General features: G+C 36.5%; 12 protein-coding genes across 23 annotated transcripts; 5 read left to right on the plus strand and 7 right to left on the minus strand.

Annotated features, from left to right (window-relative positions):
- Positions 1 to 1,299: 1,299 nt before the first annotated feature.
- LOC129247115 (myosin-9) lies at positions 1,300 to 46,995 on the minus strand. 4 transcript variants are annotated; one of them, XM_054886051.1, is made up of 17 exons: positions 46,352 to 46,995; positions 27,716 to 27,941; positions 27,584 to 27,657; positions 22,527 to 22,702; positions 18,230 to 18,426; positions 17,019 to 18,102; positions 16,776 to 16,955; positions 13,554 to 13,644; positions 12,220 to 13,131; positions 10,465 to 10,604; positions 9,637 to 10,403; positions 9,473 to 9,575; positions 8,210 to 8,380; positions 7,173 to 8,153; positions 6,893 to 7,108; positions 6,587 to 6,829; positions 1,300 to 1,698 (listed from the first exon to the last, which is right to left on the minus strand). In XM_054886051.1, exons 2-17 carry the CDS (start codon positions 27,895 to 27,897, stop codon positions 1,645 to 1,647), a joined length of 5,571 nt encoding a protein of 1,856 aa, XP_054742026.1. In that variant the 5' UTR covers positions 27,898 to 27,941; positions 46,352 to 46,995; the 3' UTR covers positions 1,300 to 1,644. The 4 variants fall into 4 exon arrangements, with proteins under 4 accessions (XP_054742026.1, XP_054742027.1, XP_054742028.1 ...); XM_054886052.1 differs by having other exon boundaries at positions 17,019 to 18,081; positions 22,527 to 22,720; XM_054886053.1 differs by lacking the exon at positions 13,554 to 13,644 and adding an exon at positions 16,164 to 16,708 and having other exon boundaries at positions 16,777 to 16,955; positions 22,527 to 22,720.
- An 11,553-nt stretch (positions 46,996 to 58,548) lies between these two features.
- On the minus strand, positions 58,549 to 60,117 carry LOC129248527 (FGFR1 oncogene partner 2 homolog). The gene has a single exon (XM_054888105.1). The coding sequence runs from the start codon at positions 59,762 to 59,764 to the stop codon at positions 58,706 to 58,708; it is 1,059 nt and encodes a 352-aa protein (XP_054744080.1). The 5' UTR covers positions 59,765 to 60,117; the 3' UTR covers positions 58,549 to 58,705.
- Positions 60,118 to 62,813: 2,696 nt separating this feature from the next.
- Positions 62,814 to 105,225, plus strand: LOC129249404 (sodium/hydrogen exchanger 6). 2 transcript variants are annotated; one of them, XM_054889203.1, is made up of 15 exons: positions 62,814 to 63,563; positions 80,522 to 80,646; positions 80,714 to 80,908; positions 80,978 to 81,267; positions 82,598 to 82,739; positions 83,632 to 83,940; positions 84,011 to 84,122; positions 84,196 to 84,349; positions 84,412 to 84,463; positions 87,545 to 87,577; positions 91,100 to 91,159; positions 91,615 to 91,754; positions 94,849 to 94,957; positions 95,304 to 95,462; positions 104,756 to 105,225. In XM_054889203.1, exons 1-15 carry the CDS (start codon positions 63,113 to 63,115, stop codon positions 104,831 to 104,833), a joined length of 2,409 nt encoding a protein of 802 aa, XP_054745178.1. In that variant the 5' UTR covers positions 62,814 to 63,112; the 3' UTR covers positions 104,834 to 105,225. The 2 variants fall into 2 exon arrangements, with proteins under 2 accessions (XP_054745178.1, XP_054745180.1); XM_054889205.1 differs by lacking the exons at positions 87,545 to 87,577; positions 91,100 to 91,159; positions 104,756 to 105,225 and having other exon boundaries at positions 95,304 to 96,092.
- A 4,239-nt stretch (positions 105,226 to 109,464) lies between these two features.
- Positions 109,465 to 139,517, minus strand: LOC129249394 (protein cup). The gene is made up of 7 exons (XM_054889194.1): positions 139,317 to 139,517; positions 138,740 to 139,257; positions 131,655 to 132,692; positions 123,266 to 123,838; positions 121,543 to 122,455; positions 118,275 to 119,357; positions 109,465 to 109,587 (listed from the first exon to the last, which is right to left on the minus strand). Exons 2-7 carry the CDS (start codon positions 139,226 to 139,228, stop codon positions 109,574 to 109,576), a joined length of 4,110 nt encoding a protein of 1,369 aa, XP_054745169.1. The 5' UTR covers positions 139,229 to 139,257; positions 139,317 to 139,517; the 3' UTR covers positions 109,465 to 109,573.
- LOC129249396 (uncharacterized) lies at positions 111,188 to 111,606 on the minus strand. The gene has a single exon (XM_054889196.1). The coding sequence runs from the start codon at positions 111,413 to 111,415 to the stop codon at positions 111,203 to 111,205; it is 213 nt and encodes a 70-aa protein (XP_054745171.1). The 5' UTR covers positions 111,416 to 111,606; the 3' UTR covers positions 111,188 to 111,202.
- LOC129249395 (serine protease inhibitor 27A) lies at positions 114,708 to 116,021 on the plus strand. The gene has a single exon (XM_054889195.1). The coding sequence runs from the start codon at positions 114,828 to 114,830 to the stop codon at positions 115,905 to 115,907; it is 1,080 nt and encodes a 359-aa protein (XP_054745170.1). The 5' UTR covers positions 114,708 to 114,827; the 3' UTR covers positions 115,908 to 116,021.
- A 1,250-nt stretch (positions 139,518 to 140,767) lies between the features above and the next one.
- Positions 140,768 to 144,874, plus strand: LOC129247657 (U1 small nuclear ribonucleoprotein 70 kDa). The gene is made up of 2 exons (XM_054886882.1): positions 140,768 to 140,920; positions 140,985 to 144,874. The coding sequence occupies exon 2, from the start codon at positions 141,036 to 141,038 to the stop codon at positions 142,335 to 142,337; it is 1,302 nt and encodes a 433-aa protein (XP_054742857.1). The 5' UTR covers positions 140,768 to 140,920; positions 140,985 to 141,035; the 3' UTR covers positions 142,338 to 144,874.
- Positions 144,875 to 146,648: 1,774 nt separating this feature from the next.
- LOC129248421 (oxygen-dependent coproporphyrinogen-III oxidase) lies at positions 146,649 to 148,529 on the minus strand. Of its 2 annotated transcripts, XM_054887964.1 has the most exons (3): positions 148,384 to 148,529; positions 148,173 to 148,320; positions 146,649 to 148,113 (listed from the first exon to the last, which is right to left on the minus strand). In XM_054887964.1, the coding sequence occupies exon 3, from the start codon at positions 148,100 to 148,102 to the stop codon at positions 146,942 to 146,944; it is 1,161 nt and encodes a 386-aa protein (XP_054743939.1). In that variant the 5' UTR covers positions 148,103 to 148,113; positions 148,173 to 148,320; positions 148,384 to 148,529; the 3' UTR covers positions 146,649 to 146,941. The 2 variants fall into 2 exon arrangements, with proteins under 2 accessions (XP_054743939.1, XP_054743938.1); XM_054887963.1 differs by having other exon boundaries at positions 148,173 to 148,529.
- A 2,433-nt stretch (positions 148,530 to 150,962) lies between these two features.
- LOC129247865 (uncharacterized) lies at positions 150,963 to 154,128 on the plus strand. 3 transcript variants are annotated; one of them, XM_054887225.1, is made up of 5 exons: positions 150,963 to 151,078; positions 151,500 to 151,972; positions 152,048 to 153,172; positions 153,234 to 153,625; positions 153,692 to 154,128. In XM_054887225.1, the coding sequence occupies exons 2-5, from the start codon at positions 151,528 to 151,530 to the stop codon at positions 153,947 to 153,949; spliced, it is 2,220 nt and encodes a 739-aa protein (XP_054743200.1). In that variant the 5' UTR covers positions 150,963 to 151,078; positions 151,500 to 151,527; the 3' UTR covers positions 153,950 to 154,128. The 3 variants fall into 3 exon arrangements, with proteins under 3 accessions (XP_054743200.1, XP_054743199.1, XP_054743201.1); XM_054887224.1 differs by having other exon boundaries at positions 150,969 to 151,185; XM_054887226.1 differs by having other exon boundaries at positions 150,981 to 151,064.
- A 34-nt stretch (positions 154,129 to 154,162) lies between these two features.
- On the minus strand, positions 154,163 to 155,609 carry LOC129247866 (hydroxymethylglutaryl-CoA lyase, mitochondrial). Its single transcript, XM_054887227.1, has 3 exons — positions 155,494 to 155,609; positions 154,755 to 155,433; positions 154,163 to 154,491 (listed from the first exon to the last, which is right to left on the minus strand). The coding sequence occupies exons 1-3, from the start codon at positions 155,554 to 155,556 to the stop codon at positions 154,250 to 154,252; spliced, it is 984 nt and encodes a 327-aa protein (XP_054743202.1). The 5' UTR covers positions 155,557 to 155,609; the 3' UTR covers positions 154,163 to 154,249.
- Positions 155,610 to 156,059: 450 nt separating this feature from the next.
- On the plus strand, positions 156,060 to 218,290 carry LOC129248382 (serine-rich adhesin for platelets). Of its 5 annotated transcripts, none has more exons than XM_054887909.1 (8): positions 156,060 to 156,097; positions 185,517 to 186,637; positions 207,775 to 207,977; positions 208,052 to 208,367; positions 208,438 to 209,304; positions 210,151 to 211,832; positions 213,238 to 214,981; positions 216,567 to 218,290. In XM_054887909.1, the coding sequence occupies exons 1-8, from the start codon at positions 156,087 to 156,089 to the stop codon at positions 217,181 to 217,183; spliced, it is 6,561 nt and encodes a 2,186-aa protein (XP_054743884.1). In that variant the 5' UTR covers positions 156,060 to 156,086; the 3' UTR covers positions 217,184 to 218,290. The 5 variants fall into 5 exon arrangements, with proteins under 5 accessions (XP_054743884.1, XP_054743886.1, XP_054743885.1 ...); XM_054887911.1 differs by lacking the exon at positions 156,060 to 156,097 and adding an exon at positions 175,243 to 175,525 and having other exon boundaries at positions 185,512 to 186,637; XM_054887910.1 differs by lacking the exon at positions 156,060 to 156,097 and adding an exon at positions 175,243 to 175,525.
- LOC129248384 (ubiquitin conjugation factor E4 A) lies at positions 159,524 to 171,216 on the minus strand. Its single transcript, XM_054887913.1, has 4 exons — positions 170,366 to 171,216; positions 169,919 to 170,307; positions 165,263 to 166,331; positions 159,524 to 160,610 (listed from the first exon to the last, which is right to left on the minus strand). The coding sequence occupies exons 1-4, from the start codon at positions 171,129 to 171,131 to the stop codon at positions 159,808 to 159,810; spliced, it is 3,027 nt and encodes a 1,008-aa protein (XP_054743888.1). The 5' UTR covers positions 171,132 to 171,216; the 3' UTR covers positions 159,524 to 159,807.
- Positions 218,291 to 266,577: the final 48,287 nt, after the last annotated feature.

A 266,577-nucleotide genomic window follows, 5' to 3' on the forward strand; every position in this document is an offset into this window, starting at 1 on the left:
TAGAATTATATTAGTTGAAGACAGTTCAATCATTCACCGAGGCTACAAAATCCGAAATCATTGTATTGAAGGGCTTTTCAATAAATGCCACCTTGATCAAAAAGTTCCCGAAATATAAACAGAAAATTCAAAACACAAGTTTACTCCTCAAAAGCGATATTATCGCCTTCAAAGTACTCCCCACCAACTGCATGGCACTTATGCCAGCGTTTGATCCAGCTCTCGAAACATCTCTAGTATAACCACCGGAGCTATTTCCGATTTTTCCATTACTTTCTTTCGACTATTAAAACGCGTTCCCCTTAATGGTTTTTTGACACCATCAAAGAAAAAAAATCGCAGAAAGCCTAATCAAGTAAATTCGATGGCTGTCAATAGGTATTCGTTTCGGTTTAGTCAGATTCACGGATAATGATGGCACTGTGTGACTCACGAAATGTTTTCCCACAAATCTTTTCGTTTTTGGGAAAATGCTTTATGAAAACATCTCATAAAGGCCAAATAATAGTCCTTATTAACTGTCATTTCTTTGGCGATATCAACTCGGTCCCTTTTTTGTATGAAATTCTGGTCCTTTGGGAGGAGCTTTACAGCAACGAGGCGCAAACTCAAACCATTAACTACAATGCCCTGAACGGTTCTTGCAGCAATGTTCGAATCCTCTGCCAGCTTTCTAATAGTTTATTTGCGTTTATTGATCAACTTTTTTCAGTTTCTTGATGTTTTCATCAATTTTCGATGCGACGCCTGCCTCTACGTTCGTCAACTCGATAGTCTCACGATCTCTTTTGAAGCGTTCATGCCACTCGAATACGGCTGTTTTCTGTAGTATCATAACCGAAACAGTTCCCAACATTTCTAAGATTTTCACACCATTCAATTCATTGTTGCTTTAATACAAACTCGTTGTTGCAAATTCAGGTTAAATCTGTAAAAAATCTAGAACACATGCAGAGGTTGAGTTACTCGGGGCAGTGTTAGTCACAGATGTGGCAACCTAACCAAAATAAAAAACAGAACTCAAATCAATTAACTTAGAGTGTCACCTGGCGCTTGTTCCGTAACTCTTTGATAAAGGTGGTATTACTTATTATTCCGTCCAATTGTCTTTTTTTAGGCAAAAAAAAAGACTCCTACTAATCCTGATTCGAAATCCAATGGAACTCCCCCCTTTTGGTACTAACAGATTTCCTCCAAAAACTTATTAATACTCCCATTGCACTGCTCTAACTTACTTTTATGCAACCAACGCTCCATTAAACGCAAATAACGAACAACATAGTTTCATATTGGCTAATAAATATAATGATTTGTAGTATGACATACTAACATTACGGTACATTAAGAAAGTAAATATTTGAAATAAATAAAAGTAATAGAAAAAAGTTGATTAAAAGTATGTATATATATGAATCTGGATGCAATGCGATAAAATTGAACTCCTCCATTCAAGAATGGGAAACAATTTGAATAACGCCATTGCCAGTTCTGATATGTAGCAAAAATATATACGCTTTTCGCTACCATATCAAATAATTTAAATGTTTTAAATAAGACAACAAAAGTACGCGTGGATGTATGTAGGATTTCGAAATACCGTGGCATGGAACAAGTTTCTAATACAGAAAATAGAAAAGTGGGCAACTATTTAGCTGTTCGACGTTTTGTCAGCGGTGTGGTAGGCGTCGGTGGTTTTATCTGAAAACAAAAATAAATTGGAAATTCAATTGCACAAAATTTACTTTTAATAAAAACAATGTGATAACTTTTGTGTGCGCTTTCATATGCATGTAGACACACATACATATATACAATATCGGACAAAGCATTTACATTCCAAAGAAAATACAAATATTATTCTAACATTAACATATTTAAGTATGTAAATTATTCGTGAAATCGAATACTAAGCGAATAAACACACTAAACTAACATTCGTAGACGTATACGCAAAAGGTGGCGCAAAATTAATAACCCCTCCGGAAGATTTATAGTTTTTGCAAATGGTGACGTGAGTCAATCATATTTGGTACTTGTGAACGAGGCAGCTGCAGCATACAAACAGAGAAGCACTGAAGCAAGTAAAAGTAAAAATAAGGATTTCAATCACCCAAAATACTTCTTTTTTTTTGTTTTTAGTAAAAAAAAATATTCAAAACCAAACTCTTTAAACTCTGAAAAGCTAAGCATCGGTGCATCCTTTCGCTAGTATGGCGTAGAGCACACAAATTTTTAACACTGAGTACAGATACTACAATTTTCCATGCGGAGCTTTTCGCCATAATAGAAGCCGTCGAAGTCGTATCCAAAAAAAGGTTCGAAAGAGTGCGAGGGGTGCCTTTTATATTTCGGGATTAGAGAACAAAAACAAATTTTAATCATCGAAAATCACTTTATTGTTTTTCAAAATATTCTCCATGAAGATCTATACACTTTTGTATGCATTTGAACCAATTGTCGAAGCACTTTTGCCACTCTGAATGAGGTACTCCAAAACATGCATTCTGAATGCCGCAACCGCTTCTTCAGATGTCGAAAAACGTTGAGCTCTCAGTTTGTTTTTTACGTACGGGAATAAAAAGAAGTCATTCGGTGCCAAGTCAGGACTATACGGCGGATGACCCATTAATTCGATGTTTTGGGTGCTCAAAAATGCAGTTGTTTGAGCCGATGTGTGAGAGCTCGCATTGTCCTGGTGAAGAGTGATCCGTCTTTGGCGATTGGTTTTCCTAATTTCTTGGAAGACAACTGGCAAACAAATGGTTGTGTACCACTCAGAATTTACTGTTCTGCTGTTGTTCTAGTGGTACGGTTGCGACATGTCCAGTTTTTCCGAAAAAACAGGCGACCATTTGCTTCGAAGAACTTCGTGCGCGCACAACTTTTGTTGGATTTGGCTCATCTTGAAACACCCATACAGTCGACTGCTGTTTACTTTCGGGCTCATAAGCGTAAATCCATGATTCATCACCTATCACGATGTCATAGACGTGTTTCGAAGCCCCGCGATCGTATTTTTTGAGCATTTCCTTCGACCAATCGACACGAGCCTTTTTTTGAGCGATTGACAAATTTTGTGGGATCCAACGCGAACAAATTTTTTTTACAGTCAAATGTTTATGCAATATTAAATGTATGCTGGTCCCACTAATGCCTAAGATTGTCTCAATCTCAAAATAGGTCACATGACGATCTTTCAATATCAGTTCTCGCACAGCATCAATGGTTTTAGGAACAACAACTGATTTTGGACGACCTTCACGAAATTCGTCTTGGAGTGAACTACGACCACGATTGAATTCACCATACCATCGATAAACACTGGTCCTTGATGGAGCTTCATCGCCAAAAAATGAATTAAGTTCATCCATGCAATGTTGCTGAGTTAATCCACGTCGAAAGTTGTAAAAAATAATCGCACGAAAATGTTCACGATTTAATTCCATTTTTGGACCAAGATAAATCTTTTAAGTTACTGTAAACAACACAAATAGCGCTGGTATTTCAAAACGTTCTGAGTACGTAAAAGCCAAAAAATGTCAAACTTTGCGATACAGCTGTCAGTTGCCAGATTGCAACACCAGGGTTGCCAAATCCCGAAATATAAAAGGCACCCCTCGTAAAAATTAAAATACTTTCGGACAGTCAATCAGTTCTCTAAGTCTAAATAACTTTACATTCAATTCAAAAGTTCTTATAGAGTGTAACAATGCACTCAACAAACTGGCGACTCTTAATCAGGTTTTCCTGATTTGGGTATCAAAAACTTCCAAAAACAGGAAACCAAAAAATGGAGCCAAATAAAAACCAATGGGTAATAGAACGGCACAAACGACCTCAATCACTTCAAAAAGCTCCTGAACTTTAACACAAACAGAGCAAAATCTTCTCTAACCCTAGACAAAAAGGGCCTCAGATTACTCTATATAGCACTTACATGCCACTTTGCCTGCAATAAACATTTCAATAGAACTATCTAGCACTAGTTTGTGCAGGTACTGCCTTGACGAAGTGGCGTCCATGGAACACTTCACCACCAATTGCGAAGCATTAGGTCACACATAATCCTGGGTTCATACCTACTAATGGATGAAGACTTACAAATGCTCCCTCTTATGGAGCTGGTTCGATTCCACGCAATCCTAAATAATTAAAATTAAGCACTTAAGGGCGCACAATGGATCAATCTGGTCGCGGTGCATAAAGACCTTAGCCTAACCTGTACAACCATTACCATTACCACCCTTTCGATTTCCTAATCAATGTAGTGCCTTTCAGGCAGAGGTTATCGCCATAAGAGAGGGCTCTTAAGAAGATATCCCTAACTACGAGAGAAGCTGTCTGACTATCCATCTTAGGAGACAGGATATGAAAAACACCATAGCGGTACTAAGAGGGCATTGTATAATATATTTGGAAAGCATGGAAATAAACTGGGAGTACACATAATAACTTTTGTCGATGCTATAAAGATATGGAAGAGGAGGAAACCGTAGAACACCTCCGCTGAGGTGTAAATGATGAGTTCCAATGGTATCACAATGTGACTATTCAAACTTAAGTGTGTCGGATGACAGCCACTCAACCTATCCTAACGAAAATCAAAAATGAACGATTAATTTTACGCCACCTTGTATACATATTTTTTAGTGGATTTCAATAGTTTTCCTTTCTTGATATTCCGCTTTACACTTTCCCAACGGTTCTCAATCAACTTGAGACTATTAAACTGTACCAGCCAAAACACCAGCATTGATCTACAAGACACGTCCAAAATAGACAAACTACGGCTCTCATAGAGAATTATTTCGACAGGGTTTATTACAACACTCCTATATAACCTGACTCCTTCCCTTAAAGACAAACCCAACTCGAAGTCGGTTTGGTAAAAATTGTACACCCAACAAAAATGTCGATGTGATCTCCCGTCAAGTACGATATTTGCACCGTTACTCGCTGCGTTTTGAAGGAAAAAAACTCCAGTTGAGATTTTTGAAGGAGTTATGAATTGTACAAGTGCATACAAAAGGAGCGGAAGGCCTCCAATGGTGCATAAAATGAAGTATGCGATTCGAAACGTTTGCAAAATCTCCACTTCTTTGCTGCAAAAAACTATCAAAGAAACCCTCGAATATCGAGAGATGGGTCCAGGGATTGGTTCCAGAACGAGAGAAAGCACTTCTAGGACTCTTTTGAATGGGACATTTCACACCACCACCGGCTGGTGGTTCAGAATACTATCTGTTCACTTCTCTGATATGGGTGGAAAAAGGTTTTCAATGGACGAAGATTTGAAGGAAAAGTAGGTGAAGGAGCTGCACTTTTTGAGGCAGGTATGAAAAAGTTAGTACCCTGTCTCCTCGTCTCTATCGAAAGATGTAATTTTTTTTACTCCATTTTTTTCAAACCTACGCAAGTTGAGTCCACTTACTCTTTTGGAAGTGATAGTCGACTATCTGATTATAATTAATAAGTATAACTACCTATAATTATAACTACCATTCGGTAGTTCACGGCTTCGAAACCCCGCGACATGAAAGACCAGATAATAAAAAATATGTTTCTAATATTGTCCACCACGCGGGAAGCAATGGCAAAGCTCCGAGTATATTTCTGTCATGAAAAAGTTTGGTAGGTTCCTCCATTTGTGGAATGACATAAAAACGTACACCACAAATAAAAGGATGAGCTCGCCAAATACTGGCAAGAGGTTCGTTCCCCGAAATTATTGACAGTATTTGGTGGCGAAGTGTCGCTGCCATCATAAATCCCATGCCGATTTGGCGCACCTTTACATAACAATTGAAATAGACATCGCCAGATCCCATAGCCTTACTATCATTGCATCTCTTGGGGACGACAGTATCAGGCTCTACTCTTATGAGGACGTTAACCAGCCAGCCAGGGGTGCCGTTTCCATTAAAGGAATGGAAGTTTCAGATACATACCCTTAAATCGTAGTCCTTAAAATATTTATTTGCCGTTCCTGCCGGCAATGTTAGATAAATTATCGTCTAGATTTATTCCCCAGAACTTGGGAAAAACCCAAAGGAAAATTATAGGCACACACCATTTCTTTCGTGATTTTAAATCCGCTTTTAGCAGCCCCTGTTTATCTGCTTCCTTTACTCTATGCCTAAATTTGGTATCCCGCAAAGCTAAAATGTCTGTGTAAAAAGGTATTTCATTCCAAAAGTTTCATTCGAATTATGAAGTAACCCTCGGCATCCTGTTCTACTAAATGAGGATTCAGAGAAGGAGGCTCCTAACATGCCACTTTTTTTATCAGGCACCAAAGTCTAAAAGAATGAGCCTGGGGCGGAAGGAAGGTAGTGTGGCCTATATTTGCGACCACAAAAACATGGGCACATCTGCACCCCGATGCAGATTACCTATCCAAATTTTCTTTTAAATTTATTCTTCACTTTTTCTTCTTCATTTATTCTTCTAAATTCTAAATTTCTTCTTCATCAGAAAATTCTTGAGTTTTCAATAGAGGCTTCGGTTATATATCCAGTCCGATACAATAAATATGTATGTAAATAAACTGGCCTACGATTGTATTCATTTACGCAATTTTACTCACCGCAGCACGTATTGGTTTAGCTGTCGCAGCATTAGCAGGAGGAGGTTCACGCGGCTGGGGGCCATCCACGTCTCCAACCACTGTCACTGCCACCGGACGATTTTCGACTGCCATGCGTTCGATGCTCTCACTTCGAGACGTTGATCCCGCACGCTTAAACATACCTGACAAACGGCCACGTAAGTCTTTTTTGCTGGCACGCATATCACTGGCTACACTAATGTCAGAGTCAGATCCTTGAACCTTCAATTACAAGCATAAAATAATTAAGATTGCCACATATAACCCGACACACTTTCAACTTACCGACACTTCACTCTCGGAATTACGGCTACTCTTCGTTAGACTGCGCAATTTTCCCATTAAGCTCTTCTTCTTTTTGCGCGGACCGCGTGGTATGTCACTCTGCGTGGAGCCACCAGATAGACGTGAGTCAAAGCTGCTGTCACGCATCATGCCACCCAATTCGGAATCAATGGATTGCATTGACGAGACGCTGCCATCATCCTGACGCCAAATGTTCTGTAACAATTAGTTATTTTTTATTATTTTCTTCATAAGGCTAAATTATCACATAATAGTTAACCTGATCTTTCTGTATTGAATGATCCAATGAGAGGCTCTTCCTTATTAAACTACCATTGTGTGTCGAAGTGCGCGATAATTTGGAGCCGTTGCGCGTTGAACCTGCTGCACTGGCCACTGAGCTCTGACTACCATGTGGATCATTTTCCTGCGATGCCGCACGCCGCAAATTACTGCGACGCACACGCATCCGTTCATTCTCATCTTCGCTGAGACGCTGGAATTTTCGCAACTCTTCTGACGCTTCAGCGAGGCGTGCAAGCACATTCGTTATTTGTGAATTATTTAAGACTGTGTTTGGCGAGGGGCTGCGACTACGTTGCCGTGCCGTACCCGCCTGTTCAGGCCGCAATGTGTTGCCACTGCTCGAAGATGAGCGCCTGCTTGTTGTTGCCATCTTCAGGTCTGGCGCTATCTTCACCAGCTCATCGACAGTTTGTAGCAAAGCGCCCACTTTACGCTCACCTCCATCTTGTTCCACGCGGCGTTTCACTAACTCCTTCTCGTAGCGTTCACGTTCGCGACGCAACTTTTCATTGGATGTTCGCAGTTTGGCGTGCACGTCGCGCAATTCCAGCAAATCACATTGCAGTTCGGCAATCTTTCGTCGACCTTCCTCCATCTCCTCCTCCGTAGAGCGTTTCAGTTGCTCTAAACGTCGTTTTGACTCCAGACGCTCTTTGTCACGTTCTCGCTCAACTTCGAAGAGCGTTTGTCGCAAGTCACGCGCCAATGTTGATGTTTCTTGCAGCAGACGCTGTTGATCTTCGCGTTCTTTTTGCCACGAGAGTTCCAGTTTTGTTTTCATGCCCGGTATTTTTGTGCGCCCAGAGCCGATAACGCGTTCTTCTTCGAACTCATTTAATTTGGATTGCATTTCGGATATTTTTATCTCATTTGCGCTACGCTCAGATACAAGCTCTGTTTTTACTTTACTCACTTCGAGGCGTGACTCGACCAACTGGTCCTCCAGACAACCGACCTGGAAGGATAATAGATTGTAAGATTTTACAAACGTAAAACTGCAAAAGAGCAAACCTGTTGTTCCAGATAGGCGATTTTGCTCTTATCATCGTCATCACTGCTATGCATTGAACCACGACTCTGGCGGCCTGTGCTGCTTGCTTTGAGATCACCGATTTTTTTCTGTGCTGATTCTAACATCTGCTTGAAGGTATCCCGATCTTTCTTGAACTTCTCGCATTGGCGCTGTAAACACAAGATTTAATAAAGAACTGAGGAAAAGTTGCAATAAGGAATGAAGGCAAAAAAGCGATTTTAGTAATCTGAATGTATAAGTTTTTAGATGAGAAACTGAACCAGTATTCGACACCTTCAAAGAAGTTCTCAGTTGAAACTCCAGCGCGGAAATCGATGAAACCACAACAGTTAATACAACTGTGCGAAGACCGAAACGTAACTCGGTACACGTCGTACCTCCAGTCATCGTTAAAAAGAAGTCAGTCGTAATTATGGAATTCCTTCTTTAATCTTTTGACACTCGGAACGCGAACTTCGAACTATAACAATCAAATAAACCCCAGACTACTGTGGTATTTTCCAAACGGGGATATATGCTGTTGCTTCAACCAGCTGAGCTGGTATTCAACCAGTCTACCAACCGGGTTAATATCTACTGCGGAAGGAAAGCCGATGAAATAGCTAAGAATGAGGGAACAAACACAGCCTGTACCAGTGCCAGGATACTGCATTCACATCCCTCAAAATCGAAAATTTCCTTTTTATCCCTAAAAAGCATTCAGAATTAGCTAAACTTCAATTCCGAACAAATTATTCGAAAACCCATGCGTTTAGTCCAAGGTATATACCGAAACTGGGTTGTGATCGAGAATCTCAAAATCATCAGATTTATGTTTATAATATTAGGTTTTCATTGATGAGAGACGTACGTGAAGGGGCAGAAAGGCATGTTGCCATTGAGATTACTTCACACTCTGCCTATATTGCTTTACACCTCATTTTTGATGTAGCAAAGAAGTCTACGGCACGCGATTGTCATAGTCAAATGGGTTTGCGTGTGGTTTTCGTTCGGTAGTATTCGGGTTCGGAACCTTTTATGAAACACAAAAATTATAGAAAGTGTTTTTTTAAAAGGAAAGAATATCTTAGAAAATCATCTCCCATCCGGAGGCAGCATAAAACTGAAGGCCTCTCCATTTGTGAAACAACATCAAGACACACCCCGAAATATGGAAGAGTGGCTTTGCCAAACACCCAAAAAAAAAGATGTGTGCTCCAATTATAATATATAGTCAACGTAGTGTTTCTACTTTCTCCTACCTGCATAGAGGTCAATTCGCCACTCAAATTTTTGACCTGTTGCTCATACCGTAGACGTGTTGATGCTACCTCGGACTTAAGCTGTAATTCAGAGTTCTGCAACCTTAAAAATAGAAAAAAAAACATAGAAATATTTTAATCAACTCTCAATGCCAACTACTTACCTTGTTTTCAGCGTTTTGATTTCTGCTTGCAAACTGCTACTATGCTCATTAATCGAATACTGCGCTTGTTCGATACGATTAAAGTCATTTAGCTTACTACCTAAATCCTCATTTTCCTTACGTAACTGAAATACTAAATCTATATTCATCTCATTTTCGCGCCGTAAACGATCATATTCTTGCTCCTTCTCTGCCAATTTATTCTTCAGCATTGTCTTTTCATGCTCCGAGGCACCATTTTTGATTTGTTTCGCCTCAGCCTCTTGCAGCTTCTTCTTCACATCGCCGAGCTTCTTTGCCAACTCTGTACGTTCCACACGTATTTCGTCCATTTCATTCAGTTTTTGTCTCATAGAATTCAGCTCCACTTGCATGTTGTCCTTCTCGGTGGTTAGTTGAGCTCGCATAAGTATCGTTTCCTCAGACAACTTTTCCCAATGTGTATTCAAATCTTTGTAGCGCTTATTTTCATCAACTAACTGGATTTGCAACTCCTCAATTTGTTTCTTAAGCTCCTGCACTTGTTTGGAATCAGATTTTGAAGATTTAGTTTTCAGTTCCTTCATTTCCTTCTCATGCGCGGCTTTTGTTTTTTCTGCAGCTTTTTTAGCGCTACCAAGATCGGCTTCTAATTGCGTTAGTTTCGACTCGAGCTTCTCACGCTCCTTGCGCTCCTTTTCGTAATCCTTTTCTAGTGTAGATTGTTTTTCTTTGTCACGCTTGGATTGCGATTCGAGAGAGGCTTTCGCGGCTTCAACTTGTTTGAGCTACGTGAAGAATCGACATTATAAATAAGATTGTATTTTCTTAAAAGGAAGTTGGTATTACCAGATTATCCTGCTTCTTGATTTTGTCTTCAAGCTCTTTGACTTTCGAACTGAATTTTCTGGCTTCATCGTCCGACTTCTTCAGTTTATGTTCCAGCTCACTAAGTTTGGGTGTCGAGCTCGTCAGTGTCTTCAATCGTTCTGGAAAAGCATTAAAAAACAAGGAATCAGACGAAAATGTATGAGTCATTATTTAGTTTCAGAAAGCAGATTTTCAGTTAAAAAGAATAAAAATAATTAATGGTTCGAAGGGAATTGTGAAACTCACAAGGCAGAATCTCTAAGTCTTTCATAATTGAAGAATAACAACAAAGATTCCATACTAAAATATGGAAGAGTAAAAAAAGCAACACAAGACAATTGGCAATTTTTTCATAGGAATTACCTTTCTGTATGTGTTCTGTTGTGGTGTTATGGCAGGTATTAGAAACTTTGGAATTTTCGCACCTTGCAAGGGTTTTGTACGACTTAGAGGCTCCTCTCCTCATAGACATTAAAACTCTTACAGAATCCTTTAGAACATGGCATTTAGACAGAAGTCGGAGGGATTTAAATTAAAAATATTTCAAACATACACAACGAGCTCCCACTTAGGGAAAACGAGTTTTATTTATAACAGAAGATGCACAAATACTCCGATCCAAATACAAGTTTACCTTAAAGTAATAGGTTTTTTATACCTTCCCGGAGCGAAATGAATCACTCATTTCATTTTACTCAAGTTTATGAAGGAAGATGTCTATCGCTGGCAATGATATAGAGAAAGCTATAGAGCTGAAAATGTGTGTCCAAGAACAGCAACATGCCATTGACTCGATAACTCACATCCCATTCTGAAGACAATTTTCAGAAAGATCTCGTATTATTCATTTATAAGGTGCAATCATTCAACAAGGAAAGTCCAATAATAACCAGCCATCCACTGGATATCACTTGCCTGTTTGGGCCTGAAGCAGCTTAAATCGGGCATCGTCCGAACAGTCGTAATTTTGAAATAGTCGCCTCTTCATTCCGGCAGTTATATTAACAAAATCGCTATGCTGGAATGTAGAAAAACCTACAAATGTTTGTGAAGACTCCAGTAAATGCACAGAAACTAGCAGAACCACTATTATCGACTTTTTGTGCCACATTGTGCATTAAAGAAATAACTCCGACAATCGTGTCAGCAGCCATCTTGACGATGTCAATTAGCTGCCTCGGAGCGGGCCTCCTTAGACCTTTTGGCGGAATGCTACCGTTGTTATTCACGAGATCTAGAAGCCATTCAGGCTTTTAAGGCGAGCAATTTATGACGGGATAGGTTTGGAGACGCTGTCGTAAAGCCGTCTGAGCCAGAACGATAAATAGATAAAAAATTTCAAATCAATCAGTTAAGATTTGTGCGAACTATGAGTCCAGCCGTGACGTGAAAAATGTGGTTTCAAGAAAAACGATTTGAAAGTCTTCGGTTTAAATGGAATTGTTATTAAAAATAAGAGTATTTAATTAAGCCCTTCCATCCTTTAAGCATATAAATCGGTTATTTGAATTTTTATGGTGGCCTAATCCCTCAATACGCACTTTCTGACAAAACATTAGAACTTTAACCCCCGTGAATCTGGTCTAATCCGACACTCTGCTCTAATCCGACACTCTGGTCTAATAGTGTCTTCGGCAAAATTATTCTGAGCGACATCTTCTTTAATAATTATTAGCGTTTACTCATGTTGAGCAACATTTTTTTTGTCTGTGGATATTGAAATTTTCAACTCACCAATATCGCCCTCTGCTACGGACAGGCGTTGCTTCGCCTTCTGCAATTGCTCCTCCAGTGCCGTCTTCTCAGTCTCAAGCGTCTTTAATTTTTCACCGCCACTATTCAGTACTATCACTCTCATTTCCCGTATCTCATCCTCAAGCTCTTCCACCCACTTTTTCAAATGATTCTTCGGCGTGAGATCTGTCACACGTTTCGGCGTACGCACTGGCAATTTTTCTTCGGCTTCGAGTAGTATTCGTTTCAGTTTACCATCTAACTCGTTACGCTCGCGTTCCATCGACTCAAATGACTCTTTCAACTTTGTTAGCTCTTCACTGTTCGTACCATTCTTTTCCAATGATGTGGTCTTACGTAGAGCTTGCAATTGCATACGTTTATTGTCTTTCAGCAGTTTCTCATTTTCGCTTTCTAATGTTGTAATTTTCGTGCGCAACACCGATGCTTCTTGTTCAACCAACTTTAATTGACGCTTCGTATCTATATTAGTGTCCTGCGGAAGTGTTGAACCAGTTTTAGCAGAGAACTCCGCCTGTAGACGTTCAATGGTGCGATCTTTGTCGGACAATGATTTCCGTAACTGCATCAGTTCTTCATTGAGTGCTTTCAGTTTCTTATCAGATGCGTTTGTTGATGTTGAGTTAAAAGTTAGCAACGAAGAGGAAGACCTTTTCTCACCAACCTCGGCTTGATGCACCTTCTCCTGCAGCTCTCTCACATGTTTCTTGGTTTCACGATTCTCTCTTTCTAAGTCATCAACTCGTTGTCGCAATATCGACGCCTCCTGTTCATTCAATTCCAGTAGAATACGCAACTCGGCGGGGTCGTCCTCATCAGAAATGCCTTCATCACGATCGGCAGCAGATTCGGGCATCAAACGATGTGGAATAGGACTCAATTTGCGTGTTGCTATAGAGTTGGGATAAGAGTGTACAAATGTATGTATGTATAAGTAGATCGTAAAAAAAGACGTCAAAAGCTTTTAGTCAATTAATGAATTTCATCATGCAAAGCATCAATGATGGGATTTGATGTAATAGAATTTTTTAGAATGAACACTGGTTAATTTAACAATGTGTGTATGTATTAGTTTTGGTGATGAGCAGCTGTAAAAAATGGCAAGTACTGGCGGTAAGAAGCAAGTCATATTTTTTCAAATTCGGGTTAGTTTGGATCAAATTGGTAAAATTGTAAGATTTGAAATTTTAATGCGCATATTTTATTATTCGAATAGGAATTGTGTCCAAATTTATAAATTTAAGGTGAAAATATAGGAATAATTTAATAAATGCTATAAATATAAAATTTTGTGTTTGAACTCATATTCGTACTTCTGGAGCGTGTTGCCATTTTTTTCAACTGCATCATTAGCGAATCATTCTCATCCTCGTAACGGGCAACCTTTTTCCTCAAATTTTCCGCCTGAAATTGTACAATTAGAACAGAAGATTAGTACTCTACTAAGATTTTGTTCGGTCATGCATTAGTTTAATTGCTGAAAATCAACTTGCCATTTTAATAAGAATTGAGATAACCGGACGAAAATATTTAAAGGCCGCCGTAGCCGAATGGGTTGGTGCGTAATTACCATTCGAAATTCACTGAGAGGTCGTTGGTTCGAATCTCGGTGAAAGCAAAATTAATAAAAACATTTTTCTAATAGCGGTCGCCCCTCGGCAGGCAACGGCAAACCTCCGAGTGTATTTCTGCCATGAAAAAGCTCCTCATAAAAATATCTGCCGTTCGGAGTCGGCTTGAAACTGTAGGTGCCTCCATTTGTGGAACAACATCAAGACGCACACCACAAATAGGAGGAGGAGCTCGGCCAAACACCTAACAGAAGTGTAGGCGCCAATTATTTATTTTTTTTATTTTTTTAAATATTTAAAGGTAATTGTAATAGGTTTTAGTTATCAGTTGCTGATGAGCTTGTCAGGAAAAGGACTGAATTGGTCTCAGAGATCTACTACACGGTCATCGGCATCCCCAGGACTCTTGTTAAGGGGGAATTCCGCAACTTACTTGTCAGAAAAGCGCAGAAAAAATGGAACGCCATTTCATCATGCGCTATTTCGAAAACCCGTTGGCCCCAGTACAATACATGAAAGACGCAGAAAGTTCTAAGCACCCCACGCCTTTCAATTTCCAAACTCGTAGCTGTTTACCAGTCATTGAACGATCAGGACACATGCGAAAAAGCTAGGTTTACCATTTAACCCCCGACGATTAAAGTCACTGGGTGCGCCTTTCGTTGACAGCCTGGGGTAGTCCCTCATTCTAAATCCCAGCAATCTTCTCCATTACGTCAACAGTTCGGGCTGGCTGTAGATATCTACCTGTTCGAGGTCTCATAATGGTATCGAAACGGCGTTTTAGTGCTACTCAGGGAGTACGAGATTGGCAATTGAACCATTTCACCTACCTACCTACTCTTAATTACCATTACTTTACTGTAGTTAAGCACGACTAGGTGTTCTACGCAATCGTGTACAATGAGAAAGTGAGAAACTCCAGAAAGAAACTTGATAACCCACGCATATAAAGCCGAAAAGTACAGCCGGGCTTGAAACGACATTCACCGAGAGCCTGTAACCACATTCACCAATTCTCGCCCCCTGAATGCCGTTATCGCCCCGCTTCACATACCTACTCACACTCATCTCATCTCATACTGTCGAGACAGTGGCTAAAGAAAAGGGTCTCTAATGCGATTAATCTGACGCATCCTGTTCAAGAGTCTTGAGCGTGTCTTAATCTTACCGGTCACTACTTTTGCATCTTGGCAGCTGTCTTAAAACCCCAAAATATGATAGATGAACCGCGAGGGGTAGGCACAGACTAACCGATCTGCCAACAGAAACGTACTTCTATCTCAGCCTATAGACGAGCGAGCAAGGACAAGCTTTTCGTAGGCATAAATTTCGGCTGGTTCCCAAAAAAATTCTATAAAGTGAAAAAGCATCAAATGTTTTCAGTGCACTATGGTCTTTGTTAGTGCCCGGTTTCAAAACCCACTGTCGGCATAAGACACTAAATGATACAAAACTTATGCGGTAGCTCTTCGATAGGCAATGGCAGACCTCGTAAATAATCATCTGCCGTTCTGAGGCGGCATAAAACTATATTTCTCTCTATATGTGGAAAAGCATTAAGAGGCACACCACAAATAGGAAGAGGATATAGAACAGAGGATATAGGCACCAATCATTGAAAATGAACCTGTCTGAGCTGTTTCCGAAATAGCTCAGTCATTTCTGGATCTATCCTACGAAACGCGTGGATAATATATTAGGTTGAGACATTTAATTATAATTTATTATAATTCATTCAATTATAATTAAAGGCGTAGCATCGACCTCTCGGAGCCTCCTACAAAAAAGTGATTAGCCGCAAATTCACATCACCAGATAGGTTCTATTGATTGAGATTGATTGTTAGGTAGGATGCATGGCTGCTGAGCCCAAGCTCCTTGAAGGCCTAGCCGTTCAATTTCAGCACACAAACGGACAGTAAGCATTGCTCTGCAGCTCACTCGAAGTGGTGATTCTTGTAAAAAATGATCCAAAACTGTCACTACTCCAAAGTCCATACAAAACTGTTACCGCATTGACGAGACTTATTTCATTTCGGTGTGGTATGCATTATCTCCAGTGGATAAGGATGTCAGTGCCACAATAACGTAGGCTTCCAACAAAAAGCTTATATTTGGTCTTCCATGTTTTAAGTTTTTACTTCCCGCTTTCCATTAAACGTACCCGAATTCTTCAGGCTTAAAATTCTAGCTTTTGGGATCCCTTCAAAATTAACTACAAGTATACATAAAGTGAGCGTGAGAAAAAATTTAGTAGTTTCGAGCATATACAAAAAAAAAAACATACTACAAAGGACACTTTGTCATTCAAAGCTAAGCTAAGTGCATTGTGGAGCGTTTGTGAAAATACCTGCACCAGCGCTCGCCATGAGCGCATGCGACATTGCAGACGGGAAAAGTAGTGCAGGAGTTGCTCTTGGTGCAACAGCCGCAAACACCGTAGCAAATGGTGAACATTCACGATCACAGAAAGACTTTAAGTTCTGTACAGCAATTTGAGTATCGACAGAAGTTTCTCCGCTCTCAGTCGCGGTGGTGGCGTCAATTAGCTCTAGACGCTCGGTTTCAGTTGAAGCATCACACACAACATGGTCAGTCATCTCGGTGCCAACATCTCTGCTTTCACGAATTTGCGTTTCATTATTTTCTGTTCCTGTGGCAACTTCGATGGTTTCAGTTTCATCAGTGTTAGTGGAATTTTCGCAGGTAGCCACTACCACATTTGTGCTCGTACCACCAATAAGTACTGGTTCCGTTTCGACTGCGACATCTGCACATAACAGGCGCTTCGTTTGTGTCGCACGCGGAAAGCATAGGACTTCAGAGAGTTCCATCGTTTGTGTACCAATATTTGTGCCCATTTTAGCACGCAATTGCATAGTAAACTTTTGTTTCATAATAGTATTTACTTTTTAATAAGACCTGAGGCACTATGTGGAATACTTTAATAAAATATGCTTACCTCTTCTTCTGCAAATTTCAGCTGATCCTTCAAGTCAGACTCGCGCTCCACAGAGTCTTGCAAGTCCCGCAGCAATTGTAGTGGTGGCTGTGGGCTGGCATCCGCCGATGTAGACTTGCCGATAATACCCAACATGGGTGTTTTCTTTTTGCCGGGATTACGCAACTCCTCAGCTTCAGCCTATTAAGAATTAATATTTCGGTTATATGGCCACAGAAATGTGCGGCAGAAACTGTAACTTACTTGCAATTTACGTGTTAACTCGTTTGAGAAACGCAGCTCTTCTTCAAGTTTGTTGACCTTCGCCAGTAAATCTGAATTGTAGCCATTCTGTTTTTCCTGTTCCATTATCTCCACCTTGCGTTCGTATTTCTTTAACTTGAAATTGAGTATGCGACAGTTCTTCGTCATCTTTTCTAGGTCCTTTTGAAGGTTTGTTTTCGCCTTCACTTCATCATCGCGGTATGTATCTTGCAGTTCATCCATTTCGGCTTGCAAATTAAGAATTTCCTTTTTCGCTTCCTGGTTATCCTCCATCAATTCCTCACACAACTGCTCAGCCGCATGCAGTTTACGTTTTAACTCATACTCGTTGCTTTTTGGATTATTTTCAATATCTTTCATGCGTATATTCAGTCTACGCTTCTCTTCATTTACTTTTTCCAATTGCTCTTTCATTTCATTGACTTTTTGCTGCAGTGCCAGAGCCTCTGAGGCTGCGGTCCGATTCGAGGCGGTGTCCATAGAAGCTAGCCGACGCAACAAAATGTCACTTTTCTCGCGTTCGGCACGCTCAGCACGCGTTTTCATCGCTTCGTAGTCGGCGCGCAACCGCTTCAGCTCGTCCTGCAGCTCTCGATCGTTCGGACCGACCAAAGTGGTTTCAGTCGTTTCCGTCGTAAGGGAACTTGTGTCGTGTGTTTGTCTTTTTTGTGCAAACTTGCTATCCTTGATTTTTAGCATAAATTCCACATCTTCGGCAGATTTCAAACGCCGCGCTTCCTCCTTCTGTTGCTTCAAGGCTGCCGTCGTTGTCGAAGTACTTGAGGACGATTTGTTTGTTGACGAGGATGTATTCGTTGTTTTTGGACCATTTGTTACTGCAGCTGGTACACTCACTGATTTTGTTGCGCCACTAGCAGTTGCTGTGGAAGTACTTGTGGAAGTGGAATTTGTTGTGGATGCAGTACTCGACGTTGGTATCTTCTTTGGTGGCAGGGAATTGCGTTTGGCAATAGCTTCTGTGACTGAGGTGGTGGATTTGCTACGTTCTGGTCGATCAGGTGGCGCTTTGCTCTCAGTATCGCTGGATGAATTGTTATCACTACTTTAGTAACGGACGGAATATTTGGGGGAACAAACAAAAAGCGAGGACAAAACCAAACATGAAGCACTAGCACATTCAATATCTACACAGCGGCGAGAAATGCACACATTGATTATTTTTAACTTACTCATCGCTCTTCTTGGAAACTGAACGCTCACGACTGGATTCTCGGGAGTTTTGACGCTGTTTCTTCAGCAAATTCATTTTACGTACCCGCTCGGCGAGGCTGTCTGTGGAGAGGATAATTAGCTCCTCTGGAATAGTAGAACGCGAGGGTGATGATTTGGATGACGACGAGGCTGACTTCGAAATGGAATCTTCACCCTACGTGCATATTCATTATTATTATTGAAAATAAATACAATGGAAAAAGCTTAATTACTTGAAAAAAGAAATGATTTGTAAAAATATTTTCCGAAAATGTGGAAATTTATAATTTTAGAATCCAGTAACGATGATCTAAAGAATATTATGATTTTGTAATTTTATTTCCTTTTTCCGAAAATCCACCTTTAATATTATATAGGTACAGTGGAACCTCTCCTAATGGAGACCTTTGTTAGACTCGCACTTACTTCGGATAGAAATTTTCTCCAATAACAAGCCTTGGGTAACGGAACAAATTACCCTCTCTTGAGCGGACACATCTCTTTCGGGAAGAAAGATCAATTTACGATGAGTGGCCGCGCAAGGGAGGTTTCATTGCATATTTATATAACAAACAAAACGTCGCGCCCAAATCTAGTGAAAATTTAAAGTGAATAAGAAGCTCATTCTGATCATCGAGGTTGAAATTCCTTCATTTTCTACCTCCACTCTCACTCCTAACACCTTTATTTTTAATATATATCAAAATATAAAATTTAGACGATGAGCAGATTTTTTCCTCCACAACCTACGATCCAAAATTTAAATAAGTAGAGACAGAGGCTAGTTTAACTTCATTTACAATAAAAGGATTTTAAGGTTTAAGATTTCATGGAAGGCGGCACAATAGCAAAATGGATCAAAGCAGGAATATGAAAAGAGCACTGCTAATGTATTTGGGTCGAGCTTCTGAAAATCGATACCTTTAAAAAGTTATCCATCATTTTACATTCGCCGATGCTTATCTATATTATGTTGGAAGGTGAGGACTTACAGTCCCACTAATTCAAAACTGGCTAGAGTTCTAAACGCCCTGAATAAGGACAACAACGACCAGACGAACCTCATGAGGAAAAGCAGTGTTATTGCAGCATTCATAAGGGATGCCATGAGCTACTGGGAACCATAAAATACCTATACAATATAAAATAAGTCAAAAGGCACATCAAACAGATTCCTTAATTTGCGGAGTCAGGTATATGAGTTACATCTTTTACGCTACTGTCTCCGTTTTACTCTAAAAAATGTATGTATCTTTTAGTTTTTAAGAATTTTCTTTCACTGTATCGCTCTCCGTAGACAAGTTTCGCTTCCTAGAATTTATAGGGCCTCGACAAGACTTGTCTTGCGTTTGTTTCGTTAATCTATTTGATTTCTGACAGAGGAGGTGATAAGCTGGCCGCTATCAGTCCTAAGTAGTGGGAATGCCCACCTGTCGTTGCTTAGGAACAACGCAGTCTGACTGCTTGGAGCACCATCTGTGTTTCACATTTTTCTAGCAGAAGGATCACGCAGATGGTTGAAGGCTTCACTAAATTTGGTGTGTCTGCGCGAATACCGCTGTCGCCCGCTTCCTCATGCTGGCGCCACTGATGCAATGTGTTCTTCTTTGTTTTAGTAGCCACAATGGAAATAATGCGCTGACTATTGGGCGGGAGTAAGGATGGAAAGGGTTTAAGAAATGAGTTTTTTTTTTAGAAACAGGGAAAGTAGGTAAATTTGGAATAGCACGGTCCTCGTGCTTTACGGGGGATTAGAACCACAACCTCTGGAATGACAGGCTAATTCACTTACGCTAGACTACCGAGGCGGTCAGTATAAATTACCGTCTTTGGTTTAACGGCAGAACAAATTGTTTGGGAAGAATATTAAAATCTCATCTAGCCACACCTGTCTCCATATTAACCGAAAAAAAACCTCAGAGCATCAATCCAGGGGCTGTAGGGATTTACAGATTTAAATCTTACTAAATAGATGCATTCAAAATCTTGAAATTTTAAAAATCTACAATACTTCTATAATTCTGAAAACAGTGGTGTATTAGTCCCAATGGAATTAGGAACTGCTCCACAGGAAAGCAAGACATATACATAAAGTTCTAAGGTTACACAAATATTGAAATGGGATTGTGGATAAGCGGAAATTTTCGAAACACTCATGCCTTATTGCCCATTGCACATAAAGACCAACGAGATAATTTAAACAATACTCTATCTTCCCTCTCTAAACTTCCTAAATTTTTCTTAAGCAGGATCCATTCTCGGTACATTCGACCCAAAAGTATAGCATCTATATTTAGCGAAAGCCAGAAAGTGACAGAGAAAATTCTCGTACTATCATCATCCAAGATGCCTTCCAAACAAGATGCTCCTAATGGATCGTCGATTATAGCTATGGTCATATGTAGTCGCCGGGAATTGTGCCCGAAATTAGCTCTATAAAGGCTCGTAGTTTACTCCTCCTCTACTTGAGAAGGAATTTTGCTGCCACCCTGTCAGGCCTTTTCAGGAAGAACTTGGTTGTTTTGCAGGTGTCCGTAATACACCAACACTTTTTATGGACTTTTTCAATGAAACTCTTGACTAACCCAACTATCTCTGCCATGTTGGCCGAGAATTTGGCTCCAATTGGACGCTCTTAAAACCGGGGTTCGCTAATCTACCAATTCGTTACCGCAGTATAACGGCACTCACATGAGTTCATGCCCACCTTGCAACGGAGTTTTGTCTCAATTTATAATACGAATACATTCTTACAAAATTTTTTATAGTGATTTCAAAGACCTTTAAGGGGGGGGTAGGGTCACAAAATCGAAATTTTTTTTCTTCACTCATCTTATAGTAAATCATTTCAAGAATGTTGTGTCAAAATTTTAAGTGGATCGGAGCAGAACTCTCAAAGTTATAGCCTTTGTAGGCACTCTACCTCGAATGCGAAGCATCGATAATTTCTCAGAGTCATGTTTTCAAACGCGTTTTACTCGAAACGACTTCTTAAAAGTCGGTGCCAATCACAACTCCGAAACTATTCAACCGATTCTTTTCAAATTTGGCACACGTTTTCTAAATCAAAAATACCTCCCCCCTACACTGTTTTTTTTTTATTTTTTGTTTTTTAAGGTTGTTTTTCACTTACAAATATGGCGAAATTTTTCGCCAAAAATGCTCGTTTTACGTTTTTTTGCCACCAAAACTACAAAAATGAAAAAAAAAAAAATTTATTAATGTAGGGGGGAGCATTACGTCATACTTTAACTGAAAAATTCGACTTTTTTAGTTTCAGATGATTCTACGACGAATGCCGATTGGCACCGCAGAGCACCTCTCGAAAAACATATCTCCAAAAAAACTCTGTCATGGGCTTATTTGTCAATATTTTATTATTAATTTTTTTTTTAAAACTTATTGAAAAGATGTACAATAACATGTAACTGATTTTATTAAAGTATCTTAAGCCATATTTCTGTAAAAAATTCACAAAAAAAGTGTTTTTTTTTTAGCGCTAAACCCTACCTCCCCCTTAAAGCAACTTGGCATTCCCCAATTTTATGTCTTCGCCACCTTTCGCTATATATCCACTCACCTACTTTAAGCATTGCAAAGACTTTCGATTAAAAGACCGTTGTCGTCATACCTATGGCAGTAAAGCATCTGAGGTTGCTGTCTAAATGTCATGTAAGTCCATTTTCCGCCTTGCAATCATCGATGTAGAATTTAGAATGGATACTAGGAGAAGCCTTAACCAGTCTGTGTTCGATATGAATGTAATTGCCATAAATAAGATCTTCCTTTGTCCGCCTATTTTAATGATATTTTATTTCAACCGTAATATTTCTTTTGTAACATCTATGCTCCCTTCCGGCGACGGAGTTGACGGAACATATCGGATAAGATACAATTCCGAGCTCGACAAACTGATACATAGTGGAAACGCAAAACGCTTTATAAATAGTCAACGAATCGGGTATCTGGGGCGCATGTACAGAATGGGTGATGGAATGATGACGATGACGATGCATCACAAAACTTCTTAAGAACCCAGTTCATTCAGTAAACCTAGTATGTGCCCTTCTTCTTACCCTAAGATTGAGAATATGAGATTTGGAGAAGTTTTTTTAAAATATGAACATTTTAACTACGCTCATAAGAGCCGCCAATCCACCTCATACATTCATTGCACTCTTCCTCGTGGCTGGCTGACCTCCAGATTAAATGTTGAGCTAAGCTACGTATTATAATTTATATACTATTTGGAAATTCTTTCCACCACTCTTTTACCTCATTTAGATCCAGCGCCGTCGTATGCCGTCGTGTCGGCACTGGGATTTTTACCGTCACATCCACATCATTCTCCTGCGTACGTCCACTGGAACGTGTGTTGTCCTTGTTCGACTGATTGACCGCCTCGTCGATGTCCGGAGTGGAAGTCCATGACTGTGGACGCCGCTTTAGTTCTACATTGAAGTGGACAACTATTAGATGTGAATTGACCAACAGTGTGGTTGTATGCATTGGCGTTACGGTGTTACGTTTTTTTGTCAAATTTAGTCAAAGTACAGATATTGCAATGCAAATTGGCGATACGATGCGGTGCAGTGCGATGCCGTGCGGTGAGCCCGAATTAACGAGACGATTACACGATTACGTACGTTTGGAGTTACGGTGTTTTAGTTGATGTGATTTTGTTATTTATTAATTAGCCAGAGACATAACGTTTACGATAACGATTACGTTAAGATGTTATTGAGATTATGTTCGTACAAAAGTTGTTGTTGGTATCCACAAAATTACAAACCATTTATGCACACGTATTGGTATCCGCAATCAGCAGCGACGGCAGTGTTTTACAGTGTGTCAAATTGCCAACATACAAAAATATTTATGTGAAATATTCAAGAAATGCAATTTAATGAAAAAGTACGAATACTCAAACAAATTTTAATGATACTCGTATAACCAATGCAGAGGTATAATGATTTTTGCAGGGATGTTGTTACATTTCACAATCAAAAAATCAAGTGCATTTAAATGAGAAGCTTAAAGGATGGCACAAGTACAGGTTTTTTAAAATCAAATATGTACAAAATTAATTTTTTCCTGATGAAGCTGACAAGGGCAGCCTTTCAGAACAATTTCGAAGTATTGTGGGCAAAGGCGAGGGGCAAATGATAATAAGTTAATAAAGGTAGGTGAACAACTCCCCAAGTAGCACTAAAGCGCGGTTTTGATACCATTATGAGACGTCCAAAAGGCAGATATCTACAGTCAGCCAGAGTTGTTGATATTATGGGGAAGACTGATGGGATTTAGGTTGGTGCACTGTGCCAGGCTGTCGAAGGAGCGTCCAGTGACCCTAATTGTCTTGCTGTCGAACGAGGGAATTTACAGAGAAAGTACTCAACAGTCTTCTCTGAAATGTTCCCACCGGTCCAATGACTGATAAACACAGCTGCGAGTTTGAAAATTGAGTCCCCAGAACCTTCTGAGTTCTCTGTCTACTGACTCAGAAAGTCCTAGGAGCTCAATTGTTTCTAAAGGATTTTCGAAATAGCACCTTTTCCGCCCTTCCCTGAGAAGTAAGTTATGCAATTCCCCTGTAGCAACAGTCAGGAGGATGACGATGACTACCCAGGAGGTCTTGAGACCAATTCAGTTGACCCCTTCCTGACAAGCTCATTTCCCTCTTTTTACCCGTACGCCCAAGAGATTTTATCTACTCATTCTAGGAGTTGACTAGTTTTTATCTACTATGACCCACGCTAAGTTAATATATTTCACATGAAATCAAAATAAAATGTCTACTAAGGCTTTATTAGGAAGAGTAGGCAATGCCTTCAGTTGACATAATTATTAACCCAATTTACCAAGACCTTCGCCTTAAGGCGTTTTGTCATAGTAGGTATAGAATAGAAGGAAAGGAGGTTTGTACTTCGACTTGAAAGCCTTTTGTACCCTCAACACAATACCTATCACAATACTTCGTCCAAACCAAGTTCCCTTAATAAACCTAGGATGGAGCTGGCTGCATCAAGTCGAAATTCTTACCCCTTATTCTCAATATGGCATCACCGAGCAGATGTAGTTTGTAGTGCTTCCGGAGATAGGTCGCAAACACGACAGAAGTCATTGAACCATATCCCGAACCTGCGATTATGCAATCTGCAGTGACCGGTGAGAATACCGAATATAATTGCACGCTGCTAATATATTTGTTATCTCTATGAGCTCAAAGACTTAATAATAGTAACAATAATTCTATATCTGTAGAGTGCCCAAAGGCTGACACTTAGGCCTAAAAGATATTTTACCTCCTACTACATGTTTTAAAAGTAGTTAATACTAGTCCTACTGACTTACATCAGGATCTATTTAGCCTGGTTGTTCCCTACCTTAGACTGGAAATTAGTTGAAAGCCAAAGTCTCTCAGTATATTTTTCACCTTGTGGACAACAAGGAGCATTCTTCATTTCATTGGTTCTATTTGATCTCGATTAAAGATGTGCAGTATTGTCTTTGCCAAAGCAACACAGTTGCATTATATATGATCTTTGGTTTCACCATCTTCCAGAGAGTCTACATTCTGTCTCATTCCCAATGTGAATTTTTGAGAAATGTTAATTTAAGTAATAGTGGCCAGTCAGAAAACCTGCTATTTTACTGATGTCCACTTTCCGCATCTCTGAAATGTCCACAATCGATCAGATATTCAAAATACGCCAAATCCATGAAAGGATAATCGACACACACTTGTGGTGTCCAACTGGCGCCGGTTAGCACGAAAAAGAAACGACTGGCGCGCTTTGTTAAACTCGGCCAAAATCGCGTAAGCGGTTATCGCGCCAATTAAAAAGATGAAGAGACTTTACGCATCTTATGCAGTTGCCTATGGTAAGTAAAAAGTCTTATAAACCCTTTGACTTGACGGAGTTCTTGTGTGACTTCCCAATGGACGATTCTTAAATTATTTTCCCAACTATTTACCCTGCATTTAGTTTCTGCCCAGTTGATGCCGCAGTATGGTTCTCTGCCGTGAAAATCTGCTACCGATGCCGCTACCGAGTTCATTAGCAATTTCATTGCCTTTTATTCCACAGTGACCCTGAACCCAACAAAGTACAATTTTATTTGTTGCACCAAATTGATTTATATAGTTATGGCATTCGTGCACTAGTTTCGATTCCACAGAATATGAAGCTAGTGTTTTTATTCAAAAAATGACCTCAAAGGAAAACAAATCTTTGAGTGCCTCCTGACTAACTCTTAGAATGGCAATCTACTCATTTCGGAGGTTTCTTTCTGAATTGCTCACTGCACATACTTCTGCTTGCTAGTTTCCAAGAAAACTACCCATCGGTTCAGTCAGCTTTGTTTTAGGTGCATATGCGTATATCTCAGCGCCCATGCCGTCGGGTGTTTTCGTGCCATCTGGACACCATTTACTTCCTGAAAACTGTCTCCTTTCTGTCTCCTTTCAACAACAGAGATATTCCAGTTTATTGTCCAGTTCAATACTGAACCTCTTTTGAAATTTTATGGCCTTACTTATATCATCTCTGGAGAGTTTGGCAAGTGGAAACTGAGAGCTCAACAATTCCGTATTCATATTCACTAGTCTTCAATAGTCATATTAAATACTTATAGGAAGCGCTTGGCGGAATGCTCGAGCATCACCTCTATCGCGGTTGCAAGGTGGTGTACGTCGCTGCCGTCATTAGGATGATCCTCGATACCCACACAACTGTTCCATATGCTACTATGGACCTAATTATAATGGTGTACATCCCTCTCAGGACTCTGCGCTGCAACACCATGAGGGACTTAGTTACTTGTGACAACAGATTTGTGTACGCAAATTATCTTTTGTGTTTTTTTTGTTTTTATATTTTTCTTTTAAGTCGCATAAATGAAGACTCCACTAACTGAGCTCTTAACCGTAAAAGTGTCCCCAATATCAATGATGGCCCCACTCCCAAAAAAAGCTTCAAACATAGCAAACTAGAGCTCCATCGAATGCATCGGGTTTTCTAAAATATTCTTGGGTTTCCGAAACCCAGATGCGGCAATATGATGAATTTGAAAATGTGTCTCATAAAAAAATATTCCGCCCAACCAATTTTAGTCTAATTCAATCTGCACTTTGGCCCAAAATGAGCGGAAATGAAGAGGAATTTTAAAGCAAATAGTGAGAGATCTTTGTGGGGAACTCTCCACAGAAGGATTCACGAAATGCTGAGTCTTTAAGATCATTGGTGGATCGATGCTAGACCGATGATAGATTACCATGTTTGGCCAATCTGCTAGGGTGAGAAACGAAACTGAGCGACCAGCTTCGGCTGCCACGCCAACGGTTACTCGGAAGTAGAATTCTAGCCACTCATTTCACACGCATTCACACTTGGACGAGTCAAGTCGTTGTTCAGATGGCAACGAAGCAACATGGGAGAGGACTGCATTAATTTTTATCATATATCACCAACACAATCTCAGTTTTTTCGTAAACAAACCGCTGGCATGACCCCGGTGACGTTAGCCAATGAGCTGATTCTTTCAAATTCACTGAGAGCGGATTAACGGTCTAATCTTGGCCACACCTTCTGAATTCTTTTCCGCATGTGTAGATGTTCCTGAAGTGAGTTACAACACTCAAGCGACATGCTCGTCAGTACACACCGTGTGACAGCGGGGACCGTGGGCATTGTCTGCTAGCAAGTCAATGTAGTGAATGTTTTGAATCAAATTTTGCACAGCAGCCGAAGTTTGTGTTTAAACTATTTGTTGGGCAGGGGTAGGATACTCACAGCCAGTCAGGATGTTTGGCGAGAAAGCGTTGATATTATCAAAACAACCTTTGATTAAAACGTAAATTTGTATTTGGACCACCCTGTATGAGATGTAAGCCGATTAAGTAGTCATAACATGTGGTAGAGAACGAATCAAAAATATTTTTTTCTCATTTCTCGTTCTCTATCGAAGCGTCTCAAAATCTATTTACACAAAAATATTAGAGCATACAACAACAATACAAGGATTTCTTTGTTTACTGAAGAGGTTAATTGATGTGAAGCCAAATTGATCAGTTGGGTTAATATAATTTAGAAACGCGAGTACAAATGAAGTTTTTTGGTTAAGCGGGAAAGTACAGGCGGGTATTTTATTTACATGAACTTGTGTGACTGACATCTAGAATATATGGTTGTGTAAGTGTTTATGTACGAGCAGTTTTGCAAAGCTTCAAAAATCAAAAAATAGAAGCTTCATTAAAACGATTAACAATTTTTTTTTCTTTTTCCAAAAAACCGGGATCTCAAAAGTATTTTCAGTTTTGTTTCGCATACCAATATCACTGCTACTCCCAGTGCCATTGAAAGACGACAGATTCTGCGTAGAGGTCCATGTGCGTGATGATGGTCTGGGTAGTAGATTTTGTTATATACAAAGTATTACTGCTTTCAAATCTATACAATTACCTGGAATTTCCGCTGTCAGTTAAATTCGGCGATGAGACGGCCACATCTTCAATACCCCGCCGGCCGCCATGTTCTTTGTAATCGCGAAAGCAACGTTTACAACGTGTTGGATAGCGGGTCTGGGGATGGAACCCCAGAGGACACAATTGGTCACCTTTTAGCGACGGATACAGATGATGCATTTAAGTGGAAAATCGTTGTGAAGATTAAAATTCCCAATTTAAAGCTGTAAATGAAATATAAAATATTAATTTAGCACAAAAATTGAACATATTTTTCCCCCCAAAATATAATGCAAAATAGCGCAGAAAAAGGGAAAGCAAGAAAAAATAATTGAAAAAAACCCACAAATCAGTCAAGTAAAAAGCAACTCGTAAAAACCATTTGCCGTTCGGAGTCGGCTTAAAACTGTAGGTCCCTCCATTTGTGGAACAACATCAAGACGCACGTCACAAATAGAAGGAGGAGCTCGAATAAAGACCTAACAAAAGTCTACTCGCCAATTATTTGGTTTTTTTTAATCTTTTTTTAATCAGTGTTTCGGACAATACCCTTGATCAAAAAGTTTGCGGAAAATTCAACATACAAGTTTATTACTCAAAAGTGCTCCCCATAAACTGCAACACACTTCATCCAGCGCTTGATCCAGCTTTCGAAACATTTCTGGAACTCTGCTTTCTGCAAAGCCTTCTTCGATTTTTCCATTACCTCTTTTCGGGTTTTTTGGATGTTAAAACGCGTTCCCCGTAGTGTTTTTTTTTACCATAAACAGAAAAACATTTGCAGGCTGCCATATCAGGTGAATTCGATGGCTGTTGGAGGATGTTCGTTTCGTTCTTGGTCAAACATTCACGGATACTCATGGCACTGTGCGGTTACAGCACTGTATGACTACAATAATCCATGTTCCATAAAAACCGTGAGCGTCGCTTGATCGTCTGATTGAAAACGACATGATTTTTTGGTCTTGGTTCATTCAGAGCTCTCCACCCACTCGCCTGAAGTCTAGATTGCGTCTGATAAACCTACGTCTCGTCTACAAAAATGATGCGCTTGATGAATATTGCGTCGGATACCGCCTTGGAAATTAATTATTTGGCGTTATCAAGCCGGTCGGTTTTTTACATGAAATTCATATCCTTTCGGATCACCTTTTGAGCAATACGACTCAAACTCAAATCATTAACTACAATGTTTTGAACGACCGACCCTCTGATGGTTAATTTGCGGTTCTTGATCAACTTAGACCATCCTCGATAGGCTCAGGGATCTCTTCTGAAGCGTTCATGCACCATTGAATCCATTTTGAACAACAAAGTTTAATACAAAATCATTGTTATAAATTCAAATCCATTTTTAAAACTAAAAAATCGAAAACACGTACAGAGGTAGATTTACTCAAGACGGCGTAACTCTTACAAATGTCAAGCAATGGTGATACAATTTTGGTAGGAATGAATCACAGATGTGGCATCCTAACAAATACAAAACAGAACTCAAATCAAATGACTTACAGAGTCACCTAGCGGTTGCTCCGGGAACTTTTGGATCAAGGTGGTATGCAAACACATCAAATCATTTAATTACGTAAATAATTTACGATATTATATTATCAGTCATTCAAATAGCAAAAAAAGAATAGAAAGGGTTCAGCTGCCCACCCAGTTTCTGTGGTCTCACTATTAATGAAGAAAAATTGGTTCTGCTTTGATTTACTGGGAGTCATTGATTAGCTCGCGGGACAGACTAGCAAGTACAGCACTCAGAAACAATTGAATCCATTGTACTGCACTCGGGTTCCCTTTTTAATTTTCTTTAATTAAATCTACCCGATCTCCGAAGAAATCTGTGTAGATCTTGTGGTGCCAAGGAGCCAAGATGGTCGCTTCTTAACACATCAGTGCCAAAGACCTCAAGCCTGATTCGATCGAAGGCCAGGCAGATGCACAGAAAGTGCCAGAAGGCTGTCAGTGCTTTGGACGTATTTGTTTCAACGTGTGACTTCCAAAGGAGTTTACTATCGAGGATTAATCCAAGATATTTAATTTCTTTGGATAGCCAGATTGTGACTCCTTTTAGCTTAGGCAGAACGAGTCCATCAAGCTTCCTCCTTCTGGTAAAGAGGACAATAGCAGTCTTGGTAGCATTTGTCGAAAGCCCATTCGCAAAGCACCAAGTGTGAATCATATCCAGAGTTTTCTATAGATGTTCATAAGCGAAGGGCCTGTTATCAAGCAGACAACGTCGTCCGCATTTGCTTATGCGTTGACTCCCGCATTATTTAAGATGGTGATTAGAGGATCGATCAGCATGCACCAAAGCAATGAAGACAGCACACTGCCTTGGGCAGCCTTCGCTACTTAGCGATGACAAAGGTGGCCACCTTTTACGAATATCACTCCGAGAGTTTACACGGACTAAGAGGACGTAAATAAAAAACAGTATGTTATGTATCATACAGGTACATAGTAGAATCATTTGTTTTCAAAATCATATAACACATTTTTTCCAAGATCAGGATATGTGTCAAATATCTCGCAAAATGTATCGCAACTATCGAAATTAAATTGATTTATTTACATAGCACGCAGATGTATTTATTTATTATTTAAATAAAATGTACATCTTCAGAATGCTAAAATGTTAGTACGCTTAGTCGTAGTAGCCTGAAGTATCATTTAAATAATATTGGCCTATCAGAGACCGCTTTTGCGAAATGGGCATAGAAAGCTCAGAAATGTGAATTGTGAATGTCCTGCATTAGGCAGGCAAAGACTTCACCTCCTTGCTGGTATAGTAGTACCTCCATGCAATCTTTGGCACAACAAACTCAAAATTGTACCAAAATTTGTAAAAAGCCTAAAACTCTAGAGTTACAAAAATTGGCCTTGCACAATAGATCAACTCTGGTCGCAGTGCGTAATGGCCTTCTAATAATAATAACAGTAGTCGTAGTCGTAGATAAAATTTTATATACATACAAATTTGAAATGACTTTATACTGGATATGTAAACATGCAGAATATTCGTTTAATTTTATTGCTAAGATATTGCAAATTTTCTGTTTTGCATGGCATTGATTAATGGAGCTGAAAATGAGAACGAGAGCGTTTGCTCCTTCTGAACTGTTCCACTTTTATCGAGATTTTCTTTGACTGAGCTTAGATTAAGCTGCTGACCTAGAAAACCATTTTATACACCCTGAACATTTGATAAAATTTCGTTGTGGTGTTTTTATTTCATTAATAATTATTCTGTAAAACAAAACTACATATTGAATTGGGGAATAAGTTCATGGCGGTATTTTCTTTTCTTCTTCTTCTTCTTAATTGGCGCGATAACCGCTTACGCGATTTTGGTCGAGTTTAACAAAGCGCGCCAGTCGTTTCTCTCTCCTGCTAACCGGCGCGAATTGGGCACACCAAGTGGAGCTAAATCGTTCTCCACCTGATCTGTCCAACGCAGGGGAGGCCTTCCTCTTCCTATGCTACCACCAGCTGGTACCGCATCGAATATTTTCAGAGCCGAATCGTTTGTATCCATTCGGATGATATGACCCAGCCAGCGTAACCGCTGGATCTTTTGCTACGATAAGTCTATGTGGTCGTAAAGCTCATACAACTCATCGTTCTATCGCCTGCGATATTCGCGGTTGCCAACGTGAAAAGGTCCGAAAATTTTTCGCAGGATCCTTCTCTCAAAGACTCCAAGCGTCGTTTCATCGAATGTTGTCATCGTTCACGCGTCTGCTTCTATTTTACAACGATTTGTTTGCGGTTGGGCAAAGGGTAAGTATTCATTCGATAGAACTCTTTCTGCTCTACAAAACTATTTGAATTGTATTTTTGAGTTATTTAAATTTTCATTAGTTTTGAGGCTTAAAAATGCAATACCCAGGAGGCAAAAATCAACATTTTCGGCACCCGCTCTTTTTTTATTTCCATCGAAGTCATAAAGCTGCCGAAGCAGCCCGAGATATTTGCGTCGTATATGGAGAAAGTTTCTTAGGCGAGTCTACAGCACGAAAATGGTTTGCAAAGTTCAAAAATGGTAACTTTGACGTTGATGGCACGTCCCGGAAGGCCATCTGAATTCGTTGAAAAACGTCTCAAATCACTTTTGAAATAGAACGGTCGCCAAACCAGTCGTAAATTGGCGGAAAAAATTAACTGAGATCATAAAACGATTCTCAGTCACCTTCATTCAATGGGATTTACCGAAAAATTGGGAGCCGGGTTGTCTCACGAGCACAACGAAAAAAACAAAGAAAGACGCCTTCAAAGTGCTTCTCAGCATCTCGCTCGCCATCCAGCAAGGTGCGGTCATAAACAGCGCATTTGGGCCGAATCGTCATGAGAGAAGAGAAATGGTGCCCATAGATCAATATGAAGCAAAGAAATGAATGGATGGCCCCAGGAGATACGCCAAGCCGAGAGTCAAGCCGGATCTTCATCCTCTTCTTTGCATATGTGTTTGGTGGGACTGGGAAGGCATAGTGCACTGGGAAATACTGGAAAAGAATGTCACGGTTAAGAGGGAGTTCTACATTTCCCAACTACACCGCGTTAATGAGGCTATTCAACTGAAAAGACCTAGTCGACATGGCCAAACCACTCTCATTCACGACAACGCCAGGCCCAATGTTAAACCATATGAAGAGCGTTACAACAGCAAACTCATTTATTTGGCGTTCGCGAAATTCCCGACTACTACGTTTAATGAGGAAGAAATTGAATATTTTTGGAAAAATATGCAAGCATGATGTAACCCATCGCGGAGGATATCGACTTCCTTCAAAGAAAACTAAGAGAACTCCTTCAAATATCTTCCCTGGTAATTTTATTTCCACTTTAGTGCCCATTAAAATAAAAATGCGACATTTAGTTCTTGAAAACTTAAAATTTCTAACGGAAATTTATATTCAAATGCAGTCAAAGTGACTGCAAAGGTTTGAAAAATATTATATATATGCAGTTATTGCAGCAATCATCATTCCCAATATCAAAATAAAATGTTGTAAATTCTTAAAGAATATGTGCTGAGTCTTAAAAGATAACCGGTAGGAGAAGAAAGTAATTACAGCCTATGAGGCGGTAACACCAGAAAATAGCAAACAAATCCACAAAATCGTTTTGAATGATCGAAAAGTGAAGTTGCATGAGTTAGCTGACATCATAAATATATCAAAAACGAGTTGGCTTTATATTACATGAGCATTTTACTATGAGAAATCTCTGTTCAAAGTGGTCGCCGCGTTTGCTCGCTGTTGGCCAAAAACAAGAACGTGACGATGATTCTGAGCAATGTTTAGCCATGTTTAAACGTAATAAATTGGAATTTTTTAATCGATATGTGACAATGGATGAAACATGCATGGATCCATCAATTTTCCCCAGCATCAAAACGGTCGTCACCTGAGTGAACAGCAACTGGTGAACCTCTTCCAAAGCGCTCGGAAGCACAACAATCGGTATGTGCGTGGTTTAATATTCATTGACTACTTTGAGAAGGGAAATACCATCAACAATGAATATTATATAGAGTTATTGGAGAGTTTTAAGGCCGAAATTGCAAAAACACGCCCGCATACGGCAAAGAAAAAAAAGACAACGCACCGTGTCACAAGTCAATCAAAACAATGGCAAAACTACATAATTGCTCCCACATCCACTGTATTCGTCAGATTTGGACTAGCGACTACTGGCAGGTCGCAGATCTAAAAAAATACTCACTGGTAAGAAATTTCGATCGAATGAAGAGGTTATCGTTGAAACTGAGGCCTATTTTGAGAAAAAAGATAAATAGTTTAAAAGTTGTATTGAAATGTTAGAGCGACGCTGGAACGATTGCGTTGTTTTTGAGGGAAATTACGTTGATGAATAAAGCTAATTTTAAACAAAATAAAACGTGTTTTCTTTGTTAGGCACGAAACTTTTCAGCCCATGTGTTACTGAAACCAACCCTTAATGCATCACTGAAGTCCAACCCTTAATGCATTACTGAAGTCAATGGATCTCTATTTTAATACAAAACTTAACTTCACTACTCATCTCAATTGCTTTGCTTCGCAATCGCATGTTGCTTCGAAATCCTGGACTATGTTGTCTTTTGTCCGACGTAACAGCTCAGATTTCTCCTACCCATACCCTATGATCAGAAAGTACCGCGAATGTTTAATTTAAACGAACCGCGCACGTGGGAACCGGTCCATATTTTTTTCTTATGTTGGTAGAACTGTAAGACTCACATCTGTCACTTTTTAGCGCCATCGGATCATTAGTGTCTGTCTGGCTTGCCGGAAATGTGGGCAAATAATTTTTGAATTTTGCATAATGATAACGCGCAATCGCACCAAGCCCAAATTGTGCTAGATTAGTTGACCAAACACCAAGTAAATACCATCGTGCAAGCACCGTATTCACCTGATATGGCCCCGTGCGACTTCTTTTTGTTTTCCAAGTTGAAGTTACCACTTCGTGGAAGGAGATTTCAGTCGATAGAGGAGATCAAAGAGAATGCGACGATCCCTTCGCCGGCCTAACAGGAGTGCATGGAGGACTGGATTAAACGTTGGCACATGTGTGTTGCTTCAGACGGGTCATATTATATTTTGAAGGAGATAAAATAAATTTGCCTGTAATTTAACTCTATTTTGTTTTACGTAAACGTTCCCGGTACTTTCAGATCATAGGGTATTTACCAATATATACTTTTATATACTTGACTAGGCTGCATATTGACCGCATTGAGCGAATATAAAAGGTCTTTATCACGCTTGTGCTCCGTTCTCTCAGCCGTACTGATCCAATTCCTTCTAATAAATCCTGATATCAGCTTTTATCTCTGACACCCCTACAAGTCAAATTTGCCGTACTCTCTTGCAGCTTTGCAATTAATATTCTAAATGGATCACTTGACTGCCTCACCCACTTGAAGAAACTAAACTTTTTCATTCCTACGCGTAATCTCCATCCGTCCCTTTGTGTTACAGTGGATTCCCAATATTCGATTTTTATCCAGGGTCTTATTTGCATTAAACAATATTCCTAATCTAGACCTGTCTCTGTCTTCTGGAGTAGTCCGTAGTCTACTGTGCAATTAATTAGTTTAGAAATTGAAATTTGAAAAGTCGAGCTAAGAAGCACCGAGGGATTTGGTAATTCCTGAAACACTCAAGCATGGGCTTTTTACCATTGTATTTAAAGCCCTGAAAAGTGAAATGGTAGATTTTCGAGGAGGAAAGGAGGTAAGTAACAGAAGGATAGGAATAGAGAAATATGTAGATTGTTTGGTAAATCTAAAAATATCTTCCAGCTTGAGAGAACGAATTTTACTCCTTCTCATGACATCGGATCCCAAAATTCGCAGCCTTGCGAATGTAGGGCACTCATAGAGAAAATGCTCAGTGCTATCCACCTCCTTTAAGCAAGACAGCCAGATCGGATCCTCAATGATTTCAAAGGTGGTCATATGTAGACACCATGGATTGTGTCCTGTAATAATACCGACCGAACGTCTTTTCTTCCAAGTTTTAGAAGAAAGTTCGTCAGTTTTCTGTTCTTGCTTGTCACAAAACACTTTGCAGATCTGCAGCTTTTTAGACCGGACCAGCGCTCTTTATGTAAATTGCACACATAATTAATTATTTAGTTCTTAAGTTTTTGTGTTCATTCCTTAGTGAGAAATTCATGTTTCATTTGGCTTAATTAAATAAAAACAAATAAATAAAAAATGCTTGAACTGTAGTGTACGATCGTTGCACTTAATTTTTTATGCCTTTGCAACACTATGCGTGATGAGCTGTAATTCGACATTTTTATCAAAAAGTTTGCTATTTTTGGGAAAAACTTACATATATTCGCTTCCGAGCTCTATTTGCTTTGTTTCAGTGCGTTGTAAAATTTATCTCACCTAAAAGATGGAATTATCTCGTAAAAAGTACGATATTCCACGTGGATTATCAAGACAGGCGTGCACCAATCAACTTACTTCGACTTTTGGCAGAAGAACCACACTCAGCCACTGTGAAACGCTAGTATAACGAGTTCCAACCTGGCCGTTGAACCTTGCAGGATGAATTTCAGCCATATTACAGAATAGAGGCATCCTTGGGCATTAGTGAGATCAGCACACATTCAATATTGCATGAACTTTTAGTGATGAAGAAGATTTGTTTTCGTTGGAGACCGCATATTTTGACAATTTCCAAAAAAAAGAACTCGTATCGATAGGTGTAAGAGAATTTTAAATGTTGAAGAAATACGCTGATTCTATACATATGAGGCGATAAAAACAGCAATCGGCAGTATGTGTGTTTCAAGGCGAGCTAAATCCAACAAAAGTTTTTCGCGGAAGAAGCACCTCGAAGCAAATCGTTGCCTATTGCTTCGGAATATCTGGTTATATCGCAATCCTATCATTAGAGGAGCTTAAAACAGTCAATACTGAGTGGTACATAAATATATGTTTGCCAAAAGCTTTCGAAGAATTAAAGAAACCCAACCGTCGAAGAAGAATCATCTCTCACCAAGTCAATGCAAGCTTCCACATATCGGCTCACGCAAGATAGTTTCCAAGAACTTAAAAGATCGAATTAATGGGGAATCCGCATTATAGCCCTAATTTTTTATATCGGATGGCTTCTTTTTGTTCCCGAATATTAGAAATAAGGTGCAATATAAATGTTCTCCAACGCCTCAAAAGGCTGTTGAAGTCTTTAAACAGCTCGTTCGGTGGTGTCCACTTGAGAGTGACAATAATGATTTGAAAATTGTTTCGAGCGAGTACAGAAGTCTACTGGCTTCCAAGGAGAATATTTTGAACAACAATAAAGTAATTTTCATTACTACTTTACTGTGTTTTTTCTATTAAGCGCAAAATATCTACCATTATTTTCTCGGTAGATGACTGTAGTGATCGATGAAACAATTTAAAGTTTATGCTCGTTGTCAAGGTGACATTTCACATTAAAAAAATTATTTTGCTGTTTTTTTCTTTGTTGTGAAGTTACAGGATGTTAACAATGTTAGTCAATAAAGAGAAAATTCGTTACATTTTACAGTTCCGTTCCGTTCAGCCATTTTTGATGTTAAAGAAAATGTCGGTAGCGTTAAAAATGTCAATACAAACACAGAAATAGTTGAAGTTGATCGCCATTTTAGTAATCGTAGCATCACCCAGGAGCTAAAGATCGACCATAAAAGAGTTTTAAACTATTTGCGCAAAAGTTTTACGCAAACATAATGGATTTCATTTTCCAACAGTCAAATCTAGTTACTATAACTTTGCCTCTAATACGAGGTCTCTTACTGAGTTAAATAGTATCTATAACACACTTGACGTATATTTCGTTATGCCAAAATGGTTATAATGTCTTTCATTTGTTCTAGCATATCAGAAATACTTTTAAGCAAATATTCGGCCGCGGCACAGTGCTCCGAACGTGAACAAAAATGAAAAAATCGAAAATCTTAGAATTGGGACTGATTGTTATGATTTTAAAGCTAAAACTCCAATTAACAAAAAATCCTAATTTATTTTGTGATAAAATATTCCTTAAATCTTATACATCCCCTCAATTTGTTAAGCATATATTTCTATCCTTAATCCCTTGCCGTGCCATTTAGCTCGACGAAACTCGGGCCCATGTGTTACACGTCAACGCGTGGTAAACAGATCAGAATAATATAAACTACATACTTTGTAACAACAAATATGAGACTCGTGACTAACTCTGGTGACGTACAGATAGAAACTAACATTCAATCACGACCCTGGAAAATTTAGAGACAAAAACAAACCTATTACAACCTCCTAACATTTTTTATGGTTGATGGTTATTTGAACCCTCTATTACTAGGAGGAAAGGTTATGTAATTCACTTCCGAGTGAATTTCAATGTCGTGTTATTAGGAGGTTGAATTAGTTTTAAAGGTGACACACAGATGGCGCTATTTATCACTTTATCGCGTTGGCAATACTGAATATATATTCATGACAAAGCCTCATCCCTAGGCTTTGTTTATCAGTATCTGTCATTTCGCTGAAGTATAAACAACGCAGTGTTTTCGTGCTCCGAGTATGTCAACTTTCGTGCCGTCGAAACGCAATTTGCGCGAAGCTTTGCTTTTCTGCTTCAATTTGAAAAAAAATACAACCCAAGCCCATGAATTGCTGCAGGAGGCCTACCCAAAACCATACTCCATCGATTTCAACATGTGAGTACTGGTTTCGACGATTCAAAAGTGGTGATTTTCACACCGAAGACAAGGAGCGTCTTGGCCAGCCCAAAAAGTTCGAGGACGCGGAATTGGGGGAATTGGTAAACGAGGACTCGTGCCAAACCCAAGAAGAGCTTGCTGAATCATTGGGCGTTGATAAATCAACCGTTTGCAAGCGTCTAAAAGCGATGGGAATGATCCAAAAGCAAGGACATTGGGTCCCGTACGAGTTTAAGCTGCGCGACGTCGAACGGCGATTTTTTACGTGCGAATTGCTGATCGAGCGACAAAATCGGAAGGGTTTTTTGCATCGGGTGGTGACTGGCGACGAAAAATGGATCCACTACGATAACCCAAAACGCAAAAAATCATGGGGTTTGCCCGGCCACGCATCAACGTCGACGGCCAAGCAGAATATTCACGGCAAGAAAATCATGCTCTGCATTTGGTGGGATCAGGTCGGCGTCGTATATTTTGAGCTGCTCCAACCGGGCGAAACAATCACGGGGGATCGTTACCGACTGCAATTGATGCGTTTAAGCCGGGCATTGAAAGAAAAACGGCCGGAAACGGTAAAAAGGCACGACAAGGTTATTTTGCAACATGACAACGCTCGGCCGCATGTTGCTCAACCTGTCAAAAAATACCTTGGAACGCTTGGCTGGGAAGTGTTACCCCACCCGCCGTATAGCCCAGATATAGCTCCCTCCGATTATCATTTGTTCCGGCATATGAGTCTCGATTTGGCGGACCAGCGGTTATCCTCGTACGAGGCTACCAAAATATGGGTTGAGTCATGGATAGCCAAGCAGCGGCCAGAATATTGGAGAAACGGCATCCGGAAATTGCCCGAAAGATGGGCGAAAGTTGTAGCTAGCGATGGCCAATACTTCGAATAAAATATTTTGTACCGTTTTTTCACAATAAAGCCCCAAATCTTCGAAAAAAACCTTTAAAACTAATTCAACCTCCCAATATTTATTATAAATTTTAGTGGTAGTGAAGAAACGTTTCACTATCATCAAGTTGGTGATGAATGCAGATCAATTATTTTTTGCAATACATTTAGTACTAGTGAAATCCTTAGTACACTACCGATTTTTTTTATTACTTTCCTCTTCCTTTGCAAGTATACACTTACAAATGTTGCACAACTTACCCAAGCCAAATGTAACCTCCTCTGTGTCAGAAAGATCAAGTGGTGTTAGCCCAGAGTTTGAAATATTGGCTTGGATGGCATATGCAGTATTACCGCTTGCACAGAAAGCAGTAAGACGCGGTGAATGCCAGCAAACATGCCCGACAATCAGAAAATTCACATATACAAGTATAATTGGTGTTAACACCCTTCTTTTGAGTATTTGGCTGAGCTCCTGAGAGATGTTTTCAACAAATTTACGGATCTATACATAGTTTTACGCCGCCTCCGAACCGGAGATGGTTTTTCATGAAAAGCTTTTTGAGAGCAGAAATCCACTGTTTGTCAAAGTTTGCCTAGGAGCCATTACCGTTAGAATCAACTTTTTCTATCAATTGGTGTTTCGAATCTGTGCCATTCCTATTCCTATTCTTCTATTCTTCACTTATTCTTATTTTTCGGTATTTTAGCTGCAAAAAAACATATGTAGATTGGGCTTCTCTTCTCGTACCGCTGATCGTACTTCCATAGCAGTAAGCCGCTTTGGCCGTACGGGCCGCGGTAAATCTGCAACAGTATAATATTTCACATATTTCTAACAATTTTTTATAATGAAGCGATTCCTTCCAACAATTTCTCTTATTTCGCGCAATGACATTTTTTTTACGAGTTTAATTGGCCGCCTGCTTACTGCTTAATGCTTCTTCTATAAGAACGATATTAAACTGCTGAAGAATATTTCTACTTCACTCACTAACTTAACTATTAACAGTTTTCAAAAGAATTTGTTTACTTCTCCGAAATACACCAAAAACAAAACACGGAAGCTTGCTGCTTTTTACTTTACATCTACTCAGTCCAAGCTTTTTCAGATTGTAGTTGAATATCTTGTGAAAAGGTACCAATCCTAAAAAAGGATACGCTCCTGTCTTGTGCAAGTTTTTAATTTAAGGAAAAAATATAAAATTTCAAAGGCTCTTTTGTTTCGGAAAAAAAAAATCTGCAGTATTTTTAATGATTGCGCCACAAAAGTTCAGTTCGATTTCGATAAAGAGAAACCGAACTGGAGCTCGAACCTCGAATGAATCATTGGCCAAAATGGGACGACAACTGCTCCAAAGCGCAACTTAATAGGTCAAGGAAAAACGTGTGCTTTGATAGCAGGCCACTGTCTCCTAGGTCGACATGCTCAAAGATTGAACATTCCTTATTTCGACTATTGCAGAAGCTGCAAGAATGAGGAGGAGGAAGAGTATGTCAAACTCCTCCCTGTGACTGCTCTTAGTGACATACCACTAGGTTTAGATATTTCTTGATCTTGAGTGATATGTTGATCTTAGTGATATAAGTGTCAGCCAGATCAATGGGTTTGCACTTAAATCAAAATGGTTTAACGAATGGCTTAAAACCACAATGTGTCTGCAATGGTCTAAGTGAGTTGACTTAAAGGCCAACTGCCTCTTCTACCTACCTACTGGGAAAATTTTTTTTTTTTAACTTTTTTGAATATTGGCAGCAAAGACCAAAAATAAACTTCTTTGAAACATCTATCTGCTCCTCCATCGAGAGGCACAAGGGAGCAATTCTTCAGTGCTGCAAATCAGCTCTATACCGATCAGCACCAGATCTTCATCGCCACTAAATACATCTAGAAGAAATGTTTAAGTTAACTTCATGCTCAAGTAGTTTCTAGTAAGAATCGAGATTTCCTCCGCAGCATTTGCAATTAAGCTTTGAAAACCTCTTAGTTTTTTATCTTTGTCTCACTTTTCTATAAAACTGAATCAGCTGTGAAACAATTTACCGAACTACAGCACCTTAACAAGCATTCACAGTCCAAAGTTTTCCCAAAATATCAAATAACACATTACCAAAGTAGCAAACCGGCTATGAATACCATTATTATTTTTTAGATATGGGCGAGATAAAGGGCATTATGTTGCAAAAAAAAACGGTAAGAAGTAGGAAATAAATTTTCATGTTAGTGTTTCTATTGGAGGAAGTGTTTCAAAAGGCATAGTAAAGCACGAATTCCTAATTAAACCGAACTCCAGTAAACGGCTGTGGAAAATCGAAGAAGACTGGCAAGAAAATTTTTAAAATAGAGGTAAATATAGGTGGGTGGGCATGGCATTCCTTGTCATGTAGAAGAACTACAATTTGAAAGAAATTAGCGTACATATAGGCATACGAGTATATGGACCTGGCATCACACTTCAATTCGAAAGAGGCAGTTTAAAATTGATATACTAGCAAACCAGCGTCAATAGAAACATCAGTAATGGTTTGAAGAGCCTATTTATAAACATAGATAATTTACGTCCAACTTGTTAAGAAATGATTTCTATGATATCCTTTCAGTATAAGGTTCACGTTAATAGAACCAATATAAGGTTGCTCAGTGATTATCTTACCGCTACGATAGACTCTACTAATCTCAAGGTGTGCAGGCTTTCAACTTCTATATCTCGAAGGTCCCCCAAACACCTATGCTGACGATTGTTCGATAATGGCGTCCGGCAATAACATTCGGCCGCCGTTACCGAATGGGTTGGTGCGTGACTACCATTCGAAATTCAGAGAGCGTAGTTTCGAATCTCGGGGAAACACCTAAATGAAGAAGCATTTTTTGCTAATAGCGGTCGCCCCTCGGCGGGCAATGGCAAACCTCCGAGTGTATTTCTACCATGAAAAAGGTCCTCATAAAAATATCTTCCGTTCGGGGTCGGCATGAAACTCTAGGTCCTTCCATTTTGTGGAACAACATCAAGACGCACGCTACAAATAAGAGGAGGTGCTCGGCCAAACAGCCAAAACGGGTGTATGCGCCAATTGTATATTATGTATATGCATATAATAACATCGAGGACTTGTCTTCCGAAGTGAACGTTTATTTCGCCAGCCTTTCTCGCTCTTTCACTGCGAGGAATTTCTAGTTTTTCTCCACTAAATCCACTAAATGGTCGATGGAAGTCAAACTGCAGTTAAAGGTGAAAGTCCAAGAAGTCCTCAAATCGCTAGCCGGCAGCACTTGGAGCAAACACAAAGCAATGTTGATGACGATATTTAAAGCAATTGGTCAGTCGGTGGATACTAAATTACACTGCGCCCGCTCTAGCCGCCTGCTACAAGTGATTCATAGTAGACAAAGCTATCAAAATACTGCTATCAGGACAACCACCTGATGTCTCCTTCGTACACCTACACAACGAGGCTTCCATGCTCCCTTTCAAGGAGCACAGTCCAGTAAAATGTTCAGCAAGCAAAATTTGCCTGGGTGTCACGGTAGAAATCACCCCTGTAGACATTTGCTGGAACCTGAGCCACCTCCCAGACGAGTCAGAGAATATCTCTTCAACTAGGCCGGTGAAATCCAGGACCAAACACGACTGTAACTAGTGGATTGGACTATACAGGGTGCGCCATCTTTTATGTCGGTATGAAAACATTGAATAACTTTGAAAAAAAAAAAAATAACGGATTTTTATAACTGAGGTATTTTTATTTGGTTTGGTAATTTACAATTCATTAGAACTATTTTTTGAATACAATATCAGTCAAGTGGCCACCTTTATTAGCAATCACAAACTGCGATCTTTTTTCAGCGTTTGTCATCACCTTGTCAAGCATTCCTGGTTTTATAGCGTCGTTTTCGGCACGAATGTTTGCCTTAAGCTAGTCAATAGTCTGCGGCATGTTGGCGTAAACCTTACTTTTCAGATAACCCTACAAAAAGAAGTCCAGGGGGGTTAAGTCAGGTGATCTGGGGGGCCAGTCGATGTCGCCTCTTTTTGACACTAGACGTCCCGATAATTTTCGTTGCAGAAATTCAATTGTTGCATTCGCAATGTGGCATGGCACACCGTCTTGTTGAAACCAGTAACCGTCTTAACCTTTCTCACGCATTTGCGGGCAGACATAATGAGCCAACATTCATGGATATCGGTTTCCATCGACCGTTCCGTTTTCTCGGAAAAAATATGACTCAATCATGGTTTTGGCGCAAATGCCGGCCCAAACAATTATTTTTCGGTCATGCAATGGCCTTTCATGGACCTCGTGTGGATTCTCAGTTCCCCAAATGCCGCAATTTTGTTTATTCATGCTGCCAGAGAGGTTAAAATGCGCCTCGTCAGTCATTAAAATTTGCTTCCAAAAACTGGATTTAGGGTCAACCATTCGAGCGATTGTTTGGCCGTATTCCAAGCGACGTGAATGGTCTGTCGGCAATATTCGTTGTGTCAATTGCACTTTTTACGGAAACAAATTTAAATCATCCTTTAAAATGCGCCCATTGTGGTTTCACTGACGCCAAAATGCTGAGCGCGACGACGATACGACACTGTTAGCTCCTGAGCAAGGAGAGCGTTGCTTCAACAAGTTCACTGGAACGTCTTGGTCGTTGATGAACGACATGTTGACGATCTGCTACTGTGTCGTGCTCAAAAAAATTCGACACCAAACGACGAATAGTACTGTCAGATGGTGCGTGTTTGCCGCCATACTTTTTGCGATATGCGCTTTAAGTTAGAACAATAGAACGACTATTTTCGATTTATAGAGTCACTATTTCAGCGCATTGTTTCAGTGTAAAGCGATCCATGGATGAATTTGTACTGAATTGACGTATCGAAAAAAGTTATGTTGAAGTCAATCGGTTGGTAAATGACCAAGTTATTCAGCCTTAACATACCGACATAAAAAATGGTGCACCCTGTATATATATAGGCCTTAAGCGACGCTCATTTCTTACCACCTTCCTAAACTACCGATCCCCGAATGCCGTTATCGGAGTCCACCCATTGCAGACGAAGAGCTTCAGCTGCGTCGTGCGACCCGCGTAACTTTAACTCAATTATGGTCTGGATATTGTAGCAGGTTAAACTCTTACTTATTCAGAATCGACTGCTAAAACGGCTTTAGTGAGGCAATTTTTTTCTTCGCCTTGCAGACCATGAGACGTTTCATCCAATTATGTGTCAATGTCCAGGCTTAATCACACATAAATTGGCGTACATAATCCCTTGTACAGTTAAATCCTTAACCATTAGAAACTTATCTACTACTTTTAGCTTTTATTAGAAATTCTAAAGGTCTCTTAAGTAACCAAGGTTAGCAGATTGATTCCAATGCTCTTCGTTTCGATATACCCAGTTTTCTAGTTCCCTATTAGCATAAGAGTTTTGATGATATTTAAACGCCAACTTAGAGTCCAGCATAACACCTAAACGAATGCAGTTAATTTTAAGATATAATTTATCCTTTTTTCAAATTAAATGACATAAATTTTATCACCGTTACGAATGTCCAGTATTTTACTACTTTTGCTGATGCTTGAACTTATGTTTCTGAAAATCGATCAGTCGCAGTCGAACCAGATAGCAAAAGCAAAAAAGTGCCCTGAAAGGCCCGAAGTATTTCGGCTGTCGACAGCATTGACAGCTTTTCTTTTCACTGAATGACTTTTGGTAAATTCCACAGTTAAAGCAGGAGCAACAATTTCTCTCCGGCAAATAATGTACAGGGTCCAGCATTGTGTGAGACGGTGCCGAGTCCTTTTGAAACATCCATGGTCTGCCACTAAAATGTTTGTCTGCCCACGGCTTCAAACCAACTTCCAGAGTACTTGCCCGATAATATTTCGCATTTACCTTGACGCCTTGACAAACCATTACCTGTGGCGGCTGTTGCCTCCTGGTAGCCAATTGATGACTCAACTTCGTATATGGCATTTTACGAATTGCTCAATTTGAAAGAATTTCTCGTCAGAAAACACAACATTCGGAAATTGACCGTTTTCGGACAAGCGATGCAACTCCTTCGTCCTCTCAAGTCTGACTCGTTGCTGCTTTGGTGTGAGATCATGCACCTTTTGGATCTTGTAAGGCTTGACTTTGACATCATTTTTCAGTATGCGGCGAATGCTACAGTCAGATATTTTTAGTTCTTTCGCCATTTGATTGGTACTCGTCGGGGATTTCGCTCAAGTCAATTCTTCACTTTTTGAACCTTTTCACGTGACGTTGCAGTCTTTTGTTGACCACCTCCATGACGTTTCGCGATGTTTTCAGTAACGAGTAATGGTGCGATAAACAAAAACTTTATTTACTTTCAGGTGCTCGAGCTCACGAACAATCGCTGGTTGTGATTTTCCAGCCAAATATAAGGCAGTCACTTTATTACATTTGAAATCCATTTTTTTCGCATTGGACTGTCAAACAGCTGATGCCCGCGCATCACCTACCCCAGCGGTCTGAAGTCGGTTACACTTCGAGTGCCGGGCCTTGTACATTAGACATACCAAATTGCTAACGCAGCCTGTCTTCTGACATACTTGGGAACTCAAAAGGCTTAATCACAGCAGGATCGCAGGAAACGCTCGATCTGCACAGATTATTTGCTTTGAGGAAAAGTATGGCTGATCCTATGACTGTTAGGTATATGGCTACCAAGAACTTCTTAGCTTTCATTAAGTATTCCGAAGTTGCCTTGATGAAGTCGGGATATAAAAGATCGCAGGGTGATGCCCAACATTGTATCTTATTTTGGTATTATACGAGTATTAGAGCCAACAAGTCGCACATTTAAAAACTACGGTAGAAACGATTTAACAATTAACGCAAAATCAATCAACAGGTGAGCATAATATGGACTTTTACTTTATAGAGTTCGAATTTTCGAAATACGAGCACTATTTATACGACAGAGTAGAGATTTCGCAAATACATAAATTGGACGAACGATTTCAAAACTTTTTACGACGATAGATAGAAGTTCTCACACTCATACAAATAAGAGAAGGTAAGTAATGCACCGCACATTTCGCGTACAGAGCGATTTGCTTTTGAGGTGAGCATAAAAACTGTGCGCAGTGGGGTACTTCAGAAATATTGCGCATGTTTTTTTGCCAAAAAAATGAACACAACAACTAGAGAGGATCTCAATAAAGAGAGAGCAAATAAGGGAGAGAGAAATATTACAATAAACAAAGTGAGCGGGGGAATTTTAGAATGAAAAATGGGAGAACATTTTTGAAATGTAGAGTAGAATGTTGACGCAGAAAACATTGTTCCAATTTTTTGTGTTTTTTTTTTTGTGTTTTTGGGTAATTTTCATTCCCTCGTAACCTATTTTTGTTAGCTTATCCCGAAATATAGGAAAACGCATTTTGAAATAAAAGCAAAAGGCAAACAAAAAACTCGAACACAATGAAATTGAAAAATTAATATGCGGCATTATAGGCAGACGCGCTCATTACTGGCGCCAGTGAATACTTACCGAAAATGTGGGGTTGTGTTGGCGGAGATGATGCTGGTGATGCTGGTGACGGCACCAATACAAATTCTTTGGTTTATACGTCGTCAAAGAGTTTGTGTTTTTATTGATTCTAATTCAGTGGATACGTCTGGCCCACGCGATGTTGCGGCTGGAAATTCGTTGCAGAATTAAGGCATACAGAATAAGAATTTCCGGTTCTACTGTTCACTTGTTGAGATAAAGGTGAGTTATATAGAATAGTCGGGTTCAAGGATAATAATGGATAATACAATAATTTATTGACTTATGTATTGACGTTGGGCGCGTGGCGTGGGTTACTGTTGTTGTGGTGCTTCCTTGGCTACTTATTGTTTAATGCATACATACATACATTCATACGTATGTGCATGTATGTATGTATCTGGCTGTGCTCGTAAGTATTTCCTTTTTACCGTCGTTATTGCTCTTTGTGTTGGTGTTTTTTTTTGTGTTTTTATTTTTGGTACTTATAGTTTTATTATAAGTATTTTGTTGGTGTTGTTGCTATGTATATCAGCTGCCACTTTGGCTGTTGCTACTACTGCTACAATACTCGTACTTTTGTTGCTCGTTGACGCCAATGTTGTTTATGATGTTTTTGTTATTTTTGTTGTTTGTTGCTTGTTGCTTATTGTTGTTGTTGCCTTTGCTGCTGCTAGCTATTGAAACTACGTTTTTCATTCATTCACAAAGCACAATTTTCAAATTGCGTAACACTTTTTTTCACTTTACTTTTTCACGTAAAAACATGCGTATGTATGTATGTGCGTACAAACATACAGACAAGCACTAAACACACATACGCCATATGGAATTTACTGTAGGGAATTTTTAGAATTTTAAATGCCATACAAAAATACTACATAATTCGCTATTTTTTCACTTTCGTAAGCGCACAAGCTGCCAATTAATCAACGTGTGTTTGATTGTGCTGCATTCATTTCTCTAAAATTACCAATATGGATTGCGGTATATGCGCATATGTATGTTAGTGCAAATTTAATATAATAAAACTAATATTTTTTAACTTTATTAATCTATTTAAATGTTCATAATCTTCTGCGATTAAGTGAAATAAAATAAAAATATTTCGCGTTTTATTGAATTTGTTTCCACGCGAAATTTTAATGCTTTAATGTAATTTTCACATAAAACTGCCGTTGCAAAGAAAATAAAATATTTAGCTGTGTTTTAAAAATAGCCGCATACTTTAAAAGTTTCTGGCGGAACAGACACGGCACACATTACACACACACGCGCACATACTCGGCACATCGCCGCATCACTTCAATACATATTTCAATTTAGTGCAATCACTATAAATCGAATTTACTTATAGATATGTATGTATATGCGCTCGATCAACGTAATTTTTACCTTTGCATAAATTTTCTTTAATATTTTTCTACAATAATTTGATTTTTTTATTTCGAACGATTAAAATAATTTAGAAATTTTTTCACACAAAAGAAAAATCTACATTTTTCAGCACACTCTTCCTAAATTCAAAAATAACTGCCTCTATTCATCTCTTTCGCACTAATAGGGGGCAGTATTTGCACACTCGCTCGACACGTATTGCACTCGATTCGAATTGGAAGATCGTTGCGAACTCTCGAACGTCCGTCGTAGAACTGAACGCTCGTATTGCAAAAAGTCTCGGGGAAAACTCACAAAAGCCAAAAATCGGAAAAGCATTTTCACGTTTCCACGCTTTTCTTGCTTGCACTCATCCATCAGCTGCATGCGATCTTGTACGAACACTCGCTCTCTGTGTTTAGAATGCTTTGTTTTAATTGTTTTTTTTATATGACTGTTTCTTTTTTTATGCGCAGCGGATTCACACAATTGCTACAAGGCACACGCGCCAGTATCTGCATACCTTTTAGAAGTAAGAATTTGGCTCTGACCGAATCACTTTGTTGTTCTTATGGTTATTCTTTCTTTCGGCTGCATTGGTTTGCGCACATTCATACGTACATGCAATAAAATTGTGCTTACAAGTATGTAGTAGTCTATGCCATACCGACATATGTATGTATGAATGTGTTTTATTAGATCGGTGAGTTGGCAGCAACGCCTCTGTGCCGTAGAATTACTAGACAATACATCATTATTTGTTTCGCTATTCCTAATTATCATTTGCTTTTGTGTGCGTGTATTTTCATTAGGGCATTCCATGCATGAAGCAAAACGGAGCTAAGACAACCCAGTGACTTTTGTGCAACCCACAGGGTGGGGTCCTGTCTCCACTTTTATAGTCCTAGCTTTAAATAGTATTTTACTGAGACTCAACGGAGGGGGAGTGAAGGTAGTCTCATATGCAGATGTCGTCGTGATTCTAACAGCAGCTTTATTTACTTCCACTATTAGCGAAGGAGTTCTGGGCAAGCTTAATAGATGAGCTGCGAGCAGTGGCCTCATTGTTAACCCAAGTAAAACGCTATGCATGTTGTTTACAACTAAAAGCAATACTCCTCAGTTTAGACTACCATCAATGGGATTGAAATTCCACTTACAGACAGAGCGACATATTTATGAGTAGTGCTAGATCCGAAGCTTAACTGGAGGGGCAATGTAGAAAAGTGGATAGAGAAAGCTTATGTGGCTTATTACACTTGCAAAACACTTGATGCTGTGCTAATAGGCTATCGGCAAACCCCACCAAAACTGTCATGGTATTGTCCTCTTCACCAGAAGGAGGAAGCTTGATGGATTCGTTCTGCTTAAGCTAAAGGAGTCACAATCCAGCTTTCTAAAGAAATCAGATATCTTGGAGAAATTCTCGATAGTAAAATTCTTTGAAAGTCACACGTTGAAACAAAGACATCCAAAGTACGGACAGCTTTCTGGCAGTGCAAAGGTGTCTTTGGGAAAACGTGGTGTCTTTCTCCTAACAAGATCCTATGGATCTACACGGCTATGATAAGACCTATTATCACCTATGCATCAGTGGTCTGGATGAGCAGACTCTCTCTCGTGGAAGTAAGGAGGACCTTGTCAAGACTACAACGCACTGTGGCCATCTGTTGCACCGGAGCTTTTCCGACTACTTCAGGCCCGGCTCTGAGGTCTACGTGGGACCCAGCGGGACAAAACTTCACTTTGCTCTTGGAATGCATGCACCTGCCATGAACTTTGTTGTGGAAAATAGCTGGAAAGGCACATCTACATGTGTCTGCAGCAACAGCCAAGCTGCGTTCATGGCCTTAGATAGCCCCCGACCACATCATACCACATAATAGTCCGATGCCAACATGGGTCCCGGGATACATGGGCATCGTGGGTAACTAGACCTCTGACTCCTTATCTAGGATGGGCTCTGAGGGCAACTTCTTTGGCCCGGAGCCCGTTCTGCCACTCCCTTCTGTAGACATCAAAGCCACGGTTACCAAATGGGTTGCTGAAACCCACAAGCTAGCTTGGCAGGATGAGAGAGACTGCAGGTGGACTAAACTGATATTACCTGTCATTAAGCAGAAACGACTGTAGGCGGCTGGTTGGACTGATGACGGGCCACTTTCTGTGAGCGAAGCACATAGAAAAGGTAGGCATCTAAGGCAGTGTAAGCATCTAAGGCAGTCCAGCTTGTGAAGAGGAGAATGAGATCAGGCTTGAGGTCTTGGGCACTGATGTGTTAAGAAGCGACCACCTCGGCTCCTTAGCACCACAATCTACTCAGATTTCTGCGGAGGTCGGGTCGACTTAAAGAAAATTAAAACGGATTCCGAGTGCAGTGCAATGGACTTAATTGTGTCTGAGTGCCGTTCCCAAACAAAAAACAAAAGCAAAAAAAAACACTTGCAAGAGGGCTATCAGTAGAAACTGGGGCGTTAAGCCTAAACTCGCGCTTTGGGTATACATATACCACCATAGTAAGACCCATTATGTCTAACGAAGTATTTGTATGCTGGCAAACAGTACAACGTTAGACTGCCAACAATCGTACAACGAGCAGCCTGCTCAGGAATAACTGGTGCTATGAAATCGTGTCCAGCAGCGACACTTAATGGTTTGTTACTTACAACTACAGCTAACAGTAACGATTACCGCCATCAGAATAAAAGATGGTGGTAGGATCTTTGGTCATATTTTTATCTTAGGCAGCCAAAGGCTTACTACAATCTCATCAGTCTTTACAACCGCAATCCTAAACTTTAGAATAGAGTTTAAGGTAAAGTTCCCCACGAGAAAGAAATGGGATTTAAGTTCAGTCATCAAAGAGAGTACAACTGCACTTTACACCGACGGAACCAAGAAGGATTGAGGCGCTGGCGCCCGTGTATATTCGAAAGACCTCGAAACTTTCAAGTCTTTTCGGCTGAAGAATTGGAACGGTATTTTCCAAGCAGAAGTTCTCGGGATAAGGAAAGCTTGCACGATGATTAAAAACCATCCACAACAAATATCGGAAATATGTATTTTTTTAGATTGTCAAGCAGCCATCTTAGCTTTAAGGTCACCTCCAAGGAATTTAAAAATCGTCAGGCAATGCAAAAAACTTAATGCTTTAGCGCGAACGGCAGATATCACACTCATCTGGGTACCTGGCCATAGGAACATAGAAGGAAGACAGGGAGCATCCTATAATGAATCCGAAGCGGTTGAAATAGGCTGTCCCCAAGGCGTGCGCAAACGGGAAATCTTTTCGCTATTCCAGATGCAGACCGTTGACAGATGGACTAACACGGATACCTGCAAAATAACTAGACAAAGTTTCCCCCATTTCAGCAAATTCAGAACTGACGAGCTGTTAAGAAAGCTACGAGCAGACGTATTCAGAATTACGTCAACAATAACCCGCCACTAGCCTTTGGGGGATCATACTAGAAAGATGGGGTGGCTGTACAACGATAAAGATGAAGAACCTGCGATATAGGAAACAGTCTTTCTCAAATCTAGGGAAACAGTCTTTCATTATCTGTGTCAGATCCCTAGTCTGGGTGCACTACGGCATATGTAGTATGCGGAGAGAATTCTGGAAGGTTAACTTGAAAGCAATGCAGGAAAGAAAGAATAGATAGCATAGGCACATAGGGATTCATAGTGAAATCAAGATGGTTCGACTAATAAAAGTTAGTGGGTCTACAAGTCGTGTATCAAAATGGCATCTTGTGCCTGGTCTGTATCACTCCGACAAGACCTCTACCCCCACCAACCCCACACGAAGCCCACTCAAAGATAAAGTATTTCTTCTGAAAGCGATGGCGTCTAGGCGAGTAATTATAGAAATCCGAGTTTATTTCTGATGATTGCCATAAAAACCACCAGTCATAAAGAAGAAGGAGGCGCGCAAGGGGTCCCACAATGAAAGTATTGCTGTTTTCAATTAAATCAAAGTTGTTGCCGACTGTTCTCCAAGGTCTCCCACGTGGTCATCGGCATCCCCTGACTGGAGAATTGGACATTGTTCAGGAAAGCGCAGAACAGATGGGCCTCCATTTCTTCGTGTACTATTTCGAAAATCCGTTGAAGAAAGTTTTGGGGACTCTACGCCATTGAATTTCCTAAGTCGAAGCTGTATTTACTGGTCATTGGACGATCGGCACACACCCAGAAAAGCTAGGTTTACCATTTGATTCCCATTGCAGAAGCTGTGGGGACCTTTCAGAGATGAAGGCTATTAAGCACTTTCTCTGTAAATGTCCGGGTTTGGCAGCCAGACAATTAAGGTTACTGGGGGATCCTTTCTTTGGCAGCCTGCGGCTGTGCTCCAACCTAAATCCCATCGACCTTCTCCATTACATCAACAGCTCTGGTGGATTATATACCATATATCTGCCCATTGGAGATCTCATAATGGTATCAAAACGGCGCTTTAGTGCTGTTTGGGGAGTGCCAGACTGGTACGTCAAACCTTTTACTTACCTGCATACCTGTAGCCGACTGGAAAAACCTGCGGCACGAAAGAGGCACTCTTTATACTAATCATCACCTATACATACAATCAATGCGGCTGCCAGTCAAATGAATACGTCAATCAAGTGCCTTTTTGCTGCATTTTCCATCACTTTTTTGACCATCTCGGACTGAATAGCGATGATGCCACGAATGTTTGCCTTGAGCTAGTCAAAGGTCTGAGACTTGCTGGCATACATTTTACATTTCAATGAAGCCCAAAAAAGTAAGTGCGGAGTGCTAAAATCTGGAGATCTGGGTGGCCAGTTAATATGGCCATTTTTTGTCCCGGGAATTTTCATTGCAAAAATCGCATTACTTGATCTGCAATGCGGGGTGCACGGCGTTTTATTGAACTAATAATAATCGCCCACATTTGTGAGCAGAGATATTAAGCCAACATCCACCGTTACGAATTCACAAGCGTGTGATGATGATGATGATTTTGACTCAAACGCCATCCCAAACAGTCGCTTTTTTGTTCATGCAATGGTGTTTCATACGTCTCACGTGGATTCTCAGTCGTTTCGCCGTTTCGTAATGATGAGTCTTAAAAGTGCGATTTTCGTCTGTGGAGGGAGTGGGACTTAAGGGCTCCCGGTGGTTTAAAGCTCGAATATTTCAGGATTTTTATTTTCTTTCAATAAAAAAAAAAAAAATGATATTTAAATTTTTTAGTCTTTTTATTTAGCTTCTTTTACATACAAAAATGAAAAAAAAATATTTAATTTTAATAATTTTAAAAATGGCTCTGAAGTTGACCCTCCCGAAAAATTGGGCCTCGACGGTGTTGTCCATTTTGGCTCTTCTATTTATCTGAAAGACAAAAACCAAAAAAAATATTAATCTGTATGACTGTAGCTGGGTTCTGCTACTAGAATAACACTCTAAAAATCGTTTTTTTTTCAGTTTTTTTATAAAAAAAAACGAAATAATTAAATAATAATATGATTCTTGTACGAGTGATAGCCATTGAAATTGTGCACAACATATTAAAATTTCAGACGATTCGGTTAAAAAGATTAGTTTGTTTTTTGACAACACCAGGCCGAAAAAAGTCGTTTCGAGATAATTGAGTTTGAACTTTATTTACAGGATCGCGCGGACCGCTCTCTACCTAGTTATAGAGAAGCTAGGCTGAAGCTATAATATTGGGAATTCCCGCATGAAAATTTCACAGTATATTCTTAAGATACTATACTTTATACGTATAATATCTTAAAAATATTGTGTGTAAATTTGAAGTCGACATTTGAATCCGACAAATAATTTTCGAGTTATTCAACAATTAACAACAATCGGGCGCTCCGGAATCAAAACTTTAAATGCGTTTTTCTCAAAACTATGTTTTTTGAACTGGCGATCACTGTAACTTAAAAATCGCTTGGTAGATTTCAATCAAATTTATACTGCTTTTGAAACACATAAAAAACTCGTGCCTGATCAAAGTTTTTTCTTTCAAAATTTCTATTTTTTTTAACAATTAATTGTCGGTTTTTTTCTCGAGAATCTGAAAAATATTTCCTGAGGCCGCCATATTGTTAATTTATTATTATTAAAACTAATTTCCTTGTGGGACTGATTTTAGATGAATCTCCAAGGACTTGTGATGATCGTTGCAAGGGACTTCTGGAGAAACGGGCTCCACACAAACAGCAATAACTTTTACATTTAATTTTTTTTGTTTTGTTTTTAAATTTTGCTAAAGGAGGGGTAAGGGTTTCAACGGAAAAAACACTAGTTTTGGGAATTTTTTTCTTAAATATGGGTTGAGTAAATTTATTAAAACATTTTGTACATTGTTAAGCATACGTTTAACTATATTCTGTAATTTTTTCATGCGGAAATACTTAAAAATAAGCCGGTGACAGACTATTAAATCTTCCCCCCAACGTTGTCCGCTTATTTTTTTCTTCGTTTAAAAATTTTTGGCGGCGGTCTAAAGTGAAAACTTCACGAAAATTTCTGCCATTTTGTGGGCGGGAAACCCCCTTCATGTCAAAAAAAAATATAAACTAAACGTTGTGGGAGGCATTTTATATGAAGAAAATGTGTGCCAAGTTTGGAATGAATCAGTCAAGTAGTTTTTAAATGGCAGTGATCACCGACTTTTAAAAAGTAGTTATGAGAAAAACTTGTCAGCCGCGCTGCCTTCCCGAACGCTCACACCTGTCAGAGCTAAGACGCGAGACTAATTGGACAATAACTCCAAAAGTTTTGCTCCGATCGGCTTAAAATTTTGGGAATATATTCTTGAAATGTTAAACAATAAGATAAGACAAAAAAAGTGATTTTTTGAAGGTACAAACCCTTAATCGTATAATACGAAGTTAATTTTTAACTTTTAATATTTTTTCGTTTTCGACATTTTTGAAGGCTTTTTCGGCTTCAAAATAAATATATCCAATTGACTCACGCCGATATATAAGATGTTTTTCCAGAAGTTTAGAGCCTCATTTTTATACGTTTTTGAGGATTCCTCTGCTGAGGTGCATTAGACATATGGAATCCTCAAAAAGGCTTCTTGTGTGACACTGTGCCATGTAGTTCAATTTTGTGGTAATTTCTCTGTCATACCATTAGATATTTGAACAGCACTTCAAATTAGATTAGGCCTTAATTTATTTCATATCTTAATGCTATATTTATATTCTGATCTTATTTTTGACTGTTGACAGTTATGATTTCGAGGTTGTAAGAGACTTCGTTTATTTAGGAGCCAGCATTAACACCAATAATAATGTCAGCCTTGCAATCCAACGGAGAATCTCTCTTGCTGACAAATGCAACTTTGGACTAAGGGGTCGATTGGACTACGTTTTTATACCGTTAAATTCTTGCCTATACTTGTGATTTAGCTTTCATGAATAACGAAAATGAACGTCAGCTGGCGCACCCGCGGGTCCAGGGTACGAAACGTGTCGAAGAAAAATTTTTAACAACTCATTTAATACCGGCTATTTTGTGTATTTTGACATTTAGTAGAATAAAAAAAATAGTCAGCTGCACCGTAGAGGGGGGAAAATACGTCAGCTGAACAGACGAACTTGTAAATTAAATTACAAAAAAATTATCTTTATGCCGATTGAAATTTTTTACATAATTTTGGGCACATATATATATATATATATATATATATATATATATATAATAATGATGGTCAGCTACGTTTATAGCGGTGGAAAGACTGTCAGCCGTAGCAAGCATTGCGTTCATACATCTCGGCGACGCGCGGACACGTTTCGCAGCATCCCACGCACGTACCCACCGCTACTGGGTACTGGACGGTTGGTTTCGTCATCCATTGGATGGCATCTGCCTTCAGTATAAAATCAGTCGGCATGAAATGATGAGGACAAAATTACCCCTGGCTCTCAGACTATAAAGTTCTCTCTCGACGAGCAAAACTTTAAATGACTCTCATCATGCCCGTTGTTGTTGTTGTTGTTTTAACAGTAATAGAAGCCCCGTCAGTGTAGGGTATGTCACCGGTCGCCTTCGTCTGGCTCATCTAAAGGTAGGCCCAGGAAACATGCATGCCGATGAATGTCGTTTATTGACTGTCTAAATACTGTCTGGTCCAGAAAATTTCTGTTAGTTTTGTCCTGGATCTCGTCGGCATAGTTTAAAAGGTGACGCGCCTAAGAGGGGGCTCTGGTTCAAGCAAGATGTCTGCAAGGGTAAAACCTCCAGGAACTGCTTGCTGAGCAGTTTATTGTGCTCCATTACAGGGAGCATTTGTACCTCATTGTGAAGGTGTTGAATAGGGGACATCAGGAAGCAACCGGAGGCAACCGGTCGCTGTCCGAATGGCGGTATTTTGACAAGTCTGTGGCTTTATCCATTGCGTGTCACTAGTTCCAGGCGACCAGACAGGCGCGGCATAGTTTAGAACCGGCCGATCAATTGCCCTAAATGTCGATAGCAACAGTTCTTTGTCTTTGCCCCAAGTGCTGCCGGCAAGCGACTTGAGGACCTTGTTGTGATTTTGGACCTTAGTGGCAATTGCGGTTGTATGCACCGAGAAGGAGAGCAAATTGTCAAAAGTCACACCCTAAATTTTGGGATTGTTTACCGTCGGAATTGGTGTGTCATCGACTTTTACCTCGAGGGACAGTAAAGAGGGTCGTGGATTTAGCGGGGGAAAGTTGGAGATTCCTCGCAGTGAAAAAGCGGTAAAGATCGGTGAGGTAGCTGTTCACTTTATCGTGCAGTCGTCAGCGTATGAGACAAGGGAGACTCCCTCTGGTGGTTGAGGGAGCTGCGAGATGTAGAAGTTGAGCTGCAAGAGTGAAAGGACACCACCCTGCGGTACACCTTGCTTAATCTTTCTCTGCTTTGATATTTGGTCTCGAAAAATCACTGGCGAGTGACGACCGCTCAAGTAGTTTGCGGACCACCTCTTCAGCCCTGGCGGAATTGTCGACTGATAAATATCATCTAGTAGCGTGGAATGGCTGACTGTATCGAAAACTTTCTTCAGGTCCAGCGCTACTAGGACTGTCCTCTCGCAGGGGCGGTTTTGGTTAAGCCCGCGGTTTATCTGGGCGTTTATGGCAGTGAGTGCATTGATGGTGCTATGCACTCGTCGGAAACCGTGCTGACCAGGTGTTTCGTGAAGAATGGGATTAGCAGGGCTTCAAGTGCCTTCACTACTGGGGAAAAAAGAGTTATCGGACGATAAGATTCCCCTTGGTTGGCGGTTTCCCCAGGTTTCAGTAGTGAGACCACTCTCCCTGCTTTCTACTTATCAGGGATAATGAGAGTGGTCAAGGACAAATTGAAAACCTTTGTGAGAAATCCTACTCCCAATGGTCCCAGGTGCTTCCTATCATATGGCGCAGAAGCTTGGACGATCACAACATCCGATAAGGCCTCTCTTGGAATGTTTGAGAGAAAGATTCTGCGGAAGATCGTTGGTCCTTTGCACGTTGGCAACAGCGAAAGGAACAATGAGCTGTATGAGATTTACGGCGATATAGACAAAGTGCAGCGAATAAAAATCCAGCGGCTGCGTTGGCTGAGTCATGTTGTCCGATTGGATACAAACGCCCCGCCTCTGAAAGTATGCGATGCGGTACCAGCTGGTGGTAGCAGAGGAAGAGAAAGGCCTCCTCTGCGTTGGGGTAGAACTTGGATTCAGTTGGTGTGTTCAACTTGCGTCGGTTAGCACGAGAAAGAAACGACGCGTAAACAGTTATCGTACCCGTCAGAAATAAGATTTATTTTTCCGGTCCGCGATAGAAAATTTTAATCTGAAACAATAGATTTACGGTCAACATTTGAAAGAGATTATCTTTAAAAAATAAATGTCACAAAAATAATAAAGATTACCCAAATAATTTAAATTTTCGTTGTTTTATTTCAATTTAAAACCCGATACCTCTAAATTGATCACCCTTCATAAGCAGCTTCATTACGTAATGTCAAAAAAAAACTAAAGGTGTCGATTTTTGTTTCTGTTTTTTTTTCTAGATAGCGGCCTAGTGGAATGATTAAGACCTATGGTAGTTAGATTTTCCAAGCCATGAAGCCATACTGATAGGGCCAGCCCGATTGGCTGATTGATAGCCAGCTTCCGTCTTTAATAGAGCGTACATAATCGTTAGAAATGTTTCCATCCAATCAAATCAAAAACTTGAACAACTCCACTCAATTGCTTTTGAACTGTTTCCACGACAGTGAGTACTAAGTTACTGGAACGTTACCTTCCCACGACAGTCGGTTGCACGTAACCGGAATGACCCGGATTTATATCCGGCCAAGAACTGTCCCTTCAGCAGCATTCCTCGTATATGCATGAAGAACATTTATCCTGCTACAACAACAACCACTTACCGGAACGACTCGGATTTATATCCGGCCAAGAACTACCAGCAACTGAATTTGAGCCACTCAATCCTATGTGTTTTTAAAACTGAAATGACCGTAGTGTTCTGAAGTTGGGTTTGTATCAAAAGTTCTTTGATTTGGATCACGCATGACCTATTTTTCGTAAAGCAGTAGAAAATAATATTCACCTCTGAGAACTCTTGAGACAACGTTAAAATGCCCTTTAATGGCCGTTAATAAAAAATAAATCCATTTATTTATGGTAAGTTTAAATATTTGTATGTATATTTATTTATATATGAATAAAGGTGCAAGCCGCATTCATCCAACGGACAGATGCAGCTCACAAGTGTTGTGGTTCTTGATTTTGTTAGATTAGTAACAGTTTCAAGTGCTAAATATCATTTTCTTGTTCTTGTAATAATGGTCATTAAATAAGTTAGTGGTAGTGAATGCTTACGATTATAATTTCATATATTAAGAAATAAATTTTAGAATTATACGTATTATGTGAACAAAAGAAAATGTAGAATTAAAGTAAAATTGTTTACTCCAAAGAACCAAAGACAGGCGACAACGATACAATCGCCTACGATTCGCGCCCTATCATGTTGCAGCTTTTGGTGCCTCAACCGACCCGGATGTGTTTGCTGTACCCACCGCACTAGATGTGTTCCCCGTTATTGGTGCAGTGGCGTTTAACGCAGAAGCGTTAGCAACAGTGTCAACAGCTGTAGCATTCTCTATGGTAATGAGCGTTGTCGTGCTTAATGCACCAGGATGATTTATCGGAGGAATAATTGAAATCGGCACCGATTCACCAACTAGCGAAGGCCCATTATTATTTTCGCCAACAGTGTGTAACGTTGCTATCTTACTCGCATTAATGTTATCGGCAGTGTTCATATTAGTGCTGTTCGGGGTATCACTAATGATGGCATTAGCTACAGCAACTGCATTCGGTAGAAGCGAAATTACTGAGTTGTTGTTCACATTTTCAATTGATGCTCCTGATAGTGAGAGCTCATCTGCCGAATCGTCAGCACCATCTGTTTGTACACCCTTTTCTTCCAGCATATGGTCATTTACTCGTATAGGTTGGCTTGCAGATCCGAATTGTTTTGAAATCTGTAGCAATTCACGCAATATTTGATTTTCCTTGCGCAACCGAGACATGGTCTCCATATCGCGGTGCACCGCTTCATCATCCACAGAGGCTGCGCGCTGCATAACGACGGCCATTTCTCTGATTTTCGCACGCTGTTCCCGTATAATAATCCAAAGTTCCTCATTGTATACTTCTTTAAAGTTAATTTTGCTTTCGAGTATTTTGCTGCTTGTGTGTTCACGATATTTCTGCATTATGAACTCCATGGTGCGTTCGTAATCTTCAATGCATATTTTTAATTCCCGATTTTCTTTCAAAATCTCTGAACTGGTAGCATTTTGTTGTTGTATACGATTCACCATTTCGGAATTTGATTTGTTATTGGAAATTCGGTTCAACGAATCCATGTCATCTTGAAATTGTCGCAAACTTTCTACCAAGCGATTATTGCCTTCTGCTTCTACCAGCAAAGCATTACCCAACAGTTCTAAATCTTTTACGCGACTAGCAATCCGCTGTGCGTCATTTATAATCTGTCCCACCGACATATTCGACATCTTTGGTTCAAATTGGAGATATTCGAACAACCGTAGTCGACGAATGGTGCCCAAACTTTTATTTTCAGCACTTTGACAAATACCAAATTGACTGTTTTTCGACGCCTCTAACAGCAATGCTCTGCCCCTGCTGCTGAAGCTGAAGCTGCCACCGCCTCAGTTATTTTATCGCTTTTTATTCAGCAACTTTACGTTTCCTTTGCAATGTGATTTATATTGCTATCGCAAAAACTGAAGTTGCTATTTTCATTAAGTTCTTTAGAATTTTATAATTTTTGTTATTAGTCTGTGAGAAACTTACAAAAAAAAATTTCTGAACAAAAAATGAAAAACTTGTACGCTGACGTTTGACAATTCGCCCCAATTGCAAGGCACCTATGACAGCAGTTTACATTGCCACAGTGTAAAAATTATTAAACACAAGGTATTGTTACGTTAACACACAGCTGATTACTTTGCACCTTATCAAACGAGAACTCAAAATAGAAAAACAGCAACAGTTGTTTTAATATCAGTTAAGTGCACGACGTCAACAAACGAAAACGATAATATTCGGCGCAAACCAGCTGATTTGTGATAAACAAATCGAAGGGATTTATTTGAAGAAGTTGAAGGTGCCTTGTTGACTAGTAAGGTCAATGACCCAGCAAAGCAAACGAAGTGCTTCAGCTACCTTGGAAAACCCTTGTCTTCTTAGCACAATTACGTTAAGGATATTGTGGAAAGTTGTCCGGAATCGTAAATCAAGTGAATGTATTTTAGAGTAAATCGTAAAATTTTCACTAACTTGTAAATATTTACATAAATACATACATAAGCATTTGCTAAAAAATAAAATCCCATAGAATACTTAAGTAAATATTTATTTTTATCTATAGGAGTATGACTCAAAATTAGTTAAATTTATGCATTTCGTAAGTTTATATGTTTAGATAAACAAAACTTTTATAAGTTTTGGTTGAAACAGAGTTGCGAGTGTCATTCAAGCCAAGCAAACCTGCAGTTGCAATTCTACCACGAAATAGTTTGTAAAGACAACTATCATTCGGAGAAGGCGTAAAGCTGTTGGGATTTCCCTTAGTAATAATTTGGAAATGAAGCTCGAGCCGATCTACGTTCTGCATGCGTACTATTTGGCGAACACAAAATGCGTCTGCTGGATATTCTCAGTTTGCTGCATAGTTGCATTCTAGAAAGCTGAAATTCAGTTTGAACATTGTTTTTTTTCTTACTCGCAACACTTATTGACATATATTTCAGTCACAAAAAGCGTTAAAAATGGGTAGTAAAAATCAGAATATTATATGCATTGTTAATGAATATGTTAATAAAATTATATATCCACCTTACCAATTCCAATTTTTCATTGTATAATAAACCAAAACCAACAAATGCATATAGTTCATATATTTTTAGTTAACCTTATTAAATATTGTTTTTACTCATTTTAATAAAAATTAAAATTTTTATAAGTTTATTTTGGTAATGGCTCTAAAATGTACTGACTGGCAACCCTGTGTGGTGAGAAAACAATCAGCTGACACGACTTCGCGGGAAAAATTTTTCATTTTACACACGTACACGATATATGTAACCGTCGCACGTACACAATTATGAGTTTTACTTTACCTAGCGCTCTCATAAGTTTGATCGTTACATCGGTGAGTGTGGGTTTAGGTTGAGTGGAGTTCAGGCTAGCGAGAAACGCGTGTTGCTGGTATGGTAGATTGGCCTAAGTTATTTAAAATTGTGTTTAGGTCTTGGCTAACGTATAAATGGACTATTTTTGAAGTGAAACTTCTTAGGCATCGATGGACGAGCGCGAATGGAGAGTAAAATTTCAAGGCCATGCAACGTTTTGGGCATTTTCGTTCCACGAGAGAGCAAAATGATATAACGTATAGGACAAGGAGAGAGAGCTATACCTTACATATATCTTAGATACAATTTAGACTAATTTCTGGTTAGAAATAAAACTGCCTACTTTTTGGCGCTTGTTTGTTGCTGCAAACTTGTCGGAAATATATTTTTGGTGCCTACTTTTTGGTGTTATATTTCCTTGGTACTGTTTGGGGCGTTATTAATTTATTTAGATAATATATATATTCTTTCTTTCTCTCTCGGGTCCCTCCCTCTTTCTTTGTCTGCTTTGGAAGTTTGATCTCAGAAGTATGTTTTAATTTATAAACAAAAATCGCATCATAACCTATCGGTTATAACCTAATTTCATAAGAAATGGTTTTGTTTATTGGTTAAATTGGATAATATCAATGCAGATTCCTAGCAAAAAGGCTTTTCCATAGCAGTAATATATTTATAATTTCAAAATATTCTTTGGAATGGCACATAATATTTTTGGTAAAAGTTTGACGGAGCTTCTTCAGTGGTGTTTGCCATGAAAGTGACCTACAATTCTAGATCAAAAATTCTCTCCGAGGATTATCGGTAGGTATTGATAAGAATCAGAAGGTATTGATCAGTAGGTATTGATCAGAATTAAATGTTCCTTAATTACATTACAATAAATGTAATGAAAAACAAATGTTACATTCCGATCTACGTTATTTTAACTGGTCAAAACCCATCAATTTATCTCCCCTCCTACGCCGTGCGATAAACTCTTTTAACTCGATGGACTACTTCATATTTTATGTATTAGTTCAGCTAACCACAATTGTTTCATCTTATCAGATAAACTATCTAAATCAAACGAGTCTATTTTCGTTACCTTAACTTCTGGCGTGACACCGAAAAATATGGGCGTCAATATATTGTTAGCGGCCCGTTATTGTTAGCTACAAAGAGCCTGAATAATTAATGTTAATTGAAAGCCACCTGTAAATGTTGGAGAGAATTCGTGAAAATGATCGGTCGCATAATTGTGCGATCTGGCTACACGATTCCCAACCAACCCTGTGTGGAGAGTTATTTGTTTAGAATAATATTCTAAAGCAAAATATGAACAAAAACAATCACTGTTGTTGCTTTCCCATGGCAACAAAATAAAAACTTGTCACTGTCAAAGCTCAAATAATTGTCAATAGCGAAGAAGAATAGACGAAAGAGATAGATACTTGGATGTCCAGAACGAAGGATTTTTTATTTCTGAAGTTTATTTGCGTAGAATATTCGACTGAGTAATCGCGTAAAAGTTAAAATAAAATTGTGATAAACGTTGTGAAATACGAAAAATTTCCATCATATTGTAAAGGAATAAGAAAAAAAATTGTGAAATATACATAATTACATAAAATTGTGCTGGGGCTAGGTGTGGGAGGCGAACATCGTAAATTCGTCGTCTCATATCCAACACCTCTATAAGCGGAATAAAAATATCGATTACTGACTATGACGACTGGTCTGGCAGTATATAATCCTGGGGGAATAAGCATGAAAAGAGTGCACCACCACAAGTGGGTTAAACGTGCAACAGCACCACATCATAGAAAAAATATACAACGAAATAATTGCCTACGAAGAAGCTTTTCATTAGGCAACAATATCCGAAAACACAACGCAAAAGCGCTTGGAGGTGGCGATGGGGGTATTGTGTGGTTTGGTAATGACCGCGCATCACACGTACTATTCTCATTTCTACTGCTAGCAGCCCTAACGCATACCTCCAATGCAACTGCGACCGATATTGCGCTGGACGCAAAGGCCACGCTCACACATAGAATTGATAGTCTTAATCTCTTGGTTTATACCTTTTTGCTGACGTTAACTGTACTAACAATTTGGCTGTTCAAGCATCATCGTGTCTCCTGGCTACATGAAACTGGTCTTGCGGTCATTTACGGTAAGTCATCAGTTCCATATGGCTAATTTGTACTGTAATTAGACGCCTTATCAATTCAAAAGTTTATGAAGGGAAGCACTCAACCTCTACACAAAATAAATCGATCCATCAAATAATTTGATTGTAACAAAACTTGTCTACAAAATATATTGCGCGCAGTACACCCCTCCGCGCGCCTTGGCCATAAAGTACTTAGTGCTTAGTCGTAGCAAATGACAAAAGCAAATATAATCCGCGCAATATAAACAAAAGTATTATGATTCACGCTTCAGCAGTATGAAGTGCTAACATAATAAATATTTTTACAAACGAAAGTGTTAGTATAATCATTTAATCGCTGCGTGGTATTGATAACATAATTTTAGATACTTTCATTTTCAGAAAATACTTTGATAATTTCGCACATTTCCATGCCGTTAACCCATTTATTTACTTGTTCTTTTGGTTAATTCATAAAAAGCTGACTTATTTTGACTTTTAATAAAGATAGTAATAGTCATGCATGTGTTCAAATGTGAATTTCCCTACTGGGTATGGACGTGCATGCATTATCGACATGCCCATATGTCTACATACAAGATGAAGTCCAAAATAAACAAGACTGAGCTAAAATAGAAACGATAGGAGCTTTGGCCTAATAACTTCGAGTTTATCTATTCAAAATAGTCCCTTCTGGCCTTGATACACTGTTTTGCGCGATCTAAAAGCTTTTCAAAAGAGTGTTTCAGCTCATTGACCGGAATGTCCTTCAGGATGTCCGTACACGCCTTTTAGATGGCTTCTACGGACGCAAACCCTTTTCCTTTCACGGCCAAATACAAATTAATTGTATGTAAAGCCGAACAATTCCCTATATAATTTCCATCAAATCATAATTGGTTCAAAGTAGACGATCTCTAGGTTTATTATTCACATTTACATTGAATAAATTAAATTGTTATGATTCTTTTTCTTCGAAACACAATTACAGCTGTGCAAATTGCCAATAGCGTATACGTTGTTGTTGTTGCTGTTGTGACAGCCAGCAAATACCTTAAGTGTCTACAATAATCACGTTTTGTGTTATAATTATCATCCTATAGAAAAATGATTGAAGTTGAAACACTTTGCATGAATTCCATTTCTATGAAAGGTTTTCGTCATTTCCAATCGGGCATGTAACGTAATCAAGGAGATTGATTATGTGTGAATAATTTGAATAATAGAAAATTGAGATGAACTACAGTAGGTTCTGTTTTTATGCGGTAGATACGTTCCGCAAGAAACAGCATAAAAAAAACAGCATAAAAAAAGCTACTAGTTCTATAGTAAAACTATAGATACGTTTCAAATGCTAAAACCGCATAAATCTGAAATAATGTAATAAAATCGCATAAAAAAGGGCACTAGTCCCATATTATAACTATAGATACGTTCCATAGACCGCGTGAATCTGAAATAATTAAATAAAATCGCATAAACAAAACATTGTATTTTTGAAAATTATATCTTTATTTAAGAAACGTCGAAATCGAAAAATAAATTTAAGTCAGAAATAGAATCAGACAATACCCACATGTTGCGCGTTCGTTTAGGATTTGGCGTAAAATCACTTTCGTCACTTTAGGAAATGTACACATCTTATCTGGATAGTTATGCATGCGGTTCCATACTTGTAGGGTTAGCATTTCTGATGAAATCTGTGATGAGTTTTTGCTTAGCTGGTTTAGAATCTTGTTTATATGTACAATTACCGATAGGTCGACATGCATTTTGTAATTTAAAAAAAAACCGCACTATTTCAAAACCGCATAAAAAAAAGCCGCATAAAAACAGAACCTACTGTATTTACTTTCATGTTCAAGTAATAGTGGCATTTTTTTTTTTTTGTAAATAAACCGATTATTATTAAAATAGGGGTAGGGTCTGTAACTTCCGGACTACTCGCCAATAAAGTTTCTTAGCGCATTGAGCAAATTTCTATCATTCGAAAAATATATAAGTACATACTACTGTGGGCAAAAAGTAAGGTGAAGTTGGTTGTAAAATGAAAAATCTTTATTTATTCTTGTAAATCAATTTCATCCCCTTCAAAAGAGTCCCCTCTCGATGAAATACACTTATGCCACCGATTTTTCCAATCCCCGAAACATGCCAAATAGTCCATTTCCGGTATAGCCATCAGCACCTTCTTCGATTCAGCTTTTATCTCCTCAATCAACTCGAAACGCCTTCCCGGAGTGGTCTCTTGAGTTTTGGGAATAGCCAGTAGTCACACGGAGCCAAATCAGGCGAATACGGCGGTTGCGGAACGATATGCGTGGAATTTTTGGCGAAATGGTCACGAAGAACGAGTGCAGTGTGAGACGGTGCATTATCGTGATGCAAAAACCAAGAGTTGTTGGCCCATAATTCTGGTCTTTTTAGACGAATTGCTTCACGTAAACGACGCATAACGCTCAAATAATATTCCTTATTAACAGTTTGGCCAGGTGGAAGGAATTCATAGTGCACCACACCACGAAAATCGAAAAAAACTGTCATTATGACCTTTATTTTTGAACGACTTTGACGTGCTCTTTTCGGTCTGGCCTCGCCTTTAGCACGATATTCGCTTGATTGGTCGGTTGTTTCAGGGTCGTAAGCATAAATCCAAGTCTCATCTCCCGTAATGATGCATTTGAGCTTGTCCTGATAGTCTGAAAGCATCGTTTCACACACATCAACGCGACGACTTTTTTCCAAGAAATTGAGAGTTTTCGGTACCAAACGAGATTTGACTTTTCGTAGGCCCAAATGGTCTTTCAAAAAGGGTTTTCACAGATCCTTCTGATATTCCTATCATATCAGTAAGGTCTTTAACAGTCACCGACGATTTTTGAGCACTAACTCCTTCACTTTATTGACGAGTTGGTCATCTGTTGACGTCGATGGTCGTCCGGAGCGCTCCAAGTCATCAACACGTTCTCGACCCTCTTTGAAGTCTTTGCACCACTTATAAACATTTTTCTGCAGCATGGTCGAATCACCAAATGCCTTCTGCAACATGCTAAACGTTTCCGCAGCCGAAATTTCATTCCGCAAACAAAATTTGATGGCACTTCTCTGCTCAATCAAATCAGAGATTGTAAAAATCGAAAAATGCACTCTTGGTCGTTTGGTAAGCACAAGCGTAAATATATTACTGATAATGACATTCACATGAAAGTTGGCCCAGATGTTATTAACAGTGCTGCCAACTCATGAAAAAAATAACTAGAGCGAAATTTTAATCCCGCGAAGTTTGACAAATAAATTCACCTTACTTTTTGCCCACAGTAGTATGTACATAACATATAATATCTGCCGAAACCCGAACAGAAATTAAATATTTCGAAAGTCGGTGCCAAATTGTACACCTCGCCGCTAATCTCTGCGCAGCCAAAGTCAAACATCCTAAAAACAACAGCAATAATAATCATTGGAGTTTGCAAACTTTGTTGAGTATTTGGCCACTCCACCCTGTGGTGTGCGTCTGATCTTTTCCACAAATGGAACGGCAGGTGTTTTTTATGTGGAACTTTTTCGTGCCACTGCGAGGTTTGCTATTACCTGTCGATGATCGAATGCTATTACTAGGTTGTTCAATAAGTTTTGCGGTTCGATAAGAAAAGCCGTCGCTACTAGCCAAAATTTTTTTTGTTATGTTGGTACACTCTTCATGTGAACGTACGTGAAGTTTCATTTTAATCTTTGTTTACAAGCCATTTAGTACCAACGTGTCACAGCATTTCCTACAATGGAAAAATCAAGTATCCTGCAGTGATTGAATTTTTAATTTTGGGAAGGTTTAAAAGCAAAGGAAATTTATGAACGAATGTTGAAAGTGTATAAGGACTTTTCGCCATCAATTAGTGTAATAGAAATATGGGTTGCTGAATTTAAACGAGGTCCTACAAGCCTTGAAGACGATCCACATCAAGGACGTCCAAAAACAGCAACAAAGCCAGAAATCATAAAAATCAGGATCTCGTAAGGAAAAAAAATCGTTTTCATCTGGACAATGCACCGGTTCACAATAGGCTTTTTGGCAATGGCTAAAATCCATGAATTGTTGGAGCATCCATCGTATTCACCAAATTTGGCCCCTAGCGACTTCCAACTGTTTCCAGACCTAAACAAATGTACGGGTGAGAAGCGTTTTCCATCAAATGATACGATCAAAGCAGCTGTGGAGACGTATTTTGCAATTATTTTTGCAACGTTCCCACGACAGTCGGTTCTACGTTACCGGATCGACCCGGATTTATATCGGGCCAAGGACTGTCACTTCAGGAGCATTCCCCATATATGTATGGGGAATGTTTATGCTGATACAACAACAAAAACAGCAACGTATTTCCGGATTCTCACTCAAGGGTGGAATTCATAAAATAAATTGGAATCTGGTTGGAGCAAGTGAATTGATGTTCAGGGAAACTATACTGAGTGGGTTTGAAACCATAAGTGTTTTTCTTACCGAACCGTAAAACTTGAACAACCTAGTAGAATTAACTTTTTCTATCATTCGGTGTTTTATGCCCATTAAGCTACGGCTGCGCCCGTGTACATTTGTATAAAATTCCAATTAATTTAATCTGCAATGCATGTTTCTGGAAAATCCTAATATCATACTTTTATAAAGTTATAGTACTATAGAATTTAATTATATTATAGTACTTTTCATACTGAAACATGGCAATCAGAAAAAAGACCCAAAGCAAAAAATAATAGTATGTGCTGAACAGCTTAACTGTTTATACTACATAGTTACATACAGTTGCCGTCAACAAACTAGAAGCACACAGGTTCTTTCTTCTATTAGTCAGCCGAGTCAAGTTTTACTAATAATAACTCCGTGCTTGTTCGAAATTTGGGCAAAGATTCTCATGGTTGATGTTATTTAAATGACACATTCTAATTTCATGGCCACATTGGCTTCAGTCTTCGAGTTAGCGGTATTTGGAAATGTCACCCAGTCTCGTGAAAGCTATGTAACACATGGGTTGAAAAGCTCCGGTCCTAATAAAGGAAACACGTTTTTGCTTTTGTTAAAAATTAGCTTTATTCATCGACGTATTTTCCATCAAGAAACCGCAATCATTCCAGCGCCGCTCTAACATTTCAATACTAGTTTTGTAGATCGATTTACCTTTTGCCTCAAAATAGGCCTCAGTTTCAGCGATAACTTCTTCATTCAAGTGAAATTACTAACCGACGAGCATTTTTTTAGGTCTGCGACCAGCCATTAGTCGCTGGAAGCAAAATCTGACGAATACAGTGGATGTGGGAGAAATTCGAAGTTCAATTCATGTAGTTTTGCCATTATTTTGATTGACTTGTGACACGGCGCGTTGTCTTGATGAATAAAAAAAGGGAGCAAACGTGGCACCCACTTTGAACAGAGCTAATTCATTGTCAAATATTCTTCTTCTTAATTGGCGCGATAACCGCTTACGCGATTTTGGCCGAGTTTAACAAAGCGCGCCAGTCGTTTATTTCTCGTGCTAACCGGCGTCAGTTGGACACACCAAGTGAAGCCAAGTCCTTCCCCACCTGATCTTTCCAACGCAGAAGAGGCTTTCCTCTTCCTCTGCTACCACTATTCGGACGACATGACCCAGCCAACGTAGCCGGTGGATCTTTATTCGCTGCGCTATGTCAATGTCGTCGTAAAGCTCATACAGCTCATCGTTCCATCGTCTGCAATATTCGCCGTTGCCAACGTGCAAAGGTCCAAAAATCTTACGCAGAATCTTTCTCTCAAACACTCCAAGCGTCGCTTCATCAGATGTTGTCATCGTCCACGCTTCTGCGCCATATGTTAGGACGGGCATGATGATAGTCTTGTAGAGTGTTAGTTTTGTCAAAGTCCTTTACAACATCGAAATCATAACTCTCAACAGTGGCGTGGGTGCCGATACGCGAGTGCGCCGACTGTTTTTCTGATAACAGGAGGTACTTCGTTTTGTCCTCGTTCACCACCAGACCCATTCGCTTTGCTTTTTTATCCAGTTTGGAGAAGGCAGAATTAACCGCGTGGTTGTTAAGGCCGATGATGTCAAATGCTCATACAATATATAGCCAACTCGTGCTTTCTGATATCAGTTTTCGATCATTCAGAACGATTTTGTGAATTTTTTGATGCTTTCTGTTGTTATGCATCATCGGTGTCTCTACGACCATGTTTAACAGCAAACCATCGTTTTATTGTTGTTTCTGATTGAGCGGAGTGCCCATAACACTTTTCAAGCCATTGCTTCGCTTAAACGGTTTTTCCCCCCATTAAAAATTAAAAAAACGGAATTCTTGGAATGGATCAAATTGTTTTGAAAATAACAAAAGTAGATGAATAGAATATCATGAAATTTTAACAGCTGTCTTTTTGAGGTTACTACTAACTGAAAAAGAGGTGAATGCAATAAAACTCGTGCCATCTATGTGTTAGGCCCTCACTTTTCAGCCCATGTGCCAATCTGACAAAACGAGGGATACCATTAAATTAAGCAAGGTCAACTGTCAAAATCTTTGCTCGAAGAAAGTTGAAAGTCCGAGCATAATGTAATTATTAGAAATTTGTTCGGAATTTAATCAGTCTCGCAATGTGCAATAACAGCAAATACAGTTATTTTATTATTTTATATGAAATACAGCAAGTTTTTTTTCTAAATTAACTACAACATAAGAAATGTAGTAAACGGAAGCCCTCATCGGAAACAAGGAACCCAAATAACTTCCACTAAGAAAGCCAAACTAACTAATGGTGCAAAGAAATTATTTAAGGGGTCCCGGTGGTCCAGAGCTCGAAAATTTTGAGTATTTTCAGGAATTTTTTTTTTACAATAAAAAAAATTAAAAACAATATTTAAATTTTTTAGGCTTTTTATTTAACTTCTTTTTCATAGAAAAAGGAAAAAAAATTTCTTAATTTTAATAAATTTAAAAATGGCGCTGAAGTTGACCGTCTAGAAAAATTGGCCTCGGACGGTGTTGTCCACTTTGGCTCTTCTATTTATCTGAAACACAAAGACCAAAAAGTTATTAATCAGTATGACTGTAGCTGGGATTTCTTCAGTTTTTTAATATAATAAAAAAAAAACAAACGAAATAATTGAAATAAAACATTAAAATTTCAGACGATTTAGTTGAATAGGCCGAAGAAAGTAGTTTTGAAATAATTCAGCTTAAAGTTTTAAGTGTGGCCGCGTGACGGCTGTAGAATCGAAAATACTGGAAATATCCTTTCAAAAATTTGGCAGTATATTTTTAAAAGTCTATACTTTCGAAGTATCAAAAAAAAAATTATTTTTTTTTAATTCTAGACCACCGGTACTCCGTAAGAAAATGCCGAGCCTTCACTGTAAACTAATTGAAAATAATAAAAGTACACTCGTGATCCAAAATACGCTGATAACGGTGGCAATGAGCTGGGGCGTTATGTCATATCGTGCGAAGTGGAACAGCAATTGAAAATCGTATGGAACCGCACTAAAACATTTTTGAATGACGCAATGAGTTCTTATTTTTATGATAGCATGCTAGTAAAATTGATCTTGAGAAATCACTTCACTGTCAGGAACATACCACCGCTGCCTTTTTGGACAGCGAGGGTCTTTCAACGACTTACTTTACTCGGAAGTAATTGCAGAATCGCTCATAGAGATGGAAGTAAACAGTGCTCTAGTCTTGTTTATAGAACGAATGCTAATCGGGCGGACGATAAGTGCAGATTTGGGCGAGTCATCTATTAACAAATTTCCCGTCATGGTGGAGTAATCTCCCCACTTCTGTGAAACCTGGCAGCTAATAATCTTCTTCAGAATCTCTGCTAAGCTGAAATAAGCATGTCTTAGCACACTGATTTCCGTTATAACGAGGCACTTCATAATAGACAGACACGCCCAGAGGGTGGGCCTGCAAACATATGACTTCTTCAGAAGCTGTCTAAATGAAGAAGAGGAGGAGACGATCACTTTCTATGGCATCGTCGTGCTCTATCCAGACGTAGATTCAGCACTTTGTGTATAGGTTTAAAATAATGAATTCATAACTAAATAATACAGAATACAATTTTTTTATCAAAACCAAGCGTTTGAGCCTATGTGCCTCTATTCGGGCGGTACCAGGCCTATAAACTTCCTTCTTCCAAGTTTGATGATGAGTCGGGGTCGTTTCTCCTACAGTCCGTCCAATGTCTCTGTGAATGACTCACTGTTTTATGATATTTATGATATTTTCATTTTCCCCAGAGAGATTTTAATCCGTACAAATGAAGTTTTTTTTCATTCAAAATACTCCAAATAGAACGATCAAATGACCTAGAGCCTGGTGCTGACGGAGTACAGTTATGAAGAATCACAAGTACGAAAGTTTGGTTTTAGTTTAAAGCCAACATGAAGGCGTATATGCCTTTCTCGCTTCTTTACTGCGAGGAGCCTACAACTTTCCCCCACGAAGTCCGCGGCGACCCTCTTCACCACCTGGACAAAGGAGGTCAAACTGCAACTTAAGGTAAAAGTCGATGACACTAAAATATTGGGTGTTACCTTCGACAGTAACGACATTCATCGGGAGACTCTTACCACCCTCTTAAGCTCCCGACCTAAGAATGCCATTATCGGAGCCCACCCATTGCAGACGAAAAGCTCCAACTTACCCGAGAATCCCGCGTAACCTTGGCACAATTACGTTCTGGATACTGTAGCAGGTTAAACTCCTACCTATCCAAAATCGACCCCGACATACTCAGCATATGTCCACCATGTGAAGTCACCCCGCACGACACCTGTCGAAACAGCAAGTTTCCTGGGCCTACCATTAGATGAGTTAGACGAAGGCGACCGTTGATTACACTACACTGACAGGGCAAAGTTACTGCTACAACAACAACGTACACCATTAAAAGACGAAAATAGTCGCCGTTAACACGATTTTTGGGTGTTTGACCAATCTCCTCCTCCCATTTGTGCAATGAGTCTTCATGTTATTCCACGATTCGAAGAACATACAGTTTTATGCCACTTCCGAATGGCAGATGGTTTTTTATGAGATGAGGAACTCTTTCATGAGAAAAAATGCACTTGGAGGTTTGCCATTGTTTGCAGAGGGGTGAAAAGCTTTTCTATTATTCGATACTTCTATACAACAGTGAGTTTAGAACCCGAACCTTCGGATTGATAGTCACCATTCGGCTACGGCGGCTCCATAAAGTCCGCGTATTTTCCCATTTACAGTAAAAAGGGCAATTAAAATTGTCAAAGCTTTGTTCTAAGCTTCATAAAACTTTCCACACTTTAATGAACGCGGAAGTATTGCTCAAGATTAAAAATGTTTCACTACACATACTATTGATGAAGTTTTCACCCTTTATTTTGGCATATACGAGAATCACATATGGGTTATTCGTCGCTTTTGGAATAAATATTCAAGCGTTTCTTTATAATAAAAGTGGCGCATTATGAGTAAAACTTGTAAGTGATTTATTCCGTCATTGAAAATGGGCATTCATGTTTGTATCTAATTTAAATTTTTATCACCAGCTTAGTCACTAACTTTGGTGTAAGCACCATATGTAATTAGGCTACAATACGCGTACACTTGTGTTCACAATAATAGCAACACGACTAGTTGCAAAGTGTTGACAATTTATTTATTTATTTATTATATAATTTAATTTATTTTCTAAATACATATTTCGACGAAAACTATACAATTCAAAGTTTGTAAAAAATTAACAAAATAAAAATCAATATTAGGCTCATCATGGTTCCCGGTCAGAGCAGTTTAAAGGGGGAAACTGCTGGGCTGATGAGCTGGCTAGACAGAGGATCCTGGAGGCGGTTTCATCGCAAAATGAGAGGATTAAGGTACCCCTGAGATTCTGTAGGCCGGGAAATATGGGCCTTGCATCAACTCAGCGAGCGCTGAGCTAATGCGCAAACGTGCAAAATCGCGAGATCCTTCTGGTCACGGATAGATCGGAGGCGCTCGAGGGAACTTCTAAGGCTACCAAAGCCGCAACTCTCGAATTTGGTGGGTATCCTTACCGGACATTGTCTGTTAAGATGTCGATGCAGTGAGACTTGGGATTGCTTCAAGTCATTTTAGCTGAAGTTGCCCTGCTCTAGTCGAGCAAAGATTTAGACATCTGGGCTTTTACTTTTTTGCTACACCTGCGGATATGGCGGATTTACACCTGGTGTAATTCATTAGTAGCTTGACGCGTTTAATATAAACGTAATTAGCTACTGTTGGTGGTCACCTTCTAATCCAAAACCCCTTCTTCCTTTTTACATCTGTTTGGATCTTTTCCCTCTGTTATTTCCTTCTCCTATATGGTAGTTTTCCCTATGGTATCACAATGGACGAATTTTGATCCCCCTCTTTTGGGAAGCCATTTATCCTATTCTATCCTATACAAGTTTAGAGTGGTTAAAAATTCGCGTTGATTTTTGATAATTTGTTTTGTATAATACATTTTATTCCATCGGTTGGTATACATCGCGCAAGCCAGCAGTAGATGCACGGAGTCTACTTGTGAGATAGCTGGACAGAATTGATATAGAAGGAATAAGCTTAGAATTAGGTCCCTCATCAATCTAGACCGGCCTTCCATTAGTACAGTAGTTGGTAACATCACCGGGCACTGCCTAATGGGAACACATGGAAAAAGTATAGGTTTTCTCTCAAATGACTTCTGTTGCACACGGAGGAACGACGAGGAGGTGTAGAGCGTTAAACACTTCCTCTGTCACTGCCCCGCTCTTGCCAGAATGCGATATCACTGCCTAAACTTTTACTCCTTTGGATGTTTAGCAGTCTTGGAATCGGCAGCCATTCACATTATTTTTTAGTTTATGCGAGAGACGAATTGGTTTCACTACATTGGGAATTAGAGAGCGAACTTGAGTCCAAACTAGTGGTATCACAATGCGACCTCCAGGCGAAAGTGGGCCTGCTCTACACCCTTATGGAGAGTGGCAACTACCGTAACCAAACCCAACGAATGCTCGAAATTTTTTTATATGAAGAAAATACTTCGTAAATGTTTCGAATTTGATGAAAATTTGTTGAAAATTCTTTTGTACAAAGTCCGACATTCTAAAAAACGCGCTTAAAATGCCTGGGAGACCCACACTTTGAGGGTGCAGAGGGTATCTCAAAAATAGATCCTCCTGCTATGCTTATGTTTGCTAAAAGCGTTGACATCCTACGTGATATCTACTTGAAATCTTAATAAAGGTCAGTCTCCATCTGCGTTCGCTAGGGACCAAAAGGTCTATGCCTAGCTTAATGTCAGCCGGGTTAACCTAACCTAACCTAACCTATGTTATATGGTTTTTATTGTAAGATAAACTATATTTTCATTAAAAAAATTAAAAATAGTCAAAACTTTGAAGCATGTCGCGCTGCTATTATTGTGAACACAGGTGTACACACATGGATTCAGAAACATATGTATGTATGTGTACCCATACTTAGAGACCGACCGCCACTTCTACCTACCCACATATACTCGTATGCAGGCATTGTAGTCAACTGTTTGTTGTTGCGCAATATCATGCACAGTTATCATTTTGCATTTACTTGCGCATGTTGCATAAAATAGCCGACCCCGGTAGTGATGCATGATAAGGGAGTCGTTCTAAACAAAACTATTATATTTCATGTCTCGTCAGCAGTCCATTTTGAAAACTTGATTACGGATATATCGTCCCCTAATTGGAATTGTTGACTTTGATTTGCATGCACAATTCAATTACAATTCAAAAAAATAGTTAAAATATTGTTAATTATTTACATAAATTTTTTGATTTTTTTTTAATAATTTCTTCAAATACATACCGCTTGCGATAGTTGTTATCAGTTTTACATTGATTCATTTTGAAAGGAATTAATCAAATAAGTATAGGGCTGCAAAACTAAAACTCATAGGCAAAAGCAGAGATGTAAATACTTTGTAAAATATGAAATACTACGCAGTATTATCCAGTGAAATATTTCCGCCTTTGTTGTCATTGCAATATTACAAAAAGCTCTTATCTTTACTTGAATATCAGGGAGTTGGAGCCGACCTTTCCTCTCACCATTTCTCTGGATCATTGTTATCAATGACTTGCTGGAGGAGCTGGTGAGGAGGGGCTGTAGGGTGATTGCCTACGCGGATGATGTGGCATTAATTGTTAGAGGAAAGTTTATAGATACCCTTTACGATTTAATGCAGAGATATCTGAACGTAGTTGATCGATGGGTAGCGCACTGCGTCTTGTCGGTAAATCCTCTTAAGACGGAGCTCGTCCTTTTCACGAAGAAATATAAAATACCCAGAGCTCAACTCCCCTCGATGAGGGGCGCTCCGTTGGTGCTTTCTGATAAGGTGAAGTACCTAGGTCTAATCCTTGACAGTAAGCTAACGTGGAAGCTCAATATTAAGGAGAGAGTAAGAAACGCAACAATCGCTTTATATGGATGCAAGAGTGCAATTGGTAAACGATGGGGCCTCTAGCCTAGAGTTGTGTATTAGCTCTATAATACCATAATAAAGCCAATCTTGTGATATGGAATCGTTGTCTGGTGGAACTCACTCAGTTAAAATGGTAGAGAGAGTTCAAAGGTATGCACTCATTGGAATCAGTGGGGCGCTTCGAACTACTCCTACTCTAGCGCTAAATGTAATGTTAAATGTGGTACCTATAGACATCGCAGGCAGAATTGCCGCTGCACGTACCGCACGCAGACTGAAGGGCTTGGGCTATAAGCTCAATCTCACATATGGGCACTCAAGCATCCTCAGAAACTTCGAGTTCATCCCCTCGTCGACAGATCCGTGTGTACCTTCGCTCAGTCCAAGCGGAACTTTCTCCACCCATATTCCATCAAGGGAGGAGTGGACCGGGGGACAGAGCCTGGTTAACCTGTTCACGGATGGCTCGAAGTTGGACGGTAGAGTTAGAGGAGGAGTATTCTACAAAGAGCTCCCCATCAAACTCAAATCCAGGTTACCGGATCACTGCAGTGTGTTCCAAGCAGGGGTGGCCGCAGTTAAAGAAGCAGCTGTTAAAAAGGTAAATATTTACTCCGATAGCCAAGCGGCAATTAGGGCCCTAGGCTCTATTGTGGTGCATTCGAAACTGGTCAGAGAATGCCTGGTCTCGCTCTCGATTGCATCAGAGTTCTTCGATGTAAAGATAATTTGGGTACCTGGTCACAGGGACATTGCTGGAAACTGCGAAGCCGACGAGCTGGCCAGAAAAGGAGCCTATGAGGTAGTGCGCCCGCGAAAGGAGAGGATTGGGATCCCCTTCATAACCTGCGCTTTACTCCTGGAAGGATAGGCTTTGCACCAACTCAGCGAGCGCTGGGCAAGTACACGAACTTCATCAGCAGCATAAAGAGGCTAACACAACCGCAAATTAGTCACCGTTCATAGTCCACAAATACTCAATCCTCCCCACCCATTTTTGTCCTATCGTTTTTTCCCTCTTCACCTCTTTTTCCCCAATGGTATCACAAAGGATGAACCAAACTTCTTTCGTCCAAGTGGGCCCACTCTCTGGGCAACCATTACTACCTAACCTAACCTACTTGAATACACAGCCAGGCAAAAAAAAAAGTGTCTGCCTGGGTGACTGGCTATTTGCCGGTTGGTTACTATGGTTTGGCAGCTGAGAATGGCAAAGTGTGTTGACATTTCTGTTCAGTAAGGAATAAGAAAATGAGGAAGGAGCTGCCGTTACGGTGACGAGCGCTATCGAGCCATTCTGACTGAATTCTTGTTTCCAAAAACTAATCACATAACTTTGACGACAATTTTATTTTTTGTTTTTCTCTTTGTTACACTAAGTCGGGATCTATCTTTTTTTCCGTAGTACGTCCTCGATGCATCTCTTGGGATCCTTGCCCATGGGATCCATGATTAGCCTTCTTTAATTCTATGTTACCTCACCAATGTTTGCCATTAATCTGCTAATCCGCATGCCGGACCCAGAAAGTAAGCCTGCAGTCAAATTAAATACCTGGGTATTTCTCTACTATTTCTGTAGATTGACTGCATTTTGTTCCAACAAGACTGCTCAACTTGCCATACAGCGTCTAACAATCGTAATATTGGACTGATCGGATGTACCATGTGACTCGTAGCCGCGGCAGACATATGCCGGATGTCATATTCAAAAAATAAACGCCATGAAATTATTTGCCAGATTACAATAAAAAAAAATCATTCCAAGAATATTTCTGTTTTATATTGTATAATATATTATTATCATATTAAGCTTTCAAGCTTTACATATAGTGTATATTTTTGGGGTTTTTTAGGTTTAATTTTATCACACCAGGGTTTGACTATAACCTCCAAATACACTCAAATCCTAAAACCCGATTATCCCAACCTAAAACCTGTTAACCCATTGACTCGTGAAATAAATTTATACCCCTTACTCCATAATCTTCTGACCCCGAAACCATACAACCGCGCAATCAAAATGTTGAAAAAGTGTCGCCCTATCTATCACCGCGAAACTAATCGTGGCATAGACTACATTTCCAGGCCACGTGCTTGCGATGACGGCATACGACGGAGCTAATTTGTGAACCGTCAAAAAAGTTCCTGGATCGTTTGCTGGTCAGTATGAAAATTTCAGAATTTCTGGCATCCTTCTTGAGAGAGAGGAATATATTGGAGCCGAAGATAAAATCGAATATCGCCTTAACAAATTCCCAAAATTGTCTGAAGCAAAATTGAAAGAAGGGGCTTTTATGGCGCTCAGGCCAGAACCATGTTCCAAGATACCGGTTGAAGGGAAATGAATGGAAAAGAAAAAAACGCCTTGCAAATCTTGAAAGCAATTGCTGAAAACTTCTTCGCGAATAGAAAAACCTTCCTTTTAAGAAGCTTAAACAAACAAATGAGCTTAGTAATATTTTCAATAGTCCGTTTCTACAAAAAATTGACAAAATTTTCGATTCCAATGATATAATTTTCACTCAATTATGAGGGGATTTAACACTGCGACCTGAAAGATCTATTGTAGTCCCTTCATGGATTCAGAGTGTTTCCTCAATAAATTTTATTGCTTTTAGCTGTTTTATTGAGTTTTATTCCCTCCTCTGGTGAAATATGTGTACCCAGGAGTTTGAGCCGCTTATGCATCAGTGCTGCCAGCACATACTTGGCGCTTTCATCTTCCTCCCTACAGAAACAGCAAGTTCCATTGGAGAGTATCCCCAGTTTAGTTAGATGATGATTCAACCTGTAATAGATTTTGGAATTCCTATGATGATTCTCAAACTATTCTTATTTAATTCCATACAGTGCCTTAACCGGTTGAGGTTAAAACTACCTATCATGGATTTTGATTCCGATAAACCCTATAGCTTGTCCCACTATGATCTTATTTGTCTTTCCTCTACTTCCTGAACAAGAAAAGAAAAGTTACCCTTTCCTAAGCCATAAAATGGATCTGACCCTATAAATGGGAAGGTCGCCCGTTTCCTGGCTATTTTACCAGGCAATTCGTTCCCAGTAATTCCTATGTGTCCTGAAATCCATAGAATCCGTACCTGGTTGTTCTGTCATAAGATACTCAGCTTATCAAGGCATTCCATTCCAGCGTCAATTTTGATGAAACCTGGAAATAGTTAAGAGCTTTGATTGTTCGCTGGCTTTAAGCAAGGACAAATATGCTTCTGTTGTTATAGTTGCGTTCAAGGTTAAAGAAAGCGCATATTTCTATTGCGTAGACTAAGCGGAAGTCTTAATTTAAAATTCAAAACTTTAATTTTGAAAAATAAAAAAATGTGTGTTCTTGCCTGGGTAAGTGATCCGTCCATGTATCATGTTACCATGTCCAAGTTTATTTTGTTGGTTTTAAATAATGCTTCCCAAGTCTCTTTATTGCATTTGACAAAACGGAACATCAGTAGCATCACAAAAATTTTATTCGTGTACAAATTTTCGGTGAGGATGGATATCTGGAACGGTACTCATCTTCAGCCGTTGTTCTGTTCAGCTAACACTTCTTAGAACATTTTACAACTTTAAAATATAGAAAAATAGATTTGATAACTTGATACTTTGCCCTGTCAGTGTAGTGTAATCACCGTTCGTTTACGTCTAACTCATCTATCTTTTTAGTTACTTACATTTTTTTCTTTTTCAATTTAGTTTACCTTACAATACAACAAAGAAGGTCTTGAAGCTTTTCATACAAATGTTTAGACAAAAGCCCCAAAAAAAAATAAAAGAATACATATAATTAGAGATCGGACAATCTTCGGCTTGAGCCACAAAAATTTCGTTTTGGTTTCGGTTCATTTTTTTAAATTTGGTATTGTTGATGTTTATTTTGATTTATATGTACACAGAGTCCTTCACAACTTTGATGCTTAAATAAGATAACTTGTGCTTCAATACGCGATAACTCTTTATGTGTTGTTTTGTTCTCTTTCACCCTCCTCTAAGCTCGAGGAAACTGCGCTTACGACCCTGATGGCCAGGGGAACTATGCCAATATGAACTTAGTAGCTGGTAAATGTGTCTTACCGTACCTCTTCGCCATCGGCAATAAACAGTTTAGCGTATTTAAAATCGTCTTTAAGGCCCTTGTATTTTGCCGGCTTAACCTAGACCTCGAAATGGGATAGGAGATTTAAACTTCGGCCCCAAGTTTAGCAACCCCAAAATGTACACTGGTATTGCGCTCAGTATTGTTGAGAAGTTTTCTCTATTTATTTAAAATGTACCTCAAGCGTCCTTTATTAATTTTCTTTCTGATAGAGAGTTATTGAATAAATGCAAACCCTGTTAATCTGTATTATTAGCTCACTTTTTCTTCAAACAAATTTCCATATAATAAAATCACTATTTACTACTAGTCTGGTAGCCATGCCATTCATTCATACAGTTATTATTACTTCACACTATTCAAATTAATTAAAAAAATATTTACATTTTATTTCAGGTCTAATTGTTGGCGCTGTTATACGCTATGCCGGCACTTCAACGCCCCTTGTGCACCTGGAAGTTGATCCAGCTGGTGATCCAAAATTTAATCAAACCTTACCGCCAGACACCTTATGGATGAAAGTATGCATAAATAAGATTCAAGGAAATGCTCAATTGCTTTCATTTGCACATTTTTATTACATTTTAGTTCCCCGGAAAACTGGCACCGAATACCACCGACAAAGAACCAATATCCAACAAAACATATGCATATGTTTTTCGTGGTCAAGTCTATGACGTCGATGAGAATGAAATCGATTTGAAAGCTACTTTTGATCCAGAAATTTTTTTCAACATAATATTGCCGCCAATAATTTTTCATGCCGGCTATAGCCTTAAAAAGGTGCGTTATTAAAAAGAATAATATGAATTTGAAAGTATGCAGATAATTTTTTTTTTTGCAATATTTTAGAAATACTTTTTTCGCAATTTGGGCGCTATATTGATGTTCGCCATATTGGGCACGACATTATCATCGTTCCTAATCGGCGCTATTATGTACGGCTGTGTGAAACTAATGCCAGAATATTTGAGTAGTAGTTTCACATTCCTGGACACGCTGTATTTTGGAGCGTTGATATCGCCAACAGATCCACTAACAATATTAGCTATATTCCACGATTTGCATGTGGATGTAAATTTATATGCGCTGGTGTTTGGTGAATCTGTACTTAACGATGCAGTGGCCATTGTGCTCAGCGGGTAACTATACTAATTCCTATATACTCGTGCATACAAGGTGAAGTCCAAAATAAACAAGACTGGCGTCATAAAAATGTTTTTGATGGCGCCATCTTTTTAATGAGCTAGTGCGTTGGAAGTTACTTCCCTAACTCACTTCCAGTGAAAGCTTGGTGACATTCGGTTCAGTGGTAGCGAAGTTATTGCGTCTAAAGTGTCAGTATGTTTGTGTCTTCGGTACAAAAATGAGTTTCGAACAAAGAGCGAATATCAAATTTTGTTTTCAAAACGGTAAAACGTTTACCGAAACATTTGAATTGATGAAAAAAGTTTATGGCGATGATTGTCTTTCTCGTGCCAGAGTTCATGAGTGGTTTACGCATTTCAGAGAAGGTGGAGAGGACATAAATGACAATGAAGTAAGCACCGAAAACTCCAACGAAATTGTTCGTAAATTTATCAAAAATGAACCGAAACCATCGTTGAAATTCAGGGAATCCGAGTTAAATATCTCCAAAACATCGATTTATCGCATTTTAACTGATCATTTAGGCTTACGAAAGATCTGTGCACATTTCAGTCCGCACAAGTTAACTGAGAACCGCAAATTGCTCAGAATTCAACATTCGAAAGACGTCATTAGAGAGGCGAGAAAATACGAAAACTTTTCAACATGAACCTGAAATTAAGGATCAAAGTGCCGAATGGAAAGCCCTAGACGAGCCACCATCCAAAAAATTTCGTTTGCAGAGGTCAAAAATCAAGTCCATGCTCATTTGTTTTTACGATGCCAAGGGAATTGTCCACAAGAAGCTCGTGCCAACGGGCCATCTTGGCGTTTTGAAGCGTTTGTTGCATCGCATTCGTCGAATTCACCCTGAATACCGCGAAGGAGGAAGCTGGCGCTTATCGCATGATAATGCACCATCTCATCGATCCACTCTTGTGACTGATATTTTGACTAGAAATCGCATTTTAATCATCGATCACTCGCCGTATTCGTCTGATATCGCTCCCTGTGACTTCTACCTATTCGGAAAATTGTATTTGGCCATGAAAGGAAAACGTTTTGCGTCCGTAGAGACCATCTAAAAGGCTTGTACCGACATCCGGTCAAGGACATTCCGGTCAATGACCTGAAACACTCGTTCGAAAAGCTTTTATATCGCGCAAAACAGTTTATCAAGGCCAGAGGGGACTACTTTGAATAAATAAACTCGAAGTTATCAGAACAAAGCTCCTGTCGCTTTTATTTTAGCTCAGTCTTGTTTATTTTGGACTTCACCTTGTATATGAGAATTATTTATCAAAATAACAAAATTCAAAATATTTTATTTTATCTATTCCTTAGCGCTATACAGAATTATGGCGAACATTATTCTAGCACAGGCGGCTTTGAAACAAATGCCTTCTTTAGATCGCTAAGCGATTTCTTTGGTATATTTATGTTGTCGCTGTTTATTGGCGCCACAATGGGCTGTTTTACGGCATTGATATCCTTTTTGAATACAATTTATTTAATTTAACATCTTTAAGGGGTTATATACAGTTAGAAGGCCGAAAAAAAAAACTAATTTTCCAGAATTTTTTCTGAGAAAACTTTTAAATTTGTTGATCTAAAAATCTGTGCACATATTATTTTATCTTTTAACTGTATTTGAAGACTTAGTACTAGTAAAAATATTTATTTGGAAAGGAGCTGCAGCTGATCTCCGGGAACTCCTCTCAAAAAAGACGTTTTGCGGTGACCACTAATCTCTGAACTGGATCCACTGAAATTAAAAGACCAAACAGATTTCGTTAAAGCAATGTTAAATCTAGTAATTAATAGTTAGAAGGAATAAGCTAAATAAACTTTTTTTGACAAAATGGCGATTTCTCAAAAAAAAATCGATTTTTGGTTAAAATTTCGGCCTTAAATTGTTTATAAAAAAAAAATTTAATCGGTGAGAAAAAATCTTCGATAAATTACTAAAAAATATATTTAAGAAGCTCGTGGTAAAATTTGAGACTAATCGATTCAGCCGTTTTCGAGTAAAGTTGGTCACCGACTTTGAAAAACACCATTTTGAGAAAAATGCGTTTAACTCTCAAGCACTCTGAAACGCCTTTTAAAATTTGTGTGTAACTTTGAAAATATTCACCGGAACGATATTAAATGTTCTGTGTGTATTCTTAAATATATGTACATTGAGAAAAAAATAAAAATAAAAAAATACAAAATCGATTTTTGGAAAATTCTAACTGTATATACATACCCCTTGATATTTATTACTATATTTAAAATTTGATTTATTTATTTTCCTAATTTTATAACTCTTCCACCTTCTTTGAATTAATATATTTTTAATAACTGGGACATAATTTCCTTAACTGCCACTGCACTTGACAAAGTTCACCCGCGTACGTGAGTTTCCGCTACTCGAATCTGCACTCTTCGTACTCATGTCGTATAGTACTTTCCTAATTGCGGAAGCTTCTGAATTGACTGGCGTTGTGGCTGTGCTCTTTTGCGGTATTTGTCAGGCGCATTATACCTATAACAATCTATCGGAGGATTCACGCACACGCACAAAGGAGATATTTGAATTGTTGAATTTCTTGGCAGAGAATTTCATATTTTCATACATTGGCGTTTCGATGTTTACCTTCCCCAAGCATCACTTTGATGCTGTTTTTATAATAACTGGCTTTGTAAGAGACACAATCGTTTTAATACCAGTGAACACTTTTAATTAATTTATACATTTTTTCACCTTCACAGGTGACCGCGGCCATTGGACGCGCTGTTAATATTTATCCACTTTCTTGGCTATTGAATTTGAATCGTAAACCGAAAATATCTTCGAATTTCCAACACATGCTCTTCTTTGCCGGTATGACATAGATATTTTCATGCACATATACATACATTCAAATATCTATGCGTAAATTTGTATGCTTTTCCAGGCTTGCGCGGCGCCATGTCCTTTGCCTTGGCTATTCGTAATACCGTTTCCGAGGCACGTCAAACGATGTTGACCACAACCTCGTTAATTGTGATTTTTACAGTCGTCATACAGGGTGGTGCATCCAATTTTCTACTGAATTGGCTCAAAATACCGTAAGTTCAAGTTGTATTTAGATAGCAGACTCGCATACAAATTTCAATCTCTTTTCATGCAGCGTTGGCGTCGACGAAGAGACTGAACAGCTAAATAATTATCGCGTACGCAGTGTGAGTATTGCATTTTATGTGTTGTAATTGTAATGTAATTCAACAATTGGTTTTGGGTTTCATTTTATTTAATTTGTCTAGCATAAGTGATTGTGTGTAAATGAATTGCAGCTGTTTGCTTTAATGCGCCTGTAAATTTGTAATTTTTATCAAACAATTTATCATTTCAAATTACTGCTAACATTACAGGCGATGAGAATTTACAATTGAAATCAATTATATTGAATTTTAATAAGCCTCTAATTTGACATACTACATACAAACCAATGCTAATGTGAAAACTAAAAAAACTTTTGAACGACAATGTTTTTTCTCTAAATTCAAAGCATGGCAACTTAACGGACCCAGTTTATTAAACAAAGATAAAGTATAGGTGTGTGCATATATATACACGTCAGTTGATTGATAGAAAAGTGGGATTTGTTTTCTATATCAACTAAGTGCCAGGTATTATTAATATCATACTTCCCGAACCACTTTAAGTATGTACTTATTTCTGGTTCTTCATTTGACTGAGTTCACACATTGAAAAATTAACAGTTGCATACAAAAACGTATTTATTCAAATATTTACTCACTTTTTAGAGTTTATTAATACCTATGCCTGCAATCAGTAGTCTCTATTAGTGACTCTTGGGCACTAACGCAACTAGTGGCCGCTTTCTGAACCACTGAGCTAATATTTTTAACCCTCTGTTGGGTACCTGGATCTGACCAGACTGGCTTTTTCGACTTTGAACGTGAATTTAAGATATTTCTATTACATCATAGCTAACTTAGCGGTAGGCTAATCACCTACCCTGTCAGAAATCAAAATAGATTAACGAAACCAACGCAAGACTGAGTCTTACCGAGGCCCTATGCTCCCGAGAGGAGTGAACAAGGAGAAAAAAAATTATAGCTAACGATTTGAGCTTCCAGGTAGCTTCCTAAAATTTAATTTTCTATCGATTTATGCATATAATCGTTTTAAAAGGATCCTCAAACAGGATGAAAAAAGATCAGCTAACGATTTGAGCTTCCAGGTAGCTTCCTAAAATTTAATTTTCTATCGATTTATGGATATAATCTTTTAAAAAGGATCCTCAAACAGGATGAAAAAAGGCCAGCTAATGATTTGAGCTTCCAGATAGCTTCCTAAAATTTAATTTCCTATCGATTTATGGATATAATCTTGTAAAAAGAATCCTGAAACAAGATGAAAAAAGGGTAGCTAACGATTTGAGCTTCCAGATAGCTTCCTAAAATTTAATTTTCCATCGATTTATGGGTATAATCTTTGAAAAAGGATCCTCAAACAGGATGAAAAAAGGCCAGACTCAAAAGAAGTTAAATATAAATATTTCTTGTTGTAACTGCATAAATATTTCCCCTAAATGTTTGGTGAATGCTGCTGTAGGGCAGGTCCTGGGTCGAATATAAATCCGAGTGGTTTCATAAACGTAGACCCAACTTTTGTGCGAGCATAATTCCTCATAACCTGCGTCATCTCTCAATTTTTCAAAATTACTCATTTTGTAAGCAAATAAACGCAGCATTCCAGTTTCGATACATAAGTGTGGTCGTATGACATAGCTTAACCCTGTGGGTACTTTTAACGTATCAGAACCTCATGCATTTATTTGACTAAATTCGCACATTAATGCATCGTCACTGATTTGCGACCCTCGCCGACACCATCAGAAGACATACAGCCCCAGATTATAATTCTGCCTCCCCCCATGCTTAACAGTGGGTACCACGCAATCTGTATGGTAACTTCTCCGTCGCCTCACAAACATCAAACCAGGTGTTCCAAATACCCGTAGGAAAGGAAAAAAACAATTTTGTAGGATTTGTGTTATTTCCTCCAAATTAGAGTAGGGTAAGGAGGTGTGGTTGTTTGATACTATATTTTAAAATGATGTAAACTAAGGCTCCCTCAAAATTCAATTCATCAGACCAGAGAACATTCGACTAATGTTGACGTCGGAGAGCCCATTCTAAACGCTTTTTCCAAGTTTTTTCTGAAAGCCACGGCTTCTTTCGGTCTTTGCATCCTTATAAACGTGATTCCAGAAGCCTTCTTCTAGTTGTTTTTGTGCCACGTGGCAATTTTTATGAAAAACTTTCTCATGGCAGAAATACACTCGAGGTGTCTGACAATGCCGGCCAAGAGGCGATGGCTATTAGAAACATCTTTTTTTATAATTTTATGTTTCATGTTCACATTGGCTAACGAGCTTGAGAACTACCGAATGGTAGTCACGCACGAAGCTATTCTGCTACGATGGTCGTATTGGTAAAGATGCCGCAGCCTCTCTAGGCAAGGTGCCCGCTACTTCGTTCCCAGTTAAACCCCTGTGCCCCAGAACTCATATGACCCGGATGCGATTATGCGTTCTTAACAAATTCAGTTTCTCGATACACTCAAAGACCAGTGAGGACTTAACCGCACAGGATGGCAGTGCCTTGAGTACCCACCTGACTGCCGCTCAGAATGGCAATTCACTCATTTATCATCGCTGTTAACCATTTACCGCTACCCATTTTAGAATATAACTCAAAAAATAATAACAAGTGATTGCTGCGCTTGAAAAATCTGAAAGCAGAATAAACAAATAACGGTTAATTTATAGGATAGGATAGTTTTCTACTAAAATGAAGAGAGTATAAAAACTTTCAGTGCTCATGAGAGTGATACTCGTTCAATCTTTCAGAGAATCAAAGGCAAGAGGTTTAGTATTTCAAATCCGATCAATTGACGCACAGTGTACAGTATGCACATACTCTGCTTATGTTTATGAATGAATTATTTTGAAAGTAGCACATTTTTACGCTTATATTAAAATAATTGTACTACTCTCAGCATTCATTCATAAAATATTCGAATTACACTTCAATCGCACCAATTTCAAACACAATTTATATGTATGTAATTTTTGTATGTACTCTTGCGAATTACTAATTACCTGATTGATTAATTTTCTTTATTGCAATTTTAATTCTAATATTTTTTCTATCGCCTCTATTACTACCGCATCATCCCACACATCCAATTATGCAAATACACCAAATCGAAAATAAAATTACCCAATAAAGGTTTATAATTCAATGGAAAATACAGCGGCTGCGGTATGTGCACTATTCATTCATAAGCTTCATATGTAAAACGAAAAAAAAAAACAACAAAAACAAATTACAATTGGGAATTTTTTGTTATTATTATTTATTTTTAATTCTGTTGGTGTTATTGTTTGAATTCACTCACTTTAACTAAGTCTTTTACAGCACAGTTGACTATGAAGAGTCTTTTGGTGGTTATTCTAATAATTTAATTCTAAATATTGTCTAAATTTGGATAATCACATTTATTATTCATTTATTTTGCACGCACAAATTACAAACATACATACATTCATATATACGAGCCTACCGACATTGTCTTCCATGTTTAAAACTGAGCGAAATGATGGACTACAGAGAAAAAATACCCAAACAAAGAAACTTAAATCTTGGCAAAAAATTGAAGCCATAAAAAGATTGTAGAACAGTTTAAAATATATTGATTGTTTTTTAATCGTATTGTCAAAAACAACGGTATCTTTCAATAACATATTACAAAATATATTATTATTTTTTTTTTTTGGTTCTACTGATAAAAAAGAACTTTGAGATTAACGATATGTTTACATATTTATTTTTTCTATGGTTATTAAAATTAAAAAGAGTGTATAATACGATTTTTGAGTTAACTAAAGAAAAATATTTCATCGACCTTTACGGTCACGGCACACACAGTTCTTCGTATTGTCTAGTCATAGATCCCTTGGCTTATGGAGCTGGTTGCTGTATTTCTTCTCCGCTTTGCATCGGTTATGTTGGTTCCCAATTTCAAGCTCCTCTGCGAGTGAGATTTCAATGTGGATTTGGGCGTGAGTGAGCATTTGGCTTGCCCTGGCGATCTTGGTGGCCAATCCACTGGTTCGAGCCGATGCAGTACATCCATTGTTTCACGGGCTGTATGAGAAGTAGCGCCGTCTTGTTGGAAACAAATGTTGTGAAGATCACGGGCTTAAATTTCTGGCGTTCCAAATAGTCGTTTACCATGGCGCGATAGCGTTTGCCATTCACTGTTACATTGGCGGCAGCCTCGTCTTCGAAAAAATATGGGCCGATGATTCCTCCAACCTATTCGCCACACGAAACGGTTGCTTTCAATGAACGTAATGGCTGTTCTTGAATAGCTTCAGACTGCTATTCAGCCCAAATTCGGCAGCTTTGCTTATTGACGTAGCCATTAAGCCAAAATGGGCCTCATCGCTGAATACTGAACGCGCGACGAACACTTTTCAGAGAGCGTCGGTTATCATAAGTAGAAAAAGTAGCTATTAGAGAAAGTATCTATAATCTGTTTGCTCACCCTTTAGTTACTTCAAATATTATTGGCTCTTGCCCCATTCTTCTTGACTCGACTCCTGCTTTATCAGAATTGCGGAAATATGGGGCCGCGTAAGCGGTTTACGCGCCAATCAGGAAGAAGAAGACCTTTCGTTAGTTGACATCAACGACGGCAACTGTTGAATAAACCGTCCTAGACGCAGGTTTGTAAGGCTTCTTTCGCGTCTTTAAGTGCATACATCTTGAAGTCATGCTACTCCGCCTAACCACAAGACTTCTGCTAAATGGTCTCATTGTTTTATCGAGATATTCGTAGTATTTTCCTGCAAATGCTAGACTTTTCACCAACTCCCCGAGCGCTGTAGCTCAATATTTTTAGGTAATTATATTAGTTGCTACTGCATCATTTAGTGTACCTTTAACAGGCCACCCAAGCTGTCGTGCAGAAAAAAATAAATAAAGCCAAAACAAATAGGCAGTAATTCACGATGTACAGAATGGAGAGTGGTGGCCAAGATCAGACCGTTAGCCGGCTCTCAGCGATGTTGAAGGAATTACCTGATTGGCTGATCCGACATAAAAGATCGGCAGACCAGAGTCTTACCAGAGTATCACTCCCGTACACTCAGAACAATTATCCTTAAATTGCTTTTTTTAGATTCTCAAACAAGTGAAGCGTCTTCCAAGGTGTGATCTACGCTATAGACAAAGCAACAAAAACGAAAAGACTAATGGACTTACCTCTTAGATAGTCAAGCAACGATCAAGGTACTGGCCTCAGCGCTTATCAATTCAAGATGTGATAAAAATACAGGAGATCACTCTCGCTTATTCAACAACACAACACCACACTTTGTTGGGTCCCCGGCCACTCTGCAGTGGAGGGAAATGAAAGAGCGGATGAGTGGGCAAGGAAAGGCTCTGAGCTTGACCTTCGGCGAGTGGTAGACGACTGTAAATTGCGATTGTCTTGAGCGTAGTCACGGAAACCCAAAGAAGGTGGTCTCTAACTACTAACTGCAGGGTCTCCAAAGCGCTCTGGCCATAAATGAGTCTTAAAAGGACAAAATGTGGGCTTGGATTAAAAAAATCAGCTACCAGCATCCTCACAGATGTTATAACGGGTCACTGCGCTATTGGAACCCTAGCCAGAAGAATGGGTATACCTCACAATGACTTCGGCAGGAGTTGTAGATATGAAGAAGAAATTGAGTTGGTACAACACCTCCTCTATGGATGTCCTGCACTTGCCCTGCCGTGCCAAATATAGGGTTTTCCAATAGCAGGTGTTATTTAAATATATAAAAGGCTATCGAGAGATGATTAACGATTTTTTATGGCCGCAATTGGATGGTATTGATCTGGACAACGTTTATTTTGAACAAGACGGCGCTACATGCCACATAAGCAACGAAACCATTGATCTTTTACGGGAAAAGTTTCTGGATCGTGTTATCTCTCGAAGAGGTGATCACAATTGGTCAACGAGATCTTGTGATTTAACACCTTGTGACTTTTTTCTTTGGGACCACGTGAAAAAGAAAACGAATATTGTTCTGTAAGCGTGGTCGTGGTGCTCATTTGTCTGATGTTATTTTCCATTATTAACGGCATGCCTTCCTCTTTTTAATGAAATAAACTTCCGATCATTTATATTAAAAAATATAATTTTTCTTTGAATATCAAAATAACACCTCTTATTAACAAACCCTTTATCTTAGCGATTATTACTTTGAAGACCTGGAAAGTTTGCAAAATGTCTCACTGGAGGGACCAGTTGCCTTCTTAAAAAGTTATAAGTGATTTAAGCAACTTAGAGGATGGAAATCTTATGCAGGTAACACAATGGACCTTGGGGCCACCGAGTGTCTTGTCTAAGACAAGCAACCGGCCTAAACTAAGCTAAGCTAACCTAGACAATGACTTAGCTTATAGGAGAACCCGGCAAGAAATAGTGATTCCTTCACAATCGGCAATTGTTAGTTCGTTGCCTTCATCAAGCCCAAGCTTATTTTCACAATTTCTTTGTGTCTTTCGCTTTTTCATTGTGGCATAAGGTCATTCTCAAGTTTAAGGCAAATTTAAAATTTAAATTTTGTATTCGCTTTATTGGCTATTTAACTGCAATCTGATTAATTCAATAAAAAATAAACTACACAAAAATTGCTATCCGTTCGCTCAGTTGTAAACATTTAATCAGTAAAGGATTAGTTAGAGGATTGTAAATTTTTGTGTTTTCATGTACAATACACGCAGTCAATCGATACGGGACTCAATTTGGGCCAGCTGCCTATGTCACGTCGACGCAGCTCCTTGGTAAGGATACGTGTCTTTACGCGTTATAAGCCTCTTAATACATTTTGATTTTAATTTTTTTACTATTCAATGCAGATTACACCCATAAATATTTTTTGTTGTTGTTGTTGTTTTGCATTGTTTTCGAAATTGCCCTGCCTTTGCACTCAATACACAAAAGTAAAAATATAAATTTTTATTTACTTATATTTTTTCTATTTATATACATAAATATTTACTGCCTCATATTTTATGCCATTTTCAACGTTACTCGTAATCGTATTTTATTTGTTTTTTGGTACATGTAACTTATTTGAATTCGTTATTTGCTTTAGCCTTTCGCAGTTGCGTTATAGTTTCGCTTATCTCATACTTTATATTTGTATATGTACATATAAGTATGTATGTATGTGTTTTTACTTGATTAGTTTCTGTTGAATATCCTTGCAGAAGTTTACTAGAATTTTAAAAATTAGTCTGATGCATATTTGCAGGATGTCGATGTAGATGTAGAAGGAGCCGGAGGACTTGGTGATGCCAGTGCACAGGCCGCCATAAATGCAAAACGCAATGAGAAGGCATTTTTGGCAAGGATATGGGGCAATTTCGATACCAAGTAAGTACTTACATTATATATTTGTTGTTTTATTTTTTCATTTTTTTTTTCTTGTAAAACATGGGATTTGAGTTCAGTTTTTTGAAAATGTGTGATGTGAAGATGAAGTAAACAAGAATTTTGTAGTTTGTATTTTATACAGAAATGTGTGTTTTTTTAAGTAAAAAAATAAGTAGAAGTAGTATTCACGGAAGGGAATAATGAGAGGACCAAATTCAAGTAAACGACAAGTTTTAGAAAAAATAACTGATTAAAATTAACGTCGGCATTTTATTTAATGTTTCAATATTTTGTGGAAGAACACGCGCTAATTATGCCGACCACTCGTCAAGACATTAAAGCAATCAGTTTTCTGACGGTATTTTGATAAATTCCACCCACATTCCATTTAGTTCGGCTTGCATATTTCAACTGTTTCACATTGCCTAACTGTCACCCACTGTTGAAAACTTGTTTGGATAATAAGCTCCAAAGAGTTTCTATCGACTTGAGGTCTGAACTGCAAGCGAGCCATTCATATTATGAAATACCACGCGACTCGAAAAACTCCTTAGTTGTTTTCGCGCTATGAACTGCTGCGTTCTTCTTCTTAATTGGCGCGATGACCGTGCTACACCGGCGCCAGTTGTACAAACCAAGTGAAGCCAAGTCCTTCTCGACCTGATTCTCTGCCTTTGCTACCACCAGCAGGTACCGCATCGAATAATTTCAGAGCTTAAGTGCTTTTATCCACTTGGACGACATGCCTAGCCAACGTGGCCGCTGGATCTTTATTCGCTGCTATGTCGTCGTAAAGCACATCGTTTCATCGCCTGCGATACTCGCCATCGGCCGCCATCGTGGAAGAATCCAAAAATCTTCCGCAGAATCTTTCTCTCAAACACTCCATGATGAGAGTTTTGTGTTATTGCGTTACCTTGTTGAAATACCCATTCGAATTCGCTTATTTCATCTCCGAAATTAATAAGAGCTTCACACAACAGCTCAATGTTTTTTCGGCATTTATTTAGTTAGAAATAACGCAAATTGCGATCTTACCATCACAGCCCAAGTCATTAGCGAACCGCCGCAGAAGTTTGAGGTTATTCGCGTTTCTTCGCTTTCCGCTTGTCGTGCCAATACTTTTTAAAATTGTCGAGAACATCAAGGCAAAACTTATTTTCATCAGAAAATAATACAATTTACCATTTATCGTCCCGAAATTGGTATTGTATTTTTCAGCAAATTTTATCCTTGCTGGTTTATGGCGCATTTTTAGCATTGGCTTGGAAGTGCGTTTAATTAACATTTTCAAGGTGTTCGTTAGCTTTTAAAAGTTATTGAATACGCCTTGTCAAAACTTCCAGATTAAGTGAGCGCCGAATTTCCGACGGGTTGTGCAACTTCTTCGCGACAAGTCGACGTATTTCTCTAAAGTCTTTGAGAAAATATTGGTTTTCTCCCAGAAGATTTCTTCTTTCCATATTTTTCATGTAATTTTAGTAATGCAGCCGTACATTTTTATTAGTTTTCTCAACTACTTTACTTCATTTTCAAGGTAAGCTAGGGCTTTTCCGGAATCCTTTTCTATTAGTTTCTTTTCACGACCCATTAATGAAATTTACTTATTATTAATTATATTATTTACTTTATTTCAATGAACTCATTTTTTCCGGTTAATTAAAATGTTCTCATGTTCGCTTTATTTCGATTATGCAGTTATAATTATTCTTATACAAATGTTTCCAAAGTTTTGTGACTAATCTATGCTTGGGAAATGGAGTTAGTGCTCTTATGCCGGTCTGACTCGACAATTTCCATGAGTTTACCAACGTTTTCGACGATTGGCTAGAGTAGAAAAGGCGGAAAACTTAGCTGTTGCATTCTATACTCTATATCGTTCATAAATAGCCTATGTGTTTCTGCCTGCGTGCCTAGATTTTACAATCTGTTCATATTTGTATTGAGGAATGTCTAGAATTTTCTTTTTCTCCAAAGCAGTCCTAGGCAGGCAATAGACAGATATATTTTTCGAGAAGTTTCGGTAAAAGTTCGTCCCTAAGCAACTTTTTTCATATGCCGCATGGTATATTGCTGCGTCTTTCCGGAACGATTTAGTACTTAGCCGATTGGAATTTACGTGAGGAGTCAACAGTACCGTTAGTTTCACGTCCTTTTAGCTATTCGTATGATTTAAATTCCAATTGATCTGCAGGCCATTCACCAAACGTGAACATTTAATATAGTAACTTCAAATATAGCCACGTCATATCGAGAAATTTGGACTCCCGGAACTATATTTTTCTATAGGGAGTCGTCATATAAGTACTCAGTGCCTTAAAACTGTAGGTCCATTCATTATATTATATATACAGCGTTGCTCTATCGTGTAAAATTGTACTGTATTGCATAAAATAGTATCTGTGTACTTGACAAATATCAAAGGTGACATAAACATGATACCATCTAATAATTATTTACTACTGACATCTAGGTGTCACTTTTGAAAGATTCTTTATATATATTAGTTTGGAGAAAAAGAAATCCATAATTTTTGCGTAAAATTGTTGCGCAAATGGTGCAAAACTGTTGATTTTTAGCCCCCGGGCGATGCTACGACTACCAACATGCCGATCAACTTCGATTATTTCTGCGATTTTATCACCATAATTGCACGTAATTAGCTGTTACAGTATCAGCATCATAAACACCATTTCCAATTTGAGCGGCCTAGCTTGCATTTTTGCCTTTATTAACGAAAAACTGTAAAATGTTCCGAAATTTCTCTTTGTTGACTTCCATTGTTTACACCCTGTAACTCACAAAATATTTTTTGTAGTGTGAAATGTCAGCTTGACAACTTACAACTTACTTTACGAGATATCGATCACTACAGCCGTCCACCGAGAAAATAATGTATTTATGTTTCCCCAAATTAATATAAATTCAAGATGTCCGCGCACTTCAACAAAATAGTATTGCTGCCGAAAGTTCTATAGGTCTAAAACAAACACGCGTTACAATTAAAACGTAGAAAAAAGCAGCACTGATTTATATTTGAGTATCTTATAATTTCATTTATTTTAAATTCACTTCCTTTTTACTTACTATCCAGATATATGAAACCGTTGCTGACGCATTCACGACCAACACTACTCGAAACGTTGCCCGTTTGCTGCAATCCCGTGGCGCGCTTACTCACCACAACGGAGCAACTGACACAGGTATGAATAACAGCAAATACTAAGTGGAATGCTTTCCCATTCCTCAATTCAAACACCATTCTATTGCGTTTTCATATAAACTGCTAATATTTAGCTCTTTAATTTTGATATTTCCCCCTTCTTCTGGCACTTACAAACTCGATTTACTACAAATTTCATTTCTGCATTTCTTGTCATCTCATTGCATGCTAAATTGGCTAATGGCTATGGCTACCACTCACATATGTAACTTCACATGCAAACACATACATACAAATATGTACACGCTCACATGTGTACCCGTATATTGCCAACTTCAATTATAAATGATTGATTCATTGATTGCCACGCGCTTATATGAATTAAGGACGGTGGCGGTTTGCGTCGCTCCGATTCCGATTCGGACATTTGCATTGATGATGAGAATTTCGGTGCGTCCTCAACGAATGGCAATGGCGCTGCCGGCGCCAATGGAGGTAGTGGAGGCTCAGCCGGTGCGGGTCCGCGTCGCAACTCGATTAATCGTGTAAGTATACGCTTTGTCGCGGATGATCGCAGCCTCTTTGCTAGCTACAAAAATCGTGATTGAATTATATATGTATTGATACATACATATATCTTGTACTGACATACACATACTTATATTAGTATGCAACTAAGACTAACTGAGCGAAAAAGAAAAATAAAAAAACTTAACGTTAACGGAGATTAATATAACACGAATATTAGTGCTATTCAAATTTAAAATTTAGACAATTTTATTAGCATTTATTTGAATTGAGAAATTGCGCTAACTCTATGGTATTGGAGTAATGAAGTAATAAACAAAAATGAATTTGTTGAAAAAAAAAAATGTTAAGGCGTGTGTATAAAGTATGCAGTATTTTTAGTATAATAACTAATCTAAATCTTCAAGCAACTACCTTCTGATCTACTTATTTTCTGTAACTGCCACACAGTTGCACGCCGTAGACTTTTAAAAATGACTTTTTTGTTGTTAATGTTTTAATTTCTCCAAAGATTCGCTTAGTTTGCCATTTGCCATATTCAAACAAGTGAATAGGTGCAAGCACTAAAAATTATTAAATGTAAAACATATTTAAGATTTTTTTTATTTTGATTTGAAATCTATTAATTGAATTTTTATTTCTTAAACAACTTCTAATTTTTTTGCGTTGAACGCAGCACACACTGAATAATCTCGTAACAAACTTAACACCTACAACTTATGTACTTAACTTTATTCTGTTAATACGGTTAATGTTATTGTTATGTATTTATTGTTATATAAAAATATTATGTATATTTTGCATGTGAAATAAAACAAAATCAAATTAACCTAAATATGATTAAAACAATTTTCTTTTTTCATCTGCTGTATTTCTGTATTTTTCTTTCGAATAACCCACCACATATGGACACTTATTGTTAATTAATTGAATTGAACTGAAAAATACTAAACTTAAAATTTTTACGCATTAATTATATTTATATATGATTTATTAAATTATGATTATTTATATGATGAAAACATGTTTATAACTTGTAACAATTAAAATGCGAAATTCAAAACAAAAAATTCTATTTCAACGCTTGCAGCAAGCGAATTTTTTGAATGAAGCTAATCAATTGATAACAGATCTTAGTTTAGTTACTAACAACTTTATGTGAAGCAAATACTTACAAAAAATCTATTATTGGTTACACAAATGCTTAAATGTATAAAATTCCATGTACTTGTACTCAACTTCACAGTACATGAAAACATACACGCATTTTAAACGCTACATGGCATCTGTATCTTACATAAATACCTATGTACATTCAGACACAGCTATATAATCAGTTTTTTTCAAAACTTCCGTAATTCAAATATATTTTACTAAAACTACTCACTAAAACACAAATAAATTCATTTCAGCTTCTCACAGACAGTTATTGTTGTTGTAAAAAAAAACTTCTCAATAAATTTTGGGTTATGCTGCTGAAGTGGCATTCTCTGGCAGATATTAAAATAGAGCTCAGCTTCTCACAGGCAGTTGTTGTTGTGCAAATAATACACGTCTCCATAAAATTTTGGTATATGCTGCTGCAGTGACCGTTCCTGGCAGTTATTGAAATACTTCCTCACTAAAACTCACATAAATTCATTTGAGCTTCTCACAAGCAGTAGTTCTTCATAAATTTTAGGTTAAGATGCTGAAGTGACATTCCCAGGCAGTTGTTGAAATATTTCCTAACAAAACTTTGTTACTAAAACTTTAGTAAACTCATTTCTCATAAGAAGTTGTTGCTGTTGTTGTAAAAAAAACGTCTGCATTAATTTTAGGTTATGCTGCTAAAGTACCAGCTCCTTGCAGTTATTGGAATATTGTGCACAAAACTTTCTCACTAAAACTTAAATAAATTCAGCTTAGCTTCGCACAAGCAATTGGTGTTGTTGTTGTAAGAACATAATACATTCGCCATAAATTTTGATTCGGTAAAAAAAACGCTTGTTTAAATAATATTTTCTTTAGTTTTCATTGCAAAATATTGAAAATTGAGCGAGTAACAGTGAATCTCATGAGGCGGCTGGAAAACAGTAGTTTTGAGGTGTACTTCACACATAATCATAATAGCAACAAAATTATCCAATCCCAGGAGACTCCAATGCTCCTTCTACTTGAATGCAGCGCTATAGCGCGGAGTAGATTGAGACATCCGGCCAATTGCAGCCAGAAGAAAGGCACATACGCTCAATCCAACACAGCTCGATCATGAATTTAACAAGGGAACTGGGTCTGGATGAGGTACTGTGATGAGTAGAGGGCACAAAAAACCATGTGGTTGAAATGCAAATCTCAAATCAATCTACATATGTATGTATGCATATCTAACAGATAAATCAAAATGTATTATTCAAGGAAGGATTTATTTCGTTTTTTTTTTTGTTATAATTTATGAGCAGCCAAAAAACCGGGTTTCGCTAAAAAACAAATTAGGCCAACATGTACAAAAACCCATCCTGTAGCAGCGGATGCTCAACTTCACTCATAACTTCATTCATTTTGATACGATCGACTTGAATTTCTGACACGTTCTGTATTCATTTAAAATTAATAAAAGAACAAAAACAAATGCAAACAAAGTTTGAATACCTTACTCCATTTCAGTTACTATTGTTTTTGTAGCGTTGCCAACTGTTTTTCGCGCTTCATCTAGTATCAAAAATAGTTATTTTTTTTAATAATCATAGGGTATCATTTTTTGGACATTTGTTAAGGAAAATTAAATTTAGGAAAGAGTGCATTATTTACACGGGAATTCAATGTTAATTTTCAAAGCGTTTTTGTTTTTCTGTAAGTGTAAATATAAAATTAAAAAATAAATAAAAAAATTAGAAATAAATAAATTAATAAAATCAGAAAATAGCTGTTTTTTGCTCATAGAACCAAATTAGGGTGAAGCAACAAAAAAAAAATTTTTTAGAGCCATCCCAGTCTAACCTCCCTGACGTTAACCAAAGTAAATTTAACTTTTTTTACTTCCTTAAGGAACGGCCCTAAATAAATACACATAGGTACTAAAATAGATAATGCACTTGCCTAATAGACATATTTGTATAAATGTATGTATTTCATCTTTGTTTTACTAATATCTGGCTTCTTTGCAAACTCTTACATAATCCTCTAAAATGGTTTTCACAACTACTAACCAGTATCTCTTACAGTCCACACTTCAAGCTTCTTCTGCTAAATTCAAGTTTGCCTACACCTTCGTAATGTAGAAAAGTTCATACATATATTTTTTTATTTAACATATTCGTTTTTATATTCCATGTTTATTATTTTTTCTTACTTGCAGAGTGAGAACAGTCTTCGTGCGCATCATATATAACAAAAAAAAAGCAAAACGAGATAAAAAATTATAATTTTCTAATCTCATTGTTTGTAGACATACTTCTGTGGGTTGTAACAAAATTCTGTGTTTCGCTTGAATTTGGGTTTCTGCACTTATTTGTTTAAAGCACCATATAAAATTTAGTTCGACGCTGTTTGTAGTTATTTTAGGTTAAAAACAAAAGATTATCAAAAAGCTCTACAAAGCATATATCCACCTATTACTATTTATTTAATAATAAGCTATTAAAAGTATACATATACACTTACATATAATATGTATGAAAAAAAATTAAAGACAATTTGAATATTTGTTGTAATATTAAATATATTTTCTGAATTGTGATTTATTTTCTAATTGATTTATTTAAATTTAAATTTATGTTATATGTTTGTATGTAGATTGGTGATAAATAATTAATTTCGAATGTGTCTTAAATAGTTGATACAACCAAAAATGTAATGCACTCTAAGTGGAGTCTTATCTTTAAATATTTGCAATAAATCTTCAGCAGTGACTTCTTAAATGCAGTTCAAAGTTGATGATAGGTTAGGTTGTGATGGCTCGACACGTTATGGTAAGTTAAGAATAATGGAACGTTAACTTTGTCGCTACCTTTGTAATCGAATAGTGTGCGTAAGGCAAGGCGATTTGAATACAGAAGGTGGCGTCTTCTGAAAAGTTACTCGATTTTTCGCGATTTTGACAAGTGTGACTTCAGGCTTATTAACAATACAAAACAAACAAAAGAAGGAGAAATTACATGTTTGTGAAAATTCAGTGAATGACTTGGTTATATTGTAATTTGTAAGATTAAACCTAAACAAACTAATGAAAACAAAGGGCAGCACGTTAAATTGTGAAAGCACAAATTAATTTAAAGTCTTCAAATGCAATTTTTTGAGTTTCTATGCGGATGACGCCGTGACAAGAAAATATGTGTGTGTGCGTATAATTTCTTGTGTTTGGTTGTTGTTGTTGTAGCAGCATTTGTGTTTGGTAGTTCATATTGCTTTCGCCTACTCTTCCTCAAGACTAATCTATTCAAGGTGGGGACATTCGAGCAACACAACATTTTTTAAATTAGAAATATCAAGAGAAATAGAATAGAAGAATATAATGAATGATAAGTCTCGTTTTACTGTCATTTCTAAATTAAAGGCAAAATGAAGAAGACGAAATCAACTACTCTAATCGCACCTCTTTCTAATAGATACGCCTTGCTCTTCCTCTTCACAAACAAGTAATTCTCTTTCCTTTTATTTGTATATTCTCGGAGCTTGACAACACAGCGAATTCGGAAGGCACCATCTCTTATTCTATCATTTTTATTCGTTAGGCCACAAAATACGCTGCTGGTCACTTGAATGGCGCAGGCAAAACTTGGGGTGTTTCAAGCGCAATGTCTCGTCCACGATCCATTTTATGGAACACACTCAGGTTCATAATTATGATGCCACGTAGTGAGCTTCTGCTTATCTCTCCTAAAATCAGTGTGAACCTTTCAAAAGTGTTTGAAATTTCTGATAACCACAGTAAAATTTCAAGGCCATGCAACGTTTTGGACATTTTTGTTCGGCGAGAGAGAAAAAAGATATAACGTAGAGGAAAAGGAGAGAGAGAGCTATACCTTATATATATATCTTAAATACACTTTAGGCGTTTTTCCTTGGGGTTGCTAATTTCTAGTGAACAAACTAGTATTTTTTTTTTTTAATAACGTTTTTACTAACTAAAAATGGTTTTGAGTGATGAAAATCTTTATTTCAATAGCTGTATATTGCAGCTGTGTAGTTGCATTTGCAAAAATTATAACTCTTCTGATTACTTTTGCGTCCTTATCAGTTGTTCACAATGATCGCGCTGCTTGAGACTGAAACGGTTCAATTAGAATTGGTTATAATTTTATCACTACTTTCGAAAATTGAGGTTACCTCTTACTCACTTTTTATTGTTGATATCATTTAATTTCGCGAAAACAACAACAGAAGAAAGTATAAGTGGTGTCAACTATTAAAATATGTACATATTCCTATTTTTTCAAACTCGTAATATGTTCAGATTAAATAGAAAAACCCTAAACTAAGCGGTTGTAAGTGCGAGTTTTTTGTTAGTTGAATATAAGCAACAACGCCGAGGCAATTAAGGCAAGCCGAGCCAAGAGTAGTCAAAACTGTGGTAGATTTATATACTTTCGGCTTTGTTTCTGTATATATAGATATAATACGTATAATTACCATTTTACAAATTACTTTCGAAGGTGAAATTTAGAGTTGAATATTCATCTTCAACTTTGCTGTACGGTGAGCACCCAAGCTTAATTTTTTTTACTTAATTTTTAATTAATACAAGCTCACGCGCCCCATTGAGAATATAACTTAGGATGGTTCGCAAACCGGCACTTGTGCGCATTATTTTGGTAGCCTGTGCCTATAAACGTTAAATGAACTAGTTATTGCACTAAAATTACGTTATATGTAAGTCCGAAATTGTGTTCAGAACCACTGGCAATGTTGGGATGGACCAACTCCACAAACTTGACAGAGTGCTTGGCTTGTCATCGCACAGCAAATTTAAAGAGGCGTTTTTGATACATAAAATTTCACTCTTTTTCCACCCTCAAGAATAAAAAGTTCAATTTCGAAACACGTATGTGTAAATTTTTTATTTAAATTTAATATTTCTCTTTTAATCATGTAAATAAGTTCCTACGAGTTCTTTCTCCTCAAATAATTTCAGTCAATGCATGTTTTCAAAGTAGATTTTATGTTTCTGCTGTTATTAATTTTTTAATTAGTTTGCATTTTTTATTCCACATGAGTTCTCCATGATGCAATTCATTTTGAATAATTTTAAATAAAAAAATACAATAGAAAGATAAAAATACTCGAGGAAATAACCCTCCTCTGCGTTGGAAAGATCAACAGGAAGAATACTCAATAAAAAATTCTGCTAGAAGTTTCATTTCAGTCCATCATGAGTGTTGATTTCCGATTGCTGTAACTGTAGATATGATTTCTTAAGTTCAATAATCGTGTTACCAACACATCTGGCCATCTTTATCGATCCCCTAGAAGCTGCAATTTATATCTTAAGATTTTTGTAAGGGTACAAAATTACCAAACAAGCCAGAAAGACTGTCAACAAGGTTTTTAAAATTCGGTCGGCAGAATGCATTACTGCGAAGTCAGCTAAGCCAACCAAAACCAACATAAAAATTTGTTGTTGATTAGCGCAATAACCGGCTAAGCGCTTTACGCCGAAATCACCGAAGCACTCCGATAATTTCATCTTTCTCGTGGACACTGTAACCAATTACGAACACCTAATGAAGCCAAGTTCACCATTTAGTCTTTCCAATGCAACCACGACTGATTTCCAGGCTGCAGTGTTTGTATTCGTCCCTCTATTCATAAATTTATAATGCTGCATAGTTATTCGCTGCAAACTGTCTATGTGACGGCAGAGCTCATAAGCCTCATCGGCCCAACGAATAAATGAAAATCTATGAAATATATTGTGCTTGGAATATAATCCATAAATAATAGGAACAATAAAATAGCAGTCATACATTCAAACATTATAAAAAAAAAAAAAAAAAAAAAAAAAAAAAAAAAAAAAAAAAAAAAAAAACATTATTTCCATTTCTCAAAAAAATTAAAGAATTTTTCTTCATCGTCCCAATCGCCTCAAAAAACATTCCGTGAAGTGGAACTTTATTTGTGGGATAGGTAGAAAGTTACACTAATTTCTAAATTGATATTGGATAATAAACCCGTCCGAGATGGAGGCTCTATGTTCGACACTAGAACTCTAGGAATTTACGATTATAACGATGAATTATGTGAGCCGGAGTATTGTTATAAAACTTTGACTTTGGGGCTTTGCCGTGATTTTTTGGTCGTGGCTCGTCAGGCAAGTGCCATTCTAATTATTGTTTGTTCGTTTCGACCTACATGCATATGTATGTATGACAAGTCCCCGGAAACAGCTAACTTTCGATAACATTTTGTTTCGTAAACATTTCGCAACAGTAAAATGCACGAGGTTAGGTTAGTTAGGTTAGGTTTTGCAGCAGCATAGCACATAGGGACAGCGATGCCACTTAGACCACGAAATGGATCCGTTGTGAGCCGCAGTGACTGGGCTACATTTCCCCTTCCACATTGAGCTGAGCTTCCTGAGCTTTGGACAAAGCGTAAAAGGTTGTTCATTAAAATGCACAATTCGTTCGGGCGAGTAACCAATGCCGACAAATCGATCGTCATAGCAAAGTGGATAAAATGCATGACTATCAATTGGTGGGACGCGCGCTCTATAACTTTAGAAAACATTTTTAAAGTATAGTTTAGTAAAATTTAGAAAAGTTTAGCTGCCAATGGCAAGCCTTCGATTGCAATTTTGCCATGAAAGAGCTCCTCATAAAAACCATCTGCCGTTCGGAAGTGGCATAAAACCGTAGATGCCTCGTTCTTAAGAAAATCATTTATTTTCTTTTTGTTTTTTGAAAGGCTGATTCAATTGCTAACTTTTGTTTCACGGTGTGTTGATGAGTATTGGAATGAAGTTAAGGCGGCACGGTTAGTAAGTATATACATAGATTACGAGTACAATCACCTCATTGTAAAGGATTTTAAACAACAGAAAATGGAAATAATTGCAGAAAACGCTATGAAAATATAAACATTCCCTATGTGTTGGAATGGGTTGATTACTCGTAAAATTATAAAAGCAACAAATAAAATTTAGTGAAAAATTAAATTTTTTAGTTAAAGGGTCCCGGGGTTCTAGATTTTTAAATTTACATTTTCGGGATATTTTCAGGATTTTTTTTTATAATAAAAAAAATGAAAAACGAAATTTAAATTTTTTAGGCTTTTTATTTAACTTCTTTTACATGCAAAAATGAAAAAAAAAAAAATTTTTTTTTATTTTAAAAACTAAAAATATGGCGCTGAAGTAGACCCTGCCGAAAAATTGGACCTCGACGGTGTTGGCATTTTGGCTCTTCTTCTTCTACTTATCTGAAACACAAAAACCAAAAAAATGATTAATCAATATGACTGTAGCTATATCCCGGATGTAAAAAAATTGACAAAATGGCGCGGTTTTGAATTTTACACTCTAAAAATCGGGATTTTTCCCGTTTTTAATAAAAAAATACGAAATAATTATATATGATTCTAGTACGGGCAATAGCCGTGTGTGTTGTAAACAATATATTAAAATTTCACACGATTTTTTTTTTTTTTTTTTTGACAATACCAGGCCGAAAAAATAGTTTTGAAATAATTGAGTTTAAAGTTTTGAGAATGGCCGCGTGACGAATCTGACTCTACCTGCTAAAACGGCTGTAGAATCGAAAATACTGGGAATATCTTTCCAAAAATTTGACAGTATATTCTTAGAAGTCTATACTTTCAAAATATCAAACAAAAAGAATGATTTTTTGAAAATTCTAGACCACCGGGACCCCTTAAACTCATTTGCGATCTACAGTAATTCTTAGAACTATGAATAGAACTCGAAAATACCATACGATTTGGCGGAGAAATATTTGAACCGCCCTAATGTGCATACTACATAAAATATTTTTATTGGATATTAGCTGATTTTTACTTTTGTCCTTAGAAAATTTTCTCTTGGTTTATTTCTCTCAACCTCAAAACATAAAAAACACTCCCAAACACATTCAGCACAGATAACAGAAACAAAACAAACACCACATACATACATATATAAGTACAAGTACTAAAAAATGTCTTTAAATATTTAAATTAAAATAATTATACTCGGCAATTAATCATATCGTTGTTTTTTTCTTTTTTTATTTCTGAATATGCGGTGCAAATTTAATTGTTGATTGTCCAATAAATAAAATTAAAAAAATATATACATACATACATCCAATAACGTAAAATTGAGCAAAAAATACAGATGGAAATAATGGAGCATGTGCAAAGTCCCGTTTCGACCCGCATTAGGCTATTAGGGTTCTACGGAAAGAATTTATAGGATAATTAAAAACATTGTATGACATTAAGGCTTTTCCACATAATTCGTTTGACTCAATTTATAATTACACTTGAAGAAAAAGTTTAAACAAAAAAAATATATTATTGTGAAATATGAAGATGTTTACTCTTAAAAATAAAATAAAAACCACAAATAAATTGGAATTGCTATATGCTGCAAATGCGAGTATATGTATACAAACATACAGACAAAGAAACAAATAAAAATTTTAATTAAAATTTTGTACAAATTAATAAAGCTATGAAATAAAAAATTAATTAATTAAAAAAGTAATACCGTCATATTGAAATTGTTAACTTCTTGCCAGCTAAACAGTTCAAAAGCTTTTTTTTAGTTCAAGGACAAACCTAACATACATTCATATGTCTGCGTAAAGTTGGCGAGCGCAGCGGCAGTGGGTAGATGGCTGCAAAAACGAACTGGAGTCGGCACTGCATACCGAAACCGAAGGAAACTAACCAATGGAAGCAAACAACGCAAAAATTTAAAGCCATGGTGTAATTGTGAAAGTAATAATTTGTTAATGTGTTGAATCGTTATTAAACCCAAATAAAAATATAAAGTAGTGTACGGTAAATTATTTTTTGTTGTTGCATGTGTTTTACAATATTAAACTATTTACATGTATTTACATACATATGTACGTTCTTTGTACGCTGTTTATACTGGAAGGTTAGACTGGAAGTGCGGTCAAAATAGAAATCAAAAGAAGTTGATGCTTGAATTTAAAAGCGAAAATTTTTAGAATATCCTCTAAATGCCTTAAATTTACTAATTCCAAAACATTTTTGCAATTGTGTAATAATTACTTACATTTAGAGTCTACTAAATTAGCGATTTAAAATCAACAAGACGAGGGTTGCCGTATATATTTTCAGAACAAAAATGAAAACACAGTAAAATGAAAATAGAAATGGAAAATGGTTTTATTGTTTTTCAAAATATTCAGCTTGTAAGTTAATACACTTCTGCAGAGAGAAGGGAATTTGTCTCCCGTACTGTCAACACGCTTGTTTTCTTCTTTTGTGGGAGAAAGTTCTGAGTTATGTGTTGGTTTCTAATCAAACGGAAGAAATCAACGTAGACAAACATACGAACGCTGCTTGGGAAAAGCAGGATTAATTTTGCTAGTAAAGTAGGTTTAATTTAAAATGTTATGGAACGTGTTTATGTTCAATTCTAATTGTTCCCCCATTTCTAGATACTCAAGTTAATTGTTTGTATATGAATTATTTTTAATTTAATTTTGTTTTATTCGAGTACAAAAATGTATATAAAGGGTTTTCCAATAAGATGTGTTATTTTGATATTCAAAGAAAAATGCTATTTTGCTGCGAATAAGTGCGAAATGGGTGAGCAGAATTCTGCTGCCGAGTACCCAGTGGCGTGACAGCCGAAATTACTCTCACAATTTTAGTTCGGATGACCATACCTGTTTACCGTATTTCATATTTCTTCTTTTCTAAGGGAAAGTAAATCATGTTCTAAGTCTCGGCGAAATCGGAGCGCTTTTACGATTTTTGGTCACTGCTTATATGACGACATTGCACTGTGCGGAATATACGTAGCGCAATAAAACGGGACAAAATTTAGCCCAGCTATAATGGCACATTGGGTTCTGCGACAGAGATTTGTAATGATTGTCTGAATTTGTGTTTGTTTACTATCCGTGGCCAACAAAGTGATGCAGAACTAAAGTAAAAAAAGTTATCTGTTGAAAATACGTACTTACTTCCCCCTAGAACACTAACCACGCTTCACGCCGTTAAGTAAAGAATCATTATATTGCCTTCGGTCCCGTTACTCCCGTTATAACCCCCGACTTTGATTATATACATATGTAATTGGCGCTACACCCTTTATTAAGTGTAAGCGGCCTATTCACTTCACGGAATGTCGTGGAATTATAGCCTAATTACACCGAACCTTGATTGCAGTTTTCACTTAAGGGGGGAAGCTGGTCTAGAATTTTGAAAAAATCGAAAAATTTTTTTTTGTCTTAAAAGGTTCTTTAGGGTCTTAGAAATAATATACTAAATGAGGGATGCCAGCAAAAATGTCTAAATGCCCAAATTTTTCATTCGACGGCAGTGCCTCGCAGGTATGATTTTACAATACTTACAACTTTAAACGCGTTTTTCTCGAAATCACTTTTTTTAAACTGGCCGAAGACATAACTCGAGCAAATCTTTACCGATTCTTACGAAATTTTGACAATACATTCGAAATACCTTTCTCCGGAGACGTACGTAGGATTTTTTATTTATATTACATAGTTTTTTTTTTTTTAATCAACAATTTTATGTCGTTCTTTATAGTGAAAATTGTAACTTTTTGTTCAAACGTGCACCATTTCGCGAAAAAACAAAATATCGAAAAAATCCTACGTACGTCTCTTTCTGTTGATATATAGAAACTAAACAAATTTTATTTTTTGATCCAGGACAAAAATTAAGGAGTTTACGTCTTCGGCAATGGACCCACTAGAAAAAAAGGCGCCTTAGGAGAACTGCTGGACAGCGGCCATTTTGAAATTAATTCAGACGAAAAATTTTGTATTTGTACCATGAAAGCTATATTATTAAACCTATTTCACAGATTTTCGATTGATTCCTTTGTTGAGTCAAAATAAATTCATAAAATATGCCCATTTTTTGCGCTCTAGACCAGCTTCCCCCCTTAAAGTTAAAGATTGCATTTAAATGTCTTAACTTTCAAGCAATTGTTGTTGTTAACTAAACTTTGCTAAGCTAACAGAAAATTTTATGCAGCCAGTGATGGTTGTACTACAAATATCTATAAATATCCAGCACAGTTGTATGCATGTTTTACTTTTTTTTCTCGAATCGAACTGAAAAAATCGTTAGGCATGAATCCACACCTGGTGACCAAATGGTCCAATATCCAATGCCTTGTTAATATTCCCGGGAGAACTCGCTCCTTCGTTTCTCGAGTGTTGGCCAAAGTAAATACAATGTTCTGCAGGTGTCTATATCTGTGTACGTACTTTTAGCGACTATTGTAGCCTTTTCCTCAAATTGTCAATACAAGAATCACAGATGCAATTTAATACTTGGGCTCAACCCCTAACTCCCGTCTCTTACCATTTACTCCTGCACTTGTCTGCTTTCACGTTGCTAGCGCACCACAAAATCACAATATCCCAGGGCCTAGTGCAGTTTGACACTATTGTGTCGAAAAAAAAGTAACAATTTTTGAATTTTTTATGCACATGCCGGGTTTGCCATTATCTTCTTTAAGACCTTGATTAAGGCCTAACTGCCTGCAACGAAGCAGTTTTTCAACCAGATCTGTGTTCATGACAATGCCATAGATCGCGATTTGAAAAACATTTCAGCACATTGTAAATCTATAAGTTTCACTCAGGGATCCGTCCGTGGATAAACATTTCTGATCAGCGAGACAAACATCCCTTTTGCGCGCTACAAAAAATCGAAGGTATGTAATGTATATTACCCATTAGCCATGAAAATTGGACTATACACCAAACGGTATGAAAACCATTTTATTGGGCCAGGTTAGGCACGAAATGGACAAAAATACATATTCGACAGGAGGAAAATTTGGAGTCGCGCTTCTCCACTAACCTAGAGAGATAACAGAGGTGGAAAGCATCATCGAAGGTCTGTACAACGATTACAATAGCACTATGTGACAACAAGAACATCATGTCGATGTTGGATTGACATTGGCCATTAGTATTGATACTCCGTCAATTTTTGAACACTTCTTAAATCAGAAATTTTCATATGAAAATAGTTGGTGACAGAGTGTGTATGTATGACCTCCTATTACTATATATTATTACTATATATATATTATTACTGTTTTATTACTATATATCAATAGAAATGTACACTAGTGCAATATTCACGAGTAAACTCTCACACGAATCACTCATTCAAATAAAATCAATCAATTTTTGTCAAGCATGGACTTTGTTATAAATGTTTGCAATTTTTATTAATCAAGTAATTCAATGATACATTATTTCCGTTTTTCTTAGTTTCATTCATTTTTTTTTTTTAATTTCATTTCGACAAGTAAAAATATAAAAATATTGCTGAATTCATTTAGTGTTTCAAAAATTCAATAAATGGAAGAAACTAAAAATTTTTTAACAATAAAAAGAACAAAATCAATTTCATTTCTTGTCACTGATACAGTGTTTTTTAACTTTCAGCGTTTTAATTTTTTTTTTGTTTTTTGATGATAAATTACAATATTCTCTATGCATATTTGTTTTTTACGGCTACACCTCCGCAAAATTACGGTTAATAAAGATAAGTTTAAATTGAACATGGCCATAAGTCTTTGTACATTTCCAAGTGCCACAAACGCAAATAAATTACAGTTTCTTTAACATGCATGTGTAAGTGCGTGTGTGTCGTGTGTAACATAATTTGCATTTGAAAACAATGGGAAATTGATTATAAGCCTCACATACAATTATTTAAATTATACTAATGTGGATCTGATGCGGACTATGGGTAAATATATTTTTTTTATTGTTTCAAATCTGTTTTGTGTGATTTCTCTTGTTGAAAGATGTATTCGGCATAAGCTTCGGCCTCTTCACGACGTCTACGATCCAACCACGGTTTGATAGCAAAACGATATGTGCCCATAATGGCTAATGTCGAAAATATGCCTGCAGCCATAATGCCTACTGGCGAATTTTTCAGCGCACGATATATATTAGTGGACGTCATCTGGAAAAAAAACAATTTATGTAATTATTTATTTACATCCATATTTATATACACAGGATAGTAATAATTTAGTATCCATAGTGTGCCCAATGGCCGACACTTCGGCCTAAAAGATATTTTGTAACCTACTACAAGGTGAAGTCCAAAATAAACTAGACTGGCGTCTTAAAAATGTTTTTGATGGCGCTATCTTTTTAATGAGTTAGTTGATTGAAAGTTACAGCCCTAGCTGACTTCCAGTGAAAGCCTGGTGACATTCGGTTCAGAGAAAGCGAAGTTATTGCGTCTAAAGTGTCAATATGTCTGTGTCATCGGTACAAAAATGAGTTTCGAACAAAGATATGGCGATATGGCTCCCTGTGACTTCTACCTATTCGGAAAAATGCATTTGGTCATGAAAGGAAAATGTTTTGCGTCCGTAGAGGACATCGAAAAGCTTTTAGATCGCGCAAAATAGTATGTCGAGGTCAGAGGAGACTATTTTGAATAAATAAACTCGAAGTTATCAGAACAATGCACCTGTAGTTTCTATTTTAGCTAAGTCTTGTTTATTTTGGACTTCACCTTGTACCTTTTATAAAAGTAGTTAATATCTACTAGTCCTACTGACTTACATCAGGTTCTATTTAACCTAGATGTTCCCTGCCTTAGACTGGAATTGGTTGAAAGCCAAAGTCCGCCTTGCGGACAAATTTCAAAATATCTGCAACAGGAGCATTATTGATTTTATTCGGAACCAGTTAATCTCAGTGAAAAATATGCAGTCTCGCCTTTGCTATTGCAATACAGTTGCACAAGATATGATCTGTGGTTTTATCATCTTCCAGACAGAGTCTACATTCTGTCTCATTTCCCATGTGAATTTTTGAGAGATGGTAAATTAAGTAATGTCAGAAAAACGTATTCCATGGACGTGTAAATAATTAATATTGCAACCGCAAACTTCGAATTAATTGAAGCACAGGCTCTTTACAACCAAAGTGATGATCATCCTCAGTTTGGAGAATAGTAGAGCGAATAAAGATCTAGCGGCTGGATTATGTCATCCGATTGGATAAAAACGCTCCGGTTCTGAAAGCATTCGATGCGGTACCAGCTGGAGGTAGCAGAGGAAGATCTTCTCTGTGTTGGAAAGATCAGGTGAAAGCTTGGATTCACTTGGCGCTCCCAACTGGCACTGATTCGCACGAAAAATAAACGAATAGCGGCTTTGTTTAAACTCGGCTCAGAATCTCTTAAGCAGTTATCGCCCCCAATCAAGAAAAAGAAGAATCAGTATGAGGGGGTTTACTGAACTTGCTGAGAACGCTTTGAATTTCCTTTCCCTGACTTATGCACAATACTTAAGTATCCTTTTCTTAGAGAAAAGTTTAGAAGAACCTATTTGCTCTTTGGGTTAATAACTAGCGAAATTCCTTGCTCTGGATTAATTAGAAACATTTGTACTTTCATAATATTAAGATTTGTATTCGATTTAAAAACGAAACAGTGATTTGTTCCAAGCAGTGGTCTAATACTTGAAGCACATAATTAGTTGATGCAATAATCAGACGTATGTATGTATGTATGTATGTATGTATAAGAGTGACACAAGGCTTACTTTAGCTTTTTTTATCTATTTAACGGTTTCCGCAACTAAGTTTGTTGGTACTGCTTTAGAAGAAACTGGCAAGGCAGATTCCTTTACACTCTCCTCTTTCTGTTGTGTATTTTCTGACCGAAATTTCAGTATAAGAGGCTTCCAAATGTAGACACCACCAAGGAAACCCACTGCAGTAACTACCATTAATTGCTGCACTGTAACACCACGTGGACGACGTATACGCATAGCACTATTCTTTCTTAAATATTATTTCAGATGTTTTTAGTATTCCATTGGCCACAAACAATTGTTAAATAACCACTTTGACATACTAGAAATGTTTACAGCCGCCACTAAAATATTGAGGTTATTTTGTCTAATTGAACAGCTGTTTTGGATGGAAGACAATTTATACTGGCGTTGCCACAAATTGAGAAGCGAAAGAATACTGAAGAAAATTGAAGGTATTTGTTATATCCGCACACGGGGCTATTATAATTTGTTTATATTTTACAAGGTGAAAATAATTTTTTTATTATTTTTCGTTGCATAAAAGGCAACAAAAGAGCAGAGGTCGAAATTGTGAAAATACGTAGTTGACACAGTTTGAAATTCATAATTTTCTAACTAGCGCCATCTATATGTGATTTTCGATTGCATTCGAAATAAAAGAAAATTAATGTTGTTGCGTTAGCCGTCGTAGCCGAATAGGGTTTGTGCTTCACTACCGCTCAGTAATACCTGGTTCGAAACCCATTTTGACGGGTATGAAATAAAAACAATATGATAGAAAAGGTTTTTTCTTATAAAAAACCATCTGTCGTTCAGAATCTTCATAACGAACAACACTAATTGGAGATCAGCTAAAGAAATGTGTTCCAATGGAAAGCATTTGCAAATAATATCTAAAACTCTGATATAAAACTAATAAATACCGTGAGTAAATCTGGATCATTGAGCCCGCCTATGAATACAAATTTTTTTTTTTCAACTAAAGAAACAAATGCGTATTTACTAGGCCGAGTCGATTTGTGGGGAGGCAAAAAAATCGCCCATTGCTATGTGAAAATCATATTCTATGGATCAAAATAAGAAACTTTGCCGAAGGAACCATACCTACCTCTAAAACGAATTCTGATGTCCCCCAATTTGGGTCGAACTTTTAGTGTCTTTTGTGGGGAGGCAAAAAAATCGCCCATTGCTATGTGAAAATCATATTCTATGGATCAAAATAATAAACTTTGCCGAACGAACCATACCTCTAAAACGAATTCTGATGTCCCCCAATTTGGGTCGAACTTTTTAGTTTCTTTTCTCATGTAAAGCCCAAAAATGTTGATATTTTGAAATGATTGTATGGGGAACCCCCCAGGGGAGTTCCAGGGGGTGTGGCACTGGCATGGGTGGATCGGCCGTCCAAAGTTAATGGGGGTCGGTCATACATTTAGACTCGATTAGAGCACTCTAAATGGGTCAAAGTGGAATTTTTCGTTCGACCCAAATTGGGGGACATCAGAATTCGTTTTAGAGGTATGGTTCCTTCGGCAAAGTTTCTTATTTTGATCCCTAGAATACAATTTTCACAGAGCAATGAGCGATTTTTAAATCGACCCGCCCTAATATTTAACTTCTTAATTTTTTTTTAAACTATAAAATTATAATGCCCTACTACTTCTGCACAATAATAAATAAAATAAATAATGGGCGTGTTATAATACGTTCACATATGTATAAGTAGATGATCTACTTTTTCGCGCTTAACTCAAAATCCGTAATTAAAAAGCGCGATTTCCCATACAAAATTTCTCTCCCAAAATCTGAGATTATAAAATAGTCCTAGATAATAACGATACTTTTTGACATACAACCCTGTGTTTTCTGTATTATCGATAATTATTATTACGAATATAAGGAGAAACATCAAAATAAAAACTAAATGAAAGGGATGCCGGCAAAGAAAACAGGTCTGTAAACATAATTCTAACAAAATTTTTGTTCATTATTATTAATTACGGATTCATTTTATAGAAAAAAACGTGTGTCCATAAACGTTTTGTCCTCTTATTACTTATTATAAAATGTAATATAGAATATCCCATGCGTATTGCTGTCATAATTTTTTGCAACCTCAGTAAACGTCGCATACGGATTTCCACCAACATTTTATTATTATCAGCCAATTGCGCAATTAAATTAGCTATTCCTTCCCATTGTATTTTCTTCATATCGTTAATAATAAGTAAAGAAACCAAAAACATCGAAATATTCCACTAAAATAATTTCTATGAAGAAAAACCTCTCAAAGCAGTGTTGACAGCTTATTGACAATTTTGCGGGTAATCTACCATATGTGAACGGGCAGATTAATTTGGTGGATTTATAGATGATTAATCCATAATGCTGGGCCGAGCTCTTCCTCGTATTTGTGGTGTGCGTTTGGATGTCGTTCCACAAATGGGAGAACCGAGAGTTTTAAGGGGTAACACCACTGTACACGCGTAAAATAAACACGATTTTTAAAGAATTTTTTTGTATAGAAGGAAAGGGGAAACAATCACTCTGATTTGGGAAGTTATTACTTATATACTAAAATACAAAACTACAAAGTTTGATCGAAAAATTTTACAAAATGACGGCATTGGAGACATTTTTGTAAAGTGGTTTCTCTTGAAGGAGCTCCGCGGCACGCAGCACAAAGGGTGCAAATTTTAATCTGGAACAAAGAAACATTTTTTTTTCTTAATCCAGATAAGAATAGCTAGAGAAACACGTAGGGGATTTAAAAAATATTTATTTTTGTGGAATTAGCAAGCATTTGAAGGAAAAAACTCTATTTTGGACTAAAAAAACGGCACTTAAATAATTATAACAATCGTTTAAATTAATCTATCGAAAATCCCCTACGCTCTTCTCTTAAGAAGGTTATTATACAGACGTAGTGAAAAACCTGATTAAAAATATTTAAAATTGTTTGAGTTATGCTGCGTGCCAATTTCAGAAAACGTGTTTTGAGAAAAACGCGTTTAAAGTTTGGAAATTTGGAGAAGTCGTTAGGTAGCAGTCACTAACGCTTGGGTAAAAGCTTAAAATATTTATGAAATAGACTTCGGTAACGTATAAAACTTTTTTGTTCTGTATTTTAAAAGGTTCAAAGAATTTTTTAAGCTTATAAAAAAAAAATCAATTTTTTGAAATTTCTACAGTGGTGTTACCCCTTAAGCCGACTCCGAACGGCAAACTGTTTTTATGAGAAGCTTTTTCATGGCAGAAATACACTCGGAGGTTTGCCATTGTCTGTCGAGGGGCGACCGCTTTAGAACAAAATTTCTATCATTTTACTGTTTCATGAACGGAGATTCGAACCTACGCACTCCCCGCAATGTAGTCACGCACCGACCCATTCAGTTACGGTGGTCGCCTTCAATACAATACTGGGAGTAAAAATTAGATTTTGATAAAAAAAGTCATTTTAGCTGAACGCTTCGAGATTAAATACCCCAGATAACCTGAACAATTTTATATAAATTAATTGCGAATTTCATCTCAAAGCGGCTGGTGCGGTACTCGCGGTAGCATTTCTTATGAATAAAGTATGTAATTGATAAGCAACACACACTGATTGAATCGAAATACGTATACAATATTTTTTACTCGAAACATGAGAACAAAACGAAATGCATACGAGTGCAAATACTTCGCGGTGGTTTTGTATACATTATTTTTTACTGGATTCGTGTACGGATTGGAAGATGATCGTCCTGTCAATAGCCGTGATAACCTTATTTCGTGGCATCTATTAGACACTACGAAAATACTACTAAACGCCACAAATAATATTGTGGTCTCGCCAAAAAATCTAACATCACTACTTAAGGCACCTCCACAAATAGATTTACGTTTTGGTAACACCAACAGCCAGACGCCAGGACAAGGCATAATTCTTATCGAATCTAGAAAAAAACTAAGAAACCCCGAACAATTAGAATTGTTTTATCATGGCAAAATCCAAGAAATTTCTTTTAACGAAAAAACCAAAGTGCTCAAAGCTATCAATGACTGGGGAAACCGCACTACAGATCAGAAATTCTCCAGATTTTTTACATCAGAATCCGAATTAAACGATTTGGAAGTTCTAATTATTAATATATTTCACTTCAACGAGACTTTACAAGTAAATTTCAAATATAGTGTGAATGAAACATTTTACGTTACACCAAAAAATATAATAAAAGTGCCATCTGTGGAAACTACTGATTATTTCGACTACCTAGATTCGCAAATCTTGGATGCCAAAGTATTGCGTCTACCATATAGCAGTAACTTATCAATGTATATACTTTTACCACACACTAAACAAGGTGTTGACGAATTGCTCAATAATCTAGGACATGAGCAGCTGAAGCGTATGCAGTGGATGATGGAGGAGTCGCGGGTGAATGTATTGTTACCAAAATTCAAGTTCTTCTTCAAAACGAACCTTGAAGAAAATATTCGGCCATCCAACCATATATTTGATGTAGATCTACAGTTCGCATTTGGCGAACTAGTTGATAAGGTGAATATTTTCCATATAACTACGATAAATTTTGATGGAAATGGTAAAGGAACGGCAGACTCAAAAATACGTCAATCTAAATATGAAAAATTTCATGTGGATCGCCCCTTTGTCGTTTATATTGAAGAAGATAGCACAGGTGATATTATATGTATAGCCAAAGTGTTAAATCCTGCTATGTAATGGTTCAGTTTCACTTATTTAATATAATATAAATATATGCATGCGTTCGTAATCCGATCTGAAAATGCAATCAGTATGCAAGCTTTAAGAATAAATAAACACAAAATACATTTATAGCTGCGTTTCTATTTTTCTCAGCTATTTTGGGCAACAGCTATAGAAGGGTCTATGTAGTGGTTTCTTTTTAAAAATTCAAAACAATTACCAAAATCTCATTTTTTTCGGTATATAATTGGTTTATTCCAACGCGCAAATATTCGCATTATTTATGGAAAACGATTTCATTCATGCGTCTAAAAATACGTTCACATATGAAGTGATTACCAATAAATCCAGAAAAATAACCTACCGGTTCACATATGGCAGATTAGCTGCAAAGATGACAATCAGCTGTAGACTGCTTGGAAAGGTTTTTCTTCATAGAAATTTATTTGATGTAATATTTTGGAGTTTTTGTTTTGGGTAAGTAAAGAAAAGGCAAAGAGAAGCAATAGTTCATTTAATTGCACAAAAGGCTGCTAGTAATAGGCAGTTGGAGGAAATCCGTGAACGACGTCTACTGAGGTTACCAAAAAATTATGGCAGCAATACGCATGCCAAATTCGATATTACATTTTATAAGGCAATGACCGGTCAATGCGTCTATAGACATACGCTTTTTTCTGTTATATGAATATAAATATATATTATATATATAAATATTATCTAACAAAAATGTTATCAGAATTATGTCCACAAACCACGATTCTTTGCTGGCGTCCATTTTATTTAGTTTTTACATTGACGTTATCCTAATAATAATTATCGATAACACAGAAACCACAGGGGAAAAAGTATTTTTATAATCTAAGATTATTTTATAATCTCGAATTTCGGGAGAGAAATTTTGTATGGGTTGTATTCTCGCCTTTTAATTAAGGATTGGGAGTTAAGCTCACAAAAGTAGTTAACTCGGCTGGCTTCAAAGCAGCGCATCCAATTAATCCAGTTTTCCAAGGCCTTGATGATGCTTTCTCGCTCTATCTCTTGAATGCCTCGTTCAATATTCGCCCTAAGGGCCTGAATTGTTCATGGATTTATTGCATAAGATCGGTAATTCACGACATCCCACAAAAACTTTCTAATGGCGTCAAATCGCAGCTCCAAATTACGAATTGACATCGCCGAGACAGCTGATGACACGCTTTCCGAACTTGGTGCGCAACAGATCAATTGTTGCATGGGCTGTGTGGCACGGTGCGCCATTCTGCTGGAGCCAAAGATCGTCCAAGTGCATGCCTTCAATTTCCGGTCACAACAAATCCGGTCGAAATGGCGTTTAAAACCCCATTTTTAGAGAAAATTAAAAAAAAATTCGCATCAAACTGTCATTTTCTGAGGATCTTTGATCCACAAAAGGAGCTCCGCTGGCTCATCCAAGCTGCGTTAGCCATTTGCGCGAAATAGCATCGAATCCGTATAAAAAACTGTATCAGTACCATTTAAACTCGTTTAATTTAATATCAAAGTTCGAGCGATCTTAATGAAAACTTCTCTATTTGTACTAATGTTTGTTCGTTTGCTGGAAAATTGTTATGATTCAAAACAAACCTGTTTGAAATTAGTATGCAAAATTAATCGCCTTTTTAAATCGGACTAAAAATGGTTAATCTTTTTTCCAAGACCCAGAAATTCTTAACCATATAAAGATTTCCCTGAAAACTTGTGATTGTGAATTTTTATTAGCTCCAAAATATACTTGGAAAATTTAAATCGAAAAAACGTAGGCGCTCGCAATAAATGTAGGTTAGTTGAAAATTATTTAGGCAAAAATAAAATAATGTGAGCTTTTAAGTGAAATTAGTTTTTTTATTCTGCGTCAACTTCAATCCACTATCCTTAATGATCCTAAATTATTTTTACACCATATCTGTCATTTATCTTTGTAAGATAGTTGAGCAAAGAGGGCACTTTAAAATTAGAAATATGGTAGTTTATCGGTTCTATGCTTAAAGCTCACATTAAGGAAATATTTATATAAAAAATCGCACAAAAAATTTCTTATACAATTTTTATTTCTGTATTTCTTTTGTTTTATTTTTTCTTGCGCTCTCCAATTTTCTTCAATGAAATCTTATATTGTTGTGGTAAGTCTACCATAAAAACCCTGCCAAGTACAGAGAAGTTATCGGTCGTTGTATATCTCAGGCAGTTTCGACAGGACTGATATGGCAGAGCCGAATGGAAAGAGGTGTTAGATGAATGGGTTTACGAGGGGTAAGTATGTGAAGAGGTGGTTAGTTTCATGTGGGATACCATCACATTATAAATAGATGTTTAAGACGTTTTTTATACAATGTAGATACAAATGTGCCGTACAAAACTCACCTAATCCAGTTGAGAGTATCGGCGTTTGTTGCTGAATCTGATCTATGCCAAACCCATTTCCTACTCCACCCCAGCTGGTGTTAGTATCATTTTTGGTATTGTAATGACAACGATTGCGAGTTTCTGTGTGATTATTATCGACTGATGACGATTGTTGCTGCTGGAATTCGCTATCTGAGGTATTAGATTTGATATGAGAGGGTGGCACCGATGAATTTCCACTATTTGTAAATTTGCTTGAAAATGATCGTCGTCGAGGAGCTGCCTGTATATTATTGACGTTGCTGTAATTCATATTCCGATAGACGCCAGCGCCACTATGACTTGATTGCGATTTTGAAGGATGCACACCATTTGTGAGGCCAGTTTTAGATGATACTGCTTCCACAGAGTCCACCATACCATTGGAATCATTAAATAGATTCTGCAATGCTTGCAGTCGTCTACTGCTACTACCGACTATGGTACGATTAACTTGACTACCGTGATTGGCGGTAGATGTTGTTGCTGTTGGCATGCCGGCACCACTTAAGCGACTTTGAGTTGCTAGCTGATGCTGATGCTGTTGCTGTTGCTGCTTATTTGCTGTAACTGCAACAGCAGCAGCAGCAGCCGTAGCTACTGCATTCAATTGTAATATCTTTTGCATGCCCAATATGTTCGATTGTTGCTCTTCGAATTTTCGCTTTGCCAATGCATTTTGCATTATCGATTTGGTGTGATTCTGTAATTCTTCTGTTGTCATGGGTTGTAATGAAAATGGATAACGTTGAATATTACTCTGTTGTTGATGTTGATGCTGTTGTTGTGCGGCCAAGGTTTGTTGCATTATTGCATAATTTTGTAGATTTTGTAACTGATTTAGAACCAAACTATTAGAGAATGCATCAAACGGGTGCTGTTGTGAAGATTGCTGGCTTGAATAAGACTGATGCTGAGCATGGGTATGAGAAAATTGCGTTTGCAACGGATGTGTCTGCTGTGTAGAGGTAAAAGTTAGTACTGCAGTTATGGCCTCGCGATCGCGCTGAGGCAAACGTGGGTTGGATAGTTGAACTAGTAGACCGTGTTTCGATATCTCGCCTAAAATTAGGAACGAAAAAATGTCGAATATGTTTTTTTTTATTTTTATTTAAATATTAATTTTTTCAATCTTCATTTATAATTAAGACTAGTATGTGGCTAATAAAATAGATGTAATACCTATATATCTTTTTTTTCTGAATTTAAAATCTTTTAAAAATTAGGATCTTCTGAATACGTATATGATGTGCTCCAGAAGAAATAGCTGAAAAAATAACACAAACAACGAGCAGAATTCCTTTTTTCAATCATGTTAACCTTTAAGAATGGGCAGTTCTTTTTCGGGCATGGGGTCTCACAGACTTCTAAATCTTCAGTTATACATTAACAGAGATGTCTAATAAATTTGAGGAACAAAGACTAGAAAGGCGGTAAATAAGTCTTGAATAAAAAATTGAAATGAAATAATACATTTTTATTGTAAAGAACCAAAAAATATCAAAATTAATACATTAGCGTTTCCAACCCTCTTTGACAAGAGATCCCTTGTCAACAGCTAAAAGTTAACATAATCCAAATCGGCTCTTAACGAATTTGAAAGAATCAGCTGATTGGCTGACGTAACCGAGGTCATGGCTGCAGTTTGTTTACGAAAAAACTGAGATTGCGCTGGTGATATACAAAAAAAAAAACAACCAATGACTCTTCGTTGGCGTGTGAGCAACAACTTATTGGACGAGAGTGTGAATACATATGAAATGACCGTGCACATAACACACATGATCGTGATAACAATTTTTATTTTCACAATAGCTAAATAGCAAACCTGGTAATCTATTATCCCTGCGAGTACCCGGTGTCGTGGCAGCCGAAGTTTACTCGCTCTATTTCGTTTTTCATCACAGCTAAAGGCCAAATCTACAATCTCTGACAAACCTCCAAACTATTGAAACAAGTTTCTGGTTAAATACTCGAACTATTTTACCAATTGGTAACAGCTTCGCCCGGAACACAATTCAAAAGTTGGAAGTCTCTTTATATATAAAAATGAATGTTTGTCTGTATGTCATCGATGAACTCAAAAACTAATGGACCGATTATTATAAAAGTTGGTAAACTATATATATGTATTTTTCCACGGAGAAGGTTTGTAGAATATGCTCCGTGATGCCACTCGCCACCAGGTGGCGCTGCAGAGTACCAACTTCTGCCCCGTTCAACCGATTGTCATAAAAATTAGTATGACCACGTATTTTTACACAGAGGAAACGAATATGACATGTTCATAGATGTCTGCAGTTGTTTCCAGAACAACGCATTGCGTTTGACGGAATTATGCGTGCAATCACAGAACAAAGCGGTGGACTGTTTTCCATAGATGCACCCGGTGGTACAGGCAAAACTTTTCTTCTTTCACTAATTTTGGCAACCATACGATCACAAAATAATATTGCACTGGCTATTGCATCATCTAGAATTGCGGACACTCTTTTGGATGGTGGACGAACAGGCATTCAGCATTGAAACTGCCGTTGAATTTGCAAAACAAAAACTCTGGAATGGGAAAAGTACTCCCAACGTGCCAAATTTTCATATGGGACGATGTACAATGTCTCACAAGAAAGCATTGGAAGCGCTTGATCGTACACTGCGAGATTTGAGAGGAAACAGACGGATCTTCGGTGGCGCACTCATTTTATTGTCTGGTGATTTTCGACAAATAATAATGGGCAATATTTGTCGAAAATCACCACGTTCAACACCCGCTGATGAATTTAATGCATGTCTTAAATCATCAGTTCTATGGCGTCGTTTACAGAAATTGACTTTGAAAACGAACTTGCGTGTACAACTACAACGGGATGCATCGGCTGGAAATTTTGCAAAAGACGAGGTTGTCAACTATCCAACTGAATTCTTGAATTCGTTTGATTTGCCAGACATGCCGCCTGCTTTTTCTTTAAAGTTATTTTTCTTAAATTTTAGTTGTAGCAATGCGCGCCGGGTACAGCTAGTTTTTTATAAAAATAAAAATATAATAAAAATAAACAGTCAAAACACACAGGTGTTTCCATATAAGAACAAACGAATAAACGATTCAAATATACATATATATATATATAATATATAGATTCGTAGATAGAGCTAGATTGATATATGTAGATATATATATAACACAGGTGTACGTATATGTATGATACGATAACCTAAAGTTTCCTGTCCACTTTAGTTTTTAACTACCCACCTTTAGCTAATCCCAATAGTAGATATTGCGCTTCCGGACGACTCAAAATTGCTTTCATATGTAAATTCGCAAGCAACAGTTGTTGTTGTTGTTGTTGATATTGCTGCTGTTTAAGTATAAAGTTAGAGATGTTTTCATTACAAAATTGATTTTGTGACTGTTGTTGAGTTATCGCTGAATTTTGACCATCGCCTTTGCCAGTTATCTTTGAATTATGTGTTGTTGATTGCTTATTTTGAACAGGTTTGTTATTGTTATTATTATTATTGTTGTTGTTGTTGTTGTTGCTCTGCAATTGTCCCAATAATTGCTTGAAACTATCTGAATTTTGTAACAAATTATTATTTGAGTCTTGTATTTTATCTTGGCTGTGTTTATAGCTAAAATGTTTGTATTTATTAATATTGTTATTATTTTTATCTTCATTATTATTATTATTTTTAATGCGATCAGTCAAGGAATTGCGGCGCCATTTAGCTTCCAATTCGTCTACCAAAGGCATATCGCCTAAAGTGGGATTAACATTTGAACTTAATGCCGGTTTTTGTTGTTGTTGTTCACTTGGTTTTTGTGCATTTAGAGCCTGCTGGAAGAACTCATTTAACGATGTTGATGAACCATTTTTATCAACACGCTCATGACCTTTTTTGCCACCCGCCGCGAAAAATGGTATAAATCTAGAGTGACCGCTAGGACTGTGATGTCCATTACTGTCACTACCACCACCGTGCTGGCGTTGTTGTTGATGGGTATGTTTTGTTGAGGATCCTGAAAATTGATCATACTGAAAGGATATCGATTTCCTTTCTTCTTGCGTAGCAATACGATCCTGCAGATATTTGGTATTTTCTTTATCAGAATTCGTCGGCTTTTCATTTCCGCTTCGTGCTGTTGTATTAGTTTTTGAAACCAGCTAAAAAAGATAAAAATTAAAGGATTAGTAAGTAATATTTAATTATCCCATTGTCAGATTTCACTTTCGATTTTTTTTATTGAAATTCGTGTACAGTATGAGCATTTTTTTTAGTAATACTATTTTCGTGTTTGCAACTGTATATGCAAATATGATTAAATTTTTAATTTTCAATCAACTGGTTAATTTTTTTAGTTCTACCCATCGGTCACAAATCAGAAATAGGGAATGTAAAGGGCTTTCCAATAACAGGTGTTACAGGTGCATAGATTGCGCTATCGAGAGATGATTAACGATTTTTATGGCCGGAATTGGATGGTATTGAGATTGGCAATGTTTATTTGCAACAAGACGGCGCTACGTGCCACACAAGCAACGAAAACATTGATCTTTTACGGGAAAAGTTTCCGGACCGTGTTATCGCTCGAAGAGGTAATCACAATTGGCCACCGAGATTTTGTGATTTAACACCTTGTGATTTTTTTTTTGGGGGGCCACGTGAAAGAGAAGGTCTACGCTAACAGCCCAGGGTCGATTCAAGATCTCAAAGATGGAATTTGTGAGGCTATCGCGGACATAGGGCGGCCACTTTGCAATTCGGTTATGGAAAATTTCATGAAAAGCATATTGTCCTGCAAGCGTGGTCGTGGTTATCATTTGCCTGATGTTATTTTCCACTATTAACGGCATACCTTCCTCTTTATTATGAAATAAACATCCGATCTTTTGTATTAAAAAATAGCATTTTTTTTTTTAATATCAAAATAACCTCTCTTATTAAAAACCCCTTTATGTATGTATATAACTTACCATATTTCCATTTTCGTTGCGATTCTCCTTAGTGTCATCATTATCGTTTGATATCTCATTATCATTATCCTTAATATCGCTTTTCTTGCCGTGCTGATCTTCATCATCATCGAAGCCACACAACTCAATTGTATCTAAACGTGACGTAGGCCCACAGCTAAACCATTCCGGCTCTTCGTTGTGATTATTATATTTATGCCGTTCGTTATCTTCTTTAAAACGATCCTTTGGATTCGAAACTACTAAAAAACCTGAAGTGACACGCTTCACATAATTGGCATTGGAAGCGGGTGGTAATGGTGTCTCTGAACGATCAGAATTCTTTGCAAATGCAGCCAGTGTATTTAACACCGGTCTAAACGATGTCTTCTCATTACGCATATTATCAACCTTACTTGTCTCAAAGAGTTTGAGAAGTCTTAGCTTACTTGATATATCATTATGTACTTGTTTATTTGAGCTTTCTTTCTCGTAGGTGGATTGAGAATTTTCCGACGCAACTGTATTTGCCCATTTAACTCTGGGTAATCTGCCGCTGCCAATACGACGCTGGTTTGTAATAACTGCAGAGTCCTAAATACCGTAATAAAAAAAAAACAAAATTCAATGAGTAATTTCCATATAAAAAAAACCTAAATGCATTCTAATAGAAATAAAGAAAAAATTATATATAGTCATATGGGCATTTCTCCAATGTCGAATGCGACATTCGTACGCATTCAAAGTGAAAAAAAAAACATATACCAAAACATTATTTTATTTTGACAAAAGGCGAAAGCTATAGCACTTGATTAGCACTATGATTGGTGCTAAGGTTGATTTTGGGAAATTGTTCGTTTTCAAGATAATTACAAAAAATCAAGCCATTCGCATGCGACAAAAACAGAAGTCGCTTTCAAAGCAAAAAAATCAAACACTTTTTCAGCGAAACCTGAAGAAATATATTAATGCGACTAATTCTTAAATGTTATGCATTGATGTATCTTAATAATTCTTTTTATTTTATTCAAATATATTAAGTAGTTTATTTTTTATTTAATTTTAATCACTGTCGCACGCGACACGTCGCATGCGACATTTTGTTCCATCATACTTTTTATGTTTATTTTTTTACTTTTTATGTAATTAGACATGCAAAAGATGATTATAAATGATTTTTAATATATTCAATATATTTATTTTCACAACCAAAATTATAAACTTAACAAAATATCTTCAATAAAGAAAAACAAAAATAAGTATATTAATCTTATATACTATGTAAAAACAAAGAACGGAAACTAACTTAACTGAGAATAGTATTACTAATGTCAAATAAAGTTCTTTTAATGGAATATGCAGTCCTAGCTGCTTCTAACTGTTGGCCATCGCAACAAAACGAATGCAACATATTGTGCGGCATTTTATTCACTAACTGGACATGGCGAGGTCGCATTTTAAAAAAAGTTGATTTGCCTACCTCTTCACTGGGAAAATCTTTTTTAAACAACTCATATGATTCAGACACCGTCATTAACATAAACCGCTTAGCTACTAATTTGCCTTCAATTATAATGGTGTCTTTCTTTCCCGAAGCTTCCACACTAATATTATCATTCTGATAAAAAGCATTGATGGCATTAATTAGGCTTTCTGGCATGGTTCTGCTGGATTGGTTAACGTTTTTCTTTTCTTCAAACTGCTTATATTTTTTTACCAGGACTTCAAGAACTTTTAGCCTTCTGTGCATGCCTTTTGGCATCGCTTTCTCCACTTTTTTAACAGCTTTCGCCAAGGTTTGTCTACATTCGTAAGATGCGTTTTGGCTTTGACGTGCATATGACATTCCCGTTTCTAAGAGGTTTTGGCGCCTCTCTCGTTGTCGTATGCGATTATATTTCCGTCATACTTTAACTGAAAAATTCGACTTTTTTAGTTTCAGATGATTCTACGACGAATGCCGATTGGCACCGCAGAGCACCTCTCGAAAAACATGTCTCCAAAAAAACTCTGTCATGGGCTTATTTGTCAATATTTTATTATTAATATTTTTTAAAAACTTATTGAAAAGATGTACAATAACATGCAACTGATTTTATTAAAGTATCTTAAGCCATATTTCTGTAAAAAATTCAAAAAAAGTGTTTTTTTTTAGCGCTAAACCCTACTACCCCCTTAAGATGTCATAGCGTCCGACAGATAAGCATAAAATTATTCAAAGAATGCGCTTAAAAAAATAAATAAATAATTGGTGTTTGACCGAGCGCCTCCTCCTATTTGTGGTGTGTGTCTTGCTGTTGTTCTACGAAATGGAGGGACCTACAGTTTTATGCCGACTAACATGCCGAACTATAAATGGTTTTTTATGAGGAGCTTTTTCATGGCAGAAATACACTCGAAGGTGTGCCATTGCCTGCCGAACGCGCTTACCTTACATAAATATGTACAATAAGAGAACTTTATTAAAATTAGAAAAATGAGAAAAATATTTATGTACACAATTATTTTTATATTTTATATTATTATTTTATTTCTATAGGTCTCGCAGACACAACAAATTCATCGTTCCAACATTTATATTAATTACCTAGATTATTTTTCATTAACGCTGTTAAAGTGTGGAGCTCATTACCCGACTCTGTGAAGGCTGGACTTAACAGATTTAACTTCAGGGCACAAGTTACTTTAAGTGTTTGATTGCATTAAATTATGGTATTAAATTTTTCTCTACATTCTCTAATTACTACTTTTGTTTTACTTTTCTAAATCCTTCTTTTCTTTTCCTACTACTTCTTTTCTTCTTATTATTATAGTTAAGTTAAATATATTGGATTGATTTGTTAATGAACTGGTGTAAAATTTAGATTAAGAAACTTTTATGTTAAAAATATTCCAATTGTATATAATATTGTTAAAGTACTATTAAAAGACCTTAGTCTTACTATGTACTATTTATATACAGTATTGGCCAAAACTAAAGCACCCCCCTAATGGCATTTCAAATAATGCTAAATCTCTCAATCAAACATCTTGAAATATGGCATATACATATGTCATGTGTTTCCTTGTTACTTGAGTATTTATAAAATATAAAACCAAATATACAGCGTTTTGGTTATACTGGAAAAAAAATTGATGTTCATATTATTTATTTGTTTTGTTGTTTTTAAGTTAATTTCTCTTCCTAACGGTATTTAAAGCTGAGTCAAAGTTCGTTAGAATAATTTGTGCAAAACACGTGCGGATTTAGCAGTGATGGTAAATGTAGGGAAAATTCCCTACATGTAGGGATTTTTGTCGAAAAATGTGGGTGTAGGGAAAAGAAGGACAGATTTTTTTAAATTCTGTAAATGTAGGGAATTTTCAAGAAGGACAGAAAAAATTTTAAAATAGCGGGGTAAAATTAAAGAAGTTCATTTAAAATAAAAATCCGCAGTAGGATTTCATGCCAGATTTCTTTTCTTTATGGCAGCATACTTTTAAAAGCGTTAATACGGCAACATTGCCCTTTTTCTCTTCGTTAACGCTAACACGATTTTTTCTTTGCGCGAAAATTGTTAGTTGTCCCACGTTTTCTGGTGCTTTTCACTTTTGAAATAAGTTTGCAATTATTTTAGTTTTAGCTTTTTTTATATTTAAAATTCATATATTTTACAGAAATGAGCTCCTCCTCTTCGACTGACTCTTCGGAGGAACACCAGAAAAAACAATGCAAGTATCGGAAACAAAAGTTCAATAACAAGTGGCTTGACGACGACAATTTTAGTGGATGGTTGGAAGCTGTGGCTTACGATCCATTCAAATGCAAATGAGCAGCGTGCGACAGAGTTTTGAGCTGTGGCAAGTCTGATTTACAGAAGCACGCCAAAACAAAAATGCACCAAAATATATGAAGGCGTTTAAAAAGACATCTAAAATAAACAGCTTTTTTTAGAAAAAGCGAGTAAACCAAAAGGTTCCAGAAATTTCGAAATAACACTTAGCATGTTCTTCGCTGAGCATAATGTTGCGCTGCAAGTGGTGGACCATTTAATCCCACTCTTAAAAGAAATCGGACCAAATTCTGAAATAATAAAAAACTCTGAGCTCGGAAGAAAGAAGTGCACCAGCATAATAAAAAATGAATTGGCAAAAGAGGAAAAAGACAATTTAGTTAAAAAATTAAAAGTAAACAAATTTTCCGTAATATCGAAGAGAGCACAGACATCGGACTCAATAAGCATATGTGTCTCATGGTGAGATTTTTCGACGAGGAAAGTGAGCGGCTTGTGGTTAAGCTGCTGGATCTAATTCCAATAAGAACTGATTGCACTGCAGAAGCTCTGTACGGAATTTTTAAAAAACCTTAAGCAAACAATTTTGACGTTGCAAGTGCCTCATTATAGTGTAAGAACAGGAGAAAAAAATGTAGGGAATTTCGTAGGGAAAATTTGTTGTAAGCGTAGGGAAAAGTAGGGAATTTTTTTGGTCTGTGTAGGGATTTTTCAAAAAACCATTTACCATCACTGGGATTTAGTAGGACAAAACAATTCATACGGGAAATCAGCAAATATGGCCAGAAATGCGTATTCAAATGAATTTAAAAATAACATAATAAGTGATTGGCAAAGTGGTTTATCGCGACACAAAATTAGTGAGAAATATTCAATAAATAGAAGTGTAATATAGCGACTTATAAAAAAATTTGAACAAACGGGTTCTATTTCTGCAATCCTTTTGGAGGAAGGCCACGAAAGACTACACGACAAGACGACTCCACGATTAAAAGTCCCACAGTCTCTTCTGAACAAATAAAAATTGATTTAAGTTTGCCGGTTAGTTCTAGAACGATCAGAAGACGAGCAGTGGAGGCCTGACTTTTCAGTCGACGACCTGCTAGAAAGCCATTTATTTCCGCCAAAAACAAAAAAGCGAGACTCGAGTTTGCGAAATTGCATATTAATTGGACAGTTCAAAAATGGAAAACTATATTATTCTCTGATGAATCCAAATATAATTTGGAACATTCAGATGGAATAAGGCGAGTAAGAAGGCCAAAGCAACAGGTGTAAAAGCAAGTAATATTCGATGTTGTTTTATTGAGTTATTTGACATTATTTGAAATGCCATTAGGGGGGTGCTTTAGTTTTGGCCAATACTGCATGTAAGTAAATAAATAAATTTTATATTCAAAATTACATAAAGAATAGTTGCTTAAAAATAAACGAACGCAAAAAGTGTATAAAAAGTTTGAAAGCTGTTTTAATCTTTCTATTATCGCGTGTGGTTGAAAATTCGGTCAATAACAATGCTCACTGTAAGTAGTAGGTTTTATTCAAAATTTAAGACTGCCCAATTTGAGATACTATTGAAAACCATATACTTGTACAAATTCATAGTTATCGCCAAATGAATCCATCATGCAAAATAAAGTTCCAAAAACTGTCATTAGTATTTTCGAAATAAGTGTAGCATTTACCAAATTTTTCCTAAGTTTAAGTACGTAACACTGGTTTACGAACAATTATCTTGACAAGTACCAAGAAACCCTGAGCTCAAATAGCTTTCTATTAAATTTTTCTGGCAGCGATCCGTACAAATTTTGAAATTTCCGTTGGTTCATTTATTTTGTACTAACTATATGAGTTTTAAGTCTTTATGGGAGGTGTCACGCCCCTTTTTCCATTGCCTACCATTTTTCACCGTAAGACACAGACACTGGCAATTTATGTAACTGTATCAAATTTCATCATCCTAGCTTTTATAGTTCCCTTTTCCCGTACAATTTTAGAACGGCCCATTTCCATAGAAAAATGATGATTTGCAATCAATGTAACGTTATAAAAAAACAGTTACGGAACTACAAATATTAAAAAATGTAATTTTCACTCAAATTCGTCGAAATAATTCGACTACTGTATTACACTGCTATTTTTCAGCACAGGACAAAAACGGGACATTTTAATCATGACAACTAGATCAGAAACTAATATAAATTAGTGGTACGGTATTTAAGGGGACAGATACCTGTAAAATTTCGAAAAACATTTTTTTTTTTCATAAAACATTAATATAATCCATTAAGAATATATTATATAAAAAAAAATTTAGAACGTAAATTTAAATATTTCTTATAATATAGATCGTCAACTGTGACGACTCTATTCTTTGGGTTTGAGCGCTGGGAGAGGAATTTTCATGTATTCTAACTTTAGACGCGTTTTTCTCAAAACTATATTTTTCGAATTGTCGTACACGATAGCTCGAAAAGTTAATGACCGATTTCGTGACATTTTGCACACATCTTTTTTATGCGGCCGCCGTAGCCGAATGGGTTGGTGCGTGACTACCATTCGGAATTCACAGAGAGAACGTTGGTTCGAATCTCGGTGAAACATCAAAATTAAAAAAAAAAGATTTTTCTAATAGCGGTCGCCCCTCAGCAGGTAATGGCAAACCTCCGAGTGTATTTCTGCCATGAAAAAGCTCCTCATAAAAATATCTGCCGTTCGAAGTCGGCTTAAAACTGTAGGTCCCTCCATTTGTGGAACAACATCAAGACGCACACCACAAATAGGAGGAAGAGCTCGGCCAAACACCCAAAAAGGGTGTACGCGCCAATTATATATATATATACTTTCTATGTGAACTTTCAAGTTTTCGAAAATTTTTTCGAAGCAAAAATAGTAGGAAAATTCGCCACAAAATTCATTTTTTTTAAGCATAATATTCCGCGAATTGAGTGTACATGCGCCATTTTAAATGATTAAAATAGAAAAAAAAAGTGTATATTTTAATGTATTAATAAACTGTATGCCAATTTTGAAAAAAATATGTATATTGACTTCTCCATTTTAAATAATTTTAATGAAAATCAGGGAAAATATGGCCGTTTACAGGTATCTGTCCCCTTAAGTCTATCATCTTGAATTCAACATTTTCATTAGGAATTATTAAAATAAAAAAAAAAATTTTTTGTTATAAGCCACTGCTATTTTTTCGAACACAGATGTATGTACATACAGTGCTTACTCATCGAATTATGACCGATTATTACAACTTCTACCATGAAAAGCTAATAAAGTGAAAATAAAAGACCATCAGTTTATTAGATTGGGCATCTTCCACCAAATTCTTACAAAAAAGGTCTAATATATCTGATATATTATCTAACCACAGACAGATTCCAGAACTTTACTGAAGCATACTGGCAACGCAATTGGCATTATTGTTCTCAATTGCACGTCATTGCTCCAAATATCTACGTTTCTACGTTCCTTCAACGAAATATATTAGACCAGGGTCTTCCGATGTAATGCAGCTTCAAATTATCAGCAAATATTTAATATAAGGAACAACACAATCATCTGAATACCGTTCACCTTGCCTTCTACGAATGAAAGTTTTTGCTATGGTTACCGCTTCGCAACAAGATTCATCACTAAAGATTATTATTATAAACGGCTATTTGTGCACTGCGACCTAAAAAGATATATCGCACCCTAAATACAAAAGGGACACAACTCAAAATGTTCCTTCTGCTCAAATATGAACCAGACGTTATCAATAAAACGGTCCGCGGATGACATATGGCAAAAATAATTTTTTTGTTTTTTGGTAGAACTGTTATGATATGTCGCATAGTTTGTTTTCTGTGCTACTGTAAACAAGTCAAGCCCGAGTGTGTTCTTCGAATTCTGTTTTATGACTTCAATTGTCTCAAATTCGCAATCACCCTTACGTTTGAAATCCATTTCTGATTTTCTTTTTTCGCGTTTACTGCCCGGATATAAATCCGGGTCGTTTCGGTAACGTAGAATGCAATGGTAATGGTTTGGGCTGCTGTAACCGCAGATGGGCGTCAAGATAAATGCGAAATATTATAGGGAAAGTATTCTGGAGGTTGCTTTAAAGCCGTGGGCAGACAAACATGTCGGTGGCAGACTTCAGACCTGGACATTTCAACAGAACTCGGCACCGAGTCCGATGGATTATTCACTTTAGGCCATTTCGGAGAATAAGGCTCGAACTAAAAGATTCACCAGTCTCGAGACGCTGACAAAGCCATTGTCCGCGAGTGGGCCAAAATACCTGCAAGTCACATTCGGGCAGCTTGCGATTCGTCTCTGGACCGTCTCAAGGTCATAGAAAAGACAAAAGGTGGCCACATCGAGCTAAAGTAAATTGATTCTTAATTTTTGTATTATTTTCACACATTCTTTACTTTGAATTGATTAAAAGTAATTTTCCAAACTAAATTTATGGCATTTTTAACTGTTTACACTGCGAATACCGGACCCTGTAGCGTTAAATATAAATAAATCTTAGCAAAAATGCTTTTATTTCTATTTATCTCAGGAGTTAGGAAGATATAAACGAAATCGCACTTATACATCTATGAAAAGATAAAAATATTTAATAATTAGCTTACCTTAAGTTCAGGCTGTGGTGGCTGACTCTTTATAATCGACTCATCTACTATGTTTTTATTTTTTAAAAAAGCAGGCATCATGTCATTCGACCGCGACCATTGATATTTACGACAACCGCCATTTTCCTCTTGATTATTTGTTGGCTTCCAAATATTAAGCCGACGCAGGCGCGCCTCTAACTCGATTACATCGCAATCCACAATATTAGGTACACTATTATGTTTTGTTGGTAAATGTTGATTATGTGGAGAGATTAAAATATTTTGTAAACTGTTCCGAATATGTAACAAAGCTGCACGACTATAGTGAGTAAAAAGTGGTGATCTCTCCAACGATTTTGATTTACAAACATTGGTACCGTCATTCCGATGACTAATAACGGGTACTGATTTTGAAATTGAAATCATATTGGATTTATGTTGCGCTTGCATAAGTTTTTGTCGCTGCTCGAATGCTACTGGAGCTTTCTCGTCGTCAGACTCACTCAAAAGACTAGTATGTTCGCTAATATGTTCCAAATCACAACTAGCTGTCGAACAAGATAAGATCTGTTGAGTGTAAGGTGTGGATGAACGCGCGGGTAGCATCTGCAATGGAAGTACTTCGTCCTCGGGCTGATGATGGCATTTGTGTGTGTCCATTTTAAAACATTTCCTTGGCTTGCCACCTGAGCAAATATCATTATGCGTAGTCACATTCACGGTCGTGTTCTGAATTGAATGTGACGGCGGTGGCAAGGGTATTGCATTGGGATACACGGATGAATTCGTTTTAATGCATCTCTCAACTAATCGCTGAACTTTTGCAGAACGTGCATCTGCAACGCTGAGCTCCCTTTTGAACATTACAAATGCTGACTTATATTCAACTAAATCAAGTCTTGGCGGTGGTGCAGTTGATGAAGAAGTCGTTGACTCTGTTTGTACCATTGGAAATTTAAGCGACTCTTCGTTGTTTTGTGAAGGTGCTGCTTCCGCTAATGCATTAAATTTGTTTGTGTGAGGCTCCGCCTCTTTTCCTTTTTCTAGTGGTTGAGTCTGATGGCGAAAAAGTGATTTGTACAAATACATATTACGTTAATGCTTTTTGTTACACTGTATGTAAAATTAAACCTAAGTCAATATTTCTATGTAGAATAAGAATTTTTTATAAAATTTATAATTGCCAAAAAACAAAATGTTCTAAAAAAATTTCGTGACACTGCGTACAGAAAAGCAGTAGAAACAATTTAATTTTAGAGAACAAAAATAATTTTCTTTCAATGTTGCTTAGGAGTTGTAATAGAGTACAGTCAAACCTGTTTTGTGCGGACTTTTTTGTATGCGGTTTTTTTTTTTTTGATAGTGTTTTGTGCGATTTTTTTTTTCGTTTTGTTTTGTACGATACTTCAATTGTGCCGTATATGAATATAGAAACCTCAGTTAAATTTAAATGTGTCTAATAACTTTAAATTATCGACCTGCAAAGTCTATACATACATACATTCCTTCGACAATACAGGTAGGATTAATTATAGTGAAATTGATTAATTTTATAGTGAAATTGATTAATTTTATAGTCATCGTCATCATCATCATTAGCACTACAGTCTTGTGCAAACCATTGCTTTCACTATTTTGGATTTGCGACAATGAATACTGGCATAAAGTTTTCACTCTAGGAGAGCAAGATCACCCACTTTTTTTGTTCCGCTTCCATCCACTGGGGCTTGCCATTCTATGAGGTAGTCTCTGGTTGAGGTTAACAGTTTCACCGATAGAAGGATTCAAGTTGGGAGATTGACAGTAAAAGGTGATATACATACATCATGTCTCAAGATCACTATTCATGTTGCCCATTACTACCCTTTATGAGATTAAAGATATGGTAGTTACTATTATCCTGATTTTTTCTGGAATATATTTGTTGTGGTTTATGGATGTTATGATTAAAATGAGAAACAATTTTTTTTTTTTAATTTTTTCATCGTTTAAAATAGGAAACCAAACTTTTTTTGTTTTAGGTTTCCAATTAAAAAAATAATGTGTTACAAGAAATGTACAATATGTCTAATAGAAGCGTGACCTTGAGCTTATAATATTTATTAAATAATGCAATATATTCAATAAAATGTATAATCACCACCATTAACTACAATAGCTTCACATCAGGGATGGTCGATTTACAAGGTTTGGTGCCGTAGTTGTTGTTGTAGCAGTAATAGAAGCCCCGTCAGTGTAGGGTAAATCACCGGTCGTCTTCGTCTGGCTCATCTAAAGGTAGACCCAGAAAACATGCTGATTCGACAGGTTGGGTCCAGAGGGAGAAGGGTGTTAGAGGAGTAGGTTTTAAAGGGTATGTGAAAAGGTGGTTAGTGTCGTGCGGGGTGCCTTCATATGCCGGGCTACAAGGTTTACTCTTTAACTATGGTGAAAAAGAAAATTGTGTGGGGGAAACTCGGCAGCCGAAGTATGCACAATCATTTCACACATATTCACACACACGTCCAATCAGTCGTTATTCAGACGGCAACGAAGTGTCATTAGATGACTTTTTTCGTATATCACCAACACAATTTTAGTTGTTTCGTAAACACATCCCAAGTGACGTCAGCCCATTAGCTTTTTCTTCTTCTTCTTAATTGGCGCGATAACCGCTTACGCGATTTTGGCCGAGTTTAACAAAGTGCGCCAGTCGTTTCTTTCACGTGGTAACCGGCGCCAATTGGACACACCAAGTGAAGCCAAGTCCTTCTCCACCTGATCCCATAGGCTGATTCCGTAAAATTCGCTCAGAGCCGAATAACGAGATAATAAACAGCACACCTCCAAAAATTTTTTCACCATGGCTTCACATCTTCTAGCGATACTTTGAACTAATTTCTGCCCAAGTTGTGGATGTAATCGACTCCAAATCAGCCAAATTTGCTTTAATAACAGGCGACTGGGAAGACCAATCCAACATCGTTTCCACGACAGTCGATTCTACGTTACCGAAACGATCCGGATTTATGTCCGGCCAAGGACTGTCACTCCAGCAGCATTCCCCGTATGCAAATATGGGGAATGTTTATGCTGCTACAACAACAACGAATCCAACATTTTAATCCAATTTTGCTGTTTCAACTCTACACACCTTCAGCTTCGACGCTTGGGAGCAAAGCTAGTTCTACCAAACATCTTCGCAGCTGATGGTACTATTGCTTTTTGGCAAATTTTATTCATCAAAACTGCATTTAAATGAGAGGTAAACATAATTAAACAGCCAAATCCATTTTCGGAGAAGCAGCCCCAAACATGAACGTTAACTGAATGCTTAACAGTTTGTTGAAGTTGTCGATTATCAGCAGTACAACAGAACCGACGTATGCAAATATTCGCCTAAAAGGAACATTCATCTGTGAATATTACGTTGGGCCAATTCTCTTCTAAATTTGCTTTAGCCCAGCCCATACAAGTCTATTCTCAATGTGAGTCGGAGTTTCGGGTCATCTGCACGTATTTTATATTCTATATTTCACTTAAACTTTTTTCAGATTCACGCAACGATAGTTCGGTTTTACCACAAGCAAATCTATGATCTGATCTTGCTTTGGTCAACCTTTCTAGCTTCGTTATAATGTTGCATCAATTTGTTTATCAACGTCTTCGACTTCTTCATTTATTTATTTCGCTCCAGGCGCACGTGACATTTTTGGACCTTTAGGGTGCGGAACACTGCTTTGAATCGTACAACGTACGCTACCTTAATTTCTCACAAAACTAACTAAATAGCACAACGCGTATTATGAAAATGATACGGTTATTTAGCAGCATTTCAACTCTTTTAGTTTTGAATTTTGCCGCTCACGCTTCTATTAGACTGGCTGTACTTATTTTACGATAAATTTGCCCCAGTCGCACTTGCTGTGTACCAGGGCGTGGATACTATTCTAATGTACTGAAACAAATAAACCAACAAAAATACTTAATTAGCAATAATATAAAATTATCAAAGCAAATTTTTTTAACTTCGGTTATTTAAAAACTGTCGAACTAAAAGTAAACCAAACTAATTGCAAAGTAATTATTGTTGCAATGAGATTTACATAAAAAATAAAAACAATGTTCAAAGTGTGTATTTACAAAGGGTGGCCAAATTATTATACTCAAACAAAATTTTCCGTGCTTTTATTCGGTTTATTAGCGTCCAATTTTTTCTTAATATTTCGAACGCTGGACTGCGAAACATTTAGTAACTCAGCTATTTGACGCTGGGTATATTCACAAGTTCCAACATTGTGGAAATTTTTTGCTTTTTTAGTTGGTGTGAGGTCAGCATACTTCCCCATCTCTACAAGGCAAAATTTTCAATTTATTTCTATAAAAACCCAATTAATATATAAGAAAACTAGAAATCATCAAAAAAATATGAGTATATAACACAATAATAACCCCAAAATAAAAAAAACATTAGCACTTACCTTGTAGATTTATTTTTTCTTAAAAACCACACCCGCAAAAAGAAGCTTGCACTTTGAAATTTGAACAGACATTGTACTAACGTCTTTCAAATATGAAACAATAGAAAAAACAAAAACATAAGTGATTCAAATCACGTACTGTGTTGTCAGATGTGTACGTAATGATTCAAAACCGAAAATATTATAACTACTACCCTATAACATAGGTATGATATGTTATGCCCCTTTTAAAAGGGGTGATTTGAGTAGGGGAAAATGGGGAGTTGTGAGACATTGTTACCTTTCGGCATTATTCATTTGTTTACATTCGATTTTAAGTGTCAACAAGTGTTCTCGATGCGATCTCACTTTTCAGCTAGCATTGGTCATATTTACACGCATTCGACGTCTCTCCAGTTACTGTGTTTTGGAATTTCTCGGTAAGTTTTTTTCATCATTTGTTTTGCGATACATTCGATCAGTTGTTGAAGCAAATTGCAAATGTTAATATATACAAATTATTAATTGTCCTATTAGCTTTGAATTTACACATTCACTTGGGCATGAACGTTCGACTACGCGGCCATTTATAAAAAAAAACGATTTGGGGAGTTGTAAGACAACAAATGTGGGGAGTTGTGAGACACCGTTTTTTTCGACGTTTTAAAGCATCTTTCATAAGTACCTCGCAATATTCATGCATTGTTTGTATATATATCATGAAATTTTTGGTTAAATTTGAGTTTTTATTGTTTTTCCGCTTTTTCGTAGATTTCTCATTTATCATGCCGCGTCATAGGTATGTGAGTGAGTCAAGTATACATGTTCTCGCTGCGAATCATCAGATTGATGGCATTGCATTTTTATACACTTTTTTATAACAATTGTCTTTTCTTTTTTATTTTTCATCTTAATAAAGAACTAACAACTAAAATAAGTCATTTTTATTGATTTAAGCCATGGTGTCTCACAACTCCCCACATTTTTGTATTTTGTATTATATTTTATATTATTATATACAATTTTAATTTTAAGGAAAATTGTAGTTTTGTTAAATAGGCCATACCAATAGCTTCCAGTATTCATTGACTAAAGATTCCATCGTTGACATATGCAGAATATTAAGATTTTGAGTAATACGGGTCCAAAACCAAAACCCGTCTCACAACTCCCCATTCTCCCTTATAATAATTTGGCCACCCTCTGTAATTTTAATTATTTGAGCCTCCCCTAACTTTACAACACTTCTAAGATTACTAGTCATGAAATTGTACAAAACATGCAGTAATTCACCTGCTACTTCTTCCTACCATACTTTTTCTATCGATTCTCACAATTCAACATGGTTTTGGGTTTCTTTTCCCGTATTTGGTCCGAGCCCAAAAAAATCTAGATTGGGTTCATATTTCCAGGCCAATCTAATGAATTAATACAAATTTATAGTAGTTTCTTCCAAAAACACACACAGATAAATCGAGAGCTTAACCAAAACCGCCCCTATGAGAGGATTAGCCTAGTAATGTTACCAGTTACCCATTCCACGTTACCAGACAATGTTGGAAAGTCGGTCCTTCTTCCCGGGGACTGAAAAGGTGGAGCACCTGTGTGGTGGTCAACACGCGTCAATAATATTTCGATATCATAATTCAAAACAGAGGAAAAAAAAATTTTCCCCCTCTAATTACACGGCAACCCTATGTACCACCTGAAGGAGGTCAAATGACAGCTAAAGGTTACCTATTCAAACTATTCGATAGTTCGATCTGAATTATGCAGCGTCCATTCGGTCACTCGGCACTAGTGGCACGCAGTCGAGGAAACTCCAAACCTGCCAAATAATGCCATCGGGACCGCCACGGGATGCCTCTTGATATCTCCCTCAAATCTTCACAGCGAGGAACCAGGCCTTCAGACACTTGCTAGAACGTTTCCACGACAGTCGCTTCTACGTTACCGAAACAACCCGGATTTATATCCGGCCAAGGACTGTCACTCCAGCAGCATTCCCCGTATGTAGGTAGGGGGAATGTTTATGCTGCTACAACAACAACACTTGCTAGAGATTAGGCACCTCCCAGGCAAGTCATCGGAATCCAACCACCACCCATCGCTAAGGAAAAGCTCCCGCTATATGTATATATATAAACTTAATCAAGAAAACAAAATTGATAGAAATTATAACAATTAATTGAATTATTGTATTATATCGTTAAGAGTTGTCCGTAAATTAAAATTCAGTTCATGTTTATTCAGAAATCAATTGAAACGTACACAAATTCTGGGTTTTGTTATTGAACGCGTGATAAAATCTCACTATCATTGCTATGCACACCGGTAGCACAGAAGATTAAAAAAATTTAGAAATTTAGGTAGGCCCGACAAGATATATAGTATGAGTTATGTAAGAAATGTTTGCAATTGAATTCCGTCACGGTTTGGGAAATCGACGTATATTTCAAAATTATTTTTGTTTTTAAATCGCGATACTTCTATCTATTCAATAAAAAAAATAGGGTAAAATAGACTAAAGTCAATTTAAAATAAATATTGTACAAACTCCAATGCAAGGGGTGTTTTTATAAATCCCATTATTATATACAATATCAGCTATATTCTTGTTCGGACGCATGATTCGCCTTTCATGGCGAAAAACGTATAACTTACCTTTGAAGAAATGAAATGATCGCCTTCAGAGTTTCCAGTCGACTTTTCTGATGCTGATGAATCAATACTAGTCAAAATTTCAGAAGCCTTCGCCCCTACCCTTACATCTTTACATCCCTCTGACGCAGATTTTCCAACTACTTTTCCGCAATCTTCGTCCCACATTTTTATTGTAACTTCAGCATTTTGCATAATTTTAAATGGCTCTAAGGAATTTGATTTTACATCTTCAGTATTTTTCTTTGGAGAGTTTTCCTGTACAGGTGTGGGTGGCGGTGGTGGAGGAATCTCGAATTCCTTTCTCACTGGTGTAAGTATAGTATTTTCGGGACATTTGTTCACTTCTAACGGTTCTTTGGCCACTTCAATTATGGGTGGTTCTATAAAAGCCATTGGAACGCTCTTGCACTTATTATCACCAGATTCGTCGTTTTCTGGTTTGGGCACGAGGTTCGTTACTCGAGCACCCATTTTTGATGACTCAGTCATGACGATATTTACGATGTTCTTGCTAGATACTTTTGGAAACAGTTAAATCGTCTTGCCTTTGAATTAGCGTTATCTTCTGCATACTTACCTTAACCACAAATATTATAAAACGAAGAACACTACCAGCAATATTCAAAATGAAGGTAAACTAATCACAGGATATTCCAAACAAATATATTCATAAAAATAACTTTAAAACTAAAAGAAAAACCGTAGAACTGTGTAGAGATGTATAAATTGAAAATTATTTCAACAACAAATTGCAAACGATGTTATAAGAAATACTAATCCACAAATAATAATACATAAATTCCACTCCTCATCAAAAGGAAAATGTCAAGACGAATATAATAATTTACCGTTTTTTCTTTTTTTTATTTTTGGCAGAAAATTGCTGCAAATTTGTTTGGAAAACTTTTGGAAAATAGCTGTTAAACTCCAACGTACTGAATGTTGGGTGTTGCCCATTAACCAAAATTTTTTGCCCTCTAATAGTTTGTAGATTGGAGAGAATAGGCCTCTTCTATTCTCTTCTTTTCGCCATTTCTTAACTTAACGAAAAACAGCAAAAGACCTTTTCTATTCGTCATTTCTTAACTTAACGAAAAACAGCAAAAGACCTTTTCTATTCGCCATTTCCCCGCTCGCTATCTCTACGCTCGATTAGCTTAAGGAAAATTTGCATAACAAAGCAACAAGAAAGGTATCGAGCAAAATTCGTCGCTAGCGAGTATGGCTATAGGTCTCTTCTATTCGCCATTTCCCCCCTCGCTATCTCTATGCTCCACTAACTTAACGAAAAAGCAACAACAAAGTTATCGAGTAGGCTTCGGCGCTATTATTCATTTGATTGGTATAACTCACTGCCTCACGAACACATGTAATTTAAAGCAGTTCTATTCCCACGTTGCCAATATATGTTCATTTATACCAGTTGCTTCATCTATTCGCTTCTTGCTAACGCTTGGCGAAAAGAATAGGACTTATATTTGAATTATGTTGGTTGAACCAAATTTCAAGTGGGAGTACTCCAGCTTTCCAACGGTACCGCTACTGCTTGAAATAAGTAAGTACTTTTTTCCATTCGACTGCCATTTTTCTAGGTGGACCATGAGCATTCATTTTTCTCATAATTTCCTCTCGCCGCTTCTCCTCTATATTTTTTCGTTTCGATCCAAGCACTTTAGCATTAGTTTATGGTTTCCTTTATTTCCAAAATGTAAGAAAACTTTGCTATTTTGTGCTTATAATGATTTGATAGTAATAAATTCGCAGAATACCAAAACGTGGAAAAAATAAAAATGTTTTTATATGCAACTTTTATGTCACGAATAAAATAAATGTTGCTAAACTACGGTTTTCTACTAGGAAGTACTGTTTTGACTTCAGATAGATAACATAAGTAGAATTTTTGTGGTGAAAAGAAAGTAGTACGCTATTTTCAATATAATTAATACGAAATACTCAAAAACGAACAGACTTTGCTTGATCGGTTAACAAGCACATCGATTGCAGCCCTGTGTGAGAAAATGTCAAGCCTTGTCTTGTACGCCATTTGTTAAAAATTTCTACACCAGCAAAAATACTGCCGAGCGCAGAAATTTGTAAATTTGATTGAAAAAACTCAGCTCAGGATTCTTTACCGCTTAAAGTGGCAATTGTTTTACTTCTTTAGTTGTATGGGCTTTTAAGGTGAGTTTTGTTTATTATAACCGTGAAAATTTAGTATAATTTTATAACCTCATTTTCCCTGTAGGTTTGTATTGCTGGACGCTCAGTTGGACCAGGGAAGAAGGTAAAAGACAAAATGACACAATACCTACCGCCAAACTTGTTGGCATTGTTTGCCGCTCGCGATCCAATACCATTTATGCCCCCAGTGGATAAATTGCCACATGAAAAGAAGTCTCGCGGTTACCTTGGTATAGGTGGTTTTCTTGGTGAGTTTGAAGATCCAAAAGACACCCCACCGGCAAAGCGAGTAGAGACTCGTCAAGAACGCTTAGAACGCCGGCGTAGGGAGAAAGCTGAGCAAGTCGCTTACAAATTAGAGCGAGAGATTGCATTGTGGGATCCGCAAGAAATTAAAAACTCAACTGAAGATCCCTTTCGCACTTTGTTTATTGCTCGTATAAATTATGACACTTCTGAATCAAAGTTGAGACGTGAGTTTGAAATTTATGGAGCCATCAAGAAAATAGTTATGATAACAGACCAGGAAACGGGTAAGCCCAAAGGTTATGCATTCATCGAATATGAACATGAAAGAGATATGCATGCTGCTTACAAGCACGCAGATGGTAAGAAAATCGACGGTAAACGTGTTTTGGTTGATGTTGAACGTGCACGCACTGTAAAAGGATGGCTACCACGACGCTTGGGTGGTGGCTTAGGAGGAACTCGCAGAGGTGGTAATGATGTCAACATCAAGCATTCTGGTAGGGAGGACAATGAAAGAGAACGTGAACGTTATCGACTCGAACGGGAGCGCGAAGATCGCGAAAGCGCACGACTTGTAGAACGTAATCGTTTCGGAGGTGGTGAGACTGTACGGCGACGTTCGCGTTCTCGAGAACGAGTCCGAGAGCGTGAAAGGGAACGTTCTAGACGTTCGCGAAGCAAATCACGTGAGCGGAGGAGACGACGAGGTGGAAGTCGTGAACGTGAATATGACGAGTTCGAAAAACGCGATAGACGTGAAAAAGAACGTGAACGGGATCGTGAGCGTGAACGTGAAAGGGATAAGAAGAAGAGGCGCTCTAAATCCCGAGAGCGTGATTCATCCAGGGAGAGACGTGATAAGAAACGAGATCGTGATCGTCGTGACAAGGAGCGCGATCGCGGGGATCGCGATATTAAAGAGCGCAAACCTGACTTCCGTGATATTGATATAAAGATCAAGGAAGAACCTATAGACGACGGTTATCCAACTTATCCCATGAATTCCTATCAAACAGCTGGAATAAAACGAGAGGACGACGAAGAGCATGAAGAGAAATTCCGGCCACCGCAAGACATGTTCAGCGTTCCTCCTCCTCCAATACCTGGACGTGGTGCTAATGAAAATGGACAGAATCCTAATGATAATCAACAATCTTGGTGGCGTTAAGGTTCATTTGTATACTACAAACTGGATAGTATACTTTTTGTCTCACTTTCCATATTTTACAACTACTTTCGTTTTAGCGTTTGAACCTATGTCAATACGAGATTTTCAAAATATATTAAAAGTATCGACTGACGTTTAATTGTCCTTCGACTTATTCCCTTTAGTAAAACGGTATCCTCATCTTTAAATTATATAGACATAGTCCAAACGCTAAAGTTGTAATAGTTTTAATTTATTAGAGCAAACAACATTTGAAATTCAACTGCGTATTTTTAAACAAGTTTGGTCTTGAATCCGCGTCAGACTATAAAGCAATGCAAACGTTGATTTTCGGTTGGAAGTTTTGAAAACATTCTGTTTAATTTGAAAAATATACTTTTTATTTAATCAGAAACGTGTTTTTAACTAGGTAAAAATTATCTAATGTAATTGTATAATTAGAGGCATTCTGTAAAAAGAAAGTTTAATTTCAAATTTAAAAGTTACTTTGTAAATGTAATCAGAAATGGTCTTTGTATTGAATTTAAAATTTTGTTTGACTCTTTTAACTGTAATAATATATATATAATAATAATACCTTTGATTATTATTATTATATAAATGTGGTATATATATATATATACATTAATATGTAGTTCAAACATATATAACGAAATAATCGCAACCGTAATGTAAGGAAGAACAACCAAAATGCAAAGAGTAAGTAAAAAAAATAATTGGAGACTATATTGTTTTTACTTGCGGCAACGCGTATCCAATTGTTTTGGGATTCCACACTTGAGAGAAATCATACAGAGCCAAAAGCAGTCTGCAAATCAGAGCCTGAACTGTGGTCGTATGCGGCAGAAAGGTGCAGAGGCAAATAAAAAATACCCGGCTGTGTTGGTGTACATAGAATATGGAGTTAGTGAGTAATTTGTACAGAGGTAGTCAGTCCCATGATGGTACATGGGACAAGTGATTCAATCTTGTATTGATTAATTATGGTACTTAAGGCTCAGCTCTTTCTTTTATACGTACCCACTTCCCACATTCTTTAAAACTTATGTTCAATCAGTAATCGCATTGAAAATAACTCGTCAATTTTAATTCTCTTTTCTCTTTTTCCAGTTTGAGTACTCTATATTCAAAACTAAGAATTTTTAAGCTAATGCTTTGCGCATTACGGGGAAGGTATGCATTTCATTGAAAAATAACGGGTAAAAAAATTTATATGACGTAAATTCTCACAATTACATAACAAAACTTGAATGAACATTGCGACGGCAAAGGTAATGTTTTAAGTATGCAAGAAATACTAATGATTTTCCCATTCTAGGGGATCGAACGTACACCTTGCCCACTGACTCCCCAAGTTTGTGTATCGGAAGCGGTTAGCACAATTAGTGATACTATGTAGGTATGCTCGAATGTAAGTTAATCTAATTCAAGGTGGAATGATTGTCTCAGTAAGTGGTTGTGTTTACGATTTCTGTCACTTCATGTGCTCAAACTGCTGTTGGTTAAGAAAGGGATTTGCTAAAGCTTGATAGAGATCAACAAACTTTCCAGCAAATTGGAGTATTCAAAACGATAATTTTTTGGTTAATTGTAGCATTCATGTTTTTTTTTATTTAATTTAATTTAATATTATTTAATTTTTTTGGTTTTTGAAAAGTAATCCATGTTTAATAGTAAAAACAAAATTTGATGTTGTCTTCCAAGATTTCATTTTCGCGACCTTTAGTAAATACTTGATTGTAGCATATATCGTTTTCTAAATGTGAACAGTTCTACACAGTTGCACTGAGCCTTATCTGGTTGTAACATGAAATAATATTTCAATAACTTTGTTGGTCACTGCAGGCAAGACGCGTGTGGTAAGGCGATGAGTAATAAAAAAAATGTCGCGTTGGTAAGCGCGTATGATAATTTGTGTGCTCAGCGAATCTGCTCATGGATTTGGTTAACCGTAACGGTTTTCAGGCTCGAAAGTATGCCTGTTTATAAATATCGTAACCGAATATTTGTGATTGATTTTTGCAATTAGTTTTGGCTGTGTGGATCCTTGCCGTTGTTTCGTTTGTAAGATATTTGCAATGTTCTTAAGAGCCCAACATGTGATAGAAATTTTAATTAGTCATCACTCAAGATATTGACATTGAAGGTCATAAAAATTTAAAGGTGCTCTGCCTTTACAATATCAGCTTTGCACCTGACTTGAAGTATTAATTACTTGAGTGGCTCGACTATACATGAACTAACATTGCTGCACACTTCAGGTCATGGTTATATATCAAAAAAATATAGTGCCAAGAAGTTGGTTATATTTTGAGGTCTCAGCATTTTTCGTCGATTAATCACGGTCAACTTTTCGTGTACAAAGGTCGAAAGAGTACGTTGAAAACTAAATTTGCTAGCGAACTAAATATTCAACAAGGATTCGTTTATTTTTCGTAAGTCCTTACTACCTACTTTTAGTATCGGATATTTAAAACATCCATTGTGCATTATTTAAAAGCATCTACTTAAAAAATATAATTTTTCGAACGTACAAATGACTTTAATTTTTGATCATTGGTTGTGGTAAAGTATATTTTCGATTAAATTATTCCACTAAAAGAAGTGAGCGTTGGTAGCAGTAGGATAAAAAATAGTAAATGATGTTTGGCTAGAACCTTTGTTGAAGAAGAGAAAACCAATAGTGTGAGTTAAAGTACTGCACTAAATTAAAATATCGCAGCATGTATGTAGAGAATTTTCTCAACTCAAAGCTTGGACATTGTTTCACTCGAACAAACAGACGTTCTATATATGACGAAGTCTAAAATAAACAAGGCTGAACTAAAATAGAAGTGACAGGAGCTTTGTTCTGATAACTTCGAGTTTATTTATACAAAATAGTCCCCTCGGACTCCAGAGAGAACGTAGGTTCGAATCTCGGTGAAAGATCAAAATGAAGAAAAAATTGTTTCTAATAGCGGTCGCCCCTCAACAGGCAATGGCAAACCTCCCAGTGTATTTCTGTCATGAAAAAGCTCATAAAAAAATATCTGCCGTTCGGAGTCGGCTTGAAACTGTAGGTCCCTCCGTTTGTGGTATAACATCAAGACGCACACCACAAATAGGAGGAGGAGCTCGGCCAAACACCCAAAAGCGGTGTACGCGCCAGATATATACATATATATAGTCGATACACTGTTCTTTGCGATCTTAAAGCTTTTGGAAAGAGTGTTTCAAGTCATTGAACGGAATGTCCTTCAGGATGTCGGTCGGCCATATCAGGTGAATACGGTGAGTGATTGATGGTTGAAATGCGATTTCTAGTCAAAAAATCAGTCACAAGAATGGATCGATGAGATGGTGCATTATCTTGCAATAAGCGCTAGCTTCCTCCTTCGCGATATTCAGGGTGAATTCGACGAATGCGATAAAACAAACGCTTCAAAACGCCAATTTTATATAAATTGCATTGACTGTTTGGCCCGTTGGCATGAACTCCTTGTAGACAATTATCTTGGAATCGTAAAAACAAATGAGCATCGACTTGATGTTTGACTTCCCCAAACGCGTTTTTTTTTCGTTGGTGGCTCGTCTGGGTCCTCCCATTCAGCACGTTGATGTTGAAAACATCACGTTTCATCATCAGTTACAATTTTGTAAAGGAAGTTTCGACTTTTCTCGTCTCTTTAGTGAGGTCTTTCGAATGTTGAATTCTGAGCAATGTTTGGTCCTCAGTTAACTTGTGCGGAATGAAACGCGCACAGATCTTTCGTAAGCCCAAATGATCAGTTAAAATGTGATAAATCGATGGTTTGAGAATATTCAACTCCGATTCCACGAGTTTCAACGATGAGTTCGGTTAATATTTGATAAATTTACGACCAATTTCGATGGAGTTTTCGGTGCTTACTGATGTTGGGCAGCCCGTATGTTCATTGCCATTTTTGTCCTCACAACCATCTCTAAAACGTGTAAACCACTCATGAACTCTGGCACGTGATAGAAAATCATCACCATAAACTTTTTTCATCAATTCAAACTTTCGGTAAACGTTTTACTGATTTTAAAACCAAATTTGATATTAGCTTTTTGTTCGAAATTAATTTTTGCACCGATGACACAAACCTACTGACACTTTAGATGCAATAATTTTGCTATGGATGTAACTTCCAGAACCCTAACTCATTAAAAAGATGGCGCCATCAAGAACATTTTTATGACGCCAGTCTTGTTTATTTTTGGGCTTCACCTTATATATATATATACTCGCCAATCTTTGAGAAATGTGTTTTCTCGTGAATTGATTTGCTAAATAAAACTTCATAATCATTGAATTTGCTAAATTATACATCATTATTTATAAAATGTTGTAAAAGTGCATTTTATTCTCTTTAAATACTACAATAACTGCGCAAATATACAAATAGGCACTATTGTTCAAACGTGAACAAATAACTATATTTTATAATCAATGGCATAATAACAGCCATGACAATAATCAAACATAACAAACACTCCCATTGTATTTCATCTTCCATTGTTTCAAAATTCATCGAGGGTCTTTGATATAGAGGTTGTATGTTTGCATCTTAATCAAAGTTGTATTTATTCCTAAACATACATTAAGACTTTATTATCCACTCCTTAGGGTTCTGGAGCACCTCCAACAACTTCCCCTCTTGTGAATCGGGTTGAACAGTGTGCATGTATTCCCAACGTGCCGTTAATGGCAATGACATCAATATACTCTCATACCTAGCACCCGGAGTGTAAAGTCCGAATTTAGTACCCCTATCATATATTAGGTTGAACTCCACATAGCGGCCGCGTCGCAGAAGTTGCCATTGACGTTCACGTTCGCCGTATTCATCATTTTTGTGAAGGCGAACAAGGGGCAAATATGACGGGACTACAGAATTGGCACAGCTTGTAATAAATTTGAACGCCTCCTCTTGACTGGGCGTGTCTATATCATCAAAAAATATGCCGCCAATCCCACGACTTTCTTTACGATGGGTAATGCGGAAGTAGTCGTCACACCATTTTTTGAATCGTGGATAGTAGCTGGAGTCATGTTCATCGCAGGCCTCCTTTAGTGTTTTGTGAAAATGTACAGCATCTTCTTCGTTTAAATAATATGGTGTGAGATCAGTTCCTCCGCCGAACCACCATTGTTTTTCACCCTCACTTTCCACTTCGAAATAACGATAGTTGAAATGTATCGTTGGTACGTGTGGATTGCGGGGATGTATGACTGCACTTACGCCAGCAGCAAAGAATGGTAATTTCTTACCTTCTTCTAGTTTCTTGCCTCGCGTTCGCATTTGTTGAACTGCACCCGGAGGCAACATGCCGGTCACTACAGAAATATTAACTCCTGCTTTCTCGAATACTTCGCCATCTTGAAGAACACACGTAATGCCACCACCACCTTCAGTTCGAATCCAGCGATCAACTTTAAATTTTTGTCCCGCGTATTCTTCTGCCTCTAACGCACGACATACGTCAGCTTGTATTTTCATTATCATTAATTCCATTTTAGTACGCATGTCGTCTTCGTTGGCAATTAGCGTACTTTTGTCCGTTACTGGTTCTGACATAAACACAGAAGTGTTTAGCTTGCGTTTCCGGGCAGCTTCCATTTGGACAAAGGAGACGGAAGCAGTGGTAGTAAAGCCGATTCCTAAAATTAAGAAGTGTAGATTTCGGCCGCTAGTACGTCGTCCCAACTGATAAGTGGCTAAAGAGGCCAATGCTTGGCGTATACCTTTAACAAAAAACATAGTGTGCAAACCTAAAATGAAAGGAAACACCCGGTTATAATCACTTCAAATCGCTTTTAATTCTGCATACCTATGTTACTTCTCTGAATACCAAAGTATGTGTCTTATATTCTGCTAAATACTACGAATTTTCTCTTAGCGGTTAAGGAAGCGTTGGGGCGACGTGACTTAGATAATGTAATCACTGTGCCTCAGATAATGTAATCACTGTGCCAGGCCTTTATCGATGTCGCTGATAAGACTTAGTGGATTGTTAACAATTTATAAATTTTAGAGTTTACCTTTCATTATTGGTTTTGAAATTGTTAATTTTGTATAACACTTGGTAATAGAAATGATATTTCGTAGAAAACCTGGTGAAATTAAATGTCGGTACTAAATTCTAATAAATATTTTCTTGTGGTGAGGTATGTTCACTGTGTTAAGTTGCGGAATTTGTTGTAAACTTTTTAAAATCTTAAAGCCATATGCATACGATTCATTATTCAATAGTTTTATCGGAATCAAACGAATTACCGTACTTTGCCAAAATTTACTGACACTTTCGTACTCAAGGCGAATCCATCAAAGTGGTATTGGCTTTATAAATACAAAAACCCCCATGTATTTGGTGTTGTTGTTGTTGTTGTAACAGCATAAACATTCCCCATGCTTACATACAGGGAATGCTGCAGGAGTGACAGTCCTTGGCCGGATATAAATCCGAGTCGTTTCGGTAACGTAGAACCGACTGTCGTGGAAACGCATGATTTGTTCTTGCCACTTGCTGTTTTGAATTTCCAAATTTCAGTCAGAATGTTAACAATCAAACAATGCAGTTACAAAGGACGTAGTTATGCTTTCGGACTTTTTTCGGCGAACACGAAATGTATTTAATCTGTTTCGTGTGGAGTTGTTACAATGGGTTTACTACAGAGTTTCTTTGTAATAAACTTTAATTTAGTTTAGTTTTTCTTTAATACTAGTCACGAATTATGAAAATATTTGGTATTGGACCTTCACAACCATAGACGCCTAGATCACGATATCTACTTTACTTGTTTATGATTATTATTATGAGGCTACTGCGACCAAAAGAGATCTGATATAGCCTTTTTTTGCCTAGTGCGCTGATAACCAATTAGCGGCATGTTTGCCACATTTTCCGCTAGATAATCACCCATTTCATTTTCATCGTGTATCCCTCATGTCCAGGAAACTCAATGTAATATTACGGTGTTGAAGTTTCCTAACGTGTTAAGAAAGTTCAAGCAGTCATTTACCATTTTTGAGGTTTTTACAGTTGATAGAAGAACTTTCAAAGTTGCCTGACTAACTGAAAGTATATAAATATGTATTTCTACCTCGAAGATCGTTAGGTAAAAACCCAATGCAATATATTTTCTGAATTTATGTCCATTGATTCCCGTTCCTGTCCTACCATCTTCAAAAACATATCTGTGAGCCAGGTTTGTAGTTGATAGAATTATTTCTCCAGGTCGTACGTGAAGTTCGTTAACAAGAACTTCAAAGTTTCTAAACAGAACTTTGCTCAGCTTGGTGATAATGTATCAGTTAATAAAAAAAATTATGTCAAAAGTCTTCAGATGTCCTTTCGTATCCCCACTTTTTTAGATCAGCATTTAGCATTAAAACGAGCTTGTCTTTCAATTAAAATGGGAAACGAACTACTGGCAATATCGAATTGATATTAAAACAAAAGCACGAATTCGCCTTAACAACAGATAACAAGAAGGTACGAATTGCCACATCAGAAATACGGTAGCTATTGTATTAAGCTCAAGTATATAAGCTGAGGTGCATGTGCACGAAGTAATCAGTCTTAAATTGAGCATATAAACATGTAAACGTAAAGTAAAGCAATTAAGCAATGCAATTTAGTAAAACTAGAGAGTTGTGTTTTCATTAGTTTGTCACTTTTATTTAGTAATCCAGTGATCTAATAATACGTTCGCATATAAGTAGATGATCTACTTTTTCGCGCTTAACTCAAAATCCGTAATTAAAAAGCGCGATTTCCCATACAAAATTTCTCTCCCAAAATCTGAGATTATAAAATAATCCCACATAATAACGATACTTATTGACATACAACCCTGTTTTCTGTGTTATCGATAATTATTATTACGAATGTAAGGAGAAACAGAAACATAAAAACTAAATGAAATGGATGCCGGCAAAGCAAACAGGTCTTCAAACATAATTCTAATAAATTGTTTGTTAGGTATTATTAATTATGCATTCATGTAATAGAAAAAAAACGTGTGTCCATAACCGTTTTGTCTTCTTATTACTTACTATAAAATGTAATATCAAATTTTGAATGCGTATTCATGCCATAATTTTTTGCAACCTCAGTAAATGTCGCATACGGATTTCCTCCAACTGTTTATTATTAGCAGCCAAATGCGAAATTAAATTAGCTATTCCTTCTCCTTGTATTTTCTTCATATCGTTAATAATAATTAAAGAAACCAAAAATATCGAAATATTCCACCAAAATAATTTCTATGAAGAAAAATCTCTCAGTATTGACAGCTGATCGTAGAATTTGCGGGTAATCTGCCATATGTGAACGGGTACATTAATTTGGTGGATTTATAGGTTATTAATGCTTCTGTGAAGGTATTATAACACTTGAAAGTTTATGACGGCATCGGTTGTCGTTAGTAGCCTATATTTGGTTAGTTTCGTGTACAATGTAAATATAGCATAAGCTGTTACTAAAATGCAACTCTGGGTGACACATTTGACGGTTGGCGGCGCTGCGTTATTTTTCGTTGAATTTTGTTAGTGCCGCAATTTTTAAATTTCGTCAACGCTCAATCGTATACTCGTGTTGATATCTATTTGCAAATAATTATATTTTCGGTGTCTAGAGAGCACAAAAATTATCGTTGAAGTAATTGTGTTTCGGACGTAATTCATTAAATTGTTTAACAAAACAGGCTGGGTCCTGCAGGTCAACTATTGGGTGTTGGTTTTCTTTATCAACTTTACTGAATTCAAATGTCTGGATTGGAAAAATTTCAAGCAAATAAAGCTTGGCGTGCAAAAGTCAAGAAATTACTTTTCATGCAACGGTAAATGAAGTAATAGTTTGCATGTAACATAAATAAATATACATATATGATGGATGTAGGAGAGCGTAGCACTGAATTGCTTCTTCAATGAAATTTACATTCCCGTAGAATAAATTATATCCCCTTTAGAATTTGAAATTTTTCCAAATCTGAACACAAATTTACATACAATAATATTTTGCAAGTAGTTAGTGGATTGCCACAAATGCTCTAGTATTTTTGCGACATTTGACAGCATAATCACATCAACCTTGTACAATACTTCTGACTTGATTGAATTGTTAAAAAAATTAAATTTTTTATGTAAAAAATAGCGAATTGACGCCACCTGCAAGCGCACCTATGCAGTGCCAAAGATTTAGTCTGGATATAACAGAAGATTTACAAGTATTTCTCGAAGAGAAGACGTTTTCTCGTGAAGAAATTGATCAAACTCGACCAGGGAACATAGAAGAAAAAATGTTCGAAACGGAGAACGATGAAAATAAACCAATTAACACAAACGCAACTTCAAACTACAATACCACTAAGAAGGCTATTCCCAAGAAGTTTTCCACCAAGCCTTATTGTGATGAAACTATGTATGAAGACCAACAGCAGGCGATTCAGTGGCAACGCTTCTCGGATGAGAGTTTCATGGCTTTGGAAAAAATGTGTGATAAGACCGCTTCAGATCCAAACAGTACATTATTTCAATACATAAATAGCGAACACAAGGAACTGATCGTAGAAGATGCTAAAAAACGGAGCGGAGATGGAAAACAGTTTATAACACCTTGCAAAAATGGTAAACTTACTGATAAAATAGCGATTGGTTAGATATATTCCTTTACTACTAAGCAAAATATGTATTTAATTTCAGAACTTAGGGAAATCGACGAGGAAGCAAAATCATTACAGCGTTTACTGCATGATTTGTGTGTGCAAGAACAGAAAGAGCTAGAAAAGGAAAACCCAATAAAAGGAATTGACATCACACGACTGGAAGATATAGAAGCGCCATCAAAGTTATGGGACACAACGATTATGGGGGAAACCACTTTACAAACTTCTCCAGTGAAGATGATAGGACTTTTGCGACCTTCCACTATAATGGAAGAATGTGCTGAAGATGAATCCATCAACTCTTTGAGTGGATGTGAAGATGCTTCACCGCAAGTAAGCTTTCAAAGCGCAGCAAAGGGCAGTGAAACTTCTACAACAAGCTACTATGAAACCGCACATGATACCACCGGTTCAAGTGCAATAAGCAAAGTATCACATATCGTAGAAAAAACTCCAACAAAACAATCGGAGGTATTTGATCAAAGTCTGGAATTGATTTATCTTGACAAAACTTTGGAACCACAGCATCAGCGCGCAGCTGAAGCAGAACTCGGCAAAGAAGAACTCAAAATAGTTAACAACATTGAGAACCAGTCTCCAGCTTCATCTTTTGATGATTCCGAGGGAGTTATAGAATTACTATCAGATGATGAGTCAGATGATGTGATAGTTAATGCTAATTCAAATATTGTAGTTAAAAATGAAATCGCCAAAGAAGATTTCGGTACATATCCAAAGGACAATTCAATATTACATCGAAATACAAAAGAAAATGAGTTTGCTCTTCATGACGTGAAAAGTACAGAGTTAATTGATTTGGAAAAGTCATTTGAAGTTGATAATGAGAAAGAAAATTGTGGAGTTTTCAATGAGAGTAGCGATCAGTCATTACATTTTAACGACACAATGGAAGAAGTGGAATATATGATGAAGAAAGGTATGCAATACATGGCGGCGGCAGAAACAACTAATTGTGGCTTAAATAAACAATCGCCTGTGGTGAAAGAAATTGCAACTGTTCAACCTGTTATGATTGTGAAACCTTTACAAGAGAAGGAAAGAACATTTACGTATTCTCCGAAAAAGGGAAATAGTAATTACTCGTCACCTTATAAAAACGTAGTAAATTGCAAACCTACTGCAACTGTTACGGGTACCAAAGGTATATAAAAACAAAATAAATACTTTATTATACTACAATGTGATTTTTTTCAATATTTTAGCTAAATTAACTGCTTCATCACCAAGGCGTACACCGACCTTAAACACACAAAAGACAAAACGCTTTTTATTGGATATGAAACCATTAACTAAATTAGATTTATTTAAAACACCCTCATCTATTTCAATGCGTCTCAAGGAGCCAGCCGGGCATAAACAGTTTGCTCATATTGTCAGTCCGATAGGTGCATACATAAAAAATACCGCGACTACTCCACTGATGGCAAATTTAAAGCAGCGATCCGATGGTGCAGATGTACGCAGTGCGACAGTTTTTCGTAAACTTGAGCAAGAAACGGAAATTGACCAACTGAAATCCGGTCCGACAGTGAGTACAGTATCAAAGACATCCAGCTTGCCGAAAAAAGCTTACATCACATCGGAATTGAAACACGTAATTAGAGATATTTAAAATGTTTTCACGTTTAACTGTTCACTAATATTCTTTCTATCGTCATAGATTGTCGATGAACGTACGCCCATGACTATTCCCGGCGGTGAGAAGATACAAAAGTATCTTGAAAATGCTATGCTACCAACTGTGGTACGGCATGAAGGTAAATTGAAAATATCGAGCAAAGAAACAAATCCTGAAGAAGTAGCTCAAAAAGCGAGCTTTGGTAACACGACGCAGCGTAACAATGGCAGTTTGGCGAATTTATCACTAATGTCAGGTGACATATCTTTATATACGATGAAAGATGCACGAAAATTTTAGAACACCCCTTGAAGAATTATACAACTTTTTTTTTTATATGTATTCTTAAATGTGCGTTTTTTATGCAGCTATTTCCCCCCGTCGTTTTATTCAGATTTATGTCTCTATATTTAATTATTTACCGTTTCTTTTTTTTTAATTGTTCTTTTTGAATAATAAACTGAACTACAAAACTTTTATTTTTATATCTAAATTTCATATGTATACACAAACAAGTTGTATAAATGCAACACTATCGCAGATTCGGTATCATGCTAGAGTATTTATACGATTGGTTATTATTGCACGTATAGTAAATATTTAGTATGCGTTATTGGATTGCGCACCTTTCCAAGCACGATTCACTTTTGATTCTGTTTTACGGTCCAACTCTTCACATATGTAGCGTCCAACCTTTATTAGTTTCTCAAGGTTTACTCCAGTTTCGATGCCCATTCCATGTAGCATATAAACTACATCCTCGGTTGCAACATTGCCAGAGGCGCCGCGCGCATATGGACAACCGCCAAGCCCCGACACTGATGAGTCCACCACTGTTATGTCTACATGCCGAAATAATAGATTATACCTATATACGTATGTATGTACTATAACGTTGAGTCACTGTTAGACAGTTATAACTAAAAAAAAATTATAAAAAACGGAATTAAACCGACTATGCTTTGAGTAAAGATTCAAAACGTTACCGGCATACTTTCAACTATTGTACATCGAAACTTGTTAAGGTATTTTCTTCCACTACATTTTTTTTAGTTATAACGGTCTAGCGTATGGCGCACATTCTTTTTTACTTCAATTATCTTACCGTATTCTAAGGCAACAAGTATATTGGCTAACGCTTGCCCATAGGTGTCATGGCAGTGCACGGCAAGTTCCTTTGGTGGCACTACTTTTACCACCTCATCTAGCATGCGGCGCATAGTGCCTGGCGTTCCCACGCCAATAGTGTCTCCTAACGAAATTTCGTAACATCCCATGCTAAAAAGATCGGCTACAATCTTGGCAACCGCACTTGGCTTCACTGCGCCTTCATAGGGACAACCCAACACAGTGGAAACGTAGCCACGCACTTTAACACCAGCCTTCTGCGCCGCTTCCAGCACGGGGTGAAACCGCTTTATGCTCTCAGCTACGGTACAATTTAAATTCTTCATGGAGAAAGAATCTGAAGCCGCACCGAATATCGCTACTTCTTTGGCACCGGCGGCTAGAGCGCTTTCGAAGCCTTTTAGATTAGGCGTAAGAACTGGATAACTCACACCGGATTTCTTTTGTATGCCACGCAGCACTTCAGTATTGTCACCCATCTGTGGCACCCATTTGGGACTAACAAAGGATGTTGCCTCAATTGTCTGTAAGCCTGTGTCAGACAGTTGATCGATCAGTGAAATTTTAATTGCAGCAGGCAGTATCTTGGGCTCATTCTGAAGGCCATCACGTGGTCCAACTTCAACGATGCGCACTGCTGAAGGGGTGCCGATATTCTGTGTCAAGTTCAATTTATATTAGAGTTTCGGCTAAGATGTCGAATTCATATTTCTTACTGTTGCAAATAAACGAATCGCTATAATTCTACTTGAACATAATAATGCTTTTGAAGTGAACATCTTCCTAAGGCACAATAACAACTTCTGCCCACACAACTAAGTATATACGTACATAACAACTGATCGTTTGACAAAGACCTTATTTGTTTTGATAAGGTAACGTCAGCTGTTTGAAGCAGAAATAGAGTGGAGTTTTAGGCGTAAGATGCTTTACGAATTTTTCTTCGATATGAAGCAAATGAGCAGTTGGTATTATTGTTCAAAAGCATCAAATGGATGAAAACCAAGTTTATTACAAAAGTTTATTTAAAATGAGAAAGTATAGAGGAAGGCAAACGAACATTAAATAATTTTTTTGTCAAAGAAAACGGCTCATGTCTTTGAAGTAAGTGGACTTACACCATTTTCAAAGTAATTATATTTGTAACTTCACTAACTACGAAAATTTGTAATGATAAAAACAATGAAAATTTTAACAGATTTTTTGGAAAAAGTTTATAAATAAAAGGTTGATAGTAAATTGTATTAATTTTTATCATTAACTAATTTTTTGTCAAAATGGACTTACACCACTTTAAAGAAAACGGCTCATGTCTTTGAAGTAAGTGGACTTACACCATTTTCAAAGTAATTATATTTGTAACTTCACTAACTACGAAAATTTGTAATGATAAAAACAATGAAAATTTTAACAGATTTTTTGGAAAAAGTTTATAAATAAAAAGTTGATAGTAAATTGTATTAATTTTTATCATTAACTAATTTTTTGTCAAAATGGACTTGTACCACTTTCAAAGAAAACGGGTAATGTGATGAATATTTACTTCATCGTTGACTACAAAGAAGCATTCGAGTGCACAGTAGAGCTATATGATAAATTTATCGAAAAAATCCATGAGCTAAAGAAAGATGCAAAATCACACGTATACAAACACCTCCAGTAACTTTTTCATCTTGGCACTAAGAAAGTGATAGAACCTTTGCTCGGAGCGTTGCCGAACATTTCCATTAACAGTGGCCATCACTTGATTGGTCAAATGACTGTCGCTCTTCTTTTTCTCCAGCATATAAGTAGAGTTTCTCATGCATCGATTTGTTACTTTGCTCTGCAAATTTTTGAGTGATGGATAAGTTTTGGGTGTTAACGTACACCTACTTGCAAAAACTATTAGACATTTTTCTGTTATCCAAAGCGACTAACCAAGACCAACGTCAATTCGATTGGATCTTTTGCTGCGCTATGTGACTTGGAGACACGATAGTGCATTTTTTTGCCGAGTATTCGCCGGGAAAAGCGGTTACGGTCAATGGATTACGGTATTGAGAGATGGCAACAACAGAATTTTGACCTCTTATTAATGATATATGGATATGAGTGATTTGCGGTTTCAATCGGATGGTGCCAGATGCCACATAGCCTCCGAAACAAAGAATTTATTTCAAACCCAATTTCTTGATCACATAATTTCACGAAATTCAGCCGCTTCGATCATTACTGCATTATTTTTGTACATAAGATAGAGCTCATACGGTGACAATCGAATCGATTGCAGCCTTAAACCTCAAAATCCATGTCGTCATGAATAGGCCCGTCACAATGGGTCCGTTGCGGTAATGAATTCGACTGACAGCAAAATATACTATGCGTGTTTAAGTCGAAAGCGCCACATAGATGCCGACGCCCTTGCCGGAATGCACAAAAACTGGCTACTTACTACAACTGTTTAAAAAATAACAATTTTGTATCGGGAAAAGTTTTATCGATGGTGTTTTCAATATATCAAATTAAATGCAGAAAATAAATGGAATTTAAATTATCTAAGTCAATTCAAATGCACTTTTATTTTTTCGATAAAATCTTCAAAGAGTAGAGAAAAAGCTAGTCTTAACCAAGTTGTCTAGAAAAATGAATGTGCGTTCCAATATCGAAGTAATGGTCTCGACCACCTCTTACGATTACCATCCATTCTATTAAAACTCTTTTTTCCTTCAATTGACATTAATTGTATAATATAATATATTTCAAAACCAACAAAAAACACAACGAACGACAGTCGGTTCTACGTAACCGGAACGACCCGGATTTATATCCGGCCAAGGACTGTCACTTCAGCAGTATTCCTCGTATATGCACGGGGAATGTTTATGCTGCTACAACAACAACAACGAAATATAATATTTGCTTTCAGGGGTTATATACAGTTAGAAATCCGAAAAAAGCGAATTTTCTAGATTTTTTTCTGAGAAAACTTTTAAATTTGTTGATTTTAAAATTTGTACACATATTGCGTTATCTTTTAACTGTAGTTTAGACTAAGTATTAGTAAAAATATTTATTTGGAAAGGAGCTGAAGCTGATTTCCAGGAGCTCCTCTCAAAAAAGACGTTTTGCGGTGACCACTAATCTCTGAACTGGATCCACTGAAATTAAAAAACCAAACAGATTTCATTAAAGTAATGTTAAATCTAGTAATTAATCGAAGTAATAAGCAAAAAAAATTTGTTTGACAAAATGGCAGTTTCTCAAAAAAAAAAAAAATAATAATAATTAAATCGAGTTTTGACCAAAATTTCGGCCTTAAATTGTTTATAAAAAAAAAATATTTATCGATGTGAAAAAAATCTTCCATTAATTACATAAAAATATATTTTAAGAAGCTCGTGTTAAGATCCGACTTTGAAAATAGCATTTTGAGAAAAACGCGCTTAAAGTTTGCCTTGTACTTTCAAGCACTCTGAAACGCCTTTTTAAATTTGCGTATAACTTCGAAAATATTCTCCGGAACGATATTAAATTTTCTGTGTGTATTCTTACGTGTGTATTGTGCGGCGGCCGTAGCCGAATGGGTTGGTGCGTGATTACCATTCGGAATTCACAGAGGGAACCTAGGTTCGAGTCTCGGTGAAACACCAAAAATAAGAAAAAGATTTTTCTAATATCTGTCGCCCCTCGGCAGGCAATGGCAAACCTCCGAATGTATTTCTGCCATGAAAAAGCTCAAAGGCTCCTCATAAAAATTTCTGCCGTTCGGAGTCGGCTTGAAACTGTAGGTCCCTCCATTTGTGCAACAACATCAAGACGCACACCACAAATAGGAGGAGGAGCTCGGCCAAACACCTAAAAAGGGTATACGCACCAATTATATACATACATATATATATATTCTTAAATATATGTACATTAAGAAAATAAAATAAAAAAATCGATTTTTTGAGAATTCTAACTGTCTAACACCTTCACGATAAGAACATGATTTTTTTTGTTTTTTTATATACGATACGTTTTACACATCACATCAGTCAAATGCGTTGCCGCAACGGACTCATTTCGACAGCCCTATAACAAAATAGACTCGCCATTTTGCCAAAAAGTTATTGAAAATTTTGATAATGGTCTTTGGTCGTGTTAGACATTTGTCCGATGATGTTTTTCAATCATAACTGTCAAACCTTACTCTTTCTAATACAATAAAAATTTAAGTAATTTCCATTTAAGTTATTATTTTTTTATTTTATTTTGACAAACAAAGTTCTTGTTGAAAACCCCGTTATCTAGGTATTACAAAAAAAATTCAAGTAATTGCCTCTTTAATACTTAAAAAGCGCACACATTTTTTTCCTTACCTCCTTTTAGCAAATTTTCTTACTGCTCTTATTACTTCACCTGTCTAATTCCACATGGAATCGGTGTAAGGAAACAAAAAAAATTTAAAAGGCGTCGTTTACGATTAACGCAAATTAATTTAAATGAACTGTAATTCACGATTTTGCCTTTGAGCAACAATGACACATTAAATTAATATACATTTAAGAAATACAATTCTTATAATTCTTAGTTAATACCAAAAAACCCCATTAATATATCAATTAATATATCAATATTTGCAATTTTCGCAGTTTATAAAACTAATTACATTAGTTTGATTGAACCTGGAATTTATAATGATTAATATCTTATTCGTGTTTCATTTCTGTGAAAGTTTTTAAAAGTTCAAAATATTCATGCAATGATCACATTTAGCTCCTCTTTATAACCTTTAAAATATATTTATTTTATTTTTCATACTTTCAATTAAAATTTTAATTAACAAAAAACTTTTTCCAGTGGAATGTGAAGCTTTTGGTACGACAAAATTGTCAGGTCTCACTAATTTATCGTTTGTATATATAGAATATATACATAAATATTTATTTCTTGTATCGTCATATCGCAGATACAGCTACTTTTCCAGCAGTAAACATACCAATAGATTTTATTGCGCCTCTTACAAATACTAACGTCTTTGGCTATTTTATACGCTGCGCACATCTTCAACTTTTCGACACGCGTGCACCGCTGCGTTTTTCTGCTATCCATTTCTCGATCTCCTGCTTTAGTTCATTATTTGGTAGCACCTTGTCCATTGTGAGGGGAGCGCGATTGAAAGGATCAGTTTGATCACTGAGCAGGTGACGTGCGATTGTCGATCTATCCACTGTCACTTTTGAACTGGGCAGTATTACCGGATCGTTCATTAACGTCAACATAATTGGATCCAGATATTCATCCGGTGCATCAGCCAAGAATTCTTGCTCTTCACGGTACTGTACTTCCATACGTTGTACTTTGGCCGCAAAGTCAGTTATTTCGCCAATCAGTTGCCCGCCGCCAATACGTATGAGTATATTTTCAGCATAGGTGAATAACTGGGAGCTGTATGAGCGGCCATCTTGCGAAACGGCTAAACAAAATTGATCGCTGCTACTAAGATTGATGTAGATACGACAGATTTCTAACACCGTTTGCGCTGGATCAAATTCAAATTCCTTCTTATCCTTTACCTTGAAACGCTCCTTTTGCGGACCAACCAAATTCAAAAGGAAATAGTTCAACATGGCGGCAATACGATCGACCATGCTATTGTGGCAAAAAATGCTTTTGATTTCCGTTGTAAGCAGCTTTAGTATGTTAATGGTATCGCGACCGAGTATATTGTCAATCCGCGCCATCATGCCTAAGTGATGTAGACTAGACAACTGCTGTTGGCGGTCGTTTTGTGAGAGTGCATCCCAATCTCCACGACCTTGCGCCTCTTGTAGTTGCCGTATTTGCTCCAAATTTGAAAGTGATTCGTCTGAAGATATTTAAAGCAAAAGTATTTGATTAAATTTATGGGGATAAGGTAGGCTAGCATAATTTCTATGGTAAATAGGACTTGTTATATTACAAAAAAGGATCATCAGGCAGGTTCTGTAATTCAATCGATTCTGAGTGAATTTAAATCTAAATTTGATATTACTGATATTAGATATTCTGCATTTTACTTTCACTCTTTCATTTCACCTTTTCTTTCTAAAATGATTTCCGAGAGAATCAAATCTAAACTTGATATTAGATGTTCTGCATTTTACTTTTACTCTTTTATTTTAACGTTTTTTTCCTAAAATGAAATCCAAGTTAATTTGTACGTTCTGAGAAAATTACTCATAAATTTAGAACTATAAACATGAGTTTATCAATATTACCAATAAAAGGGTAAAAATACCCTTTTCTGCTTTAAAAGATTTCCTGCTTTTTATGTGCCTTCTGTTTTAATTTCGTTATCTCGTACTAATAACCTGAGTTTGGCCGAAAATTGCAGTTGTGCAGAAATTGATGTTTCTTTTAAATGAAAGAAAATCTCATAATACGTTAAGAGCAATTTTCTTAAGCCGGTAGTTGCCGTATATTAAACTTTTCGTTAAAACAATCCCTCTTAGCCAAGTAGAGAGCATTCCGAAATAGAGAACCAAAGAAAGTATTAATTTCGAGATTTTCGTGGGTTTTTATTTATCTTCAAAAATGAACCTTTTTCTGAAGGCTTTTGGAGTGTTGAGCGTTAATGTGGGCCTTGCTTGAGCATTCATTTAATGGAACTTGAAAAGAATTTGCTGCAGCGTCAGCCCGTTTTTTTATATCGAAAAAAGAGGTGAATAAGAAGCATGTCATGTTATTAAGAAGAAACATGTCTAGAAGGATTTTATTTCATTTCTTTAATTTATAAATTTAAGTTTTCATAACATGAATTTTTTAATGATTTTTTCTTAAGCAGGTTTGCGTATATTTTATTTTTGATTACATGTATCTATTCATACATATATGGGTCTCTACACACAAAGAAAGTTGGAAAAGTTCATCCCTTTTGAGAGGATTTCATCATCTTAAAAAATCGTTGTTGTTGTATTAGTTTACTAAATAAGGTAGGTAGTGGTTGAACTCCGGCATTCGGGGGTCGGGAGTTTACGAAGGTGGTAAGGATCTTCCGACGAATGTCGTTTAATGTCTGTCTATATACTGTCTGGAGGATGGTTCCATGTGTAGAAGTCCACGCAAGTGTGGAAAGTCACTGATCGCCATTCACTTGGAAGTGGTCAGACGATTCTTCTGCATATGGTTCAAGCAGCTCCCAACGTTCGGGATTAGCCCACGTATCCTCTGGGTAGCTTCCGAACACCCGTTCGGAAGTGAGCTCACGGGAGAAGGCGAAGCATTCCAGGATAGCTAGTTGTGCGCTGGGTTTGGGAGCCGCCACTTAAAAATCCGCATCAAAGCGCGATTTTTTAACATCTCGCTAATTTGCCCCCACGCCCCGACGGAAGAGAAGGACGATGCGACCAAAGATTCCTTCTGTGAGCGCCTGGAACGTTCCTATGAGCGCTGCCCCCGCCACAACATAAAAATCGTGCTTGGCGACTTCAACGCCAGGGTGGGCAAGGAGGGAATTTTCCGCTAACGGTCAGAGGCTGATCGACTTCGCCGGGGCCCGAAACATGGTAGTCTGCAGCACCAGATTCCAGCATAAAAAGATCCACCTGGCTGTCCCCTGATCGAAAAACGGGAAACTAGATCGATCATGTTGTGATAGATGGAAGACACGCTTCTAGTGTATTAGATGTACGTACGATCCCGGAACCCAACATCGACTCGGATCATTACCTTGTTGCAGCCAAACTGCGCACACGCCTCTGTGCAGCAAAAAAAGTACATCTACCTACGCAAAGAATGTTCGACATCGAAAAGCTGCAATCACAACAGACAGCCAGAAGATTCGCCACTCGACTCTCACTCCTGCTCTCAGAGAGCACTGCCCAACAAACCGGCATGCACGAGCAATGGATCAACATTTCTCGTTTCCTACGTACCGCCGCCGAAGAAGAAATCGGATTCCGGCGAGCCTGTTAAACAGTGATAGCTGCGCATGTCACAGAGAATGCGAAGATCCCGATACCCCAATCGTCGGTGACAGAATTGACGTTTCGCTACCCGACCATGACGAGGTGAGAATAGCGATAACGTGGCTAAAGAACAACAAATCCGCGGGCGCCGACGGACTGCCGGCTGAGCTATTCAAACATGGCGGCGAGGAGCTGGTAAGGTGCATGCATCAGCTCCTATGCAAAATATGGTCGGATGAAAGCATGCCTGCCGATTGGAATTTAAGTGTGCTCCGTCCAATCCATAAGAAGGGCGATCCTGCAATCTGTGCCAATTATCGCGGGATTAGTCTTCTAAATATCGCCTATAAGGTTCTAGCGAGCGTATTGTGTGAAGCCCGTCGTCAACCAACTGATTGGACCTTATCAGTGTGACTTTAGACCGGGAAAGTCTTCCATCGACCAAATATTCACAATACACCAAATCTTGGAAAAGACCCATGAAATGAGAATCGACACACACCATCTTTTCGTCGATTTCAAAGCTGCATTCGACAGTACGGAAAGGAATTTCTTGGATGCCGCGACCTTGTATTGAAGGACTTCTCCGAGCCGAGGTTTCAGACAGGGCGACTCGCTGTCGTGTGACTTCTTTAACCTGATGTTGGAGAGCATCGTACGAGCCGCAGAACTTAAATGCACAATATTATATTTTATAAGAGCGTACAATTGCTGGCGTATGCCGATGATATTGACATCAGGTTTGCCATTGCCTGCCGACCGCTATTAGAAAAATGTTTTTCTTAATTTTGGTGTTTCACCGAGATTCGAACTAACGTTCTCTCGTTGAATTCCGAATGGTAATCACACACCAACCCATTCGGCTACGGCGGCCGCCAGATATAGGATCGCTTAATACAGGTAAAATGGGATATTTTTCACATTTAATTTTACTACATCTATTCACATATATCATGTAAAAAGTTTCAACATAAGCTATCCATTTATATTGGGTAGTCGAAAAAGTCTTTTCGTATTTTGTCAATAGATGTCGTTGGAGTCATCTATCTCCAGTGCTACCAATCACATTGTGTCATATCATATGGTGTTAGAAAGGTGACATTTTAAGCTTCATTTAACCAAAAAAAATAAATTTGGTTAAGTTGAAAAAAAGTTATAACTGTTCAAAAATGAGTGAAAATAATCAAGAAATTCGCTATATTTTGAAATTTTGGTATAAAAAGGGAAGAATGCCACGCAAGCCACCAATGAAGTTTGTGAAGTTTACGGAGACGATGCTGTATCAGTTCGTGTAGCACAACAATGGTTCGCTCGCTTCCGTTCTGGAAATTTCGATGTGAAAGATGCACCTTGCTCCGGTCGACCTATCGTTGAAAAAGTCGATGAAATTATGGAAAAGATTGACCAGGACCGTCACATAAGCTGCCATTACATCGCCAAGGCACTAAACATTCATCATCAAACGGTTTTGAACCATTTAAAAATGCTGGTTACAAAAAGAAGCTCGATGTTTGGGTACCACATGAATTGTCTGTGAAAAATTTAATGGACCGAATTATCATCTGCGATTCTTTGCTGAAACGAAATGAAACCGAACCATTTCTGAAGCGAATGGTAACAGGAGACGAAAAGTGGATCAAATACGACAATAATGTGCGAAAAAGATCATGGTGAAGGGTGGTCTCAAAGCTAGGATTGACGCCTCGAAAGGTTATGCTGTGTGTTTGGTGGGATTGGAAAGGAATCATCCACTATGAACTGCTCCAGCCTGCTCGAACGATTGATTCTACTCTTTACTGTCAACAACTGATGAGATTGAAGCAAGCAATCGAAAAAAAAAAACGGCCAGAACTGATCAGCAGAAAGGGCGTCGTCTTCCATCAGGACAACGCTAGGCCACACACATCTTTGATGACTCGGCAAAAACTGGGAGAGTTTGGCTGGGAAGTTTTGATGCATCCACCATATAGCCCTGATCTTGCACCATCGGACTACCATTTGTTTCGGTCAATGCAGAACTCCCTTAATGGAGTAAAGTTGGCTTCACGAGAAGCCTGTGAAAATTACTTGTCGCAGTTTTTCGCCGAGAAGCCACAAATGTTTTACACTGATGGAATAAAGTCTCTAGAAGAAAAATGGCAAAAGGTGGTCGACCAAAATGGTACATATTTGGTTTAATAAAGTTTATTATAAATATTATATAAAAAAAAAATGAGTTGAAGTTTGATTAGAAATACGAAAAGACTTTTTCGACTACCCAATATACCATATGTTTCAACTTTTTTCTATGACTATAAAGACTAAAAACAGGTATGACTAAATTTTGCTCTCCGTATTTATATAACGTCGAAATTTCGACGTATGGGCGATCCTAGTATAAATTTATTGTTACCCTTTATTCGATATATCACCAAGTTGTACTTACTCATGCAATGTAAACTACCCCTAAAAAAGCCTTAAAGGTATAAAGCTCGAGCTAAAGGCCTTAGTAGCCAGCGCTCTTATTAAATTTTAGTGAATTGGTTATTTATAATTACTGCTCTTATAAATAAAAATAAATATTTCCACTTACCTAACAAGAATATAGCATCATTAATTAGCAAATTAATGAATCTGAGAAATAGTGGCGGTTCAATAGCCTCCATATTTTGCTCTGCTTCTAAAGCTAATGTCTTAAAACATTGTATGTGTTCCTCTTTGGTCCATAAGTACTCCATAATAGCATACATGGGACGACGATAATTGAATTTTTGTTCGAATTGCACCGATTGACCGGTCATTTCGATGCTTACAAAAACATTCAACAAACTGCGCACCACCTTCAAACGATCCACATTATTGTCGAACACATGTGTTATAAATGAACTACGCATACTTCCAGAAATTTGTTTGGGCAACAGAAACTCCAGCGCCTCAGCTAATTTGGCACGTAGATGTGGATTTTTAACAAGCTCTGCGCTACCCATAAATAAAACTATCATCTTAAATAGAGCATCATGTGATGAATGATAAAGCTCGATGAATTGACCGGGCGGGAAATGTCGGCTAAAACTTAAATACGCAACTATATTGTCGATAACATTCTCTGGTACTGACTTCAAATATGGCGGTACGAATTCACATTTGTCGGGTATGGGACGTTGCTTGCATGAGTGCGGCGCAAAGTCTAGCTTAGACATGGCAGCCTTAAATTCCTCCTCTGTAACCAAGGTGATTTCTGTCAGCCAAATGGCAGAGGCTTCGAAGAACTTAAGTATGTGTGTGTCATTTTTGGGTTCCATTAGACCATTGCGCATGCACAGGTATTGCTGCATTTGTTCTTTAAGCATACGCAACATAGTTTTAGCTAAATCATTGTTGGGATCGCTTTGAGCGACATCGTGATAGGCAGTTTGTAAATTATGCAACTCACGAGTCATGCGAGAATAGCGTTCAATGCATGCGCGGTAACCAAGCTCGAATGCTTTGTGTGTCATGTAGAACAATTCCGTAACGAAATTGAATTTTTCACCAACGACACGTGTTTCATTCTCCTCAGTGGGCAACAAACAGGTCTCCTCTGTGGCTTTCAGCATGCTCACTTGTTTCACTGCACGATCCTCGTCTGCTACAGCACAATAAGTTGGATCTACAAGTAAAACCTGAAAAAAAAATTAAGTCAAAGTTTAAACCGTGGTGAAGGAGTTTAAAAAAAAAAACCATAACGTCGTTAGATAAAAACAATAAGAGATGGCAAGAATATGAATTAAGGTAGAATTTGTTTTAAAAATACAGATTTCTTTCCCGAGCGCTTTAGATATTGAATCTACGAATAAGTTGTTGTTGTTGTGGTTGCACTTCAAAACACTTCGCCAAGAGCAGTGAAGTTATCGGTCGACGTCGTATATCTTATCCAACGAAAATCCACAAAATTCCCTATAGAAGACACACTGAAGGGTCATACGACATACCACACCAACAACAACCACATTCTGTTAACAATCAACATCAACGGATGTGTTTTTGATCGCTCTTGAAAAGTGATGAAATTCATTATTACATTTAATATCTATTGGCAAATTGCATATTAGAAAAAACTTGGATACAAAAATTGAGCGAAAGGGCGCAAAATATATACTTATACATAATTATATTAAAAATAACTGAATAAATAAATATTCTTAAAGTAAATAAATAAAACAAACAAAGTGCAAATAAAACAAAGTGAAATTCAAATCAGTAGCAGTTGCATTTGTCTTTCCAAAAGTAGCGGATTACTACTGAGAGCAATGTCGGAGTGCGGAAGATGCCGAAAAGGATTCAGAGGAGAAACAGGTGTATGCTGTGAAGGTTCAAGTGCCTTTTTTACGGTTCATGTGCAACGACTGCATTACATATATATCTAATGTTGATGATGCCCTAAAAGAAATGCTCAAAGTAGCAGAGACCAACAGAGTCAACATAAAAGAACAAAAAGATCATATTGAGAAACTGCTAAGTGAGCACAACAAAGAAATTAAACTGTTGGTGAATGGCATTAAAAAAACAAACCAATAGAAATTAGAAATTATAAAAAGAGTAGAGCCTGTGCAATGTTAATAAGGAGCAAATAACAAAAGTAGATAATTTAACTAGCTTTAAAAGGTATACCTCCTATTATTGTTAAGCCAACAAATAAACAAACGGTTATAAACACTAGGGTTGATCTTAACAAAATTGATGCCTCAAACATGAAAATTGATAGGGTATTAAATAAGCATAATGGTTAGGTGGTAATAAACGCTAATATTGTTATAGAGAAACAAAAAATTGAATCAGCTTTAACCAACAACCTCAATAAAGTAGTGTATAATATCACAGAAGCAAAAATGAATAGTCCAAAAATACTGGTAACGCGTATGAATGCTGAATATAAAGAAACGGAGCTAATAAATAAAATTAAAATTCAAAATAGCTTCCTAAATCCTGCTAACTTAAGGGGGGAAGCTGGTCTAGAATTTTGAAAAAATCGAAAAATTTTTTTTTGTCTTAAAAGGTGTTTTAGGGTCTTAGAAATAATATACCAAATGAGGGATGCCAGCAAAAATGTCTAAATGCACAAATTTTTCATTCGACGGCAGTGCCTCGCAGGTATGCCCCGAACGCTACTTACAACTTTAAACGCGTTTTTCTCGAAATCACTTTTTTTAAACTGGCCGAAGACATAACTCGAACAAATCTTTACCGATTCTTACGAAATTTTGACAATACATTCGAAATACCTTTCTCCGGAGACGTACGTAGGATTTTTTATTTATATTACATAGTTTTTTTTTTAATCAACAATTTTATGTCGTTCTTTATAGTGAAAATTGTAACTAAATTGTAACTTTTTGTTCAAACGTGCACCATTTCGCGAAAAAACAAAATATCGAAAAAATCCTACGTACGTCTCTTTCTGTTGTTATATAGAAACTAAAAAAAATTTATTTTTTGATCCAGGACAAAAATTAAGGAGTTACGTCTTCGGCAATGGACCCACTAGAAAAAAAAGGCGCCTTAGGAGAACTGCTGGACAGCGGCCATTTTGAAATTAATTCAGACGAAAAATTTTGTATTTGTACCATGAAAGCTATATTATTAAACCTATTTCACAGATTTTAGATTGATTTCTTTGTTGAGTCAAAATAAATTCATAAAATATGCCCATTTTTTGCGCTCTAGACCAGCTTCCCCCCTTAAAATGCATTAAAATTTTTTGTTTTGAAACCAACCTGGTTCGTCACCACAAACTCAATATTCAATTTAACAGAGCAAATGAACTTCGAAGAGTAGCAACTGTAATCAGCGGTCGGGTACTGAGATATTGGTCGGGTTATTCATCGATTGGACAGATCCAACAACAACACATTCAGGAGACCTAGGTTGAGTGACGCGGCGGGTGGAATAATACCTACTCTACCTAGAGGAGAGCAAAATCTCAGAAGCAGCTGGCAAACTTGTCGGAAAGCTGAACGGCATACTAGAGCGAGAGAAGAGATACGATCAACCTGTCACTGCACCTGCGGCACCCCAATCACTACAGGCAGGACAGAAAGAGAGTTGCATCTGCGCTGGCATATGTGATTGGAAGAAAGCGTTAAGACCTGCGCCCACCACACTGAGAGGACTTATCCCGTGTGGATCAGTGGAAACTGAAAAAACCTTCAAGGCGATTAGATTGATTTTAAATAGATAAAGTTGGGCCTTTATTTAGGATTGAGCTGAGAGGCGGAAATGTGTAACTGTATATATTCATGAAGGTACAAAGCTTTTTTCAAGATTTAAGGATACCTACGAGGTTATCCCCATTACAAAAGAAGTCATCATCTTTTTTTTATAGTTTGCTTGTAGTGTTCTAAGACCGCTAGTAAAATATTGATAATTTTCCTCAGAAATCTTATAGACTTCCCCTGCCTCAGAGCTCTGTTCGGAATCTTAATATTCCCACATTTTTAATAAACCGTTAATAAAATATATGCCTTGAGTTTTGTCATGTTAAAAGAAGATTTAAGTGTAAACATTTCTAATAAAATTCTCGTAATGTTTCGCATATAAATTGAACTGAATATGAAAAAATCGTTCGCTATTTGGCAGAGGGTCATTGATATTTCTTCTATGTTGCGTATATCATATATTAAATACTAATGTACTCAAAAAACTGCCCAGTGGGATTAACCTATAACTTTGACAAATTCACAGAATCTTAAGTGGATTCGTACCCGGCGGACGGATTCATAGTGCTACGGCGGACGCCGAAAATGATCCGAGGTTAAAATGTGTTTACTATTTATGAAATTAACAATCAGCTATTATATTAGTAATTTTGACAAAAGCAGATCTGTCAAAAACTCTGAATGTGTTTATCCTTTTTTATCAAGTGAAAAATTCTAATGAGCCTCTAAAAATATAAAATAATGTTTTGTCAACATCGATTTGCACTTACCACTATTGAGGAAAGAATTTTCAACATATCTTACTATATATATATATATATATTTAGACTTTCGTGTGTACTCCTAGCCACCAAACCAGCCTACGTCCTATTTTAGTTAAAGATGTGAGATGGGTATGATGGGCAGGGTATACGAAATGATAAGCAGTCTTGCAGCAGATGGATTTTATGCTTTCTGACCAACTGAATGCGAAACTTTTTATTATAATGTGTAGTCAGGCCATTGACCTAACGCTTTGATATATAAATAACAAAAAACAATGTCAATGCGCTTACCTTCATGGTGGGCTCACACAATGGAGTACAAAGCCGCAGCAGCACAGCTGTTAAGCCAATCATAAACGAGTCACTAGCATTTTGATTAACTACCTGCTCAAAGGGTAAGTTAATATTGCTCCATAAATGGCCTCGCGATGTATTTGCATGCAAACAATTAGAAATCCATTGTAAAGTTTTTTTTTTGGTGGTTGGGCTTAAAACTAATAATTGTTTGATGAGATTAAAAATTGAGTCCTGATGTATGGCCATAAGTTGCCACAGCGATGGGTCAGAGTGCTGAGTCTCCAAACTAATTTCTCCAAAGAATTCATAAGGTCCATTTGATTTTTTAGGCATAATTGACAGACAAAGCAATTGGCCCAGCAATGTATCCATATACTCACTACCTGCAGTGGGAACATAAATTTAGTAAATCGGAAAAATATATATTTCATATTTATAAACCTTTGGCATTCGGATTGGGTGTGGTATAATCGATGAACACTTCTCCTAACTGAGGCACACGCTTGTCTCGCACAAAGAAACCCAAGATCCAGAAAGTGATCTTTTTAATTGTTATGAGGCTAACATTAGTTAACTGTTTTTGTACTTCAGCCAACATTGGATAAAATATCGCTTTTAAAGCTCCCAGCGCTTCAATTTGATCATCTTCAGCAATTACTTTTATCACTGTTTGTACAAAAAAGTCTTGCGTTGTCACATCACTTGAATGAGAGTGTTCCATTACATCTAACCACTGAGCAGACAAATTTTGGTTTGAAAATAATTCTGGCTGGCGTGTACAAGTACTCGCGTTAATGAGTATAATATTTCGTATTTTTTCACAATCATCTTTTTGTTCAGGTAATTCCGACTTCGCTTGTTCGCATGCCATGAATGCACGGTGTAGGTAACAAATCGCCCGAGTTTCAGTAGCTTCATCATCTGCGACGCCTCCTCTGGGCGCCACCAGATATTCATGAGGGTTGTTGAGCATCAACCGCTCAAAGATAGCATGGCCAAGTAAATCCTCATTTACTGTCGACTCATCGTCCATGGTTACTATTGTATCAGCCATGGAAATTAGTGTGCGTCCATTCGAAGCACTGGATGTTGCACCTTTACGCAATGTAAAGAGTAGAATACGCTCTAGCAGCTCCTGATTGAAACCACTTTCCTTTTCTGACTCGTTTAATAATGCGGCGAAGGGATTTGACTCAGCCTCTGCCATGGTGAAAGCAAAAATTATATTTACAGAGAAGCTAAAGGGAAAACACTTTTCGTTCTTTCCAGGCAAAAATCACAACTTTTTTATTTCACTACGACAAGGAAGTGTCAAACCCGATTCGGGTTGCCTTGCTGAAAAGAAAAATAATAGAGAAAAGAAAAATAGAAGGGAAATCAGCTGTTTGGGGTCTTAAAGTTTCTGTGATACATTGTAATTTCAAAATTGAAACTATTGAATAATTAATTTTATATACATCATTCAAACATCGAAAAAATAAGCAAATTCATTAAAACTATCGAAATGACAATATAACAAATAATCCAGACACCCACAAAGGACACAGAGCTGATGGCCTCTGCAGCCAATGCTCAAACATAATTTTAGTACTGGTATTCATACCAGTCACTAAATAATAATAATAATAATAAATATATACATGCATTAAGTTAAGGTAAATGCTGAATTAATGTGTAGATATAAATATGTAAGATATACAAAAAAACCCAATTTTTTAATATACATAACTAAAGACGACTCTCCGTTTCATTACAAATAAGAATCTAAGCACGTAAAATAAAAATATAAATTAGCACATAATAAATTTAAAAAATGCATTTCATATTTTCTGACGATTTTGTCGTTTTGACATCAAAACAAAGTTCATAAAAGAATATTTACTTTTGATGCACTATACGTCCCAGTTCCATGAGATACCTTGGGACGATTTTCATTAGTATCTTGTGTGTTATTGTGTAATTCATTTACGTGGGTCGTTTTTTAAACGTGGCGAGAGCCCCTCTATGTCTACCATTAAGGTGCATATGTTGAATGATTTTGAGCCATATTAATTTAATCTATGCAAGTGTTAAAATTACTTTCGCTTTAAACTTTGATTGGTTTGCAATCTTCTAACTTTAGATATTATTAACGAAAATTTGGAGTAAGTTTTTGGATAATTGGATTTATTTTGGAAAATGTTTATTCCTTTGAAATATAGGAGATGAGATATCCGAGTCAATTTTAAAAGTTTGCTTCATTTGTTATATCACGAGGAGGTATGTAAACATTGCATTACAAATTCAATAACAACCGCTTTTCTCATCTTTCATGTCTTGCATTCTTAAAAACGAGCGTTTATTTATTATTAAAGTCAACCATACAACCATGGGTTATTTTTACAATGATTGATCTTAAGAATGCTTTACATAATTAAAGCGGAGATAAAAGAATTAATAGTAAAATCAAAATTAAAATTAAAATTACAGCTAGCGGTAAAGAAGTTGAAGTTGGAGAAGGTATTAAAAAAAGGTAAAAATAGTCACCCCTATTATGGTATCCGCCGGATGGTTGCGGAGGGAGTTATACTCGATCCGACAGTATTCGGTATCATAATAAACGTCGGATAAGGCAGATGCGGATCGATAATGTGGTTTACGGATCGATTAAAAAAAATGGCATTACCAACACCGCATTCAATTCGCGTTTCAAACAAATTTACTCGTTTCTCATCCGCAGGTCATTGTGTTGCGGATATTATTATAATAAAGATGGAGAGCAATAAAATGTAAGAAAAAACATTTTTATTTGTTTTTTTTCGGATTATATATATTGGCAAAATTTATACAAATGGCAAAATTTATATTTTTTAGGAAACATACAACCACCAGAGAGCAATTTAAAGGATTAATATCTCGTATGAAGGAGTGTCCCGATATTGCAAAAAATTTTACCAGAAGTGCTCCTAACGAGGTAGAGCAATTTTGGGAGAGTGTGCGTGAGGAACTGAATTCATTAGGGCCTCCATCGAAGAGTATTTCAGAATGGAAAAAGGTTTGTTGATAATTCAAAAGTTCATTGAGAATATAAGTACTTATTTGCGTTTTAATTAAAGGTTTGGTCAGATTTAAAATCAGCAGTAAAGAAAAAGCTGGCGCACAATAAAAGGGAATTACAAGCAACTGGTGGAGGCGAAAATAGGGAACTACCTTTATCGTCGCTAGAAGAAGATGTTGCTGCTCTAGTGGGCCTAAACGACTGTGTTGGGGGCACTACAAATACAAAAGAGTTTGGGAAAGGTGCAAATTGTCTCCAGCAGGTTTCAAAATTTTTATGTGGGTGCCATCTACGCACATCACTATGCCGGGAATTCTTGTTTTTCCAAAAAAATATCTTTCGGCTTCAAGCTCTTCAGTCTCGGTCATTGCCAAGCTTATCCATCTGGGGCATAGTGTTGCCTCTAAAATATTAAAACTTCTGACAGTACTATGGACACTGTGGACTGCGCCATGCCAATATTAAAATCTTACCCAGTACCATTTTGATAACCCCCTTCAGCAAGACAGGCTTCTAGTTTGAGCTCTGGCGATATCGACCATGTTTTAATATGTGAAGAACATATTGGAAAGCTATCTTATTAAGGCGGAATTGCTTAACAAATCTACAAGAGGAGTTCACATAAATTTTCGTCAATTGTCCTTAAAAAGTGAACTTACACATCATCAGGCAACTGGAACACGTCGACAGCATTATCCCTTACTTTTTTCCGGGTTCGTCTTGCATCATTGCTTGTACTTTCATTAAAATCTATATAAAACGCTATTGAATTCATTTTACACACTTAACAAATATTTATATATTTTTGAAATTTTTGCACAGCTGATTATGCTGATAACACAGTTCCCGGATTGTAATGCAGTGCATCCGTCGGTAACAATAATGCCATTTTAGTGAAAAAGTGAATCGAGTGCGGATCGAGTTAACTCCCGCCGCATATCATCCGACGTTTATCATAATAGGCATGAGTAGTAGTAAGAGTAGGGATTATGGAATAGATTGAGATAATATGGAACCTTTTGAGTACATTCAGCAATTTTCGGCAAGGTACCGAATCAATTTATTTTTGAAGCACGAGCTTTCTTTTATACGTTTAATTTTGTGAGGTAAGGTATTCCAAAGACGGACAGAGCACACAAAGTTTTATAGAATAAAAAAAGTACGTGAAGCGTAGTACACATAAGAGAAGTGAAACTTTCAAGGCAGACAAAGAAAGAGGGAGAGATCCGAGAGAGAATGAAAGAGAGAGAGAGAGAGAGAAAGAATATATATCTAAATAAATTCACAACATTTACAGAGAAAGCAAATAGACAAAATTTACAAAAAACGGAAAAGGATCGACCGGTGTAGGTAAACGCCGGACACAAACCGTGGCAACAATGCGCACTACTCCGAGCGTTTATCACCCGCACAAACGCAGCGGGCCAATACCAATAAATCCGACGCCGGAATGAATAGCACTTTATAGTACGCACAAGCACTAGTCAGGAAACGGAAATAAGCGGCAAAAAGTAGGTACAAAAAAAACAAAAATTGGGACCGAAAAACGCCCCAAACAGTAGGCAGCAAGGAAATATAGCGCCAAAAAGTAGACACTAAAAATATGTTTCCTACATTTTGTACCAACAAACAAGCGCCAAAAAGTAGGCAGTGTTACCTCTCACTAGAAATTAGCAACCGTAAGGAAAAACTCAGTCAAAATAGCCTAAAGTGTATCTAAAATATATGTAAGGTATAGCGCTCTCTCTCCTTTTCCTCTACGTTATATCTTTTTCTCTCTCGCGGAACGAAAATGCCCAAAACGGTGCATGACCTTGAAATTTTACTCTCCATTATCGCTCGTCCATTGAGGCCTAAGAAGTTTCACTTCAAAATTTTATTATATTACTTAACAGTATATTGAAAAAATTTCTACATTAAATTAATGTATTTCAAATGCATATGCTATTTATGGCGGATCGAAGAACATTATGTCGCTCGCGATAAAAGTGAGTTTCGAACTTTGATATTCTTTTAAGGGGTCATAAATTTCCATTGAGTTTGGGTTATCGTGCGGCTCTATGGACCTACACAATGGTTTGGGGTTTGGGGTGCCTATATAAGCTGCAGTAATAAAAAATCATATTTCAATGCAAGAAAGTTTAAATGGACCATTAGTGATATGCTACTATTAATAGCAACACCGCGAATTAGCTGTCAATATGATTTCCTCTTTACGCTTATTCTTATATATGTGTCCTTTTTCAGTTGCTTTGCCTCGTTTATTTCGTCAGTATCTTTTTCGTCTTTTACGTGTATGATTGGATTTAAGTTCATCTAGAACGCAGTAAAATCCTGGAGTAGTCCTGTGAAAAGAAATATATATACAAGGTTCTTCTTTTAAAGAATTGAATATTATGTAAAACGCATTAATGCGGCTCAAGTGTGTTAATATGTAATGCAAAAAGAGGTTCGCATATATTATCGGTTCATATTGTGAGCCGTATGGCAACTTAAGGAAGCCATTCGATACTTGAAGGAGCAAAAAAAGCTAAAGACAGGAGGCGACGTTTTGCGATCAAAAAGTAATAAAAGTTGTGAATAATATTTAAATTGTGTGTGATTTTGTAGTAGGAATTATATTTAATAACTAAAGTGTGAAGCGGGAATGAGATATTCGCATCGTGTAATTTCCTTTTTTTTTGCTTTTTATATATTTCTGACATCATATGCAAAAACAAATTAGGGTTGAATCGCATGGCTTTTTTTTCCTAAAAAATGGGCCATTGGTTTTTAATTAAATAAAAATATATCACATATTCTCTAATTCGATTTATGGTATTGTAACCCAATTAAAAATATGTCACAAATTACAATAAAATCATGGCTAGCATCTCATTTAAAGTTTTTTAATTATAAAAGAAAACAAAGAGCTTAGACTTTACTTTTGGTTGCACCCCTGTATAAATGTTTGTGTTGTAAAAGTTTTGCGTTTTGCGTTTCATTTTGAATTCTACTTTCTGCCTTTCGCATCTTCGCCGTCATTGTGGTTGGTTGTTCTGATTAATAGTTTCGCACGCGCCTTAACCAAATTCATATATTTTTTTTAATATTGTAAATACAAAAAAATTCCTATTCGAATATCTGTGCAAAGATTGCGATAGATTAGTGGATGTTAAAAGAAGCAAATTAATCGGCACCGAAACTTATTTTAACAAGTTTAGAGTGAACACAAAAATATTAATATGGTGTTGACATTGTGTAACAACGACGGTGACAACAAAGAACGCTGATAAATAATTCGCAACCATTTCGAAAAGTCTGTGTAATGGACTGATAATTTGTGCAAGCTTGGCAGAATATTTGAGGATACAATTATTTTAATTTCTGCTTGAACTTCAATGAAGTGATACTAATTTCTTGTTAATCATGACCCAAAATGGCATGTGATAAAAGTCAAATTAGTAAATGAGAAACAACGTAAAATGGCAAGGAAAAATTTAGTACGATATTCTGAACAAGTGTATTAAAATTAAATAAAGTGGAAGGTGAATAAAAACGACAGAACGTTACAAAATAATCAAAATAATTAAATGCCTAAAATTACAAACGTGCGCATGGAAAATAGATGAAATACAGATAGAGAAAGTGCAAAAAACACAAGAGTGCAACGCTAAACCAAAAACTATATAAAAACACCTACATCTATTAGGAGCAACTACGAATTTGAAGAAATGGACTATATTTTCATATAACCAAAACTAATTTATATTTTTAATTTTTATCTATAAAATAAAAGCGAAAAAAACTGATAAATATATCGAAGGTAATAATCTCAAACCATCCTTGTCGCGGGAAAATTAAGAAATGGTGTATTTTATATAATGCGACAAATATAAAAAATGTAAATAAGTCTGTTTCTACGTTTAGGTTTAGGTTAATAGTACTCTTGATGCTATTTTGTAGCAATCATATATATGTATGAATATGTCACATTATGAGAATTTAATAAAATACTCTCGCTAATGTAAAAAAATATATATACAGCCATGGTCATATAAATAGCACATTTAGACTTTGGAAGCAAAGATAATTATTTCTTATTGGGGCAAAAACAAAATAAAATATTAAAAACTTATTTACTTCCACTTTAAAGCCAAAAAATGGTCAAAAAGAATTTCATTTCTGATTTAATTTACGAGAACGTTGATAACTCACGAAACCTCCTGGACACATAAATAGCACATCCTAAAAAATTCCAAATAAAACCAAAAATAGTAAACAAATCTAATAGTTAAGTAATAATATCTATTGTTTTACCAGATTATAATTTTGTACTATATCCACCGTTTTTGATTACATCTTAAAGCCGTCGCTCCATGCTTTCTACAAGCTTGTGGCATCTTTCCTTTGGAATCGAGTACCAAGTTTCTTCAACTACGGTCCACAAATCATCAACATTTTTTAAATTTTTCTTAGCGATTTTGACCTTAACGTCATTCCACAAATTTTCTATTGGATTGAGATCAGGGCTCTGCACCGGCCAATCCAGTACATTAATTTTTTCTCTTCTGAGCCACTGCTTCACTGTCTTTGCAGTATGCTTTGGATCATTATCCTGCATAAATATCCAATTCAATGGCATAAACTCAAACACAAATAGCTTCATTTTATTCTGGAGTATATCCAGATACTGAAATCTATCCATTTTACCAACCACGCGAACAATCGGCCCAACACCATGCCAGGAAAAAGCTCCCCAAACCATACTGCTTCCGCCATCGTGTTTAATCGTGTTTTTTGTGAACCTAGGATTTAGCGCTTGATTTTTTGGACGACGTACAATAGTTTTCCTATCTGGTCCCATCCTATTTATTTTAGTTTCGTCGGTCCAAAGTACGTTTTTCCAAAACTGAATAGATTTGTCTTTGTGGGCCTTTTTAAGTGGAGTGGTTGTTTTTGTGCTTCGTTAAGTCGCCTTCCTACAAACTGGAGACCAGATTCTTGGTTTATTTCAAGCATTATTTGCCGTGCCGACTTAAAAGGATCTGCTATGCTCTTGCGAATTATAGCTCTATCCACATTACCATCAGTTTTGTGCGGGGTTGGTTTTCTTTCCGTTTTTTTTTTTGGTTAGATAGGATTAATCTTTCTTAACTAAATTAAGATCATTTTAAACCATTGTCCGAGCTATTTCTGCATAGCTTTTCCGTTTTGACTCATACGGTATATAGGAGCTCTTTTCTCCGGCGTGCAATGTTTTCCACGTCCCTTTTTAGTATTTACTTTAAAATTTTATTTAAGAAAATTATACTAAAAATCGCGGAAACAGTATTAAAGTTTTACTCTCCGTGGCTCAAGTTAAAATGTGCTACTTTTGTGTCCACTTCAAAACAGCAATAAGCGAAAGCATAAATAAAATAGAACGCAAAAAGTTCCATCGAAAAAAAAAACGGTAAAATCCTCGCATAAATGTAAGCTTAATAACGCTAATAAATGTAAACAAACAAATTTATTTGATCAAAGCAGAGTTGGTACTAAAAACTTAACTTAACATTTACGGTTCACATTTGTGCTATTTATCTGTCCATGGCTGTATATTTATATATTCATATATATTACTCAGATCATAATCAGTTCGTACGCTGGAACACTTTTTAATATTTACACTTGAAATCTTTTTTATATTAATAAATCATTTTGATACAAAGTTTGTTATTAATCCAAATTGGGAAACGTTTTTTACAACTACAATAATATAAATAAAAGTGCCAAGTGTAAATATTAAAAAGTGTTCAGGTCAAGATACATTGGACAGGTAGAAATAGCAGAGTAGCTTATTTGATTTTTTTTAATTACTATGAACTGTCAATCTTTGTGTATAGATTTTGACATAGGGATGGAAAGCAAAAACATAATACATTGTTTTGGTGTTTTGGCTATACTGCTATTATCTGTTCAGCGTGCGTTGGTTCCGGCGTACGAACTGATTGTGCGCCGAAAAGCCTACAAACTTAACAAAAACATCCTGTACATCATGATCAATCGTTTTTTCTATACATACATATCTGTGGATTTTCGATAAAACGACTTAAATTGTCATTGTATTTTAAATAAATTTAAATTTAAAGAGGTTGCATTAAGAGAACTTTATAATATACATATGTAAAACCGTGAAAAATAAATCAGACTTCCTAGGAATAAGCAAGGGTACATAACTAAAGCAAAATAGGGCACACGCTGCTGGTCATGGTAAATACGCCAATTCAAATTCACTGAAAGAGTCAATGATTATTTCGGTCCAGAAAATAAAATTATGGTGGTTTTTTTTTAATTTTAAGAAGGCATTTGAGACGATTGATACAGAGATTTTGTTACAAAAAATGTACAAATATAGTATTCGTTAAGTGGAACTAGAAGATAGACACCAAAGAACTAAAGTAAATGGCCAGTTGTCGGAATATGGAACGACTAAAAGGGGAGCAAAGAACTAAATTTATGTTCTCTGAGAGGAGTACCACAGGGATCAATTATGGTACCTATACTATTTACTTTGTATATAAATGATTTAAAAAAGGTTATAAGGAGATGTAAATAGTACTATATGCCACCCTGATTTATGCTGAAGGAGAAAGCGAGGAAGACTAAATGGTTAAAAATGAACAAACTTAAATTAAAAGAGACAAAAATGTTAGAAATTAACAGAGGGACATTTGAATTACAAACAACAACAAAATTAAAAATATTAACACAATCAAATATCTATGAGTAATTATTGACAAATAATTAAAATTTAAGGATAATATCGAATATGTATATTCGTATATGCAAGAGGATTGGTAAAAAATTAACATGATTAAACCACATTTTGAATATTGTTCCACAATCACATACATATATGTATGTGTATGCTGCACTCAAACACAAATGGAAAGATTGCCGAAATTACAGAATAAGGGCGTGCGACATATGTATGTACAGTAGGTTCTGTTTTTATGCGGCTTTTTTTTATGCGGTTTTGAAATAGTGTGGTTTTTTTTTTAATTACAAAATGCATGTCGACCTATCGGGAATTGTACATATAAACAAGATTCTAAACCAGCTAAGCAAAAACTCATCACAGATTACATCAGAAATGCTAACCCTACAAGTATGGAAGATATATAAAGATATAATTTTCAAAGATACAATATTTTGTTTAAGAGTCAAACCACGTCAAGTGAGCCCCGAATTTTCCATCAAATTCCCGATTTTAAAATCAAATGCAGTTTTGGATAGGGAATTTGTCACATAATAATTGCTGTGAATATTTTTTTTTTATTTCAATTTTTGTTTATGTTATTAACAATTAAATTTTTTTGCATGATATTCTTGTAAAATCAATATCTCAGAAACTACAATTGATAATTTGATGAAATTTATTTCGGTTACCGAAAAATGTTTACTCTACCGATTGAACGTTCAAAGACTGTGTATTTGTTGAAACAATAAATTTTAACAATAATTTTTATGAAAAATGGCAATTATTTTTGCGTTCTTCACGCTCTAAATGGACAATATTACAGTCAGATTAAGCGCACAATGCTCACCTTTAATAATCTGTAAAAAAAACTTTGTTCATCCAATCCGTTCTGAAGATATCGAATTTTTTGTCAGTCGAGGCACTACGTACGAAAACGAACTTGCATGAACATGGCTTTGCAGAGTCGTACAGTCGCCGCAACTTCTAGTGTCAATGTGCTGTGATTCCTAGTATGTTGTCTATGCTTTGAGGTTAGAAAAAAATTATTATATATTTTTTATGAAAATGGTTCGACCTGATGAGTGTTGCAATCCGTTGGGGGAAAAGGTCATAATTGCGTACGTCATAATTTATTCCAAATAACCGCTCACAGGGATGTAAAATTCAAACAATATATCGGTAAATACATTTGCAAATCATGTCGTATGAAGATACATAGAGATGGAAGTGTTACTGAAAGTGCAGCGTATATACGTCCAAGTCCACAGTGGGTATAATCTTGATATTTATATACATATATTGTGCATTGAATAGTTATTATTTAGGCAAATAAAGTCAATAAGTTCTCAAAATTTGTGACAGAAAATTTTGATTAATTTTTTCTAGTGTTGACCAAGGAGCAGAAAACGATGAGTCTGAAGTTTCTTCTGATGCAGAAGAATATTCTTTTAGTGAAGCTAATTTTGAAAACCAGGTAATTCAGAATAACCTAAAATTAGAAAAGGTGAACAATATTTTACAGGAACTTGGTGAATCGCCAATAAAAAAACGACGTTTTTCAAAATTAAGTGATATGAATGTCAAAGAGATAATAGTAGAAATCATCAACGAAAAAAAAAAATACCACGAGAGTAAATATTCAACAAGAAAAAAAAATTCAATTCAGCATTTGTGGAGAATATAAGGACTGCTTTACGTGAGAAAAAAAAATACAAATGATAAAATGCATGCAAGTTCGTTTTCGTGCGTAGTGCCTCGACTGACAAAAAATTCGATATCTTCAGAACGGATTGGATGAACAAAGTTTTTTTTACAGATTATTAAAGGTGAGCATTGTGCGCTTAATCTGACTGTAATATTGTCTATTTAGAGCGTGAAGAACGCAAAAATAATTGCCATTTTTCATAAAAATTATTGTTAAAATTTATTGTTTCAACAAATACACAGTCTTTGAACGTTCAATCGGTAGAGTAAACATTTTTCGGTAACCGAAATAAATTTCATCAAATTATCAATTGTAGTTTCTGAGATATTGATTTTACAAAAATATCATGCAAAAAAATTCAATTGTTAATAACATAAACAAAAATTGAAATAAAAAAAAAAATATTCACAGCAATTATTATGTGACAAATTCCCTATCCAAAAATGCATTTGATTTTAAAATCGGGAATTTGATGGAAAATTCGGGGCCCACTTGACGTGGTTTGACTCTTAAGCGATTTTATTTAATTATTTCAGATTCATGCGGTCTATGGAACGTATCTATAGTAATAATATGGGACTAGTGCCCTTTTTTATGCGATTATTTCAGATTTATGCGGTTTTAGCATTTGAAACGTATCTATAGTTTTACTATAGAACTAGTAGCTTTTTTTATGCTGTTTCTTTTTTATGCTGTTTCTTGCGGAACGTATCTACCGCATAAAAACAGAACCTACTGTATATTAAAATGGAGTAGATATACAGTAGGTTCTGTTTTTATGCGGTAGATACGTTCCGCAAGAAACAGCATAAAAAAACAGCATAAAAAAAGCTAATAGTTCTATAGTAAAACTATAGATACGTTTCAAAAGTGCTAAAACTGCATAAATCTGAAATAATGTAATAAAATCGCATAAAAAGGGCACTAGTCCCATATTATAACTATAGATACGTTCCATAGACCGCATGAATCTGAAATAATTAAATAAAATCGCATAAACAAAATATTGTATTTTTGAAAATTATATCTTTATTTAAGAAACGTCAGAATCGAAAAAATAAATTTAAGTCAGAAATAGAATCAGCCAATACCCACATGTTGCGCGTTCGTTTAGGATTTGGCGTAAAATCACTTTCGTCACTTGAGGAAATGTACACGTCTGATCTAGATAGTTATGCAGGCGGTTCCATACTTGTAGGGTTAGCATTTCTGATGTAATCTGTGATGAGTTTTTGCTTAGCTGGTTCAGAATCTTGTTTATATGTACAATACCCGATAGGTCGACATGCATTTTGTAATTAAAAAAAAAACCGCATAAAAAAAAGCTGCATAAAAACAGAACCTACTGTACTTCAATTAAGGTCATGTTAGAGACTTGGCTTAGTATAGAAGAACGATTTGAACTAAATACCCTTATGGCAGTTCACAAAATTGAAAATAAAAATGCACCCGTGTATTCAGCGGAGAGGATTGAATACATAAAAGAAGTACAAAATATGAACTAAGAAACAATAATGAATTTAGAATTAGATATAGACAGAACAATAAGGCACAACATTCAATGTTTTTTATTGGTCTGAAATTGTACAATGCGTTACGAATGGAAATAAATAACGAGATAAGATATATAGCATTTAAACAAAAATTTGTAGAATTCATTAGTAGTAAGAGAAATAGTATAATGTAAGAAATGTGAAGTATTGTTAATACTAAAAATAAATAAATAATAAAAATAATAAAATGTTGGGTATTGATGGAATACCTAACCATGTCCCAAAAAAGTTAATCAAATTCTAAAATATAAATTTCATTCATTAAATGTATTTAGGTACATATCTACATATACATTTAATAAGCGTACGTTGTTTGGATCAATGGTCTTGTGTGACTTAAGATACTCGTATGGTATATGTATCTTTAACTCCTAGTTCGAGCATAGGGCGTCTTGACGATTCGTTAGCATATTAGGTAAGTAGGTTGCTAGTCTTCCTTACCTAGCTTGGTGACAGTTGAGCTATCCGCATCTCCAAGCAGATTTAAACTAAACAAACTACTTAAAACGAAGTGCCGTGTGTTAAATGTTTAATATTTATTGTTCATCAGCAAAACAAAATGAATCTCAAACAATTATATATATATATATAATTGGCGCGTACACCCTTTTTTGGGTGTTTGGCCGAGCTCCTCCTCCTATTTGTGGTGTGCGTCTTGATGTTGTTCCACAAATGGAGGCAGATATTTTTATGAGGAGCTTTTTCATGGCAGAATACACTCGGAGGTTTGCCATTGACTGCCGAGGGGCGACCGCTTTTAGAAAAATGTTTTTATTAACTTTGGTTTCAGCGAGATTCGAACCAACGTTCTCTCTGTGAATTCCGAATGGTAATCACGCACGAATCCATTCGGCTACGGCAGCCGCCGTAAGATACTATACTTTCGAAATATCGAGAAAACAAAAAATCGATTTTTTGACATTTTTAGACCACCGGGTGCCCTTTAGGCGATGATGACGTTGCTAGGAAGTGTGTGTATAATTTTAGAAACCAAGATATTAGAAATTGCTGCTACCATACGTGTTCAATGTACTTTGATTCTACCATTCTTTGCATAAAACCAAAGCCGAGTCTATCAAGGAGGTATTGCTTGTCATGTGACTTATTTTCTTTTTTTTTGCCTTGATAAGAGCAATGCACGGAGTACAGATTACTAATCAATGCTATCATTCATAGGTGTAATGTTCGTTGTACAAAAACACAAGTAAAACACTCTTCTTCTTCCTATATTTTGACAGACAGTCTTGGTGTGAGTTTGACAGGTCTTTTTGCTTGAGCGTATTGGCGAAGTTGCTATGCCAAATTCGAACATTAAAAAAAATAGAATAACGGCAAAAAAAATTGAAAATGTTAGCTTTGATTAGGAAAATTTACAATAACAAATATTTTTACAATTTTTAGCAATAATAATGATTTTTTTTGAGAAATATCTAAATTTTTACGTAATTTTTTATGAAATTTAATAGTTTCGTATGCAACCTGCCATTCTGGATGCAGGTGATCTCAGTTGCCGTCTTTTTTTGACAACCAGCTGAGAGTGTTTTTACTTATGGATCTGTACAATGGTAATGTCAAACTGCGAGAGGAATGTCGGATTTTAACTTCACAACCAGGAGCAAATTAAAATTTTTGGCAAAAATCCATCAAACTGCAAGGAAATCATACGTGGCGGCGTTTGTAGTTGCACTATTTTTTTGTATTTTGACCGCCTTGACAGATTCGCCTTGCGTAAAACTGTATGCCCCTCCATTTGTGGGTCAACATGAATACATCATAAATTGCAGGAGATGCCTGCCCAAATATTCAACAAAAGATGTACGCGTTAATACAAATATACTTTAAGTTAAAAAGTTTTGGCACAGAGAGAGTTTTTTACAATACTCGCAATGTTTTCAATTTGAGTTTTTTCCCTTAATTTTGAATAAAATAAAGTTCATATTTTAAAACTGTATACAAGAATAAAAAAATCATGAAAAATTGATATTGCGAATATTATAAAATGTTACTGGGCCCAAACTTGTTTAACTTACTGTATGTTTATCGCTAATCTGTTATAGAAATGTTGACAAAACCCAATTAGATTACATATCTACAAGTATTTCAATCTTGGCCGTAGGATGACTCGTATTAACATACATAAATATACAGTGGGTAACTTTAAAAGATTAAGTTACCCACTGTATAAGTTCATATGTATACAGTGTTTAAAAATACTTTCTTGAATACAGTGTTCTCCCTCCCAACGAACACCTCTCTTAAGCGGACACCTCCCATACCCCTTTTTCAGTCCCTCATGAGTCCGTTTAAGAGAGAGTACACTGTAGATGGTCAATTGAATCGAATTATGCCGCATTAAAAATACAATCATTCGAATATTTTTGTTCTTGTTTTTGTCTAAAATTTCATCAATCGATAAATTTGACTTTTGAGTAATCGATGTTTTCAATTATTTATCTTATTGAGTAAAATATAATTTATTAAAATTATGAATAATTACTCGAACAACCCTAATTTCACTTTAAATATTTTTGAAAGAAATCATAAAAACTTTTTTTTTTGTTTTATTCCAAGTATAGAAGAAGTAAACTCAAATTAAAGGTGCGCAGGAAGAATATGAGTTATATTACAAACAATGAAAGCGAGAAACAAAATCCAGTTCTTCGTGAAGAATCAACAATACAATCCTCTACAGTGACTGCAGTGGCCGCTTCTATAAACTCGACAACATTAAGCGGCTCACAAATTTTTGGAACGATTGCAGAGCAAATCGAAAGCGCCGAAAATGGTAGTAGTACCCAGAGGGACGCAACGCTAAAAGAAACTAGTGTTGGGCATCAGTTTTCTGCATCAAACATAGAATATTTGACTCCAATAAAAGATAAATCTATGTTTGCTGCTAGCGATGATGGGGAACTGGTAGGCAAAGTAATCGCTGAGCGCGATGAAGACCGTAAGGCAGCGGTTGCGGGTACGACCACGAATATCACTACAACTACACCTGCTGATGCGAGTCACCGAGTAAAATTTCAGCAAACAAGTGATAATTCGTCTCTTTACGATTCGGCAACAACAAACATTGCAACTGCTGCAACGGATGCTGAGAATGCAGGCGAGGTGGGGGATGGTACAAGAGTGCCTCGTTTTATTAAAGACGCATTCGGTACACCAGTAACAATAATAAATGCAACAAAAACAACCGATTCGCTTTTGGCATCATCTGCACCAACAACAACGTCATCTAAACCATCAACACCACCCACGCCACCGTCATCACCGACATCGTCTACTTTACCAATGTCAAAATCTGTGGTGACCGCACAATGCAGCGCAACAGTTCTTACGCACATCTCAAGCGATCCCTCATTCGGTATGCAGTCGCAGTTGCGTCGCAATCAGCAGCAACAGAAAATGAAAAGCTATCATGACACTAAACAGGCAACGATGTGGTCTAAAGAATCTGTTCTGGGGACAAGCGCTACTGTGAGCATCGATGCAACGTCGCTCAACACACCAGCGGCGTTGGCAAACTACACGGGTATTATAATAAAAAGTGGTGCATTCAGTGCTACGGTTTCACCATGTTCAATACGCAAAATCTCCGATCCGAACACTATGTTGCCTCGCCGTGTATCATTCCCGAAAAGTGACAATGAGCTGGTCACAGGCTACTTGGAGCCAGCCAATCCGTGGGGACAAGGTGAGTGATTTGTATGCAATAAAAATGTGATTCATAATGTAAAAATGAAATTTATTCAATTCAAGATGTGATGTATGTATGAACAAAGGAATAATTGTCAACATTTGCTTGCACGCAACTGCCTTTATTTTTTTACGGTCATATACTAAATCTTAAACAAACGTAAAGTAAAGGAACGTAATGAATATTTAAAAAAAGAATTGCAGAGAACAAGTAATGACTTTGAATGCAAAATTACGCAATTTTCTCGTTTTTGCTGTTGTAACAGTAATGCAGCAATGTTATAGTAATGCAGCATTCAAGCAATGTTCTGATTGTTGGTGTTATTATTGTTGCCACAACAACAATACGTCCCAAACATATGCAATTGTTTGGTTGCTTGCTTTGCTCTTCTGTCCGATGATAGAAGATACATAAATACATACAAATGTGTGTGTGTAGATTAATATTATATTGACGCCATAGTTAAAAGTGATTGTGCTTAGCAGGTCGACCAGGACATGATAAAAAAGTTTTAATATAATAGCGTTTGCCGCACGCCATTTAAATCGCATAAAATAAATTTCCTTCAGAGGCGACACAAGACTGTGGGTTATTTCTTCTATAGAAAACTATCAAAGCGCACACCTAAATCTGAAGAGATATTTGGATTAAATACCCGTCAAGGATATAGGTTGAGCATTTTTGCACGTCTATGTATGTACATATGTACTACATACCTACATAGTGTTTATTTTGCAAATTTCCAGTTAAAAATGTAACTTTTTGTGTGTTTTCAGTATTTCTCTCTCTCTCTGTATGCGGCTTTGTCATCACGTTTTTTCAGTTGCGTAAATTACAACAAAAAATTAGCTGAAACAATACATTCCTACGTTAATTCATTAAATAGAAAACACAAAGAGGAATGAATTTGCTTACTTAATATAAGAAAATGAAAACAACAAACAATAAAATTAAGTTATCTCCTCGAATATGTTGTTAGGGGTCGCTATTAAAGTGTCGTTGTCGTTCGTGGTGACAAACGTGAGTCTACACCTCGAAAAGGCAACAGGCTGGCATAAAAAACTGTTTTGGCGCTTCGCTTTCTGTTTTATTTGGTTTCGCTTAGTTTAAAAGTGCTCTTCCGATGAAACAATAATCATGAATATGTCATATTGCAGGAACTATTCAAGCTAGGCAGTCGCTGTAGCCAAATGGTTGGTGCGTGACTACCATTCGGAAGTGCACAGGTTCGAATCTTCGTGCATGAAACTCCAAATTATAACAAACGTTTTTTCTCTAGTACGGTACACTAGACAGGGCTAGTTTACTGGGTTTTTTCTAATAGCGGCTGCCGCTCGGCGGGCAATGGCAAACCTCTTGAGTGTATTTCTGCCATAAAAAAGCTTCTCATAAAAAATCATCTGAAAGACGCACAGCTCAAATTAGAGGAGTAGCTCGGCCAAACACCCAAAAAGGGTGTGAGCGCGAATTATATATTATATATATATATATACATACATACAAACTAAACCGGTTAAACTTAACATACAGTCAGTCAAATAAGTCTTGGCACAGTGATTTTTTTTACAATATTCACAATGTTTTTCATAATTTTGTATGAGTTATTAATGTAAATGCAAAAAAATTTCGAACTTTTTACCCAGAACTAAAATTTTTTTGGTGTGCAGGTTTATACTAATTTAATTTTAGTAAGAAAAGGACACGTTTGGAATTACCGAAATTTTTCTGCTGCCGATCTGTGCATTCAAGCGTCGATGGAAGAATATGTGCAATATCTTGAGCAAAAAAAAAAAACAAGAAATACTAGAATTAAATAAACTAGAAAACTGCATACCGGAAAAAATTTTAATTTGTGAGTAAAAAGTTCGAAATTTTTTTGAAAAATGTATGAATTTGGTTTTACTGTTGCATAGAGTTTGAAACTTTAAAATGTGTGGTTTTTATGGTAATATAAACTATATTTTTATACAAAATTAGCGAATAAAAAAATGGCATGAACAATGAAAATTCTGTAAAAAATTGCACTGTGCCAAAAATTTTTTCACTGCATATATGTATGTATGTAACTAATTACATTAGCGGACATTGAAATTCAGACACCTCAAAAATAATGCTTTTCGTCTCCTGTAACAGTATGTTTAGTAATCGGAATTCAATAGCAAATAATTGATATTTACATATATTAGGCCTCTTCTTTTCACCAAGAGTTAGTAAGTGGCGAATAGATGATGTAACTGGTACAAATTAAAATATGTCGGAAACGCGGAAAGATAGCTGCCTTAAATTACAAGTGTTGGTAAGGCAGTGCGATATGCCAGTCTAATAATACGTTCACATATAAGTAGATGATCTACTTTTTCGCGCTTAACTCAAAATCCGTAATTAAAGCGCGTAAAAGCGCGATTTCCCATACAAAATTTCTCTCCCAAAAACTGATATTATAAAATAATCCTAGATAATAGCGATACTCTTTGACATACAACCCTGTGTTTTCTGTATTATCGATAATTATTATTAAGGATAATTATTAATCGATAAGCATCAAAATAAAAACTAAATGAAAGGGATGCCGGCAAAGAAAACAGGTCTGTAAATATAATTCTAACAAAATTTTTGTTAATTATTATGAATTAGGGATTCATTTTACAGAAAAAAACGTGTGTCCATAAACGTTTAGTCCTCTTATCCCTCATGCGCATTGCTACCAACTGTTTATTATTAGCAGCCAAATGCGCAATTAAATTAGCTATTCCTTCTCCTTGTATTTTCTTCATATCGTTAATAATAATTAAAGAAACCAAAAATACCGAAATATTCCACCAAAATAATTTCTATAAAGAAAAACCTTTCAAAGCAGTATTGACAGCTGATAGTCAATTTTGCAGGTAATTGCCATATGTGAACGGGTAGATTAATTTGGTGGTCGCTAGCGGCGAATCTTACTCGATACTATGTCGTTGCTTTCGCATGCAAAGTTTTCGTCAAGTTAATCGAGCAGAAGAGGCATATTATTTTGTAATGCTTCCTTTATGAGGAACTTTTCCTTTTCCCCATAAACGAATGCAAGAAATGTTTTTATGTAGAGGAATTATGCAACACTTTAAGGGAAACAAATTATTAAAAGGCAACGAGAGTTTCGAGCCACTTTAAACTTGCACTTTATTATACTAAAATTTATTAAAAGTTTGAAATTGCGATGAAAATTTGCTGATTTTTTTAAATTTGGGCAAAGTTTGAAATTTGGATTTATATGTTTTGTTTAGGAGAATGAACTGTATTTTCATAAAAAATGATTAAAATGAAATGAGAAGCGAATAAATTGACAAAACTTGAGTGATGGTCCCTGTGGCATAGTTATTACTTGCACCGTATACAGGGTGGGCCATCTAAGATTTGAAACTGGAAATAGGTTTAGGTAAGAAATAGTGATTTTTTTTCAATGTAGGCAAGCTTTTTTTATTTGAGGTAAATAAAATACAGTTGAAGCGGGTTAATATCGTTGTTGTTGCAATCGCATAAACATTCACCATAAATGTTTGGCGAATGCTGCTGGAGTGACAGTCCTTGGCCGGATATAACTCTGGCTTTTTTAGCTAACTTAGAACCGAGTAACGTGGGATCGGACCAGTTGATGTGCTGGGTTGTTCTTACACATTTTTAGACAAAAGTTCCCCAAAAATGTATGGAGAATATTTTATTCTGTTATAACAAAAACAACAATCTAAAGTCAACAAACGCAAAATTTCCCATTATCGTATACCCAATTACCGAATACTTCATTTCAATTCTTATATTTATCGAAATCACTCAAAAAACGACTATGAAATTGTAGATAATCACAAATTTCAAAGGAGTGGCGCGCTGCTATTTTTTCTCAAACAAAATTACAAATGCAAGGTCTTTTTTATGTGATCTTGTGTAGTTGATTCATAGAAATCGTGGTCACAAATGGCTTGCTGTAAAATTTCAATATTTTTGCAGCAGAAATTTCATAGTGCGAAATTAAAATTGTAAAGTTTGAATTACATGCATATAAGTATATTTCCAGGTCCTAGTTCTCTCAGTTTTTGATAGTTTTGATAATCCTTTTCAGGGCGAATATCCATTCGGAGTTTTACGATGGCGTGTCGAGTAACGAACGCAATAAAGTTTTATTTTAGTTTTTTAATGTTTTATGTACGCATTAGTTTTTCAATCAGACCAACTGCCGCTGTGCCGAACAAATGCGTACTATGCTACGACGACGACATAATCACGTTATCGTTTTGGTTACATTTCATATTTTCCTTTATGAGCTTATGTGTCATTATTGTGCGTTCTTTTTCTGCTTAAATTTCATTAATTCGCACAAGTCTAATTAAACTTTGCATGCGTATATTGTCGTGATATTTGGCACTTATTTGCTATCTTAATGTCGTCTCTTTGGATTGGTTGATTGCTAGTATCGGTTTGTGTTATCGAACTATATTAGGAAAAGGGGTTTGTTTGTTTGTTTTCAAAGTTTCTCCTTAACATATACGTAACTACGCACGAATAAAATATTATGTATATTAATTATTTATCTATTATGTTGTTGCCCTTATGTGTTGTTCGAAAACTACGCGGTTTCGAAAGTTACACTCTATAATAAGGTTAGAAATTAATGTCGAATTTAACTTAAAATAAATACATTTGTCCTGTCCACATGATAAATTCGATTTCGTCATCTCAACGTCAGGCCTTATGACCCGCAGTGAAAATCATGCATTAAATTATACATACCTAATTTTTGCTCTTTCGCGATGGGCTCATTTTTAAGGATTCTTTGTTAGTTATTGTATGTTTTCCATTATTTATTTTTAATAGGCAGACATCATCCCATATGGCACCAATAATGGGCATTTCATACTCTTAGGCGCAAACATTTCCTTCGTCCAAATAATGTAAGGCTGAATTAGCGGTGTCATACCATAACACCATAACTTTAACCATATTTTAAGGTTAAATTAGAGGTGTCATACCATAACGCCATAACCTTAACCATATCTTTACCATAACGATATTTGCTGTCCTCTGTTATTGGTGCCATAGCTATGAGAAGGACCTCTCCGAGCCGTTGGATACCAACCTAGGTTTCAGGCAGGGTGACTCTCTGTCGTGTGACTTCTTTAACATGATGTTGTGCGAGCCGCAGAACTTAATCGCTCAGGCACAATTTTTTATAAGAGCGTACAAATGTTGGCGTATGCCAATCATATTGATATCATCGGCCTAACAACCGCTCTGTTAGTTCTGCTTTTTCCAAACTGGATGAAGATGTAAAGCGAATAGGTGATAAATGAGGACAAAACGAAGTACCTCTTTTCATAAAAAGAAAAAAAACAGTCGGAGCATTCGCGTGAGAGACTTCTTTTATCTAGAAACCAGCATTAATACCGATAACAACGTCAGCCTTGAAATCCAACGTAGAATCTCCCTTGCCAACAAGTGCTACTATTGGAGTAAAGTCGTCTCTCGCCGAACACAACTAACACTTTATAATGCTCTCATCATGCCCGTCCTAACGTATGGCGCAGAAGCGTGGACGATGACAACATCCGATGAAGCTACGCTTGGAGTGTTTGGCTGGGTAATGCCGTCGGAATGTCTACAAACGCTCCGGCTCTGAAAATATTCGATGCGGTACCAGCTGGTGGTAGCAGAGGCAGAGGAAAACCTCCTCCCCCTACATGGGAAAGATCAGGTGGAAAAGTACTTGACTTCGCTTGGTGTTTCCAACTGGTGCCGGTTAGCACGAGAAAGAAACGACTGGCACGCTTTGTTAAACTCGGCCAAAATCGCGTAAGCGGTTATCGCGCCAATCAAAAAGAAGAAGAAGCCATGAGCAGCTGATACTTATATACATTGCCAGTGTTTCTCTACAAATTTCTAACCCCTTACGTTGATATGAATCCCCAACCCTGGGTTATCTCCGGCCAAAGACAGCCATTTCACCAATATTTACCAAAAATATATGGGAAGCTTTTGCTCAGATTATCTCGTTAATGCCTGAACAGCGACTGATTGGATATTTGTATGAAAAGAACGGACGGAATTCTGCTGCCGTATTCCCGTTGACGTGGCAGCCGAAATTACTCTCGCAATGTTGTTTTGGATGGTCGAAGCTGGTAATCTATCATCCTTGGGATAATATTTTATGCTGTTACTATAACAATAACCATTGTTATTGGTTTTTTCAAATTGGTTTTAACTGATTCAAAAATATAAAACTTACTCCGCCGTAGCCGAATAAGTTAGCGTGTGATTACCATTCGGATTTCAGAGAGAACGTAGTTCCGAATCTCGGTGAGTGACCAAAATGAAGAAAAAGTTCTTTCTTATAACGGTCGCCCCTAGGCATAAAAAATATCTGCCGTTCGGAGTCGGCTTGAAACTGTAGGTCTCTCCATTTGTGGAATAATATCAAGACGCACACCACAAAAAAAGGAGAAGTGCGGCCAAATACCCAAGATGGGTGCACGTGCCATCATCTGACAAGGCTCGTTTTTTTAGAAGTCTATAGCAACATTTTTTTGAAGTAGTGTATTTTTTTTAATATATGGTGGAGCTTCTCATACCGCAAATACATATTCCAATATGTGAAGAAGCCCGACTTATACTAAACGACCATGTACTTCACATGCCCATTTGAACCAACTTATGAAACACAACGTTGAGATTACACGGGCCTAGTTGAGCACCTATCTACGCAGATCTTACTACTGTTATTATAACAACAAGTACATCTTTTCAATTAGCGGACCTCAGGCGCATGATTTCCAATTTTGTTTTTAAAACTTCTTAAAATATTCCGTTGTTTGTTTCTGAATTTTCACTGAATTTCGGCAAATTTGACTGCATAATTCCAAAACACTTGCATTCTTACTCACCTTTACTCATTAAATACAGTCGAATTATTGCTGTAATTTTTGGCAATAGTTTAGTTTATTCTGTACCTACATACATATGTATGTATGTATGTACTATATACACAATATGTATGTGCGTGTATGACTTAGTTGGCTTGTTGCACCGAATAATTGGATTTCGTTCATTTTATTTCGCAATTTAAAAATAGTTCCGATTTAGAGGGTCATTGTAAGTATTTTACTGCGAGTATTTTCGACTCGTTCTTTTTTCAAAAAAATTTTCGACTAGGTACTCTCCTCAGAAGTATTTATCAGACCAATTTTTTGTTTGTTAGAGGTGGGTGTTTAAATTGTGGCTAATTATTAAGGAGCGCCATGCATGGGTTTTTTCGTTATAGCTATCGTCAGTCTAATTATTGGCACTAGCTCGTTTTTTATTGTATTTTTTGTTTGCTTTTAATTGCATTTCATTATTTCAAGTATTTTGCTTTTGTTTGTGACGTGTGAGTCGCTGAGTGTTTCGGTAGAACACGTGATGAAGCATCATTGTCGTTGATACTGACAATTCAATAACACTTTGAGTTGCCTAATTAGCAAAACAGCTCACATTCTCGCTTTTAATATGTATTTACTGGATTTCGTTACGCATACATATGTAAAGGGTGGTCCAAACGCAAGATTACGTTTAAAAGTAAAATAAGATGGGAGAAATCTAGTGGGATACGATTTAATTCGTGTTGTTGTAACAACATAAAGCTACGCAATAGCGTTTGGTCTTGGAATTGTTTCTTTTAATGTATTGTTGCCGAATTTGGCCTCTATCTCACTAATAGATCTGTCGATATTCCCCTTAAGATCGTTAGAGATTGTTAACAGAGCATCGCAATTTCGCGGGCTCAACCAAAACCGCCCCTGCGAGAGGACTGTCCTAGTAGCTTTGGACCTAAAAAAGGCTTTCGACACTGTCACCCACGCTACTAGATGATATTTTACAGTCAACACTTCCGCCAGTGCTGAAGAGGTGGACCGCGATCTACCCTCCCAGGCATGTCAGGAGGCACCTCCTCAATTACGCGGACGAGATCTAGGACAAAACAGACCGACAATTACTGGATCGGACAGTGTACATACAGATAATTAACGACATTCATCGGGAGACTCTTACCACCTTTTTAAGCTCCCGACCCCCGAATGCCGTCATCGGAGTCTAACCACCACACATTGCAGACGAAGAGCTCCAACTTCCCCGAGAGTCCCGCGTAACCTTGGAACAATTACGTTCTGGGTACTGTAGTAGGTTAAACTTCTACCTATCCAGACTTGTACCCGACATAACACCCGACATCCAAAATATCCATTACTTGAAGGGGTGTGTGTGATTCTACTGAAACATCAGATCATCCCAGTTCACGTTTTCATGACAGTCGGTTCTACGTTACCAGAATGACCCGGATTTATATCAGACCTGGGATTGTCACTCCAGCAGCATTCTCCAATCATTAATAAATAAAAAATAAATAATTGGCGCGTACACTTCTGTTAGGTGTTTGGCCGAGCTCCTCCGCCTATTTGTGGTGTGCGTCTTGGTGTTGTTCCACAAATGGAGGGACCTACAGTTTCAAGCCGACTCCGAACGGCAGATATTTTTATGAGGAGCTTTTTCATGGCAGAAATACACTCGGAGGTTTGCCATTGATTGCCGAGGGGCGACCGCTATTAAAAAAATGTTTTTATTAATTTTGCTTTCACCGAGATTCGAACCAACGACCTCTCAGTGAATTCCGAATGGTGATCACGCACCAACCCATTCGGCTACGGCGGCCGCATTAATGGGCAATGTTTATTGTTACAACAACAACCATCGTTCCAAACAATAACTTTAATTTATCCCGTAGACCGAAATAGCGCTTCTAGGAGAAATTTTGGATAAAATTAGTAAATGGTGCCATCATTTCGTACTTGGCATTTAAATATAATTTCCTGCGGATGCACGGACAGGGTTGTTATACATGTAAAACATACAGCTGTATTCACAATAATAATTTTGAAAAAATAAATTTGCAAAGGTTTGGCTATTTATTTATTTTTAAGGGGTTAGAAGGGATAGTCAGAGGCCCGAAAAAATGATGATTTTCAATCACATCATGTTTCGACTTGACTAGCAGAATATCAAAAAAAATTAATTGTAAAAGTTACGCTGTTTGTGTGGAGCCCGTTTCTCCAGAAGTCCCTTGTGGTGATCATTACAAGTCTTTGGAGTTTCATCTAAAATCAATCAGACAAGAGAAATTAGTTTTATTAATAGATAATCTTGTGCTTTTTTTCCAAAATTAACATAAACGAAAAAATCCGTCGATCAGGCACGAGTTTTTTATGTTTTTCAAAAGCAGTATACATTTTATTGAAATCTACCAAGCGGTTTTTAAGTTACAGTGATCACCAGTTCAAAAAATATAGTTTATTTATATAACGAATGTTCGACATCTTTTCATATGAAAAAAAATGTTAGAAAGAAAAGAAATGCCAAATATCAACACGATTTTTGAGCCACTTTAAACTGGCACTTTAATTTCTAATTCATTCTAATCAATAAAATTGAAATGTTGAAAAATAAAATTTATTGACGTTTTTTTTAATTTTCTACGAGTTTGAAATTTTAAGTTATATGGCTTTTATTGCAGTATAACCAATATTTCTACGTAAATTAATATATAGTCAAAGTTATGGAATGTATTGCGCTGCTATTATTGTGTACATAGGTGTATGTTGGTATTTTGTGGTCAATACCTAGAACGCAGTTGTGACAGTATGAGTCAATTTACACGATGACTTTTTACCCTAGGTGATAGGCATGCACACACGGTGAGTGAAATCGAGGGATTTTTTTGACATTTCTCTTTCATCGTATTCACTTTCGTATTTTTATTCAAGGGCACTTTGGGCTCGCGATCAACGAACGAGTGACCAAAGCTAATTGTCGTGTAAATGCACGAAGATTTTCGTATACTTCTTTAAAAGAACCCTTCGTCTATAATATGAAATTTCAGGTCAAGAATAAATACAGATGGCGATTGTCTTTCAACGTTTGCCGGCATTCTTTGGCTGCAGAACTTTGCATACCATCAGAGGGCGTCGCCTTGCGATATTGAGTACGGTGCTTTGACAAGTCTGTAGCTGCATCCACTGACAACCAAATTGACGCTGTTTATCTGAAAACTGATCTTGTATGTTGTATTTGTAGAAAACTAGAATAATCTGCCGAATAACTAAATGTTATTTTTGGTCAAATTGGAACTTTGAACTTTTTGTAAAACACACAAGTCATCAATGTCATTATTACACACTATCAAATAGCATATAAAATCAATGAAACTTCTTCTGATGGCTGGAGATGTTTTGAAGTACAGAAGCTGAACCATAGTGAGTAAGATAGCTCCGTATGGTACCAATCGTTTAATACCTTTGAGTTTAGCGGTTTAATCTTGAAAAGTTTCTGATGATTTTCGACCACGAGAATATTGATAATTCGTCAATACTTTTTCAGTCTTTGTTGAGGGGAGATGTTTTCAATGTTCTTTAGTAACGTTATGTGGCTTATGGCCTTTTGATAAATGTAAAGCTACTAGAAATGTTCTCTCACAAGATGCTGTCCACTTTACAAATTACAAATAGTATAGATTATGACTGCTTTCGGTAAATACCACATTGATCGAAAAGTTCCTGGAATATATTCAGAAAATTCAAAATATTGGTTTATTTCTCAAAAGTTATAATATCGCCTCTAAAGTAGTCTCCATGAACTGCAACTGCCCTCTAAACATTTATGGAACTCGAAGGTACGGTGCATTAGTCAGGGATAGTTTATTGGGGCGGCAGTCTTTAGTCGGGAAAAACCCGAGTCATTCCGGTACGTAGAACTGGCTGCCATGGGATGTTCTGGAACTCTATTTCCTTATGGCTGTTAAAACGCATTCCCCGTAGTGGAGTCATATCAGATGGCTTCGATTGTTCCCACGACTGTAGGTTCTAAGCTACCGGAACGACCCGGATTTATATCTGGCCAAGAACTCTCACTACCCATACATATGCGGCGAATGCTTATGCTACTTCAACAACAACGGGTGAATTCGATGGCTGTTGGATGGTATTCGTTTCGTTCTTGATCAAAAACTTCCCCATAATAATGGCACTGTGCGATGGTGCGTTATTATGGTGCAAAATCTACGAGTTGTTTTCCCACAAATCCTTCCTTTTTTGGCAAATTGTTTCACTTAAACGTGTCATAACGCCCTAATAATAGTCCTTATTAACTGTCCTCCTGGCAAAAATTCGTGATGTACAATACCGTGAACATGGTTTTTGTTTTACTGAAAACGTCGTGATTTTTTGGTCTTGGTTCATTTAGAGCTCTCCACTCACTCGCCTGATGTCTCGATTGCGCGTCGTACTCATAAACCCACATCTCGTGTCCAGTAATGATGCGTTGGATGAATGTCTTTGGCGATATCAACCCGGTCTCTATTTTACATGAAATTCAGGTCCTTTGAGACCAACTTTGTACCAAGATGACGCAAATTCAAAACATTGCTACAATATCCCGAACGGATCTATAAAAATATTGAACAAAAATGAGGTATTCGAAAGTGTGATACTGACTGATACTTATGATTGCGGCAGAAGCTGTCAGCTGTTAAAAAAATATGTTTGGACCACCCTGTATACATTTTTTGTTTATTTTTCACGAGCACCGACATATCATTTGTGTTTTTTAATATCGGTCTTGTCCCACACAATTTATATTTGATTTGTTGCCAAAATAAAAGTAACGAAAAGCGAGAAATCGAATTGAAATGGGTTTAATCATTCGTACACAATATTCGGCGTTGGAACTCAGTGAGTAAATATGAGTATATACATACATATGTATATATAATTGGCGGTAACACCGATTTTGGATGTTTGGTCGAGCTAATCCTCCTACTTGTGGTGTGCGTCTTGATTTCGTTCCACAAATGGAGGGACCGACAGTTTTCAGCCGACTCCGAATGGCAGATATTTTTATGAGGAGCCTTTTCATGGCAAAAATACACTCGGAGGTTTGCCATTGCCTGCCGAGGAGCGACCGCTACTGGAAAAAATTTCCCAGCACATTAGAATTTCGAAAGAAGTTTGCTCAAAGTGTTGAACTCTTAGTGCAGGAAAATTGAACCGTCGGAGGTAACAAAATTCATTGTGGTATTAGTAGTCTTAAAAAACTAAAAAGCTGAAACCATCTCAACTGAGAGACAAACTGTGAGCACCTTTCCAGCAGCTCACTAGTAAGAGTACCTGTTAAGAAAGAAAACAAAAAACAAGCAAAAAGCAAAGAAGTAAAGAATTTTTTTGAAAGAGAGCAAAGTGCACTCCAGAACTGAGAGGACTTTTGCGCTTTGATATGAATCTGTTTTCTGTCCCACAGAGGGTAGGTGTCCAAAATTTTCGTTTTTCCAATATGTTTTGTCAGCAGTTGATTCAATAATTCTTCTACTCCATTTAGCCTTCATTTCATTGCAAATTAATTTTTTTTCACACGAGCATATTAATGGGATTTTCCTTTTTTTTTGCTTATCTGCCTGAGAAGTAGAAGCATTATACTATTTTTGTGAATTTTTTTGCACCAAAGCAGATAATACCTATGAAAAGATAAAGTCCGGTAAGTTGGAAAAATTCAGGTCAAATCACTGTTTTGTCAGAGTAAAAGGTGGCAAAAGTGTACTAAATCTGGTCCCACATAATATACTTTTAAGGGGGAAAAAGAGATATTTATGGATAAATAAATATTTTTCGAGAAAAATACAATGTGAATTTACTTTTTGAACACACCTCGTATAACTATATCCATTTACAAAATAACAATGATATTATATAATAACATATAACCAATACCAATAGTATACAATAGTACATACACTTAGTGCCGTAAGTACGCTCCTTTGAGGGCATTATAAAAAGTGACATAAAAAATTGTTTAAGTTTTTGAAATAACATTTTTCTTATTTTTAACTAATATAACGACATTATTATATTAAATAAAATGCATAATTCATTTTAGAACACACCATTTAACAAATAAATAAAAGGTTTCAATTTTAAATGCAAAACAAAAGACTCCAAAAGCGTACGCTTATTAAGAAAATACTCGTATATCTAAATTCTCAAAAAACTCAAAAATATGCGAGTTTTATTAGTACCTTGTAGGGTACCCACGACGCGCTTCAACAATTCCCTAAGTGTATTTTACGCAGAGTTGACCGATTTGGTAGTCTCTTCGACAGTAATCTTCGTCCACTCATCCCACATAAGATATTTCACTACTTTTTTGCTAGTAATTTGGGGTTTTCTTATATTTCTTTCCTGATCACTCATAAGTGTTTTTGCCTATTTATTAGTGATATAACTGCTTTTTCTTAGTAACTCTTCCATTACTCGAGGCACTAACATAGTTTTGTTACTTTTTCCTTACTTCATGTTTAATTTCTGAGGAAGTTATCACTACATCTTTCTTCACAGGCCTTATTACCTTGCTTCTTTCCTTTTCTGGTAATTTACAAGGACGCCCTACTTTTGACCTTGAAATTAATTTGAACCGTAATTTGTTAGTTTTGGATTATTGTCCGAACTAATATTTATGCCCTGTATCCTGTTCTTCCTTTTTGTCGACAGTTTTGGCCTTCTTTAGACAAGTTCTTTTAATTTCGCTTTCTCTGTAAGTCTCAACTAAAAGTTTATTAAATAAAACTAATAATTTTACTTACCAAAAAATCGTCCTAACAACACAAAAAGCCAATCTACCAAGGATCAGCATACACTTTTGACACTCGCCTTCCTACGTTTCCGAAAATAAGTAACGTTAGACTGGGCGGCGTCGCATGGTGGCAAGGCGAATCTATTAAAGGTAGTATCGGTACAAGGATGATAGAATATTAGGTTGCGTCTTCCGTATTCGCTGTGCCGTCAGAGCCCATGATTAAACGAACAAAACGAAGGACGATTACGAGTTAATGACAAAGACAAGAGTAGGCGAAAGCAATGGAAACAACCAAACACAAGAAATTATACGCGCACACACACACTTCTTGCACGGCGTCTTCCGCATAAAAACGCAAAAAAACTTTGTACTTTCACAATTTAACACTCGGCACTTTGTTTTCATTAATTTGTTTAGTTAAAATCTCACAAATCCCAAAATTACCAATCCATTCACTGAATGTTCTCAAATTTCTGATAATTTCTCCTCCTTTTGTTTGTTTAGTTCGTTTATTTTGTATTGCAAAGGGGCTTGACGTCAGTATTGTCAAAATCGGAAATAGCATAGCAACTGTTTTGAGAAGGCGTCAATTCGTCTTGGATAGACCAGCTGATTTGTTTTTTTCTTTCGCCGTGTAGATTAGGATATCAGCACAAAATGAAATGACGAAAAGCCGTTTCTAGCTCCAAATGCATGGCGTCTGTTTTTTTTTCTACGTTATTTTGTCGTGACATTTCTATGTACAAAACGTTGTTGTTGGTTTAGTGCCACCACCTTTAATGAGTGCGCCTTGCTTTGTGATGATATTTTTCATCCGCAGCATGACTACTACGATAGAAAACAACGAAGATGCTGAATTTGAATCTGTAAAGAGCTTAGACTAGATTAAATTACTTCGAGCGTTGCACTTCGACCTCGAGGTCTTTTGAGTCTACTCATCACAACACCTTATCCAGACCCAGTTCCCTTATTAACCTCAAGATAGGGCTGGATGGGATTAGCGTATGTGCCTTTCTGCTGGCTGCAGTTGGCCGAGATGTTTCAACCTTCTCCGCGTTATAGCGCCACATTTAACAAGAAGGTGCACTGAAGTCTCTTGGGATTGGTTGCAGAAACGACAAGAATCAGTAGATTATATCCCGATCATGTGCACATGACCACAGTTGATCCGTGGGGAGAACTATGGGTTTCTTTTTTTCTCAGTAAACATTTCGCCTGGCCTGGTTTGGTGCCAGCTATCCTCCCTTAGCCTTAGCTCTTCACCCTTAAGATGTGTTGTCCTATTGCAAGTAAGGGCTCGGGTCCTATTAATGGAGAGGTCGCAGCCTCTCTCGCCAATGCGTCCGCTACTTCGTTCTCAGTTATACACCGCTGTCCTGGGATTCAAATTAGCCGGATGCATTGTGTGTTCCTAGTAGTTTCAGTGTATCGATACATTCACTGAGGACTTAATCTCACAGGATAACAGAGCCTTGAGTGCCGCTTGACTGCAGCTTAGAATGGCAATTCGCTCGTTCCGAAAATTTCTTTCTAAGTTTATCTGTGCACATTGACAGATGGCACACATCTCCGCTTGGAACATGCTTAGAAAGTTACCCATCGGCACAGAACGCTTGGTTCTGGGGCCATGTATTCCATCGCCTATGCCTTCTGGTGTCTTCGAGCTATTTGTGTACCGGTGCGGGGTATACTCCATGATGAGTTTGATTTGATGACTTTAGTGATACGATCTGTGGTAACTGCAGACGGGACAATTCCATATTTTTAGATGACTTCAGTTTTCTTCTACTGAAGCCTTCCTTGGCTAAATGACCATATGAGCGGCGTCACCTAAAGCATTACCTCCATTGCAGCTGTAGGGCAGGATCGCATCGCCCCCGTGATGCACAAACATGCTAATGAGCTTACCGTTAGAATTTCATTGGCAAATAGTATTTAAGAATAGGAGGAGCGTAGAGTTATGAAACCTAGAGTTTGATAAATAACAAATATTTCTATATAGGGTATATCTTATCTGATTACGTTGTGTCTTACTTTTCATCCAAAAAAAATCTAAAGATATTTTCTGTTTTTTTTTTTTTGTTACTTTATTTAATTGTTATAGGTTTTATATATATATATAAAAAGTATACAATCTTTGTTGAATAAATATTTGTTTTTTATGTTACAAAGGAATTAATAATTTTTCATTCGCTGTACGAGTTTCGCTTTGATCTACTGTATGTACAAATATACATACATATGTATGTGTGTTCGCTTGCGTAGGTACTCTTAATACTAGGAATTAATTAGTTCCGTCCTTTAGCTTTGTATCACATCAATTAGAATTTTTCGCGATCAGCGTACAACGTCAAATATGCCGCGTCCCGATCCCCCTCCCTCATAGGAAATGTGCTCGTCAACATTCATCATCTTAGCACAAATGTATGCTTATACACATACATATGTACGTATATAAAAGCATTGTATGTATGTTTGTATTTGCTCACATGCTTAAGCCACTGTCACCAGCACGTCTACTATCGCTTGTTGAGTGCTCTTCTATTATTTTTTGTTTTTAGTTTATTTATTTGCGGAATCGTTGCTATATATACAAAGTAATTCTCTCTGAATCATCAAAGCACACCGCCGGCAAATATCTAAAAATATGAACATGAATGTACGTATAAACATATGTACGTACATATGTATATTGTGTTTTTTTGCTTTTGGTTTTGCATTAATTATTTATTTAATTTTTTTCTCACCATGGTTGCGGGTGAAATTTTGGGTGCATATTGTAGCGTTTGCTATTTTCTGCTTATGTATGTATGTATGTTGTTATTGTATAATGCAGATTTTATTTAAAGATTTGAAAACAGTTACGAAAACAGGGGCTTGATCGACCTTAACGGAGAATTTTTCAACGAATACAAAGTAAAGTTCTTCTATACAATATATGTATGTATATATGCACTTAGATATATTATCGTTAGTTCCTCACTCGTAGCTTTTTCAGGTTGGCTGTGACTTGGTCAAGCCATGTTAACCTTAGACGTCCTCGGACCCGGGTCGTTAGGGAGCTTGTTGTTAAAAAGGTCTTAACCATCAAAGCCTTTCGGATTTAATGTGTTTAACGACATCTTCTTCTCGGCATAAGTTCTGACACTCGTCGTTGTAGCGTATTCGGTATGTTCCATCGTTGCAGTGTATGAGGCCAAACATCCTTCGGATCATTTTTCGCTCGAACACTCTTAAGGGGTTACATCCGTCCAGCAGCGCCAAAAATGCGCTAAAAGAAAAACTGTTTTTAGAAGGGTTAACAATAGAAATAAGTATAAAAAATTGTATACATTGTTTATTACTACTTAAACTTTATAAAAAAAATGTATTTTAATTTTTCTTTACAAACATTAGTATATAAAAAATCACGTGACCCAAAGTACAATGAAAACAGTTACTCCACGGTCAGCATCATTTCTTCTTTAAATGTTGATGGATCTGTAAAAAGTAAAAAAAAAAAAATTTTATAAAATAAAGTTGTAGTTATAGTCTGTCGAGCGGGATCTTTGAATTTCGAAAAATTTTGCAGTTTATGGCATTTTAATGCGTTGTACGCCATAAATGCCACACTTTAATTATATTTATAAAATTATATTAATAAAAATATTGAAAATAAAATCTATAGAGAAAACACTTGCGAATATTTAAAAGAAAACCGCATCAAAAAATATTAACAACTGTATGAGTTATCATGCGGACCGTGCCGGAAAAAGTAGATTCGAGAAAAACGAGTTTAAAGTTTGAAGTACAGGAGCGCGCGGACCGCTCTCTACTTAGTTAACGGGCTGTTGAAGCTATAAAATTGGGCATTTCCACATGAAAATTTCACAGTATATTCTTAAGAAATATCAAAAAACAAAAAATTGAAAATTCTGGACGTATGCAACCCCTTAAGCTTCTTTAGTCTTTGCTTGTCATTCTTCAACACTCGTAGGCTTACGACAGCAACGGCAGTATTATTGACTGGTAGAGGCGGAGTTTACATTCGCCTTTTATATGTTTCATGTTGTAGTATTTTTATATACTACTCGTACATAGGACATTGTAAGGAGGTTTTTTACAGTTAAGTTTAATCCATCTCGTTCTTGTGATCTGCTATAGCGTCATAAAAAAGTCTACAATCCTTGCGTGCTAATTAACGTATTTCTAATAAGGAAAAGGAGCTAAATAAATACAATCTATATGGTGTCTTTTATTTCTCGCATTAATAATGCATTCATTCTACCCTTCGCAGGACTGTCAAATTTTCGCTTTCTTTTCTCAAACTGTTATACTCTGACCTGGCGAAGGTGTGGCAATTGCTACCCTCTACAAAAAGCAGGGATTAGCGTTGTTTAGCAGATTTTTGTTTATCTGTATACGCAAGTTGGTCGAAATAGTTGCTCGAAAGCTTTTTTTGTTACAAGAAAATGAAATAAATTAATTATTCTATTTTATGAATGAAAATATGAATGAATGAAAGAATAAATGTGCCCTTGTAGAGTGACACGTCTGCTTCCGAGTGTCCCGCGAAATGATATTCACCCTGCTTCCTCCCACTGCCCTTCTAATTATTGATACTTTTGTTGTTCCTGTTGTTCTTGTTGTATTTGCTACTGTATTTGTACTCAACTCTTTCGTACGACTACCTGGTCGATAAGGCAAGTTTAGCAGTCTCTAATTTGTTTCTGGAGATCTCATTTGGTCCGTCCCGTCAATTCGTCCGAGTTTTAAGGAGGTGCCGGAAAACAGCCGAATATACCTCCTGACTGCAAATCATTCAAAGGGGACGGTGACGCATAACACTTTAGGCTAAGTGGTGGCAGCTCTTGGTCTACGTCTCAAGCGTTACCATGCATCCGGGTGAAGTATTGTCCAACGACAATTCCTGCCGGTGCCTGGATCTGGTTGGAGATTCGCTTAAGGCCCTGCATCACGTCAAGATGGCTGCGCTCAAAGGGGATTTCGGCATATAGCGGGGGATATTTTTCTGCGAGAGAAGAAAACGCTACGACAAGATTCAATTTTTAACACTCAAGAACACACTAATTTTCTCCTGCAGCATTATAATAATTTTGAGGCCGCACCAAACGGTTGCTTTCAGTGGATGTCATGGCTGTTCTTGCTCTTATGCCCAAATACGATAATTTTGCTTATTAACGTAGGCATTAATCCAAAATGAGCCACAAGTTGGCCTAATTGCGCGATGAACACTTTTCACAGAGCGTCGATTTTTGTAATACAATTTTACGATTTGTGTTGAGGCGTAAGTCTTTGCATGATGAAATGTCAAAGAGTACTGAAAAAAATTATGTATTTACTGTGACAGTAGTCACGCGTGATCTGTCAGAAAAATCCTATTCGAAAAGGTACCTCCAATCTGATCACCCTTTATATTTTGCCCTTGCTCCAATGGTAAGTTGGGATTGAAAATGAGAAACATTGGGCATGGCTAGTGGATTTAATGATAATTTTCTTCTGCTACAACAGCAACATTAGGAGTTGTACCTCTTGATGTTCTTCCGCAAATAGATACCCCTGAAGTTTTATGTACTAAAATCTTAACAAAAAACTACTACTACGCCCACCTTCCTGTAAACTGAGCATTTTATTTCTATCCGCCCGGCTGTCTATGCAAATGTTTTAACACTGATTCTCAAAAAATTCAGAACCCATGACTTGTCGGCGCATGACAGCACTTGGCCGGATATAAATTTGCGTCGCTCCGGTAACGTAGAACTGGCTGTCATGCTAACATTGTTGTTGTTGTAACAATTTACTAAACCCTGCCAGTGCGGCGTAGTCACCGATCTTCGTAGTCTAACTAATTTAACGGTAGGCCCAGAAAACTTGTTGTTTCAAAAAATTGGGTGTAGAGGGAGAGAGGTGAATAGGTGGTTAGTATCGTGCGGTGTGCCTTCACATGCTGGACATATAGTGATTATGTCGGGGTCAATTCTGGATAAGTAGGAGTTTAACCTATTACAATATCCAGAACGTCATTGAGCCAAAGTTACGCGGGCCTCGCGAGGCAGTTAAAACTCTTCGTCTGTAATATGTGGTGGTTGGTCTCCGATAACGGCATCCGAGACTCGGGAGTTTAGGATGTTGGGAATAGTCTCCCGATGGATGTCGTTTAATAGCTGCCTATATACTAGTTTTTAAAGCATTTTCCAAGAGGAGATGTATAATATCTGTCTGTGTGCAAAGGAATTCCCAGAATGAGCGAATAGGCATTCCGAGTGACAGTTAGGCGGGACTAATCATCCTGTCATATTAAGTCCTCACTGGTCCTTGAGTGTATTAAGCAGCTGAATCTGTTACGAACGCACAATCGCATCCGGCTAATTTGGGTCCTGGGTCACAGGGAACGAAGTAGGGAACGCATTGGGAAGAGAGGCTGCGGCTCGTCCTTAATAGGATCGGAGCTGTTCCTTGCTATGGGACAATACACCATCAAGGGGAAGCTTAGGAGTGAAGAGCTAAGGCTAAGGGAGGTTAGCTGGCTCCAAACTCTGGTGATACGCAAGACAAAATACTTACAGAGGGTACAACCAAAAGATGTTTAAAAAACTTAGAATCTTCCGTAAGAATATATTGAAAATGCACACCACTGCAGACTGCGCAGATGACTGCACGTAATCGGGATATGCTCCACTGATTCTTATCGTTTCGGGCACCAATCCCAGGATACTCCCATGCACTAGCTCTATCTTTAGTTTAATAAGGCAACTAGAGCTGGATGAGGCACTGTAAAGAGTAGATGGCACAAAAGACCATGAGGTCGAAGTGCAAAACTTATATCAATCTATGTCTATGTCTATATACTGTCCGGTCCAGTAGTTGTGTTTCGCCTTGGATCCGGGCAGTGTAGCTGAAGAGATGCCTGCTGATACGCCTGGGAGGTGGCTCAGACTCTAGCAAATGTCTGCAGTGGTGATACCTGCGGTTGCACCCAAGTAGAAACTGCTTGCTGAGCTTTTTGCTGTACTCCTTAACCGGGAGTATGGAAGCCTCGTTGTGAAGGTGTTGCAGGGGTCGTTGTCGTGGTGACGTCTACTATCTCGGTGCTAAGCCTTGAAGAAAAGAAGCAGCTGTACTATTAAGACCCGTTGCTTTCCAAAAATTAAAATATAATGACTTCAGAAACTGGAAAAGGTTTGAGTTTGATCTATTGAAGTAATGAATCACTTTGTATCTAATAATGGACCTACATAACCCATCTAATTGATCAGTAAATTTTATGTTTCTGCCGTCTGAGATAAAAGTGTGCGTCAAAAAGTTAGATTAAGGGTCGGTACATCAGCTACCGAAAATTTCAGCTCGATAGTATTAAAATTAACGAATTACTATACATATATGTATACACAAAAGATACTTATGTAATTATATATATATACTTACATACATACTTATACATATATGCCATTTTCTTTTAGCATGCTTGGTTAAGAGCATCTCCGAAATCGCCGAACTCTATGTGATGTCATGCCGCAAACATAAAACAAAACCCTTGCAAACTGTATTGGATCATTTGAAGGGTGTTGAATTAAATAAACAACAACGCCAGCCATTGTTATCGTTGAAATCAATTAAATTGGCAGCCAGCGATTGTGAAGCATTGGAAGAAATTTTCAAACGGGTAATCGTTATATTGGACTGATGGATTGCGGAAAATATTTGAGCATATTTTTCCTGTAATCAATATTTTTTCAGGTACAGTACAAATTTATAGATCTCTCATCGTGTGACCTGGACGAGTGGGCGACAAGCGCCCTTTTTGAAATGATTGAGTATTATGAGGCAGCTAATGAGTTGGACATCTCCTCAAACTCGGACGGCATGACCGTACGTGGTTGGGCTGGCTGCATGGCTATGGTTAAACATAGCGAGGAGCTGCGGGTACTAATCGCCCAAGGCAATCCAATTTCGAAACAAAGTGCTGATGGCTTGGGCCAGGCGATAAGTACATCCAATTTGCATACGTTAAAATTGGAGCATTGTGGTTTGAGAGGCGCGCTAGACGGATTATGTAATTAATATAATGAAAAATATGTGTCTGCTTTGTTTTCTAATTAAATCCATCAAAATTCATTTTACAGGCTTTAAATTACGCTACAATGCGACGCTTAAAGAGCTATGGTTAGCGCATAATGATTTGGATTGCAAAGATGCTGAAGCTCTTGGCGATTTGTTGAAGGTTAATCATTACCTTGAACTAATCGATATAAGTAATAACAATATTAGAGATAAGGGCCTTTTGTACATCGTGGAAGCACTAATACTGCAATCACATGAGCTGGAACGGCGATCGATGCTTCAGCGCTCATCTGCAATCGACGACGATGATAGTTTGTCATCGATTGAAGCCTCACAGACAACTGAGTTAGACTCTAGTGACTCGTTTAGCAATAATGGCAAGGGCAGTGCTGAAGAAAATGCAGATAATAGTGAAAGCGATGATAATGTCTCAGATAACAGACAAAAACAACAGGCCATTGTTGAGAAGTCTGTGGATGTGGCCACTGATAAAGTCACAAATGCTAGTGGATGTTCAGCAACGGCGATTGCCGTTGTGGGATCGTTGGATGAAATGGACGGTGATGACGATACAGAAGACACAGTGAAATCAAGCAATCATAAGAATGTTACATATGCGCCCAGTGGCCAATCAATGTTGGATAAGTTGCTATCGATGAACAGTGAGAGCAGCAGCGAAGAGGGCGCGTCTAATTTGTCGACAGATACAATAGCGGCATGTGGTTCTGAGGATGCGAGCATCACCAGTGATGACATCTTTGAAGCGTCCGCTGGCACAGGGGCTACAAGCACACCGGCCGATACTAAGAATAGCAATTCCAGCGTGAAGGCGGCAACCGATTCTACCCCAGCGGCGGGTGCGCGTATTGAGCGAGATACTCACATCAAAGCGGGCCAAGGAAAAGTTGTAGACAAAATAACATTGATTGGTGAGTTTTTAACAAAATAAAGTGGCGGATGTAATAGTTTTTTGCGATGACGTAATATATTATATTATACAGGAGATTAGTTTTTTTTTGAAATAAGAGATTATAAGAAATTATATAAAATAGTATGGCCGCCTTTGTCGAATGGATTCGCGCGTGACTAATATTTGGAGTAGGTAAGTTCGGATCTCGAGCGGTGTTAGGTGGGTAGGTTTTGAGAGGGCACGTGAATAGGTGGTTAGTATCGTGCGGTGTGCCTTCAAATGCTGGACATATATTTAGTATGTCGGAGTCGATTCTGGATAAGTAGTAGTTTAACCTACTACAATATCCAGACCGTAAATGAGCTAAAGTTAGGTGAAACTCTTCGTCTTCAATAGGTGGTGGTTGGCCTCCGATAACGGCATTCGGGGGTTGGGAGTTTAGGATGGTAGTAACAGTCTGCCGATGGATGCCGAAGATGCTGCCATCGAAGAGATTAAGCTGTAGGAGCTAATTTTCTATCTTAGATGGTATAAGGTTGTTATGTGAACCTTTCCGTCCAACAATCCAAGGTTGGATGCTATCAAAGACGAATTCATAGAGCGACTTGAAGCTCATCTTCTCTAAGCTAACTATTCAGCAGATTGGGCATGCGATTCTTTGATTCAAATTAACCATACTGTAACGTTATGCATTTTAGACATGTACTAATTTAATTTTATAATTTTAGTATATTTCTGTTGTTTTAGCAATTATCATTTGTCTTATTTTTTATCTACAGATACTTATAATATTGCCAACTCATTGAAAAAATGAATCTTGAAAAAATCTTGTATTGTTTCTTATTGGTTTTCAATTGTTTTGCAGATATTACTTCTTCGGAGACAGATCCTGCCAGCACAACCTATGACAATAGCAGCAACGGTAGCAGTGCAGAGTTAACCGTTGCTAATAGTAACAACCTCAGTGAGAGTGTATCGACCACGTCCAAATTAAGTAATGATGAAAATAATGGCAACAACAACACTACAAGTGGTGCTATTACCGACATTGGCAGTGACGAAGACGTTTGCGGCAAGTACAAAAACTCAGGGAAATCGACCACTCAAGATCAGGATAACCAGAACCAGAATCTTCTTTCGCACCAACAGCCAAATGCTCCTAATGTAGGTGGTGTTTTCGAAGTAACCGCCGGGGAAGGTGACTGCACAATCGCCGAAGCGCCTGCGGCTATCTCTGCTGTCGTTGGTGGCGAGCATCTACCTGCCGATCATCAAACATCCTTATTGCAGCAACAATTGCCTTCTAAGGCTGTGGATGTGAATAAAAATACAAAGCTGAACGACGATTTTGATGATACGCATAGCACTGATTCTGCATTTGAAAGTGCTTCTGAGGGTGATATTAGTCGGCATTTGCCTGAAGAATACAGTCGGCTATCATCTTCATTTGATGGTGCACCTATGGATGATATTGTTAAAGGTGTAGCTATCGAAACGGGCACTATTGCTACTGAGTCTACTGAGTATTTGGCAGATGCAGGTGTAACACCGACGTCTACGCCAACACCGCCATCATCGCTGCGCACCCACCAATTAGGTGTCTCACTAAGCGCACTGGACGAAAACATAGATGGCAATTGTCGTACAATCACGCCTAATACGGATTTCACAGCTAACACATATGCCAGTGTGGTAAAGATGGTGAAGGATGAAAAATCAGTGACGATACAGCCAACAGAAACTGCTATTAGCCAACCTGTGACGACTGTAGAGGAAAAACACGACGACAATTCCTTGCATGAACTACCTGCACTGCCGAAAGTCACTATCGCTTCTGATAGTTTAGTGACCAAGGACAAAGAGGCGCTCAGTAAGAGTCCGATTCCAACACCACCGCCACCGTCAACATCCCCAGGTGGAGTTAGTGTCGGTATGCGCCGTACGGAATCTTCGGTCACCTTCATTACACCCGCCACTCGCCATCGCTCACAGAGTTCAGACAGTCTTTGCAGCGACAATTCCCTGGACGGCAGCATTAGTAGTGATCTAAATTTTTCCGCTTCATCACAGCTCAATGAAAAGTTGACCAAAAATGACACACTCACGCGACAACAGCGACAATCGGACCCTCGTAACGAGCCGGTGGTGAAGACACCAGGTGGCCTGAAAGCGCTCGCACTCTGGAATAACAATCTAAGTAAAGAAGCTGGATACTACATAGCCCACTTATTAGCAGATACCACTTCGCTGGAACTGTTAAATATCGGCAAAAATTGTCTTTCTAATGACTTTGTGACACGTATTAAAGATAGCCTGATACGGAATACAACATTGACGACACTGGGACTACAAAGTGCGCATCTGAGTGCCAACGGTATCGAAACTTTGGCATCAATATTGACATTTGGCGGTAATAGCACTCTGCAGCGGTTAGATATTCGGGACAATAAGTTGGAAGTGGAGAGTTTGACGAAAATCGCTGAAGTGCTCAAATCGAACACAACCATTACGCAAATCGATATTGATGATGAGCCCAAGCGGTTGTCGGTAAGTAGGTTTTTCGCATAACGAAATGTAACTGCTTTGAAGTTGAGTTACGGAGTTGCGTTTTGAAGTGTTTGATTATTAGTTTTCATCTTTTGTTTGTGGTCTTAAATTCGTTTTACGCTCATGAAAAAAGTCTAAAGTTTGCAAAGAAAATATATAATATATATTTAATTTATCATCGGACATCACAAAGTTTTATTTCTAACAGCGATTTTCTGACCATATCAAACCTCCAAAGGTTTCTCATTTGTGTGAGTTCCTTAACAACCAGCCTCTATAGTTAGAATAAGACATCTTTCGGAATATATCGGGTGTTTTTTTAGCTGCAAGAGATCGATAGTCCTCGATCGATAACTACGGTTTGACGGCAGAGAATGACAAACTGTGTTGACATTTCTGTTCAGAAAGGCTTGGCAAGTCATGATTCCAAATTGTGGAAAACATTTTCATTTGAAATTTTTTATTTAAAAAATGGTTTCATTTGAAAAAAAATTTCATTTTTTTATTTTGAAAAATATTTTATTTAAAAAAATTTTTTATTTTGAAAAAAAAGTGTCTGTTCGCGAAGTTCATAGAGCACTTCGTCCATTTTACTTGCTGTTTACACGCTGGCGGCATCTCGGTCCTTATTTCTTTCGAAATGAGGAAAAAGCTGCTGTTACGAGGCAAGCTGACCCAATTTTGCTTTTCAAAAATTATTCGACGAAATTTGGTTCCAACAAGACGGCAAATTGCAACAATTTGCCAGACGTGCGATTTGCTGCATTATTCAAGCCACCATTGACACCATACGGCCAGATTTATTGGAAAGAGTGTTCAAAGTAGCGGCAGACATGGAGGTTTATAATAAAAAAATCATGCCGACAATATTTCCGTTTTGTATTATCATTTTAAGTTCTCATGCTCTTAAAAAAACACCCGATAGTGCGTGGTGCATTTTTTAATGACACGATTTCATGATCGTTACTACGCTCTTAACAATTTACTGCTAGTTTGAAAAAAATCCATAGTGAATTTGAACATAATATTTAACATAATTGAAAGTTCAGTGCCTACGAAAATCAAATACTTTTGTACTTTGCATGTTTTGCGCTCAAGTTTGAAAAATTACAATTAGTGCCTCATGTCACGGACGTACACCAGCGGCCAACAAATCAACAAGAATGCGTAAGTATGAAAGTCAATTCGCGAATTGCTGGCTGCCTGAACGAATGGCTTAGTTTCTGCTTGCAAAGTGCTCAAAAAAAAAAAAAAGAAACAAAAATTTTTTTTATTACTTAATGCTTTTCTGTGCGTTTATTTTAAATCACTAAATTTAATTATTGGAATCCACTTGTTTGCTTATGCTTTCACTTACCTGCATATATATATTTTATAGAGTTCTTTTAAATATTCTGTATTCCAGGTGGGCAGTGAGGCGCACATGGATTATACGCGCGTCCTAGAGAACGTACGTTCAATGTGTTCGCGCAATGAAAAGACGCAGACACAGTTACAGTCGGACAAATCCTTTAATAGCGGTTGCGGGGGCGCTGCTAATAAGCGACGCGGAGGTTACTATTTGGGCTCACGAAAAATTTCATTGACCTGTCATACGCGTCCACTAGTTGAGTCTACTAAAGTGATACCGCCCAATGCAGTACCGTCATCGGCGGTCAATACCAAATTGGATGCGAAGCGTAAAACAGGCGCCCGCCTGCGCTCGCCTGTGCCCAGCCCACCAACAATATCGCCATCATCGTCGCCAAATCGTAGCCGTTTTCAAGTGTTTCGTGTTACCGAAGTTAGTCCACTGACCTCACCATTAGCACAAACGCCACCCTCGTCGGGATCGTCCACATCATCGTTAGCCACCAATAGTAATAGCAGCAGTATTTCTATGCCTGCTGATATGCCATACAAGAGTTCTGTGAGTGCGGTACCTGTGACATGCTCATTTCCAACTTCTAGTTCATTACCTTCAATGGCCACAGTCACGTCGTCGACTCAATCCATCAAGCGCTTCTCACCGTCGCCTCGCTCACGTTTTCTAGTGTCGAAGATTTATGAGGATCCACGGGTGCCTTTGGCCAGTCGCTCGTTGCCTCCAATTACACCACCGATTCATCTGCCACCGACACCAATCGCAAAGCATGCTCCCGAAAGTGTCAAGCTATCAATATTTTGTCCCACACCAGAAAAGTCAAGCACGCCAATTGAAAACAAGCCAGTCGAGGGGAAATCCGAAACGCTCGACACAAGTGTAACAATAGCGATCAACAGCAGTGGCACCGAACTCTGTGTTGCGCAAGCTACAACATTAATTGTTACTCCGCCTACACCCGCCGTGGTGGAGTCCAGTGCAAATAGCAGTAGCACAAATATGCCTGATTTTAGTCCGAATGTTAATCATAAAAAAGTTGATAGTACAAATGCAATAGCCCGTATGCAGACGCAACAAGAACAACAATCACAAATAGAAACACAAACAACATTACAACCAAAACACATTCAACAACAACAACAACAACAACAACAAGATATTTCAGCGCAAAACATTAATGCACCAACCACTGCTGGCTGCCAAGCTGCCACCACCACCATCACCACAACTACTACTACCCAGAACCCCAACAATAATTCACTATCACCCATCTACTCATCTTCGTCCTCCTCTTCGTCTACATCGCCTGCGTCGTTGCATTCGAATTCCTCATCAACATCGACATCCTCAGCGTTGTCGGCCATTTTTTCGAGCAGCTCGACAGATTCCACCGATGGCATAAGTGGCAGTGGTGCAGCTCGCGGGGAGCTAAGTTTGCGTGATGAACTTCTAAATGCAACATCCATCCGTTGTCCGCTTGCCGTTTTCAATGATAATGACAACGACATAACGCTCACTAAGAACTCGGCTCACGAATTGGCTACGCCACCTTCGTCGGCGATGGCATCGGAAGAATCGCAACAACGTCAACGCAAAGTGTCGTGGATAGCAAACCCTGGCGCTGTAGACAAGTTACGTTCGTTGTTTTTCCAGCGTAGTTCATCGCCTGAAAATAAGGCACAAGCACCAGCAGCTGGTCCGTCAGCACAGGCAACTGCGACAAATCCTACAGTTAGCACCCCCCCTACCAATAACAACACAACATTGGCCATTAACAATGCTGCAGGTGAGTGAGTGTGAATGCAGTAGAGGAAAAACTAATCTTTGTAAATTAAAAAATGCTCATATACAATTTTTCGAACATCACCAAAAATTACTTACGAAAATCAGCGTTTAGCTGCTTTTATAGGATACGCCTAATTATTACTTTACGCGGTTATCTGGGCTCAAACAATTTCCGCTTAGAAAAAATCACGGGAATTCACGCTAACTCAATATGTTCATACAAAAACATATTTTAAATAATTTATGATGTAAGTAACTCACTAGAAAAGTTGCTGGGGAAGTGTTTCCTATTTAATTTTAGCCAGTTGGGACTTTAGTTAGTCATTCGTCGCTTTCTTCGCCGTCAAGCTTTCTGGTAGAATTTCCAGGCGCTTTTTGTGTTGGCGAGCATCTTAAACTCTACGCACTAAGCATTTCGATCTATTTCGCACTTCGAATATTATAATATTATATATCTAGCGTGGCAGAAATGGCATGGCATTTTTCGTCGGACCTGTACTAGGTGCAGGTGAAGTTGATTAGCATGAGTCCATAATATCGGATATGCTGCCTTTCCCCATTGGCACTGCAGTCGCCAAATCAACAGTTTGATATCGTGTGAACAGAGAGGAGCGCTACTTCTATGTGAAACGTAATCCTACTACGTTTATATTGTCGGCATTCACAATCAATCATAAAACATTCCCCATACATTTTTTAGAATACTGCAAAAGTGGCATTCCATGTATGGATTTTAATTGAGGTAACGCAAGTTCAGTATTTTTAAAGTAATTACTTAACGGGGTTTCGCTTTATTTCGACGATGAAAATTACATATGGTAAGTTGTAATTATCTTTCTCCAAAAAGTTTGAAACAGTTTTTTAACTAATCATCAATTTCTGGGAATTGGAATAAGTGCTCACATGCCGGTTACTCAGCTCGACAACTTTCATGATTTTATCAACAATTTCGATGATTGGTCTACGAAAACCGAATAATTGCATTCGATACCTCATTGGGTCCATAAACATCGTTAATTTTTTTGGTCTCCTGCTCCAACTTTTCACCTCGGTCGTAGTGGTACTGAAAAATTTATATGTTTCCTTTTTTTTCTTTCTTTTGGAAAGTTGTAACACATAACAGACTTCACCAAATACAAAATTGTCAAAGAACTTTGTCATAGAAATACCCCATGTAGACATCGTGAAATATGGCTCATTGAAGGCAGCTATCGGAAAACTTGGACAACTTTTTACTCCATATAATTGGTGTATACCTATCTTGTTAAGCTGATTTTCTAATCCAACTTTTGCTACAAATGAGAAGCAGAATCGAACCCAGAAGTTTCCCTTCTATCATTTGATGATTCAGGGTGGAATTCAAACCAGGGATCTTCCGAAAGGTAGTCGTGCCTTTTACTGCTTTGCTCTGGCGGTTGATAGCGTCTTTGTTAACTTTAATTCATCTGCCATACTGGTTCTTCTGACAAAGCCAAATAAACGTTAACCGCCTTTACTTGCAGAGTTTATAAGCTCATTTATTACAAAATATTTAGATCTACATTCTGTCATTACTACCTATGGTGCTCACATATTATTATTTGCAGCTTTCAATATGTCCGATGGCGCTTTGAGTGATGCATCCTCCCAACAGCTCTTGCAAAAATTCGTCCATGCCTCGCAGCAGCTAAGTAAGGTGTTTCGGCAAAATTTGTCATTTGGAAATGAAGTTGCAACAACAACAAATACATTTACTAGCGTTTTCGGCGCTACAGCAGGCGCTGATGGTAGTGGTGGCGGTTGCGGTGCGCTACCATCATCAGAGCAGCATGACGCCACGCTCATTCCCACCGAAGTGAAACAAGAAATCAAAGAGAACATCTCACCGGAACATACTATTAATGAGGAAACGTTGCAAGGCTTACAAAAGCTAGCGGGCATTGAGGGGGCGGTGCGCTGTGTACAAGAACAACAGCATCAGCAGCAATTAGCAACAGGAGCGGAGGCGGGAGCGGGATCGGGATCGGGAGCATCGTTGGAAGACGTGGATGCTGCTGTGGTTATAATGAAACCTGCAGCCCTAGAAGAATTCAATGCCAAATTGGCTGATAACGCGAGCATGGATAGCAGCACACTCGCAGCCGCCGGAGCGTTGACAACCTTAGTCAAAGAGGAGCCCACAGACAGTAGTGCGGCGGCCTCGAATGCTGCTGCCAGCACTTAAGCTAAATGGTTTTATTTTTTAATTTCTAACTGTAATCTTTAAACATTATTTAACTTTTTTTTTATATACATATATACATAGATTTTTTTTCTAATTTAAAAATTGGGAGTTGTATTGTTGTACACTTATATATTATTAATCTATACAGACAGACGATATACATATACATACATATACTATTTGGCGATCACGCACTTAAGTAACTTAAAATTAGTGGATTTTCTAATACTTGTGCTAGCTTTAAGAAATATTCGCGCTTTCTTCTCTCCCTCTTTTATACAATTACGCTTAGGCAGTATATTTTTTTCAATTATGCAATTATGTTTTCAAACTAGGTGAAAAACGTACATACATACATATGTCGTATAGCATGCTGTGTGTACCGATTGCACAAACGCATTTGCGATTAGTACAGATTTTTATGAATGCTAACGGCCTTAAGAAAATCCAACAACTACTGATATCGCTTAAATTATTTCAGGTCTCAGGCATGCGTCGAATTTCAACTGCGCTTTAAAACTTCATAGACTCGATCTACTCTATACTCACGGTTTCTACATTTTCAACCAAAAAGTGTGATAAGTGGCGCTAGTAATAAGGTCCAGCAACAGTGGAGCAATAATGTAGTACCAAATGAGAGCAGAATAAGTACCAATTTTTTGCTATTTAAGAATGTTTGAACCTCGTAGGTTTGTGCTAGGAAAATTTATAATCCAGAAACTCCTCTCCTGATGGTCTATTGCTCTTGTTTGGTTTTATATTATTGTTGTTCCTTGACGAGTCAATGTTAGTGTGTGTGTGTGTGTAATTGTAAATATGTATGTATTCTGTTTGCCTCAGAAGCGGAAGTAAAATTAGGTAGTGGTGTGATATGGTGATGTGTTTGGTGTTGAATTGATGCTAACTGTACATTTTTTCTTTAATTTCTGAAATTCGACGTGTTTGGGTGATTTTGTGGAGAAATTCTGTAATGCGACACAACAGTCCCTTGTTATCGAGAGTTTATCGTATTAATTTCGGGCTTTGCTTATGATTCGAACAACAACAGATGAATGCATTAAAAATGTGTAAAATCAATTAAAGGAAATTAAATTCAAAAATTAAAACTAAAATATTAAAACAATAAAAATAAGAATAAAAATATTAAATAAAAAATAAAAATGTCAAATAAAAAACAAAAATAAAAATATTAAATAAAAAAAAATAAAAAAATATTAAATAAAAAAAAATTAGAATAAAAAATTAAAAAAAAAAAAACAAATTAGAATAAAAAATTAAAAAAAAAAATTAGAATAAAAAATTAAAAAAAAAAGTTAGAATAAAAAATGAAAAGAATTAGAAAAAAAATTTACAAAAAAATAGAAAAAAATACTAAAAAAATTAGAACAAAAATATTAAAAATAAAATATAGAATAAAAAGTAAGAAAAAAAAATAACTAAAAAGGAGATACAAATTAAAACAAAAAAAAAATTGAAATAAATGGAAGCTAATATCGAATCGATACAAAGTCCAAATACGGGTTCATAAAAAATTCTTTATGTTAACAATAAAACAGCCTTTGCGTAAACCTTTATGGGTACGCTATTTTTTTATTGTGAAGTGATAGTTCGAGTTCGTTTCAGTAGCGCAGTTCCGCCTGCAAAGGGAGGAGCGCCTCAGTAAATAATGCTAAAAGTGTTATTTTCTAAATTTTGTATTGAACTGTCGGTGACATAAAAATACGTGCAAACGTTTCTTTTCGTTAACTTTTATTTATCTGCCGCTTAAGATTTTTATATTAAATACAAATTTAAATACAAAATTAAAAAAAAAAATATGCACACATCTCTGTGTATGTAAAAAGTTGATTTATTGATTTTTTGTAACAATCTTTTTTTATTTTGCTAAGCGGAATTATTTCTACTTTACCCAAATATCGTCGTCAACAGTTAGAAATACACTAAGTGGCATTTTTCAAAGCGTTGATTTTTTTAAGTATTGAAGAATTCTCTACTCAATCAGATTTCTACGCAAATTTTTATAACGGTATTAAAAATTATCAGCCCTATTAGCTTTCTAGGAATGCCATACATTACTGCAGGCACACCTACAGTGGCGGTCAAAACAATAGCAGCGCGACATAATGCGTTCGTGTTGGTTTTTTAATAATTGTTGACGGTATTCCGCATTTTCTTTTATATAGCAAATACAAGAATTGTTTTTGTTATGGAAGCAAATATGCGACACTTTCAACGAAAAACTGTCAAAATTTGATGAAAAGTGTTCATGTATGTATATGTAACTGCATACTAGAATTTTTATAAGAAGTTTGAAGCTTTGATGAAAGTTTGTTAAATTGTATGCTATTTTTTACAAAGTTTTAAACTTTGAGTTAAATGAGGTAGTATGAACTACATTTTTATACAAAACAAAAAAAAATTAATATAAAAAAAAATGAAAAGAAATAAAAAAAAGTAAAAAAAAAAAATTAAAAAAATAGAATAAAAATGAAGGAATTGAAAAATATAAAGACAAATAAAAAATAAATAAAAAAAGTAAATAATCATAACTTGGCAATATGTCGCGCTACTATTTTTTGATCGTCGCTGTCAATAGAGTTGAATGCTTTTTTATTTCTTTTACTGCAGACAATTAATCATTTATGGTCTTATCAAATTATATTGACGATATGTAATTAAATAACTTAAGTGGATTCTCGTATGTATGTATTCTAAATTTTAATAAAAGAATAAATACATACATAAAAAAGAAATTCTAAATCTTAAATAATTATTTAATTTTGCTATTATAGTCGAGAATTGTTTGATCCAGCAGTAAAAACTGCTAGAGTAAATTAATGAAATTTCTTTTTTCACTAAAGAAGTTATTTTTGCTGAAACTTTTGCCATTATTTTCTAATTTTTTTTTTCAATTCTTTGCTTTTATTTAAAAATTACAATAAATTACAATCTGCAATCCACATTATACACAGAGAAGTTGTGGGGCAACTCTTTTGCATCGCCGCTCGAAGGGTGTGATGTACTCAAAATGCCTTGCGTCCAAAATACCTTGCGTCGGCAAGAGTTTTACTGTTTCTGCTACTGTAAAAGAATGTTTCCGGATTACCAAGTTTCCTATTTTCCTCAAATTTTAACAAAAAAATAATAATTTAATGCGGATTATTCCGTTCTTCGTGATAAGAGAGAGAAGAGTTTGTGTTCGCGCGAATTTTTCCGCTCTTGGTGATAAGAGAGAGAAGAGTTTGTGTTCGCGTGGACTGTTCCGTCGACTGATGCAAAAGGGTTAAATCCTGTTTTTTGTTTTGGTTTTAGTAAAGAAGCTAATGCGCGCACATTTAAAACTTTAACTAAATTCACAAATAATACGTTTTATTATGTTTATGTATAAAAATTTTAAAATTCTCATTCGCGCCCTTTAAATGCCAAAATATTATATAAAATGTGAAAAAAGAACAAAACACTTTTTAGTATATAAAGTAACTTTCAGTAGCTCTCAATAGCTTGTATATATGTATGCACATATATACAATGTGGCATCATTCCATACTCTGCAAGAAAACTGATCCATCATCTGATACTTAGTGCTGATAAATTCTGGAGTAATGTTCACTTCAGGTTTTAAGAATAATGTGAAATATTTTATGTACACGATTCTGTTGTGTACATATGATATACATAAATATGTGAATTTAAATATTAATCACTTCTAACACGTGGAAAGATGTTTTTTTTGCTTACAAATGGCGTACTTTCTAGCCGCGTGAGCTTAGTTGCCTCTCATTCCTCCATTTGTGGAATAACTTCAAGATGCACACAACCTAATAAAGGATGTACATCCTAATTATGTATACATATATGCATATATTTTTTTTTATAATTGTTTGTATGTATGTATGTACAAATGTACCTGTTCCTCTATGAATTTATCGGAGTTTCAGTCGCTTGAACGAAGTAGTTTTCTGGTGGGGTAGCATCTGAACACACATTTATTACTGGCGTAGGAAAAGCATAAGCTTCCGTGAATTTTGTTTTTAATCGCGTAACAAATTTCTTCACAAAGTCATCTGGTTTCTTCAAGCTACTCTTAATAATATTTATTTACTTTTTGAAGTTAATTATATGTATTTTTTTTGTGTGTTTATTTATGCACTATTATGTCAGCTGTTGTTATTGTTGTTGTTTTCACATTAAGCTACTCCTTCTAGACTTAAAAAAGAAAGAAATATATAAAATATATCTCTGTTATCGATGTAAAATAATGTTATATAATTCATTCATCTGCGTACATGTGTGTATGTGTGTGCGCTTGCGTAGGTTGTGTGTGCGTGTGTGTGTCAAGGTGTGAATACGTGCGCGTATGCGCCAGGAAGTTTACAAATGATCTCATGTTGTGATATTAATATTTGAGTATGTTTACACTGTACAAATGCTTTATTTGCTTTGCCAATTGGCTCCGTTGTAGTTGTTGCGCCGACCATTATTTTGCACTCAGTGCATACAATGAAGTCGGTTTAATAGTCGCCTTTTGCTTACAAATACCCCCATATATTGTTTGATTTAATTGTCAGTTATAATTAATTTGCAATTCAAAATTTTGTTGTTGGACTCCATTCTGTGTCGCTTCTCACACTTGAAATGAAAGGAAAAAAATTTTAAATATTTTTTTCTTGTTTTTGTACAACTAGCACATATGCAGCATTCGAAAGCGCTATAAATAACGTGCATACATACACATGTACATAATTAATGATTTAAGAAACAAGTAAACTTGAAATAATTTCAGCGCTGTTTAATAAGTATTTAGAGAAAAAACTGTCAAAGGTATTCACGGCATTGCAGTAAACAAAGAAAACATAAAATAAGGCAACAGAGCAAAGTACATATGTATTGTGAAATGAAAGAGAAATTGCGGACAAGTGGTGATTTCCAAAATTAAAATTCAACCAATCATGCACATGAAATAAAACCACTTTAAACAAAAACTAAAACCAAAAAAAAAAAAACAGATTTGAAAAAATTTAAATGACGCAACAAAACACAAGAGTTTTAAGAACATAGAAAAAATATTAAACATTAATTTGCAAACATTTTCTACAAAACAACAAAAAGAATGAATGAAATGAAAAAAGAGAAACAAAACCTTTTTACTTAAATTTGCAAGTGAAAGCACTGATTTTTAACAAAAGGAAATACAATTACTAAAAATACATACGTACAAGTGTACATATTATAGAAACATACTTTATGCATTAACTTATATTGTATATTTACGTATTATTTCCACCTAGTATACATACCTACCCACTACCTACATATTTATCTACCTACCGACTTTCTCATCACACAAATATTTATGGCTTTCTTTATGGCGGCGAAGTTATAATTATTTTCAGCTATACTATACCCTATACGCAGTGGTGGCCGTAGCATACACACATACAACTGCGTCTAATATTTCCAAAAAAGTTTGATTTTAATTTTAACGAGAGACTGTTAAGCTTTATTACTTAAGCTGCGATTAGTGGTGCCGTGTCTTAGCCATAAGCTTAGCATTAGCAATCAGCTGTTTTTTGGCAAAATGCAAATGCAATGTATTGCCATTAATTCTACTTCAATATCAGCTATTTAAGGTTACGGCCTGACTAACCGACAAAAGCTGTAATGTTGCGGCTAGGGTTATGATTACGGCTATGGCGTTATGGCTATGGCACCACTAATTGCAGCTTTACTTTTAAACGTAAGGCAACTAAGTAAAAATTATAGATTTTCCCACAATAGTTTTTATGTTATAAAATGTGAATCCTTTTATACCAGAGAAATCTACTGGAGTACTGGTCCCTTTCCAACTCTTAACGAAAAACAACAACGGAAAATAAATTTTATTTGTACTTCTAGATCCAAGACAAAGCAAAAGATCTCCTAATGAGCTGAAAAGACTTCTGTATTCATCGGTAGTCTGTGCGTCTCTTAAGCATTCAGCAATAGATTCACCCATGCGAAGCATTCTTACTGATTCTTTAAAAGCTCTCATAAGCTTATCGTACATTTTCTTCTCAGCTGATAACGAAATGGCCAATGTTAGAGGACCTAAAGTGCGCAACTTGCCCGCTCGTCTCTCAGGTTTGTATAATATGTTAGACCCGTCAAAAGAGGTAAATGAACATTTGTTAATCCAAATGATGTTATCCCCTTCTCAATATTTTTGTTATCAACTTTCAACTTAAATCTAGCGGCTGACAAACGACACTCATCCCATACCATTTTGAAGGCGGTTAAGACATCAATTAGAGGTGTTGCCAGCTTAAAATCCCACTGTAAATTTGGGCAAGTTTCCTTAATTTTGTCTGAACATTCTTGTACTGTGAATGTCGCATTTCCATAGGTACATAAGGCTTGCGCGTGATCATTACCACGAGCACTTACATTAGCATTGTTGTTTTTCCTCCAATAATGGATAACATTCCAGCACATGCGTTGCTTCTATCCAAATCAATTTCAACTGATGCATTCTCCTTTGATGCAATGTTCGGTTCAAAAATCATCATTAATGCAGCCGTCCCATTACATATGTTTTGTAGCTGTGCATCTCTTTGTGTGGTATCGAATTCCTGGCTTTGTTGTGCTTCCATTTTACACGATTTTTTATGACGATACTATTTTGTTTAAGATCTTCTCGATAAGCTTCGATAAGTTATATATCTGTTTTTACTTCCCACAATAGTTAAATATTAAAACGAAAGAACTTCATTTGCGCTTATTTTCCAATGACCAAGGCAAATGTACATACAGTCAGCGCGAAAAGAAAGTGTACACCATTTATATATGTATTGACAAGTTTTGAGTGTTAAATTTATTTACTTTTTACTTTCAATTCTTCTTTTATGAAGACACAGCTCATACTACAACAAAAACCATATAAATCAAAGTTTCAAAGTTTTTACAAAATTTGTAGGAACTAAAGCTTTGTACAAAATTCGTAAGAACTCGGCAAATTTCTATCGAAATTTCAAACCTTTAGAATTCTGAAAAAAAATTCAAGTGTGCAATTTTATAGCTCATTAAATTTTGGTGTAGTAAAGTGCAGGTTTCAAGCAACACAAAAATCACACTGATTTTTGAGAATTTTTTACAATCGCGGGCTTGTGGATTTTCTTCATTTTACGTCTACTCCACATTTCTTTGTATGGCAGAAAACATCCAACAACCGTCAGTAAAAAAAAGTGTCAAAAATCAACGCTACTTTTGAACCACTTGAAACTTGTGCTTTACCTGTTATACAAAAATTCAATGAATCATAAAACTGAATACCCGAAATTCTCCTAAAAATTCTGAGTAAGAAGTAGGGGTGTGCGAATCCCATTCGATTCGAATCGAATCCTAGGATTCGATTCGATATTCGAGTCGAATATCGAATAGTTCGGAATTTCCGAATAGTTTGAAATATTCGAATAATTCGAGCGATTTGAATTATCCGAAGAAATAAAATCCTTAACAGGTTATTCTATTATAGTAATTCTACATAATAAAAATAAAATAAATTTTCTGTCATTTAATTATCGTTGAATATAACATTTATCAATAACATTTTGAACAATATAAATAATTATAAGCTAATGAACTTTTCTAATTAAAAATTTCTTTCTAAGAATACGTTTGCTCGCGTGTCTAAATAGAATAGCGCTATTTTATTTAAAATTTCGATATAATATTCAATCAAACATAACGAGTTATATTTTTATTTAAAAATAACAACCGAGCAACATTATCAGGTGATAATGAATTGCGCTTTTCAGTCACAATGTCTCCAGCAGTAGAAAACAGCCTCTCACTCTCAACAGACGTAGATGGAATTGGCAAATAACGTCGAGCCAGCATTGATAAGAGAGGATATTTAACTGATTCTTTTTTCCACCAATGAATAGGATCATCCCAAGGATCAATATCTGCTGAATACAAATATTGAATAAGTTCTTGATCAATGTCTTTCTCAAGGCGCAAGGTTACTGTTTCTTCTCTATTGGCTCGTCGCTGTTTCATGAAGTTCCAAAACTTGGTGGGTTTGATTACAGGAGGTTCAGCAACAGTTTCATGTTCGTTTTCAAAAACATTGTTCGAATATTTATAGGCAATAATCTCTTCTTTTATATCTTTCTTTATGTCATCTTTCACCTTATCATCGGTTAAAAAGTAATCCTGATAACGAGGATCGAGAAATGTACATTTACGATACAACTTATCTTGCTTTTATTAGACCTGAAATCTTCAGAAAAATCGTTTAAAAAAATAAAAAAAAGCCTGCACTCAGTTAAATCTTCGAATTATCTGAATTATTTAAACTATTCGAATTATTCGAATAGTTCGAACTATTTTAACCATTCGAATAGTTCGAATAGTTCAAGCCATTCGAATAGTTCGAACCATTCGAATATTTGAGTCGAATCTCGGATCGAATAATTCGGTTCGATTCGCTTCGAATAGTTCGAAATTTCGAATATTCGCCCACCCCTAGTAAGAAGTTTGAGATTTTGATGAAAATTTGCCGAATTTTTTACAAAGTTCGAGCTTTGTTTTTATATGTTTCGAATTTTTAACAATTTTATACAAAGTTCGAAGCTTTGCTTTATATGGTTCTTGTTGTAGTATGAGCTACATTTTTATAAAAAATTAATTGAAATTACAAAATAAATAAATAAATAGTCATGTTGGTATCGAGTTTAAGGCATCGCGATATTTCCATCAGGGTGCTATGGAATCGCTCTACCTGGCCGTGCGATGTACTATGGAGGGGTGGGGCATTCGCGATGTCGATATTGAAGTGATTTCTTATTGTGGATTTGATGCTGTGAGAATTTAGTGACTTTTCGTTGTCATAGTATACGATTTTTGTACCCAAAAACATATTAAGTATTTGAAGAAGTTGCGGCTTCACGTCCACTATTGTTCTAGACCTTAAAGTCTGCACTATAGCGAACTTGGAAAATTTGTCAATGCAAGTCAGAAAATATTTAGAGCCCGTTGAAAATATGTCGATGTGGAGTATCTCTCCACAATATGTGGGGATGGGCGTCTGTGCAATGAGTTGCTTTTGTGGATGGCGACTGTACTGCGCCTTAAAGCATGTGCGAAAGTTGGCCGCAAATTGTTTAGCTTTTTTTTACATTTTTGGAAAGAAATAGTCTTCTAGTATTTGTTTCATATTCTCCTGGGCCGCTCGATGCGCTCGATTATGCTCGGCCGCGATTATTTCTTCTTGCTCATTTGGGTCGGATATATCATTAACATATTTTTCAGTATTGAATTTGGTAGTTGGAAAAAGTCCAACCAGTTCGTCTTGAAATAAGGCCAGTGTGTGTAGGTTGCAATATATTGCGTTGACCACATCCGCTTTTACCGCTTCTTGCAGGAGGTTAATCAAATCTTCTTTATTTTTGATGTCATTAAATGTCGGGTTTTTTCCCGAAAATAATGAACGTTCTCTTCCCCGGTTCGATTCCTTCTTCTACCACTATCTGGTTGCGGTAGCAGTTAACCGGCTTTTCCATTCTTTCAATTGTGTTAGTCGACGATTCCTCGCTGTGAATCGTTTCGGTGCTCATATTATCCAAGGCGTTCATGTGTTGCATGACAATGCATCTGCGACTACGTTCTCCTTGCCTGGTTTGTAGGTAAGCTTAGCGTTGCATTCGTCTATGAATGCTTTCCATCTCTTTATTTTTGAGTTTGGATTTCTATCTGAAACCGCGAAAGTGAGCGATTGGTGATCTGTGTGAACGGTGAGATTCGTCACGCCATATAGATAATTCTTAAGGGTTTTAAGTGCCCAAACGATGGCTAATAACTCCCTTTCGTTTGTGGCGAAATGTTCCTCGCTACTGGCTAAAGTACGGGAGATCATAGCTATAGGTTTTCCTTCTTGCGATAGGACAGCACCTATTGCGTGCGAGGACGCATCGGTAGTGAGTTCGAACGGTATCCTGAAATCGGGGTAGGTTAAAGTCACCTCCTCCGATGCCAGTATTTCCTTTAGGGTAGTGAAGGCTTTTTTCTGTTCTTCGACTGAGACGCAGTAACTCGGCCATATTCACACCTCATTATACTTGAAAGTGGTTTCGCTATTTTGGCGAAATCTTTTATAAAGCAGCGATAGTATCTGCTAAGCCCAAAAATGATCTTAGCCCCCTCAGAGTAGTGGGCTCCTGAAAATTTCGGATATCATCTACTTTATCCGGGCATGTTTTGGTTCCATTTTGTGTTACTAAGAATCCCAAAAACTCGTCTTCTGCTTTAAAGAATCGAGATTTTTCCGCTGATACTCTCATATTGGCTTCGAATAAGCTTCCTAAAATCGCTTCTATGTCTTTTAAATGCTGCTCCTCGTCCTTTGAAAATACAATAACGTCATCCATGTAGACGAAACATTTGCTTCCTATATGCTCCCTTAAAACGTCATCTATTGCCCTCTGGAAAATGCTAGGAGCATTCTTTAAACCGAATGGCAGCCTGCAAATTTCATATATCCCATTTTTGACGGAGAAAGCCGTTTTCTCTCTGACTTTTTCTGACAGGTTTATCTGGTGGAAACCAGATTTAAGATCAAGTGTGGTGAAAAATTTACTCCCCTCTAGATTCGATAGGATCCCTGAGATATCCGGGATCGGGTATTTATCGCTAATTGTTTTGTCGTTAAGCTTCCGAAAATCTATAACTAGTCGTTTTTTTCTTGCCCGTTTTCGTCGAGGCCTTTCTTTTTTACTACCCAAATAGGGTTGTTATAAGGTGACCTGGATGGTCTGATAACGCCATTTGCCAGAAGTTCTTGAATTTCCTTATTTACGAAGTCCGAAACACCTAGTGGGTAAGGGTACAGTCTCGAATAGACCGGGTCTTCGCTTGTAGTGCGAATTGTCGCCTCGTTAGGGTCTGCGAACACCCCATTTATGTGAGAATAGATTTATTTACAATTAAAATTATAAGATGTAAGAATTTGAATTTAAAGCAAATAATATGGTACAATGAGTAATTAAAAGAAAGTTCAAGTAAGTAATGTTCTGATCCACGGCAAATTATCGTTCTCCACGTTTATACCACGTCGGTTCTGCACGACGGTCTTCTAACGACTACCACATTTATAGTACCTATCAGTTTAGAGAATGTTTCCTCTAGATTTTGCGGGACGTTCCTCGCTTGCAGAGAAGACTAATATCTTCGCTAGATACGAATAAAATAGTCTCTTTACCAAAATCGTGTGTAATTACGTTCGTTTTTAAGTCAATAGAGGCAGGTCCAAACCAATAACACCATCAAATGACGTTAAATTGGGCAGTAGGAAAAATTCCGCTACTACTCCAAAAATTTTAAGGTTGCATTTTTGTCTAATGGGGGTAACGCCGTGGATAGACTTTACCGCAAATGGGTTTTCCACCTGCTTTATTCCTTTCAATCCTGGGAGGGGTTTGATGTAGCTCCTGGACGCCCCAGTGTCGACAAGGAACTTGATCTCTTTCCCTCTCTGTCCTTGAAATCCAAGGAAGGAGGGATTATGCCCTAAAAAATTAACTTCATCGGTTTCTATATTTTCTGTCGCCTGCTCCGCTTCGTTATTGTATGTGGATTCATTTTGCGACTCCCGCTCATCGGTAAGATGGTTTACGCGCTGCATTTTAGGTCCTGTGTATCGTCCTGATTTCGCCGCGCGTTTTTGTATGTCCCCTATGGCCTACCACATTGTTCTTGACTGGGATTACTAGCTGTATTTTTAAATTGAGATATGGAAGGATCTACTTCCATAGGTTCCACGCGTCTTTGGCTTGAATAATTACCATTGGTAAATGGTTTCTGGGTATTTCCGTAATTCTGTGGGTGACTGACGTGCTTATTCTGTTGTTTACCTACTGAATAATGCGGATTCTTGTGGCCCACGCCATGTTCAAGGTTAGGTGACCTAGGGTTAACAGGATTCTGACTCCAGATTGGTTTTTCTTGAAATCTATTTGCGAAATTCATTGCGAAAGCGTATCGTTCGTTATTAGCATCTACTTCCTGTGTCAGAGTTAAGGCCGATGGGAGGTCTGACGGCCTAGATGCGAACAGGATATCTCATAAGGGTTTCCTTAAGGGGGTATTCTAGTCTAGAAATTTGAAAAAATCGAAAATTTTTTTTTTTCAAAATTCGATAGTCTAGGTATTCAAAAATATCTCCCTAAAAGGATTTTGCAAAATTCGAATTATTTCCGAAATTACAACTATTTTAGTGACGCGACAGCTAGACTGGTTTGAGCGGACGGCGAAATTTAAACGCGTTTTTCTCAAAACTCCTTTTGCTGAGGTGGTTGACACGATATCTGAAGTTCTATCTGACCGATCCCTTTGAAATTTGGTGAGAATCTTTTTCATACATCTCTTTATCACTGGAGCATTGGATTTTGAAAAATTTTAATTTGAAGTATTTTTAAAAAATTCGTAAAGGTCAAAAAACAGGGGTAAAAAAAAATTTTTTTTTTCAAGTAGGCGCCATTTTGTGAATTTTTATTTTTTTTTTTTCGGCCGAGGCTCAAGATGTAGCGACATCTTTACTAATTAAGAATTTTCTTTGTTTGTTCGATTTAGATCACTACAAGGGTTGGAATCATGTCAACCAGGGAGCACTGTTTGACTAGCAACCCCTACTTCACCGACCTGTCACTGGATGAATTTTTGACTTTTTTTTTTTTTTAATTTTTTTTATATACCTTAAACATCAATAAATATTATATAAAAAAATGGATAGTAAAAATGTTTTTAATTTTTCTTTTATCCTAGTTTGAAAAATACCCAAAAAGTAGGGCTCTAGACCAGAATACCCCCTTAACCCTGAAATAAACACCCTGAGCGCATCCGCCCTATATTTTTCATTAATGGTGTCTGCCACACCACTTTCGTAAGACATTATCGTCTTGTTTGCTAATGAGGTTAGCTTCTTTTCTACTTCGTCGTAGAATTCTAAACATGACATTGAGCCCTGGCTTAGTGTAGACAGTCCCTGTTCTATCAGATATATCGGGCGTTTGTTCGCGTAGGTGAAGTCAAGTCGGGAGATTATGGCGCTAAAGTTGAGCACTGTGTTAAAAGAGGAAAGTACTGCATCGGCAGCACCTCGTACTTTATTTCTGATAATGGTAACGGCTTGGTAGTGGCGTTCACTGCCATCGTACCTTCTAAACAATTCATATGCGTTATGTGCGGCTTCGCGCCAAGACACATAAGTGCCCTGATGTCCAAAAAATTCCGGAAGGGATTTTATTGCGTCCAGCGTAATGTCGCAGTTTGTCAAAGGGTTGATTGTTACCCTACTATACTTCTCTACCTTCGGCTTGTTTATTGTTACCTGATTTTGTAAAGCAAGTAGCTTTCTATCAAATTCTATTTTTTGTTCACTTAGTGCTCTCCTAACCTCCGCTTTCACTACCTCACTACCTCACTGACTTGTTCTGCGTTCATTGTGGCTTATCTACTTGTTAAATTTAAATTCCTGAAGAGGTCCTCTAATGCCTCGCTCATCTAATCATTCACGAGATTTTAGTCTAATTTTCGCAAGAAAGCGTAAGTTTGTTTTTACAATAGCATTTATTTATTCTCAATTTTCAGTAATTTTCAGTTTGCACTTTCACTAAATTTATATTCAGCACTTCACCCATCTCATCATCCTTAGAATCTAGTATTTTATATTAATCCTGCTTGAGAGTTCTCTATTAACTGTTGGTGACTTTAATAAGCTGCTGGCTTTGCCTTCTTTTACTGCTGATTCCTTTAATATGCGTTGATTTCTGGCTTTACGTTACCACCGTTTACTGATTTGCTTTCCTTATATTGATCACCTTAATACTGTTGATTCCTTTAATATGTTGCTGGCCTTAGGTTACCACCGTTTATTGATTTTTGTCCGCTGATGTCCTTAAGTTGACAACGTTCTTTGGTTTGCTTTGTTACTTCTACTTTATTTATTAATCACTTTGTCAATACCGCGCGACGCCCCACGTTGGGTGCCAGTTACTCGTTTTTTGATTTATAATATTTTTATTTATTCCCAGTTGCTGTCTTGGTCAGCTTTAAGTGTTTGAGTCTATCTTAGAACTAACAATAAATTACTTTCTATCCTACCACTTAACCTACGACGTCGTGCAGCGCCGGCAAATCATGACGTTAGCAGAACTGTAGCGTCGTTGGCGCCATGACTTTGAACGGTAGCAGACGCCTGTTTGCAATATTCGAAGATCGTGGTGCAAGTGATAGTAATATAACGCCGGTGTTGGTGTAGTGACTTTAAGCGGTATCAAATGTCAATGCTTTGCTGATACCGCAAAGTGTCCCCTTGATGTTTCTAAATGCGTCAGAAACAACATCGCTCATATAATAAGCAAGAGAATAAACTAAGATCTCAGATAGAAGTTGATCCTTGTTGATTGCTCCTTTTGCTTTCGACAGAATCAATATTTCTTCAACTTGATAAGCTAAAATTGCTTTTATGATAGCTTCTTTAGTAGCATTCCTCATAACCACCTACTTTAGGCACCATTGAAAACACGAACCCTCCTCGGAAGCAGCTTTCAAAATCCTCATATCCAAGTGATATCACGTGTTTAACAGTAACTGGACGGTTTATATTAGGGAATTTCGGCAAGACAGCAAATCTAACTTCAGGGTAACTGTTTAAAATTCGGGGTAAAGGGATTGTTTCGCGATTTGACTGTGAATCATTGATATTTTTGGTGATTTTGTAAATTTTAATCAATTCTGAAATGTATCTCTGTGAGTCCTGTTTGACTTTTCCTGTCTTTGATGCAATGGAAGAACCACGAAACAGCATCAAAACAATTAAAAATAAAATTTGTCTTTTCCGAATATTAGCATCTGGTTGCAATTTTGTCATCAATTTTCGTATGAAAATTGAATCAAATCTTTAGTAGGACAAGTAGGCAATCATTGTTGAAATAAAGTCGTCTGAATCTGATGCCTCAGTTTCAACTGTCTGAACATCAAATTTAGCAGGTCTGCTTGCTGCTGCATTAGTGATTTTTGCGTTTACGTCAAATCTAAATCCTCCGTGAGCCATCTTGTGAATCTCCTAAACTGGTTGATCCAAAGATAGAGATGATAAACTCAAACCACTGGAATCTGAAGGAAGCGCAATGGAGCTTTCGAAGCTTTGAGAGGTTGATGGGCAAATGCAAGGTGTTATGTCACACTGGCAATATTCGTGCTTGCTATCCTTTGGTTTAGGTAAAACCTTCTTCTTTTTTCAATGTTAAATGTGCTGTCTGTTTAGCTATGCGGAAACCTGATAAATGCGATCTTAAACCGTGTAGATTTGTTTTGTTGTTAGGGAAATACTTGTCCAAGAATTTTTTCAAGTTCTCTTCGTTGTCTGGTAAGCTCAAGAAATTATAACGTTGGGTTTTAGAAAACACAATGCCAGAGCTTTGAAAGTAATATGTAAGTTGATTATCCGTGATGGAGATTCTTTTAAGTATTCTCTAATTTTATAAAAGCTGTCTATGTGTGACTGATTGTGTACTGGAGCAAATACTGATGGGAGAACTGAAATTGTAGAAGATATCAAAATTTCTTATCCATTTGAGCTTAAATTCTCATACGAGAACAGTTATTGTAAAAAGGCTGAAGTTACGGATAAATCTTTCCCAATGTCCCATCATCAAAATAGCCGCAGACATCATTATCAGGCTTATCAATCATAATTTCTTGCACTCCATTTCGTAAATATTGCGGGATAGACAATATTTTCATGAACCGTATTTAGACATGGTTTTGTAAGCTGTTCAGCTTAACGAAGAGAGTACAAATCGATATTGGAATGTTAATTCAGCGTGGCTTGATATACATTGAGACCATTCATTTTATATATTTGAATTAATTACAAAGCTGGTGAAAAATATGTTTTGAAGAAATTGTTGAAGAATGAGGAATGTATCTAGCAATAAAGTCGGATGTTGCATTTTAGTTCCAGTCCGTGTAATCATCTTCGCTGGGATGTCAGGAATGGTTTGAAACACTTAATTTCCTTGTTTGGTTGAGACTACCCGAGTAATTTTTATTTAAGAGTACTGAAGATGCGGGGCATTTATGTTTGAGTGATGTAAACAGTAATAGTAAATTAATGTAGTTCATATTGGATGAAACATTTGTCGAATTATTATTAAACAATCCAGATATTCCGTTTCTTTAAGTGGTGTCTTGTGTGAACTGCTCAATATCTGAGAACAAATGAAGACTACCAGTGGAAAAAAACAAAGTTTGCGTGTTGTAGAAAAATAGCTAAATCTGTAATTTTGACACCACATTAATTAATCGCTCATACTCATCTCTTTATCAATATAGTCTCGAGTTGTTTTATTAAAAAAGAACCACATTTCATAAGTCTCAGTAAGATTACACATCGGTCAGCCGGTCTACTGCTATCAACTTTAATATACTCGCCTTGACTCAGCGTTAATTCCTTCGATGCAAATGATGAGTAACGCTTGACAAAAAAATGACATTTTATTAAAACGTTTGACGTTCGCAGTGCTGCAAGAGATTTTCATTTTTAAACTTTCTGCTTGCACTACCAAAGCAATTTGCGCATCATGATGTATATCCTAAGATACACAGAAATAGTTTATATATCAAGAATAATGACAACTTTGCGCCCACGGTGCATTGGTGATGGGTTTTCAAGCGTGAACGACACAGGGCAACGCCAACTCATCTGGGGTCATGGCAGCCACTACTGATAGCTGCGCTGTAGACGAGGGGGATATTTCCCCCTTTTTGGATGATGCACTGTCTGGCTGCTCAATGGCCACTCGCTAATTTATTCACGAACTCTTCTTCGACTGAGTTGTATCGAGTGGCATATTATATTTTATTAAAATATTCTTTTGTCCGCTTATATAGAATGCAATTTCTTAGCACAAACAAAAAACCATTGCGAGCCATCATAAAATAAAGAATTTAATATAATATTTTCACCATTTTGAATTCAAATTCACACTGAAGCACTCCTTACTTAGAACTAAACAAAAAAGATCCACTGTTAGCTGTGTTGCATTCTTTGGAACAGGGTGGTTTTTTATCTATATAGCAAAAAAAAAAGATTGTATAAGTTTTAAAACTTTTTCTGAATTATAACATTTTTTTGCTAAAATATCCATCAAATATAAAAACATATTTTTTTTACTTTTTAGACAGACACAAACGCGTTCAGTTGCATATGCTATGGCCACTACTGTATATTAAGGTGCCTTATCAAATAAAGTTACAGTTCTTTCAACCGAGTCATAAAATTTGGTATATATTACGGCTTTAATCAAAATATTTTCGCTCCTTACAGGGTTCTTGTTAGCTGAACCATGTCGAAAATACCGCTGAAAATCTAAATTTTTGAACACGAAGTTAAATTAAAAAAAAACGTGAATCCTTTATAATATTTTTTTCTATCATACGTGTCTTAGGGGGTATTTTCAGAAATGGTCCGATCAACGCACTAATGACCATTAAGTTGAGTGTAAACTATATATTATATAAGATGGCGCAAAATTAATCACCCTATCGGAATAGCTGCAGTATACAAATAGACAAACAATGAAGTATAGTAAATACCAAAATTAAGGTTTATATTATCCAAAATCATTTTTTTTATTTAAGGGGTTCCGGTGGTCTAGAGCACGAAAATGTAGGGTATTTTCAGGAATTTTTTTTACAATAAACAAAATGAAAAACGATTTTTAAATTTTATGGGCTTGTTATTTAACTTCTTTTACATACAAAAATGAATTTTTTTTTTTAATTTCAATAATTTTAACAATGGCGCTGAAGACTCCCGAAAAATTGGACCTGGACGGTGTTGTCCATTTTGGCTCTTCTATTTATCTGAACAAAAAATAATTAATCAGTATGAAAAAAAAAATTGACAAAATGACGCAGTTTTGAATTTGACACTCTAAATCGGGTTTTTTCAGTTTTTTAATAAAAAAAGAAAAACGAAATAATTGAAATAATAATATGATTCTAGTACGGGCGATAGCCATTGATGTTGTAAATAACATATTAAAATTTCAGCCGGTTCGATTGAACAGTTTTTGTTTTTCTTATAACACCAGGCACCAGAAAAAAGTCGTTTCGAGATAAATGAGTTTAAAGTTTTGAGTGTGGCCGCGTGACGAATCTGACTCTACCTACTAAAACGGCTGTAGAATCGAAAATACTGGGGATATCCTTCCAAAAATTTGACAGCATATTCCTAAAAGCCTATACTTTCGAAATATCGATTTTTTGAAATTTCGAGACCATTGGGGGTGGGTTCCCTTCATAAAAAAGTTATTCAAAAAAGAAATGGGATGATTAATTTTGGCGGAAAGTCATAAAATGTACCGAATTTTATGATTGTCTTGGCAAAATAGAGTACTGTTGTTTTTGTTTGTTTTGATAGAGGATGAGGCACCTTACTGTATTTACTTACACTTCCTTGCTATTCATAGTGTGGTCAGTTTGCCTCCAGTTGTACTTATTGCGAAAACGTTAAGACTAAAACTAATTAGTAATGCATATTATTTGTATTGTGCTCGTTTTGAGTTAACATTATATGATTTTCTTAAAGCACGTGACTTTCTGTGCAAAATTTGGAATCTAACAAAATTTGCAAAATTTAAGTCGCTAAGGTCAAGAACAGTCGAAAAGTCACAAAATCACGTAAAAATGCTGGATTTCAACGCAATTTCTAACCAGTTAATCACTTAAAGCTGTAGCTTAAAGTACTATCTATATAAAAGTTTAATTAAAATATTAGATACCAATAAGAAGTAGACGGATTTATTGGGGTAAAAGTAAAATTTACTTAAGTCAAATATGCAGTTTTCTTAAAGGTTCACAGATAAGCAAAATTGTTTTAACCTTTTCAAAATTTTTTTAAATTTGTTTTTATTGCATTCTTTCACCCTTTCTTTATTTTTTTTTATATCTATTTTTTTAAACTTTTTTTTTTATATTTTATAAATCTTTTATTTATTATTTTTTTATTCCTTTGTTTTACAAATGGAAGCCACAAGAAATTTGCTTATTTTGAAATTAACAAAAAGGGCAGTACTTATATGAGGTTACGTACTCGTATACGGCAAATGCTCGTCTTATGACGTTGGTTTTTAACGACTTTTTTATAGTGTCATTCCAATTCCATAAAAGGCGTGTACAATTTCGTTTTTCAGTTCAAAAATTCGTCTTGACTTATTAGCATAAAACTTTCTAACCAAAATAAACGCCTGAGGAATAAAATTCTATCGCGTCAAACCACATAATTTTGGTGAAAACTTCACATCGCTGCGGCACGAGGCTCGAACAGAATTTGGAGAACACCTGTGTTCAATACAACAACAGTGCAACATATTGCAAAGTTGTTTCTATAACTATTTATTCGATTTTTTATAAAAATATAATTTATACTTCAGCAAAAAACATATAATTTAAAGTTTCAAACTTTGTGCAAAATTTAAAACTATTGAACAAGTTTTCATCAACATTTCACATTGATAATCAGAATCTTTCGAAAATTTTGGAGTATGCAGCCTTATGGCCAATTGAATTTTGAACTTTTGTCAGAGTGAGATTATTTTGAAGGGAACGGAAATAGATTTGGAGGAATAGATTATAAAATTTATTAAAAAAGTAATCATTAAATTTGATTGCATCTTATTTACAGCTTTTAGATTTGCTTTTTTTTAACATTCGACTTTGCGATATTACTGCAGACTGGGCAGGCATGTCAGCATATTATTGGCATACATTATTAGTGTACTTTCATCGTTTAAGCCATCGCAAAACGATACTTTTTTTATCAAAAATCACCTCAAGATGGGATATCATAACTACCTAATTTACAAGCTGTAGTTGGTAGGAAGCAATACTTTCTTTTTCTAGTGAGAAATATAGCTTGCGTCTTAACAGTGTTTAATTTTATTTTCCAAGCACACAAATACAGTAATCTGCCATGTTTGGTAGTGCATCCTGAAGTTTGATTATGATTTCATTACCAAACCCATGCGAATAAAATATGCCAATGTCGGGAACTCGTGGAAAATCAGCAGTAAAGGACCAAGTATCAATCCCTGGGCAATTCCAGCAGCTAGTTCGATCATGTATTTACCATTCAGAGATAGACAAAAGCAACAATTTTTTAAAAAGCAATTTATAATTTTTACCAAAGGTAATGGAAATTTAAAATTTACTAATTTGGAAATAAGTCCATCATGCCAATCGAATCAAAACTTTCTCAGCGCCAAGAAGCATTAAACCGGTTGATTTCTTGTGATCGAAATTAGACTTGACGTGATTATAGATTCGTTTAATCTGATGAGTCCTGCTTTGGAGTTGTCTAAATCCTAATCGCTCGCTTGGTACAATGGGCATTTAAGAACAGAGATATTTTATTTTTAATAATTTTTCAAAAATCCTGCTTAAGCTGCTTAGAAAACTAATAGACTTGCGAAATATAATTATTTTAGCTGTTTTTCACGCATTAGGGAAAAGTAAAGAGAAAAGTACTACAAAATATATCACCGCCTCTTTAAGCTAATAGTTTTTATATTATAAATATTTTTTTTATTACAAACACTATTAGTAAATGAGCGATATATAATGTAATAAAAAATTTACATAAACATTAAAGTGCCTGCTGCTTACTCATATTTCGGTTCTTCGCCTGTTTCTTGACCTTCGACGCATGAAATCTTTTTTTTTGTTTTTTTTTTTGTTAAACTTGGACATGTCACAAATATAAAGGCAAACAGTAAACACTTAGTGTTTACAAAAATACGTAGAATTTATTATAAAATAATAGGAAAAAAACGATGGCTATTAAAAATTAGCAAGTAAACGGCACCAAACTACAAACATTTGCCGCATAAATTTGTTCTAACTGAAATGCTCCTATATGCACGTCTCCATACTCTACTTAAGCTACTACGAGGGATTATTTGTTTATATGTATTATCATAAAAAAAATTCTTAAAATTTAAAATTATTAAATAAATGAAAATTTTTTTCGCCTATACGTTTTTGGCATTTCAGTTAGACACAAGTGTTGTGTGCTCAATAATTTACATGTAAAAATATATAATATTTTAAGTATTTGGAATGGCGTATGAAATACATACGTATGTGTATGGCTACATCCATACATATGCACTTGGAGCGGGTCTTTAACTTTGTGTTATCTGCAAAGGGTTGGGCACACGGTCTATTGGCGGCGCAAAAGTGTTACTACTATTGGAAATGACTAAATTTGAAAAAAGAAATTCTAAATTTTTCGGTTATTTAGTTTAAAAATTATTTGTTGATTTTCATATTTTTAAGTTAAGCATGATTTCAAATAAAAAATAGCGTATTTAAAAAATAAATTGTTTCGATTTGCTTTTATTTTTTTAATCTAAATCTGGGATATAAGATTTTAAGTTTTTCCAAAAAAAAAAAAATCGATTCCAACGTTACTTGAGAGCAATTTCGCATGGCTTATAGGCTTACCAACACCGACCTTTGTTTTTTTTTTATGAACCGTAATGATAACAGTGGTCACACGTGGGAGCACAAAGTGTGATCAAATGATAACTCATTTGTGAAACCGCAGCAAAACCAATTTTTTCCAATAATTACAACAAAAATGTTGAATGAATGAAATATTAATTCCAGTTAATATTAGCCATCTTCGATTCGTCATGCGTTAGCGAGTGGTAAATAGATGAAGCAACTAGCTAAAAGAAACCAATGTTGGCAGCATTGGAAAAGACCTGCCGAAAGTGACATTTAATGAGACCAGTAGAAACTCGATTCTTGCACGTAATGAAAACCGGGCTCGGTTCGAGGTTGTTGCAAGTACTGCGGTTCTTTTCCATATAAATTAAAATAGTTCTTTTGCTGTTAGCAATCCAAGTTTTCTTTTTTTATTACAATATATTAATTAAATACACTTTAAAGCGATAAGTTTGATTTGAAATTAAAGAAATTTTCGATTTTGGTTTGCTTTGCACACACTCGCTTGTTCAGTACCACACTGTTTCTGAGGCCTTGCAGGGTCATAACATCGTTTAAGCAAGCATTGCTGTGATCTGCTCGATCTAAGCATATATTGAATGCTGATATGGCCTCCTTCGATGTAACTTTATTCGTACTTAGCATCACGTCGTTAGATCCTTCACCGACTGTTTCGTCGTCTTCATTACAGTACTCTTCAGCTGAGGTTCCCGCAGCAAAGTTGAGATGAACTGAATATTGAATGCATCATCAACTATATGTAATCGTAACTCCGAAAGAGAAATGATATTGTCACAATCCCAGCCAGACGCTTTTTTAAACAGTTTTTAAAAAGGTGACTGAATTGCCGATAGGATATGGGTTGGTGACTGACTGCCATTTGGAAGTGCGTAGATTCGAATCTCTGTGCATGAAACAGCAAAATTAAAACGTTTTTTTGTAATAGCGGTCGCCGCTCGGCAGGCAATGGCAAACCTCCTCACAAAAAACCATTTACCATTCGGTGTCGGGTTAAGGGGTTAGGGGTAGTCAGAAGCCCGAAAAAATTAATCAATCCATAACTTTTTTTTAATAGACAATTGCTTTATTTTACAAAAATAAAAACAGCATTAATACGTCATGTTTCGACTGACATTACCAAAATTTCAAAAAAAAGAAAAGAAATTAAAAAGAATAATAATTAATAATTGTAAAACTTATCGCTGTTTGTGTAGAGCCCGTTTCTCCAGGAGCCCCTTGCGGTGATCATCACAAGTCCTTGGAGATTCATCTAAAATCAATCGGGCACGCTTGTGCCTGATCGAAGGTTTTTTTTTTCAAAACTATCAATATGGCGGCCTCAGGAAATATTTTTGAGATTCTCGAGAAGAAAACCGACAAATAATTGATTAAAAAAAAATTGAAATTTTTGAAAAAAAAATCCTTCGTTCAAGCACGAGTTTTTTATGTTTTTCAAAAGCAGTATACATTTTATTGAAATCTACCAAACGGTTTTTAAGTTACAATGATCACCAGTTCAAAAAACATAGTTTTGAGAAAACGCATTTAAAGTTTTGCTATCGATTTATGTTGAGTTAAACGAATTATTTAATTACTTGCAACCCGGATTTCTCTTTTATTTTGCATCTTAAGAGTTTTCCTTATTTCTGGATTGGATTCAAATCGCTTCGCAAACTATTTTATGGACTGTTTATTTTTGTAATGCGAGTTACCACAACTCTGTTCTATGCACGGGACAGTTTTTAGAGAATACCTACATTAATGGAAATTCCCGCATTTAGTTTGTTCAGAATGTCAATTTTTTCTTTTATTGTAAGCAGCATAAATTTTCTTTTGGCCATTATGAGGTCACACCATGCAAAAGTTAATGCAAAACTGCAATTTCGTCAGTAAATGTATTAGGCGGCACTTCCCGTACATTCATTCAGCTGATTCAATTCAAAAAATGTCATTGCTAGAAATGACATCGACAGAACTTCCCCGAGCTTTATTCTCAGAAATACAACGTAAAAGGAGCAAAAAAGAAAGACAAAACAAAAAATGGGTATCGAGGAGTGCAAGAATCGACTTTCTACCGTATTATTTTTTTTTATTGAGACTGATCAAAATATTGTAATTGTGGGCGCTAAACACGATTTTGGATTCTCAAAATTCCCACCATTTCATGATTGTGATAAAATTGCAGGTAAACCCCTTAAAACCGTGTTTTTTTACTTCTCCTTCTCTCAAAAACCTGTCGAGCTAACACTTTACACTCATACATAAAATAAAACTTGAATCCAGCCAATGAATTAAGCCAGTGAACGGCGCAATAGTAATAAATCAAGTTAAAAAAAAATTAGTTAATTTAAAAAATTGGGTTTACCCTTTAAGGCCGCGTGAATACGATCGAATTGCAAATTATTGTGAGCTAAACTCAAAAACTGGCGGCCGCCGTAGCCGAATGGGTTGGTGTGTGACTACCATTCGGAATTCACAGAGAGAACGTTGGTTCGAATCTCGGTGAAATATTAAATTTAAGAAAAACCTTTTTCTAATAGCGGTCGCCCCTCGGCAGGCAATGGCAAACCTCCGATTGTATTTCTGCCATAAAAAAGATCATCATAAAAATATCTGCCGTTCGGAGTCGGCTTGAAACTGTAGGTCCCTCCATTTGTGTAACAACATCAAGATGCACACCACAAATAGGAGGAGGAGCTCGGCCAAATACCCAAAAGGGTGTACGCGCCGATTATATATATATATATATATATGGGGCATTCTTCGCCAACCGGACACCCCCATCTGCCCAGAACAGTTTTTATAAAAAAAATTTTTCCCTATGCCGAAATAAAAGCTTATGTCATGTACTTTAATTTGTCATGTGGCAATTTTTAAATATTCAAGATGGACCTACTTTTCTAAAGGGATTAATGCATCGATCTCTTCTCGATTTTCCCGACATTTTTTAGGCGATAATAGTTCTAAAAAGAACTGTTTGACAGGTATTAGATATTAATTTATTCTTTCAGAATTTTTTATAATAATCTCCAGACAGTTTAACGATTAAGACATATACAGAACTTGTGCTGTCAATAAAACTGTTAAACAATGTTTTACGAAGTTTAGCGATATCGACAACAGATGCGATAATAGTTCTAAAAAGAACTGTTTGACAGATTTATTTTTAATAGTTTATTCGTTTAGACTTTTCTATAATTTGTTCAAATTATTTCTTTACCGTTTGACATGTGAAATACATCAAGAACTAGTGATGTTTATGAAACAGTCGAACGTTGCACCAGAATCTCTCTCTCTACTTTTCTTAACAAACTACTTCATTTTTTTTGGTGTTTTCCAACATATTTGTCAATATTCGTCGTCCATCTTGAATATTTAAAAAGTGCCACATGACAAATTAAAGTACATGACATAAGCTTTTATTTCGGCATAGGGAAAAATTTTTTTTATAAAAACTGTTCTAGGCAGATGGGGGTGTCTGGTTGGCGAAGAATGCCCCATATATATAAACTCAAAAAGTAGGCTTTTGGGGTCGCTGATTAGTGATTCGAGGTCAATTTAAAATAATTAAAAATGGCAGTTCATTATAGCGCACGCAAACTCAAAAAGTTAAGCTCATCAAACTGAACACTAAAATTTTTGGAGTGGCCGGCACAAAATTTTATTGGAAACCAATTCTATCCTCATCAACATCATTAACTTTACAGTCTTCGGAAGACCATAGCTATTCCTCCATTTAACTCGATCATTAGTCAGCTCCTTTCATTTGGCAACGCTCATTGTCCTGAGATCATTTACGACAGAATTCAGTCACCCTTTCCGCGGTCTTACTCTGCTTTTTTCCCACCGGCGTTCTGTGATACGTTACGCTAGCAGCTCTATTTTTCGTACTGCTTATCTCTTTCTATAAGTATGATATATCGACCTCATCGTTATATCTTACTCGATATGCGCCATTTGCCGTGCAGGGTGGACCATATATTTATTGATGGGCTTAAGTTTATTGATACACTGTTGTTGGAATAATCAACATCAAAAGGATTAAACCACCATAAACCATACGGAAGTTTGTGCAAAAATTTCGTAGAATTATCTGCTTAACGGATAACACCACTGCGCCTTCGATGCGTACTGACGGGAATGCGGCTATGGAAAGAGTGTGCAATTGATTCTAAGAATTCGATCCCCATAACACAGCTTTACGCTCACAGGCTGATGATCACTTTACACAGAGATCCCAGTTTATTCGCTTACTGGTTTTTTCATGTCAGCATCTATTTTGTGGTGCCTCATCAAATTGAGCGATGCACATCTGCAGAAAGTGAAAGTTTGCAGGCGATCTCGGAGTGAGTAAAACTCGTAAAGTAACGAGAAAAAAGGAAGGTGTCGAATGGTTGGCGAAAAGGGAGAAACTAAATTAATTATCTCAGTTTTTTTCATTTACAATAATTTTGAATGGAAAACAGAGAAAATAAACCACCAGATGCTATTCAGAACTGTGCGAGATTTGAAGAATTTGCATTGCAGAAGATGGTTTTCCATTAGGGTGGGGCATTTTGCACTACCACTAAATTGCACTATCTCCAATGTTTTAGTGATAGGTAAAATAATGGTTTCATTATTACTATTTTTCAGTGTTTTAACTATCCGATTATTGCATTTATTATATAGTGCCCTTTGCTCAACCCTGGTTGCCATTGCTCTCGAAGAACGTTATGTGGCGAATTGCTCTCAGGTACAGAAAAAAGAGTTGATTTACTGTTTAATGCAACTGCACAGTTTTCAGCTTTTCTTATGCTATAGATGCACGTGGGGTCCTTGAATCATTTGCTTACTCGCCTTGGATACATAATACTCGCATAGCAAAGAAAATCTATATCTGTTCATTTTATTATTTTCGAGCGCTTCCATGTCAAGTAATCCCAGTGTTTTGGACGTTGCCATTAGTTATTCTAAAATTGGTTTATTTGTAGGATTGAGTATAATACGAAGTAAACTAAACAAATTTTAAATCGAAGCTTCGATCGATTTGCAAACTATTTTTTTATAATAAATCTTAAAATTATATTTTTTTTTAATTATAAAATTCTTTAAAATTATAAATCTTTTTTTAGTAATTTAATGTTTAATTTTTTTAAATTTAATATTGTTTTTTTTTTAAATAAAATTTTTAGTTTTTTTTATTTTTTACTTTTTTTTTTTTATATATCCATTAACAATAAGTAATTGGTGTTAGGGTTTGGAATTAAAATGTCCCTTCCCTTTGGAAGAGAACATTATTATCTTTGGTAGCATTTAGTTACAATTTTACTAGCACAGCATAGTTTTCTATAATTTTACTTATATTACAGTACGAAAAAGATCTGTGGGTGTTTTGCGCTTTACTCTTCTCGGTTGAAGTTCCATTTCCGGTATCAGTCTCATTTCATAGTTTTTGTGCTCTACTAGTTGCAAGATGGGCTTACTGAGACTTCTTTTTACTGTTTCAGTGGCAGTGTCTATGCCGATGCCGCGGTGAATATCGTCATTTCTTATGTACCAATTTGCGTTTGTCCTTAGCATCTTAGATTGACTTCACTGTATGATTTTAGGTTTGATTTACTCGCAGTCCCCCAAATTTCTAGTCCATAGGTCCATGTCGGTCTGATTATGGATTTGTATATCATTTGTTTATTAAATAAGCTTAGGGTTGATTGTTTTCCTAGTAGCCAGTAGAGTTGCCAGAATTTGTTTTTCATCTCGTTTCTCTTGTTCAGCATGTGTTTTTTCCATATGAGTTTTGAGTCAATCGTTATACCTAAATATTTTGCACTTGAGTGTATTTTTATGTCTTCTCCGTTAATTTGGATTGGATGTCTCGCAGATTTTCTCTTCGCGTATATTACATGTTATGTTTTGTCTTTATTGACCTCATTGTTGCTGCTTCTTCATTGTAGTTAGCTGACATTAAAACTGTGTCGTCTGCAAATGTAGCTATCATTGATCCTCGAGTAGTTGGCGTTGTATATCTGCTGTGTATACTAAGATAGTATGTACGCTTCCTTGAGGTACTCCAGCTGTCGCCGTCAAGATTTCAGAGCACTCGTCGTCGTATTTTATGAAGAAGTGTCTATCAGTCATGTAGCTTTTAAGGATATTAAATATAATATGTTAAGTGGTAAAATGTTTTTTTAACTTACATATATATAAGTCCTTTGTGCCATACTCAAAAGATTTCGCGATGCCCAAATACACGGCAATGCAATATTTCTTCTCATCGAAGCCGTCTGTAATTTTGTTTACTCCTCTGTGAATCTGTTGCACAGTTGAATGTTGTTTTCGGAAACCGAACTGGTGTGGTGGTTTATTAAATAAAAATAATTTTTTTGATTTATTTTATATTTTATATTTTATATTTTTGTTTTATGTTTTACTTATTAAATAAAAATAAAAAAACTTCCCTTTTATTTATTTTTTAAATTTTAAATAAAAGTTTAAATTTTTTTTAATTTTTTTAAGTTATAAAATTAAAAAAAAAAATTATATTTTTTCTAAATTGTAAAATAAATTTTTTTTTTAATTTTTTGTCATAACATGTTGAAGAGAAAACGGAAGTAGGCGCTTTTTTAAATTATTAAATTAAAAATTATAAAAAATAAAATTATAGAATTGAAATTTTTTTTTTTTAAGTTTTAAACATTTTCTTAAAATATAAAAAAAAAGATTTTTAAAAATGTTTAAAATTATAAAATTAAAAAAAAAAATGTTTTGATATACTTCTCATTACTGTCACTGCTGAAACAAAAACCAGTCTTTCTTTACAAATGTTAGCAGGTGCAAATGTATGTGTGTACTCTTTATTTTATTTTCTGACGTCAGTACAGCTCTTGGGAAGACACTATCTGTCATTCTTGTTCTTATTATACTCAAGCCTACAAATACACAATTTTTTAGAAGAATTGACGCCAATGTCAAAAATACTTGGACCACTTGACATGGAATAGCGCATTTTTAAAAGAGAATTTCTACTTAGCGCACGTTTTACGCAAAATTATATTTTTATAACTTTTTTTGTATTACATAATAATAAAAATGTATACTAATTTCCGTTTAAAGAACTACGCCATTTTTGGCTTGATGAAATTTTGCAACATTAAGGTATATCTACATAGTTTATGAATCATTTCTGTGGAATTTTTACAAAGCAACTTCATCAGTGTGGCCACTAAGCACCAAATTGCTGGATAAAGTGCCAATCACTCACATCTACAGCTGGAAAATTTAGCTAAATAAAAGGTGAATTAAAACATTACATTTTTTTACGAAAACCAGAATTTAAATATTAAATTTCTGTCAAAAAATTGCTTTGTTAAAAATCCACAAAGTTCATAAAGTTCTTATTCTCTCATTTTTATTTGTTCTCATCTTCATATCTGATTCAACGAGCAGAACTGAGCACGCACAGATCCTCGCCATAAATGTATTGTATGTATGTAAATAGTACGTGCTCAGGTTAAAAATAACAACAAAAACAATACTCATTTGCTCGCTAAATGACCATAAGTATTATATCGTCACACAATAGCGATTTAATTAAGCAAAATATGAAAACCTCATACAAAATTTGTACACAGTGGCTCCAACGAATAATCGGACAACCTTAGTTTACCAAAAAAACTAGACTTAAGTACGCAGTGATTAGCAATAAATTCATAAAAATTAGTCTACCCGTTCTTATATGGCAGATTAGCTGCCAAATTGACAATCAGCTGTCAAGACTGTTTTGAAAAGTTTTTCCTCATATACATAAATTGATTTGGTGGAATATTTTAGTGTTTTTTGTTTGTTTAGTTTTTATTAACGAAATAAAGAAAGGCAAATAGAAGCAATAGTTAATTTAATTGCGTAAGCTGATTTCTCGCCAATCAAGAAGAAGAATAGACAGAGAAAATCGGTAAACGACGTCTAGTGAGGTTAAAAAAAATTATGGCAGCAATTTGCATGCGAAATTCGATATTACATTTTATAAGGCAATAACAGGTCAAATCATCTGTAGACACACGTTTTTTTCTGTAATATTAATGCATAATTAATAATATATAAAAAAATTTTATTAGAATTATGTCTACAAACCTCTTTACTTTGCCGGCGCCCATTTAATCTAGTTTTTACTTGTATTCGTAATAGGAATTATCGATAACACAGAAAACACCAGGTTGTTGGAAAAAATAGCTTTCTAATCTAAGATTATTTTATAGGTAGTGTTTCGGGAGAGAAATTCTGTATGGGTAATCTCGCTTTTTAATTACGGATTGGGATTTAAGCTCTAAAAAGTAGATAATCTACTTGATGTGAACCTATTATTACATATTACATTACTTGTAGTGGATAATGTTAAGCCATGTGGCAAGAGTACGAATTTAGGCGAGATTTAAAGGGTTACATCAACTACAGATTTAAACAACATTTTGTTTTCGCCTGAGAAATTTTTATGCTCGTAAGTTTTTTTAAATATTTTATTATATCTAAATTCGAATTATTTTCGCAATTATACCACTAAGTTCATTGAAACATTAATGAATATGGTAAAGTATTAAAAACATTTGTTTATAACTGTAAACTGATAGCCAAGCGGCAATTATGGCCCTAGGCTCAATTATGGTGCACTCGAAATTGATCAGGGAATACCTGGTTTCACTTTCGATTGCATCCGAATTTTTTGACGTAAGGCTAATCTGGGTATTTGGTTATAGTGACATTGCGGGAAACTGCGAAGCAGGCTAGCTGGCCAGATAAAGAACCTGTGAGGTAGTGTCCCCGCGAAAGGAGAGAATCGGAATCCTTCAAATACTCAATATTCAGATATCAGACACAACCAACTCAAATCTCTCACATACGTAACAGCTTCTTTCCGTGCATCCGAATGGCTATTTTGCGAATGTATCGAACAGAATTTAAAATATCTCAACGATACTCAGCACACGCGTCACAAAGCCGACTAGTATAGAAAATGGCACATTTCATGCAACTTTCAAAAATGCTTAACCAAATTTAATAGATTAAAAGTGTGATGCTAGAGTATCATGAAACTGAAATGAAAAAAACTTGCTTTACCTTCGGAATATCTTAGCACATTGAGACCCATGTTGCATTAATATCAAATAATAGAGAAAGATTTTTATAATAGCGGTGGCCCCTCGGCAGGCAATGACGAACCTCCAAGAGTATTTCTGCCATGAAGGAACTCCTCATAAAAAATATCTGCCTTTCGGAGTCGGCTTGAAAATGTAGGCCTCTTCATTTGTGGAACAAAATAAAGACGCACACCACAAATAGAAGGAGGAGCTCGGTTAAACACCTATCTGAAGTGTGCGTGCCAATTATTTATTTGTTTATTTTTTTGTATACCATAACGTTGGTCGAATTTTGATAGCGCTCTGATAATGATTTTTACGGTTTCAGTTCCATCATATAAAAACAGCTGTGAAATCCAAATTATACAACAAAATAGCTCAGGGATTGCTCAGAAATCGATATAAACTACTTTCTGACCTATTGCTAAGAAAACATCTGCTTCTAAGATTCCATCTTAGCGTTTGCCTTACAATATGTTACAAGTATTCGCGGAGTGTGTGATCTATCCAGCGCCTCTTACACTTGTCATAAATCTTTGTTTCTTTTCTTCCGGCCATTTAATACCAAGCATCCTTCGCAAACATTTGCTAATAAAGGTTTGAATTTTCGAGTCGACGCGGGAGGAGCCTTTTCATGTTTCGCGACAATAAAATAGAATTGACCTCCAAGATAGGCAGATTTGTTTTGCGTGAGATCGGGTCTGATTTCCATACATTCCTCAGCATGCGGAAAACCGAATTTGTTGTAAATACCTTGGCGAGTTTTAAAACAGTTTACATTTTTGTCAGCAATATCCTTCAGAGAAGAACAGTATACCGAAACCTGGCAGTTGTAACGAGTTCTGTTTAGAGCAGGGCAGTGTCAAGGGAGGTATTTTAATGTATTCCTCTCTTCTTCGCTTAAGTTACACGCGTCATTCTGGAACAATTCCTTTTTAGCAGCGTGATATGAAGTGAGACAACGCACATAGGGGTATTTGAACAATCTAAGGGGCCAAAAGTGTTTTTTGGGTTTAACGTGTGCTAATGGATGTTTCTGAATAAAACCAACTAAAATAATGAACTTAAAACATTTATTGAATGAAATATAAAATGAGAATGAAGAAAGATTTACAAGATCAAACATAAAAAAATATAAACAATTAAAAAAAGCATCCAATCAAATGGTATTATCTAGATTTTCTTCATCGCTACGTGAAGAAAATTCTAGGTTTGGATCGGCAGGCATGAGCACTTCCAATGTTTCTGGCAGAAATGATTGGGACTTTCTTCTTAGAGCTCATTAAGGGGTCCGAACTTAAAAGGAGGCGGTTAAAAATATCCCTGTTGCAATTTTCTCTAGTAAATTTTCGGGAAAATCTAGACGGTAAGAGCGGAAATGCTTATTTCGGGCTTCTGTAGCCTCTTCAGAGAGCTGGCCAATTGGTAACAAAGCACTCTTTATTATAACAGCTCCATGAATAAGTATTTTGTGCATTGTGGGTGTCATGGGATGCCGCGGATAAAGATCCACATATAACCTGTCCTGGATTTCTTGTTTTCTCTCTTTTTCGCGGCTTTTTTCAGTTTCTCTTTTTCTTGCTCTATATTTTTTTACTGGCAACTTATAAGCCAAATGGAGAAAGCTCTCAAATATTCTTATCCTGGCATGTAGTACCGAAAGGCCGAATTGAGTAGCCTCGAAATTAACATCTACTGTTTTATCCAAATTGTTGAAATCTTTTGAGGTTGTGCCGCAAATGTAGCAACGACTCGTTGATGTGGTTCCTGTGGCAGCATTACAGACCTTTCCGTCAACCATTGTCATTATAAATTCGTGTTTCACTGAATAATGTTTGCCACTCAAGTCAAATTCTGTTGCAACCAGACTGTTTATCTGATTATTGACGTGATTAATTTCTTGCTCCGTTACATCAGTAGTCTCTTTGATAAATTTAAATCTTATAGGCCGACAAAATCAAGGAGAAGATGGTGTTGGATTTTCCCGTATAGTCTTTTCCACGTTTTAGCCGCATACTAATTTTAGAGGAACAAAGCAGCTTTGAAAAATGTTCGTGTCTGAATCCGTATCATTTTCAATCTTTTGTTTGAACTGGGTCTGTTGGGACCCGTCGCAACCCCATTTACAAATTTATTTAAGGGTCTCACATTCTTGGACCTTCAATGTTATTAGTACCTCTTCCAGGTAGTCCGATAATCGTCTAACGGTAAGGTCGATCAAAGGTTGCAATTCGGCTTCCGCACCTGTACTATTTACAGTGCAAGATTCTGGTGGCGGATAACACTTCTTTTCTTTTTGTAAAAGACTGTAACAAGGAAAGAATTTCTTATTTGTTCTTCTTATTGTCTCGTATTGGTCTCGTGTTAGATCTGCATCGATGAACATTTGCATTGCTTCCTGGACAGATAAGGGGCAAATTTTATCTTTTGATGACTTTGTTCGATAATAGGCCTTTTTATATTTGGTTGCGCGAGTTGGCGAAGTAATGATTTCTTTTAGCACATTCGAAGCATCTCGTTTTCCTGACTTTCTTAATTCTACTTGCGCAGCATGCACGATAAGGTTTTGATCAAAATTAGAGCGCATTTCCTCAGTTTTTCTTCTTTTACTTCTTTCGCTCAGATCTCCAAAATATTTACTCGGTCGTCCTGTTCGATTTGAAGGACTGTCAGCAACAACGGGAATGGCGAAGGTTGCGTTCAGCCAAGATTCATTACTTTTTAGGAATACCGCTTCTTTATAATGAGCTTTAGTCCATCGATTTTTAAATTCTGATTTGAAATGTGCAAAATTGCTTTTCAACGTCTCAATTTGATTGTCAGAGAATCCTTTAATAGACATAAACTGATCTTTCAAGAAATTTAGCCTTGCCTTTTTCATTGTTCATGAGGTCAAACAAGTATTCTCTAATCACAATCCTCATTCCCGATGTTCCCATTGAACCTACAACAATTAAATATTTCGCTTAATCCCTTGTAATGGAAAAGACCTTTTTCATAAAATTTTACCAACAACATTCAAAGTACTAAAATACCGTTTATCCGGACTTATCCGGATCAAATTCTTTGATAAATTGTCAAAACAAGGTACATACTAAACAATTACAATCGAATCTTAACCGGATCTATCTCGATAGTATTACTTATTGACTAACAAATATTATTTTAAGAAAAAAAAAGTAGTTTGAGAAGGTGGTGTACTTATAGGGTTGAAAAGTTATCTTTAATACTTGAAAATTATAAAGATTCTAATTTATTTCATTCATTACTAACCTGATGCTTCAGAATCCATAACTCTTTACTCCGCTGTTGAACACAAAAACATAAAATTTCACTTTTAAAGTTTGGGTTTTGCAAGAGTGCCGAGAACAGATGACGTACACGAGGTGATACGATCGAATTCCGACTGCCGTTATCGTATGTCAAATGCTTGTAGGGTGCGCGGGAGGGGCTGGCTTTTGTTCTCGGAAGGGTCAGGTACCTCAGGAAGTCATTTTTGTAAATGTATTTATTGTTTTGTTAAATGGACTTTTGACCCCGTAGATCTTTCAAATACCTGTATGTGCAACGTCGCATCAGTACTCCCACGAATATTTTACATTCCTGTTGTTTTCATGTTGCAAGTTCGTAGCATTACACTGTGGAACAAATTCAGGTTAGCAAAAGTTAGGTCCATTCTGAGAGTGGCGGGTGAAAATAGAGGCGAAATTAGAAGACCCGTATCGCGGCGTTTGTTTATGTTAGTTCGAATTTTTTTTTAATCGGCCTTCGAAGTTTGCAGTCAAATGCCGATTTTCAGTATATTGTTTATATGGTTTTTTGGCTATAACTCGTCGACTAATTGATATTTTTTCAATCTGTAAAAGCCAAATTATTGCTAGAGACCTGTGCAATAATTACAATTTTTGAAAAAATTGATTTCGAAAATTTTTATGGTACTTATGAGGCAAAATGTTGGAAAAATTATTTTTTTTTCATGTTTTTTGAAAATATTTTCAACAAAACTAAGTCTTTTTTACATTTTGTGTGGTCTATAATATGCTTCTCAGTTTCTTAAATAAATGTAATTTGAAAAAAAATTGTCTTAGTCGACAATTTGCGCTTTAGGCATACAGTCATAATACAAAACTTGCGTTTTTTGAGCTTAATATTAATTTATTTCTCATTTTTTATTTACCAATTTTGTTCAGTGTTGGTTTTGAAGAAACATAGAAAAAGAAAATATAAAAATATGGAAAGAAATATAATTTTGAAATGTTAATAATGAAAAGTTTTAAGTAGAAAAATAAAATAAATTAAATTAATAATTTGGCCAGCTGCCGTTTAGCAGGCGGCTGTGGATCAACATCACTGCTCTCTCTAATGTCTTGGTCATCGTCATCATCATCAGAGAGATCGATTATTTCGTCCAACAGATATTCTGGATTTTCATCTGTGTCTTCCCCTTCTTCCTCTGTTTCCTCGTCTTCCTCTTCTTCAAAGGTGTTTTTATACCACCAACAAATTTCAGCGAGTATCGCATCTGGAGATTTCTTTCCTCTGTACCTGAAACGAAAATAGTTTTCAATCGTTAACATGTTTAAATTGTGCACTCTGACCAAGATATTAGAAAAATCTAGGAATTCAAAATATGCACACTCTATAGTTACCTTATTTCAAATGGAAGCGCAGTTTGGTGATGACGTTCGCCTTGCTCATCAGATTCAGTTGGCAACTGTTGAGCGAGTTTTTCAAGATGCTGATGCAAGAGATGAATTTTGTATGACATATTAACCCCAATTTCAGCGAAAGCTGCCAACATGTTTGCAACAGATTGCCTGTAGTTTTCTTCACGTTCTTTGCCCAAAAGTCCTTTGATGACTGCTTTCAATGCGAGCCATCCATTTAATTCTCGGTCTGTCAGAACTTGCTCAAAATCTTGACGACTCATTAGTTTCCGTATGTCGGGACCATTAACAACCCCTTCCTGAATTTTGGCCTTACTTAGTCTTGGGAAAATATCTTTCAAGCGGTTGAATACTGCTGGTCTTTTTGCGATACATTTCAAAAAATTTTTAGCAATGCCAAGTTTAATGTGGAGCAACGGCAACAAAATTTTCATTTCAGGAACAAGACTTTCGTGTAGCCTATTGTCATTAGGCCATTTTCGCCCAATTCGACTACTCCAGTTATGTTGTTTGTACTGGTTTCTTCCTTTAATACCTTCTCCGTATCGTGAATCCCAATCGCACAAAAAACACGGATATTTTGGACGGCCAGATGCTGTTAAGCCTGTAATCAAGGAAACTACTTTGAGGTCGCAGCAAATGCGCCATTGGTGTTCGTTATATTCGACTACTTCCAGAATGTCTTTCAATTTATCGAAAGTTTCACTAGTGTCAGTGCTATACGCAATCGGAACAGAAGGCATTCTATTTGTCTTGTGCAAAAGCACAACTTTTAAGCTGATTAGTGAACTATCGATAAAGAGACGCCAATCATCTTTTTTATAGGTTAACCCTATCGCCTCCATTAACTTTTCAATATCGTTGCAATAAGCGAAATTTTTTGCATCATTGACATTGAAGAACTTTTGTAACTCTTTTTGGCGTTTTCGATATGCTGTTACTTTTGTACCTTTCGTCAGCAAATTATTTCCTTTCAAAAATGACGCCAGTCGTTCTGATTTTTTCTGAGTCAAACACAAATTTGCAACAATTCCATCCAATTGGTTTTGTGTTATTAGGATTGGGTCCTTTGATGTTTTATTTGATGTACCTTCACCAGGGTTGAATTCTGAGGAGAAATCCATGGGTGTGGCAGGGGTGGTTGTAGTACTGATACCTGTTTGAAGATCAGTACTTCGGTATGTTGGTACCGGAACGAATTCTGAGTGCGGTAATGGTAATTGGACACTTGACACTGCTACATAAGTTTTATTCTTTGTTTTCCTTCTATTCAAAGTTTTATTGTAGTTGGTACATCCATAGCAATTTTCTTCTTGATGTGGGCTATTATCTGACCAAATCATTGGTACACCAAAAGGCATAGCCTTCTTCTTTTCACTTTTCCATTGCATAAGAATTGAATAGCAATTAAAGCAAACTTTTTTAGGGGCATAGTTTACGTCATTGATAAACTCTTGCGAGAAATATTGTCTATAGATTTCCAAAAAAGAATCAGTCACATTGCCGCATTTTTCATCGCTTACTATGAAACGTCCACAAATATTACAAAAATGGTTCATTTTACATGTTGGTTCCGACATTTTTAATACAATATATATTATAGAATGTTTTTTTTTGTTAATTTTATGAAACTGATACACTTAACTTAAATCACTCAATAAATGAAATAGGTTCCAAAAGAATGAATAGCAAATTTTATCACGACCGAGCGAAAATTAAAAGACATCAGCTTCGGCTGAGTTTCGAGTCTTAACTGAATCTTTATTTTTAAAATTAGTTCGCATGCAACACAAATGTTTACAAATATTATTTTAATAGCTATTGATTGTTCCTGGAAATTCCCTTTCTTAATTGTATTCTGGGAATTTCCTTTTCCTTAATTATTTTTGGAATATGCATTCTTCTCGGAAAATCCCTTTTTTAATCCATACTTAGCATTTCCTTTTCTTTAATTGTTTTTGGAATGTTCCTAATTCTTGAAACATCCCTTTTTAACTACTTCTACCGAAATCGATATTTATTTAATGGTTTCGGGAATTTTTAATTACTATGTGTTTACTAGGAATTTTGGGTTTTTTTACATTAGTTTTATGTAATGAATGTGTGTATATCGCACAAATTTTCGACTGATACTATATTTTTTTCCATGATATTTATGTCATGGATTGAAAACTATATTTTAGATAAGAAAAAAAGCGAAAAAAATGAGTTGCTTGCCAGATATTAAGAAATAATAAGGAAAACGATAATTTTTCGAACATTTTGTGACTTTCGTCAAAGTAGCTGCCAAAGTATTTAATCCCGTAATTTTCTTTTTAAATTACATTTATTTAAGAAACTGAGAAGCATATTATAGACCACACAAAATGTAAAAAAGACTTAGTTTTGTTGAAAATATTTTCAAAAAACATGAAAAAAAAATAATTTTTCCAACATTTTGCCTCATAAGTACCATAAAAATTTTCGAAATCAATTTTTTCAAAAATTGTAATTATTGCACAGGTCTCTAGCAATAATTTGGCTTTTACAGATTGAAAAAATATCAATTAGTCGACGAGTTATAGCCAAAAAACCATATAAACAATATACTGAAAATCGGCATTTGACTGCAAACTTCGAAGGCCGATTAAAAAAAAATTCGAACTAACATAAACAAACGCCGCGATACGGGTCTTCTAATTTCGCCTCTATTTTCACCCGCCACTCTCAGAATGGACCTAACTTTTGCTAACCTGAATTTGTTCCACAGTGTTATTTGGCAATCCTGTGGGAGCTCACGGCTTCCCACAAATACCTTTTGCAATAATCATTTATTTTAGTTAATTGTTTTTATACATTGAATATATTTTATGGAAATTATGTATGAAATATTACATCAGACAAATCTCCACCATTTTTCTCGATACAAAGATTGGCTCTTTTTAACGCGTTTTCCATTACACCGCATAATGTTTCTGGTTGAAGGCTCAGTATTTCGTCTCGAATATTTTGCTTCAGCTGTCTAATAGTCTCTGGTTTATTAAGATACACTTTGTCTTTTAAATATCCCCATAAAAAGAAGTCGGGCGCAGTCAAATTTGGCGAACAAGGTGGCCAAGGTAAATCTGAATTTTTGGAAATCAGACGTTCGCCAAAAATTTCACGCAGCAGGTCCATAGTTTGCCTTGCAGTATGCGCAGTTGCTCCATCTTGTTGAAACCACAAATTAGGATACTGCTCCGCCATTGGTCGCAAAAAGATCCAACTTTAAAATTCTACGCAATGTTGTTCTGGAAATGCCCATCTGCAACACTCTGCCGCACAGTTTTGCACGTTGTCTTCAGTGCGAATATTTCTATGGGCACCTCGTCCAGGACGGTCGGCCACTGAACCCAGTTCCTCAAAACGACCGACCAAACTCCTAATCATGAAGGCTGTGGGAGCTGATCTGGAACTAAAACGTTGCCGATATTTACACTGCGTTCAAACAATTAATCGTTGACAAGAATAGAAAAACTCGATAATTTTAACACGTTGTGTTCTACTGTAGGGTTCCATAATAAATTTCCTACAATTCAATTATAACCTACAAAAAGAGAAAAATAAATATGTCAAAAAATAAAAAAGTTATTTGTGCTTAACATTAGTAGGTCTTATTTGGCCCACCCTGTATAAGTAGGTTGTAGTGCACAAGATAACTCAACATCAACTTAGCTGATAATGTGCAAATTTACAACAAATATTCTTTGATTGAACGCCATGTCTCAAAGTTATATTTTTTTTAATTTAAAAGTTCGCAAAAAGTCAGAAAACTTGCCAAACAGCTGCTATTTCGACACAAGAAATTTCATGCTCTTTTCTTTCCAACTCAAATGAGACTTTATAAAGGAAATAAATATATCAACTGCGAGGAGTACCTAGAGAGGACACTTGAGAGAGAGGACTTGACGGCTTATATCTTTGATAGTTTTAAAAAATTCTTACTCTTTATTGACTCTAAGCTCTGAAATTACCCCTCAAAAAAAAAAAAAACAAACCGGGATACTTAAACCTTCTCTACTCGAAAGTTACGAATCTGTGTTTCGTTTCTCTAAATCAGGCAATTTTCTCAAAATATTTCGATTTTTACGTGAATGCCCATATTTGACTCGCCCAGTTCGATTGTTGAGAAACTCAATTGTCCGAAGAAGCAGACGTAACAGTCGGACATTCGCAGATGTTTTCTTTGGGAAGGTAATTTACTCTATGTCTGCGGATTTCGGTTGGTCGATTGCAACTAAAATATAAAAAAGAAAATATTATATAATGAGGCATAGTAAAAGGTTAGGTTAGGTTGGACTGGGTTGATCCTGTAGATCACACATAAACCAGAAAGTGATCTATACTGATACCAAGTGTTTGTATGAAGAGTTTAAGAACTTTATATTTCGTGTTTAATACACAGTTTTGATAATTTAAGTAGGCTGCTGTGCTTTTGATCTGCTACGCTTTCTAAGGTTGAAAATGGTGCAGAACCTAAGCAGTTTGTTCGTGTTTTGCAGAGTAGGTGTTCTAGAGTTCCTTTCGCAGTAATTTCGTTACATATTGTCCATGTATGTATTGTTCTGCACTAGCTTCGGTTTGGCCGCGTACGATGGAGTGAGACAGTGTCTCGTCAGTATCGCCACTACAAGTTTACATTCTTTGCTGAGAAGAGATAAAATATAGTTTGTAGACCTGACATTGTGCCTGCGTAGCATGATTTTCGCGATCCTGCATGAGCTGGTTCTTTCCCATGTTGAGGTCGCTTCTTGAATCATTGCTGCATCTACATATATATCTAGTCGTTATTTGCAGAGAGGTGGTTCTATACCGGCCGTGCTAGCTGCAGGAAAATTTGCGTCTGCTTTGCCCACTTTCGCGTTTCCCTTAATTCCCTTGTCATCTGGAACCCAGTAGATGGTGGCTTTTTTCTCACTTCCTAGCTCATTCATCCTGTTCTGGCATTGTCATACTCAGTGCGAGTTTATCATTACAGCTGCTATTGCTTTGATGTCTCTTTGGCTGTCAATGCAAAAGTTTATTTGAGAGTTCGGGGAGTGTTTTCTATGTCTAAGTCTACTGCTGTCGTTGCTGCGTAGATCTCAGCTCTGCCAAGACAAAGGTTTATATAAATTCGAAAAAGGAAATAAAAAATACCAAAAAGTGCTTAAAATTGGAAAAAAATTAATTAGAATCCATTGAAAATGAGTTTTGAAAAAAAAATCATAATTTCAAAGGTGATCGCGTCTTTTTTTCTAACGAAAATAATCGACAAATCGTCTGAGATTGCATTGCCTTTCATATCGAAATACTTTTAGAAAATGGCTTGATACAGAAAAACTGAATACACATCGATAATCTATGATCCGAAACTAAATTAAGGTGTCTCAACGTTTTTATGTGCCATTTACGCGTCCTTACAGTGGTATTCTTTAAACTTGAATATTTTCTTATTTTATTTTACACCGTTGTGTTATATGCAAATATGTAACCCTTTAAAAGCTTAATGCAAGCCAAAACATTTTAAGCGTCCAATGCTCATAACTTTTTAAATTGTTTAAATAATTTTCTCACTTGTCCGATTATTTGCTGGAGCTACTGTGTGTATTTTAATGTAAGCAATATTCATTATAATAAAACGTATTTATATTTTAGGTACATTAGATGCGGGTTAAACTTACACACGTACATACATACATTGACATTCACATGTATATATGTACGAGTATTCCTCATACTACAACGCGCTATCCGGTGTATACACACATACATACCTATATATATGCGCACTACACAAAAGCACTAATTCAAACAACCGACGGGTATGCCTACCTTATATAATTTGTATGAAATATTTTGTAAATTTTTTAATGAATTTCTTTTAATTATTTTTTATTGAAATTTAAAAATCTCAATAACGTTGTAAGTCATAGAAACTATGGCATAAATTGTGAACAAAAAACTTGGTAACTGCTATAAAGTTGAAGCTTGTATTTAGCAAAGCTGTCAAAGCAAAAAAATTTATAAAAAAAATTAAATATGAAAAATAAAAAAAAAAACGTTGTACAGCAAAACAAAAAACAAAAAAGATGACACTATTTAAATTATGTAGAACAAGAAAATCGTTCATAATTCACATAAATGTATTTAAATTATACAAAAACATGTATGTATGTGTACTTAAAAAATAATCATTAATTAATTGTGTTTTACATATTCAGTGTATTTTTGAATAAATAAACAGCTAACACAACTTTTTAACTCAAACATATAATGTATGTAAAGTTGATAATACTAAATGTTACTTAACTATTATATTAAAAAAATGTATATTTAAATATACTTAAAAAAAAAAAGAAAAATATGAACAGCAGAAAATGGAATACAAGCAAAAATGTGCGAATTAGTTTCACAAAAATAAATTAACTAACTAAAAGTAATAATAAAATATGCCCAGAAAAATTATCATACAAAAGTGTAATAAAGAATGCATTTTTCCTTTGGGGCTTTTCTGTTGTTGTGGAAGAAAGCAGGAAATACTGGCAGAAAAGTCAGTACCAATGCAAATTGTTAATGCAATCAAAAACCTAAACATTGGACGCAATTCAAAAATTAGAGCAGACCAGTAACCGCAGCATTATTAAGGAAGTACGCGAAAGATGTGCCCAACGGGGCAAGGTATCAGTATGCCTTATGTTGGCCACAAACAGGTCACGATTCCCAGTGATTTGTTTCAGTTCGGAGAAAATCCATCATGTATGTATACCGAAGTGAGAAGATGCGAATGACGACACTCCCTCTGGACGCCCCAACACAACAACAACCGATGAAAATGTTAAGAAAGTGAAGAAAATGTTTATGGAGAATCGTCGAATCACAATTTGCGAAGTTGCTGAGGATGTCATCGGTTGGCTCATGCCATGCAATCTTTTCGGAAATTTTGGGCATGAAGCGTGAGGCAGCGATGTTCGTTCCACAATTGCTTAATTTTGACCAAGAACAACGTCACATGAACATGGCTCAGGAATTGTTGAATGACGTCAACGATGATTCAGATTTGCTTAAAAGGGTCATAACTGGTGACGAATCCAATCGTCCCAATGGAAGAGTTCGGAGGGACAAGAGTCGATAGCAACACACAAAACACTTGCTTTATTTATGCCTCTCACGAACAAACTAAACATACTATATTGCTAAAACCGTGAACATATCGACACGAGTGTACCAACATAAAAAAAATAACAACCGAAAGTCGAATGTACGTAGCCCGCGAAGTTTGAAAATTCACCTTATTTTTTTAACAGACCTCGTATTTCATTTTACCTTTATTATTATTGGGTGTGCAACTAAGTTTTAAAGGATTTAAAACATATAGTAATACTAGTGTCAAATTGTACTGAGTATTTGTGTAACGAGTTTCATGTGAAAGCGTCATCATTAAGTGTCGCTTCTTAGTTTGTGTCATTTCGTCGAAGTGTAAACAAAAAATGTTTTTATACAAAGACTATGTCAGCTTTTGTGCCTACAAAACTTCATTCGCGGGAAGCATTGCTATTTTGCTTCCATCTGAAGAAAAGTGCAGCGTAAAGTTTTCGGATGCTGTGTGAGGCTTACGGTGAGAATGCTCCATCAATTTCAACCTGCGAGTACTGGTTCCGACGATTCAAAAGTGGTGACTTTGACACAGCCGATAAGGAGCGCGAAGGAAGGCCACCAACTTTTGAAGTTTGATGGGACCAGAAGAGAATCGTTTACCACGAACTACTGAAAAGTGGTCAGACGATAAACGAAGCACTCTACAGACAACAACTTATGCGATTGAAGCGAGCAATTGCGGAAAAACGTCCGGAATGGGAAACCAGACATGAGACATTGATCTTTCATCATGACAATGCTCGGCCGCATGTCGCACAAGTGGTCAAAACCTATCTCGATGGTAGCGGATGGGAAGTTCTACCCCACCCGCCTTATAGCCCAGATCTTGCACCATCAGATTACCATTTGTTCCGGTCGATGCAGAATGCCCTTACGGGAGTGCGTTTCACTTCGGTTGAAGGTACCCAAAATTGGCTTGATGAGTTCTTCGCCTCCAAAAGCGAGCAGTTTTATTGGGACGGGATCCATGCATTACCAGAGAAGTGGGAAAAAGTTATCGCTAGTGATGGACAGTATTTTGGATAAAATAAATAGGTTGTACCAATTTTTAACAATAAATTTTTGAAATCGAAAAAAAAACCTTTAAAACTTAGTTATTATTTTATTTTACTTTGTTTTATATAAATTTTATCTAATTTTATTTTAAATTTTTTATTGTTTTATTTTATTTTAATTCAATTGGTTTTATTTTTAATGTTATGTTATTTTCTTTTCTTTTTTTAATTTCATTTTACTCTCTTTGTATTATTTTATTTTACTTTGCTTTATATAAATTTTATTTTACCTTGTTTAACTTTCTATATTTTCTCTTACGTGGTCGCCCTTTTGTTTTACAATTTGACTGATGGCTTATGATCTATCTGCCAAGTCAGTGGTGCTAGCATTCCGAGTGCAAATTATTAGAGCTTGTCATCAATGAATTAATTGGATCTTAACGAGATTGTTTCAAACCTAGCAAATCTACCTTAAATGAGATGTTTGTTATACAAATTTTGAAAAAAAAAAATGTTACAAAAGGACGGCTACGTATGAATTTGGCAGTGTTAAAAGACGCGTAAAATCTTTCGAAAAGTATTTGGTGTTTTTTGTGAAAACCGAATTTGGAGAATACGATTCAAATACTAAATAAGCACCCAGATATTGTGAGAATATTAAAACTTAACTGTTTAAACTAAGATATAGTTTTTCAATACGTATAATTTTATTTTATTGACTTTGTTGATAAGAGTTTATTACACGCCTTTCACTAGTTGTGCTAGCGAATAGTTTTTTTTTTTGCTGACACCTGCTTTCGTATTTTGTTTAATCTATTTTTCTTATAATTTGATTGAGGTAGGTTGTTAACCTAGCGTCCCTATCCGTCTGCTATCTTAGCTAGCGGAAGTAGCATTTCGTTTTTCAGCCGCTTGCTACCAGACAGACGATTTTTAGGCTAAATACTTATTGAACGGCGGCACTTCTTTGCCTTGTCCGTGATGGGCTTGTTCTTGCAGTTTTTCTTAGATTCTACCGAGCCCACTGCCCAACCTACTACATCCGTATCCACCCATCGCTGCTTATCAGGGACTGCTTTTTTAGGAAAAACTTATTTGCAGCTAGCCTCCATATCGGATTGATTTGGCACCATGCACAAAAAGCCGGAGCGGTTGCAACTAATAATAATAATACACATGTAAATCAGGAATTTTAAGGAGTGGGGGGGGGGGGGGAATAATTTATTTATCAAGATAAAATATAATTATAAATAATTATGCCACATGTGGAATTCATGAGCATCAGCTAAAGGCTTTAAGTTGGTAGGAATAAGTGTCTCTGCCTTTTTAGGTATAAGTACATAGAACCCATTTTCAATTCTATCTTTTTTCAAGATACTCCAGTTGCTCTCTGAAACTATTGGTAGTCCATCGGTTCTAGTTCTTACCCTTCTTTATTGTATATTAAATATGTAGGAGTATGAATGTATGTGCATAAGAGTGCATTATATGTATGTATTTACGCTGTGGCATCTCCATTAACAGCCATGCTGGGCACTAATTATGTGCATTAATGTGCACACCGCCTGACAATCAATACAAAGTATTTTATATTTATTTATGCTTCAATTTTTTACAAAATTAAAAAGGAACATAAATGAAAAAAAAAAAAAAAATACAATAAAATAATAATAATAACACTAAAAGCAAAATGCAACCGAGTATGGGGAGGGGTAAACAGAAATTAATATTCGTGCGCACGTTCCAACATTGGTATTTTATTTATTTGTATGCAAAATGTGAGGAGTTAAATATTGAAGCAACACTCTGTCGGCCGTAGGTACTGATAAGCCGATCGAGTGAATGCCCGCCGCATTTTCGAAAAGAAATTGTGGGAATGTGCGTGTTTTTGCTGTTGTGGTATGCAACAGTTTGATGCCGAATTAAAAGCAATGAAACATTACTGTACGTAGAAGAAGGTTAACAGAATATGAAACACCAAAAGATAATCGTTGAGGAGGGAGGATTGGACGGTACATCGCAGCGAAATATCCATCGGCATTCGCGTTGACAATGTTTTTGTTGCTTCAATTAATACTCGGCCATGCACACATGTATGCGTGAATGTATGTGTTATTTGTTTACATTTTACTACCCCAATCTCTTCAATGCCTACTGCTTTTGAACCCATACTACTTCGTATGCTTACTCTCGTATTTCATTCATTGCGATGTGCCATGCGTGGGTGGTGAATGCTTCGAATACAGCAAGTGAAGTTAAAAGTACATCAACAGCGACATAAAAGAGTAGTGTTAAGTCGTACAGTGTTTGAAGGTGTTAGAAAGTTTATAAAAATCCATAAAGTAGTCTGAAAGTTTAGGTTAGGTTAGGTTTAGGTGCTTTTTTCAAATAAACAAATTTAAGTATCATATATAAGTAGTGTAGTATAAATAGTTTTGCAGGGAAAAATAATCTTCTCTATGATGATATACGGGGCGGTAGTCTAGGAGAATTGCATGACGAATCAAAATCACAGGAAGTTTGACATTCTTGAACTAACTCCTGAGATTTCAGTGTCATGGGACATGACGCTACGGATGTTAAGTTTTAAAAAAATGCTTCAAAATTGAACAGGGCAATAAAAAGTCTTGGGAAGAGTTATTTAAAATCAAAAAAGATAAACCAGAACTCGATAGCATGGCGAAAGGACGGATCTCTCACCAAGAAAGTTGCAAGGGCAGGTGCCTGCGGGCCGGGGAAAAGATACTCAGAAGCGCTAGGCAAGAATGCACATATATTTTAAGCGGAAGTCTATGCAATAGTAAGACGGGCTGACTTTAACCTTGAACGAAACTATAATAACACCAAAGCTATCCTGGCTATCAAGAATCAAGACTCATTCCACATTACGTTAAAAGTTTTGCTGAAATGTCTTGATAAGCTAAATGTCTTAGATCAGAACAACCAGGTACTTATAAGCCATGCGTATATGGGTTCCGGGGCACATAGGAATTACTTACTTGCTTAGCTGGCAACTATGACCGCTGGATTTTAATGCTAGGTCGATGTCGGCATATAACTCATACAGCTCGTGGTTCTATTTTATTTGATATGCATCATTCACGCAAATCGGACCATAGATCTTGTGAAGAATTTTTCTCTTGAAAGCTTTTAAAAACCGCCCATCGGTGTTCGGTAATGTCCAGGACTTAGCGCCATACAGTAAGACCAGGAGGAGTGATTGATAGAGCGGTTTTTTTCGTGCCTCAAGAGCGGTCTCTGCTTTTCAATTGCCTACCGAGCCTAAAGTAGTAGCTTTCATTAGCTGCGCAATTAGAATAGGGATAAAGTTTCAGCTGCAATTATATTGAATATGGAAGAAGTGGCAATAGAAAAGCGCAGAAATTTCACGAGAAGTGATATTTTGGATTGTTTTTCCTTCTGAATCAATCAATTATTTTAACACTTTTGAAGCTGTCATATTTGACAAGTAGAAACTACGCGATACACGCTTAAACAACGCATTGAAATTATTAAAATTCACTTAAAAATTGTGAAAATTTAGCAGAGACGGTTCGTGAAACTGGAACATTTTTGGGTCATCGTGAAGCACCTTGTCCGACCGCAATACAGAAATTGGTGAAAAACTTCGATCTGTTGGGACAAGTTAGTGATATGAAGAATAAAAACCATGCACGTCGCTCAAGAACAGCCGAAAATATGGCTGTTGTAGCCGAAATTGTTGAAGAAAACCCAGGGTGGTCCATTCCTCGTCGTTCTTTGAAATTAGGCATTTCACAAACGTCATTACACCGTATTTTGTATAAAGATTTCAGTCTTAAGACTTATAAAGTCCAGTTAATTCAAGAACTCAAGCAAAATTGTCGGATCTGGGACTCAGAAAATTTTTTTTTCAATTTTTTTCTGAAATTCGGCACACGAGGTTTATGAACATAAACAAATTGCATTCCATATACAATACATAAATGGACTTTCAGCACTTATGTAAGTATTTTCACAAATGTCATATATGTAATATATATTACATAAAAGAATTTAATTAAAATTTATTCACCGTTTTTTTGTTTAAAACTTATATTTGATTAAGGCTTCCACCAAGCATTCGGGTACATCATTCTTCTAGAACATTGCCTAACAGGAAAACCTCCTTCATTGCTATCACTGGAACGATTTTGGTACGCATAACATTTTCCTTTCTCGCTTAATTTGAAGATATCGTGACAGTATTTGTTTTCAGTTCATTTTCGTATGAACCAATATTTACGAGTTAATTTATGACTCCCACAAATAATTCTAAAAATTCATCTATCACATCCTATTATAAAAACCATCAATAATTGCATAGATGCATTTAACTTACAATATTCGCAAGTTCTTAAAACAGGAATTACAGCTTTTACTGTTTGATTTTGTATGTGTTTTACAGGAGTATATCCACTGTTACTTTTCTGTTATGCAAACGAATGCTGTTATTCTAACTCCCATTTATTTTGTTGTGGTGCTAAGCTCTATTGTATTTACTAAATGGTTTTGCTGCAGATGCGCAGCAGCTTTCTACTTCCTGTATGAATTGTTCCACGAATTGCCAATACGTTTGCGTTTATTATGTTACCACCGCGTTGGTAGTTCCGTTGTTGGTTAGTGTTGGTCGGCTAGTGAAGTTTTCCAAATTTCTTCGTTCAGTTGCAATTTGTGTCTCTTCTTAAACAGACGGTGAGGCATCAAGCGTGTGAACTTTTAATCATGGACTGTGTGACGAAGTGATATTTCAAGTCGCGCGTGAGTGTGTGAGAAATTAGTGTTGAAGCTTTTTAAGATAAATAAATTAAATTCGTTCCTTTCAGTTAAAAAGCAAAAATTTTATATAACATATAATTAATAACAACAAATTACCCTAAAATATAATTTAATAACATAAAAAATTAAATAATATGAAAAAAATAAAACAAAATCAAATTAAAGCCAAATTAAGTGCAAAAAATATATATATTCAACTAAATTAAATTGAATTTATTAAAAAATAAAACTTAAATAAATAATAAAAATATAAAATGAAATAATACCATTTAAAATAAAGTTAAACTGAAACAGAAAAAGATGAAATTAATTTAAATTAAAAATTAAATAAAATAAATGTAAATAAAGTAAAATAAAATAAAATTGAAGAATAATAAAAGTTAATCAAATAAAATTAAAATTGAAATGGAAATAAAATAAAAATAATAATAAATTACAGTAAAGCAAAATTAAGTAAAAACAAAACACAAAAATAAAAAAAAAAGATTTCAATCAACTGAAATTGAAATTTAATTGAATTACGTTAAAAATAAAAATAAAGTTTAAATAAATACGATCAAATAAAATGAAATAATACAAAATAAAATAAAACTTTAGTTTAGTTGGTATTGAAATAAGACGAAATTCAATAAAACTAAAAATAAAATAAAGAATAAATAAAGTAAAATAAAAAAATTGAAATATAGTAAAAATTAATTAATATAAATAAAAATGAAATTAATTGAAACTGAAATTGAAATAAACAAAATCTAAAGCAAAATTAAGTAAAATAAAAAAAATCATTCAAATTAAATTGAATTAATTCAAAAATAAAAATAAAATTAAAATAAATACGACTATATAAAATAAAACTAAATTAAATTATAAGATGAAAGTAATAAAATTTAAAATAAAATGAAAATAAATAAAGTGAAATAAAATAAATTTGAAATGAGATAAAAATCAATTAAATAAAAATGAAATGAAATTAAAATCGAAATAACATAAAAATTAAAGCAAAACTAAGTAAAATAAAAAAACTTTTAAAAACAAAATTAATTCAACCAAACGAAATTGAAACTTAATTAAATTACTTTAAATATTAAAATTTAATTTAAACAAATAATACAAAATAA

This window comes from Anastrepha obliqua, chromosome 5 (genome assembly GCF_027943255.1).
Source record: "Anastrepha obliqua isolate idAnaObli1 chromosome 5, idAnaObli1_1.0, whole genome shotgun sequence".
NCBI lineage: Eukaryota > Metazoa > Arthropoda > Insecta > Diptera > Tephritidae > Anastrepha > Anastrepha obliqua.

Bases quoted from the DNA above. Each gene is read 5' to 3' on its own strand.
- LOC129247115 (XM_054886053.1), bottom strand. From the start codon at position 27,897: ATGCATCATCTGTATCCGTCGCTAAAAGGTGACCAATTGTGTCCTCTG. The intron at 13,132-16,163 runs GTATTTTCACAA...CCAACTCTATAG, and splicing joins CATGGCGAGCGCTGGTGCAG to CAACACGCAAATTGAGTCCT. The intron at 8,381-9,472 runs GTAGGAGAAAGT...TTGTGTTTACAG, and splicing joins GCGAATTGACCTCTATGCAG to CGCCAATGCGAGAAGTTCAA.
- LOC129248527 (XM_054888105.1), bottom strand. From the start codon at position 59,764: ATGTCGAATATGTCGGTGGGACAGATTATAAATGACGCACAGCGGATT.
- LOC129249404 (XM_054889203.1), top strand. From the start codon at position 63,113: ATGACGACTGGTCTGGCAGTATATAATCCTGGGGGAATAAGCATGAAA. The intron at 91,755-94,848 runs GTAAGTACTTAC...CTTACTATCCAG, and splicing joins TGGGGCAATTTCGATACCAA to ATATATGAAACCGTTGCTGA. The intron at 94,958-95,303 runs GTATGAATAACA...ATATGAATTAAG, and splicing joins CAACGGAGCAACTGACACAG to GACGGTGGCGGTTTGCGTCG.
- LOC129249396 (XM_054889196.1), bottom strand. From the start codon at position 111,415: ATGCGTATACGTCGTCCACGTGGTGTTACAGTGCAGCAATTAATGGTA.
- LOC129249395 (XM_054889195.1), top strand. From the start codon at position 114,828: ATGAGAACAAAACGAAATGCATACGAGTGCAAATACTTCGCGGTGGTT.
- LOC129249394 (XM_054889194.1), bottom strand. From the start codon at position 139,228: ATGACTGAGTCATCAAAAATGGGTGCTCGAGTAACGAACCTCGTGCCC. The intron at 123,839-131,654 runs GTAAGCTAATTA...TACGGTATTTAG, and splicing joins CACCACAGCCTGAACTTAAG to GACTCTGCAGTTATTACAAA. The intron at 122,456-123,265 runs GTAAGTTATATA...TATCTTTTTTAG, and splicing joins GCAACGAAAATGGAAATATG to CTGGTTTCAAAAACTAATAC.
- LOC129247657 (XM_054886882.1), top strand. From the start codon at position 141,036: ATGACACAATACCTACCGCCAAACTTGTTGGCATTGTTTGCCGCTCGC.
- LOC129248421 (XM_054887964.1), bottom strand. From the start codon at position 148,102: ATGTTTTTTGTTAAAGGTATACGCCAAGCATTGGCCTCTTTAGCCACT.
- LOC129247865 (XM_054887224.1), top strand. From the start codon at position 151,112: ATGTCTGGATTGGAAAAATTTCAAGCAAATAAAGCTTGGCGTGCAAAA. The intron at 151,186-151,499 runs GTAAATGAAGTA...TGTAAAAAATAG, and splicing joins AAATTACTTTTCATGCAACG to CGAATTGACGCCACCTGCAA. The intron at 151,973-152,047 runs GTAAACTTACTG...ATTTAATTTCAG, and splicing joins TATAACACCTTGCAAAAATG to AACTTAGGGAAATCGACGAG.
- LOC129247866 (XM_054887227.1), bottom strand. From the start codon at position 155,556: ATGTTCACTTCAAAAGCATTATTATGTTCAAGTAGAATTATAGCGATT. The intron at 155,434-155,493 runs GTAAGAAATATG...AACTTGACACAG, and splicing joins CGATTCGTTTATTTGCAACA to AATATCGGCACCCCTTCAGC. The intron at 154,492-154,754 runs GTAAGATAATTG...TTCGGCATGTAG, and splicing joins ACTTGTTGCCTTAGAATACG to ACATAACAGTGGTGGACTCA.
- LOC129248384 (XM_054887913.1), bottom strand. From the start codon at position 171,131: ATGGCAGAGGCTGAGTCAAATCCCTTCGCCGCATTATTAAACGAGTCA. The intron at 170,308-170,365 runs GTTTATAAATAT...TTCCCACTGCAG, and splicing joins ACCCAATCCGAATGCCAAAG to GTAGTGAGTATATGGATACA. The intron at 166,332-169,918 runs GTAAGCGCATTG...TTTTTTTTTCAG, and splicing joins TGTGTGAGCCCACCATGAAG to GTTTTACTTGTAGATCCAAC.
- LOC129248382 (XM_054887908.1), top strand. The intron at 209,305-210,150 runs GTGAGTTTTTAA...ATTGTTTTGCAG, and splicing joins AGACAAAATAACATTGATTG to ATATTACTTCTTCGGAGACA. The intron at 211,833-213,237 runs GTAAGTAGGTTT...TCTGTATTCCAG, and splicing joins ATGAGCCCAAGCGGTTGTCG to GTGGGCAGTGAGGCGCACAT.